This window comes from Sorex fumeus, unplaced genomic scaffold (assembly GCF_029834395.1).
Source record: "Sorex fumeus unplaced genomic scaffold, SorFum_2.1 ptg000002l, whole genome shotgun sequence".
NCBI lineage: Eukaryota > Metazoa > Chordata > Mammalia > Eulipotyphla > Soricidae > Sorex > Sorex fumeus.
Window position 1 is genome coordinate 32,092,537 of NW_026606059.1, and position 275,180 is coordinate 32,367,716.

The window sequence follows — 275,180 nt, forward strand, 5'->3', positions numbered from 1 at the left end:
GTAACTTCATTTGACAGAGTGCTCATACCAAGGACTATCAGCTAAACACTCTTGAAAGTTTTCCTTTCCTCAAAATGTGAAGTGACTTTTAAAAGTAGAGTCTTGGAAGAACATCTAAATCCACCTAAATGAAGTAGAACATGATATATTTCCCCCTTCCTCTATAACACACACACACACACACACACACACACACACACACACACACACAGAGTTTTCAAGAAGAAAAAGGTTGATCTCAGCATATTACTTTTAGAAAACGGGAATTGCAGGAGAGTACACCAGATTCCCTTAGTTGAGGAGATGAAACTGTGAGTTCAGTTGGGAAAACAAGATGGCTAGAGTTCATAATATAAAAACACCAGAAGGGCAAGAGAGATGATACAGCAGGTAGGGTGCTTGCCTTGCATGCAGCCAACTGGGTTTGATCCCTGGCAGCACATATGGTCCCTCAACCCTGCCAAAAGTGATCTCTGAACTCAGAGCCAGGAGTAAGCACTGCCAGGTATGGGTAAAAAAAATAATAAGAAGAAGAATAAAATTCATGTGATATGTATAATAAGTATCATAATAGTCCTCTAAGTTACAAAATCTGTGAATATATTACATTTTATCACAAAGGAAATTAAGGTATACAACCAGCTAACATTAATATATGCAGAGTACAGGACTGAGAAGATAGTACAAGAGGTAAGTCACTTTACCATATATACAACTGACCCTGGTTCGAATCCCCTACACTGTATAAGATCACCTGAGCACTGCTTGGGTCACTACTGAGCACAGAGCCAGGAATGGTCCCTGAGCACCCCTGGGTTAAGGTCTAAAGTTGTTTAGCAAAAGTCCTTTAAAAAAAAAAAAAGCCTAGCTTAAGTTCTCATTTCAAAGGCATGGTAGGCTGAGTTGATTCTTTCTAAGATAATTAGATGTTGTCAGTAGCTCTAGAGACCCACCATTGCTCCAATTATTACATATATTTCTTAGCTATTTATGTGATTCACTTCAATATTATATAATTTACTTCTTCCCTAAAATTGGGTACATGTCTCCTACTTGCCCCCTATGAGAACTAACTAATATAGATAAAGCAGAAATTTTCCCCTTAGGCAGTTCAGAAATATGCTATAAAAAGTGTCCCCTAATAATGCTAGATGGGTTTCTCTCTGGAGGCCTCCTCTGTGTAAATCTGACCAGGAGACTTTCTTTCAATAAGCTGACTTTTCTCTGCCTAAACTGTTTTGTTCTCCTAGTAAATTCTTTTTCTTTCATGTCTAGGATCCAGCAGAGCCTGGGGTCAAGCACCTCCTCCAAATCCTTCAGACCCCTCCCCTCAAACAGTGTCCTGTGAAGCCATGACATTTGCTTATAAGTGGATGGACATGGAGAATATCATGCTAAGAGAAATGAGTCCAAAAGGAGGGTCAGACATAGAATGACTGCATTCAGTTGTGGAATATAAAATGATATAAGAGACTAACACCCAAGGACAATAGAGATAAGGGCCAAGAAAGATTGTTCCACAGTTGGAAACCTGCCTTACATGCCAGGGGAGAAGGCAGCTGGGATAGAGAAGGGATCACTAAGTCAATGATGGTTGAAGGAATCGCTCACGATGGGAGATGTGTGCTGAAAGTAGACAAAGGACCAAACATGATGGCCTCTCAGTATCTGTATTGCAAATCATGATGCCCAAAATTGGAGAGTAAGAAGGAAATTGTCTGCCATAGAGGCAGGGGGTGGGGTAGTGTTAGGGTGGAGGGAGGGACGGGGGGACATTGGTGGTGGAAAATATACACTGGTGGTGGAGGGATGGTTGTCTGATCACCCATCATACAGTGTTGGAATTGTATCTCACAGTGATTCAATTAAAAAAAGTGTCCTGAATTATCAGGTCATCATATAAGCATCATCATAGTCCTCTAAGTTACAAAATCTGTGAATATATTACACTATATCACAAAGGGAATTAAGATATACAACCAGCTAACATTAATATATGCAGAGTACATGGTTGACAAGATGGTACAAGAGATAAGTCAAATTGCAATCATGAATTCTTAAAGTGGAAATAGTGTTAAGAAGATTTTATTTGAAGTTGATAGTTTTGTTTTCACTTTTGTTTTGGGCCACACCCAGCAATGCTCAGAGACTATTCCAAGCTCTGTGCTCTGGAGCTGTTCCCAACATTGCTCAGAGGATCACGTAGGACAGGGAACTGAGTTATCTGGAAAGAGATACCCCTTGAATTGTGTTTCTGACCCTGAAGTTGCTGGTTTTGAACCCTGATGAAGAGAGCCATGGACCAAAGAATAAAGTCATTTACTCACCAGAAGCTGAAAAAAGCAAGCGGATTCTCTCCTAAAATCCCCAGAAAGAATATAACCCTGCTATTCATTTCTGGACTTCTGGGTATTTATTTAAAAAACACACAAGGACTCATTCAAAAACACATAGGCACCACTATGATCATTGCAGCATCATCACAACAAAGATGTAGTTATACTAACTTAGATGGTATAACTACTACACACCTAGGCTGCATGATATCACCTATTGGGACCATTGTCTTCTATGTGGTGGTATGCAACATGTAATGAGACTAAAATATCACTAAGTGATACATGACTACATAAACACAATGGAAACTAATTTTTTAAAAAAATGCTATCTATAACAACATGGATGGTCCTTGAGGGGATTATACTGAAACAGACTGAGAAAAACAAATACCATATGCTTTTCTTCTGGCATGAGAGATAGGCTAGTGAGACAGCTCAACAAGCTGAGCATATCCCATGTTTTCATGCAGGAGCCCAAGTTTGATCCCTGGAACTGCATGGTTCCCTGTGCTGGGAGTCAGCAGCAGCCTCTGAGCACTCTGAGGTGCAGCTAAAAAACAAACGAACAAAAAACCCAAGAAGAAGAATGAAGCCAAAACAAAATACTTAGGAAATGAAGAAGCAAAGCAGGAGAGGAGGGAACCCACGTCAACACTCTCCCAGCAAATGTGGGTTGACTAATCTTGCCTGAGACTCAGGAGAAAAGGATAAAGAGGAGCTCTCCAATTATGAACAACTTTGTGAATCACGGGGCCTCCATAAACACTGCTGGAAATAATATAAAATAACCTATTATTTTAAAAAAAAAAAGAAATATGCCTATCAAGGAGCTAGGCTCGGGCATGCAAGGGAATCTGGACACTGGTGGGAGGAAGTGGACACTAGCTGGGGGCGGGGGGAGGTTGTTGGGACATTGTACACCTGAAACAACTATGCTTTGGAAATCATGATGCCTCAATAAACATTTATTTATTTATTTATTTATTTATTTATTTATTTTTTAAGAGGAGCTCTCTGAGAAATTCTACCACAGAGCAACAAGCTAGGTTCAGCAAGAATGCTCTGAGGGGCTGAACTCTGCCCTGGGAAACTGAGGTTAAACTGAACTCAGGGCACAATCCTATTCTTACAACATCAGAGGGAAGAGGCTAAGATACAAAAGGGTCAGAATGAGAGGCAGGCGGCAGTCCATAGCCTCGAGCAACCTGGGATAAGCTCTATTTGGGGCCTCTTCTTAGAAACGGATCCTGAGGGCAAATTCCTGAGGTGAGCTCTAGCCGCTGGGGCTAATAGCCAGCAACCTGGGGTTGCTGGGTGATACTTGCTTAAGCCTAGCCAAACAGACCAGCCCTCCCAGGATGCATCTGAATGCTAAAAAGTAGCTCACCTCCTACAGCCAGAAAATATCCAACAGCTTGATCATGGGCCTCCAACACATTTTGCAGAGGAAAGGCCCAGGTTTGATTCTAGGCCCAAAAGGAATTAGAGGGAACCTGACCTAGCCCCCAACCACTGCTGAGTGAGATTAAAAAATAATAGGGGAGGGGAGGAGATGAGTTGGGGGAGAAAGGGTGGGAGAGGAGAGGAGCAGGAGGAGGTGAACCTATAGGCCTCCTAAAGTGGAACTAGTTAGCAGGAGGCCGACTGGGCCACTATTCAGCCCTGGAAAGCATGGGCTACTGCCCCGGCCCTATCTTAAACTAACTCTCCCCCACCACACACACATATAAACCCCTGGTTTCCATTAGACCCCTTTTTTCTTGGTGCACAGGCATCTCTAGGTACTTTACAATCATAAAGCCCTAGTCACCGTAGTGACCCCCATAGCATCCTCAAACTCCAATTCCTGGTCTCTGCTGCCCAAGGCCTTTGGGCAGAGGTACCCACACAGTGCATGGGTACCCACAGCGACTTGCAATCTTATACCCTAGACTGCCCCACAGCCCTATTGGAACTTGTCACAGGCCTGCCACTAGGACCCCTCCTGCCTACTCATATATGGTACATCAAAAGCACCCAAGCACCCATGATTCTGAAGATTTAAGAGCCGTCCCATTCAAACTTGGTGTCACTGCCTTGCCAGGATAAACATTCACAACATCTTATCAGAAGATGCTACCAAGAGTTTTACCTTGACACTATGCAGTTGCTAGCAAACATAAATTCCCGTTTGACTGGTGCTAGAGTTGCTACTGGGCACTTGTGACTGCAAACTCCAAACTGCTGCTCAGACCTACTAGTGTGATGCCACAGCAACTGCCAACCACCAGCAACTGTGACCCCCAAGCAGCCCACTAGATGAGTGTTGTCACTGCTACAGGCACTTGTGACCAACGCCCAGCAGTCATCCACGTCCACAGAAACTCAGAGCCTCAGTCACTGTCTGGAATGGATGAGTGTGAATGCCAGAGCACCGCCCAGGTTTGCTCAAATGCAAGCAACCCTCACCCCTTGCCCTCACACCAGACATAATGAAGAAATGAAGGGGATCACCTGCACTAATGGATGAAGACAAAAAACTTGAAAAGGATCCCAAGCACATTATAGCTTTGAATCTCCCAGGTGAAGCCATCAAAGCAATAATTCTAATGATACATGCTGAAATGGAAAAAAAAATGGAAAAAAATAATATGAACACCAAAATATGGTAAGAAAGAAAGGAGTAGACAGAGAGTGATCTCTCTCATATGTGGAATATAAAGAAACCTCATAAAACACATAAGAAACAAAAGGCAATAGAAACAAAGAGCAGAAATGCTCTCAGTAGGAAGTTTGACACTGGAATGGGGGTTAGGGGGAAGAGTTAGGGAAGGGAACATTAGGAAAACGGGTGTCAGAGAAAGTGCCTGTCCTATATAGAGGCAGGCTGGGAGGCAGGAGGGAAACTGGGGACATTGGTAGAGGGAAGTGGACACTCACAAAGGGATTGGTTTGGTATTGAACATTGTAGCACTGTCCTCCCATTGTTCATTAATTTGCTTGAGCAGGCACCAGTAACGTCTCCATTGTGAGACTTGTTGTTAGTGTTTTGGGTATATTGAATACACCATGGGTAGCTTGCCAAGCTCTGCTGTGCAGGCGGGATACTCTCGGTAGCATGCTGGGCTCTCTGAGAGGAACAGAGAAATCGAACCTGGGTCGGCCGTGTGCAAGGCAAACGCCCTACCCGCTGTGCTATCGCTCCAGCTGTATTGAACACGGTATGCCTGAAAATTAATAATGAGTACCCTTTTTTAGCTCTGTAATTCCTGGTGATAAAAAAATAAGATTTTTTTAAAAGTATAATAAAAATCCAAATAGATCAACAGGCTACAGAATATAGTAGCTGAAATGCAGCACGAGAGGGATTGGCTCAAGGGGTAGCGTACAGGCTCGTATGGGCAAAGCTCTGAGTTCAGCACCAAATCCCTGGACCTCTTGACTAAGCACAACTAGGTACTGCCCCCACACAATAAAAACATATAAAATATTGGGTCGAGCAATAGTACAGCGGGCAGGGCATTTGCCTTGCATGAGGTCAACCCAGGTTCGATCTCCAGAATTCCATATGGTCCCCAGAGCACTCCTTTACACTTCCATTACTCAGAAATGGAAAAGCAATGGAAGAGAATAATAAGGATACTGAAATATGAAAAGAGGGAAAGGGACAGACAGAGAATGATCTCTCTCATATGTGGGATATAAAGAAAACTCGTAAGAAAGAAAGCCCAAAAGACAATAGAAATAATAGAGTAATATCTTAGTACAGAGCCAAAAGTAACCCCTAAGCATCGCTGAGTCTGGCCTAAAAACCAAAGAAATAAAAAAATAAAAATTATTAAGGATAGCATTGGAAGGGCTGGAGTGATAGCACAGCAGTAGGGCATTTGCCTTGCACACAGCCAGCCCGGCCGAGCAGGGTTCGATTCCTCCGCCCCTCTCAGAGAGCCTGGCAAGCTACCGAAAAGTATTCAATATGCCAAACACAGTAATACTCAAGAAGTCTCACAATGGAGAAATATTATTAAGAGTGACTATCGTACCAGAGCATTGCACAGACTTTGTGAAATCTCTGTCAAAGTTCCAATGACATAGCTTAAGGACAAAGAATAAATACCACTATACACATACAAATACACACAGGCACACACATATGGTGGAATACTACTCAGCTTTAAGAAACTATTTTGAAGACTGGAGCTCAACTAGCTGAGCTCAAGCAAAGCATGGTCCTGTGAGCACTGCCAGGAATGACCCCTGAGCAACAAATAACCAAAAGAAAAAGGAAACACAGTCTAATAATCAAAAGAAAAAGGAAATCATTCAGCTTGACCTTAGCTACAACATGGACTGAACTTAAGTATGAAGTCAGAAAGAGTACAGACAGCAGGTCATGGCACTCATATGTGGAAAATGAACAAAACAAGTAAAAAGACAATTTACAATAAAAACAATCCCCCCGGACTCTGGCAACAATGTTGAGGTTACCAAGTGAGAGGGGGAGTGGAGAAAATATATTACCACTTTGCTGGAGGTTGTAGATTGGTAGCACTGTACCCCTAAGACATGTACTCTCTTGTAAACCAATGTTACCTGGATAAAAAAAGAAAAAAAAAGAAAGAAAAGAAAAGAAAGCAAATTAACAAACAAAACAAAAACAGACTCTTAGATTCTGACAAGAGCAGGATGTTTACCGCAGGGGATCCACAGTGAGGTGGTGAATAGAAACTAATCTTCCAGTGGTGATTCACAGAGTAGTACATTCAGATGTCAAAATATCTATGTATACATATATGATATTTATACATACTATAGACCTGAAACTTATGCTAGTCATAAACCAATTTCAACAGTTTTCAAAAAGAACACTGTTTAAACACTGACAGTAAAACTTATTATAAAGTTATAGTAATCCAGACAACATAGTATTATCATAAAAATAGGCAAACATATCAGTAGAACAGAATAGACAATCTAATAGGACTTTAGAATTTAAGAGTAACCTTACTGGGGCTAGAGCAATAGCACAGCGTGTAGGGTGTTTGCCTTGCACGTGGCCAACCCGGGTTCAATTCCCAGCATCCTATATGGTCCCCTGAGCACTACCAGGGATAGCTACTGAGTGCAGAGCCAGGAGTAACATCCGTGCATTGCCGGGTGTGACCCAAAAAGAAAAAAAAAAAGAGTGACCTTACAAAGAGAAACTGTCCAAAATGTCACATCACTTAATAATAGAGAGAGACCCTACAAGCTGTACTATCACTTCACCCCCTGGACTTCATGCTCTTTTTTTCTTTTTCTTGCTTTTGGGTCATGTCTGGCGATGCAGAGGGGTTATTTCTGGCTCTGCACTCAGGAATTACTCCTGGTGGTGCTCAGGGGACCATATGGGATGCTGGGAATTGAACCAGGGTCAGCCGCGTGCAAGGCAAACACCCTACTCTCTGTTCTATCATTCCAGCTCCCTGGATTCCATGCTCATAATCACTATGCTGTGTCAACTCTGTAACAACATAAACTGTTGTTAACATAAACATTTAACATAATATTGCTTTGAAAGATGAATAACCTTACAAGAAAATTTTCCAAGTATTGTAAAGAATACCGTGCATACTGTGCATTATCAGTGTGACCCAAAAAGAAAAAAAAATCTTGATTTGGGGGCTGGAGAGATAGCATAGTGGGCAGGGCACACACTTGTCTTGAACACAGCCAACTGGGGTTCACCTTGGTGCCTCATATGGTTTCACGAGCATTGCCAGGAGTAATTACTGAGTGCAGAGCCAAGAGTTATCCTTGAACATCACCAGGTATGCCCCTCCACCCCGCCAAAAATATTCTGATTTTATTGTAGTGAAAATTATGTTGACTGAAAAACAAAGTTGAAGTGGAAATACAACATAATGGACAAACAAGGCAATAATAATGGGACTGGCTTCATACTTTGAAATTACAGGAATCTTAAAATTTCAAAAAGACTTGTAATAACCTAAGTGTGGTTTTCTATATATCAAATTCCAAAGTAGTTTTTTTTTTTTTGGTGGTGTGCAGGCATTTTGAGCCACACCCAACAGTGCTTGTGGTAACTCTTGACTTGTATTCAGGGTTGGTGCTGTGGTGCTGGGGATCAAATCAGCTCAGCTGTAAGCAAGGCAAGTGCTTTAAACCCTGTACTATCTCTCTGGCATCTATAATATAATTCTTATATAATAGAGTGTGTATGGATAGTTTGATACAATTTTTTTTGGGGTCAAATCCGGAAATGCACAGAGGTTACTCCTGGCTCTTCACTCAGGAATTACTCCTGGCGGTGCTCGGGGGATCATATGAGATGCTGGGAACAAACCCTGGTCAGCTGCGTGCAAGGCAATGCCCTACCCGCTGTACTATCACTCCAGTCCCAGTTTGATATAATTTTGAGTGCAATAAATGGTTAACTTTTGCTCTGATTTATTTCTTTTAAGGCACTAGAATGACATTTTAATTTTAATTTTTATTTATTTAGGCTTTTTGGGCCACACCCCGCAATGCTCAGGGGTTACTCCTGGCTCTGCACGCAGAAATCACTCCTGGCAGTGCTTGGGGGACCATATGGAACGCTGAGAATCAAACCCAGGTCGAACCCAGGTCAGCCGCATGCAAGGTAAATGCCCTATACACTGTACTATAACTCCAGACCCTAGAAAGACTTTTTAAAAAGTACATATGTATCTTTTGCTTAAGTGCATGTTGGTGTACACAAATACAAATGTTATGGTGACAGGATATAACTCCATAAAAGAATTAGTGACCTTTGATATAATTGCTTTCAGGCCTCACACAGCAGTGAGCCAGAAAAAATAAAACTTAATTAACAATTTGAGGCTGTTCATCTTAGCGAGGAAACAAAGTCTTTGAATTTGACATCCAGTTGAATCCTTTTTCTTAACTCTGAAGTCAGTTCCTATCTATTAATCTTGTATGCAGAAAATCATCTTATTAATGATGTGTTGAATAATTTCATTTGGCACAGGAATTCGGACTAAACTTTTAGGTTTAAATTTGTCTGAAACAATTTACATTATATGGTAACTGTCAATCCATTATTAATTACCCATGGTCTTTTAAAATGCTTGTTAGAGCCAGAGATGTTTAATGGTAGAACATGCTGTACATACATGAAACCTTGGGTTTGATCCCTAATACCCAGAAACAGTAAAAATGCTGCCTAGCTCAAATTTTATTAATGAAGGCAGAGATTACAAGGGCACTTTGTGCCTTGTTTTGTATGCTATGGGGAACTGTCACTATTACTGTCCTCCCGTTGTTCATAGATTTGCTCGAGCAGGCCCAGTAACGTTTTCATCGTGAGACTTGTTGTTACTGTGTTTGGCATATGGAATACGTCATGGGTAGCTTGCCAGGCTTTGCTGTGCAGGCAAAATACTCTTGGTAGCTTGCCGGGCTCTCTGAGAGGGTCAGAGGAATCGAACTGGCTCAGCTGGGTCGTGGCTTGCAAGGCAAACACCCTACCGCTGTGCTATGGCTCCTTTTTTTTTTTTTTAATTGGTTGGTTTTGGGGCCATATCTGGTGATGCTCAGGGGTTATTAGGGATAACTCCTGATAATACTCAGGGAACCATATGGGATGCCAGGGATTGAATGCGTTGGTCCATGCAAGTCAAGCACCTTACCTGTGCTGTGCTATCTCTCTGGCCCCTATCTTAACAGTGAAGTAAGAGAAACATTATAATAAGAGGACAGTACATCAAAGCCATTTATGAGAACTGGGGGAAAGGTGTGTGTGTGTGTGGGGGGAGATAAGGCAACTATTCCTGACTCTAAATCCTTGATTTCATATCATGATTTGTAAGTTACATGATGATTGATTTACCAATGCCCCTGCTATTTAAAGGTTGATATTTATTTGGCAAAGAGTATAAAAAAAATTCAATCCAGCAAGTGTCAATAACCTACTATATACACTTCTCCTTTCTTTGCATTATGCACATGACAATAAGTCCATACATAAAATGAAAAAATCTTTCAATTCAATTTTAGTTGGTAGAACAGAAAATTAAGGGTGTTAAGTACAGACTTTAGAAAGTAGCCACTTAAAATGGCAACGTGGTGGTGAGGGGAGGAGCTGCACCCTCAGAGAGCTTGTTTCATGCATTGTTACTGTGTATTCAAAGTGATGCACAATGTCAACAAGACTCAGGGCAGAAAGGTGTGTTTGTTATTTAGAGGTATGGATGGCAATATAGTTCCAATTTAAAATCAGAAAAGATTAAAATAGCTTTTATTAGGCTTACACAAATAGACCCAACAAAACCGATCAAAGAAATTATTATCAAGTGATTTCACAAGTTTCTTTTAAAAATATGAATGAGGACATGAGAGAAATCTCAACGCACTAGAGAGAATGTGGACAAGTGCAAGGCCTTCCCTGGCACTGCACGGGCCCCAAGCACTGCTGGGATGCCTTTGTTGGCTCCTGTACACTGGGCTCCAGGAGCCTCGTCTGGCTGAAACAGAACTATCAGGCCAGCATGGTTGGGCCAAACATTGCTGAGAGAGGCTCCTGATCCCTGAACACTGCAAGAGGGCCACTCCCCCAAAGTAGGACTAACCCCTAAAGACAAAAAGAATAGGGGGGGAGAATCATTTTTTTCACAATGACTTATCTTTATTTACTGTTAGTTTACAATAGTATAGAATTCTGGGGTTGGCTTCACACCTCTACAATGCACAGGATTCACCATACCCACTGCCAAAGTGCCAGTACTTCCCTTCCTCCAACCACGCTGCCTTTTCCGCTAGTAACCACCATAGTTTTCACTGGACAGTGCTCAGGGCTTGTGCCTGGCGTGGTGTTCAAGGATCACGAGAAAGCAGGTCAGTTGTGTGCAAAGCAAGCGCCACAAGAGAGGCACCAACCCGTGATCCCCACAGTTGCCTTTCTCAGGCGGGGGCCACATGGCTTCCTGAGGGACTCAGAACATTTCAAAGCAGCCACAGGTGGAAACCACATAAATGGGGATGGGATCATGGCATGAGATTAGGGGCCAACTGGTAGGACAAAAGGGACACAGGAAGGAAACAAGATAGAAAGGGCGGCAGAGTCAGAAAAAGGTCAAGAAATTTTGTTACAGAGCTTCACTTCTAAAACTGTGGGCTGCAAACCTTGATGGGACCGTGTAACTTTAAAAAAAAATTATGACTTACTACCAGTAGATACTTGATTTGTAAAATCATTATATATATCTATAGATTCAGCCTCGTGTAAAAAATTTTCAGAGACTCAGAAACAAAGCTCCCGGAAGAGAGCAACATAGAACGACATGCCACAGATCTGACCCCAGATACCCTGCCAGGCTGTCTCATCTGGGGCAACTCAGGGGACGGGCGAGGCAACCTCCCCACCCCAACAGAGCCCTGGCAGCCAAAACCTCCAGAACTCAATCACCGCCATGCTCGCGGCTGACTTCCATAGGCTCAGACAAGCCTCACCCATGAGTGAAGAATCCGCTGTTTAATCGTATTCTAAGTTTTAGAATTCCTGGAGCACGACCTCTCTACACACACACACACACACACACACACACACACACACACACACATACACACACACATAAGCACATACGGCTCAACCTTTAACAAACACATTAGTAATCTCTTATACAAGGGCGTAATGGCTCCAGGATGAACTACAACAATCTTCACACACTTTCCTGTAAGGAAACTTTATTAGACCATTTTTAGCGGATTATTCATAAGAATCAATACAAAATTAATTATTTCAGCTATAGTTTGAGATTTGGGGTGGAAACATTCGAAATATGGTGGTGGGAAGGTACAATGGAGGTGGGATTGGTGTTTGAATATTAAATGTAATGATAATTGTGAACAACTTTATAAAAATAAAATTAAAAAAATAATTCTCAGACAAAAAAGTTTCCAAGCAGAAAAAGTTTCAGAAGTTCTGCACTACGATTCCTTTTACTCACATCCTTGCTAACATTTAATGGTTCAAATCTTTTTGATCTGGAGCATTTTCATAGGAATGCTGTGAGGGCACATTGTGGTTTTGATACACATGTTCATAATAGGTGCTATTGAGCATTGTTTGCAGGTGTCTGTGGGCAATCTGTATTTATTCATTTTTTTTAACTCCACTTTTTGATGGTGTTTGCTTTGTTGTTAAGTTATATGAGTTATTTATATATTTTGGATCTGAACCCCTTATAGATACATGATGTGCAAATGCCTTCTTGCAAAGTTTAGACTACTTTTCTGTCTCTGCAGTAGTTTCTTTGCTGTGTAAAATCTTTTTATTTCATGATGTCCCATTTATCTATCTTATGTTTTGGTTTTCCTTACCTTTGAAGTTACATTTCCAAACACATCTCCACATCTCTTTTTTATTTCATCACTATTTTATAATGTAATAGCATGTATTTGATGTATTTATTTTCTTCATAATAGCTAATTCAAATTCATTATTATACCCCACACTTCTGTGACATTCAGGTTAATTCTGGAGAGATTTCTTTCTCATTTGCTTACTAGATTTTAGCATTTTGTATTTTAAATATAAAGGTTTATTGGAATGTATAAGGGAAAGGAAAAAGACCTAAGAAACTCCCCTGCCATGGAGGAACTTAGTATACAGGACTAAGTTCAGTTTGTGGGGAGGAGGGGTGTTTGCTTTTTCTATTGGTTTCATTTTTTCATCTGAGAGACACTATGACTCCTGGCTTAAAGATCTGTTATGTATTTTAGGACCTTGGTGGAGGAGAGGAAAAGGATCAATCTGTCAGTGTTTCCTTTGATCACTACCCTGGGCAAGGAGGATCAGCTCAATTATGAAGTCCCTCTCCTTCTGTGACCAGATTAATTCCCCATCTCAGCTAAACAAACAGATCTTTCCTCCAAGCCCAGCTGTGCACATCTGCGCTGTTGCTGTTGTACTCTGTAAACTCTGGTGTATTTTAGTGATCGATGTATTGAATTTCCAAAAAAACAAAGAAGGTTCTCAACCTTCCAAACTATACCATATTTCTCTGTAAGGCTCTGATGCCTACAGATACTTATCAGTGATGGCCTTGGAGGAAGGGGTTTCTCATACTGTTCTCTCTGCTATTTTCACAGGGGCTTTTATCCAGCCCCAGATCTGTATTATCAGCCTCTATGAGGGAGTACTACAGGTACCCTAGAGATCTGCAAGTTCCCAGTACCCAGGCACTGTCCCTGCTTACAGACAAAATCAACGTAAAAGTGATCGCCTCACTGGGCTGAGATATTTAACCCAAAAGTTTGACTTGAAAGTTTAGTAATGATAATATGCAAGTGCCAAAATCTCCAGCATTCAGACTCCAGTGACAGCATCCAGCTTAATGGATCTTTCCCTCCATAGGGCCTCAGTGGGCTCCTGGGGCACTGGGTGCCCTCACATCCTGCTCATTCTCCTGCATGGTGGTCAGCTCCGACTTGCAGGCACAAACATCTGTGGCTACATAAGCACTGTAGCACTGTAGCACTGTCCTCCCATTGTTCATTGATTTGCTCGAGCAGGCACCAGTAACGTCTCCATTGTGAGAGTTGTTGTTATTGTTTTTGGCATATCAAATATGCCATGGGGAGTTTGCCAGGCTCTGGTGTGCAGGCAGGATACTCTCAGTAGCTTGCTGGGCTCTCCAAGCGGGGCAGAGGAATTGAACCTGTGTGCAAGGCAAATGTCCTACCCGTTGTGCTATTACTCCAGTCCCAAAAATTCTAGTTTCCCTTTTCCTGTTGAGCAACATCATAGGCTATTGGATATTCTCTCAGAGCTGAAGTCTTCTGAGGAGTTGCCTATGATACACAATGGATTTTTTTTTTCAGAGCTGGGGACCAAACCAGGGCCTCATGCAGAGAGTCCTAGGCTATACAATTAAGTCCTACTCTTTTTAAAAGAGTCTTTTGAGTCTTTTTTAAAAGGGAAATCTCCAGACCCACATCTGTTCTTCTCATTGGGGTTGGAGGTGGAGTCACACATGGCGCTCAGGGATCACTCCTGGAAGTGCTTGGAGGACCAAACCTACAGTTGGCCATGCTCAAGTGCCTTAACTGCTGTACTATGTCTCTGGTCCATCCTTTATTTTTCCCTGTATGTGATGCTATGGATTGAACCCAGGGATTCAAACATGCAAATCAAATGCTTTACTGCTTAGTTTTATTCTGTCCCTATTACTAAATTTACATTATACTGGATATTTTTTTATTTGGGGGTCACATCTGATAGTTCTAGGAACTGTTCCTGAAGGTTCTCAGGGGTCCATTTGGACCTGGGATAGAAACTAGGGCGGCTACAAGCAAAGTATGCATTCTAACACTTTCGGTCATTTCCTTGCTCTATTACTCCATGTTCTGTGGGTGTGAACTCATAAAAAATCTTAAATTATATTCAAGTAATCATAGTGATAGTGATAATAGTATTAATTCCGACTGTATATAACGAAATAAAGACAATGGGCTTGTCTTAAGAAAGAATACTGATGTCTGAGACAGGAAGTATAGATGAGGTTAGGTTTTCAAAAACAAAATCCAGTAGTACTAAATTTCAGTCGAAAGTGGCATTGTGAATATTTTGTGTTTTAGGGATATGGCTCTGTGGTAGAGCAAATGACTCACATTTGTTAGGTCCTGTCGGTACTTGATTCTGGCACCACACACAACAATATATTTATGTATGTGTTTATGTATGTATTTCCTAAGTCTGACACAGGGTCTAAAATTAATGATCATCACAATGGAGTGTGAATTGTGCAGTGGTCTCTAAATTTTTTATACTAAAATGAACCAGGGCTTCTAGTATAGTTGGTTAATTACAGGTTCTGGGGCAAAGAAAGTATAAGATGACTCTGAAAAATGTTTCTTACCCCCACCTCTCTTCCCCCTGTTGCTGGTACAGGGGTTGAACACATGCTTGGTTGTGCTGCTCGCACACTTGGTTGTGTTTGCTGGAGGTCACAAACTCCTAGTTGTGGTGCTTGTTAGGGGTCCTATGCTTTCAAGTCAAGAAGTTTAGTCACTGAGTAATTTTAGGCACTCCAAGTACTTTTTTTTTTTTGGCCTTAAAACAGTGTTTGCTTAAGTTGGGAATGTAGGGTTTCGCATTAAAAACCTTTTAATATTTAGATACATGCACAGATTTCACTTCTATAGAAACAGTCCTATTAAACAGATAAAATATCCATATATTAAAAAACTTAATTCATCTAAAATAGTCTTAAACTGAACGGTACTCATCAGAAGTGTTCAAAATATAATCCATGGCCCCCTGGAAGGCCTGAAGGCCCTGCAAGATCAAACTGTTTTCAAGATAACTGTGTGATGTTATTTGCCTTTCTCACTGTTTACATCTGCACTGGTGATGCAACACTGGCTCGAACTGCTGGTGTCCTGGCAGGAATCCAGACAGTCACACATTGGATTAGTAGTCACCGCATTCTTTACACTGACTCACTTGCAGTTTAAGAAAAAAGAAATAAAGAAAATTCATTTATGTATATCCTTGATAAAGTAGTAAAAATGATTAATTTTGTTGAATTTTACACTTGCAATCCATTTCTTATTAGCAAATGTGCAGCAAAATGGGAAGTATGCACAAAACACGTCTGCTGTCTAGCAAAGTCTAATCATTGTCTGGAGGAAAAGCCCTCCCTTGCATGACTCTTTAAGGCAAAAGCCAAACTTGCTGCTTTTACACAGAACAACATTCTACCCAGAAGGATGACTGGCAAGTGATGGTTTCTGCCAAACTTGGGCACTTGGCAGACATTTTCTTAAAAAATGAACAGAGTAGTCCTGTCACATCAAGGAAAACAACTTTACTGTATGTCTTGGCAATGGCAAAACTCAGGTTCTCAAGTGAAATAGAGTTTTAGAAAATGTCTCTCTCACCATTGGCTTGAGTGTTTCCTTCCACCAAAAAAGTTTTCTGGCAGACTTGGTGAAAACCAAATGTGATTTTAAAAATATTGCTAAATTAAATGCGTCAACATTTGGAAAATCTGCATAAGTCAGTGAACCAATATTTTCCAAGTGACTAATACATAGTTACAAAATCATGCATTCACCAAAGATCCATTCAAAATGTAAGATGAGGGGCTTTTGAGCATCCTATCTGGTCCCTTGTGCACCTTCAGGAGTAATTTCTGAGTTCAGAGCTAGGAGTAGCTCCTGCACATCACTGGGTATAGCACTATAGCACTGTCCTCCCATTGTTCATCAATTTGCTCGAGCGGGCACCAGTAATGTCTCCATTGTGAGACTTGTTGTTACTGTTCTTGGCATATAGAATATGCCACAGGGAGCTTGCCTGGCTCTGCCGTGTGGGCGGGATACTCTCGGTAGCTTGCCAGGCTCTCCGAAAGGGACAGAGGAATCGAACCCGGGTCAGCCGTGTACAAGGCAAACACCCTACCCACTGTGCTATTGCTCTAGCCCATCACCGGGTGTAGTCCAAAAAATAAGATGACCCTAGAGGATTGAATGGTGTCCTACTAAAATGATAGAAAAATGAGACCATGTGGATCTTCCAGGTGATCTGCACATCTAGCAACACATGTCCTTATAAGAAAAAGTGAAGCTGAAGCTACAGAGATACGTACAACTATATGAAGATGAAGGCAGACACCCATCAGAAATCGAGCGGAAGTAGTAACTCTTGTCCCCTAGAGTCTTTGGAGAGAACACAGCTTGGTTTCAGACTTCCAGTCTCTAGAACTATGAGAGACTGTTTCTGGTATTTTAAGTTGGTAATAATTTGTTAAGGTAGATTTGTAAAACTAAAGCATTAGCCACTGGATTTTAATATAAATCCATTGCTAAGTTAAATGTGTTAACCTTTAATAAATGCTGTGTATAAAAGATTTTTAAATATATTTTCAATGTGGATTCACATTGAAATATATATTTATATTTACATATAGATATCTGTATACATGTATTATAGTTATAATAGCGTTTAAGTTTGTGGTACTGATGTACAAAGTTACTGCTCATCACAGCCATGAAAAGTGCTCTACCCCTGTCATTACGTCACCTCTAATCTAATCTTTCTTTCCACGCCCCGCCCCCCACTATTTGTTAACTTACAGTTTGGTTTTGTTACATACTGTTACTTCATTCTACTACACCACCATGTTCTAGATCTAGAAGTAACACCTATGCTCTTGTTTACTGCTAGTTTGCCTCATCACTCTCCCACCCCACCCTACTCCCAACCTGGCATTTTCAGATCTGTAATCCAGTGTCCAAGGTTTATTATCAATTGATATTGATAATATCCCTGTGGTCTCTCTACATACCACAGATGAGTAAGATTACCTGGTATTTGTGCTGCTTCTGGTTTATTTTGCTCAACATGATACCCCCTAGTGCCATCCAAGTTGCCACAAACATAAAGACTTTTTTTCCCTGTAGCTGCATAATAGTCTGGTATGCACATATATGACAATTTTTTTTAATCCATTTGTCTGTAATTGGACATTTAAGCTGTTTACATATAAAGATAGACTGTCAGATAAATGAATCAGAATTGAGAACCCAGAGATTTATTATGGACAGTTAACCTATGTCAAAGAAGCTGGGAGCATGAAGTGAAGAAAGGAAAGCCTCATCAACAGATGGTGCTGGGAAAACAGGATGATCACTTGCAAAAAAATTTAAAAATTGCCACATCTCATACCACATAAAAATTAATACAAAATGTATCAAAGACCTACAGTTTAGGTCAGAAATCATGAACTACAATGAGGAAAATAGACAAGACCCCCCACATCTGGACCTCAAAGGCATTTTCAATAACTTGATTTTTTTGGCAAACATAACAAAAACAAAAATAAGCAAGTGGAAATATAAGAAGCTGAAAAGGTTTTTTTCATGCCAAAAGAAACATTGGGCTAAAATAAAGATACTCTGCTGACTCAAAAAAATATCTGCACACAATACATCAGATGAAAGGACTAACATCCAAAGTTTATAAAGCTCAACACTTACAACAAAAAATGTAGTCATCAAAAATTGGGAAGAAAAGAATAGCCACTTCTGAAGCAGTCTTGTATAGGGGCGGGGGGGTGGGGTGGGTGGGGGGGGCTGGCAAAGAATTCTTGGGAAGCAATAAAACTGAAATGGGATTTGAAGAAGTTACTCTGTCACTAGCCCTGAGGCATTATGTCTGGACCCACTTTGTGGACACAGGAGCCAAGATCTGATAAGACTTTAACTGGTGCCAGCACAGGCTCAGAGAAGGCTGAACCCCCCCACCCCCAACCGCCCCTGCCCCAGCAAGAAAAAAAAGAGAGAGTTGTGATAAGGACTTGAAAGTGAAGCATTAGAAGTTTCAAGCTTTTATCCTTGATAAGTACTCTAATCTATGTAGAAAGTTCCACATGGGGGGCAATTTGTGAGCAAAACATATGAAGCCAACTTTCCAAAGGCAAGCAGCAGGCCTCCCCATTCTGGGAGGGTGGAAATGGGAGATCCATCTCTCCAATGGAGATGCTTACCCTCATCTCTAGCACTGCCCCCCCACCACCACCATGTTATCCTCTGCCCTCCCCTCCCTCCATCCTCTGTCCCTCTGCCCCTCTTCCCTCCCCCCCTCCCCACACTTGGCTGTGATCAGGAGTAATCTGCACTCGGGAATTACTTCTGGCAGTGCTTGGGGAACCACACAGAATGCCAGGGATGAAGCCTGGGTCTGGCTGGTATAGTACAAACACCCCACTCTCTTGCTATCACTCCAAACCCAAAGTTTTTTGTTTGTTTTTGGTGTGGGGCCACACCTGGCACTGCTCAGGGCTTAGTCTTGGCTCAATGCTCAGAGAACTCTACTGGTGGGCTCAGGGGATCATACTGCGTGCCAGAGACCAAATTCAGATCAGTCGTGTGCAAGGCAAATGCCTTACTCATACTATTGCTCCGCCCCGCCCCCCAAGTTCTCTCTTGAATGTGTTATTCTCTCTCCTTCCTTATAATCTTTATTTTTATTTCATTGGTTTTTGGTTTGGGCCCGTACCTGGTGATACACAGGGATTACTCCTGCCTCTGCACTCGGGAATTACTCCTGGTGCTATTCAGACAAGATGGGATCGAACCCAGGTCAGTGGTATGACAAGCATTTTACCTGCTGTACTATCACTCACGCCCCTTCCTCGTAATCTTTAAATGAAACTTTTACCTCACTATGTATCTACTCCTGAAATTCTTTTCTATGGGGCTCGAAAGGTGAAAGACCCCAAAATCCTGGGTAAGATGCAGGACTGACTTCCCTTTCCTGCAGGGAGCAATTCTTAACTCCAGTCTGAGTAATTGGCTTCCCAAGAGCTCAGGTGGCAGGGATCATCTCCCATCCTATGCAGAACAAATGGGCTTCAGGTGCCTCGATGGGTTAGTGAGATGTAAAGTCTGTACCATGCAGGGGTTCATGCCAAACTTTCATCAGTCCTAGCTTCCCCCAGCAACTCCCCTGGCTGACAGAGGTGGCTAGAAAAGGAAGTGGGAGACTTCCTCCTTGAGGCTGCAACCTCTCTTTTCCCCTACTTCACATAAATCACCTGCAATGCGTCCAGAGAGAGGCCACAAGGATGGCCAATAGGCATTTGAAAACAATGTTCCTTATCACTTAGCCGAAGACCTCCAGAACCAGCCACAACCATGCAGAGACCACTTTCCATACGCATGAAGGAATCGGCAGAGGAACAAAGGCATGTGGGTCCTGGGGCTGAGATCTCCAAGCCTGCTTGGAATGGGGCTGAGCATCCTCCACCCAGATCCTCCATCTTTCAGTGGGCAGGGTTCACACCCACCAACTGGCACCCTGGCGCCGTGTAATCCCATCAATGGCCAAGACCCAGAGACTATAAAACCCAGCTCCCAGAAGAGAACAGCGTAGAGTCTCCTGCCCCCGCGCCTGGCTGTCCTTGCCAGGGCCCCTTGGAGGGGGGCAGGCTGAGTTTCCCTCCCCACCCGGAGCAGAGCTCCAGCAGCTGAAGACCTCCAGAACCAGCCACCACCATGCTGAGACCACTCTCCACACACATGAAGGTACCGGCAGAGGAACAAAGACATGCGGGTCCCGGGGCTGAGATCTCTAAGCTTGCTCGGATCGGGTCTGAGCATCCTCCACCCAGATCCTCCATCTTCCAGTAGGCAGGGGTCACACCCACCAACTGCCCCTGGTGCCAGGTAATCCCATCAACGGACAAGACCCAGAGACTATAAAACCCAGCTCCAGGAAGCACACAGTCGCATTTGCAGCCTCATGACATCTTATTATCTCGTTCTTACTTTGGACAACCTGGCAGGCTACCGAATGTAACCTGCCCACACAGCAGTCTGGCAAGCTCCCCGTGGTGTACCCAATATGCCAAATACCAGTAACAATGATGGGTCTCAGTCTCCTAACCCTGAAAGAGCCTTGAATATGGCACTTTTTAAAATCTCAGTGCAAGGACGAAGGAGACCTTACTGGTGCCTGCTCAAGGCAATCGACGAACAACAGGATGATCGTGATCACTTAGTAACAAGGAAACATAAATCAAAATGAAAATGAGATATCCTCTTTTTTTTTTCTTTTTGGGTTGCACCTGGCAATGCATGGGGGTTACTCCTAGCTCTGCACTCAGGAATTACTCCTGGCCGTGCTCAGGAGACCATATAGGATTCTGGGAATTGAACCTGGGTCGGCTCCATGCAAGGCAAACACCCTACCCGCTGTGTTATCAATCCAGCTCCGAGATATCCTCTTATACCTGTGGAAACAACATATATCAAAACAAGAGCAAACAAACTTGGAAATAACCAGAGTTGGCAGAGGAGTAGTGAAAAACGAACCCTTATTCACTGCTGTTAGGAATGTCATCTGTTTTCCTCTGTGGAAAACAGTATGCAGATTTCTAAAAAATAAATCTCCTATATGACTCAGCAATTCCACATATTGACATCTATCTCCCAAACACAAAAACATTGATTTGAAAATATACATTCACACTTATGAATGCAAATATTTTTTTCACTGTCATGGGTTCACTCCTAACCATGATGGGGTGGAGTGGCACTTGAGTCACCTTCCTACCCCTACACTGCAGTAGATCTAAGAAACTACCATTTGCCAGAAGAAAGACAACAGGATGACCTCATTTATTCTATCACTATAGAGAATACTGGATGAGGAAATGTACCGCAGTAAAAGGGTCAAACACTTTGACCCAGCGTTTAGAGAGGAGGACAGAGAGGAAAAGAAATTGGGGGGGGGGGGGTGGAGGGGAGAAGGGGAAGTAATGAGTGAAAAGGCATCAGGGTTTCTGTTACACAAGTGATATGGGTGAGCGAAGGGAAGTTTACGCTGGTGATGGGATTGGTGTTAAAATGCCTAGCTATCAATGACTTTGTAAATCTCAGTTATTTAATTATTAAAAAAAGAAATAAATTATTACTTCCCAAGTCTTGCTAGATTTTCACAGAAGAACTTGTACACTTTTATGAAAAGGCAATTAAAATATCCCTGCCTTTCCCCACCACATCTTTTTGAGGCATGATATTTCTATGTATGTCAATCAAAACTATGTATTTGAACAGTTTGAGTGCAGAAGTAGGTATAAGATCCAGTTCTCTCATTGTTGATGGCCCTTTTCATGTGTCTTCACACTGTCCTCCCTCAGTTTGCCTATGTTCTACTCGCTTCTGGTAAAGACATTAGTCTTCACTGTATCATATGTGAGTCATAAGGCTCATCCTAATGATCGCTTTAAGGACTCTATCTTCAATTACAGTCACATTCAAAGATACTGGGGATTAGGATTTCAACACATTGGATTTGGAGAAACACTATTCAGTTCATAAGACTTGGCTGACTCTTACTTCAGTAAAAGTCCTGAACTGTATTTCCTTAGGGAAACTTGGCTTGACCTGGAACTTATGTTTTTGTTTGTTTTTTTTTAATTTTATTGAATCACCATGTGATAGTTACAAGCTTTCATGTTTGGGCTACAATCACACAATGATCAAACACCCATCCCTCCACCAGTGCACATTCCCCACCACCAATGTCCCCGGTATACCCCCCTTTCCCACCCTCTCCCTGCCTCCATGGCAGACATTATTCTCCATACTCTCTACTTTTGGACATTATGGTTTGCAAAATTTGGACAAACTGGCAGTCTACCAAAAGTAACCTGCCCACACGGCAGAGTCTGGCAAACTCCCTGTGGTGTACCCAATATGCCAAATACCAGTAACAATGATGGGTCTCATTCTCCTAACTCTGAAAGAGCCTTGAATATGGCACTTTTTAAAAAAATCTCAGGGCTAGGACGAAGGAGACGTCACTGGGGCCTGCTCGAGGCAATGACGAATAACAGGATGGTCGTGATCGTGATCGTGGTTTGCAATACAGACATTGAGAGGTTATCGATCATGTTTGGTCCTTTATCTACTTTCAGCACATATCTCCCATCCCAACCGATTCCTCAGGCCATCATTTTCTTAGTGGTCCCTTCTCTATTCCAGCTGCCTTCTCCCCTCCACTCGTGAGGCAGGCTTCCACCTTTGAAACAATCTTCCTGTTCCATGTATCTAATATCCTTAGGTGTCAGCTTCATGTTATGTTGTTTTATACTCCATAAATGAGTGCAGTCCTTCTATGTCTGTCCCTCTCTTTCTGACTCATTTCACTCAGCACGATACTCTCCATGTCTATACATTTATAAGCAAATGTCATGACTTCATCGCTCCTAACAGCTGCATAGTATTCCATTGTGTAGATGTACAAAAGTTTCTTTAACCAATCATCTGAACCTGGAACTTAAGTTAAGGCCCTCATTATATTCACAATGCATATAATAATTATCATACAGATTATTTATCACATAAAAGCAATACATTACTCAGTGTAATTATTTGATGGTCCTAAATCTTATGGGAGGCGAGGACTGTGTCTGTAATATTCACCACTGGCTCCACAGGGTTTAGAATAGTACCTGACAGACTAGGGGCTTTCAATGGGTGAGTGAGGTAATGACAGTGTTACAAATAAAGACACACTCAGAAGCCTAAAGAGTATTCTGAGTACTGAGGTAGCCACCATCCATAAGAGGTATACCAGGAAATCAGCAACCCTGGTAGTAAAATTTTGTTGACTTTTAATCCTATTGATTGCATGGGATTTATTTATGTACTAGGTTAAGGAGATAGAGATATTAGTCTAGTCCTAGCTTAGGTATAAACTAGCAATATAAAAACAGGCACTGTCTCTTTGAGCGTGCTCTCAGTCATCATCAGTAAATGAAGAAATTATCAGTAAATGAAGAAATTATCTCTAGGTTTATGAGGTTTTCTAGAGGGGTGTCAATCAAACATGTTTCAAAGAATCTCTACTGTTTTTCAAAAACTCGGGATTGGAGAGATAGCAATAATAGTTCAGAGTGCAGTAGGACATTTGAAGTTGTGGGGCACTATTAATAACCTTGCAATTGGATTGGATTAGGATTGAAGAAGTGAGAGTCACCACCGGCAAAGAAAACAAAAACAAAATTTAAAAATGATACTACACAAAAAGAAAATGTTTCTGTACTGTTAAATGACAACTAAATAAAAAGACACCCTACTGAATGGAAGAAAATATTCTCACACCAATTACCTGACCAAGGACTAATTTCTTAGATATACAATGCACTTACAGAACTCAACAACAACAGAAATCATACACCCCAGCAAAAAAAAAAAAAAAAAAAAAAAAAAGGACAGTTTCTGAACAGCAACTTCCTCAAAGATGACAGAAGGCCAACAGGGGGATGGAGAAATAGTTCAGTGTGCTGAGCGCATGCTTTGCATGTGGGAGGCCTGGGTTCGATCTTCAGCACCACATGGACTCACAGCACTACTGAAAGTCACCCTTGAACATTAAGCTGGGAGTAGGTCCTGAGCACAGCAAAACCAGGACAACAAAAACAAAAACAAACAACAAAAACAAAAACACACCAAAAAAACCCCCACCAAAAACAGAGGGCAAACAGGCATATATAAAAGCATTCAAAAATCACTGACTATCAGGAAAATACCAATCAAAATGACAATAAGATATCACCTCACACTAGAAAGAGTGGCACATATCACAAAGGCTGTAGACAACCAGTATTAGGGGATATGGTGAAAAGGGAATCCACATTCTTTATTGATAGGAATGTTACCTAATTTAGCCTCTTTGAAAAACAGCAAGAAGACTCCATAAAATTAAAATTAGGGGGCTGGAGTGATAGCACAGTGGGTAGGGCATTTGCCTTGCACGCGGCCAACCCGGGTTCGATTCCCAGCATCCCATATGGTCCCTGAGCACCATCAGGAGTAACTCCTGAGTGCAGAGCCAGGAGTAACCTCCGTGCATCGCTGGGTGTGACCCAGAAAGCAATAAATAAATAAATAAATAAAAATAAAAATCAGAACTGTTTAACATCTTTTGTAGAGGACCAGATTTGTAGAGGACCAGATAAACAGGGAAATTGGCCACAGACCTGCAACACATGTTCTCTATTGTAGAGCAAAAGTAATTCCAGATAATAAATGAATGTTGTGATCATATTTTAATAAAAATCTCATGTACAAAGGATTCAAATTAAATAAAATTTTATTTACTGTATTAAGAAAAAAATGTCATATAGCCCAGAAGTTCTACTCCTTGGTATCTACTCAAGAATTAAAAAAATTAATTAAAAGATAAATATGCATACCTAAGTTCACTTCAGTGCTATTTCCATTAACCAAGATCTGGAAACAATCCATATGAGTATATGACAGATGTGTGCATAAAGAAATTATGGCATATGAACACAATGAAATACGATTCAGGTATTAAAAAGATGAAATCCTACAATTTGAATAGAACTAGAGTGTATCATGCTAAGTGAAATAATTCAGGAGAAAGATATGCAGGTAATCGCGCTCATTTGCATACAGAAAGTAAAAAAAGAGGGAGGGTGGGTAATGGCCCTTGGAAACATGCTCCTGGAGTTTGACAACAGAACCAAGGTGCTAAGTGAGAAATGGGGTAATGAGGAAGGAAAAGGAAACCTAGAAGAATATAAGGAAAGTAGCAGAGCAGCTTAGACACTTTGTTACTGGTAGAGGAAAGTAGCAGAGGGTCTTAGACACTTTGGTACTGGTGTAACTTTGTACACCAAAAGCATAAACAACACTATTGTAAGTCAGGTTTCCTCAATAATAATGATTTTAAAGAAAGGAATGTCATGACTCTTTGGAGTGAGAACATTTCAAAACGCAAATGAATGATCAGACTGTATCAGAAGCACGGAAACAATGAGATCATATTGTTTTGGGTGAGATTCATATTTTCTAAATTTACCTTGAAGTTTGGAAAGTGAAGAAAAAAAAGTCTCAGCAAGTTATTATGTCAGTTGTTTTCTCTTACACTCTGCCTAACCAGAGTTTGGCTACCCATGTGACTTTGGACAAGATTCTAAACTGGTTACTTTCCATTCATCTGGGACTATTATTACAATCATATCACAGCAAAAGGAGATTGTGATAGTCATGTGAAACCATATAAGAAGCTGTCTTAAGTGCAGAGATGAAGAGGTTCCATATAACTGACAGATTCTACCTTCTAAGATTTCTGTTCTTAGAAATTGTGTACTTTAGATGAGCATTTATTTCCTAGGACTAAGTTTCTCCATTGGTAAAATAGGGATTGTGATAGTATCTCTTGTAGTTGTTGTGATCAGCAAATGTTGTAAGATAATTAGCACCTAAAATAAAGGAGAGTTACTAAATGCTAAGACATTCCATTCACTGCTTCATCATTCACAGAGCTTTTCCACTTAATATTATCACATTGAATCATTCCAAAAACCTGTGATTTCTCCACTCTCTTCAAACACACCACCCACTTCTCCTTGCTCCTCAGCAAAGCCTCACCGAAAGCATGGAAGGCACCAGACTCTACTTCCTTGCCCTCTCTCTGACACCCCCAGAAGTAAAAGTACCCAGACTCCCCTCCCCAAACTCTTGAGCCATTTCCTCATTTTTGGTTTCTACAGAGGTCACTCCTCCTTTTTCTCTGCACTTGAACTTCTCTTTACATTTCTTTCTGACCATCTTCTGCACACTTTTGGATTTTCACAGTACCTTAAGTTTACTTTGATCCTAAATTATCATATTATAAAATAATTTGCTGTTTGCTTTTCTGGCTCTTACAACCTCAAAACCTGTCACAAAAACCTAGCATTTGTCTGGAACTATCCTGATTTTATTTATTTTGTGCAGGGGGGTTGGGTGTTTTAGCCACACCTGGCCATGCTCAGGGTCTAGTCCTGGCTCTGTGCTCAGTAGTGACTCTGGAAGTGCTCAGTTGCAAATGCAATGTAGAGATTGGTTGCCTACAAGGCAAGAGCCGTATATCCTTACCTCCTGTATGTAATCTGACAAGTCCCTGGAACTGTCTTGATTTTATTATTTTTTATTTATTTATTTTTGCTTTTTGGGTCACACCCAGTGATGCTCAGGGGTTATTCCTGGCTCTGCACTCAGGAATTACTCCTGGCGGTGCTTGGGGGACCATATGGGATGACAGGGATCGAACCCTGGTCAGCCGCGTACAAGGCAAACACCCTACCCGCTGTGCTATCACTCTGGCCCCTTGATTTTAACATCAAAAATTCCTGCACTGTACCACTGTAGCACTGTCTTCCCGTTGTTCATCGATTTGCTCAAGCGGGCCCAGTAATGTCTTCATCATGAGACTTGTTGTTACTGTGTTTGGCATATTGAATACATCACGGGTAGCTTGCCAGGCTTCGCTGTGCAGGCAAGATACTCTCGGTAACTTGCCTGGCTCTCCGAGAGGGGCGGAGGAATCAAACCTGGCTTGGCTGGGCCAGCTGCGCGCAAGGCAAACGCCCTACCCCTGTGCTATTGCTCAAAAATTCCTGCATCCTGGAAAATTTTGCCGGCCCAGGTGCGGCTTTATTAAATGAACAGCTCCCAGACTTGCTGTCTTCTCTTTCTCTTCTACAGGTCACTCTTCAATACAAGTCATCAGTTTCCACCCTGGATGTCCCCAAGTACCTTGGCATCTAGCACAGAGCTCTTTCCATGATCAAATACAAAAGATACTTTACAATTTCCTTTAGAAAGACCTCTCAGTAAGTGACAGCTGATAACCAGAGATTTGGGGGGTGGGGGATTTTGGGACATACCTGGTGGTGCTCAGGGGTTACTCATGATGCTTGAGGGACCATATGAGATGTTGGGAATTGAACCTTAGATGGCCACATGCAAGGCAAGAGCCCTGCCTGAGGACTATCTCTCTATCCCTAATAACCAGAGATTTTTTGCCTGTTTATTTTATAGTGAAGCATGCCCATACTTAAATACCCACACCTGTTAAGTGTATTACTACAGATGGATTCAAGGCACCACTTGTGTGTGATTTACATACTTCTAAATGCATGCCATATTTATGACTTCATTAAGATAATAGCAAGACATGAGGAATGGCTCTGAAATGTTTCCTGAATAATACATTTCCAGAAATTATGACTTATGCTGTTTAAAAAAAAAGTGTGAGAAGACAAATGGTTTTTTTCAATGAAAAAGCAATGCAAAAAAGCAGTTCTCCCTTTTCATGAAATCCAAATAAGAAAGTAGACTGGAATTCTAGGAAACTTGCAACAAGTGACTTTTCTTTCATACTCTGAAGTAGCTATGTTAAAATAACTTGTGACAATGAATATATATGTAAGAAAATAATGAAATTTACTCAGTATTAGTTAATTTGGAGCGGCCTCCCAAGCAGTGCTGAGGGCTTGGGGAACACTTCTGGGGATTCTCAGCCAACCTGGCCAGGGAGTCAGTGCAAAGACCTCAGGATGCAGTGCTGCTCAGGCCCTGGAGTGTTGGGGGCCACTGAGGGCTCCCCAGCAATGCTTTGGAGCTGCCTGGGAATCAGACCAGGATCAGGTGTGTAACTATTTTTAAGGATTTCTGAGGATCATATTTTTGTAGAGCATTCATAACTGGAATGCAAGACCAGCATATACCAGGCCTAGAGTCAAAACTCCACTACCTTCTTGTGAGCCCTCACAACTGCAGTGGCCAGTCTGGCCCTGGTGAACCCTGGCACTACAGAGCCTGGGAAGCATGGTATTACCAGTTCTGAGCTCTGAAAACTGTCAGGTCTTCACTGCAGGGACAAGTATTATGGAGCATTTGGCACTCCAAGATTGACTGGGAAGGCCTGTTCCCCCAAATAAAAAATGGAAAACAAAACAACAACAACAAAACAGAACTTTAAAACAATCTTAAAAAAAGTCTTTCCCTCAATACTTGTTTTGTGTGTGTGTGTTTGTGTGTATGTGTGTGTGTGTGTTTTGGGTCACACCTGGAGATGTTCGGGGCTTACTTCTCCTAGCTCTGCACTCAGGAATCACCCCTGGCAGTGAGCCAGAGACCCTAAGGGTGGCCGGGGATAGAGTAGGGTAGGCCACGTGCAAGGCAAGTGCCTTACCTGCTGGACTATCTCTCCAGCCCCATCCCTCCATACTTACAAGATTAAATGAGGGAGCCCAGTAACGTCCCAGTGGTTTAAAGCCCCTGCCTTGCAAGTGAGAGGCTATGAGTTTCATTCCTGGTACTCCACACATACTCCAAGCACAGGCCCTGACGCTGCAGTTTGGGATTCAAGGTGCATACGAGTCTGCACACTTCCACACACTGCAGCCGGGTGGGTGCATGTGCCACAACTAAAGATGCAGCCTCTGGTAAGTACTGCAGCCAAGGATGTGTGAACTCCATGGCCAAGAGTGCAACCCCCAAGGATGGAGTATGCATTTGTGTGCACAAGCGACACAATAAGAGACTGACCTTGCAAAGCATGATTACAAGTACTGCAACCCTTGGCAAGCACTCTGCTGAGTATGTGAGCAGCACAAACATGCATGCGACCTCTAAGTCATCACAACAGCAAAGGGAAAGGAAGTGGGCAGGACAGACTAAATATGAACCAACCTTACTTTTGCGTGGGTTTTGGGGTAAAACCCTGTGGTACTCAGAGGCTATTCCTGATTCTATATTTAGAAGTCAAACTCTGGAGTTACGGGGGTGTGGGGATGTGGTATGGGAGGTATGGGGGTGGAGGGGAATCAAATCAGGGTCGTGGTTAAAGATGTCATATGCAAGGCAAGTGCCTTATCTCCAGTACTATTTTTTCCAGACCCTAAATATTAACAATGTTTGTCAAAGAAAAGTGCCTGAAATTTTCCAATTTATAGATCTCTCCTACTGAAATTCCTTGAAGGCAGAATTGGATATTATTTCTTTTCTTTCTCTCCCACCACTCTCGCCCCTTGTCCTGTTTTTGCTGCAGTGACCAGGGATTATACACACTTGGATGCAGTGCTCATATACACGAGGTTGCAATATTCACACACTTCAGGTGCTTGTGGACAATTCTGGTTGCCCTGATGAACTTGGGTTCCACACTTGGTTGAGGATCAGAGATTAAAAATGGCACAGCTTCTGGGATTGTCCTCAAGAGAATGAAGTGGTGCTGAAGATCAAAAACATATCTGCAGGGCAGGTGCTCTACTGGTGAATCAGTCCCAAGCCCTGGAGCTTGTCCCTTACTGCCACCTCTAGCACTTAGATAATAGATGCCAGGAAGTAAAAAAAAAATTCATGTCTAAAGTAGATAGGAATAGAATATAAAAAAAAATTGACAGATTTTTATGGGACCAGAGTGACAGTACAGCAGGCAGGACACTTGTCTTGCACTCAGCTGACCCTTGATATTCCATATGGTCCCCTGAACCCTCCAGGAGTGATCCCTAAGCAGAGCCAAATGTAAGCCCTGAGCACTGCTGGTCCAAAAGCCAAAAAAAAAAAAGTTAACAGATTTCAGATATTAAACCAGGAGTTTTTCAGAAGGGAGGGCATTATATTAGAGATAATATAAATCCCCTTTGTAAAACATTGCCATTTTTTTTTTCTGTTTTAGAGCCAAACCCAGTGGTGCTGAGGACTTATTCCTATATCTGTGCTAATGAATCACTACTGGCAGGCTCAGAGGACCATCTGGGGTGCTGGGGATCGAACCTGGATTGGCCGCATGCAAGGCAAATGTCCTATCTGCTATACTATCATTCTGTCTTCACACTTTAAAAAATTATCCAAATGAAAGCATTGGCAATAAACACTCTTTGTAAAAATAATACTTATGACTGCCAATATTGACTCATGTTTTCTTGAATTTGAAACTTTGCCAATATCACACATTATTAAATTTTGCCATATGTTAACAAAAGGCAAGTTGCAAAAAGTGCATTGGAGAAAAATTTCTGAATAATACAAAATGGATCCATATCTTACTAAATATTTTCTTTACTTCACAAGAGGATTTATGCAACTCAAATAATTAGTGCAAGTTTCACAGGTTTATTATTAATCATTTAATAGCAAAGTCAAAAGCCTCTAGTGGCTAACTTTGACACAGTAAGTTTCAAACTGATGAGTCAACCATTTTTATAAAAGAATCTAGACATATTAATAACAAAAGTATGTAAGGAGTTATTAAAATGGATGAGTCTACTTCTCCTACTTGCTGGAGTAGAGAGTGTTCTGATCTCAAAATCAGGAGAGGAATATATAAAAGTCAGAAGAGGGCTGAGCTGGTCCTGTGGGTCCTAGTGTGAGTGGGCATTCAATGAGATCCAAGAGGATTAAGATGCTGGAGATGACAAAACATGGCCCACAAACAGGATGAGTCCAGAATATTTAGAGTTCATTAGCATTAAAAGGAAGACTATCAAGGCTTGACATACATATCAATTCTCGTAAATAATACTCAAAGATTCATTAGCTTGCAATAGATTATTTTTCAAGTTTAGAGGGGGCTTTTGTTTGTTTTGTTATTTCTGGATTACAATCCAGTGATGCTTTTTCTAGTTTGGTGGTGGTGGTGGTGGGGTGTTATTTGGTGGAGGCATGCCTGGCAGTGGTCAGGGGTTACTCCTGGCTCTTCATTCAGAATTTACTTCTGGCAGTACCCAGGGGACCATCTGGGTGTGGGGAATTAAACCTCGGTCAGCCACAAGCAAGGCAAGCACTGTACCTGCTGGACTACAGCTCTGCCCAAACACACTCTAGTGATACTGGGAAGAGATCAAGTTCTAGTCCATCAAACCATCTCCTAGCACTTACCATTGTTTTTATAGACTACCGATTCAACTCTTTGCAAAGCTGAGTACACCTAGGAGACAGCTCAAACGGATGTAAGTTTCATGCAAGCGCTGAAGTTCGTCAGTTCAATTCCTGGGACTGAAAGACCTCTTGAGCACTGCATTGTGTAGCTCTGGTGGCCTGTGAGTAACAGCAGAGAGTGTCTTCCCCAATAAAATAAAAATAAATCTGAGCATAAGTAAATACTATTTGAGTGACAATTACTTTTTTCAGTGCTGGGGATTGAACCCAGGTCTCATGCATGCAAGTTCTGCAGTTACCCATTGAGTCATCTTCCGAAGGTCAGCTTTCTGTTTTGTTTTGTTTTTAAAATCTATCAATGTGATCCCCAAATTAAATCTGATAAGAATTCTAAGAAAGGACCTGCATTATATAACTTTCTACTGGTAGTTTGGATCCAGCATAACATCTCGAGTAAGTAGGAGGAAAGTAGGCGGAAAAGGCACTGTGTTAGATGCTTTACATACCTCACTAGAAAGAGCTAACGTTTGCGGAGCTGAGCCCTGTGCAAGATCTTGCAATCTCTGGGAATTCCTATCAGGTGCCCTTATTAATGCTATTGCACAAAAGAGGAAAATAACACATTAAATAACTTGTTCAAATTCACAGAGCAATTAGAAATGCTGGAACTCAAGGCTGGACTTTCCAATACAAACATTTTTGCTCTACCTGCTATGATATGCTGGAAAGCACACTGCCTTAATTTTTGAATAAAGACTTAGAAAATCCTTTTGTATTGGGGAGCCACATGTGGCTATGTTCACGTCTTATCCCTGGCTCTCAGCTCAGGAATCACTCCTGGTAGTGCTCAGGGGATCTTAAGTAATATCAGGGATTAAACCAGGTTGGCTATGTGCAAGACAAGAGCCCTGTTCACTGTACTATCCTTCTAGCTGAAAAAAAAAAAATCCAATTTTTGAAAACTAGATTTCTTTTTTTACTCAAATTTTTTTTCAAAAAATTCTAAATTTCATTAAAGAACCATGAATTATAAAGTCACTGATAGTTGAGTTTTAGGCATATAGTATTTTAACACCAATCCGTCCCTCCACCATTATTCCCATCCTCCATACTCCAACCCCCTCACTCCCACCGCCCTACCCCCGCATCCCTGGCCTGCCACCTTGACAGACACATTACAAAGTTTGGTGGCTGCAGTTTAGATCTCATGTTTTCAGTAAAATAAAATTTTCAAGAGGCAAAAAGTTTCATTGAATATTTTCCTTTTTACTAAAATGATACACATAAAATTACTTTAAATTATACATAATATATTCTTCTATAATATGATCATTCCTCCAGCTTTTACTGTTCAGGACTTGGACTTTCTGAAACAGGTATGCTGTGCCATTTACTCCAGCAAAACAAACAGAACAAAGACCCAACCTGCATGGGCTACTTTATTTTTTTATTTATTAATTTTTAAAAATTTTTATTAGTGAAACACCATCATGTACAGTTGTAGACTTACAAATTTTTGTGCTTGGGTTTCTAGTTATACAATGATCAAGTACCCATCTACATGGGCTACTTTAGCTACTTAAAGATAGTCTTTCACAGACAATTATACTAGGAATTTTACCAAGGCTATTGTAATTAGGCTGGAGCGATAGCACAGCAGGTGGGGCATTCACCTTACAAGCGGCCAACACGGCCGACCCGAGTTCGATTCCTCCGCCCCTCTCGGAGAGCCCGGCAAGCTACCAAGAGTATTCGATATGCCAGACACAGTAACAACAAAGTCTCCAATGGAGAAGTTACTGGGCCCGCTCGAGCAAATCGACGATCAACGGGAGGGCCTTTACCTTTCTTGAGTGGAGCGATAGCACAGCGGGTAGGGCGTTCGCCTTACAAGCGGCCAACATGGCCGACCCGAGTTCGATTCCTCCGCCCCTCTCGGAGAGCCCGGCAAGCTACCGAGAGTACTCGATATGCCAGACACAGTAACAACAAAGTCTCCAATGGAGACGTTACTGGGCCCACTCGAGCAAATCGACGATCAACGGGAGGGCCTTTACCTTTACCTTTTTATTGTAATTAAAAAGGCCATAGTTAATATGGTCAAAAAGTTAAAAAAATCACAATTAAATTCAGGAATCAAAAAAGTCTGTTTTAAAAGTAAACTTCAGGGGCTGGAACAATAGCATGGAAGGTAGGGCATTTGCCTTGCAAGGGGCCTACCCGGGTTCGATTCCCAGCATCCCATATGGTCCTCCAAGCACTGCCAGGAGTAATCCCTGTGCATTGCTGAGTGTGACCCAAAAGAAAAAAAAAAGTGAACTTCACACCTTACTATGAGAAGTAGGGCTGGGAGAGGGGTCAAAAGGCTGAACCAAATTTTTTTATATGTGAGAGTCTTGAATTTGATCCCCCACACAGCAAAGTCACCTGAGAATCACCAGGAGCAACCTCCAAACACCAAGCTGGAAGAAAACTCTGAGCATTACTCTAGCCTCCCAAAACACTGTTTTAAATCACAAAATAGCAACTTTCATAAATCTACATTTAGCGTGATTCATATTATTGTCTCCTCATGTTCTCAGTACTTGTAAACTGTTCATGAGAAACAAAAATTAAACAAAAAACTCACCTGTCAAAATCTAAAGGTAAAAGGTAAAAAAAAATCCTTTAAAAAGCAGAAAAAGAAAACCATATTAAGTCATCTTGAGCCAACATAACATTTGTTATATGTTCTCTGGAAAACAGTATGCCAACTAATACTTGCACAAAGATTTCATCTTCATAAATACATTAACATTTATTAGTTAGGTCTCCACATCCTTGTGTGGGAGCAACATTAGCATAGTTCCTACATTTTTAATGCTGTACATGCAGAGACTCAGGAACTGACAAGCTCAGGGAAGCATTTATCATTTTAAAATGTTGGAAACAAGCTATTTGACCCTTTTCAGAAATCATCTCAAAAATAATAGGGAAAAAGCCCAGGGAGATGGCTCAAAGGACTGGATCACATGCTTTGCATGTGGGAGACACAGGTTCTATCCTCTGCATCACATAGTCCTCCAACTACTGCCAGGAATGACCTCTGAGTACCACACCAAGAGTAGCACCTGATCATTGCCAGGTGTGGCTTCACAACCCACACCTCACCCTTCAAAAAGAAACCAATTAAACAGAGGCTGGGAAATAATACAGTGGTTAAGGTATCTGACACATGCCCAGCCCAGGTTTGATTCCACAACCACTTGGTTTCCCAAGTACCATCAGGTACAGACTTGGAGGCATCTGAGCACCAGGGGAATTCCTAGCAACTCAGGTCCCAAGCAGTGCAGCATCCTCAAGCCCTTATAAAGAACAATGAGCATAAGGTGGCCAAGAATTGCATGTGGGAACCCCGAGTTTCCTGAGCATCTCTTGGAAGTAACCCACCCTCCCACAACTCCATACTACATGTTGACAGAGAACCTATGGAGGAGCAGAAGGGTGGAGGGAAATAAAAAGAGGTAGAATATGAGATGCTGCAGAGGAAATACTAGATAGGAGTTGACATTACCAGCAAATCTGACATAAATGTTCAGGATTTGGTGGAATAAGCAAGAGAAGAGAGGTCTTTTGTATGGAGCAGGTAGTTGTTCTAGAAGGACCAGCTACTGCTATTAAAATCTGTGATTTTAATCTTGGCTCATTCATCTTGGCTCATTCATCATCAAAGAAAACCTCTAACATAAGGAGTAGATTAAGAACACACACACACACACACACACACACACACACACACACACACACACACTAAACAAGCAAACAAGGTATTTCTGCCTAAGAATAGAAGATACTATATCCATGAAAAAGGAATCCGATATTTTTCCTTCATTTAAAAACTTACTCATCTTTATTGACTGAGGTACTGTTACTTTCAATACTAATAATGACAGTTTCATGTGCATCTAATTCCAACACCCATCAGCAGTGTATCCAACTCCTACCCCAAGACCTCTCCCTTTCAAACTCTCCCTCCCTGAACCCAAACTCAGTTATGTGTATCAAGTTTCCCATTTTGTTGCCTTTGGCCCACTGTTGCAACCTTGCTGTGTATCTTTAAGTTCTATATGAAAGATCATTTGGGAAGTCAGACTGATAGTACAGCAGGCAGGGTACTACTTGCCTTGCACCACAGCCAGCCCAGTTCAATCCCTGGCATTCCATATGGTCCTCCAAGAACTGCCAGAAGTGATTCATGAAAGTAGAGCCAGGAGTGAACCCTGAGTATTGCCAGGTGTGCCCCCCCATAACAAAAACAAACAAAAAAGATCAGTCTGTATCTTTCCCTTTCTTTCTGATTAACTTCAGTCAGCATGATATCCTCTAACTCCACCCATGTTGTGGCAAATTGAATGATTTTCTCTTTCTTAGAGCTACATATTATTCCATTGTGTATACTCCACAATTTGATTCATTCATCTCTGTAGTTGGGCATTTGGGTTGTTTCCATGTCTTCGATAGATACTAAGTGCTGCAATGAATATAGGTGTGCATATATCCTTTCAAATTAATGTCTGTGTGTTTCAAGAGTAGATTCTGGCAAATAGTATCACTGGGTCACATGGGAGATCTATCCTTATTTTTTTTTGAGAAATTTCCACATTGTTTTTCACAGGGGTAGAGCCAGCCAGATGACTTTCCCAACTGTGAATGAGAAAGAAAGAACCAGTTTGTTTGTTTGCTTGTTTTTAAATCAGAGAATAAAAAAGAGCCCTTAGTAAGTAACAAACAGCTAAAACAAAAACAAAACAAAATCATTGACTAGACTTAAGAGAATGTCATAGAATTCAGAACAAAAATATCAAGAGGGACAGAGTGATAGTACAGTAGGTAGTATTCTTGCCTTGGATGCAGTCAACTTGGCCTCAATACCTCCAATAGTAACCCCTGATCTCAGAGATAGGACTATGACCTAAGTATTTCTTGGTGTTACCCAAAAACCAAGAAAAAAAATCAAGAGCAAAAAACCAGAGAGATGGAACAGCAGATACGGCACTTACCTTGCATGTGGCCAACCTGGGTTTAATCCCTTGTACCCCATATGGTTCCCTGAGCCTACCAGAATGATTCCTGAGCACCACCACATATAATCCAAAACCAGAACAAAAATAAAAATCAAGGCTTGAACAATAGAGGTGGGTTAAGAGAAGCAGAGGATTCATCCAAAAGATCAAACAAACAATCGAAGATCTACAAAGAGTGAGGATGTAATAATGGGTGATATAGAGAATATGAAGCTATCAAAGAATCTCCCAAGAAGTAAACAAAAATGCCAGATTGAAAAGTCTGTTGAGGACCTCCAACAGTGGCTGAAAAGATCGCCTCACAAGGCAGACACTGCAATATTTCAGATTAGATGGTACTTATATATATGTATATATCAATGTATATATTAGAAGAAAGAGGTCACTTACAAAAATTCAGCAGTAGGAATGACATGACTTTTTAACTCTTAATAGTAGGTACCTGGCAGACTACCAAATGTAACCTGCCCACATGGCAGAGTCTGGCAAACTCCCCGTGGTGTACCCAATATGTCAAATACCAGTAATAATAATAGGTCTCATTCTCCTAACCCTGAAAGAGCCTTGAATATGGCACTTTATAAAATCTCAGGGCTAGGGCGAAGGAGACATTACTGGTGCCTGCTCGAGGCAATCCATGAACAACAGGATGATCCTGATAGTGATCATGAATAGTAGGTACCAGAAGACAATGAAACATCACCTTTAAAAATCTGAGGAAAAACCATTTCAGCGAGAGTTCTATAGCTAGTGAAACCATCACTCAAATTTGAAGGTAGAATACAGGCATTTTGCATGATGTAACATTGTAAAAATGACCACACATGAAGTTCTCAGTCTATGTGCATTACTAAAATAACAGAATAAGCACACATTCAAAAAAGCAACAGCAAAAGATATGGCCCAGGTAAGAGGCATTGAGATTTCAGAATGACAACTATAGCAGTAGTAAAGCTAGGAACTGAGGAACATCCCTGGCTTTCCAGACTTGGAGGATTCCAAATCCCTAGACTGAAGTATTTGGAAAGTGTTATAGTAAGTGTGTTACAGAATATAGAGAGAAATAAAATCAAGTTCAAAGAAAATCATCACTTAACATGAAACTAAATACCCTAGATAATTTGTGAACTAGACAAGAAGGCTATATGGAGTTTCAGTTAAAAAAAAATCCCTTTCCTAAAGTAAGAATACATAACCTAATTGGAGAGTTCATCCATTGAAGAGATGTGAACCAGTGTTTTTCAAACTTCTTTGACAAGATCTATTTCTTTTCTTTTGTGGGGGAAGAGGGTCCCAACTTCCCAGGAGGTCCCACCACCATCTGTGGCCAACCTGGCCAGTGGGTCCCAAGAATTCGATGCTGTTAGGATCTGACAGTTGGGGGAGGAGGGGCACTCACATCACACCACGTGCTGAGGGCCTCCAGTGCTGCATCCAGTGATGCCCTGGGGACCATGTGGTTCAGGGAACTGAACCTGAGCACCAATGCACCTATCTAATGCTTAGGCAAGCATCCTAGGCATGATAATATAGCTCCCCAAGATCTATTTCTTATGTGATAAACCAGCAAATACCACCATGCTTTCTCTCTCTCTCTCTCTCTCTCTCTCTCTCTCTCTCTCTCTCTCTCCTGAAACTGCACAATACATGTAACAATATTACCTCCTTTTATGTACAACACATTTAATTAGCATGTCCCATTCACATTGGTTTTTTCTTGCATTCACCTACCATGAAACTTGTTTCCTGGACAGGTGCTCGGGATCTGGGGTGCACTAATCAGGCTGACATCTATGCCGAGAGGCTCAACGAATATGGGAAGCAGGGAGAGAGCAAATAAAGGGTCATGTGAGAGAAAGACTTGATGCCAAAGGGTTTCAAGGCCCCTCAGTATCAAGGGCAGAATGGTGACTTACAGGAAAATGCAGCATTGGCAGTGATGGAAAGGAAACTGTGGCCCTGCCTTGCAGAGACAGCAAACATCCAGTCCTAAGTGTGTACACAGCTCACCGACAGATAAACTATAGATCAGAGCCCTCACCAGTGCCCATAATCATAAGCCTCTAGAGCACTTTTAGCTTCTTAAGAAAAACTGAAGCTGGAGGTGTAAAATGGCAATCATAATTGAACCCAGAACTTTCTGTGCAGGTAGGATGACCATTTCTCTGTACAACATGTAAAATTCCTTTATGAGTGTATACTAAACTGTATCCTCACCCCTGTCACCACCGCCACCCCAGAATTTCTAGAGAATGAGAACTATCCCAATGCTTGCTTTACCTGCAACTGTTAAGTAAAGAGTATGAAGACAAGGAAGAAGAAAGGAGGAACTAGGAGACTCACAACTAACAACCACAGACTGCCTGACAACTCTGCTTAGGAGCCGGATGTGATACTAACAGCACTGGAGACTCAAGGTGCGGCTCCAAGTAATGCTCCAAAATAGCATCTGGGGGAAACAGGGTGTAGACAGGGATGCTATTAAACCGCACTGATGTCTAGCACATCTCTGTATAACTTAATAATTTTATAGGTATAAAAATTACATACATTCAGAACAATAAGCATGTGACTAGAAGCGGGAGCAGTCAGCAAAATAGCAGAAGTCTATTTAGCTCATTCTGATATTTTTTGTCCTAAAACTTCCAAGAAAGAACAACTTGATTTGAACAGTTAATAAAGCAAGACCCTGGGAAGACAGAGAACTTTTCTTTCATGACCTGCTAGAGTCATACAAATAGATCATTTTGCTTTGGTTTTTATTTGGAGAGGGGTGGGGTGCTGGATTATCCAGTGGTGCTCGGGGTTTCCTCCTGGTGGTTCTTGGGCAAGCAAGCATCTTACCCACTGTACTATTTCTCTGGCCCACAAATAGTTCCTTGTATCCGAGATTCAGTCTTAAGGAACTTCCTTCACTTTTGATCCATTCCCACTCTGCTTTTTCTTCTTTTCCTTCAACACTGCCTATCAACTGCTACGCAGCTGATGTCACTGAACCTGAGACACTGGCCTGATCCCACATTTGGGATTTGTGCCCTTGCTGAGGGCTCCTGGAGCACCTCACTGGCCCAACACTGTTAACCTTCCTAGCTTAGAATTAACAGCGGTCACTTTTAGCGCATAATCTCCACAGGGGCAGAGGTTATATTGATTTTGCCACCTGAGCCTCAAAACTAGAAAGGTATACAACTAGTTGTACACTTGGTATACAACTACAACTAGAAAGGTGTAGTTTACCAATATGTAAATTTTAAGTTTATACTCTCAAGTGAAAGCCTAGGTTTTAAAAGTTAAAATCAGCTTCAAGTAAGAACAACTTACCTGTACTACCTGCCAAGTTTGCCTATTAAACAAACTGATCTTAATATATAGACTGATTCTGTTAAGATGCTGCCCCAAATTAGACTGTATAAGTAAGATGGGGTGAGAAGTTTGGACTTGTACTAATAAAGAGCTATTGTCAGTTAAGAAAGGTTGGCATGCAATTAAAAATAAGTCTATAAGAAGATTAGCCTTTTCTGGAATGCAGGATAAGATGAAGGGGGAGTATTCCCCCGCCTCTATTTTTTGGCCTCTTTTTAAGGATATGAGCAGACAACCATACCAACATGAGCAATCAACCACAGGATCAGTCTACATAGATGGAAGCTAGTATTCATTGACTCAACGTTTTCCAATGCTCTAGACTGTATTATAATCAAGTAACTCTGTGTCCTATAACCTGACATTTAATGAAGTGGATAAGAGAGGGGCCCCAGGGACCAAGGATATGGCTCTGAGGCTGGAACACATGCTTTAATGCAGGAGCCTGAGGTTCAATCTTATACCTGCACAATCCCTCACTTGCTGCTAGGAGGAATTACAAACACCATGTCAGGAACGGCCCCAAGAACTGCCAGATGGAGCCTCAAAACCAAAAAAAAGTGGGGGTTTGGGGATGGTGGGTATGTAGTTCAGTGGTGGAGTGCATACGTCTTATGCATGAGGCCCTTGTTTGATACCCAGCAACACACACACACACACATACACACACACACACACACACACACATACTTGTTGAGAGCTAAATCATGGTAATTGTGGAATTTTAGTGCAGCGGAGAGTGTTTAATTAAGTTCATCAATTTGCTCGAGCGGGCCCAGTAACATCTCCATTTTGAGATTTGCGACTTGTTGTTACTGTGTTTGGCATATTGAATACATCACGGGTAGCTTGCCAGGCTTTGCTGTGCAGGTGAGATACTCTCGGTTGCTTGCCGGGCTCTCTGAGAGGGGTGGAGGAATCGAACTTGACTCAGCCGGGCTGGCTGTGCGCAAGGCAAACGCCCTACTTGCTGTGCTATTGCTCCAGCCCAAGTGTTTAAGTACAAATGTAAAATTACTAAATTTAATATAATAATAGAACTAAATCATATGTTTTTATTGTTCTCTTTTGGGTGCTCCTATATAACTATTTTTTTTTTTCTGTTTTTTGGGTCACAATGGCGATGTTCAGGTATTACTCCTGGCTTTACACTCAGGAATCACCCTGGTGGTGTTCAGGGAACCATACAGGATGCTGGGAATCAAACCCAAGTTGAATGCATGCAAGGCAAACACCCTGTCCTCTGTGCTATTGCTCCAGCCCCATAACTAAAAAAATTTTAACGACAACCATAACTCCCATCTCTGGAAAAAAGCAGAAGCATTGTTGAAGGTGTCATGGAGAACCCATGACTTCCAAAGGGGCTGCAGAAAGGAATAATGATACAATAGTGTGTTAGGAGAGGAGCATTTGATGGTTATTGTGGAAGCCCAAGGAAGAGGCAAATGGTAGTCAAGGAGGTCAGGAAAGGGAAGTAAATTCAGATTAGGTAAGAAGTCCAAAAGCAGGTGGCTTGTGAACTCAGTACTGACAGATGGATGAGTTAGTAAACAGAGTATCAGTATTCCAAGTAAAGAGGGGTAAATTATCTTACTTGTATAAGGGGACATGATCTCTATTATTGAAACTGAGAGCATCAGTCTAGGAGAGCCAGAAGATTAGTAGAGGTCAGATGATCACAAACCATGCTCAGGACTGTGGGTTTGAGCAAACAGAGGGTTCATATGGGAATGGGGGGGAGGGGAAAGCACTTGTTTGTAGAAATGCCAGTGATCAGATCTTTTCTTTAGATAACTCTGAATGCAGAGAATAAATGGATGTGGGAGAAAGATCAAAGAGGGGGTAGATGGAGTTAGAAAGATACTACAGTGGGTAGAGTGCTTATCTTTCATGTGGCCGACCTGGGTTCAATCCCTGGCACTCTGTAGGGTCCCCAAAGTCTATCAAGAGTGATCGTTGAGAACAGATCCAGGACTAAACCCTGAGCAACAATGGGTGTGGCCACAAAAACAGAAACAAAAAAGATGGAGGTAGAGAAATTTCTTAAAGGGGGTAACTTAAAGAAGTATAATATAAGGGTCTCAAGAGGTTAGAGTAGTCAAAGAACAGACGGTACAGATAAAAATATTTAGGAGATAATTCAGGAGCTGGTAGATATTGAGAGTAAGGGACACATTCAAGAATGTAAGATTTCTGGGTGGATAGTGAGATCATAAATTTAAGGGAAATAATCAAATGAAAATAAACTTGGTATTTTCCAGATTCTGGCTATTGTAAACAGTGCTGCAATGAACATATAAGTGCAGATACTATATGTTCTACTGTACTTTTTTTGCAGGGATGAAGTGATAGCACAGTGGTAGGGCATTTGCCTTGCGTGCAGGCAGCCTGGCCAAGTCGGGTTCAATTCCTCTGCCCCTCTCGGAGAGCCCGGCAAGCTATTGAGAGTATCTCACCCGCATGGCAAAGCCTGGCAAGCTACCCGTGACGTATTCAGTATGCCAAACACAGTAACAACAAGTCTCACGATGGAGACGTTATTGGGTCTGCTCGAGCAAATCGATGAACAAAGGGAGGACAGTGCAGGGCAGTGCAGTGCTACTTTTTTGCATCTCCAGGATATATTCCCACAGATGACTGGTTAAAGAAACTGGTACATCCTCACAATAGAATACTATGCAACTGTTTTAGAAAAGACTGTTTTAAAGTCATGCAATTTGCATACAGGTGGATCAACATGGAAAGTATCATGTTAAGTGAAACGAGTCAGAAAGAGGGACATAGAAAGACTGTACTCATTTGTAGAATATAAAGAAGTAGAATGGGAGACTAACACCCAAGAACAGAAGAAATAAATACCAGGAGGATTACTCCACAGCTTAGAAGCCGGCCTCAAATACTGGGGGAAAAGGCAGCTCAGAGAAGGGACCGCCAAGTAAAGGGTGCTAGGAGGACCCGCTCATGATGAGAGATGTGGTTTGAAAGTAGACTATAGACCAAACATGATGGCCACTTACTACCTCTACTGCAAAACACAACACCCAAAAGGAGAGAGCAAAAGGGAATGCCCTGCCACAGAGGCGGGGTGGGGTGGAGGGTACAGGGTGGGGGTGGTGGGAGGGATGCTGGGACCACTGGTGGTGGAAAATGGGCACGGGTGGAGGGATGGGTACTCAACCATTGTATGACTGAAATGCAAGCACAAAAGTTTGTAATTCTGTTACTGTACCTCATGGTGATTCACTAATAAAAATTTTTTTAAAAAAAGACAAGGATAAAAAAATAATAAAAGAAACTTGGCAGACAGTGGGAACTGAGGGGCATCAGGAGGAGGGTGAAAAATATAATTTGCTTTTATACATATTGAATTTGAATCATCTGTAGAATAAGACCATATGAATCTACTTATCTGAGAGTAGGTAGCTAACGGAACTATGAGACTAAAATTGTCTTTTTTGCTCTACTAAAAGTCCTGGTAGGAGTCATGCATTTGGAAACATCATCACAGGAAGCATGTAAACTGTGAAGAGTAGTTTTAATCACCCTAAAAGAGCTAGACTAGTTCCTAAATGGCAGTGGTCTAAAGTCAGATAACTGGGGACACAATCTTATAGGAAATGGGATGGAGTCAGGAGTCATTTATTAATAATTCTTTCTTTGTTATTATCCATATTTTCTCTTTCAGCTTCTTAAAATAGATCTGTACTTCATGAATTAAAGGTTGTGGTAAAAGTCTGGCTGTAAAATGATAAAAATTAAAATCACAAAAATTATCCATCAAGATTATTATTAATTACTAACATTTGTTGAGCACCACTATATCAGAAGCACTGTTGGTTTTTACAATGATGTTATTTTAAACTTAATAATATCCCTGAGAAGGTTTATTGTAAGAGGTATATCCATTATTAATGCATATTCTGCAGAACATAAAGATATTAATTTATTAGTAAAAAATAGATCACTTTTGAACTATGAGCTGGGAATATCCAGAACCCCATACTTAACCCCTGTTAAGTGTATTCTCTCGCAGGAGCTGAAAACAGAAAATGAGGCACAGAAGAAACCCACTGCTTCTATGTATACAATGCATGTTATGGCATTCAGTCCACTTGTGACCATCTTATGTCTTATGCATTAGGAAGCATTATATTTTTACATTGCCAGTAGCATAGCTAGATAAAGGTCTTCCTAAGTACCACAATCCCAGGACACATTCAAAACATGCACTTTAGGCCAGAGAGATTGTACAGTGAACAGGATATAATATCCTATTTTACCATTCTATCCACTTGGTGTGCCCCCCCCCCCATTAAAAAAACCTGCACGGCAAACTTTACAGACATAAAAATAAAATAAAATTTCTTTTTAGATGAGGAGGTATGCCCAGTGGTGCTCACGGACTTCTCCAAGATCGATCTGTGAGACTATGTCTCAGGCCCCAGAAAATTTATTTTCTAAGTTCAAAATCTTAAGTCTGCAGCTTATTATCTCTGGTAAAAGAGAAAAGTGCTCCTTGTTTTTCCTTTTTAAAAAATTAGAATGCAAGTTAATAATTATTATTATCCTTTATGAGAACTGGCCTTAGAAAGAAGTGAGAGCAAATGCTGTGATGGCACCACAGAAATGTCCAACAGTTCTACAACCTTCAGTGCAATCACCTACACAAAAACCTTCTCGAAGTGATCCAAGCCTTTATATTTCACTGATTAGAGAAGACTTCCATCACACATCTTTCTTATTAAGGATTTTGGAAATCTTTCATTTTGAGAGATTATGAACTCTATAAGTGCATAGCTTCTACTTCTGTACATTCCTACACAAGAAATAATAATGACTCATAACCACCATCTATTACCTAAGCTAGTGTTTCGCAACTTGTTTTCCACTTTTACTCCTTTTAAAACTGAACTTAAGACAATGTACATATAATTATGACAAAGTTTAATAGTAAAGCATTTAAAAACATTTTCTAACATGTTTTATTTTAGAATTAATTTTTTGGTGGGGGCTCTTAAGCAAGGCTCAGGGGTTCATGAATGACTCCTGATGATTCTCAGCGCATTGTGCCTGGCAGTTCAGTGCTGGGGCCCTGCAGCACCAAAGACCATGAGAGCCACCCGGATGGCCACAGAGGGGCATTCTTTATTGAATGAACATGGAAAGGGCATGGAAAAAGTTTACTGGGGTGAGTGAGTGAAGGTCATTTAGAAAAAAATGAACCTAAATTTCACATAATCATAACTTCTAAAAACTAGATAGTACACTGATTCAAAAAACAAATACAACAAAGAGCATCAGTCATTTTTCCAAGATCTTTGCATTATCTGAGTCATACTTCAACCTGCTTTTCACTATGATAGCTGTAGTGCGCTTTAGAACTTTTGCAATTTATTTAAAAGTACTTGTTCACCTCAATTCATCTCTAATGAATGGTTGTGTGGAACTCTAAAGTTAAGTACAACTGCATTACTGTTCTCTGATTAGTGTAGAATAATTCTTGGATTCATGGCAATGCCAGGCTAAATTATACTGTAAAGAAACTCTTTGTTTTCAAATAAATCAGTGGTTGGCTTTAGATAATGCCATAAAGACTCTTATTCATGGAGTGTATTCTAGTTGAAACTATAAAACTTGAGAACAAAACCAAAAATTGACACCTTTATTAAAATAATCTTTAATGATTTACTTTTCTATATAAATATAATGGAACCACAGAAAGCTCTTTTATTTAGTTGGTTTTGGACTATATCTGGCAGTGCTCAGGAGCTACTCTGGGCTGAGTGTACAGGGTTCACTCTTGGCTGTGCTTAGGGATCATGCAGTCTTGGGATCAAACGTGTCTCCTACCTGCAAAGCATGTGGTCAATATGTAAGTTATCTATCCAGCCCCAGAATCACAGAATTTTAAAGGAGGAAAGAATATTGAGTTATTTATAGTAACAAAAAAGTCAAGTCACTTGCTAAGGGACAACTAACTCTTACAAGGTCAACATATGTATGTACACACACATATATAGAGAGAGAGACATGAATATGGGTTTCGGATCACATCAAGCAGTGCTTGGGGACTACTGCTGGCTTTGTGCTTAGGGGTTGCTTTCAGTGATATTGGGAGACCAAACAGTGGTGGATCAAACCCAGACCTCCCACATGCAAACATGCACTCAGCCCTTTGAGCTATCTCTCTTGCATAATGAAATAAAATATTATAGAATATTGTGCACAAGTTAATATCCAACACTGAATACACAGACCTATATTCTGTGTCCTTCCTTATGACAAGTGTTTTCACATATATCATCTCTCCTAATTCAGTTTATAAAGTTTTAAAAGACTTATTAAAACAATCACAATCAGTCTCTTGGATACTCAATGTTGCCAAAAGACAGTACTGCCAGATGATCTAAATGGAAAGTATTGCAATCTAAATACAAGTATTACAGTAACAACTTTATTGGAGAGGATATAGTCCAGCAAAACAGCTCAGTCTGAAATTTCCCTTCCAGATATAGATAAAAGTTGAGAATACCTCAGACAGCATTTCTGCATTCCTCTAGCAAGGACCTATACAGACAGGTTTCTGCAGCTACTTCCTCCTCCTTGGTCCCTCCTCCTTTTGCTTTTTTTTTTTTTGGGTGGGTGGGAGGAAGGTGTCAAGGAGGGACACACCTGGCAGAGATCAGGGCCACTCCTGGCTCTGTGCTCAAGGATGTATTTGGCAGTGACGGGGTAAATGGTGCAGGGATTTGAACTACTGTAGCCACTGCACCACATGCAAGTGGGATCCTTAATCTCTCTACTATCTCTCCAGCCCTTGGGTTCATTTTTCCATTCTATATTTTCTCCACATTAATATACTTTCTCAATTTTTTGACTGCTACGATTAATTCTCCAATCCCTGCTTTTGCTCCGCTATTATCTCCTCCCACAATCTAGAACACTTTTTGTTATCACTGTTGTTATCCTTGCCTTATTTTGTTTTCAGATTACACTCAGCAGTGCTCAGGGGATACACCTGACTGTGTGCTTAAGACTGACTGCTGGTGGTGCTCAGGGAACCATATGTAGTTCTGGGGCTGTAAATCAGGATGAAAGACACATACTATAACCCCTATACTATCTCTCTTGCACTAGAACTCTTGACAATCTATGGAAATGATGTAGAATTTCTCCTCAATATTCTTATTCTTTAAACCTTTCATCTGCCTAGTCTTAAAGACCTTCCAAAAGGGTCACTGTTTGGATTCATAAATAAGCAATCACTCTAACTACAAATACATTTTAAAATATGTGTATATACATTTATTTTTGCATACACATTTAAAAACAGAGCAAAAACAACAAGTCTGCTGTGGATATGGGGGGAAAATGAATGCTCTGCTACTCTTGGTGGGAATATGGATTGGTTCAACCTATTTGGAAAACAACATGGACACTCTTTTAATACCTAAGAATTGAACTTCCATTTGATCCAATAATTCTACTTTGTGTAAATCTACCCCCCAATGAACCAGAAATGGTATTTTGAAAAGACATCTGCATTCCTATGGTCATTGCAGCACTATTCACAATTGCCAAGATCTGGAAACAACCTGAATGTCTAAGAACAAGTGACTGAATAAGGAAACTAATCATATATAGGTTATAAAAACAAAACAAAACAAAACAAAACAATAGAGGGGAATAACAAACACTAAAAACCAACAGAAATGATGAACATGATAATTGACTTTCAGTAGGACTTGCCACTGAGGGGCTAGGGGGAGGGACAGAATAGAAAGGGGAACACTACGACAATGGTGAAAGGAAGTGGTCATTCTGAAGGGGTGGAGTATGCTATAAGGTGGTTAGGTGCTAGGCATGAAATGTTATCAGTGACAGTACTATAAACCACAATGCCTAAAGGGGAAAAAGATGTCTGCTGTGGAGGCACACTACATACAGTGGACACTGGTGAAGGGACTGGTGTCGGAACATTGTGTGCCTGAGACTCAACCATGAATAACTTTGTAAGAAAGAGATAAATATAAAGTGAAATACTACAAGTCCATAAACAAAAATGAAATCATATAATTTGCCATTATATGGCTGGAACTGGAGAGTTTCATCTTATATGAAGTCAGCCAGAAGGAGAAGGACAGATACAGAATCATGGTACAGGAATAACGAAGAACAAAGACAAAAGAACCTGAGATTTGGTTCACAGAACTAAACTTATCAATGGGTCAGAGGGCTGAGACAATGGCGGCAAGGGTGGGGGGAAAATGGTGGAAGATGTGGCATCAGACTGTAATAACAGTCTCATAAGTAACGGTGTTTCAAGTAAAAATAAAATATGTGCACATTTGCATTTTTTTTACCAAGGTGGAGCAGGACTAGATTATAACTTTGATTCTTGGGGCTTACGCCTGAATCTGTGCTTAAAGATCTCTACTGGCAGTGCTCTGGAGACCAAATGTCCAACCCCTATACTATCTCTCTGGTAAAAAAAAAAAAACCCCACACTTGTTTTTTTCCCTATAAATTCAAAAGTTTTTTTAATATGAAATTTCTATATGGAAAAATTATATTGTCCTCATAAACATATTTCATGACACTAAAATGTCTGTTTCTTTAGGAAAATGATTTATTTGTATTTTCGTATTTAAACAAATAATCAGATGTTTCAAATACTCGAGGACTTAGTGCTGGGGATCACACATGAAGAGACTGAGTCTATATTATCTCTCTCTCTTTTTCTCTCTCTCTCCTTCCCCCTCTACCCCCCTCCCACCTAAGGCTTGAACCCAGGGCCTCATGCATGCAAGGCAAGCACTTTACCACTGAGCTACATTCCCAACTAAACCTTACTCATTTCTTAGGTATCCTTTCAGGGTCTCCTTATGCTTAGATAAGCAAAGTACAAAAACAATCACAATCACGATCACAATCATCCTGTTGTTCGTCAATTGCCTCGAGCAGGCACCAGTAACGTCTCCTTCATCCTGCACTGAGATTTTAAAAAGTACCATTTTCAAGGCCCTTTCGGGGTTAGGAGAATGAGACCCATCATTGTCACTGGTATTTGGCATATTGGGTACACCATGGGGAGTTTGCAAGACTCTGCCATGTGGGCAGGTTACATTTGGTAGCCTGCCAAGTTGTCCAGAGTAAGAATGAGACAATAAGATGTCGTGCAGCCGCAAATGCGGCCACGTGCTTCCAGGAGCTGGGTTTTATAGTCTCTGGGTCTTATCCGTTGATGGGAATACCTGGGACCAGGGGCAGTTGATGGGTGTGACCTGCCTACTGGAACATGGAGGATCTGGGTGGAGGATGCTCAGCCCCGATCTGAGCAGGCTTGGAACAATATATTTGTTAATGTATTAACAAATACATTACATTTGTTAATGTATTAACAAATACATTATTAAAAAATTTTTAATCTTTGACATTATGATTAATAATACTGTAATGATATGATTTCGTGCAAATAATGTTACAAAACCACACCCCCATAGTGTCCACCCCCACAGAGCTACTCACCCTGTATTCCCAAGACAATAAGCTTAGTTCTGTAGATAGTTCTCAGTCTCTTGCCTTTTGCAATTTGTTCCTTCTTTTCTCTGCATCCCACATATGAGATAGATCTTTCTGTATATGTCCCTCTCTTCCGACTACTCCACTCAGCACAATACAAAAATATATTCTTAATATTCTTTGCTTTCTACACAGTGCTAGCCACTTATATAAGTTGTTCTGCTTTCCAGAATCAATTTTTTAATCCCGAACTGTCCAAAGAAAGCACACATAAATTCAGTTGGGCAAAAACTTTTGTTTACAAAAGTGAACTTTTCATATCATCTTCAGTACTGCTTCAAGAAAATTTTTTATTTGCCCTTTCTCAATCCCACCATCTTCATTTTGTTCTTTATGAGTTTGGGGAAGCATCCCTGGGCCAGAGATGGCTCAAAAGGTAAGACCTCATGAGCACTGCTGGGTGTGGCATCCCCCAAAAAACAAAAATAAACAAACAAAAAAAGCATACTAATTATGGTGATAGAAGTTAAGAAAAGACCTATCAGAAGAAAAACTTTTGGTCTGGAGAGAGAGGTAGGCATTATAAAGAATTAGTGGTTTCCCCCCCCCCCCCAAGAATTAGTGGTTTTAACCTTCCAAGCACTTGAAAATACTCAGTAACTCCTTCCGAAAAATTTTGAGTGAACTTTTAAAAGGAGGCATAAAAATAAAGTATGTTAATGTTGGTAGGACTCAGAAATTTAAAAAATCTAAAGGATGGAACAAAAGCCAAAGGGTACAAGATGATGCAGTCGGTCATTCAAAACCTTTAAAAGACTTTTAAACATTTGAGTTATTTTTCATTAACTTAAAAAACAACAACAACAAAAAACACCCCACGACAGAGAGCTAGAACAGGAGTAGAGGCAGATGACTTCCGTGAAGACAACACTGGTTTGATTCCATAGCATCGCCAGGTTTGACCTGGAGGTAGCAAGCTCTTTAGGGTGGTCCAGGTAATCCCTGGCACCACAGCACCCATGTGGCACCACATCCTCCAGTCCTGGCTTTAAACTGCCGGCCCAGTCCCCCGGGATTGCTGGGAGACATTTTGGCCTTATGAGCCCTGATGGTAGGGCCATAAACAAATCATTTTTTTAAATTTAATATGAAAATTTTAATTAAAAATTTCAAATTCATAAAAAGGGAGAGTGGGGATGAATGATTGACTAAACAAAGAAAGAAGGTAACTGTACTGGAAAGGTCTAAACTGTCAACTCTGCACAAATACCTACATTTGAAATGATGAAAACAAGAGCCATTAACAAAATGAAAGCCCTAACTTCTAAATGCTTTTACAGTGATTCTAGTTACAAGCAAACAATATTAAATAATATAGTAAAACTTTCATGCTTATGTCATCAACATTCTTAGCATGATGTTTAAAAGCTAAGTAAAAGTGTCTTTTCAAACCTTTTTCTAAATCAATGTTTGTAGAGGGAAAAATAAGCCTTTACTCTAAGTGCAGGTTAGGTAGCTAATGCCTTCATGCAAAGCTCCTTTTAATTCTGGCCCAAGCATGTTACAAGTGAGCTTAAGTTCATATGAAGTCAGCAAGCTGGGTATGATACTGCATCTCTACCTGTTGCTCGGCAGGAATCTGCCATTCCAGGAACCAGTGTTACTTCTCTAATTCCCAGGAATCAAAGGTGATCCATGCATTTTACCTTCGCCTAGCGCCACTGACAAAAAATCTGGGGGAAAAGGGTTAGAATCTGGACATACCACTTCTCAATTACTGCTAACCTTTGGTCTAAGACAGCCCTTAAGTCTTCAACTTACAAATAAAGTGGTTGTTTTGAAATGGGTATCTAAAACTTTGTTTGGATGTGTTTTCTGAAGGAAAGAGTGATCTTATCTAGGAGTTAGGTTTCTGTGTAATCCATCTTATGGCTAACATAGGAAAAGAAAATCACACAAAACAATGCTGTTACAATAATATAAACCACTTCCCAATTATATATAAAAATTATATCACTCATGTCAATGTTTACAGAAAACAACTGACTTAAAGTAAAGGAGGAGGTGGAGATGTATGTGAAAATTCTAAAAGGAATTACTGGGTAGTCCAGGGGCTTTGAAGGTTGTAACCACTAGTTCTTTAAATGCCTACCATTTCTCCTGAACTAAAAGCTTTCCTAGGGTTGGAGCAATAGTATAGTGGGTATGACATTTGCTTTGCATGCAGCTGACCCAGGTTTGATCCCTGGAATCCCAGATGGTCCCCATAGCACCAACAGGGAGTTAATTCCTGATTGAAGAGCCAGGAGTAACCCCTGAACACTGCTGGCTGTGTCCCCAGACCAAAAATAAATAACAAAACCTTTTCTTTACTAAAGGTTCATTCTTAAATGTTTTACTAAAAAAAAATAATATACTAAAAAATTAGTATATTTTTTGCTCAAGACCTAGAGAGAAAGAGTGAGATGGAGAAAAAGACAGAGAAATTTTCTTGAATCAGAAGTTGGAGAAGCAAAAGGATAGGGGTGGCGCCGGAGCAATATTATAGTGGGTAGGGTGCTTGCCTTGTAATCGGCTGACCCAGGTTCAATCTCCAGCATCCTATATGGTCCCTGAAACACAATCAGGAGTAATTCCTGAGTGCAGAGGCAGGAGAAACCCCTGAGCCCTGCTGGGTGTGGCCCTAAAAACAAAAAACAAAAAAATAGAAAATATAAGATACAAAATTAAATTTAAAAATTGCTGGGGGGGGGAGTCACATATACAGTGATTTTTGGGGAAACTATATGTTTCCTATTTTTCTCAGTCACTTTGGTAATATAATTATATTAGTTTACACAGTCTATATGCTGATCTATGTTTGTCTACGTGCATACGATGAGTTGGAAACTTAAATCTGTTTTCTATGTTTAAAACAGAAAAGTAAACAACTACAGCAATAAAGTTTTTTCCTCAGCTTTTAAAACAAGCAAGCAAATGAGTCAACTCCTAATAATGAAGTCTCGCTGTACTGGAGGATGTTTCATTCATCAGTCTGAAGACTGGCTGGCCTGCCAGTGAGTGCCATTTTGTGAATACGTGAGTATATTATAAATGACAAGCAGGAATCTACAGAAAAAAATATGTCCATTACCAACCACCATAGCAAGTATATCAAGAAATTAAATGGAAGCAATAAAACAGAATCAGATTCATTACCATATGCTAAGTAAATACAATGCCATTTCTTTAAAGTCATAAAACAGTGATGACATTATTAAGTCATCATTATTAGCACTCTCAAAAAAAGGTCTTTTTAAAAACATTCTTAAAAATAACCTTTACTTAACCACCAGTCTGTGAAATCATCAAGTTAAAAGTCACTGAACCAACTCTCTACATTTTAATTAGGTACAAACAAACTCATTTTGTGGCCTGAAGAAAGAGCTATCTACAGTAACACTTGCACTTAGTACAGACTGACTCTGCCAGCCAATATTATATGTCAATATCATAAGGATTCAATGTTTCTAATACTTCCTAGACTTTCTTTGTTGTACTGTTGGGGGAGGAAGGGCACCTATTTTCATGAATCCTCCTTGAGATTTAACATCTCTCTACTTTTTCTCCCAGGGTTAGGAATAGATCCTGGAGATATACCCAATAGATCCTGGCGATATACCCATTACACCCTCCCCCCCAGTCCTCTCCTTAAACACACACATACACACACACACACACACACACACACACACACACACACACACAGAGTTTCTCGTTTATTTTATTTTCAATAGAGCCCATATCCAGCATGGGTTGGGGAATTTGGACCTGGCTATGCAGTGCTACTTAGTTCCTGCATTAATGGAGGGAAAAGGGAGTAGCCACTAGGGCTTTATCTGTAGGCAGGGAGGGGTACAGTGTTGGGGACCAAACTCAGGGCCTTGCAGCATGTGGTCTACCATTTGAGCCTCCTCCCCAGCACTGAGATCTAATATCTCACATTTCACCCACACTTCTCCCATATTCCATTTTACATATGATCAAATTATCACCCCAAAACAATTCCCTTTTCACCCTCTTTTAGCTCCCATCCCCCACCAACAGATGTCACTTTTGAATAATAGAGGAGATTTAAAGGGTACAAGTACACTGAACAAAGGCAAGAACATTATGGTCGACCTTATTTCCTCTGAAAACTCTAGTTCAGCTTTACACAGGCAATACAATTTACTGACTGATGCTCTAAGTTGGCTTTCAATATCTGATTCCATGTTAGCTTCCTTGGCAGTGATAATTAACACAAAGCAAATACTGAGTTAAAGTTATTTTGACATGAATTACAATGTGTGGAATTTAAGCAATTTACCACTTTTCTCCATGAAATAGGGGAAAAAGTGTGAAATGGGAACAAAGATGCCATCATACAGGATGGAACAGGAGAAGCTGGAGTTATAGGACAAGGAGTATAGCACTTATTTGCACGCAGCTGACCTGAGTTCAATCCCTGACATCCCTTATTGTCCCCTGAGACTGAGTGCAGAGCCAGGAATAACCCTGGAGGAGCAACACCAGGAGGGACCCAAAAACTTAAAGAAAAAAAAAAGAATGGATGAGGTAAAGGAAAACAGACATTATTGTCTCTTAATAATGTGGGAAGCATTTATCAGGAATAACATGTTACATAATTTGAGTTTCATGAATCAGCAGTTTGATCAGTCATTTACATGAATCAAAAAGAAAATAAGAGAAATAGAAAAGGTAGAGTTTTCTGAAACAAGGCAGGTTTTCAAAGTCTTTGATCCCACCTACACACAGCAGAGCAATGTCAGGCACTGATTCAGTGTGTCTTCATTAAGAACATTTACCATGTAATATTCCTCATGGAATATTTTTCATTTTCTCCTTGCAGTCTTCAGATTCTCTAAGTAATGACTACACTTTCCTCTGGATATGAAGATTATTCATCTGACATTCAGGAACTTTAAGACCCAGAGAGTTATGTTTGAAAAATAGAAAGAATTGAGTGTTACTTTATTTTGGTTTTGTGGTTGCAGGGATTGAACACAGGACCGCACACAAAGCCTTGCCCTTCCACTAAGCTGCAATCAGGGAATTTTTGCTTTGCTGTTTGTAAAAAAGGCTCCTGATAGGTCCAGACATGTTCCCATTGGTAGCACACATGCTGTTCACGCGTGAGGCCCTGGGTTCGATTCCAGGAACAACGTGGTCCCTAAATCTTACCTTGTAGCCCTAACCCAAGTGAACAGGCCTACAAAAAGACTATTTTAAAATAATTTACAACACCTGTCATAAATCTAAGTCGCTTAATTACATTCACTGACATTGAAAACATATAATGATTTTTTAATATGGGGAACAACCAGTGGAACTGGGGGGGTGTGGATGAGGGGTGGGGGTCATGAGATACCACAGTCAAATGCAGGGCCCTGCACATGTGCTCTACCATTAGTACCTCCTCCCCAGCCCTACTGTAAATTTTAGTCTTCAAAACTGATGAGCAGGGAGGGACAGAAAAAAATGTCAGCACAAGTACATAACCATATGTACAATCTGAACCAGAAGTTCTCAAACTTAATTAGCCTACTGCCACCTTTTCAGTAAAAGAAAAAGAAAAAAGAAAAAGAAATTACCCAGCATCCCTCTGGAAATCTCTACTTAAGCAAACAAAAAGAAAGCAACCCCCTCCCCACCATCACAGTTGTACCAGAGGTTTCCACCATATGCCTAGATCATTCTAGTGCCCACTCACTCTGATGGCATTGCTCACTTTGGGAAACACTAATCTAATCAGATCAAGGGATGGAGAAACAATTCAACAGAATGAGTAGATGCTTTATATGCATGAGGCTTGGTTCCAAGTACAGCACACAATGGGCCCCAAAGCACAGAGCCAGGAGTAGCTCGAAACATTGCCAATGTGTGCCCCAAAACTAAATAAATAAATAAACCTTCTAAATAAGAGGAGGGGAGAAGAATTATTGAGCATGGGAGATGATGCAGTGCCTAAATTATTTGATTTACAAAACAGAATGGTCACTGTCACTGTCCTCCCATTGTTCATTGATTTGCTTGAGCGGGCCCAGTAATGTCTCCATTGTGACAACTGTTATTGTGTTTAGCATATGGAATACATCACGGGGAGCTTGCCAGGCTTTGCCGTGTGGGCAAGATACTCTCGGTCGCTCGCCAGGCTCTCCAAGAGGGGCGGAGGAATCAAACTATGAATCCTGAAAAACTACTACAAAGGGCATTCTCAGCTCTTTTGTAGCTGTGGCATATCAGTTTGAAATCAGATAGATATCAGATTAGAAATATAAATATCAGGAGTGTCTTTGGCACAAATCAGTTCGGATATCTAAGAGGCATGTTTTGAAACAGTAAAACATCTGAGGTTATTCATCATAGGTGACCATAACTACACACCTGCAAGATCCACCTCGGACCAGCTATGCAATCCTGTCAAGAACATTTCTCTGCCTCAGTTTCCTAATCTGTAAGAACTGTAACAAATAGCTACCAATTTCAAAAGGCCTACCTGAAGAGTGAAGAGGTAGAAATACTTTGAAAATAAAAAGTGTTAGCTGTCATCCCTACTGAACTGAAGTCAAGAGTGCCTCTAATTATCTGTTGTATCACAAATGCTATCAGAGGAAAGTCTCTTTCTGCTTCTAGGAAACACTTCACAATCGAATCTGAAATGACTTAAGAATCTCATTTAGTTATTTCCCTGAAAATTTACATATGCGAAAGAGAAGGAAAGCTAGTAAGATATATATATTTGACATAGGATTCATAACCAACATAACCATCTCTGTTTTTCACCATTCTGTGTATTTCTCAATCTGGTAAATCAAGGTATGCATTTGAAGAGATACACATTTTTTTTCTGGAAAAATATTGGGTAAGTATATTGAGACAACTCCAAAGTTGATTCATCAATTTGATACTACCAAGAGTAACTAGCAGTAAGTCACAAAGTATTATTATCTCTTCTTTTTGTTTTGTAGTGCTGGGAACCAAACCCAGGAACCAAGACAAGCACTCATACAACCAAGGCAAGCACTCTGCGGCTGAGCAACATCCCCGGCCCACACATTATTTCTTATGTTGATGTGTAGAGACAAAGGAAATATTTTCTTTTACAGTATATTTCAAGTTCTACTTATGTCCCCAAATCTAATTACATATCAACTGTCCAACTTGGAACACAGCTTCTTCTTACTCAAGTAAGAAGGTTCCTTCAGTGGCAGTTGAAGAAAAGAAGTTCTCTCTAACGTTAGCTACTGGTGAAGGGAAGATCGTTTTACAGAAGAATCCACCGGCAGCTCCCTTTGCGGAGGCAGGTAGGTAGGGGTGTGTGTGTGTGTGTGTGTGTGTGTGTGTGTGTGTGTGTGTGTTGGGAAGGTCCCCTTACAACAGTGGTAACCAGCGAGCCAGAAATTATAACCTACTGTCAAATACACCCAAGACTTTCTCCAAAGTTTCTAGTCTGGCAAAGATACCAGGGGTGTATGCACAGCCTTCCCACTGCTAGAACCGCTATGCTGTAATACCTTTAAGTTAATATTTATAAAGCACTCAGAGTCGAGCACATAGTAAGGAGCTATCTAAGTATTAAATAAATAAGACGCTTCCCAAATCAGTTGGCTAGAGTCTCAATCTACTGACACAAATAACCCAAAACCACAACCATCTTAAAAAAAAAAATACAAGAACCTTGATAAAGATTTTTTTTTTAAGCTGCAGTACTCTGTATTCATTTCCCCGTTTCAAGTGTACCCTACAATATTGCCTCGTGAAGGGCTAAAATTCTATTCGTGACTCAGAAATCACTGTGCAAAATAAAAAAAATAACTAAACCAAAGAGTTTACGTTTTAGGCGACGTGGACTCGGCTTTCTAACTGCCACGGAAGCATCCTTAACAAAACCCAAACACCACAAAACCTAAACATCTCTAAGCACTTCCAGATGGGACTCGTCCACGCTCAAGGTGTGTGGTGTGGCCGGCACCAGGACCAAGTGCGCTGGGGAAGGGACGGCAAGGATTCGAATCGCGGAGAACTCCAGCCCCGGACTCCTGCTGGCTGGCAACGGGTTCAAGATTTCCCCTGCGCTTTCCCTCATCCGGGGGGGGGGGGGGGGCTCCCTCCAGCCCCATCCTCGCCGGCGACCCGCACCCCGGCTCCACTCAGGTGACGGGTCTCCCACCCCCGCAGGGGCTCCCGGCCCCTCCACGCCCGCCGGCGCCGCACCGGTTAATAACGTCCGCACGCCGGCGGCCGCTCGGGCCACCCGGAACCCCCCCGGCGAAATCGGTGAAATCACCTCGAGGAAACGCACGATCACGGAGGGGCCGGGGTCGAGGGGCCGCGCGGGGGAGTCGCTGTCCCCCTCGGGGGGCCCGGCTCGGAGGTGGCCCGGACCCGGGGGAGCGTGGTCGGCGCCGAGGAGCGGCCGCGGTGGAGGCCCCGGCGGCCCCGGCCGCGCCCCGCCCCGTCGGCCCCGCCCGCGGGCCTCGAGCTGCGACCCGGCCCGGCGCAGACCCCGCGGCCGCCCGTGTCCCCGCGGCGGGCCCCGGAGGAGTCCGCACCTACCGCGCCGCGCCGCGCCGCGCCGCCCGCTCTCGCGCTTCCTCGTTCCCGGCAGGGCCGCGGGCCGACCGCGTTTCCTCTCCGACGCGTCACGGCTCCGGCGGCTCCTCCCGCGGAGGGCGCGGGGCGCCCGGGGTGAGCCGCCGTGTGAGCCGAGCGCGAGCGCAGCGGCCGACTGCAACCCTCCGCGCCCTCCGCCCCGGGCCCGCCTCGCCGGACACGCACGGCTGGGGTTGGGCAGCGGGGGGTTATCTGGAAAGTCACACTCCTCGGGGGCTCCCCCTGCTCATCAGAGTCCGCAGCCGTGGAGCCCGCGTGGGGTCAGTGCGTCCCGGCACCCAGTGTGTGCGGCGCTCGCTGGACTCGCTCAGGTCTCGGTCCCGGGGAGCGTGTCTTGGTGCAACAGGCGTGGAATAAGTCTCCACTTCTTGTCGGAGCACATGATTTAGAGGAACAGTGGTGCTTCGTTTAGCGTTTTGCTTTGTTTTGACTTCGGGCTCTGTGCTCAGGGAGCAGTCCAGGTTGGGGCTCGGAGGACCAACTGGGTCCCTAGAATCGAACCCGGGTGGTCCTCTGTACTGTTGCCAACTGTTGCAACGGGCCGCCGGCCCCTTGGTTAGCATTGTTTGAAGTTCTCTATTCTTCACCAGTTTGGGCGTTTGTTTATAGGTAATCAAGAACGTCTACAAATGGACAGGTCCTGTGTATAGAGAAAACGTCTTTCCACTTGTCCTTTTAGGTTCTCCCTATCAGCAATCTGCAAATCAGGGGAGGGCAAACACATTATTATAAAGCCTGTTACTCTTTTTTTTTTCTTTTTGAGTCACACTCTGTGATGCATAGGGGTTACTCCTGGCTCTGAGCTCAGGAATTACTCCTGGTGGTGCTCAGGGAACCATATGGGATGCTGGAAATCGAACCGGGTCGGAGGCATGCAAGGCAAACACCCTGCCTTACCCGCTGTGCTATTGCTCCAACCCCAAGCCTGTTACTTTTATTCTTTAAATATGGAAATTGCATTTTAGATCTCTGTTTCTTCTAGATAAAACAGAAGGTGAATGTAAAACTAAGAATTGTGATTCAATGGTTGTGTAGTAAAATGATAAAGATTTTGAAATAGTGCCCTTTGTCCCCCAAACTACTGTAATTTAGGCTTGAATGTCAGCTCGAATATAGCTCAAGTATATAGGTAGAAAACAATATAGAATATATTCTAAGTATATGAGAAAGTGACAGTGATATAATAAATATGTTCTAAATATATGGAATATATTACAATTTATAGGCTGCTTGAATATAAACCAATTAAATATAGACACACAGCTAAATATTTTCACAAGCATATCATGTTTTAGATTTGAGGCAGTAATCTATACGTACAGCAGATCAAGATTCCAGAGAATGTGCCACAAACCTATAGAAAAATTAACAAAAATGATGGCAAGAACTGGCATTTATAACCAGTTTCCTAAATTTTATTTTTTGTTTCTTTAAATTTCTTGATACTTTAAAATATTAAAAAAATTAGTCCCAACAAAAATAGGTAAGAATTTTATGTTTAGTGACAAAATGTTACTAGAAATGTAGTGGTGCATACAGGGTAGTACATATATATGATGTAACAAGTAATACTTCTGAAATTTAAAATACTTCTGAAATTTAAAATAACACTGTAAATCAATGTTAAATTTATTTTTTTAAATTTTCATAATTCTAATGGGAAAGCTAGGATACACATAATATTTGCCCAAAGAATACCACACTGAAAGTGATTTCATATATCAATAAAAAATATTCCTCTGGGGTATCTCCCTAGCTAGACCTGGAACCTCAACCTAAATTCTTTGCCAAATGGGCCTATGGCCATAGAAGGACCAGGGATGCAGTGCTACTCAGACTGGGAATCACAGGCACACCCAGTGATGCTCCTGGATGTCTATGTGGGGCCAGGGACTGAATTAGGATTGGCCCAATGACATGAGCCATAAGCCCTGTATTATCACTCCGGTTTAAGAACATTCCTTGTAATTATCAGTACCACAGTACGGCCTTCTCCCAAAAGAAAATGGATTGTACAAGCAGTATTTTTATATTCTAAAGCATGAGAATGCACAGAACTTTTAAACTGTTTTCAGTGACATATGGAAATTGAAGTAAGATAGAGTAGATAAAAATCCATATTTTTCTTTGATCCTTTATATACGTTTTCTGTGATTCAGAGAAATTCACACAAAAAGCACATTGAAACTAAATGAGTTCCTCTCTTGTTATAACTTCAACAAGTGATCAGTGTATCACTTAATCAAATTCGTTAACAGTGCTGAAAATTTCCTCAGATGAGGCTTTGCATCAATAAACTTGATGTGGAATATTTTTCTTGCTTTAGAGAGAAACAGCTGGATATCACCACGTTTTAACTTATTTTCTTGAAAAACAAGCATATGGGAATCATTACATTTCTAGGATAAATGTCTTCCTGTTATAAAGAACACATGCAAACACACACACACATAACACATACAGATCACTATCCATAAAGATTTTAAAGGTATAGATGGCACATTCAACTATAAAAATTTTTGCTTTAATATATTTTTGTAGAGAATTTTTTTTTTTTTTGGTAATGCCATAGATCAAACCCAGGTCATTGACATGTAAGGGAAGTAACCAGCAAGGATACTTTGCCTTTAAAATCTTAACTTTGACCTAATAGTTTAATTCCCCAGAATGTAGAGAATATAATCACTTCACTTAATCACTGAATCCCCGTTATTCATCGATTTACTCGAGCGGGTGCCAGTAACGTCTCCATTCATCCCGGTTGCGTGCTAGCGTAGCCCAATGGTATCTGTTTGTTCCAGGAATATAAATACACACATAATGATTAAAGAGCTTTTACATTTAAAATTAATTTTAAGGGTTAGCACTTTGGTTAATCATATCTACTTCTAACATGAAGCCTGCTCGGTTTGAAACTGGGCCTCTTCCACCCAGCTCCCCCACCTTCCAGTAGCTAGACAGTTACACCCACCAACTGCCGTGTAACCCCAACAACGGCCATCCAGAGACTATAAAACCAAGCTCCCAGAAGCGATCTCTTATTCTCTAGTTCTCACTCTCAGAGAACCCGGCAGGCTAATGAGAGTATCATACCCACCTATATGCCTGAATAGGAACAACTGTAAAGGTGATTAGAGGCTGCCCCAAAAGCCTCCATCCATCTCAGAGAGCCCAGCAAGCTATTGAGGGTACCCCGCCTGTACAGCAGAGACTGACAAGCTACCCGTGGTGTACTCAATATGTCAAAAACAGTAACAATGAATGATCCTCATTCCCCTGACCCTGAAGGAGCCCCCAATATGTCATCAGGCTATACTTGCACGTGACAGGGATGAATGGAGACGTTACTGGGTCCCCTTGAGCCAATTGAAGAATGGGGTAATAGTGATAGTGACTTCTAACATACATCATATCCCAGTTTTCCATTATGTTTCCAATTTCCTTTCAGTTTATACTGTAAAAAAAAGTTGTTGAGGACCAGACAGATTGCTCAACTGGGTTAAGCACATGCTTTACATGTGGGAGGCCTGGGTTTGATCTCTGGAAACTTTTGGTCCTGCAGGCATCTCAGGGAGTGACTCCCAAGCACAGAACCAGGTATGTTCTTCAACTCAAAAAAAGGAAAGAAAAAGTTGAATATTCAATTAAGCATCTAGTTGATGTTTATGCCTTATAAAAGGCTTTATGAAAATAAAGTGCCCAGCTTCCAAGTGATAGTCCAACGGGTAGGGTACTTGCCTTGAGTGCAGCCAACTGGGGTTCGATTCTTTGGCACCCTATATGGTCCTGGAGTCCTTCAAGACTAAGCCCTGAGCACCACAGGATGTGGCACAACATACCCCCCCAAAAAAAAGAAAAGAAAACTTTCAAATAGAGGAACTGTTTTGGAAATGGTCCTTTGTTTAAATGTCTTATCTATTGTTTAAAGATTAAAAGCACAAGATTTAAAATCAAACAGATACATTTTAGTTCTGATTCTGGCATTTTCTACTTTCAGCAAATTATTTCTCTAATCAGTAGATGTTCAATAAAATGAGGATAAAATACAATTTTTTTCCTCAACAAAACAAAGCTAGTTCTTTTAGGTGCCAGCGACAAAACACAGAATATCATACATGCAAAGCAACCTACTACTGAACTATATCCCCAGTCTCATGACAGAATTTACCTTTTGAAATACCTGTGAGGAGAAAATGAACTTAGAAAAATACCTGGAAAAGGGCCTAACAGATAGTACAGTGGGTTGAGCACTTGCCTTGAATGCCAGATATAGCTCACACTCTCCCCCCAAAAAGAAAGAAATACTAAGATGATATGTTCAAAATTTTAGGACAACTTGTTTAAATATTTTTTAAATGATCTAGCCAGGTAACACTATATATATATATTTATAATATATAAATATATATTTATTTATATATATTATATATTTATATATATTTCAATGAGTTTAATGCTTGATTTTTTAAAAAATTGGATCACCATGAATTACAGACTTACAAAGTTATCCTTTATTATCTTTCAAGCCTACAATGTTCCAATACCAGTCACTTCACCAGTGTCCATTTCCCTCCAACAGTATCCTCAGTTTCTCTTCCACCCCCCAACCCCCATTCTCCCTCTTATGGCAGTCACTTTCTCCCTCCACTATTGTCCTAGTGTTTCCTTACCTAATTTATCCCAGTGGCAGTCATCCTACTGAAGATCAGTTCTGCTCTGTTTCTATTGCTTTTGGGCATTTGATATTCTCCTACAAAATTTCTTTATATCTCACATATGAGAGAATCTCTGCTTGTCTCCCTCCCTGACTAACTTCACTCAACATAATACTCTCATTCAGCCTGAGCTGAATGTTGATTTTTCTTACTCCATTTTAAAATATTGAAACTTTTTCTCTAAAGTGGTGTCTGACATGAAACCATCATAATTTTATGTATCATTATACAATCTTTTGTTATTTATAAGAGATGGGGTACACGATACAAGAAATATCACTTCCCTTAGGGAAAAAATTGATAAAACAAGATCTGAATGGCTTTTGTTCATAATTCAACCAGTAATAGAAATGAAGGACAGTATTCATAATAATAGCTGGTTTACTGCAGACAACTCATCAAGATTAGAGAGGTGAGAATAATGCTAGCAATTATATTACAAAAGCAAAGAAGTTTTTTATTCATATTATTTGCAATGGTTTATGGTATCCTTTTCTTGATTTTACTAGACAGTTCTAAATAAGCCAAGACATCATGAATTGTTGCCATAGTTTCTAGTTATGTTTTTTCCACTGATATACTAATGAGACATCTTACAATTTATAAAACCATTGCCACATGAAAGTAGTTTAAGGCATAGTCCTACAATTGGAGGTAGTCATGCTAAGGGAAATAATATGTCAGAAGGATTTAACTCATGTGTGGGATATTAAAAACATAGTATGAGACTAATATCCAAGGACAGAAGAAACGGGAGCCTAGGAGGACTGGTCAATAATTGGAAGCTTGCCACAAATGTGTCGGTGTGGAGGGCAGTTAGGATAGATTAAGGGACCACTATGACAAAGATAGTTGCAAATGATCATTCTGGATAAGAACTAAGTGTTGAAAAGAGGTAAAAGAATACACATAACCTTTCAGCCTTTCAGTACCTGGATTGCAAACCATAATGGGGAGGGGGAGAGAAAGAGAGACAGAGAAACAGAGAGAGAGAGCCTGCCATAGAGACAGGCAGGGGGTGGATGGTAGGGAAACTGGGGACATTGTTGGTGGGATACGTACACTGGTGGAGGGACAGATGTTTGAACATTATCTGACTGAAATCCAATCATGAACAACTTTGTAACTGTGAATCTCACAATGATTCAATTTTAAAAATTAATTAAAAATAGACATAGTCCTAGCTATGGGATCACCAAAATAATTAACAAGAAAAGTCTGTTATAAAACTAAGACTATGAGAATTAAGATAACCAATTTATCAAATGAGCAAAACAATTTAATAAAACACAAAGCATCTTAAGTTAGAAAACCTGAAAATACCTTGGGAACTGAAATTGAGACTGGTTTACATAGCCTTAATAGTAATACAACTGACTTATTTCTCTGATCTGGAAAATGGTTCACAGTGTGCTGATTTTTGGGGTGGGAGTGATGAACATCTTTCTTTGACCAAATTAGCAATATCCAATATCAAAACTGAAAGGTTTTAGGTTTACTTTTTTGTTTTCTTATAATAAAAGGAAAAATTCTATTTAAAAGTAATATAAGGCTAGGGTTATATGGTAGGGTCAAATTCAAGGCTACTTATAGGATATTAAAACTTTCTATATTAAAATCATGAGAAAAAAGGGTGAAGCATTAGGAGATCAAAACTTTAAATATATAGTATCAGTTTTTTTGTAAATTACATATTTCCTTAAGTATTTCTAAGACCATTAATTATGTGACATAAAATGATTACCCATGTCTTTTAAGTAGTATCATTGTCTTCCATTTAATTGATTATCAGTATCAAAAAGAAAATATAAATTAGGAAGTAATGCAGTGCTGGGGAATGAACATGAGCTATCTCTCCTTCCCATGAATTGTTTTCCCCAATTCTCATTCTCTTTGTTTCTTTGTCAATCATTTGGGCAGTCTACCACACATATATATATGCATATATATATGCACATATATATATAGGCTAGAGCGATAGCACAGTGGTAGGGTGTTTGCCTTGCACGCCGCCAATATGGCCGATCTGAGTTTGATTCCTCCGCCCCTCTCGGAGAGCCTGGCAAGCTACTGAGAGTATCTCGCCCGCACAGCAGAGCCTGGCAAGCTCCCCGTGAGGTATTCGATATGCCAGACACAGTAACAACAAAGTCTCCAATGGAGACGTTACTGGGCCCGCTCGAGCAAATTGATGAACAACGGGAGGACTGTGACCGTGATATATATATATATATATATATATATATATATATATATATATATACACACACATATCACTGTATCACTGTCATCCTGTTATTCACCGATTGTCTCGAGCAGACCACAGTAACGTCTCCTTCATCCTAGCCCTGAGATTTTAAAAAGTGCCACATTCGAGGCTCTTTCAGGGTCAGGAGAATGAGACCCATCATTGTTACTGGTTTTTGGCATAGTGAATACGCCACAGGGAGTTTGCTAGACTCTGCCCTGTGGGCAGAATACTTTTGGTAGCCTGCCAGGTTCTCCAGAGTAAGAACTAGATAATATGATGTCTTGCGGAGCAGGGTTTTATAGTCTCTGGGTCTTGGCCGTTGATGGGATTATATGGCGCCGGGGGCAGTTGGTGGGTGTAAGCCTACATACTGGAAGATGGGGATTCTGGGTGGAGGAAGCCCCAGTCCCAATCCGAGCAGGGTTAGAGATCTACACCCTGGGTCCCGCATACTTGTGTTCCTCTGCTGGTTCCTTCATATGTGAGGCTTGTCCGAATGTGTGGAGAGTGGTTTTATATATGTATATATACACATAGTTAGAGAAAAACTCTTATCTATTCTCTCTTTTGGGTGTTCATGAGTTCTGAAAGATATCTTTTGAAAAGAATACTTAGAAAATGATGTTTGAAAATATTTCAGTAATTTTATTGCTAAATACTGAACATCCTATTTAATCTCTAACATGTACACTTAATAATCTTGGAAATGTAATTTGCCACTTGTATAAATATTTTCCAATAATTACGTTTCATCACAAAGTTTTATAGGAAGGTTTTAGAAAAACCTTTAAGATTTCAATTGGTCTTAAAACTTTTATATTGAAAAGATAAAATGCAATGCCTTAAGTTAGTTTAAAAGAATTACTGATTGAGTAGGAGAGGTAGTACAGTGGGTAAGGCACTTGTCTAGCATGCAATCAACTTGGAATTTAATCCCTGACACCATTTATTGTTCCTCCAGTCCTACAAGAAATTATCCCTGAGCACAATTCCAGGAGTAAGCACTGAGCACAGCTGGGTGTGGCTCAGAAAAAAAAGTGCTGATTGAAGGCATAGAAAATTTAAATTTACTAGTCAAGCTTTAATAAAACCTTAGCAGAACCTTTGGATGGGTTGTAATGTAGAAGGCAACCAATCTTGATTAACAAAATATAAACACAAAAGGCTTAAGCACACTAACTTAAGGCATTGAACAACATGTTAGGAATCTCATACACAAGAGTTTAATGTATCCAGGGTGAAATACAACCATCTTCAGGCACTTTCCTTTAAGGAAATTTTTTTGCATCATTTTTAGTGGATTATTCATAACAAGCAATACAAAGTAAATTATTTAGGTACCTGCTTTGGGCAGGGTTTGGCGGTCGGGGTGGAAACATTGGAAATATGGTGGTGAGTGAGTATAATGGTGGTGGGATTGGTGTTGGAATATTAAAAGGTAAAGGTAAAGGCCCTCCCGTTGATCGTCGATTTGCTCGAGCGGGCCCAGTAACGTCTCCATTGGAGACTTTGTTGTTACTGTGTCTGGCATATCGAATACTCTCGGTAGCTTGCCGGGCTCTCCGAGAGGGGCGGAGGAATCGAACTCGGGTCGGCCATGTTGGCCGCTTGTAAGGCGAACGCCCTACCTGCTGTGCTATCGCTCTTTTTGTGAACAACTTTATAAAAATAAAATTAAATTAAAAAACACAAATATATAGCATCAGCTTTTTGAGCGATAGCACAGCGGGTAGGGCATCTGCCTTGCACGCAGCCAACATGGCCGACCCGAGTTCGATTCCTCTGCCCCTCTCGGAGAGCCCAGCAAGCTACCGAGAGTATCTCGCCCGCACGGCAGAGCCTGGCAAGCTCCCCGTGACGTATTCGATATGCCAGACACAGTAACAACAAAGTCTCCAATGGAGACGTTACTGGGCCCGCTCGAGCAAATCGACGATCAACGGGAGGGCCTTTACTTTACTTTACTTACTTATATAACAATGTAACAATATCTGAGTAATGTTTTATATAAGAACTTAATGACTTCAAGATGAGATACAACAATCTTCAGTAATTTTCTTCTAGGAAACAATTTTTGATCATTCTCTTAACAAATTATTGATAAACAATATTAAATAAATTATTGAGGACCTGCTATGGGGAGCATGCTTAAGGAGTGGTTAGGAAAACCGGAGACAATGGTGGAAGGAAGGAAGGAAGGGAGACAATGGTGGTGGAATTGGTGCTGGAATATTGAATGCCTATAACAAATCATCATGGACAACTTTGAAACCACGATGTGAATATAAAACATAAGGGAAAAACTGGAATAAAAAAAAAAAAACCTTAGCAGAACTAATGATGTTACTGTAAAAATAATCACTGTAAGATATAGCCAACACAATGCACTTCTTCCATTTTACAAAGAAAAATTCTCAGCTATGATGATTAAAATGTATTAGAATAAACTAAATTTAGAACCAGATCTTTGAATCACTACATCACAGTTTTATAAAAAGGTTTTATAAAAAGTATTGGGTTAGAGCGATAGCACAGCAGTAGGGCATTTGCCTTGCGCGCAGCCAGACTGGTTGAGCTGGGTTCGATTCCTCCGCCCCTCTCGGAGAGCCCGGCAAGCTACCGAGGGTATCTTGCCCGCATGGCCAAGCCTGGCAAGCTCCCCGTGACGTATTTGATATGCCTAACACAGTGACAACAAGTCTCAAAAATGGAGACGTTACTGGGCCCACTTGAGCAAATCGATGAACAATGGGAGGACAGTGACAGGGGAAAAAGTATTGTGAAATAGAGATTTTTTTTATACTAATAAAGTGCCATTAAATCATTTAAAATGTCACTGTCACTACTGTCACTGTCCTCCTGTTTTTCATCGATTTGCTCAAACGGGCCCAGTAACATTGTGAGACTTGTTACTGTGTTTGGCATATAGAATACGTTATGGGTAGCTTGCCAGGCTTTGCCATGTGGGAGAGATACTCTCGGTAACTTGCCAGGCTTGTATTCATTATAATTTTAAGTGTGGAATTTTTATTTATAATGTTTATGGTACATTAGTATTAGAAGTCACAAGTACATAATTTACATATGTGAGTGCATACTGAAATATTTTTAAGGATGACTATATTCAAAAAGCAAAATTTAGTTATTATCTACTATCTCTATCCTTTGGTTTGGGTATCATCTAAGAATTTAATGCCCTTTTGTTCTCTTTTACAGTTAATTTTCAACATTTACAGTTAGTAAATGTTAAGTAGTTAAGTATATGTAAGGATTGAGCTAGGTTCAAAAAGGTAAAAATTTCACCTCTGTAAAATGATCTAAACCACTGTTTATACAATTCAAATTGTTTTCTAAATAATTTATGAAGCATAATAAAAGGAATTGTTTTTTGGTTACTTTTTTTGGTTTTTGGGTCACACCTAGTGATACTCAGGGATTACTCCTGACTCTGCCCTCAAGAATTACCCCTCTCGGTACTTGGGTGGCCATATGGGGTGCTGCAGATCAAACCCAGGTCAGCCGTGTGCAGGGCTAACACCCTACCACTGTACTATCGCTGCAGCCCGTAAAATGAATTGTTATTCTGACTAAATTCCACAGAATTGCCTGCCTCTCGGCTCTGTACCTTAGCTCCATTTTCAGGTCTTCATACAGGTAATGAACTGTGTACTGGAATTAATTTTATCTATTTATCTTGGTTTGGGAGCCACACATGGTCCCCTCAGTCCACAGGATCACTCCTGGTGGGCTTAGGGGACCATATGGGATACCAGGGACAGAATCCAGGTAGGCCATTGTGCAAGGCAAATGCCCTACCCACTGTACTATCTCTCCAACCCATCTTTTTCTTTCCAATTCATTTCACATCTTCTCTTCCAGATATCTGCAAGGTAGCTTTAATGTAATTTTATGTAGATATACATATCATTAACTCAACAAAGCATACAAATCACAGAAGGAAGAGCCAAGGTACAAAGATGTACCGTGCTTTCAAGGGTATTTTATATCCTGGACAGACCATGAGAAAAACAAAATAACATCAACAACAAAAAAAGCCACCTTTATTTTTTGTCTTTGTTTTGGGGCCTTCGACGATGTACAAGTCTTACCTGTGGATCTGTGCACAGGGATCACTCCTGTGGTGCTTGTCATATGGAGTGCAGATGAAATGTGGGTGGGACATGTACAAGGAAAGTATCCTACCAACTGCACTACTACTCTGTCCCAGTGCTCCACATTTTAAACTGTCTTAGTACTTTTGCTGGGGTGGAGCGAAAGCACAGCAGTAGGGCGTTTGCGTTGCACGCGGCTGGCCCGGCCAACCCAGGTTCGATTCCTCCGCCCCTCTCAGAGAGCCCGGCAAGCTACCGAGAGTATCTCATCCGCATGGCAAAGCCTGGCAAGCTACCCGTGACATATTCGATATGCCAAATATAGTAACAAGTCTCACAATGGAGACGTTACTGGGCCTGCTCAAGCAAATCGATGAACAACAGGAGGACAGTGCTACAGTGCTACAGTACTTTTGCTGTGTATTTTGTTTCTTCTAGTGTTTGAAAGTTTTACAGACCTGTTATTTGGCTTCAACCACCTCTTTCCAATTTCACCTCATTACTTATAATTTCAACCCATGGCTGAGATAAATTACTTTTAATTGCTACTTATTTACTCTGGAGAACAATCACATGAAAAATAAATAGGAAAAAAAATACTGCCAGAAACAAGTAACAGGAACTAGAATTCCCTACATGTCCAAAATGGATCCTATTCCAGCTCCCTAAGAAAATGCGGTGATTGAGGTTTTCAAGGCATGAAACTGGATCACATGACATCCTGGGATCTCTGTTAGTTTCAAATAAACCCTGAAAATAAACAAAGTTAAAGTTCACAGTCTTTGGAAGAACCTTGACTTTTTAGACATTTCCATTTGACTTTTCACAAGTGGTATTAATAGTTCAGGAAACATGGGCATAGATAAATTTGAAAAGTCTGTTATAATATAAAATCTTAGAAAAATACAAACAACACAATAAAAGAACAATATCTTAATTTAAAGTTACATATACCTCTTGAATTATACCATAGTAATATGCACTGTAACAATTTTTTTAGAAAAAATATGAAGAAAAATACAATTTGAAGAAATGTTAGTATAGCATAGACATTCAAGGCATTAATTTACTTCTTTTTCTCTTTTTTGGTTTTTGGGTCACATGTGGCTGTGCTTTCTTTTTCTATTTTTTGTTTTTTGGGTCACATGTGGCTGTGCTGAGAGATCACTCCTAGTGTGTTCGAAGGACCAAATGGGGTGCCAGGAATGGGACCCAGGTCATCCCCCTGCAAGGAAAGCTCTCTACTCACTGTAGTATCACTCTGGCCCATTCGGGCATGACTTCAGAAGAAAAACAGTCTGAGGGTTGAATTTTACTTGGCTGGTCAAAAGCTCTGAATGCAGACACAATCTGTAAGTTCTAGCTTCTTCTGCAAGAAGAAAGAAAACTTCCAGTTTTCTTCTTCATGAAAAAAATTCCAATTTTGGGCTGGAGCTATAGCACAGTGGGTAGGGCATTTGCCTTGCATGAAGCCGACCCAGGTTCGATCCCCAGCATCCCATATGGTCCCCCGAGCACCGCCAGGAGTAGTTCCTGGGTGCATCAGTCCAGGAGTAACCCCTGTGCAACGCTGAGTGTGACCCAAAAAGCAAAAAAAAAAAAGTAATTCCAATTTCATAGTTTTTGTGACAAAAAGAAAATCACATAAAAAGAAAACACACAATAAAATTAAAAATTATATGATTGTCGGGGCTAGAGTCATAGTTCAGCGGGTAGGGTGTTTGCCTTGCATGTGACTGACCTACATTAGATTCCTAGCATCCCATATGGTCCCCCGAGGACCACCAGGAGTAATTCCTGATTGCAAAGCCAGGAGTAACCCCTAGGAATCACCAGGTATGACCCAAAAAGAAAAAAATTGTATAATTGTATGCATATTAACATATATACACATATGTCACATGTCACTGTCACTGTCCTCCCGTTGTTCATCGATTTGCTCAAGCGGGCCCAGTAACGTCTCTGTTGTGACACTCGTTACTGCGTTTGGCATATCTTGGTAGCTTGCTGGGCAATCCGAGAGGCGCGGAGGAATTGAACTCGGGTTGGCCATGTTGGCTGTGTGCAAGGCAAACGCCCTACCCACTGTGCTATCGCTCCAGCCCATGTCACATGTACATATATAAAATACATAGTATAATGAAAGGCAGTATGATGGTCTTCCAAAGACCTGTGAATATGTTCTATAACATGACAAAGAATTACATTGCTGATGGCATTAAAATTACTAGCCAGTTGACCATGACATAGAAATAATATTCTGAATGTTCTGTGTGGGTATTCTACATAATTGACAGTTTATCCCTTAATAACACAATGATATACAACATTATGTTAAAAATAAAAAAATATCTAAATTGATCTTGACAAAAGTGTTTGAGGGACAGGGGCGATGGCTAAATGATGCATGCAAGACAAATATAGCCAGGGCCTGAGTGCAGTACAGTGGGTAGGGGGTTTGCCTTGCACATGGCCAACCTGGGTTCTGCACCACATATGGTCCCCTTGAGAACCAGTAGGAGTGATCCTGAGCACAGAGCCAGGAGTAATACCTAAGTACCACTGGTATGGTCCCCAAACAAAAAGCAAAAGATATTCACAGTCCCCTCCTTCCTGAGTTGAATACCCAGCACAGTATGGCCCCTCAACCACTGCCATGTATAGTCCTAGAGATGCTAAGAACAGGTGGGCCCAAGCAGTGCTGCATCATCAGGGATTAGCATTAAACTGTCTAGTCCAGTTGGCTGAGTATTACAGGATATGGTCTCAGATCACTGCTGAGAGTAATTAATGCACCATTTTATCACATCTTTCTATCTTCAATCTGCTCCACTCTTTATCCTTAAACTGTTTGGATCAATAGGTACTGTAGGTTGTTGGTTTCTGTTTGAATAATGGGCCTTAGCACTGACGAACTGATGACTTAGAGCAAGTCAACATATTATCTTTTTTCTTTTTAGCCCACACCTGGTGATGCTTGGGGGTTACTCCTGACTGCTTAGTGGACCAAGAGTGTTAGGAATCAAACTCAGGGCTCTACCATGCAAAACATGCACTCTAGTCCTTGGAACTATCTCCTTGCTCCTAACCCTAACTTAACATCTTTATCATCTTCATGCCTCTTTATTCCTTATTGGTAATATCATTTTTTTATTATTGCCATACACTTGCATGCATGCATGTGTGTGTTTGGCTGAATATCACAGGGTGTGATCTTAGATCACTGCTGAGAGTAATTAATGCACCATTTTATCATATCTTTCCATCTTCAATCTGCTCCACTCTTTATAAATGTGTGTGTGTGTGTGTGTGTGTGTGTGTGTGGTGTCACATATTTTGTGCATTACACAAGATGGGGGAGGTCATTTTGATTGTAGCACTGGGGATAACACTTGTTCCAGTTTAGCAGTGTTGGGATTGTACTCAGTAATGTGGGACAATGTCAGGAATCAAACTCAGAGCTTCACATACGCAATACAGTACTTTATTAATAAGCTATATTCCCAGGTCACAAAAAATTATTATCAATAGAATCTACATCAAGCTTAATTAATTAAAATTGATTAACCTCAAGTGAGTTGATTTCCATTAACTCTTAGGTAACTGGTACATTAATGTTTGCCAAATTAAGTAAAATAACATGTGGATCACTTAAGTGAATACTGTTCTCACAGAGCCCACCTGTAAGGTTTTTAAAATTTTATCCAACTTAGTTGACCATAAATTACCCCATTGTTATTTCAAGACATCTGAGACATACTAGAAGACAATATAGAAGAATCAAGACATCTGAGTCAGAGACAAAAAAAAAAAAAAACCCAAAAACCTTACAGCACAGTCACACACACACATACATACACACATACATACAAATATCAGAACATTCACTTAATTCTTCATGCACCCAAGCTCCACTGTAGTGAGATAAAGGAGTCTATATAGAGGCTAAACATACAGTATTAGAGGTAAGCAACCAAAGAGCTTATGGAACCAGATGCTTTTCTAGTTAAGCAAAGTGCTAAGTCTACTACTAGTCCCAAAGACAGATGTTGCTTCACCCCTCAAGACTGTTTGTTGCAAACACAATCATAATTAGGGGCTTGGACAGAACTAGGTGGTGAAAGCCTCTTAAAATGATTCATAATAGTTCATGCCTCCTGGTATTCACTCCCTGGCATAGTACATTATAGACAAAATTTATTGACTCACTTCTTACTGAAAACAGTACAAATGGCAGAATGTTGCTTCTGAGATGACATTAAAACAAAACAAAACAAAAACCCTGTGGCTTCTGTCCTGGGCCCCCTCTCACATTCTCTCACTTACTCTCACATAAGACAACTTTCAAGCTGGCTCAAACACCTGTCTGGTATGGATGTCTTTGACTAATAGCCAGCAAAGACCTGAAATAGGTCCACAGCCATGTAAGTGAAATCTGGAAGCAGAACCTCCCCTTTCCAAGTTTGCAGACAAAGTATTGCTGGCCAATCTTAATCAAAGTTTATCAGATATCCTGAGTCAGAGGCATCCAGTTAAAGTTGTGCACACATTCCAATCTACAGGAACTGTTAGAAAGTGTTTTAAGCCTCTATGTCTTGAGGAAATCAGTTTGCAGCAATAGATAAGTAAACAAACAACAAGGGCCTTGCATTCTTTGCATACTGAAAAGGACATGCAAGGGCTTGAGAAGCCCATATAGAATTACCCGAATTACCTCTGAGTAGTAGTGCAGAGCAATAGTTCAGGGCTGGGCAATGTCATCTTTCCATAAGAGGACTAATGTGCTTGGTATATAGTAGCTTGGGAAGCAGCAGATACTGATACTGGAAACTAGAATAGGGAAGAAAGCCCTTAGCTGGAACTGGTCTTATCAACCTGAGAGTTAATTTTTGAAGAATCTTGCTAGCTTGATGACAAAATGCAAGGTAGAAAAAGTGGCTTCTATTATATGCCTGTAGCAGGAAATATAAGCTGAGAAAGAATACACTTACAGCATTAAATGCTGAAATGCAGGCACTGCATTTAGTGAAAGAAATTATCTAGTTTTATGTTAGCTATTCCTTATACTCGTTTGCCTTCTGTTCATTAGGAGCCCCTCATAAAGATTTGAGTACTTCACCAGCACCCATCTGTACTTCAAGAAATTCGAGTCAAATCCAGAAGTAAATATAAAAGGGAAAACAGTGCCCCCTAGAGGCTAGAGTGGAAATACTGAGACTCCTAGTGAACAGAGAAACCAGAAAGGAGACTGTAAGTTCTTTATAGCATTGCACTGTCCTCCTGTTCATCGATTTGCTCAAGCGGACCCAGTAACGTCTTCATCGTGAGACTTGTTGTTACTGTGTTTGGCATATCGAATACGTCACGGGGAGCTTGCCAGGCTTTGCCGTGAGGGCGAGATATTCTTGGTAGCTTGCCGGGCTCTCCAAGGGGGGGCGGAGGAATCGGAGGAATCGAACTCGGGTCGGCCAGGTCGGCTGCGTGCAAGGCAAATGTCCTACCTGCCGTGCTATCGCTCCAGCCCAAGTTCTTAATAAATACATTTTAAAGTTTGACAAAATAAAAATATCTCTGATTTAGTGGGTTTTTTTTTTTTCAGGGAGTTGATTCTGGGCCACATCCAGCAGTTCTCAGAGGCTACTCCTGACTCTGAGGCCACTTCCAGCAGTGCTTAGGGGACCATATGCTGCATCAGGGATAGAACTGGGACAGCTCCATGCAAATTGAGCACCTCACTCGGTATACTATCTCTCAGGTCCCCAAGCTCTATATACTTTTCAAACAATTTTTCCTACTTATATGTGAATCACAAATTTTATGAAAATCCCAGTTTAATTTTTAAAAAGTTGATTCTCAAGTTTATCTGGAAGAGTATTTGAAATGATCCAAGAAGGTTTTGAAAATCATCCATTATAAAACTACTTGTTCTATAATAAGTTAAATGGAATTCCTGTGAGGAACTATAAAGCTATATTATAAATCAGTCCATGTGGTACTGACAAGAAAAGGACAGTTAGATCCATGGTATGGAACAGAGTTCATAAAATAACCCAGGTTCATAATTTACAGTATTTCATATGAGTTCAAGGTAGTATTTCAAATCTATGGAGGAAGACTAGGTTATTAAACATAAAGAGTTAACGGATAACTGGGCTTCATAAATTACTAATGATATATATGAGGACTTTTTTTTAAAAAACTTTTTTATTGAATCACTGTGAGATAGATCCTTACAAAGCTGTTAATGATTAGATTTCAGTCATACAGTATTCTAACACCTATCCCTCCACCAGTGCACATTTCCCAGCACCAGTGTCCCCATATTGTCATCTCTGCCATATATCAGAACTTCTTAAACTTTCCATTAATAACCCATAGAATTTTACATAACAGTGAATATGTATAAATAAAATAGGAATAATGAAAAGCAAATTTGTAAGAATGTTCATGATTCCCACAGTCAATTACATGACCCATAGTTTAAGTAGCTACGACTTAAGGGCTTGGGGCAATAACTCAAAGTATGGAGCACATGCTTTGCATGCAATAGGCTGGGGTTCAACTTTCACACACATGAGCACTGCTGGGTACAACCCTCAAGCATTGAGCCCATGAGCACTGCTGAAGTGGCCCCAAAACGAAATCAAAAGCAGCTAAAGTTAATATTTTGGTGGGGGGCCCTTTCCAACACAGCTGAAAAAGATCATGGGTCAAACAAACAAAACAAACACTGTCCTCCCGTTGTTCATCGATTTGCTTGAGTGGGCCCAGTAATGTCTCCATTGTGAGACTTCTTGTTACTGTGTTTGGCATATTGAATACTCTCGGTAGCTTGCCGGGCTCTCCGAGAGGGGCGGAGGAATTGAAGCCGGCTCGGCCGGGCTGGCTGCGTGCAAGGCAAACGCCCTACCGCTGTGCTATCATTAGGAATTACCGCAGCTCAGTGATACAAGTCTGGTGTTGGTGCTAGGGCCAACAGTGGAGTGCTATTTAGGTCTGGCTTGCTGGGGACATCAAGACCACCTTTTTATGGGAGCACCAAAAGCAACATCTGATGGTGTTGGGAAGGCATAAGATGAACTCAGGGGTCTAATGCATGCTAGGAATGCACTCCACCCCTTTGAGTTATTTCCTTAGTCCCTTAACAGTATTTTAAAGATACAAACATAAAACAAAAGAAAATAGTAAATATGTTTATAAAAAATACATAGAAAAAGTATCTTTACAACTGTGTGCATAACAGGACATTCTTAGCCTGTCACAAAACCTAGACGCCAAGAAGGAAATGACAGGCCAAGTAGATTCCATGTGTAGTTCAACACCTTTGGCTGGGGAGACAGCTCAAAGGGAAGGAGCACCTGGTCTACATGCTGGAGCTCTGGGTCAATCCCTGGAATTGGACAGGTCACACCTCTAAGCTTGAAAACAACCCTGAGACATTGCACACCTCTGTGCAGAAGCACAACCTTTTCCTGTCTTCATCCCTCTCTAGCAGGAATCCCTACATTTAAAACTGAACAGCAGGGTTTGGAAGAGGGGAGATGGGAGGCAAGTAGGAATTCCTGAGGTACTCAGGTCTTATTGCTCAGGTGTCTTTTGCTGTGCATTTAATCCTGGGCATTACTCTCTGTTCAGATAAACACTGCTGATTTTCCAGTTGAACCTTTTTTTGGTTTTGCTTATTTTGTTTTTCTGATGCTGATAATTGAACCCAGTATCTCATACATAAACTCTACCATTGAACTGTATCCCTAATGCCCTGCAACCAACTTGGGAGTCAAACTCAATTAAATCTGTGAACCCATGAGTATGGAGGTAATGCCTCTTCACCTTCGCTTCAGCTTTACCTGGTTATCAAATAGTGCTTGATATACAGAAAGGTTTTAATGAAGAGTTAAATGAACAGATAAAATAACACTTGGTTCAGCACCTTGTTTCATTATAAATCCTAAAAACTTAAACTTCTTGCTAGCATTCTTTGGTTTAAGTTGCTTTCTTCTACTTTTGAACTAAAGATCTCCAACTTGAAGATCGTTTCTGGATGAGGAGAGGTGAACTTTTCTGGAATGTATATCTTTGTTTACAAATAAATTTATCACAGGCAAGATGTGAAAGATCCAAATAACTAAGAGAATACAAACAGTGGCTAATGATCACTGGAAGGTGAGTAAGGTCATTCTTCAAATATCCAATTCATCCTAGTCTTGTCATGACTCCATCCATGACTGTGTCTGTCTGGTCTCATCCACTATACACTTAATGTTTTAGGAATTTAAATAGAGCAGATGAAGCAACAATAACTAGCTAACCAAAGATTCAAGGATTCTAGCTCCCGACTCAATTTTTCTATATCAAAATAACTATTATGGGACCAGAGTGATAGTACAGTAGGTGGGGCACTTGTCTTACATGTGGCCCACCCAGGTTTGAGCCCTGCCACCACATATGGTCAAACTGAGTCTAGCCAGGAGTGATCCCAGAGTACAGAGCAAGGAGGAAGCTCTGAGCACCACCATGTGTATACATATATATATGTAATGTACACATATATGTACATACTCACATATGTACATCCTTAAACCATATATATGCACACACATATACATGCACACATTATGTTATATATGTACATGTACATGCATGTACACATATATGTACATATACATATATATATACATTCTGTCAAATATCTTTTCCTGATCCAATAAACACACATACCCAAGCTACATTTTAAATTCACTGACTCACTTATTCCTAATTTTCTATAAAGGAGGGGGTTCTCAATTTTGTGGAGAAAATTATAGCTAAGAAAACTTAACTGATTTCTGTAGTGTCACACAATTATAAGAAGAATTAGAATCTATTGTCATACAATTAGAACCAGAATTAAGACCATACTGTGCAAGCTTAAGTTCAATGGCAGACATTGCCTTTTGTTTTGCAGAAATGAAATAACATTAAAAAATAGTTTTCTGTAAAAATGTGTTTATTTTTTATTGAATCACCCTAAAATATAGTTACAAAGTGGTTTATGATTGGATTTCAGTCATCAATATTCCAACACCTGTCATTCACCAATGTACATTTCCTACAGTTTTTCTCCTACCCACCCTAGCCTGCCTCTATGGCACTCTATGGCAGGTACTTCTCTCTCTCTCTCTCTCTCAGCACTATGGTTTGCAACACAGGAACTGAAAGATTATGTATATCCCTTCATGTCCTTTCAGCTCTCAGTTTTTGTCCAGAGTGATCCAATTATCATTGCCATAGGGTCCCTTCTCTGTCCTAACTGCCCACCCCACCCCCTGACTTGTGCCAATTTTCCAACCATGAACCTGTCCTCCTGACCCATATTATGTTTTTATATATCCTGCAAGTGAATGCAATCATTCTATGTCTCCTACTGACTCATTTTACTCAGCATTATACCCTCCATGTCCGTCCATTTATAAAGAAATTTCATGACTTCATTTTTCCTAGCGGCTGAATAGTATTCCATTGTATAGAGGGACCATAATTTCTTTATCCAAACATCTGTCTTGAGTACTCGGTTGTTTCCAGATTATGGCTATTGTGAATAGTGCTGCAATGAGCACAGAACTGCAGATGGATTTTCTGCATCATGTTTTTAGGCTTCTGGGGTTTATTCCCAGAAGTGGTATTGCTGGGTCTTACGGAAGCTCAATTTCTAGGTTTTTTTTTTTGTTTGTTTGTTTTTTTGGGTCCCTCCTAGTGATGCTTAGGGGTTACTCCTGGCTCTGCACTCAGGAATTACTCCTGGCGGTGCTCAGGGGACCATATGGCATGCTGGGAATCGAACCTGGGTCAGCCACGTGCAAGGCAAACGCCCTACCCATTGTGCTATCATTCCAGTCCCTCTAGTTTTTTTTTTAAAAGAAATGTCCATATTGTTTTCCAAAAAGACTGGACTAGTAGGCATTCTCACGAGCAATGAATGGTAGTCCCTTTCTCCCTGCATTGGTACCAGCCCTGATTTTTCTTTTAGATGCGTGTCAGTCTTGTGTCAGTCTCTATGGTGAGGTGATATCTCATTGCTTTGATTTGCATCTAAACTGACGATTAGTGATGTACAGAATTTTTTCATGGGCCTTTTGTCCATCTGTATTTCTTCTTTGAGGAAATTTCTGTTCATTTCTTCTCCCCATTTTCTGATAAGGTTAGCTGTTTTTTCTTGTACAGTTCAACCAGAGCCTTATCTATCTTGCATATTAATTTCTTAAATGATGAGCATTATGTAAGTAATTTTTCCCATTCTGTGAGCAGTTTTTTAATATTATGATCATAGTTTTCTTTGAGATGCAGAAGCTTCTTAGTTTAATATAGTCCCATTTGCTTATTTTTACTTCCACTTGCTTGGTCAGTTATGTTCCTTCTTTGAAGCTGACTTTAGCTTCAATGTCATGAAGGGTTCTGCCGACATTTTCCTCTATGAATTCAGGTCTGATGTTGAGGTCTTTAACCCATTTTGATCTAACTTTAGTGCATGGCTTTACAAAGAGGTCTGAATTCATTTTTCATACATGTAGTTGCCCGGATTTCTCAGCACCACTTGTTGAAGAGGTTTTCCTTACTCCACTTCATATTTCTTGCTCCTTTATCAAAAATTAAATGATTATATATTTGAGAGTCTGTGTCAGGATATTTAACTTTATTCCATTAATCTGAGAGTCTATTCCAGTACCATGCTGTTTTAATTACTACTGCTTTGTGGTACAGTTTGAAGTTGAGGGAGATTATGCCTCCCATCTTTTTGTCAAGGATTGCTTTGGCTATTCATGGGGGTTTATTGTTTTATGTGAATTTCAGGTGTGTCTGATCACTTTTTTTTTTAACAAGTAAGTAAAGGCCGTCCCGTTGATCATCGATTTGCTCGAGTGGGCCCAGTAACATCTCCATTGGAGACTTTGTTGTTACTGTGTCTGGCATATCGAATACTCTCGGTAGCTTGCCGGGCTCTCCGAGAGGGGCGGAGGAATCGAACTCGGGTCGGCCATGTTGGCTGCGTGCAAGGCAGACGCCCTACCCGCTGTGCTATGTCCTGGTTACTCTTTCAGGGACTGCATTTAATCTGTATAATGCTTCGGAGAGTATTGCTATTTTGGTAAAATTAATCCTCAAAATGGTTGGATTTTTTAAAAAAATTATAATTTTACCCTACTTTTGTATCATCAATCTATTATATCAAAATACTTAACTTTAGATTAATGTATTACAATTCTTGGGGCAAGAAAGATCATATAGGGGCTAATGCTGCTTGCCTTGAATGTAGCCTATCCTAAAATGATCCCCAGAATTGCATAAGGTCTCCTGAGCACAATGAGTGGTGACTCTTGAGCTAGTTGAGTACTGGCAGGTGTGACTCAACCCCTCCCCCCAATATTTAAAAATTCTGCTTTGCTTTATTTATTTTTACAATTCTTTAACTTTGCAAGAATCTGCAAAATTTTTTAAAAATGTCAGTAATATTCATGCATTACAACCTGTGAAAACAATAAATCAAAAAAACCAGTGATCTAATTCACTGGCAATTTAGGACAATTAGAACAAATGGATGAAATTAGTCCTTTCTGTGAAAAGAGTTACTGAAATGAAGAAAACATGTATTGTTTGGTCCCTGCTTCTGTGTACTCTAAAAGTCGAATCAAATTTCTGTTTTTTACTTATGCTACCACCAATTCAATTGTTTTCAATTTTCTAATTTCTAAAGTGCAGAAGTCTGAGGCTAGCAAATTGAAGCATTACTTTAATTGTTTTGAAAAATATTTATGAAACTGCCTTCAGATTCTGTTAATTCGATGATGCTAGAAAATCTCAATGGCTAAGCATGTCAGGAACCTAAAAGGACTGAATGATAAAAATTAAAACATTACGTACAGTTTTATTTAATAGCTTGCCTATATGCAGTATGGTGAGTGTTTATGGTTTATTAGACTGTATTGTATGTCAAAATTTAAAGTCAAAGAACATTTCAGAAACACAGTCTGACTTACTAGAGATTTAAGATTAAAGTTCTAACTCCTTATTTTGTTATTTTTCAAAATTAAAGAGCTTTTGTTACAAATATTTTTTAGGATAAGTAATCCAATTTCTCCAATCAATAATGCAGTATTTTTTAAAAAGAAAAAGAACAGGGTCCCAGCTAAGAGACCTACAAGATCTAACAACCAAATGGTCTGTAAGAGTCTTACTTGGTTTGATTTGAACAAACCAACATGAAAAGACATTCATTTTCAGATACCATGGAAATATAGAACTAATATTAAATACAAGCAACAAATTATTAGTTATGGTACAATGGCTTTGTAGCATATACGGAAACATTTATATTTTAGAATTGGCTCTTTGATATATGAAGGAAAATTTACATGTTGGCATTTGCTTTCAAAAATTTAAGCAAAGAGTGCTCGCTTCGGCAGCACATATACTAAAATTGGAACGATACAGAGAAGATTAGCATGGCCCCTGTGCAAAGATGACACACAAATTTGTGAAGCGTTCCATAATTTTTTTGTTCATTGCAGCACTCTTTACAATAGCCAGAATCTGGAAAAAACCTGAGTGCCCAAGAACAGATGACTGGTTAAAGAAGCTTTGGTACATTTACACAATGGAGTACTATGTAGCTGTTAGAAAAGATGAAGTCATGAAATTTACATACAAGTGGTACTACCTGGAAAGTATCATGTTAAGTGAAATGAGTCAGAAAGAAAGGGATAGACATAAAAAGACTGCATTCATCTGGGGAACATAAAGTAACAAAATAGGAGAATAACACCCAAGAGTGGCCGAGATTAGTAACAGGAATTTTGCTCCATGGTTTGGAGGCCAGCCACACATGCCAGTGGTAAAGGGAGCTCAGATAGAGAGGGGAGCACCAAATAAAGGGTGTTGGGAGGATCCATGCAGGATGGGAGAAGCATGCTGAAAGTAGACTACAGACCAAACATGATTGCCACTCAATGCCTCTTTTGCAAACCATAACACCCAAAAGGAGAGAGAGAACAGAGAGGAATGCCCTGCCACAGAGGCAGGGTGGGATGGGGGGATGGGGGGTGGGAGGGATACTGGGATCTGTGCCCAGCGGGAAATGGGCACTGGTGGAGGGATGGGTATTTGATCATTGTATAACTGAAACCCAAGCACAAAATTTGTAAGTCTACAACTGTACCTCATGGTGTCTCACAAAAAAAAAAAAAAATTCAAGCAAAGAGGGCTGGAGCAATAGTACAGCGGGTAGGGCATTTGCCTTGCACACAGCTGACCTGGGTTCAATTCCCAGCATCTCATATGGTCCCCCGAGCACTGCCAGGAGTAATTCCTGAGTGCATGAGCCAGGAGTAACCCCTGTGTATTGCCGGGTGTGACCCAACAAGAAAAAAAAACTCAAGTAAAGGAAAAAATAATATGAGAATTGAGGTTGATGTTAGGTAACTTAATAATTACTAATTTAAGTGAGTAACCTCCCCCACCAAAGTAATATAAATTAATTATACTCTACATTATATAAGGAAATATAAATTTTTGGAATAAAGATATTTTGTCAAATACTGTCACTGTCACCCCATTGTTCATTGATTTGCTCAAGCAGGCCCAGTAACGTCTCCATTGTGACACTTGTTGCTGTGTGTGGCATATCGAATACGTCATGGGTAGCTTGCCAGGCTTTGCTGTGATACTCAGCGTTTGCTGGATACTCTTGGTAGCTTGCCAGACTCTCCGAGAGGGGTGGAGGAATGGAACCTTGGGCGGGCCAGGTCAGCCGCGTGCAAGGCAAACGCCCTAACTGCTGTGCTATTGCTCCAAATTGGGAATGGGTTATAAATATGGATCTTCCTGACCTGTGAATAAGTCTATGTTGGTCGTGACTAACTGTATAAAAATTTTTTTGTAAAAGAATCTGTGTAAGTCTGTTTTATTTGCCATATTTTCCATTTACAAATCCTCTGACAAAAGGGAAACGTATTCTAAGGTCACAAAAATCTCCATTTGCTAAAGTTGCCCTGAATGTACCCCTGTTCTGCCCTTGATCTCTGGTGACTCTCCCTCTCCTAGTTAGAATTACATTTAAAACCTCAGCTAGCATTTTATTTAAAACTACAAATCAGGGCATCCCATTTTTTAAAAACCCTTCAGTCAATTCCAATTCCTAGAGTAATAATGTTGCTCATACAAGTTTTGAACCCTATATGAACTAGCCTTTCTATTTCTCTCTTGCTGTCTTAGACAAAACAAAACAAAAACCCAACTCACTATGGTTCCACTTTGCTGTCTTTTGAACCTTTAGTAGATAAATTCTGTGTCAGTCCATGACCTTCCCAGACCAAGTTACTACTTATGGACCATCCTAATACTACTTCACAATTTATTCTTACAACCACTAACCACTGTTTTCTCCCTTTGAGAAAATTATTTTCTCTTTTAGCAATTTTCACAATTTGAATGCTTCATGTTGATTTTTCTCTATCCATGTGATATTCTATTTACAACTATACAGCAAACAATATCCAGTTTATATAAAATAAGTAATAACAGAGACAGGAGATAGTACAGTGGGTAGGATGCTTGTCTTGCATGTGGCCAACCCGGGGTTTAATTCCTGGCATCCCATAATTCCCTGAGCACCACCAGGAGTCACTCCTGAGTACAGAGTCAGTAGTGACCCCTGAGCATCACCAGGTGTTCCCACCTCTTCCCCCCCAAAATAAGTAGAAACATTTCTTACCAAACTTCTAGCTCCATACATATCATATGAATATTGAATGAATTTTAAGATATAGGAAATATGGGATATTGGTAAGCATTATATAAAAAGTTGAATTATAAGCCGAAGGAAAAGCAAAATATTGTCTTACAAATGTGATGTTGAGAGTTCGATCCTTGGTTCTGCCCACAAGTACAAAGTGTGGTGCCAATGATGCTGCATTAAAATAGAGGATGTGTGATTTCTGAAGCATCAAATCCATACATAGGCAAGCACCACAACTGAAAAAATATGTAGCCTAAGTGAACACTATAATTAGAAAAAATAGCACATGAGCACCATGGCCAAGAGTATGACCCTAGGCAAGCACATGTGCAAGCACAACTAAAGTGTATGACACCTCTTCCCCTATGAGCACTATGGGCAAGCACAGAAGTACTAGCAGATGTATAATCTCCAGGTGAGCAGTACATCTAAATGTGCAAGCCCCACAACCAACCGTGAGTATAACCTTGGAAACTGTGATGACAAATGGAAAGGAGGGAGGATTATGTTGGTTAAACTTCAGAGGTAATGCAGTGTTAATTTATTTATTTTTAAAAAGAGGAATTAGGAGAGAGGGACTAGGGACATCTGAGAGGAAAGCATCTATTCAGCAAGTAATGATCAGACTACAGTGTAAAACTTTATAAATGGGAGGTTGAAACCATTGTGAATCATGGTATTTAAATTCACGAGCTTCCATTTCCATGTGATGCCTTTTCTGTTCAGTACCCTGTTTTATGTCCGAGCTCTCTGCTGTGTCATCACAGCTCTCACTAATGGGAGGAGTTAGGGAATACAATCCATATAATTCTCTAGAATATTTCACTGCCATGCCCAGAAGTGCAAGTTGGCAGAAACAGGCACCAACGCAAATCTAACTTTGTTTGGGGCCCACATCCAGCAGTGCTCAGGGTTTACTCCTGGCTCTACACTCAGGAATCGCTCCTAGCAGTTTTGAGGAACCAAGTGGGGTTCTGGGGATCAAACTTAGGTTGGTCATGTGCAAAGCAAATGCCTACCCACTCTACTATCACTTGACCTCCAATGCAAATCTATTTTATACACAAGGAAGACAGTGAGGTTACAAACAAAATTATACAACTACTCAGTGACAAAGTCAGGAGTTTACTTCAGGTTTATCTAACTCCAAAGTCTCTTTCAAATCACCACGATCATAACACTCACAAAAATATCATGCTGTAAAATTCACTTACTCAATATTCTTGGAGATGAGTCATTCCTGACAGAGAGTAAGTGAAAGGCCATCGTCTAGGAAATATTTTTCAAAACCTTTCAAGTATAGAGCAGGGAAGACTCCAGATATCTCTGGGGAAGAGGTTTTTCTTTTCTGCCGTGGACTTCAAGCATTTGAAAACAGAAGTGGAGAACTGACATGTTCGTCCTGAAAGCTTCAGCAGATGGCTAATGATCCCCTTTTCTTTTTTGCTCCTAAGCAAAAATGAGAAAATTCAGAAATAGGTTTAGTCAATAATAAGGGAGAAAAAAGTGAAAAATGTTCATAGGAAATATTTCCCAGAAGGGAAACAGTTGTATTTGCAAAGCACAACTTCTATATACACACTCACACACATTTTCTCTATTGGTGTTATTGTTGTGATAATTGGAGGTCAAACACATGCTTGGTTGTGGGGCTTGCCAGGGATTGTACTGTTTAGTTGTGGCCAATTTCTGATTCCATATTGGTACTCACCCAATTCCATGACTCTCCAGGCCTATTTCTACATCATTACCCAGCATATTACTTTCTCCTGGCCAGCTGGATTTTTGTCTTTAGTCCCAGAAATGGGTATAATGATATTTCCTACTCATCCATATGTAACCTCCCTGAATTTGTTTACTGTTCTGTATAAAAGAGGGAAAGTAAAAATATCTAACTCAAAGATTAAACAGGGAAATCATGTAGGCATACAGTATTCAATATGCACTCATATTACTTTTCTTCTTTTCCTTCCCATCTCTGCACAAGTGATTAATAATGAGCAACAAATGAAGCTACAATAACTTTTTTTTTTCTTTTTTGCATCACACCCAGCGATGCGCAGGGGTTACTCCTGGCTCTGCACTCAAGAATTACCCCGGCAAGGCTTGGGGAACCATATGGGATGCCGGGGATTGAACCTGGGTCAGCTGTGTGCAAGACAAACTCCTTACCCGCTGTATCATCATTCTGGCCCCCACAATGACCAATTTTACCTAATGAAGATACTAAAGCATCAAGAGGACAAACAAATTGTCCAGGTTAAAATCTGACTTGGGATGGAGAGATAGCTCCATGGACGAAGCTTTGCATTCAGTAGGCCAAGTTTGATCCCTGGCACATGGCCCCCCCAAACACCACCTGGAGTGATGACCCCCAAGCTCGGAGCTGAGAGAGCCCCTGAGTATGACCCAGAAAAAAAGAAAGAAAAGGCTAGTACTCAAAATCTATTAGTCATTCAACTCCAAGCCTTCTAAGCACCATCCTATACAATCTACACAACTGTTGTGTTGCAAGTTTGTTCTCCAGACCTACATTGACCCTTCAGTTTGTCTTTCTGGACAGTTTCCATCTCCATCATGACCTATAACTTAATACTAAAGAGACAATTGAAGGAAAAAGTCTGTTCGTGTACCCTGTCATATAGAGATGACAGTTATGATCAAAGATGTGATTACTTTAAAATCCTCAGTACAGGGTCTGGAGAGATAGTACAGCGGGTAGGGCGTTTGCCTTGCACGCAGCCCACCCGGGTTTGATTCCCAGCATCCCATATGGTCCCCTGAGCACCGCCAGGAATAATTCCTGAGTGCAGAGCCAGGAGTAACCCCTGTGCATTGCCAGGTGTGACCCCAAAAAGCAAAAAAAAAAAAAAATCCTCAGTACAGGAGCTGGAAGGATAGCACAGCAGGCAGGGCATTTGCCTTGCACGCGGCCGACCCGGGTTCGATTCCCAGCAACTCATATATGGTCACCTGAGCACCGCCAGGAGTAATTCCTGAGTGCAGAGCCAGGAGTAACCCCTGTGCAATGCCGGGTATGACCTAAAAAAGAAAAAAAAATCCTCAGTAAAGTTTGAGGATTAGTTTTTATCCTCCAAATATTTAATCTTCCCCTGGGCCGGAGGGCTAGCACAGCGGGTAGGGCATTTGCCTTGCATGCGGCTGATCTGGGTTCGATTCCTTTGCCCCTCTCGGAGAGCCTGGAAAGCTACTGAGAGTATTCTGTGACGGCAAAGCCTGGCAAGTTACCCATGACGTATTTGATATGCCAAAAACACTAATAATAGATCTCACAATGGAGATGTTACTGGTGCCTGCTAGAGCAAATTGATGAACAATGGGAGGACAGTGCTACAAAGCATTTACTCTTCCCCAAAGTAATTTAAATGCACAAGTATAGGGGGCTGGAGTGATAGCATAGCGGTTAGGGTGCTTGCCTTGCACATGGCCGACCCAGGTTCGATTCCCAGCATTCCATATGGTCACCTGAGCACTGCCAGGAGTGATTCCTGAGTGCATGAGCCAGGAGTAACCCCTATGCATCACGAGGTATGACCCAAAAAAGAAAAAAAAAAGTATAAGTATAGATTCATTTTTGGAAAAAATATTACCAAGCATAACTTTGGAAAGACTGCATGTAGGAGGGGTTTTTGTTATTGTTCTTGCTATTTATCATACTGTTTAACTGCATTAAAATAAAATGTAAATAGTGATGATTTCCAAATTACCACAAGGACAGTGATTAAGAACACAGAGTCAAGAGCAGATATGGGTTGAATTTCAGTAGAGTCACTTTATTATATGTTTGAATTTTATTTATGTATCCCACTATATAATGATATCTATCACATAGGGATCTATATTATATATAATTCATATATAAATTATATGTATATAAAATTTTTGTTTTGCTTAGCTTTGTTTTGGACCACACCTAGAGGTACTCAGGGCTTGTTTCTGGCTCTGCCTGGGGAGCAATACAGGGAGCCCAGGATTGAACCTAGATTGGTCACATGCAAAGCAAGCACCTTACCCCCAATATCACATAGGGATATTTTTAAGCTAATGTAAGTAGTATGGTAAAGGTGTTGGGTATGGTACCAGATTCATTATAAGTACTTATTTTTTCTTTTTATACTATCAATATGAGATATCTCAATATCTTCATAATATCACTGAAGAGAATATCACTCATGGCTGTGCAATGTATGATTCAAGTAAGCTGTCCCACAATGTTCAACACTGTATTGTTTATATGTTATCTATAATAAATATTTCTATGTATTCCTGGCTATTTCTTTAAGGTGAAATCCTATATATAAAATTTTGTATATAAAAGGATAACAACACTGTAAACAGATGGCATTATCAAATTATTTATCGATTAACAGTTTTAATAAGCTAAATCAAAATCAAAGGTATTTATTCACTTATTGTCAATAACGAGCATTTTAAAAAAAATATGTTAATATTACAATTCCTAATCCCAACCTCATGTTGTAATTTTACCTATTTATTAGCTGTTTCAATGTCTTATTAAGTCTCATTACAAAGATAGGTTCCAAAACTTAAAGAATGAGATAGGCAGAAAAATAAAAAATAATTGGAATATATAAACAAGTAGCGTATTACAGACATGATATTTCAAAACATTTATGAGATCATTCATGAGAGGATGACTCTTTCCATTGGCTCTCAAAATATTCCCTCACGCCTTCCCTGGGAAGAGTGACCAGAGAGGTCAAGGAGCACTGGCAGGTTGGAGTAACTCTTATCCTTCCGTATTTCAACCATATTTATATGCCTTCCATATTGAACTTAATTGATAAGTTGATCTGAAGGATTCTATACCTAAAACAAAACAAAAACAAAACACAATTTATTGCAAGATTTTGAAGCAACTGGTATTTTTCAATATTATAAAATAGCACTGTAGCACTGTCCTCCCGTTGTCCATCGATGTGCTCGAGTGGGCACTAATAACGTCTTCATTGTGAGACTTGTTACTGTTTTTGGCATATTGAATACGTTATGTGTAGCTTGCCAGGCTTTGCTGTGCGGGCGGAATACTATAAAACCCAACAAATAAATGAAATTTGGCCCTTACATAAGATGTACAGAAATATGTATCAGATTAAATTTGTGGCCAAAGCAATGCTCAGCAGGTCTGGGGATCCACTGGATTCTTGACCAACCAGGTGGACAATTCCAATGCAAGGGCTGGAGGAAACTACTTATCCTTTGGTTCCAAGGACAGCCAGGCCAGCGGGCGCAGTGCTATGGGGCTTTTAGTGGCACACAGTAGTGTTGACGGGGCTCTTAAGACTGCACCCATCAGTACTTGGGGCACATGGGATTCTGGGAGTCAAACCACTGTACTACATCCTGATCTTGGACTAAATAGTAAATGGGAAAAAACCCTCCATAAATGATCAGAAAATACAGAGGAGAGTTAACTTCTTTTCAAGCATATTGGCAGCACTATTGAGCGAGGCACAATGAGAGGGACTATTTATCTGTATTGGTTTTTTCTCAAGTGTATGTCACAGATTGAAAATGATTTTACACCATTTACCGAGTGGAAATGCTATAATCAAAGTGCCAGCAGTGTTAGTGGTTTAGGGCATTAACACACCCAGTATCTCTATTAGCATCCCCTTGGCAAAACATTATGCAAAACAATGCAACTGAAGGAACATGTCTGAGTACCTTGTGTTGCTAGTGACTTGACACTAAACCCATCCTCTCTGGAACCATCACGACTGCTTTCTGGAAAGAGGTACAGTGTCGTCAGTATAGAAAGGTTCCGAGAAATCCTACAGGAGGGGGAAATGAAGTTTATTCTCATTACTTCCTAATCTCAACTATAGAATTGGCAGAAAAATTTAAAAAAAAAACTGGAAAATGTAAACAATTAAGTAACATACTATAAACATGGTATCTCGAATCATTTATGAGATCATGATAGGATGACTCTTTACATTGTTGGACTTCAAAATATTTCCTCAAGCCTTCCCTGAGGAGATGCAGAGAAAGCAATATAATCATATGTAAGATAAAGAATGCTATTTCTATCAGAGACTGGGGACATAGTTCAAAAGGTTGAAGTACATGCCTGGCACATACAGGGCCCCAGGTTCAGTCCTGTAAGACCTCCTTATTTTATTGGGAGTAGGGGTGGGGTTGGGCTATACACAGCAATGCTCTGGGGTCACTTCTAATTCTGCATTCAGGAATCACTTCTGGAGATGCTTTGGGAGACCACTTGGGATGCTGAAGATCGAATCTGGGTCTGCCACATGCAAGGAAAGTGCACGACCCACTGCATTATCCTTACAGCCCCAAACTTTTGTTTGTTTTTGTTTTTGTGCCACACCTGGTGGGCTCAGGGGTTATTCAAGGTGGTGCTTGGGGGATGGGATGGTAAGAATCGAACCTGGGTTGGCCCTTTATGGCAAAAGCCCTACCCATTGCTCTATAGCTCTGACCTAAGGCCTCCTTAGTATCATCAGATATAACCTTGGTGGCAGGAATGCTGGAGAGGCCCAAACAAAGAAATTAAGTTTCCATTTCCTGCAGTTACTTGACTCCAAAACACAGTTGGGCATTCACTTGAATTTGGTCTTTGTTTTGTTTCTTAGGGGCCACAACCTGTGGTGTTCATGATGTTAGCTTGACTCTGCTTTTAAGGATCACTCCTGGTAGGGCTCCAGGGATCTTATGTGCTATGGGAAAGGGGGGTGGGGGTTACAGTATTGCTGCAAGCATCCTACTGGCAGTACCATCGCTCTGGCCTCTGTACTTTGTGTGTACTTTATGTTACTTTGAGGATCTGTGCTGTCCATTGCCATTGGTAACATGAGACCACTTGAACAGTTCCTCTGCTGCACTAGCCATGTTTTAAGTGCCTACCAGTCAGCCATACGTGGCTAGTGACTCCAGTACTAAACTGGACAGGCATAAAACTCTATTATTGAGGATGTTTCAATTGCACAGCACTGACATGACACCCCAGTGTGGTGTGATCACTACATACAGGTAGGTCAACAGCCTGAAAACTGGGTAAGTGGTATGTCTTAACACCTAGCTTTATGTTTTTCTCTGTCTTGTTACCTTATCACCAATAAAGTCCATGACCTGGTCAGGGCATTAAAGCATGAAGAGCTCTCACAGTGATAGCAGTGTAATGGCCATAATGACTATAGATTTGTTTGATACATAGAAATTCTGGGTTGGTTAAGTGGTAGAATACATGCCTTGCATGAGAGAGGTCTAGCATTTGAGCTCTAGAACTGCAAAGAAAAAATTTCTTTTCCTCTGTTACTAAGTTTGAAGGATATTCTATTTTTATTAAAAAATAAATATTGTACTTATAACTCACAAGTCACAATTTTTTGGGGGGAGTCACACCCAGTAATGCTCAGGGGTTACTCCTGTCTCTGCACTCCAGAATTACTCCTGGAGGTGCTTGGGCAACCATATGGGATGCTGGGAATTGAACCGGGTTGGCTTCTTGCAATGCAAACTCCCTACCCACTGTGCTATCGCTCCAGCCCACGTCACGGTAAAGTTAAACTTCAAATTTTTCATCTTACTAATCTATCAAGATTTGATTTATTTAATGAAGGGGGAAGATTTTGACAACTCTAGTAAGCAAATGAATATTCTTTATATTGCAATGAGATACTAAGTTACTTAACCTCTCTAGTACCTATTCTATGAAATATTAACTATAATGGTAGCTGCTCATAAATAGGACATAAGAGTTAAATAAAACAATAGGTGCTCAATGATGCTGACCCAGAATGGCTTCTTCTTTTTTAAAAAAAATCTCTTTTTCAGTGCTGGGGATGAATCCTTGGGCCTTATGCCAGCAAAGCAAATACTCTTGTTTAGCTACATTTCTGACTTCCCAATTTGGGTTAGCTGGGGATGGGAGGGATCCTGAACAGCAGATCAAAATGCTAACAGAAACATATTCTGTCTGACATGAACTTTCATTTTTAAAAATTAATTCATTTTCAATTTTGGGGTCACACCAGGAGATGCTCAAGGTTGACTCCTGACTCTGCACTCAGGAATTATTCCTGGTGGTTCTTGAGGTATCATATGGGATGCCAGGCATTGAACTGGGTCAGATGTGTGCAAGGCATCACACATTACCCACTGTGCTATCACTTCAGCCTTTGTTTTCTTTTAAAGTTTTCTATATATTCTAGATCAAGTATTCTCTTTGTATTTAAAACAGAAAGAAAATCTTGGCTTTGAGTCCTTTCCAAAAGTGATCTAGAGTTTGGTAAGCAGTGATTCTTCAAAGAGTGATCCTTGGATCAGCAGGATCAGCAATACAAGAGAGCTTGCTAGAAAAGCAAAGATCACAGGCTCCACCCAATACACTAAATCTGGGATGAACTCCGGCAACGGTCATTAGCCTTCCGTTTTTTTTTTTTTTTTTTAAAAGCCTTCCGTTTGATTCTTCTTTCTTTTGGTAGCTGAGGGAAGGGAGGTGCTGGCTCCCTAGCAGTGACCAGGCTGGTATTTTCAATATTTGGACCAAAGATAGGAAATGTTCAGAGTGGCCAGGGCTATGCCCACCATTCACTGGGGTTCCCTTTGATTCTAATGCTCCTTAAAGTTGAAAAACAAGGTACCTCTATATCTTTTCCACAATTTATAGTCATGCTATTTAACAACAGAAACATTCTGAGAACTGCATTACCGGTAATTTCTTTGTTGTATAAAAGTGACAAATGCAGGTAGATAGATGGGGTGCAGTCTAACATAGATGGTATAGTTTACCTCTGTAGACCCCTGTCATGTATGTTGATGGTAACAGCTATTCAGTACATAAATATAGATAATTATAAACTGTCTATTCCCCTTCTAATAGGCTCTGCAATTCTTGTTCAAAGTCCTCTTTTCACATATCTTCTCCATGAGTCTTTGATAACAGCTCCACTCTGTGTCCAGTTAGTGCTCAGTGTAGAAAATGTGAATGTTTTCTAGAGCCAGGCAGGTAACTTGCTTCAAGGGGGCCTAATGCATGATCTTAAAAAGTGAAGTGCTGCTCCTATACACAAATATCCAATTTAAACAAAAGAAAAGAAAGCTAAACTGTTGCTAGTCAAACAAAATACATTTAAGCTAACTCTGAACACCACCTTTTTCACACTCACTTCTTAGCTATCTCTGAAATCACCAACCAGTTGTCCTGTGTTAAGGGTGAATGCTGAACACAGTTGAAAAAAAACTATTAGAATGATTACTTAAGTGGGTTACCAGTAGAGGAATGGAGAGAGCAGTATGCCCTTACATGAAATTCCGCCCTTGGGAGGATCTCCTAGAGAAATCAAGAGTGCTAAAGCCCCTAGATGGAATTCCGTCTTTGGGTGGATCTCCTAGAATTTTCCCTGAAGAGGGGCTTTACTAAAATCTGTTCATTACTTACATTAACGTTCAGCCATACTTAGGTGTAACTGCTGCCTACCCAGCCCTTCATGATTTCTCTACAATAATGTTGACAGATTTGAATAAGGCGTCACTGATTAAAAAAAAAAATTAGAAGCCCAGGTCTGCTACATACTAGTTTGGTAGTAAAACAAATGATGATATTAATGTCTGGAGTTAAATCTTTATATGAAAACAATATAACCCACCTATCTCAAAAAAATTTAGGGGACACAAGGCCTGGGGGTACGATCAAACCCAAAGTAAAAGGTAAAGGTAAAGGCCCTCCCGTTGATCGTCGATTTGCTCGAGCGGGCCCAGTAACGTCTCCATTGGAGACTTTGTTGTTACTGTGTTTGGCATATCGAATACTCTCGGTAGCTTGCCGGGCTCTCCGAGTATTTAAAAAAAAATATTTAGACACTGTGGTTTAGAGTCGTTCATAACACAATTGTTAAGGGCAATCAATGTTCCAACACCAATCGCACCACTAAAATTACCTTCCTCTACCACTGTTCTTATTTTCACAACCACTCACAAGCTGTCTCGTTAGCAGGCACACAGTAATTTCTTTATATTGCTTTCTATAACTAAATGGTTAATGCAATTACCAAAAATACCTCAGTAAAGAAGATCTGTGAAAATTGTTATATCTTTATGATGTCGTTAAGTCCTTGTCTGAGGATTTTCTAAGTTGTTTGCAGCTAGTTGAGTCTTGTGTTCTATTGTTTTTGTTTGTTTAGTCTGTGTTACTTTCCCCTCTGCTACGGTGTGCTCTACCTGAGATGTCAGTATGTGGAATTTGGAAGTGTTGCGCAGCCACGTACACACCCACACCCCACAGCAACACATAAATTCTAGTACTAAGCTACATCTCTGGCCACTCTCACAGGATTATTTTGGGGGGGGTGCGGGGGTTTGGGCCACACCTAATGATGCTCAGGGTTACTTCTGGCTCTGCGCTTAGGAATAAATCACTTCTGGCATACCACACGGAATGCAGGAGATATGGGATGCAGGGAATATGGGATGCAGTGGATTGAACCTGTGTCAACTATGTGCAAGGCAAACATCTTACCTACTGTACCATCTCTTCAGCCCCATAGGATTGTTTTAAAGATTAATATACTTAAAATAGCCATCCCAGTTAGAAATAAAGAACAAGGCTTAAGGAACATGCCTACTATGTGGCAGATCCCCATTCGATTCCTGGCACTGAATATAGTCCCTCAAGCACCACCAGAATAATCTTTGAAGGACTGGAACAATAGTGCGGTGGGCAGAGTGCTTACCTTGCACACGGCAACCCAGATTCAATCCCTGACACTCCATATGATCCCCTGAGCACTGCCAGAATGAGGAGTAAGCCCTGATCACTGCTGTGTGTGACACTGCCTCTTCTCCCCAAAAAGAACCCCTGAGCACAGAAGCTAGAGTAAAACCTGAGCACACCAGAATTACATTCCTCTTAAATTTACCTGGAAAACTTCAACAAAAGTTTATGACACCAAGTCTGACTGGCTGGGGTAGGGATCTTAGTAACAGTCAGCTCTTAGTACTGATGTAAGTTTCATATGAAAAAAGTATGTGGTTGACTGACTTGACAATTCTTATAGCAATGATCACCTTTCTCTTAAAGAAAAAAAAATGCTTGCTAAAAGCAATACAGGAAGTTAGAAATGACAAACTAGAAATTTTTTGTTTGTAAAAATGGGCCCCAGTGGCTGGGGTTGGTAGCTCAGTGAGAGAACACTTGCTTTGCATGTATGAGATGTTGCTAACTTGGATTCCTGGCATGAGGGGGAAAAAGGGAGGATGAGGCATTAGAGAGATAGAATAGGGCTAGGATGCCAGCAATCAGAGACAACACATACTACCTACCACTCCCTCATTGCTGGGGTTAGTCCTGGAAGTCCCCGTGAGCACAACCTGAGTGAGTTTCAGTTTTAACTGAGTTTCGGCAATTCAGATACAAGTGATGCTATCATGATAGTGACAGAAGAGCAGCTAAAGTTGGGTAACCAGTTCATTATTCCCACCTGAAATACTGACACAAGAATAAGCAATAAGATCTTGTGAAAGTTACTGGCAATTCAAATCATGAAACTGTGGAGTGGGGAGCAGAGGGGGAAAGAAGCCTGAAATTAAAAGTTTTCTGCACACCTATGGTCTTTTAAGAAATAGTATGTCATATCTGACCTAAGAGTTTTTTTTTGTGTGTGGTGCTGGGGATCAAACGCAGGCTCTCAAACAGTGCAAGTCATTTGTTTTACTACTGAGTTATGATAGCTATCAAAATTTTATTTTTCTTACTTTGTAAGTACCCATTTTTTTAAGTGTCTAAAAAAATTCACATTTTGAATTCACATCTGCATCAACAGGCTCATTAAATAAGTGTTGTTCACATTAAATGATCTAGTTTTAGAATTCAATTCAAATGTCTTCTCTTTTTTTCCTCAAAAGTATAATCCTTAGGGCTGAAGTGATAGCACAACAGGTAGGGCGTTTGCCTTGCACGCGGCTGACCTGGGTTCAACTCCCAGCATCCCATATGGTCCCCCAAGCACCGTCAGGAGTAATTCCTGAGCCAAGAGTAACCCCTGTGCAATGCCAGGTGTGACTCAAAAAGCCAAAAAAAGGGAAAAAGTATAATCCTTAAAACTAGAAGAGCGACAGTACCAAATTAATTTGTTCCCTTCCTCCCCCTCTCACCCCCTTCTTTAGTTTTATTTTGGGTCATACCCTGTGGTGCTCAGAGTTACTCCTGGCTCTGTCTTCAGGGATCACTCTTGATGGGGCTTGGGAGACATATGTAGTACTAGGGATGGAGTGCCTTACCTATTGTACTATCTCTCCAGCCCCAGAAACAAAATGAGTTTAAATATTTAGTTCTGAAAAAACATTTCTAATGTAATAAGGTTCCACACTGAAAAATGAACACTAAATCAGAGAAATAGATTATACTTTGAGAAACTCTATCCATTTCTTCAGCAGGATGAAACATGATTATTTTTTGAAGGATGATATAGAACTCCATATCCAAACACAAGTATAAAAAACTACCTGCTGTGGGACTGGAGTGATAGTGCAAAAGGGAGGGCTTTTGCCTTGCACGTGGCCGACCTGGGTTCAATCCCCAGCATCCTATATGGTTCAATCCTCAGCATCCCGTATGGTCAAGCAACGCCAGGAGTAATTCCTAAGTGCAGAGCCAGGAGTAACCCCTGAATATCACTGGGTGTGACCCAAAAACTAAAAAAAAAAAAACCCCAAAACCAACTAAACAAAACCCCCAAACCAAGAAACTACTTGCTGCCCATAAATATATCACTGTATAATCAATAAAGAAAATTGTATGGGGCTGGAGCAAGAGTACAGCAGGTAGGGCATTTGCCCTGCATGCCACTGACCTGGATTCGATTCCCAGCATCCCATATGGTCCCCTGAGCACCACCCCAGGAGTGATTCCTGAGTGCAGAGCCAGGAGTAACCCCTGTGCATCGCTGGGTATGACCCCAAAAGAAAAAAAATTGTAGGTCAGGGATACAGTTTAGCAATAAACCACCCTCTATGCATGTGTGAGACCATGAGTGCCATCCCAGGCACCATACACAAACAAACACACACAAGCACAGGCACGCACACAACAAAAAAAAAAAATTGGAAAATTTGGCTTCATGATGTTAAAACATAAAAGTATATGATAGTATTAGAATTCTATAATACTTTTTGGGTCACACCCAGTGATGCTCAGGGGTTACTCCTGGCTCTGCGCTCAGGAACTACTCCTGGCATTGCTTGGTGGACCATATGGAATGCTGGAGATCAAACTTGGGTCAGCTATGTTCAAGGCAAGCGCCCTGCCCACTGTACTACCACTCTGGCCCCTATTTTGCCATTTTTTTATATGCTGACAATTTCACAATTTAATTTTTTGAACAAGGTATGAGAAAATTTCACTGCAAGTGTAATTTCTCAGTCACAGTAGAAGTAAGTTCCACTTCTATTGAATTTCCTGTTGATAGATATTTAAAAACTCATTTCAAGGCTATCTGTATAGTTACTAATAAACTAAGCTAAGGAAAAACTTTTCCTGCCTGAATTAAGTTTTTGAGAAAAACTCAAAGAAAGTTACCTCCTTCGAGACAAGTCATCTACCAAACTGTGTGAAAGTAACACTTCTGCCATGAAGTATATGTAGAATTCGTAAGAAAATACCAGCACTTAAAGGATTTGTCTTTCAAATATGCCATTTACTTATTTGTAGAAAATTGTTATTATTTAATTAACTAATTTTTTATTGAATCACCTGAGATACAGTTACAAAGTTGTTCATGAATGGGTTTCAGTACAATGTTCCAACATCCATTCCTTTGAAGAAAATTATTGACTATGAGGCAGAAAACAATACTAATACACTTCAGAACATCTAATAAATTATTACAAAATAAGATAAGATAAGATAAAGATAAAGGCCCTCCCGTTGATCGTCGATTTGCTCGAACGGGCCCAGTAACGTCTCCATTGGAGACTTGGTTGTTACTGTGTCTGGCATATCGAATACTCTCGGTAGCTTGCCGGGCTCTCCGAATTACAAAATATTACATTGTTTAATTCAGAATACTAAAAAGGTAAACTGTCTCATTAGTTACAGAAGATTCAAATGACCTTGTGTAGTGTACCCCACTGATATCTTGTGGCAAATGGTTCATAAGTTTTGAGGTAGATTACTTTTGAAAGATTTCAGAACACAAAAACTTACAAAATAAGGGGACTGACTGCACAATAATAATTAAAATAACAACCACTTTTCAATGAACCTGTGATTACTTTTGGCATTCAAAAGTGGATTTCTAACATGCAATAATAAAAGCACTGTTGTCTCAAGGATAAATAGTATCTTTACAACCTCTGCTAAATAGAGCAATGACCACACCATGCCCACACTAACCAAAGCAGAGGAAAAATGAAGATGGGAGGCTTGTCTTTTCCCAACTTTAAATTATACTATAAAGCTACAGTAATCAAGAGCATATATAGTACTTGAATAAGGCTAAATTCTTCAACAAATGGAATAGAATTGAGAATCCAGAGATAGATCCTCAAGTAGATCCTCAGCCAGACTTTGAAAAAGGAGCTAAGAGTACGAAGTGAAGCAAGGAAAGCCTTCAGCAAATGGTGCTGGGAAAACTGATTAGTCACACTTAAGAAAAAAAAAAGAACTATGACCCCTATGTCACATCATACAGAAAATCAATTAAAAATAGATAAAAGGCCTCAATATCAGACCCGAACCCATAAATCATATCAAGGAAACATAGGCAGAGCCTTTTCCATGACTGAATCTTGGAGGCACCTTCAGTAATTTCATGGCCAAGCAAATGTAAGGGAAGATAAACAAATGGGACAATATCAAATTAAGCTTCTGCACTTCAAAATAAACTATGACTAGAATAAGAAGACACCCCACAAACTGGAAGAGAATATTTGCCCACCACTCATCTGACAAAGTTTATAGCCAAGATATATTAAGCACTTGTAAAACAAAGAAAAAAACCCAACTGCATCAAAAAATGGGGAGGTGAGATGAACATAAACATTCACAAAGGATATAATAATACTATGTACGTATAATGGATATGTAATATATAATAATATATATATGGACAATGGGTATGTGGAAAAATGCTCTGCATCACTGATCATCAGGGAACTGCAAATCAAAACAACAATGAGATACCACCTCACACCCGTGAGACTGGCACATATCACAAAGAACAGAAATAATTAGTATTGACATGGATGTGGGGTTAAGAAAAAGCTTCATTCACAGCTAGGGGGAATGCTGCTTGATTCAACCTTTTTGGAAAACAACATGGAGACTCCTCACAAAACTTAAGAATTGAGCTTCCATATTGCTGGTTGCAGGATAACACTGTTTTGTCCTTGTTCGGGTAGCTAAGGTTTCATAGGGTCACACCCATTCCAGTGCTTCCCGAGTCACTTCCATTCTTTTGTTTATTTGTAACTACTTCTCTGTGCTCTTTTAGAGTTAATCAGCTTATTCCCCTAATCAGTTCCTGTTAATTTGTAAGGTCAGATCTTTCTAGGACACTGAACTTATATTGTAAGTTAATATTGCCTTTCTCCTCTCCTTAAGTCTTTTGAATAGTTTACTTTAAAGCAGAATCCTTTTTTTTTTTTTTTTAGTGAAACACCATGTGGTACAGCTATTGACCTTACATACAGACCTTACAGGTTTTTGTACTTGGGTTTCAGTCATACAACAATCAAGTACCCATCCCTCCACCAGTGCCCATTCTCCACCACCAATGATCCCAGTAACCCTCCCACCCCACCCATACCCCCATCCCATCCCGTCTCTATGGCAGGGCATTCCCTTTTGTTCTTTCTCTCCTTTTGGTTGCTAAGGTCTGCAAAAGAGGAAATGAGTGGCAAACATGTTCGATCTATAGCCTACTTTCAGCATGCATCTCCCATCCTGGGAGAATACTCCCAACACCCTTTACTTGGTGTTCCCTTCTCTGTCTGAGTTGCCCTTTCCTGTAGCATGTGCGGCTGGCCTTCAAGCCATGGAGTAAACCTCCTGTAACTTATCTTGACTATTCTAGGATGTTGGTCTCCTATTTTGTTACTTTATATTCACCAGATGAAGCAAGCAATGTCCTTTTGTATAAATACAAGAAGACAATTAATATTATGCTTTTGTAACATGGGATTTAATTGGCTTCCAATATTATTCATTCCCAGGCATCTGCTTTCTCAACTTAAGCCTCTGTTGCCCTCACTTCCTAGCACCTCCAAAAGCAGGGTCCTGATGAGAGACTGGAAGGAACCAGGGCAAGTGGTAAGCTATGTGCTACCCTGGCATCGAGATGGGCCTAGCCAAAGCGCCACAATTCTTAACTATAAGTTAAGAGCTTGATTATGACAAATGCTGTCATGACCCAAAAGTAACGACGAGACCAGGACCCTGCTAGGAATAGGAAACACTAATCTGGCCTGAGCACTATACTCTGAGACCGAGATGACCCCAGGACAGTAATTCTATAAGCTTAATGCATCTCTTACTGTGTCCATACAAAATGATTAATGATTATGAATGCTTATATGTTTGTTGGACAAGGAGAGGAGAAAAACATTCATGGGATTCCACCCTTGGGTGGGTCATCCTGCTGAAAGAAAATCTGTCCTATAGAGGCGGCATCCCCTGAGGGAAAGAACTTTACCCTTATAGATTGTGACCACACCTATGTTAAGCTCAGCCTCTCATGGTTTGAGCATTTAACTAGACTGTAAGAGTGGGCTGGGGGGAGAAGATCAGGAGAAGATCCAGAGCAAGAGCCAGGAAAGAGGGGTTCCAGATTGGGGACCAGGAGAGAAGAGATAGGAGCAAACAGGAATGAGAATGGAATAAATGGCATCTGATCAACCAACCAGCCTGGCCCTTGTCTCCTCCGCCGTCAGCCCCATGGGCCCGGGGCCACCCTGGCTGGGGGAGTGGCCTGGGCCCCCCAGAACCTAGGCGGCCATGGGAAAAGCCATCAGGGCCACCTCCTGGCCACCCTCTGAGTTTTTTACAGCTGGCGATACCAACAATTCAATTTCTTGGCCTCTACCCCAAAGGCTCAAAAACTATTCAGAAGGGGCTGGAGCAATAGCACAGCGGGTAGGGCACTTGCCTTGCACATGGCCGACCAGGGTTCAATTCCCAGCATCCCATATGGTCCCCCAAGCACCACCAGGAGTGGTTCCTGAGTGCAGAGCCAGGAGTAACCCCTGAGCATCGGCTGGGTGTGACCCAAAAAAGCAAAAAAAAAAAAAAAAAAGCAAAAACAAAACAAACAAACAACAAAAAACTATTCAGAAAAGACATTTGCAGTCCTAGGTTCATTGCGGCACTATTCACAGTAGAATCTGGAAACAACCCAAATGTTTAATAATATATATCTGGATAAGGAAACCAAGACACATATATACCTGAAAAGAAGAAGTTATTCAATTTGCTGATACATGGATGAATCTGGAGAGTATCATGTTGAGTGAAGTTCTAAGAGAGACAGGCACAGATGATCTGTCTCCTAGACGGGAAATAAGCTCAGCAAGGGAACAATAACTGGCCTAAAGCAACAGAATCTGAGAACCAGTTCTCAGAAGTGAGCTGGGTGTGTGTGTGGGGTGTGTGGGGTGTGTGCGTGTGTGGTGAGACAATGGTGAAGGGCAATAGGATGTGGGGCTTGGAAGGCTGTATTCATGCAATGTAAATACCCGGGACTAAAAAAATTTTTTTAAAGAAATTTTTACAAAAGGAGAACCTGAGGTCTACGAAAAGTCTTGAGTTGAAAGGTTATTTTTTTTTTCCTTCTCAAAGAAACTCTGGGGTGGTTCTCACAAATGGGTGACTTCACCTTGTCATGTCATTTAACTCCTAGTCTGTTTCCATTATGATACATGGAGTCACTAATATGTGGTGAAGGTGTTACAGAGAAGTTGTGAAGATGAAATAATATACAAATGATGTCAACTGTAAGATAAATGGAACCAGTAGTCACAGGTCTAAGCCTTCCTGCTATATCTCCCTCTGCAAACCGGTAGAGATGTGGATCAGAATGTCTGTTCAGTAACGAATTGCTGCGTGAAACTGTGAGTTTTGTCCGGGTTTCCAAGAGGTTTATAATGAAGATGAAACGATCACGTTTATGGAAATGCCCTGACGGACAGATATTAGGAACCTGATAACGGCTATTCTTATCATTCTTGGGAAGGGCGCGGAACGGTTGTAAGGAGCAAACAGTACTACGTCCAGTTAAAGGACTTTGTATATAAAATTATACACACATCCCAAGTAGTATTAAGTGTAGTGTGCAAAAACGGCAATCAAGAAAATCAACGGGGAATCGGCGGTCCCCAGCAAAAGGAGCAAAACGCAGGAAAGTTCTGAGGCCCCTCCAAGGCTTGGATTAGATGTAGGAGTGAGACTAGAGAAGGCAGTGGGGGTTCGAGGGCGGGGGTGGGGTGGGGTGGGAAAAAATTTTAAGAAACGCTGGGAGAATCCCACCTTTCTCCTCGCATGATCTTCAGCCCACACTACTAATTTCGTTCCATTTCCCACGCCGCCATACCGCTGAATGTACGGTACCTTCTTCTTTGAAAGCCTTTCATTTCCCCTCCCCTCCAAGAGTCGTGAACTTCAGGGTCTCCGCTTCCGACATCAATTGCCTTTAAGTCGGTTTTTTACAGAGCTTTCCAGCATCCATCCCTCCGCGTTAGCGGGAAGTGAGGACGGCGGCGCCGCACGGCATCCTGGGAAATGTAGTTTCTCAGGCGCCTTTGCTTGGGCCCCTGACTCGGGAAGACGGCCGAAGAGATCCAGTTCGAACTACAACTCCCGAGAGGCCACCTGCGTGACCTCTTCCCTTCTGCCCCTCCTCCCTATCGCCTTCCTCTTACGCCTCTTCGCGGGCGCTGCGGGGCTTGGCCTCCCGGTATTTGTAGTTCGTCAAGGACCCAAACTCCTCGTACCTGAGGGGCAGGCGTGAGGCCGAGAGACTCCAATTCCCAGCGGGCAGAGCGGGAGCTGCGCCTGCGCACACCGAGCGAGGGCGTGTATGTCTGTGTGTCTGAGGGAGAGAGAGAGCGAGAGGGAGTGAGTGTGAGTGCGGGGTAGGGTGGTGGCCGTTACGTTCGGGGCAACGGCTACGGCAGTGGAGAAGTAAGAAGAGAAACAACGTCCGGCGCTTCCACCTTTCCTTAGGACGTGGCGGAGCTGGTAGGGAAGGGGAAGTGTTCGCCCGGGGCCTGGACTAGACCGAGTGGACCGGCGGGGGTCTGGGCTATGAGCCTTTGAGGGTCGCTTGGGACGCGGAGAGAGACCCGAGAGCCGAGCGCGATGTCTCAGCCGCCGCCTCCGCCTCCGCTGCCGCCGCCGCCGCCGCCTCCTGAGGCTCCTCAGACTCCGCCACCGCTGGCGGCGGCGGCGGCGGCCGCTCCGGGTGGGCTCTCGAAGCGACGAGACCGGAGAATCCTCTCCGGGAGCTGCCCGGACCCCAAGTGCCAGGCGCGGCTGTTCTTCCCGGCCTCCGGTTCTGTTAGCATCGAGTGTACCGAGTGCGGACAGCGGCACGAGCAGCAACAGCTGCTGGGGGTGGAGGAGGTGACCGACCCGGACGTCGTACTACACAACCTGCTCCGGAACGCGCTGCTCGGGGTGACGGGCGCACCCAAGAAGAACACGGAACTGGTCAAGGTGATGGGCCTTTCCAACTACCACTGCAAATTGTTGTCGCCCATATTGGCTCGCTACGGCATGGACAAACAGACAGGGCGGGCCAAGCTCCTCCGGGACATGAACCAGGGCGAGCTGTTCGATTGCGCTCTGCTGGGTGACCGCGCATTCCTCATCGAACCCGAGCACGTTAACACGGTGGGCTATGGCAAGGACCGCTCGGGCAGCCTCCTCTATTTGCACGACACCCTGGAGGATATCAAACGGGCCAACAAAAGCCAAGAATGCCTGATCCCAGTGCATGTGGACGGGGATGGACATTGCCTAGTGCATGCAGTGTCCCGGGCGCTAGTGGGCCGAGAGCTCTTCTGGCATGCCTTACGAGAGAACCTGAAACAGCACTTCCAGCAGCACCTGGCCCAGTACCAAGCCCTGTTCCACGACTTCATTGATGCTGCTGAGTGGGAGGACATTATCAATGAGTGTGACCCTCTTTTTGTACCTCCCGAGGGTGTTCCCTTGGGCCTGAGGAACATCCACATATTTGGCCTTGCCAACGTGTTACATCGTCCCATTATTCTGCTAGATTCTCTCAGTGGGATGAGAAGCTCTGGTGATTATTCAGCCACTTTTCTGCCTGGACTCGTCCCTGCGGAGAAATGTACTGGGAAGGATGGTCATTTGAACAAACCGATCTGTATTGCATGGAGCAGCTCCGGTAGGAACCACTATATCCCCCTGGTAGGCATCAAAGGGGCTGCTTTGCCCAAACTGCCAATGAATTTGCTTCCAAAAGCATGGGGTGTGCCTCAGGACTTAATTAAAAAGTATATCAAACTTGAGGAGGATGGCGGTTGTGTTATTGGAGGAGACAGAAGTTTGCAGGATAAATACTTACTTAGGCTTGTTGCTGCTATGGAAGAAGTCTTTATGGACAAACATGGTATTCATCCTAGTTTGGTTGCTGATGTCCATCAGTATTTCTACAGGAGGACTGGAGTGATCGGAGTTCAGCCTGAAGAAGTCACAGCAGCTGCTAAAAAAGCAGTCATGGATAATCGTCTTCATAAATGTTTGCTCTGTGGTGCCCTTTCTGAACTTCATGTTCCTCCAGAGTGGCTGGTTCCAGGAGGGAAACTGTATAACCTCGCAAAAAGTACCCATGGACAGCTGAGACCTGACAAAAATTATAGCTTTCCCTTGAACAATTTGGTTTGCTCTTATGATTCAGTGAAAGATGTCCTGATACCGGACTATGGATTGAGTAACCTCACAGCTTGTAATTGGTGTCATGGCACATCAGTGCGAAGGGTGAGAGGAGATGGGTCTATTGTGTATATGGATGGGGACAGAACTAATACTAGGTCCACTGGTGGCAAGTGTGGTTGTGGGTTCAAACATTTTTGGGAGGGTAAAGAGTATGACAATCTACCAGAAGCTTTCCCTATTACTTTGGAATGGGGTGGAAGAGTGGTCAGAGAAACAGTTTATTGGTTCCAGTATGAAAGTGATTCTTCTTTGAATAGTAATGTTTATGATGTTGCAATGAAACTTGTTACAAAGCACTTTCCAGGTGAATTTGGGAGTGAAATCCTTGTTCAGAAAGTTGTTCACACTATACTGCATCAGACTGCCAAAAAAAATCCCGATGATTATACTCCTGTAAATATAGATGGTGCTCATGCCCAAAGAGTTGGAGATGGACAAGAGTTAGAGCCTCAGCTCCCAACTAAAATTATTCTTACTGGACAGAAAACAAAAACTTTGCACAAGGAGGAGTTAAACATGAGTAAAACTGAAAGAACTATTCAACAGAATATTACAGAACAGGCTTCTATAATGCAGAAACGGAAAACAGAGAAGTTAAAACAAGAACAAAAAGGCCATCCCAGGACTGTATCTCCAGGTGCCATACGTGATGGTCCATCTTCTGCACCTGCTACCCCCACCAAATCTCCCTATTCACCAACCACTTCGAAGGAGAAGAAGATCCGAATTACAACTAATGATGGGCGACAGTCCATGGTTACACTCAAGTCTTCCACAACCTTTTTTGAACTTCAGGAAAGTATTGCCAGGGAATTCAACATTCCTCCATATTTACAGTGCATTCGATATGGCTTCCCTCCTAAAGAGTTAATGCCACCCCAGGCAGGAATGGAAAAGGAGCCAGTTCCTTTACAGCATGGTGACAGAATTACAATAGAGATTCTAAAAAGTAAAGCAGAAGGTGGTCAGTCTGCCACTGCACACTCGGCCCACACTGTGAAACAAGAAGATATTGCTGTTACTAGTAAACTGGCATCCAAGGAACTTCAGGAACAAGCTGACAAAGAAATGTACTCCTTATGTCTTCTAGCAACATTAATGGGTAAGCTCAATTTAATTCAGATGGTATTTACTAACTTGTGTATATAATGTTTTCTGTTGAAAAAATTTAGCCAACAAAAACTATTTGCATATATATTTTGAGAATGGCTTCTTCTTAGTTTCTTGATAGTTAATATGGTTCTTTATTAAGTAAATATTAGGAAAACAACTAAGAAAGTGAAACTAGACCTTAAAATTTTACCAGATTATTTGAATTTAACATTAATTATTTTATTATTATTTTAAACAGCTTGTGGTGTATTCATTAAAAAGCCCTTTCATTTTTCCTCTCCCTTGACTTTATTCAGTCTGTCGACCTTGCCCCTTTTCATTTATTTTTAAATTTTATTTTCCTGAGTGTCATGTGATTTTTAGAACTTCCTGTTTGGTGAGTTGCAGTTTCTGCTGTTTATATTCTCACTGCTCTCCAACTATTAGTCCTGTTATCCATTTCCTGTTCTTACTTTCCCAGCTCATCACATTTTTCTTATTTGTACTTAGGATTTGTGTCTTAATTTTGTTCTCAGTGACTCTTTGTTATAGGTTGTAATAAACTTGTTATAACACAAGAAATATAAACAGGTAGATGTTAATGTGGTTGCTTATGTAGTATTCCTTTTCTAATAATTCAGCATAAACTAAAGGAAAATACATGAGCAACAAAGTTTTGGATGATCTGGGCTAAGACTTAGTGTTCCAGTTTTTGTATTATTTTTAATTTACTTAATCCTAGTTGGGTTTTTTTGCATTTTGGGTCACACCTGATGATGGATGCTCAGGGGTTACTCCTGGCTCATTCACTAAGGAATTACTCCTGGCGGTGCTTGGGGAACCATATGGGATGCTGGGAATCGAACCCGGGTCAGCCTCGTGCAAAGCAAATGCCCTACCCACTGTGCTATCACTCCAGCCCCTAGTTTTTAAGTTACTGTTAATCTGATTTTCTAAGGCTTACAGTAATAGTAAAATTTCAGTGTTACTTGACAGAAGGACCTTAGTTTTATGAAGTTAGAGCTTTTATCAAGTAAGGTGATCTGAGTTTTTATTTTGTTTTCTGAGTACTTAATATTAGTGAATTGTGCCTTGGATTACTAAAATGAAGGTTACTTATTTTTGAATACTAAATTTAAGGGTCTGGTAGTTACTTGGAGGTCTAGAAACTTATTAAACATTTATAACTTGATATTGCTGATAATATTTTGGCAGCATACTTATTGAATTGGGAGATAGGTCAAGAAATGCACTTAGTGCTTTGTTTTTCTTAGTGATTTCAGTTTCTTATAGATTGCATGGAAGAGAAGAAGGGTGGTCTGATCGTTAGAGTCAGAAAGACCTCTACAATTTGAATGTTGGCTCCACTACTTATTCAATTAGTGACTTTATTTTATTTATTTATTTTTTTTGCTTTTTGGGTCACATCCGGCGATACACAGGGGTTACTCAGGAATTATTCCTGGTGGTGCTTGGGGACCGTATGGGATGCTGGGAATCAAACCCAGGTCAGCTGCGTGCAAGGCAAACACCCTACCCGCTGTACTATCACTCCAGTCCGTCAGTTGTTGACTTTAAGCAAACTACTTGACTCTTCAGTATATCAGTTGCCTCCTCCATACAAAATATCCCTTGTAAAGTTGGTACATAGGGCAACAGTAAAGTAAATCTAAAACTCTGAAAATTAACATCACCATATTATGGGTGAAATTAGATATATGCAGAAGACACTCTGAAAAACTGACAATCATGTCCCAGGTCAAAAATCAGGAAAGAAATCTTCCTTGTAGATCAATTCTTGAGAATGTGTTTCATATTATCTAACCTGGATGCTTGACATCTAACAGGGCGTCCAGGTAGTAGGCACTTTGAAATAGTTTTTTGTTTACTGACTTAAATAGATGACATGAACTTATCTAAAGATGGTTTGTGTCAGCAGATATGGAATGGTTAGTCAGCACTGATTATTGAAAAGGCATTGAATAGCAGAATTTGGTAGTATTTATACACTCTTACGCAAGGGAACAGATTCATTATTCAGAGTTCATGAAAATTGTGGTAATTGAAAAGCTAATTGTTTGAGGAGCAGTAGTATTTAATCAATCCTCATGATTGCCTGGCTAAAAGAGCTGTATCCCTTCACTGATTACATATTCATCAACCATCTATTCTAATCACCCATTTTGATTCCAGATATGTTAATCTAAATGTAAAAGTGCTGATGAATATTATTTAGAAGGCAGTGTTCTTTTTAGACTAATAAATTGGCGTGGATGAGATTATGATCAGTTGTGTACCAGTCTGGTCAAAATGAAAATATACTTCCTAACAAAATTTAATAAAATATGATTAAGGCTTATAATTTTTCAATTTGGTTGAAGTTTCTGGATCCAAATACCTAAAGTACTATACTGTGGACTATAACTGAGTTACCAAGATAAATGTCTTCCTTGTTATGACCCCTCTTCACCTCCATTTATATTGCTGTCCATATAAATTCACACATTTCTTTATTATTTTTATTTCTTAAATTTTAGTTTATTTTTATAAAGTTGTTCACATTTATTACATTCAATATTTTAACACCAATCCCACCACCATTACACTTTCCCACCATCCTTATTTTGAATTTTGCCACCACCATCTAAGCCTGCTCCAAAACCAGGTCCTAAATTTTTTATTTTGTATTTTTTGTTATATCACTGGAGCCATAGCACAGCTTGAGCGCAGCCAGCCCAGCCAAGCCGGGTTCGATTCCTCCGCCCCTCTCGGAGAGCCTGGCAAGCTACCAAGAGTACCTCGCCCGCACGGCAAAGCCTGGCAAGCTACCCGTGACATATTCGATATGCCAAACACAGTAACAACAAGTCTCATAATGGAGATGTTACTGGGCCCGCTCGAGCAAATCGATGAACAACGGGAGGACAGTGCTACAGACAGTACTTTTTGTTATGAATAATCTGCTAAAAATGATCCAAAAAAGTTTCCTTTTGAGGAAAGTGTGTGAAGATTGTTGTATCTCACTACACATTTCTTTTAATCTTCTACTTCCACTCAAAACTTGAGCACTGAAAGAATGCTTTAGTGATTTATGGTGTTAGCATATGAAAAACTTAACTTCAAAATACTAAGTGCCTGGACTGTTTTAGTCTTTCTAGAACACTGTCATTGTCCTCCCGTTGTTCATCGATTTGCTCGAGTGGGCCCAGTAACATTGTGAGACTTGTTGCTGTGTTTGGCATATCAAATACATCACGGGTAGTTTGCTAGGCTTTGCCATCCAGGTGAAATACTCTCGGTAGCTTGCCAGGCTCTCGGAGAGGGACAGAGTAATTGAACTCGGGTCGGCCGTGTTGGCTTTTCTTTCTTTTTTTTCTTTTTTTCATTTTTGGGTCACACCCAGCGATGCACAGGGGTTACTCCTGGCTTTGCATTCAAGCATTACTCATGGCGGTTCTTGGGATACCATATGGAATGCTGGGGATCAGTTGTGTGCAACACAAATGCCCTTCCCTCTGCACTATATATCTCCAGTCCCTAGATAGTAGTTTTCTATCTCTAATTCTCTTATCTATGTTTGAGAAAGATACTTATAGAAAATTATGTGCTTGTAAATATGTCAGTTTGGGGATAATTAACCTTATGTCAAGAATATTAGAGAATTATTAGGGCTGGAGTGATAGTACAGCGTGTAGGGCGTTTGCCTTGCACGCGGCTGACCCGGGTTCATTACCCAGCATCCCATATGGTGCCCTGAGCACCGCCAGGGGTGATTCCTGAGTGCAGAGCCAGGAGTAACTCCTGAGGATCGCCAGGTGTGACCCCGAGCACTGCCAAGAGTGATTCTTGAGTGCAGACCCAGGAGTACTCCTGAGGATTGCCAGGTGTGACCCAAAAAGAAAAAAAAAACTGTGCCTATAAAAAAAATATATTAGAGAATTATTGATTAGGTCGGCAGAGCCTGGCAAGCTACCCATGATGTATTCGATATGCCAAACACAAAGTCTCCAATGGAGACATTACTGGGCCCACTCAAGCAAATTAATGAACAACGGGAGGACAGTGACAGTGACAGTATTAATTAGGTAAGAGAAGATTGGAAAATGCTATTGATTAGGTAAGAAGCTTGGAAAAATGGAAAATGAGATGGTTTATTCAGAAAATCACAAATTTTATTTATTTGTGGGTGGTGAACACCTAGTGCTGCTTGGGGTCTACTCCCAGCTCTGTGTTGAAGAGTCTCACTTGTCTGTGGCCAAGGGCCAAAGGTACATTTTTGCGGGAAGCTGGGGTTTCTCCAATGCAAATCATGGTCCTAGCCTTTTGAGCGATCTCTCTGGCCCAGAAAATGACAATTTTTGTGGGTGGGGAACCACACCTGGTAGTTCCTAGGGCAAACTCCTGGCTTTGTGATTAGGGATCACACCTGGTAGTGCTCAGGGGGCCATATGGGGTACTAGGGATTGAACCCGGGCCAACCCTATGCTAGGTAAGCACCCTACCCCGTCTGCTCTGGCCCCTCTTGGCTGCAATGCCTGCCACCCCCTTGCCCATAATACACCACAGTTCTTGGGGAACCTGATGCTAAACCATTCATAGACTACCTTTTCTCAGGCAGTGTTTTATATGTAGCAGGGCAATGCTCTCACTCTTGATCTATTGAAACCCAGCCCTTGGCTCAAGGTCTTTTGTTAAAACAATGGAAAAATTTTTTCTTTAAAGTATTATAATTGCTTTATGAACTACCATGTGTGAACTAAGCTCCCGATAGTTTACAAAATAGCTCTTTAAGCATTATACTGTTTGAGTAACTGGTTTATTTCCATCTAACCTCAGACTTAAATACCACCTTCTTGGGCAAACTTTCTTCTTATCTAAGGATTTGGGAGTCTCTTTTGCTAATCTCTCAAAGTAGGTTCCCTATATAATTTCTTTTGGTTCATGTTTCTCAGAGCACCAATTGCACTTATTGCTGACTTACTACTCATCTTTTTTGAGTTTATGGAAAAAAAAACTTTTACAGGGGTTGAAGAAAGGGTATGATAGGTAGAGTGTTTGCCTTGCATGTGCCAGACTTGGATTCAAGCCCCAGGGCCCTTTATGATCCCCTCAGCACCCCAGGGAGTGATCCCTGAGCCATAGCCAGGAATAAGACCTGAATGCTGAAATGAAAAACAGCAACAACAACAGAAAAACTTTTCAACTTTTTATTATGAGCTCCACAAATATGGAGGCGGTAGCTTGTTTTAATCACTGAAAAATACCTTGTCACATACTGGTGGAGATCAGGGAATCATAGAAGGCCTGGGATGAGTTGAATAAGTTGAATGCAGATTATTGCAGGAAAATTAATATTATTAACTAGTAGTTTTACTGAAGGCTAAAAGAAAAAGAGGGAGAGAGAGAGAAAGAAAAAATGAATTTCCTTAAACTTAATTGCAGGATCTCAACTAAAAGCATCTCATTCCTTTTGGTTAATTTTTTTGATCACCTACTTCTATAGCTTTCATCAGTAAATCCCCAACTCAACTTTCTTTTTATATTTATATAAAGAGTATTAAAACAGTGTTCAGGGAGATGGTTCAGATGTATGCTAGAGACCTGGTCAGATACCTGGTACTGCATGACCCTGCCCCCGCAACCCCTATGCATTGCCAAGAGTGCACACTGAGCTACAAGTAGTTCTTGAGCACCTCCAGATATGACCTTCCAAAAGAACATGAGAACTTGGGCCTGGGGAGATAGTACAGCAGATAAGGTGTTTGCGGAAGATCTGGTTCAATCCCTGACAACCTATGTGGTCTGTGTAATTCCTGAGTGGAAAGCTAGGAAAAAGCCCTGAGCACTGCCAGGTATGGCCTAGCCTCCCTCCCCCTCAAAAAAAGCCAAAACTGAAAAACATGAAAACTACATACAGTTGCACATATTATAAATAAATGTGTATATACAGGGCTGGAGCGACAGCACAGCGGTAGGGCGTTTGAGTTGCGCACAGCCAGCACGGCCAAGCCGGGTTCGATTCCTCTGCCCCTCTCGGAGAGCCTGGCAAGCTACCGAGAGTATATTGCCCGCATGGCAAAGCCTGGCAAGCTACCCGTGACATATTTGATATGTCAACCACAGTAACAAGTCTCAAGATGGAGACTGGGCCCGCTTGAGTAAATAGATGAACAATGGGAGGACAGTGTATATACAGTCATATCTGTAAGCTATAGATTTAATAATCATATATAGGTGTATTATGTGTATCTTATTTATATAGACTAACAGATCTGGCTGACTCAAGTTTTATCCCTGGCACCTCATATGGTTCCCTGATCCCCACCAAGAGTGATGCTCGGGTATCACTGAATATGGCCACTGTCCAGCACTGTCCTCCTGTTGTTCATCGATTTGCTCGAGTGGGCTCCAGTAACGTCTCCATTGTGAGACTTCTTGTTTCTGTTTTTGGCGTATTGAATACATCATGGGTAGCTTGCCAGGCTTTGCCGTGTGGGCAGAATACTCTTGGTAGCTTGCTGGGCTCTCCAACAGGGGTGGAGGAATCAAACCGAACCCAAGTCGGCTGCGTGAAAGGCAAACGTCCTACTTGCTATGCTGTCGCTCTGGCCCTAGTATGGCCACAAAAAAAAAAAATAGACACCTACTCTTTGGGGCTGGAACCATAGTTTAGTAGTTAAGGTACCTACCTTGCATGGGGCTGACCTGGGTTTGATGTCTGGCACACCAGTGGTCCTTGGGGCCCCACCAGGAGAGATTCCTGAGGATAGAGCCAGAAATAAGTCCTGATTACCACCAGTGTTACCCCAAAACCAAAAATATAATAAAAATAAATAGAATGACAGATAGCTAGAATTATGCTAGTCTTTTCCTTTTTCTTCATTTCCCCCCCCTTTTTTTGGGGGGGGGGCTGTACTTGGCAGTGCTTGAGATTTACTCCTGACTTTTTGCTCAGGAATTACTCCTGGTGGTGCTCAGGTGATCATATAGGTTGGATCAAAATGGGTTGTCTGTGTGCAAGGCAAGCATACTATCTGCTGTACTATCTTTCCACCCCCTTCCCCGTTCCTTTTAAAGTAGAATAGTTACAGAATATATTATCTATTACGTGGTGCCTGCTCGAGCAAATCGATGAACAATGGGAGGATAAGTGCTACTTTTTTCATTAAAACAATAATTATCATTGCTTAATATGATCCATTTATGGTAAATATGTTACTTGAATTATATTATTTTTTATTTATTTTTTTGCTTTTTGAGTCACACCCGGCGATGCACAGGGGTTACTCCTGGCTCTGCACTCAGGAGTTACTCCTGGTGGTGCTCAGGGGACCATATGGGATGCTGGGAATCGAACCCGGGTTGGCCACGTGCAAGGCAAACGCCCTACCCGCTGTGCTATCTCTCCAGCCCCTTTGAATTATATTATTAAGGATAGATTAAAATGAACTTTCGGTGTTTTGCTTTTACCTTTTTTGTTTTGTTTTGTTTTGGTTTTAGATTTTGGTGGACACACTCAGCTATCCTCTGGGGTACTTCTGACCTGTGTCCAGTCATCACTCCTGATGGTGGTCAGGGAACCATATGTGAGCTAGGGATCACATCTCGGTCAGCTGGTGCAAGTCAGTCACCTTAATTCTTGTACTACCTGCCTATCTATAATGTATTTCCTTTATCCAGGCTTCCTGAATGTTGCTGGATTAATTTTTTCTCTTATTTTTTGTTTTTTGGGTCCACACAGCAGTGTTCAGAGACTGCTCCGAGGTTTTTACTCAAGAGTTGCTCCCAGTGGTGCTCTGGGGATAATGTAGTTTCAGAGATCAGGATTATTCACATACAAAGCATGCTTTACATGCACTCAACCCATGGAGGTATCTCTCTGGCCCCTACTTAACAATTTCATCTGTAATTATATAATATGTGAGTGACTTAACCTTGGTATTGTAAAATATAGTATTGAATTTTCTCATAAATATTTTTCTTTATCTTTGTTTTGAGTCTACATCCAGTGATGCTCAAGGCTTACACCTGACTTGATATTCAGGGCCATTCCCTGCAGTGCTGGGATACCTCAGGGATTGAAACTGGCTCCAGTGTGCAAAGCAAAGCAAGTGTTTCAGCCCGTTGAGCTATCTCCTTTACCTTATAGACCTTTCTCTCTCTCTCTCTCTCTCTCTCTCTCTCTCTCTCTCTCTCTCTCTCTCTCTCTTTCTTTCTTTCTTTCTTTCTTTGCTGTCGTGTGTGTGTGTGTGTTAAGTATGACAAATGGTATATATGTTCTAGACTTAATTTCCTCTCTATTCCTATGGTGTTCTTGAGTTTTCTATTGATTTTCCTTGTCAAGAGATAAACACAGATTTGTGCAAAACAGAATTTGTCTGTTTGGAAATTCTTTAATTTTCTTGGGGGAGTGGGGTGGGATGTGGCTTGGCTTTGACCACACCTGGCAGTGCTCAGTGATTACTCTTGGCTCTGTGCTCAGGAATCATTCTTGGAGGTGCTTGGGGGATCAAATATTTTTTACATCTCCAGCCCCTGAGTGACACCAGTACCTTTGTTATCTCTCCACCCCCACCCCCGACATCACTCACAAAAATCTTAAGACGCTGGACCAATAGTACAGTGATAAGGTACTTGCCTTGCTATATATAGCACACACCGGAACACCATATGGTAACCTGAGTCTGCCTGGAGTAATACCTGAGCACAGAGTCACAAGTTGTGAGTGCTTGGTATCCCCTCCCCCCTCAAAAAAAAAAAACACCTTAAAAAATCAATGTATATATCTGGGGATATTGGTGCAGGGAATAGGACAAAAATCCTTAAAAAAATTAGTGCACATAGATATATCTTGGTGTAAATGGATAACCTTTAAGTGGCGATTTTTGTACTCTTCTGAAATTAAACATTGACTTTTTGTGCTTATCTTTTGTTTTCCTTCACATTTTTTCAAGATTATACTTTTTAAAAATTAAAAGACATAGGGACCAGAGAAATGCAGGAGGTAGGGTACTTGTCCTATAATGTGGCTAACCCCAGATTTATACTCAGCATCATCTATGGTTCCCAAGAATAGCCAGGGATCAGTCCTGAGCACAGAGTCAGTGAGACTAGCCCCTGAGTACCACAGGGATTAGCCCACAAGCCCCACCCCCTCCAACTCAAAAGAATCTAATATGTGTAAAAAAAAAAATCAGTTTAACTTTGTACTTTCCAGAAGGAATTATTTTTAATAGATTGGGATGTATTCTTTAAGACTGTATATGTTATACATCTTTCTACAGTTGGGCTTGTATGCATGAATGTGTAGCTAAATATATTTTTTAATGCTAATAATGACAAAGTTAAGGCACTGAATATAAGGAAACAAGCATACCTTTTCTTTTTTTGTGGGGAGTGGGAATGCTGAGTCTCAAACCCAAGTTCTCATACATGCAAGGCATGTGTTTTACTGCTGAGCAATAATAAGAATGACTTGTATTGCTTATATGACAACCCTGCCTCAGAAATGGTTTTGATTTAATGAAGAAATTCTTTTTTAGATGGGAGGATCTTCAGGAATGGTGGAGAAATAGCAACAATTCTTCAAATAATGAATATCATTAGGATTCTCTCTAATAGAAACAGGTCTATGTTCCTAGTTTAATTTAACATTTTGGTCAGTTTACTCTTTGGTCATAGGTACTTGTAAGTTCACAGTTAATTTAGGATTTGGGAGGATAAGTTTATGTTTCAAATGTATATATTTCATATATTCATATCATATTCTATATTCTAAGGTAAGGTAAAGGTAAGGTAAAGGCCCTCCCATTGATCGTCGATTTGCTTGAGTGGGCCCAGTAACGTCTCCATTGGAGACTTTGTTGTTACTGTGTCTGGCATATCGAATACTCTCGGTAGCTTGCCGGGCTCTCCGAGAGGGGCGGAGGAATCGAACTCGGGTCGACCATGTTGGCCGCTTGTAAGGCGAACGCCCTACCCGCTGTGCTATCGCTCCAGCAGTCTATATTCTATATTTAATTTATATCTATATTAAATTTTACTTGCTTAATAAGTTGCAAAGTTGAAACCTCACTTGACTTTAATTAAATATTGAAGTTAGAAAGTTGGAATAATGGCTTTTTGCACTACAGCTGGCAGTGCTCAAAGTCTTCTCTAGGCTCTATGTGTGGGTCAATCCTAGCAGCGCTTGGAGCACCATACAGTCCTTAGGGTACTATGCAGTGCTGGGAATTGAATCATAACTTCTAGCAGGCAAAGCATGTGGTCATTCCATTTAACTATCTTTCTGACTACTAAACTCATTTTTAAGAATCCCAGAATTTTATTATAATTAGAAAGTAGAAAATAATATATTTTAAATGGTTCACTTTAACATCCCTTAAAAATTTTTAAAGCGGAAAAATATTAGGTAAACCAAGGAAAAGTGGCCCACAATGCCACTGCTATATATAATATACTGTTAAAGTAGAACTGAACAGAGGCTGGAGCAATAGCACAGCGGGTAGGGCGTTTGCCTTGCACGCCACTGACCCAGGTTTGATTCCCAGCATCCCATATGGTCCCCTGAGCACCGCCAGGAGTAATTGCTGAGGCATGAGCCAGGAGTAGCCCCTGTGCATCACCGGGTATGACCCAAAAAGCAAAAAAAAAAAAAAAAAGTAGAACTGAATAGTGAAAAAAGAATTTAGGGATGTCAAGGTGTGAAAAGGGTTATCATATAGTTCTTTTTTATTTGTACATACAATATTTGAATTTAAGTATTTGACATGTATTGTGAAAAGAAAGCTATAAAAGTAAAATGAATTAGAAAAATATGAATTAATATCTTTTCTAGATCTTTACCCACGTTATTCCTATTCTTTGAGTTTGCTTTCTAATAAAATGGTAGAAAAACAGTTTTTTTCTTTTGTTCTTTATGTGATATTGTGTTATATTCATAAAGAGAACAAGGGTGCTACCATTATGTATTCATAGTCATAAAGCATTGAGGCAGGATTTTGTTGCTTCAATTAAACTTTTTCTAGATGACTCAAACATTTTTAAAAGGAAGAAATCTCACTTATTTATTCTTCTACACTCAGTAAATGCCAAGTATTGCTATTATATTCAACAGCCCCCCATCCCAATAAAAAGATTGGCCTTTGATGTTTTTCTGAATTTGAAGAGAGGGAGAAGCTGAAAAGTAAACTAAGTTTAATTCTTACGAATACCATGGCCCTGTAGGTAAGGGCTATGGTATTTAAATGCATAGGAGCCCAAGGAAGCTACCAACTTATCCACTATGTTTATTTTTGTTTGTTTTTCATGCCACATCCAGCTTGGTCAGGACTTATTCCTGGCTCTACTCAGAAATTATGTCTGAAAGTGCTCAGGGGACCTTATGGGATGTTGGGGATCAAACCTGGGTCAGCCACATGCAAGGCAAGCACCCTATTGCTGTGCTGTCACTCAAGTCCCCTTAACCACTACTCTGACGAGTCCTAAAACTGATTTTTCAACTGCCTGTGTAGAAAGCATGAAAATACACTTGTCTGTGGCCTTTTTTATAGCTGCCAGTCTGTGGCCTGGTATGCCAACAGGTTCTGGTTCACAGGTGTAAAAAGGTTGGAAATACTGGCCTAAAGGAAGTGACACCTGAATTAAAATTTTATGTTGTATGGCAGTTGTTGGCTGCTCCTGTTTATGATTGTGGGAAGGGATAAGATTTCAGAGATGACGCACACTGTGATTGGTTTATTTCATCAATAGTTTTCATTTAAATTCTACATCTAAGTATATAATCTTCTAATGGAAAGGTAAAGTTAACCTTTCTTTATTAAAAATTAACTTTAAAAAGTCCCCCTGATTATAAAAGTTATAATACACATTATCAGAAGAGAAATGTTTTTTTGTTGCACATTCCACAAATGAAAATAGAATTATGTTTCATTTTCTGTTAACTTTTTGAACAGTGAGTCCTCTTTTATTTGAAACATTATTGAAATATGCACAATGTTAAAAAATGTTCTTGCAGGGCTAGAGCAATAGCACAGTGGGTATGGCGTTTACCTTGCATGCGGCCGACCCGGGTTTGGTTCCCAGCATCCCATATGGTCCCCTGAGCACCGCCAGGGGTGGTTCCTGAGTGTAGAGCCAGGAGTAACCCCTGTGCATCACCAGGTGTGACCCCAAAAAGAAAAAAAAATTAAATATTTGTGGTTATTTGAAATTTCTAGAAGAAGTCATTTAATATCCCCAACTCCCAATTTCTATTTTAAAGTTAACTTTGGAACAGCGGAATATGTTACTTAGCTTCAGTCTACCTAGTTTTTATACTAGCCTGTTTAGAACATACAATTTTAGAATGTATAAATTTAGAACATACAGTTTTCTAGTTTATTTTTTTATTATTTTATTTTTATTAGTGAGACACCACGAGGTACAGTTGTAGACTTACAGATTTTTGTGCTTGGATTTCAATTATACAATGATCGAATAAGTTTTCAAGTTTTTAAAAATATCTTTCCGTAATCTTTGTTTGTTCTAGTTTAAGGTTGCAAACTAGTTTTTTCCTTTGAACTGGATTGTATCTTTAGATATGTTTGGTTTAATATGCCTAGTATTGACTTATGCAGATTTAAGACATAGTAAAATGAATTCCTACATTTAAAAATTAGAATTAAGAACGAGACTTTTCTCCTCAAAATTCATGTGGTTTTTGAGTCTACAGTTTTTTTGCACAATAGTATTTGACTGTGGCCGTCACCTTTGTGATGGTGTATTTCCTAGTATGCCCCACACAGTTCCATTACTCCATTTTATTTTCCCATATATTATATGAAGCTGCTTTACTAACTTGGGAGATCTGCTTTATAATCTCTCATTTAGGCTAATCTGTAACAAAGTGAAAAAAGGTCTGCCTTGAAATCATTCGATTTTGTTCTTTTAGATTTTTTTGTTTGTTTTGGTGCCACATCTGGTAGTGTTCAGGGGCTTACTTCTCACACTGTGGTCAAGGATCACTCCTGACAGGACTCAGGGGACCTTATGTGGTGCCAGGGATCGAACCCAGTTTGGCCATGTGCAAGGCAAGCACCCTGCCCACTGTATTGTCACTGTGGTCTTTGGTCATTTTAAAAGGAATAAACTTTTTTCTTGCTAATACATATCTAATTTTATCTAACAGGAGAAGATGTATGGTCTTACGCAAAAGGGCTTCCGCACATGTTCCAGCAAGGCGGTGTGTTCTACAACATTATGAAGAAAACCATGGGTATAGTTATTTCTGATTTTATTCTGAGATATTTCTTCTTAAGCTATTGAAATATTTAGAAAACTCAGATTGCATTATTTCTAACATAATTTTAGGTTTATATTCTTTAGCAGCCTGTATAGTTAAAATGGATAACTATCCTAATTGTCTCAGCTCTGTTTTCTGCTTTAACATTATTAAAGGTCTTTTGCTCTTGTTTTTTTTAAAGTTATGTATATAATTTTTAAAAAGTAAAGGCAGTTTCTAAAATTAGAAGCAGATTTGTTTATATTCCTAGTGGCTATGCCAGGACTAGATAATAAGAGTATTTTTATTGTGTTTTAGCTATGATAGTTATATGTATATATATTTTGGTAATTTCTGAACTTTTAAGAAACAGCCATTTTCACTTAATTCCTACATTTAACACTGTACTTACAACTATTTTGAGTTTTAAGGTCCTAAAGCAGTTGCTAATATATGTTTGGATCTCATGTTTCTTGAGATATCTGACATGAATGCTTTTGGCTCCAGAATTTATTTATCTCATTATCTCACTTACCTAATTTCTACACTTATCTGACTTATGTAGACATTAAATACACAATATGTTTCAATTTTTATGTCATGAACTTTTATTTTTTATTAAATTCCCTCCCCCAAACTTGACTGTTGTAGAAATTTTCAAATGTATGTCAATTTGCAAGAATAATAAAATGAAATCCTATTTACATACCACCCTGCTTCAGCAGTTATCATTACATTTCTCTCTCTGTCTCACTGGAGTGTTTTATTTATATTTTGGATTTTGTGCCATATCGGTGGTGGTGCTCAGGATTTACTCCTGACTCTGCTCAAGGATCACTCCTGGCAGTGCTTAGGGCCTCTTCAGCCATGTGCAAGATAATCGCCTTACCTGCTCTTTCTCTTTCTCTTTCTTTGGTCCCTCACTATACTAATTTAAAAAATATATTGTAATTGTAAGCATACCATATAATTTTATCTGAACTTGTCATTGAGTTTTAATCTCCAAAAATAAGAACTTTTGTTTTTTTTTAAATGACTGTAATAGACTTTATAAAAATTATGAACAATAGCATTTTCGCATTCCCCCCCTACACACACACTTTATTTAAACATCATGGTTTACAGAGTTGTTCATGATGATTTGTTAAAGGCATTCGATATTTCAGCACCCAGTCCCACCACTACTGTCACCTTCCCTCCACCATTTTCTCTATTTTCCCAAATAACTCTCAAGCCTGGCCCCATAGCAGGCCCACAGTACTTTACTTTTTAGTGCTTATTATCACTAAATGGCTAATGGAATAATAAATACTTAAGTAAAAGAAAATTTGTGAAAATTGTTGTATTTCATCATGGGAACATTAACTCCTCATCTGAGGATTCATTAAGCTGTTGTTTCAAATTAAGCCTTCTATGTTAATGTTTGTGTTAGTTGGAGGATAATTAGCTTGTATGTTACATTCCCTTCCAATCTGGTATGCTCCTACTGGGTATTAGTTTTGTAGAGTTTAGAGATGGCCAGAAAATTCAGAATACTTAACTGGGCAGTCTAGCCAGAGTCATGTCAACATCTATCAGGGTGTCAAGTGTGGCCACTGGGCCGTTTGTAGTGTGGGAACTTGGCCCACCCTCCTCCTGCAGGGTTCTACCACTGATCTCTTCCTGCTCCTCAATATAATTGGTGAACGACAGAGCAATATAATGAAGTTGGGAGATACTCTTTTCTCTCTATTTGGTTTTATAATTTTTTTTTAAGTTTGGTGGAGTTAATCAGTGATTTTTGCTTATAGTTTTTGGTGTTGTTCAGTTTGAAATTACAAATTTAATTTCTTTAAAGTACTATTTCAGGCTATCTTTTCCTTTTGTACTTTTTTGAATTAATCCACACAGTCACAGTCACAGTCCTCCCATTGTTCATTGATTTGCTCAAGCGGGCCCAGTAATGTCTCCATCATGAGACTTGTTGTTACTGTGTTTGGCGTATCGAATACGTCACGGGGAGCTTGCCAGGCTCTGCCGTGCGGGCGAGATACTCTCGTAGCTTGCCGGGCTCTCCGAGAGGGGTGGAGGAATCGAACTTGGGTCGACCAATGTTTGCTGCTTGTAAGGCAAACGCCCTACCGCTGTGCTATCGCTCCAGCCCTTGAATTAATCCAAGTTGTCAAATATATTATCAAGTTGCTTACAACATTCCCTTCCTGTATATATTTGTAAATCTTACAACTTTTTATTGCTGATAGTTCATCTTAAGGAAATAGCTTTAGATTTCAGAGCTTTTTTTGGGTTACTTTTCTGATTTCAGTTTTATGGATTTCTGTTCCTAATTTATGTTTAAATTGCATTTCCTAGTTTCTTTTAGTAGAACCTTAAAAATTATTGTTTATATTTTTTCTAGTATAAACATTCAAAGCTGTGAATTTCTTTGAAGATCTATTCATTTGTTTATGGTATCTATTTACTTGATTTTAGAAATTAGTATTTAACTGAATTGATTAGGGAGGGTCCATTAATTTGAAGGGGAGAATACTGTCTTTCATAAAACTTGAGAATAATTTCCCTTGAGCGATAGCACAGCGGTAGGGCCTTTGCCTTATAAGCGGCCAAGATGGCCGACCCGAGTTCGATTCCTCGGCTCCTCTCGGAGAGCCCGGCAAGCTACTGAGAGTATCTTGCCCCCGCGGCAGAGCCTGACAAGCTCCCCATGACATAGTCGATGACATAGTCCCCTACTGCTCCCCCCCCCCCCAAAAAAAAATAAAGAGGGAAAAAGAAAACCACAATGAGGTAGGTAGTACGTTATACTCACTGGCATGACCTAAAAAGTGAAAAATACTAAGAATTGTTGGCAAGGCTATTGAGAGATTGGAATCTCACACTATTTGTGGGAATAAAAATGATTTAGCCACTTGAAAAAATAGTCCAGCAGTTTCTCAAAAGATTAAACAGGGACTAAGGAGATAATTCCACTGATAGAGCACATGCTTGATTGTAGGACTGCATGCCTCCCATCCCTCCTCCTCCACCCCTGCACCACTGCTTGTAGCTGCTATTTAAAAAAAAAAAAAAATTAAGGTCTCTTAGTTCAGAGGACTGGAACGCATGCTTTGTTGCAGGAAACCCATTGACTTCCAGCACCGAATGGTCCCCCTGAGCAGTACTGGAAATGATTCTCAAGTCCCACTGGGTATCACCCAGAAGCAAAAATTGGTGGTGGAAAATGGGCACTGGTGGAGGGATGGGTACTCGAACATTGATGACTGAAATGCAAGCACAAAAGTTTGTAAGTCTGTAACTGTACCCCACGGTGATTTAGTAATAAAAATTTTTTAAAAAAATCCATCTAGATACTTTCTTTGGAGAAACACAGCAAACACGGTATTTACTCTAACACCCAGAAGTTCTACTCTTGGTAAATAAAGAAAAGTGAAAACTCGTACACAAAATATTACTAATACCATTTCTCAAATAGTCTTAAATTTGAAACAGCTCTAAATTGAAAGAAATAAAGTACTAGCCCATGCTATGTCTTAAATGAAACAGGAAAATATGTGCTATATGAAATCCAGTCACAAAAACTGTATTAATTCATTTATATAAAATGACACAGACTGGGCACACCTAGAAAAAGAGAATAAATCAGAAGTTGTATAGGACTGAGAGGAGGAAAAAGAAATAGCTGTGACTGCTAATGTACCAAGATTTCTTTCAGGGGTGATTGTGGTAATGATTACACAATTGAAAATACATAAAAATTCAGTTGTACACTTAAAATGGGTGAGGTGCATAGCAATCACATTTCAGCAGAACCATTTAGAACATTTTAGATGAGAGAGAGAGAGAGAGAGAGAGAAAGAGGAGAGAGGGAGAGCAAGAGAAAGGGAAAGGGAAAGAGAGAAAGAGAACTTGTGATAAGGCACCTGCCTTGCGTACGGCTCACCCAGCATCAATCTCTACCACCACTTGTGGTTTCACAAGCACCTTTAGGAGTTTCCCCCAGCCAAAAAGAGAATATCTGAGGTCAAAATTTAGTTCTATGACATGTGACTTGTTTGTTTAAGTGGATTTGATAGCCTCAGCCTTTTTGTGAAGATCAAATAAGATGGTGTACATAAAAGAGTAAATTTTTCTATTTGTATAATAACTACTAAGGTAGTATTTACTGCTTTTACTTTTCCAGCTATAATTTGAAGAATTAAAAATAATTTTTTCTTGTTAGTAAGGGAGTCACAACCAGCAGTCCTTGAAGGCTATTACTCCAATATCTTTGCTGAAAGTATCTCCTGGTAGTGCCTGGGGAAACTTATAGTGCTGAGGATCAACCCTAAAACTTTTTTTACTATAACATAGCTATTTGAAGTTAATTCATTTAAATAAAAAAGGTTTTATCCTTCAAAATCCAATTTCTTAGAATAAATACTGTGGTAAAGATTATTTTAAGACATGTTAACTTTACTGTCCTGTGGTCAAAGAATCAAAGCATATCAAACTTTTCTTAACCCTAACCGTAGACTTGTATCTTATCCAAATTGCAAAAGAACTTTCATCTTTTAATTTGCTGAAATTTATCAGCACTGTAGCACTGTCCTCCTGTTCATCTATTTGCTTGAGCGGGCACCAGTAACATCTCCATTGTGAGACTTGTTGTTACTGTTTTTGGCATATCGAATATGCCATGGGGAACTTGCCAGGCTCTGCCTTGCGGGTGGGATACTCTCGGTAGCTTGCCAGGCTCTCCGAGAGGGATGGAGGAATCGAACCCGGGACGGAGGAATCGAACCCGGGTCGGCCGCGTGCAAGGCAAATGCCCTACCTGCTGTGCGATCGCTCCAACAGATAGATTTATATGTACATTTTTATGGAATAGTACTCAGTATCACTAAACCTAGATTATTGTATTCCTGTATTTGCAGATTTTAAAAAATTCATTGGTTTAAAATGTAATGTTTCCCTGCAGTTACTTCTGGAGATAAGTGGAGAGATGAATAATCAATCTAGTTTAACTCTTGTCGAAGTATGTAGTACTATTCAGTTTTGTTTAGACATATTATAAAATGGCATTATATGCTATACTTTCTCTGTGACTTATGTAGCACTTTCAGATTCATTCATATTTGATGAATTCAACTATAGTTGCTTAATTTTTATTGCTGCATAGTATTAACACAATTCATCCTTTGTTCTCCTTACTCACTTTGGCTAGTTTCCCATTTTTTGATGTAAGAAAAATGTCACTATAAATATTTACATGCATGTCTTTTGATATGTGTATGTAATGAAATTGTTTATACGTGACATAGAAGTTTTAATATATCTGATTATTTTTATTTAAGAGACAATATATTTGTTATATATAACCTGATATAACTTAAACGAACCAATTCAATTGTTTGCATTCTTTTAAATACTATTTTTTAAAAAAAAATATTTTTAAAAGTGTTGGTTAGGGGGTGAAGGATTGAACCCAGACCCTTACTACACACAAGGCATGTGCACTACTATTAAGTCACATTCCCAGCCCATACATTGTTTAATACTGTAAAAAGTTTAGAAAATATCAAAATTGGAAACATCAGGCCAGAGTGATAGTACAGTGGGTAGGGTGTTTGCTTTGCATGCAGCCCACCCAGTTCGATCCCTGCCATCCCACATGGTCGGTCCAGAACAGGCAGAAGTGATTTTTGAGTGCAGAGCCAGGAGTAACCCTGAGCATTGCCAGGTGTGGCCCCACAACTGGGGGGTGGGGGAGGAAAAATAGTTAAAATTAAAAAATAACAATAAATGTTTTTGGTGTGATAATAATTATATGCTTAGATTTGCTTCCAACTATTTTATTATGATGCACATTTTACAGTATATCTGAGGCATAAGTTTCTTATTTATATCATTATTAATAGCTGTATATCTTTCATCATGTATATAAAACCATTATTTTTTTAACCATAGTTGTTGAAAGTTTAGATTGTTTCAGTGTTTCATTAAAATCATACTGTGATATGATTCTTTCCAGATATAGTGAAGGGAAAGCATTACAATAGCAACATAGGAACTTTGATAAACTCTTTTGCTCTAATAGAGGAATTAAAACTATTGACTTTTTTATTTATATTAGTCCTGTGGTACATTCTTTGCATGTTTTCTCATTTTTTTCCCTCAAATAATGAAATGAGTAGTATACTCATAGATATATTTATTTCATCATAATGGTCTGCTTGTATATTTTTCCTGGTAGCCCACATATTATTCATTCTCTCCCTCTCTTAATTTCTATGACACTTACTGAATTTGTAATTAATTTGCTTTAGCCTTTATATTTTGTTATAAAGACACCCATATATACCATATATTATTTATTTTTCTTTTACTAGAGACAGTCTCGTTTCATAAAAGTTGAGGACCACTGTTGTTACATGTACCTTAAGTATGCTTACAGTGACAACTTTAAAATATAAGGATATTGGATGGTTTACATATATTTTTTTATACTCAGATTTTTAAAAGAGGGAAATTTTTAGGGTATTACCATCGTTTAGCACAGTGGGTAGGGCATTTGCCTTGTACGCAGCCGGCCCGGCTGAATGGGTTCGATTCTTCAGCCCCTCTCAGAGAGCCCAGCAAGCTACTGAGAGTATCTTGCCCGCATGGTAAAGCCTGGCAAGCTACTTGTGACATATTCAATATGCCAAACACAGTAACAAGTCTCACTATGGAGACGTTACTGGACCCGCTCGAGTAAATTGATGAACAACGAACGGGAGGACAGTGACAGTGACCATCGTTTAAATACTGTTAATGGTAGAATTTCATACTTAACATTGCAACACCTCACCCTCTATCAGAGTGTCTCCTTCCCTTCACTGTTGTCCCAATGTCATCCAATAAAATTCTGTCCCACTCTCACCTCCGACCCCCACCATGATAAACTTTTTACTGAAGATAGGTTTTAAGTTTCTGTTGCTTTGGGGCATGTTATGCCCCGCCTATATTTCTTTATTTCCCACAAATGAAAGAGATCATTCTGTGAGATCATTAAAAATCTTGTATGTATATAATTCATTCTCTTTAACTGGAAAACAAAGAAACAAAGAGAAGCCTATTTTAACGTTTTTCTTGACTACTGCTTTATTAGTTGATGGTAAGAAGTAAATTACAATGGGACTTTTGAAGAGCATATAAAGCCTGGCTTCTTTTGGTACTACTGACTTAGCAGAGAGGAATAACCAAGTATGAGTTCTCACTTATACTGATAGCACATGCATTAATCTTAGCTTTCCTAAATGTGTCCCCATAATCACTACTTTAACTGTAAAGTACTTTATTTTGAAAAATTATCTATAAAACAGAAAACTTTTATTTTGTTACTGTTTAATTTATTTTATTTTGTTACTGTTTAATTTTATTTTGTTACTGTTTAATTTGCTCCGCTCGAGCAAATCGACGATCAATGGGAGGGCCTTTACCTTTACCTTACCTTTTACTGTTTAATTTATGGGAATCACTTAATTTTTAATTCAGCAGTCTGCAACAAGTTTGTGCCCTCATGAGTATTTTTGCAAGTTTATACTTAAAATTTAGTAAGTGATAGTATATTTTCTTTCTGTTATACATTGTTTTCCTCATAGCTAGTAGTTTGCTTCAAGCCATTCTCCTAACTTTGTAATAGGTTAATGGTCTAGTTTTAGAAACATTCCTTGAAGAACACTTTCAAGCCTATGGTGGTGTTTCTTTTTTACAATAATATTAAATTTTGTTAATAAATATAATGAATTCTTTTGTAAATTTGCTTTTAAAAGTTTAAAAATCACTTTCAACAATAATTGATTTTACTTTTAAAGTATGATTTTTATGTTAAATATCTGTTTCCCTTCTTTAGGTATGGTTGATGGCAAGCACTGTACTTTTCCACATCTACCTGGCAAAACATTTGTCTATAATGCATCTGAAGATAGACTGGAGTTGTGTGTGGATGCTGCAGGACATTTTCCCATCGGTCCTGATGTTGAAGATTTAGTGAAGGAGGCTTTAAGTCAGGTTCGAGCAGAGGCTACTACAAGAAGTAGGGAGTCAAGTCCCTCACATGGGCTGTTGAAACTAGGGAGTGGTGGAGTAGTGAAAAAGAAATCTGAGCAATTTCATAATGTAACTGCCTTTCAGGGAAAGGGGCATTCTCTAGGAACTGCATCCAGTAGCCCCCACCTTGATCCAAGAGCTAGGGAAACTACAGTTGTGAGAAAGCATAACACAGGGACTGACTTTAGTAGTTCTATTAAAACAGAGCCTCCTGCATACACCTCTGCTCCTAGTAACAGTGAGCTTATTCGAATAGCTCCTGGAGTAGTTACAATGAGAGACAGTAGGCAGCTTGATCCTGATCTAATTGAGGCCCAGCGAAAAAAGTTGCAGGAAATGGTTTCTTCTATTCAGGCTTCAATGGACAAGCACATGCGGGATCAAAGTACAGAACAGGCACCATCTGATCTTCCTCAAAGGAAAGTAGATGTCAGCTCTTCTGTGAAGTCTGGAAGTCTTCAGCCTGGTTTGCCTGAATCTTTCTCTTTAACTGGTGGCACTGAAAATTTGAATACAGAAACAACTGATAGCTGTGTGGCAGCAGCACTAGGATCAGCATTCGCCACAAGATCAAAAGCACAAAAGGGAAATTCTGTGGAGGAACCCGAAGAGATGGATAGTCAAGACGCTGAGATGACAAACACAACTGAGCCAATGGATCACTCTTGATTAAATTTGAGGCTAATAAAGGCAGAGTGTTTATTGTGAATATGTAATATTTGTTGGCTGGGCCACATACTTGATTAGTCATTAAAAATCTTGTACCGTATATAATTCAAAGATTATATCTTGTTATTCAGTGCATGATAGCAAGTGTGTGATTGGCAATAGCTTTTTTAATATACTGCTGCCCGGGCTGGCTCTGAAGTCTTACCAATTAGTTACTAGGTTTGCTAAAGTGAAATTTCTTCCATATATATATAGTTCATTGGAAGTTCTTTGTAATTTTAGTTCTCTGAAAGTCTTAATGTTTCAAATATGAAAATTTTCTTGCTAAATATGTTTGATTTATTGAAAAGGCTAGAGCTGGGGGAGAAACGAGATTTTTGCTAATGTTGATGTCATCAATGTAACCATCCCACATATTTACTAAAATGTTAAATGATTTTTCAACTTGAAGGTTATCGGAACTAAATTGGACCTAAATTTTTTTTAAAATGAGTTATCAGACACTAGGATCCTTACTTTTTCATGATAGTAGACACATGTATAGAAATATGTTTTCTTGGTGAAAAAGCTTGAGAACAGAGTGCAATGATAAAATACTTTGTTGATTTGAGCAAGATTAGAGGAAATATATCTACTACAGTGATAACGTCAATGTGATTTAGTTATGTTGCTCTCTACGCCAACAAAGCCAGTTGTGTGCTCTGTTGTTGATATATGTTACCATTATTTTTTTTAATCCTGGTCTGGTCTTGAACCAAGGAATTATTTTCTTTAATCTTGCAGAAAAATTGCAAAATGTGATAGAAAATTAAAAGATAATGGTAGCAATAGTTAATCTCTAATTTCCAAAGCTTGTCAGATTCAGAAAGAATTTATATATAAAAATTTATCTTTTTTGAATAAGTTACATTGTTCTATAACTTGATCAGTGGTATTTAAGCTTGTATATGCTAAGTGTCTTTGGGCCCCTTTGAACCAAAACTGTTTCCTTTTTCTCCTTATTCCATAAGATTTTCCTTAATTGTTGGGATCACTTGAATTTTGATGCAAATTTTACTGCACATACCCTGATCAGCTGGGCATTTGCTTAAATAGTGTATTCATCCCATTTTTAATGCCAGTTTACTCAAGAAGCAGCTTTTGTTCTTTTTCCTTAAAGATGAAGAATATTTATCCTGAGATTGGTATTGCACTATTTTATCGTATTCTGAAAATTTGTAATTTCAAATGTACAGTTCAGTCCACCTTTTCCCTCTGTTCACTAAAATTAAGTTGAATTTGAATGGATGAAAGATAAAATGTATGTTAATACAATCTCTTATGTATAGCACTCAAAGCCTGGCTGTCTCTGATTGCACATGTAATAGTTGCAGAACCTGTAGCAGATGCAGAACTGTATTTGCATTCTACGAAAATGTACATCAGAAAGTATGTTTTTATTAGGTGTTTATAAATTGCAACCTGTTGATTCAGAAGGAGTATGAAAAGTACTGTTACACTTGTATTTCTAAGGAAGGGCGATTTCTATTTTCTTTCTATGAAAATATCTGTAACTGTAACATTTATTAAAATAACTAGTACATTTTGAATAAGGAAAGACTAGAGAATCTAGACACTTTGCAAGTGATATTGAGCAAGATATGTAGTTGGGTTAGTTTTATCACATCACATTTTAAGCCATATTTTATCTCCATTCTTCTAAATTTACTTTCAGGTATCTTTATATTAAAAAAATAGGAAATTTTAGAACTTCTATATTGTACCTTAGAACTGCAGCTGCCAAATAATACTTCCCATTTAAATTAGCATAGGTAGTTTCTGTGTGTTAACTAAAAATTAAAAATATCACTAACCACTAAATTATTCTTGGCTTTTTCAGCCACTTTTATTTTTTTAAGCTTAAATGAAGGAGAACTTTCATAAATGAATGCAATGCTTTGCTTCCAGATAAATGATATGATCACCTTTTTTAAACAAATATTTTCTTCACCTGTGGCTTGGTATGTTTGGTTAATAATTGATAAATATACGCACCGCATAAAACAAAAATATCAGAAACAAGTTATTTTCCTATGATGTTAAGTATTTGCATTTAGTCAAATTATAATGCACCTAGAACATTTAAACGATGGACTTAAACTTTGACAGTATAACTTCTCTTGCCACAGCAATGCCTCTAAGAAGCCAGTTAGATATAAATTTTACAATAGCAGTTTGGGTTCTCCTTTGATGAGGAATTAAAGGATTGACTCTGGGAAATAGTTTTAAATTAAAATTATTTAAGATCAGCTGAAATTTGGCTAGGGTAACTAGTGGTTTATGAGAAGTGGACCAGGTAATATCTTCAGAAAGAAGCTTTAGAATAAAATTTAAGTTGTTAAATACTGTTCTCTGTCCTTCCACTTATCAGAATCAAATACCTGACTATAGGATAATTATTTTTGGTACTATCACTTGTGGTTATAACAACTTTGAATCCAAACTAGTTATCAGTTAAAATTTTTTTTTAGTCTTAGCAATAACATAATTCAGTTTTATTATTCAGTTATATTTACAGTACTTGAAAATTGAATAAAAATTATAAACTTTTTTTACTAATCTATTTTAAAATTAATCTTACCAAGTTTGAGTTGATGACCCAACACTGGGTAGACTTAAGATGGTGTATATCTGTAATACAAGCAAAGTAAAACTGGTTGGAATTGTTGAAAATAAGACACTGCCAAATACTATGAACCAAAATATAACTAATTTGAAGGGACTGGTTATTCAGGACCTAGTTAAAGAGTACACCTAGGGGTCAGAGAGATAGTACAGAGGGTAAGGTGCTTGCCTTGCATGTAGCCAACCTAGGTTTAATTCCCCAGCACTGTATATTGTCTCCTAGCCCCATCAACAGTGATGCCTGAGCACTGCCAGGTGTGACCCAAAAACCAAAAAAAAGTAAAACAAAAAAAAAAAATAAGAGCAAGCCTAAAATCATTCCTTCTGCCCCTTTTGTACGTTTTCATTTTGTTTCAGGTCTTTTATTTGGAAATGAGATACTCAGCAAATGCTTTTGACTGTGAAACTGCATTATTTTTTTCTAGTGATAATAGTGGTATTTCATTTGGTTTTTACAATCAAGCCTATTGCTTGCATTTAAGATATCAATCTAAAATGCATTTTGTTATTGCTAGCCACAAGTCCATATTGCCATATTTAAATAACTTCATTGAAAATAAGTCAGTTTTTACATATGGTCTCTTACCTCAGGGAAGATCATTTGCTAGTAACTCATATATTTAATGACAGGTTTTTGAAATTGTACTAACATCACATGTTAGTAAATACAAAATTTATAACAGTATTATTTTATTTTATGTAGTTACCTTCTAATACCGGCTGCTAGTGAATATTTCACTTAAATTTAGACCTCACTAACAACTAACCTCTAGGTATAAAACTTGACTTTTGTCATAGATAGAATTGACCAATATAAGAGACAATGTTACAAAATGTTTCAGAATATCAATATAATTTTTGTCTTCATTTTTCAACAGTCATTTTAATTGACAAAATACTGAGAGCAGATTTTGAGAGTTTCATGGTTCTCGCAGTAAGTTTTCATGTTAGGATGTTCATAAAAACCTTTGCAAAGTTGGATTAAACTTCACTCATTTATTATAAATTTTAGATGATCTTTTATAACAGTGCAATATATACTCTAAGTTGGGTAGACATAACACATTTCAAGTTACATAATTTGACAGAACTACAGCCAAAAGTTTCTTCACAATCTATACAATAAATTTTAAAACCAGAACTGTTCACTTGAAAACATACCATAGTAGAATGTTTACCTAAGAAATAACAGGGAAGCTATAGCACCAATGTTAAGACTTAGAGTTAATTGTAAGTTCTGCCATTCTTAATTCTTTGAGATGCTAAGTGTTTCAATATTAAATGATACTAAAATCGTGAAAATTTTAATGTGTTCCAAAATAGAAATTGTAAAAATTGTGAATTATTGGAGAAAATGCCATTGTATATCTGACATTTTTAAAAATTATGGAGTCTACATGCTTTTGTAGTATAATATTATTACAATGATTATTCTCTTGTACAAGAAAAGGAAAATAGTAAAAAAAAAGTTCTAGTTGATGCTATCTGCTTGTGAGTATCAATTTCTTAGTATTTTAAACTTTAAGATACTGCATTTTTATTTAGAATGCACAAGTCCCTGAGCCTTTAAGCCTGTGGTGGAGCAATAAGAGACTGAAAAGTTTACTGATATTTTCAGGTTTATTTGATTTTAAGAATTAGACCAAGAACTGGCAGTCTACTTTTTTGGAGGGAAATGCTACTTAGAATATATTAAAGAAAAAAGTAATAGTGTAAATATTTAGAAAAAATTTAAGTAGCAAGTGCTTGAACTGCTCAATAAAATATAGTATGGATGTTACGTCATTCCTAAGGCACTGGCTGGTACCCTTTATTTTCTGATTTTGTGATTACTGTATATATTTTTGAGTAATAATTGGTAATAGTGTATTATAACAGTATATAGTGTTTCACAGCACACCTTACTGTACAGTATTTGAAATTTTTTTATATCAAAAATAAAACTAAGTTAATGCATATTGATTTTCCCCTCAACTTCTCCATGTTAGCTTTTTAAACATTTTTTTATTCTTTGATTTCTGAATTATATCTAAATATTATAATGCATGAAAATATAGTTTGGTTTTATAAAGGAATTTCTAGTGAAATTTTTTATTTCAAATTTCTTTAAATGCTGTATTTTTTTTTTTTTACAATACAATAGAGCCAGTTATATCCAATGTTAGGTGAAATTAAGCTAATCAGAAAAGAGTAAGTAAGTTTTCTTTAGATACGCTACATAATTGCATCATGTAATACCTACTGTTTAAAAGATAAACACATTCTAGTAAAGAATTTGGTTCTTTATTATATGCTGGTGTTTCAAAAAATACTGATTATGAGGAAATGAGAAATACAGGAAACAACTAATTACATTTGTATAATTTAGCAATCAATATGTTTTAAACTGTATATACAATATATGGTTAATGAATATGGCTAATATATCCATTTTGTTGACTGACTTAACTGAGCAATTAGTATATAGCATTAGACACTAGACTCTGTAACTGAGTTGGCACACCACTGATCTTTAATGTTTCAGTTTCCAGAGAGGAAGATACTGACTTACAGTTCTTGGTGGTGGTGGGGATTAAATGAGTTAACATATAAAGCAGTGCCTGACAAATAGCACTCCACTGTCTGCTATTACTGTCATTTATATTTTAAAATAATTAGTAGAGTTTTGTTACCATTTAAATGGGATAGATTAGATCACACTTTGTATCTATGTTAAAACATGCTTTATTGGGACCGATTTGGGCCACAGGGATAGGACAGCGGGAGCACTTATCATGCATATGGTGGACCCAGGTTTGATCCCTGGCATCATATATAATCCCTTGAGCATTGCCAGGTATGATACCTGAGCACAAAGCCAGGAGAAAGTTCTAGCACTGCTGGGTGTGGCCCCAAACCAAAATAATATAACATGCTTTGTTTGTAAGGTATAGTTAAACACTGGTTGTATGCACTACTAGGTGTGACCGCAAAACTGAAAGAATAAATAAAGCATACTTTATAAGATGTGATAAGTAAGTTAAAAAACTGTTCAAATTTGCAAAAGCTTGATGATTACACTCAACACTGAAAGTCTAAACACTAATAATTGTCTTGTAACTAACTTGCTTTGTGATCTGTGAGAAGGCCTTCGTTTTATTATAACCTTTGTTCAACATCTGATCTATTCACTATGTCATTTAGCTCTCACTGAGGCAGAAAGAAGATGGGATAAATGACATGGGTATAGGCCATTTCAAAGAGTCTTTTTTTTCTTTGTTTGCTTTTTTTTTTTTCAGCTCATAACTTTGAAAGATGAGGTACCATCTCCTTTGCCCCAAAGAGCAGATCGGCCTACTAAAAGCAGAGGGATTCCCTTTGTTCAGTGAGTCTTTGTTGCAGTACAGATCCACTAAGTGCACCTGACATCCACATGAGCCCATCACATTACTGGACTATTGGAATTATGGGGCAAGAGAAAATGATAAAAATATTCCAATATTCGTGATGCTTACTGTGCCACTGTAGTAATAATCCTTCATTTCTGAGTTTAGCTTTTGGTATCTGTGCCAGCCTTTATGAAACAGTTACAAATTAACTTAGTGTAAATAGTGTAAACATAAGGTAAAATCAAATCTCGTATCTGGCCGTTACCTGATCACATGTCATATATGAAGGGATATCCATTTATGCCCTGTAACCTTTGTCAACTGTCTTGTTTTGCCAATGAAAACTTTTATCTGCTCATATGTATTTCATCCTTAGGGGGAAAAATCCTAGTATTTTTCTCCTGTTTGTTGTCTTGCTTCTTCGTGATCCATAATGCATGTCAGCTGAGATTGTCGCTGTCCTTACTGGATTTAAATTTCCATGAAGGACGTTTTATTTATTGATTTATTGATTGATTGATTGCTTTTTGGGTCACACTCAGCGATGCACAGGGGCCATTCCTGGCTCTGTACTCAGGAATTACTCCTGGCGGTGCGCAGGGGACCATATGGGATGTTGGGATTCGAACCTGGGTTGGCTGCGTACAAGGCAAACGCCTTACCTGCTGTGCTATCACTCCAGCCCCAGGACTTTTTTTAAACTTCTGAATTTCAAAACCTAACTTCATTGCAAAAATAATGTCTTACAGTTGAAGGTCAATATTGATACACTACCATAGTGGTTGTAGATTTACTCAATATGGAGCTCAAGCACCAAAAGTATCCATCTACTGATGACCCTTTCCTACTTTAATAGATTCTTTTTATATGGTAAAAGGTATGAGCTATGAAAATTAAAATTTTAAGTCTGATTTTAGTATTTTTAAAATCTCTGCCTTTGTTGGTATTGCTGTTTGCAATGACAGTGATGGACACATACACAACTGGCTGTGATATTCATGGGAGAGATAATCACGTTTTGGTGCTCACACAACGGGCCAAAGTGCTCACCAAGTTCTCCTTCAGTTGTAGTGCTTGCACTCATCCTCGCCAGAGTTGCACTTACTAGAGACATGCAGGTTACAGTTGTGGTGCTTACTAGAAGTAACTGTGATGCTTATATACTTGCTTGCCAGGGATTGACCTTCCTGATCTCAGCACTTTTACATCTGTTGTAGTGATCACTGGGGATCACATCCCAGAATAACTTTTTTGTTTTGTTTTGGGGTTACACATAAAGGTTTTCAGGGGCTACCCCTAGCTCCTGGAAGTGGCTGGGGGATTATCTGGAATGCCAAAATTTGAACCAGACTTGACTACATGCGCACATAGTAAGCATCTTATCCCCTGTACTCCGTTGTACTTCCCATCAAAAGCAGTCAGGCAGGAATCTCTGTTCTTTTTCAACCGGTTGATTGAATGAGGCCCATCTATTTCAGAGAAGACAATCTGTTTTACCCAGTATACCCATCCAAATGTTAACTCATCCTGACACGCCCTCATATACACCACCCAAATGTTCGACCAAATGTTTGTTTGCTCTCTGGTCAAATCAAGATTATAGTCTGTTGTTCCTGAGTGAGATGAGAGCTTGAATTGATCCACTGGGAGTGGGGCTGGAGGACATCGGATAACGGAAAAAAGTAAAATGGTCAACCAACATTCAGGTTCTTATTTGTGAGACTGGATGGCATTACAGTTTGGAATTGCATATAAATGTTGATGGATGTGACCATCGTTTTCATATGTTGAAATGGGATGTTTAAAGTTCCCAGATAGAAAGTGATTCAGTTCAGAAAAGGTGTTAAAACTTAGGGCCAGAAAATATAGAGTTCAATGGGCTGGTGTATATACTTTGTGCACCAGAAGCCCAGGCTCAATCCCTAGCACCACATAGTCCCCCAAGCACCCCTGGGCTCAATGTCCAAGATCTGGGAATAGTCCCAAAAACACTGGGTATGTGCCCCCTCAAAAGAAAATTGAAGTAAACACTGCAAGATACAGGATATGACTGAATAGGAGTGAATGAGAAAAAAAAAAAGAGATTGTCTTTGACAAAGTGGAAGATGATAAAATTGGTGAAAAGTTTATAGTTTAAGGGAAAAAAGCACATATATCTTGGAAGATGTTATGTTTCCCACAGATGAGTAATAATTCTGCTTTTTTTTGCTATTTGTTTTTCTCTTTTTTAACACCCTTATTACTCTTATGACCTTGTATTCCTAGTTTTCAGTTTAAACCCTCAATAGGCTCATTTGCAATATTTTTTTAAGTGTGGAATTCTGAGCTGTATAAGGGATCACTTTTTTGAAGAAAAAAAACACTACCAAAAGTGTTAACATTTTTTGAGAAGGTGCATTATACATTCCCATTGCTCTAACAGATTTAGTGGCTTAAAACCAAAAAACCGACAAAAAAAAAAACCAGTATTCCTCAGAATTCAGTTCCCTTATAGTGTAAAAATCTGAGGAGCTTTAACAGTTTATTAAAACTAAATTGTAAAGGTTATGAGGGAAATATGTGACAATATTAAATATTAAAAAATATTTACTTTTTTCCGTTATCCGATGTCCTCCAGCTCCACTCCCAGTGGATCAATTAAGGGTCTGGAGTTGTTTCTGAGTGCAGAACCAGGAGTAATGTGCCCTAAGAACCTCCAGGTGTGGCCCCCAAACCAAAAAACCAACTGAACAAAAAAGAATATTTTTTAGTTTTCAGTTTTTAAGAGTTTTTAGTTTTTAGTTGTTACAAATAAAGCAATTATAAGCACTTATTTTCTGAAATGGCTTTTCCATTTACATTCCTCCCAGGGATGTATGAAAGTTTAAGTTGTTCGTTCAGCGTCTTCATCTCTACCAACATATATGCAATCATTTTTTTCTTCTCATTATAATATATGTGAAGTATTATTTTAGTGTTTTTTAATTTGCATTTCTCAATGGTTAATGATGTGGAACCCCTTTTCATATGGCTTATTTACCTTTTTTTGGTTGTCTATTCTTTTGACCGTTTTTATTATTTTTTCTCATTATTAACTTTTGAGAGTTCTTTATATGGCTGAATAAAAATTCTCATTAAATATTTTGCTTAAAACTCCATCCAACTCTTTATGTGTAGTCAAATTACCAAAGTACTTTGTGTATTTTGTTCTTAATAACTTAAACAAATGAATTGGAATGTTATCTTTCTGAGGGATTATGCTTATATATCTACCAGTAACATGAGGATTTAGTTTACTGTCAAAATCGAAAAAACTTTCCTTCAAGTTCTAAAAAGGCAGTCTATATAATATAAAACTGTTTATAGCTTAAAATATAGCAGAGGCTCTGATTCCTGTTAGAATATAAATAAGCATAGTAATTATAACACAGGAGTAATTTTAAGTGTCAAAAACCATTACTTTATAATTTAGTAATAATAATAATAATGTTTTTAAAAGTAACTAGCCAGATACTAAGAAATGGCTTAAAAGTTGTTTCATCTTCCCAGAACCCATGCCTTGAGAAAAAGGAAGTATAAAAAAGCCTGCTTTGAAGGTATTATCTGCAAGCTCTTAATTTATATATGCACCTGCAACTTCTGATTTGCAAAAATTGATGCGTAAAACTTAAAAATAGCAAAATGTAGATTTGTTACGATTTAATGAGTGCTTCAATGCTCTATGCAGTAGAGCATATTACCTTGCAAATTTGGATCTTGTACCATTCATCTACTTTAATGCAAGCTGAACTGAGCAGTTTGGAGCTATCATATTTGAAACCTCTAGAATGGTTACTGTGCATCCCGCTGTCCCCTCTTCCCCCCAACCCCCCAGCCCCCGCCACACCTCTTCCCCAATCTCCCGAGGAAACTACTTTGTGCTCATTTTTCTGGGCGATATACTAGTCTGTCCCAGTTTTTCTGCGCTGCTCTCTCGGATCAAGCTTCCACGCACGTTTCTAGTAGAGCAGAATAAACTCTGAAAACCGACCGCAGTACTGAATTATTTCCCTTTTATGTTCCAAATACGTCGCTAGCTAAAGACTTTCGTTATTATTTTAATACCTGTCACAAGAATATCCCCTGGTCATTCTTGTCAGTTTCCTGTCAGTCTCTGCCGTACAGTAGCTACAAAGTATGGGCAAACAGAACAAAACAACTTTTTTCCCCCTGAAATAATAACGGCCGCGCAAATGTTATGGTTAGATTTGTGTCAATTCGAAGACGGCGCCTCCTACCCGGCGAGGCGGGAAGACGTCCGCGGCGTGGAGAGCCGTGGCGGAGAGCAGGAGGCAGGGACAGGCGTAGGGACCTCTCAACCCCTCGGGACCCTCTCCACGCGCCACTTCCGGGCCCTTCACGCCGCGAGCGCTAGAACTCGTTTTCCCGGCACGCCCCGCGCGGTCCTCGGCGTCGTCCCCCCCCCCTCCCCCACCCCCGGCCCCGCGTGGTGCGGCGCTCAGCGCCGTCCCGGGTCACGGCCAGCCCGGGGAACCTCGCCCGCGGGCCCCACCCACCAGCTTCCCGGCTCCTTCCCCGACTCCCGCGAGTTCCAGTCGAGTCTTCCAGCTCCCCAGCCCCGCCCCTCGTCGCGCGCGCTCTCCCCGCCCCGCCCCCGTCCCCCCCGCGAGCGGCCGCGACAGCCAATGAGGTTGGGGGCCGCGTGCGCAGATTCAAACGGCGGCTCTCGAGGGAGGCTGGGCGCGAGATTCGGCGGTGCGGACAAAACCCTGCAGGAGGCTGCGAGCGCTGCACAGCTGCTCGCTGCGGGGAGAGGGCGGGGGCGGGCGGCCGCGGGGAGAGCCGTGCTGGGACCGCTGCGCGGAGGCTGAACGGAGGCGGGAGGGACTCGCGGAGGGCGGGAGCGCGCTCCCTGACATGTTGGGGCATTTTTGACCTGGCCTGGGCCGGGACGAGGAGCCGTGCCGCGCATCGGGGCGCGGGGGGCGGGTCGCCGTCCGCCGGTCCATCCCTCCGTGCTGCCCGGGGCCGGGACGTGCGTTCCGCGCTCGGGTCTCGCCTGAGCGAGGGAGCGGGTCGAGTGACGGGGAGGGTCGCGGGGGGGAGAAGCAGCATTCGCCTGAGGCGGGAGGAGGCTGCGCTGCATCCCCGCCCAGCCTGCCTATGCGGTTCTTGAAGGATGGCGAAGAGGTCGCGCAGGTGGGTGTGACATTCCTTTCGCCCTGCGCCCCTGGGTCCGCCTGGGCTCCGATTCTCCGTCTGTCGCGGCTGCTTCTCCCAACCAGGCCCCTCTCCCGGGTCCGGCCGGGGCTTTCCCCTGCCCTCAGCTCCGCAGCCGCGTCGGTCACACAGGCCGGAGCGGCGGTCGCGACGGTGCGGAGAGTCGGGGAGGGGACCCGTGTGTTTCCGACGCAGAAAGTGAGTAACTGCGACCCAGGTTGCTCATTTTGACTGGACTCCCCCGCCGGTCTAGACGCTTTGACTTCTCACAGCCGCTTCTGGACTGAAGGTTTCTTGCCAGGGCCACTCGCGGGGTGGACGGGAGCTTGGGGGTGGGGGTGGGGTGGGGACAGGCCACGCAGATGAAAACGATCGTGTCCTGCCTGGACCGATTGGAAAGAGTTGAGAGGGACTTTTCCGTTTTGCTCTTTCTCCCCCCCTCAGTGACCGTCCCGGTGACAGGAGGAACTCGGATGTGCCTGGGCGGGGATCCCCCCTCTGCCATCATCGCGGCCCCGAAAGGTTTGGGAAACCCTGTGAGGAATGGCAGAGACGGGAGAGGACCTTTGGCAATTTTTCTCTGTTGGCTGTTCTTGACGCAACAGCTTTGTGGCAGGTCCAGATACTCATTTTTCTCCCTTTAGTCTCTTCAGGGGAAGCTGTTACACTGTCACAACCTGCCAGGAGTTTGATCCTAAAATAAAAACAATGTATTTGATTCACTTTTGAGCGTTTGTGTTTGGCGCTGTATCTAAGTTGGGCACTGAGGGCGGGCGTTCCCGTGGGATTGGTTCCTGAAGATGTAAGCGGATTCATGCCTACGTCTGATTCTTATTTGGAGGTCACTAAAGTAGCTGCCCCTGACTCGCATATGGCGTTCATTTGTCAATATTAACTGTTACCTAAAATATCTGTTTGGTAGGGTTTCCAGATTATTGTATTGATCTCGACCCACAGCCTCAGAGCCTTTTGTTTGCTTTGGTTTGGTTTTTTTGGTCACACAGGGCTGTGCTCAGGGCCACATTGGGCAGTGCCCGGATTGAACTGGGGTTGTCCACATCCAAGGCAAGATCTTAATCCCTCTATTAATCTCTGCCTATCAAAGTCTTAACTGGAAGTTGAAATTCATTCATTGCAGACATGTCAGGCTTGTCAAAACTACACATAATGTTTAGTTTCAGCATCACCAGTGTGTAAGGTTTTGTTTGTTTGCTTTAGACACTGGCATAAAATAATTCCATATTAATAGTCAAGTTCCTCTGGGCTTATTTTTAGTCAATAATATAGGTCAAACTTTTGAGGTGGCACAGTTGTGTACACACACACACACACACACACACACACACACTGCCTAGAATTGAGACTGCTTTGTTGCTTTGTTTTGTTTTAGGAGAGTGGGCATTCCTGCCAGTGGTTAGGGCTTACTCCTGGCTCTGCTCTCTGGGATCACTCCTGGCAGGGCTCAGGGCACCATATGCAGTGCACGGAAACCCACTCAACCCCATCCAGGCAGCACTTTAAGGGCTGTGCTTACTCTGCCCCTTGAATGATGTTTTTAATCTTGACACTATTGGTATTTTGGGTCAAATAATCAAGTTGTCCTGTGCTTGGTAGGGTGTTTAGCACCCTCCCTAGCTTCTTTGTGGTAACTGCTAGCAACACTCCACTGCCCCCAGGTGTGACAATCAGAAATGACTTCTGATATTAGCAAATGACTCTTAGGGTCAAAATCTCCCAGCCAGGATCACTGCTTTTGATGGTCAGAATGGGTTTAGAAAAAACATAATAAAACCTTCTATAATTATAATTGCTAAATTATTGACTTAGGCCTATTCTTTGGAATTAACTACAATTTTTTTTAAATATGCCAGGTGACAAGTCAGTGTTACTTCAGTAACAAATTTGTTTTGCTTATTGTATGGCATTATTTGCTTATCAATATTGGTGTTAATCATATCTGCAGAAGCTTTTTTTTCTGAATTAAATAATGTTTTTGTTATCAGGCCATCATATGCTGTGTTCAGGGATACTCCTGGCTCTATGCTCAGGAATCACTCCTAGCATTGCTCAGGGGACCATATGGGTGTTGTGGGTTGAATTCTGGTTATCCACATGCAAGGCAAGGCAAAAACATTACCGCCATTCCATTTCTCCAGCCCGCATTTCAATAGTTTCTTGATTAATGCTGTCATCAGCATTTAGTTAGGGTCCTACGTGAATGCTTAAATGTCAGATCCCTGCCTTCTCTAACTGGTTTTCTTTCTGTTCATTAAAAAATATGTGGGCCAGTGATGTGGGTAAAGTGCTTGTCTTGATCATGGCTGACCTGGGTTTGATTTCCAGCATTCCATGTGGTCCCCCAAGCTCACCAGGAGTGATCCCTGAGCAAAGAGCCAGGAATAAGCCCTGGCCACCACCATTGGGGGTGCCCCCCCAAAACCTCCCCCCAAAAAAGTGTTAAAAATTTTTGTGCATGCATAATAATAACAGGCTAAGAGAAGTAATTATGAAATCGTGTAGCTTGATGAAACTGAACTTTGAATTTAAGCATAGTTAAAACTATAGGCCCAGTCTTTGCTGACTAATTCAAACAAATGATTTAAGAGTTCTAAGTCTGGAGTAAATAAATGTGGTGTGGAGCTACTCATGTATCAAAATATTGCACAATTTGATGATGTACTGAGAATCATGTCTGGATGGTGGGTGTGTTTCTTAGGGTCTTCATGCTGGAGTTTATTTCCTGCTCTAAATTTTATGTCCATATGATTTAACTTAGATAAAATATGAAATATTTTTAAATGGAAATAATCTGTTTTGTTGGACAAAGTCTAATTTCATCCTTTTGGTTAAATATCTTAAGAAATAAGAACTTAATTTATAGTTGGAAGAAAAATGCCGTAGTCACTTTAAGGTCTCTACTTTAGGACACAGAGAGATAATACAGGTTAAGTACTGCTTGCTTTGTATGCAGTCCACCCTGGTTCTGTTCACCACCAGAAGTGACCCCTGCACATTGCCAGGTGTGACCCAAAACCTACCCTCCCCCTCCAAAAGATATATTGACTATACAGCATTTAATTTTTTTAGTTTGTGTATTTAAATATTTGAAGCTTAAACTTTGCTACTTAAAAGTTTTTCATAAGACTATAGGGATTAATTCTCTAACTGGATTCTTTTTCTGTATTATATGGGGAAAAAAAGGTTAAAAACTTAACTCTGTATGAAACAAATGAAGATGTTATCTCATTTGTTAATGTCACATCTAGATTTACATAAAGGAAAAGGTTCATTTAATGTTGTGATTTTAAATAGTTTTAGATCCCACTGGGGCTTTCACTGACATAATTTACGGCAGTAAATTAAGGCGGTGCTAAAATTGGTGTGTCCGTTCCGTTATTAATTTGTGTTTAGGGTTTCTTCCCCTTCAGTGCTGAGTCTCAAACTCAGGGCCTCACCCAGCAAGGCATGTGCTCTGTCATTAATGTATTTAGATTTTTTTTTTTTTTTTTTTTTTTTGCTTTTTGGGTCACACCCAGCAATGTACAGAGGTTACTCCTGGCTTTGCACTCAGGAATTACTCCTGGCGGTGCTGGGGAACCATATGGGATGCTGGGAATCAAACCTGGGTTAGTCGTGTGCAAGGCAAACACCCTATCCACTGTACTATCGCTCCAGCCCCTGTATTTATATTTCAAAAGTAATTTCTTCTTAAAGATAAGTCAGTGGTAGAGTTCATGTGTGAGTCCCAGAATCAAAAAATTCAAATCCAAGCCTAAATAAAAGTCAATTCTGCACAGTTCTACTCTTAAAAATAAGTACTACAAAATGTTACTTTGGGCTTGCTGTTCAAGCTGCTGTTCCTTGAATTATGCATCTCGCTTCCTTGTCTCTGTGTTTCTTTGCTTGCCTGTTTCTACTCTGGAGAAGCCCATGTTCTCTTTTGAACACACATTTCTTCCTTTATAAATACAAAAACCTTATTGAAAATAAGTTTCAATAAAAATTTCTTATTTCACCAAAAAAAAAGAGAATAAAATAAAGATATTACTTAGGAACTAGAAGTCTAGTTAAGTAACAACAGAGTCAGTCAGGTGTTTACAGGTGAGATGATCTGTGACTAAACTGAAAAGATAAAAACTAGCTAACTCTTGAATTGGTAGATATTTTTCAATGGGATATGTGAAGGAAACAGTTTTACTATGTTACTCCAATATGGAAATTATTATAGATTACTGACATATGAAAAAAGATTTTTTAATCATCCATGAATTAACAAGCATTATTATTTTAATAAAGCAGGTAATATAAGTATTCCAGTTTTTCACCTATTGATATAAGGGGTTAGGATTTTATTGTCTATAAGATGATTACAATTTTTAATATAAATCTGATTTTCAACCCTTTCATAATCTTTTTCTTATTTTAAAATAAACATACACTAATGAAATAAAAATCATTTTTGTTATAGATAGGTAGAACTTCCTTCAGCATTTATTTCAGTTGCTATTAATAATGGTTAAAAAAAGTCAAATTAATTTTACTAGTGATGCTAATTCAGTGTAGATGAAGAAAGCTATTAGTGGGTGCAGTACATCATATTAACCACTGGGTGGCCTAATTTCACTTTCATTAAATCAGTTTGATTAATTTTCATATTTTGAACTTGATTGGATTTTAAAAATCAGGTACCTCATTAAGAAAATATAATAAAATGTATTTATTGTAGGCTTGATACCTTTTGTAGTTAAAAATAACTAAAAGAGATTTTATTAAAGCAAATTTTATAGTTCTGATCTATTTCAAACTACTTTTTTTTTAAATTTTTGTTTTGTTTTTGGGTCACACCCGGTGATGCACAGGGGCTACTCCTGGCTCATGCACTCAGGAATTACTCCAGGCGGTGCTCAGGGGACCATATGGAATGCTGGAAATCGAACCCGGGTCGACTGTGTGCAAGACAAACACCCTCCCTTTGTGCTCCAGCCCCAAAGTACTTTCTTTTTAAGTAAGAAAGATTTAAATTCTCAAGATCTTTTTCTAAATACCTCCTTTTATTCATTTTGTTCATTTTAGATTACATAATTAGTGTTCTTTAAAATAGGTCTTGGGTGTGAACTGTAGCCATTTGCTAGAAAACATGTTTACTTAACCCTACAACCCCCCAAATAAAATTGAATTTTTCCCAATATTTTATCTTAATATTGTGAAATGTGACTATTTTATTATTTCACAGTGAAAGTTACAGTGATCACCTTCTGCTAGTACATACTCGAGTAAAATTGCTCCTATTTTTCTAGCTTATTTTGAGTCAAAGTATTTTTGTCTGTGTATGTGCTTACATTGGTTAATAATTACCCCAGTCACCTTGTTCATAATCTATAAATTTTTTTCTATTTGGATTTAGTACTTAGCTTAAGTATTTGTTATAGTAGAAATAGTTTTCTTTGGCTTAGAAAGTAAAACTGGCAGATATTTCTGGAAATCAAGTCTGGGTAGAAAGTTCAGAGACCAAATTCATCTTCTGTTAATGCTTTGTGACTGGAGAAGAAATAAGACCTGTTTTCTTGTCTTCTGATCACCCTAAACTAGAAATTATTTATTTACTGAGTAGGATAAGCAGGAAATTGATTTTATTTATTACGTGTGTCATTATTGATTGCAGAAAAAAATGTAGCAAGTTCATTTTGATGGTGTCTAACCATTATTAAACAATGTTTGTTTTTCAAAAAAATAAAATAGTGGGGCTGGAGCGATAGCACAGTGGGTAGGGCGTTTGCCATGCATGCGGCCAACCCAGGTTCGATTCCCAGCATCCAATATGGTCCCCTGATCTAGGAGTAATTTCTGAGTTCAAACCAGGAGTAACCTTTTGCATCGCAGGGTGTGACCCAAAAAGCAAAAAAAAAAAAAAAAGTTCTATTTAGAGACATTTTATTAGAGGAAGATAGGACAGGGTGAGAGGAAGGAGAGGGCTAGGACTTCTCAGAGGGGAAAGAGTAAAGAGTAAAAATATCTCAGGCTGAAATGCAGGGCACTCTCCAAAGTAAAGAGCTAGCAATGGGACTGTTTCACTGCTAAGTGTCTTTTTCATTGTTGTTTTTTGTAGGGTTTTTATCCTTTACCCTCTTCCTCTGCACATTGTAAACATTCTCCTGCATCCTCTGCTTCTAGATATTTTTTCTCACATATTTAAAAGTTACATCATCCTTTCAACAACCTTTTAAATAATATTGAAATAGCTTAGTGCCAAAACTAGCTAAGTTGATAGACTCTGGGAAAGTCCCAGTGGTAGAGAGAAGATTCTAAGAATTCTACTTTAATCTGCCTTCACATTCACCTATTCAAGAAAACCCAGTTTCTTGAACATTGACAGAGCTATCTAACTGAAACTAATGCCCTTGCTGATGCAAAACAGTGAAATCGCATGTAGAAATAGACATTTCTCACAAATGCGGTTAAAAGGTGAGGCAGAAGTTGATTTCATTGTAACCGTGTTAACTAAAACTACAGTAAAAAATAATAAAGTAGAATTTTAGTCAGTGGACAGATTCTCAGGAGAAGAACTCGTTGCTTTTTCTACTAAATTTTTTTGATTCATTAAAATACTTTAATAGCAATCTTAAGGTAAATTTTATACAAATTAGAGGTGATGATATTTTTGTGAGTTTTCAAGATATATGAAGGTCACTAGAATTTTTATTTAGAGCAACCTAATTTTTGTTTTGGGGACAAATTTGGCAGTGCTTGGATTACTTCCAACTGGGTAGAGGAAAGGGGGTATGCAGGGGTTTGCTTCTGTTATGGTAGCGGACCTTGTGCTTCTGGAGCTTCATTCCCAAACCTCAAGCATCTGCAAAGTATGCTTTTCACAGGCTCAGCTTTTTGAGTTATCTCTTCTGCCCTAGAAGTAATCTAAAATCTTAAGACAGTATATTGTAAGCTATTAGAATGTGAAGGAAAATAAAAGGGAATTTGTGAAAAGCACCACTTAAGAGCTATGTGGAATGGCAGGAAGTTGTTCTTGCTGGAAGCAGTTGAAGGAAAAGTTAGGAGACAGCCCACTGAACTCTTCTAGCAGTTATTAAAAAAAAAGTTTCTGCAGGTTCTGCTTCATTATCAATTAGGATGCACTCTTGTCTTGAAAGTCCTTTTAAATAAATAGAATGCCTTTTTACCTCTCGTTAGAGGCCATTTTCTATTTGTTAAAATAGGTGTTTTGTTTTGATTTTTCTCTCATAGTCACTTGACACCAACTTATGAGGAGGTGGAAGTTTTGATTGCGTTGGAAGGAAGTGGGGAAATTTTGGAATGTTGGAATACTAAGTACTTGGAAAGAGTATGGGGAATGTTATTAGTCTTACCAGTAATTGAGTGACCTGTACTGGTTGGTGCTGTGAGGCAAAATTTTACATATGATATTTCAATCCTGAGCTTATTATTTGAATGAGAAGGTTAGTAAGTCATATAGATTATGAGGAAGGGTAGGGGCTAGAGTGGTAGCACAGCGGGTAGGGCGTTTGCCTTGCACGCAGCCGACTTGGGTTCGATTCCCAGCATCCCATATGATCCCCTGAGCACCACCAGGAGTAATTCCTGAGTTCAGAGCCAGGAGTAACCCCTGTGTATGGAAAGGCGTGACCCAAAAAGAAAAAAAAAGATTATGAGGAAGGGTAGATGCCATAAGTATGAGTATGTACAAATTGAACAGTAGGCTTCAGAATGGTATTTTATTTTGACTTATCAGTCTTAAAATTCTCATTGGATCTCCAATTTAACAATTCATTCTGGGATAATTAGGTGATATTTATGAGAGCAAAAAATATATTTTTATTAAACTTTAATATTTGGCATAATTCGAAATTCGAGTATAAGGCAGATGGAACTGAGTATAACAAATAGATGCTTATTTTAAGATGAGCACTTTGGAATGCTGAAGTACTTTGACTAAAGAAGCAGCTAAATAGCATAGGTAGAGAATTATGGAACCTTAGTGGCTTAGATTAGTTTGTTACAAAGAATTTTAACCCTGTGAAAGTGAGAAGGGAACTTTCAAACCTCTGCAAAGTATCTATAAACAGTATATGTTAAATCTATGCCTTTATTAGTTTTTAGTTTTATACTATTGGAATATATGTTATTTATATATTAAGAACTAGCTACAGAATCTTAAATATATCATAGTAAGATTAAGTCGTCAAAACTTTTGCTATTTGAAATCAGAATGAATTTTTGAAAGAGTAAAATGTAGGAAAGCAAAAATAACCTTGAATACTATTAGGCAGTTAGCTTATGCACATATTAATATTGAACCACCTCTCCATGTCATGTGCTGTGAATTGTTTTTTACTTTTTTCCCCCACTTAATTCTGTCCTAAAGCAGAGCTTTAAGGTAGGAGGTATTCTGATTTTGAAATAAGAGGAATCTGCAGCAATTTTATAAATAGATCCTTTGGAAGGTTAATATATGCTTTGGATGCAAAGTGAACAGTTAAGTTAGAACTAGAACTTTGTTCTAATTTCAGAATTTGAGACTTGTCTTTGTAATCTTCCAGCTTCTTGTTTTCTCTTTCTTTGGTTTTTCTAGTATATAGTAGTAATAGTGGTTGAGCAGTAGGTTTTGGAGTTTAGTAATGAGATGTTTGGTATAACCTGTACAAGAAACTACAATAATATACTGGTGTTCTCTTAGAGTTCTCTTAGTTGTGGGGTTTTAAGAGAGAAATTTCATAAACTGACATAATGCCTGATACTTAGAACATTTAAATAAATTTTGACTTATCTTATTTTTAGGTTCTCATGATTTGATTTACTCTTTTGTCTACTCCAAATCATTTCATTCATTTTATCAGAAAGGCCTGACCTCTTTTCTGGAACGTTGTGCTCTCATGAGTAACATTCCCAGAATACTAGTAATTACCAAAAATGTGTGTCTTCCCTTGACCTTTTACCTGAGCCCAATATCCATGTACCCTGTTGTCTTCTTGATGTGCTGTGCCCAGTAAGACAGAAATGAAAGCTAGAAGTGACTGTTGAGCTCTTCAAATATGTGACTATAAAATACTTAACCATAAAATAAAATACTATTTTGAAGACTTTAGTAAGAAAATGGAAAGTAAATTCTTTTATTATTATATTGATTACATGTTGAAATGGCAAATTTTATATATTGAATTGAGTACTATTGAATTAGTTTTGTGTTTTTCCATTTATTTAAATGACTACTAGGAAATTCATATGTGCCTTGCATTATAATTCTGTTTGATAATGGCGTTCTAGATATATTCATCTTTAGTTATTTTTTAAATTATACTTTAGGTAACATAGTTACAATAATGTTAAGATTTCTCCTATTGGTGTGCAAAGGGACAAGCCCTCAAGACACTCCACTGCTGTCCCTGTAGGAATTGAGCTTTATTTTGTTCTTTGATTTTTTGGGGGGGATTCACACCTGATGGTGTTCAGGAATTACTCTTGGCAGTGCTTGGGAGGATCATATGGGATGCTGGTGATCGAACCTGGGTTGGCTGTGTACAAGGCAAATGCCCTACCTGCTGTACTACCACTTTGGCCCCTTGAGCTTTAGTGGTAAAGTATAAAACATAGCTGCTGAAAAGGCATAATAGAAGAAATTTTCCATTAAAAAATAGCTATTTGTCTTGGGTCTGGAATGATAGTGTGCTTGCTGTGCACGTCTCAGACCAGGGTTCAATCCCTGGCATTTCATTGGTTTCCCTGAGTACAGAGCCAGGAGCAATTTCTGAACACACCAAAAAACTCAAAACAACCTATCAATACCATTTATTTATTGATTTGTTTTGTTATTATATAAAATTCTCAGTTGGATTTTTTTCTCCCCTAAATGTTTGATTCTATTGGTTTGTGTATGTATTTATGTATCAATACTATTATTTTTACTTATATTTTTTATATTGGGTACCACTTATTCTTCCAATATTATTTTTTAGAAATTTTCTGACCATAATTGTTAATTTTCTCAAATGGATTATGGAATACACTTATTTAATACCCCAGAAAAATCTATCCATGTTTTTATTTATTTGATTTAAATTAGTGAATAAACTTAGGGAGAATGGACATCTTTAATAATTTTTTTCCTATGAAATAATGTGGTCTATATGTTTTTTTCATTTTTTCAAGTCTTCTGTTTCACAACAGTTTATTTATATCTTCATCTATATATATACATTCTAATTATTTATGTATGTTTTACCTTTTCTTGATGGTGATATTAATAGATCAGTTATTTTTTGACCTGGATATAATTGCTTCAATTATTTTTAATGCTAAAGCATAAAGCATAGCCCTTAAAAGGCACAATAGAAGAAGAAATGGCCTGTTAAAAATACCACTAGAAGCTTAAGATACAGTTCAACAGGAAGAGCAGACAGTTTGCATGTAGGCAGCTCAGACCCAAGCACTGAGTGTGAGAACAGTCTGAGAACAGTCTGAGAACAGCTTGAGAACAGAGCTAGAAGAGTAGCCACCAAACACTGCTGGTTTGGTGTGGTCCCCAAACTAGAACAAATAAAATTTAAACTATCATAAACATTTTACATAAATTATAATAAAAATAAATATTTTAAAAACATCTCCCCCCAAATGTTAAAATATGTGGAAGCATTTAATTACTTGTTATTGTGAAAGATTAAGGACCTTTTTTTATCATTAATATTCTTTTTTTGGAGCGATAGCACAGCGGGTAGGGCGTTCGCCTTACAAGCGGCCAACATGGCCGACCCGAGTTCGATTCCTCCGCCCCTCTCGGAGAGCCCGGCAAGCTACCGAGAGTATTCGATATGCCAGACACAGTAACAACAAAGTCTCCAATGGAGACGTTACTGGGCCCGCTCGAGCAAATCGACGATCAACGGGAGGGCCTTTACCTTTTACCTTTAAAAAATTTTTTTAATAGTGAGACATCATGAGGTACAGTTGCAGACTTACACATTTTTGTGCTTGGGTTTCAATCATACAATGATCAAATACCATCCCTCCACCAGTGCCCACTTCCCACCACCATGCATCCCAGTATCCCTCCCACCCCCCCATCTCCCCCACCCCACCCTGACTCTGTGGCAGGGCATTCCCCTCTGTTCTCTCTCTCCTTTTGGGTGTTGTGGTTTGCAAAAGAAACATTGAGTGGCAATCATGTTTGGTCTATAGTCTACTTTCAGCATGCTTCTCCCATCCTGGGAGGGTCCTCCCAACACCTTTATTTGGTGTTCCCCTCTTTATCTGAGCTTCCTTTTCCTTAGTATGTGTGGTTGACCTAAGGACCTTTTTTTAATCTTTTTTTTCTCAAATGATTTTTCTGAACCTTTTCCTTGTATTCTTTCTGTGGCCCTGCTTTCCTCACCAGTTGGCCCCAAGACTCATACTATGATCCCTCATCACAAAAAGCAGTGATTTTTGTGATTTTTTTTCTGTGATTTTAGAAGCCCAGGAATTTTCTGAGACACAAGTACATGGCATTCATTTATTTATTTAAAGTCCTTTAACTTTCTAGGCTAAAGGTGGGAACAAAGGCAAACTCCTTAATGTGACATAAAAGACCCTGCTGGCATTTTCAACCCCTTCTCTTCATGTCAAGAATTATACTCTTCTTTATTGTATGGCTTTAATTCTCTCTTTTATTTTAAAGAATTGTTTTGGGGACCACCACCAACCATGTTCAGGGGCTGTGCAGTACTGAGGATTAAATCTAAGGTTTTGCATATGCAAGTATGCACTTGAGCCACATCCCTGATCCTTAATTTTGTTTTTAAATTTTTGTGCCAGCAGTCAAACCTAGGGCCTAATATGTCCTATGTAAGAACTCTGTATTGAACTATATCCTCTGTCCCTCCTTGGGGACAAACAATCAAATGATGTTTTGAATAATCTCATTTGAGTTAATATTTTAGTTTGAGTGGCTTCTTCACTCATATCTTAGTCACAAGTTTAATTTGAAAAGTTAAATAATATTCTGGGTTTCACAATTGTGTGTATGTGTTTTTAATTAGTGAGGATGAGGATGATGACCTTCAATATGCTGATCATGATTATGAAGTACCACAGCAAAAAGGATTGAAAAAACTCTGGAACAGAGTAAAATGGACAAGAGATGAGGTAATTATATAGTAAAGTTTACTAGTAGCATAATTGTATTTATTGATTTGTTATGGTATAGGTATGAAAGATTTTTTAAAAACAGAAAATGAGAAAAGTTGTTAATCAAATAATTTTTAGCACATTATTTTTTTTAAGCCAGACACATGGATTGAATTGATAACAGGACTAATAGAAGCAGTATAGTGATTTGGTCCTTTCAAAAATGGTTGCCAGATATAAAAGCATTGGGAGAGTTATCTGTGTTAAGGGATAATGAACTAGGGTGAGGGAAAGGCTTTAATTTTTGTATTTGTTTCAATAGGATGATAAGTTAAAGAAGTTGGTTGAACAACATGGAACTGATGATTGGACTCTCATTGCTAGTCATCTTCAAGTAAGTGGAGCTTGATCATTCTAACATAGATCAATGTTTCTCAACCTTTTCCTTACCTTGTATTCTTTCTGTGGCCCTGCTTTCCTCACCAGTTGGCCTCAAGACTCATACCATGATCCCTAGTTTTTGTGATTTTTTAAAAAATGTCTCTTTTTGGACCACACCTGGTGATGCTCAGGGATTACTCCTGTTTCTGAACTCAGGAATTACTCCTGATGGTGCTTGGTGGACCATATGAGATGCCGAGTATCAAACCCAGTATTTTCCCAGACAAGGCAAGTGCCCTACCTGCTGTACTATTTCTCTGGTCCCATCATTTATGTGATTTTTCACCTATGGCCCCCTTGAAATATCCTGTGGGTGCATAGGGAGCCATAGCCTTTGATTGAGAAGTGCTCATTTAGACATTTGGTATAAATTTTCAATTTTTCAAATAGCACAGCGGTAGGGCGTTTGCCTTGCAAGCAGCCAACATGGCCGACCCGAGTTCTATTCCTCTGCCCCTCTCGGAGAGCCCGGCAAGCTACCAAGAGTATATCACCTGCACGGCAAAACCTGGCAAGCTCCCCATGACGTATTCGATATGCCAAACACAGTAACAAGAAGTCTCATGATGGAGATGTTACTGGGCCTGCTCGAGCAAATTGATGAACAACGGGTGGACCATGACCGTGACTGTGATATTTATATTATTTTAGATTTTGATTTTCTAATAAACATTTTGTTCAGTTAGTTGCCAATTGAGTTAAAAAGCCCAATTTTTTTAAGGAGTTTATTTATTCAGTGGCCTTTAAAACAAAATCATAAGTTTGGGTAGGACTTTACAAGTTTTTGTGATAAATGTCAAAACATTTTGAGAGGGATTTGAAGAAATATCTCAAACAGAGGAGCTCGTGCTTAACATATGTGACCCTCTGAGTTAGATCCTTAGTACCACATGTTCCCTTGGGTGCTGCTGAGGTGGTCTTGTTAGATCTCAAGTGATCTAGAACAGAGATCTCAAGTGATGTAAGACAGCACCAGACCCCCAGAACTGGGTCAGTGTGACCACATCCTCCCATGAATCCAAAAACCTGGGTGGGCCTCAATTAAACAGCCAAAGGACCATATAGTACTAAGGTTAAGGGACTTGCCTTGCACATGATTGAAGTTTGATCCGCAGCACCACACACAGTCCCCAAGCACCACTAGGAGTGATCACTGAGCACAGAACGAGGAGTATGTGGTGAGTACTTTTGAGTATTGCCCAAAAACCTTAAAAAAATTTTTTTGAGACACTGTCACTGTCACTGTCCTCCCGTTGTTCATCGATTTGCTCGAGCAGGCCCAGTAACGTCTCCACTGTGAAACTTATTGTTACTGTGTTTGGCATATCGAATACGGCACGGGTAGCTTGCCAGGCTTTGCCGTATGGGCAAGATACTCTCTGTAGCTAGCCGGGCTCTTTGAGAGGGGCGGAAGAATTGAACTCGGGTCAGCCACGTGCAAGGCAAATGCCCTACCCCCTGGGCTATCTCTCCAGGCTTTTTGAGACAAGTATATTTAAATATTCTGAAAGCTAATTAATAAAATCAAAATCTCAGTTAAAATTTTTGTCATCTAATGCTAACATTTTAAATTGGTAATTAAAAAATTATGATTATTATCATATTCATTGCTGTGTAATTTTACAGTTTACTGAGAGTGCCAAATCCTAACCACTAGACCTCCAGGGAAAGATAATTTACAGAATATTTTCAGTTATACTGCTACATATTCTTATTCCCATTTAAAATTTAATTTAATTTTTTTTATCTTAATGAATGACCGTGAGTTACAGGCTTACAAATTTTCATGCTTGCGTTTCATACAATGTTCAAGTACCCATCCCTCCACCAGTGCCCATTCTCTACCACCAATGTTCCCAGCATCCCTCCCACCACCCCCACCCCTGCCCCTGTGATAGACACATTCCCTCCTACTCTCTCTCCTTTTGGGAGTTATGGTTTGCAATATTGGCACTAAGCAGTCATCATGTTTGGTCCATTGTCTACTTTCAGCATGCATTTACCATCCCAAGTGATCCCGCCAATCATCATTTACTTAGTGATCTCTTCTCCATCCCACCTGCCTTTTCCCCCAGCACGTGAGATTGACTTTCAAGCCATGGGGTAATTCTCCTGGCCTTTATCTCTACTATCCTTAGGTGTTATTCTCCTATTATGTTACTTTATATTTCACAAATCTCATTTGAAATTCTGTATTGACTGTTTAGGACATTAGAAACCATTTGAATTTCTCTTTTCATGTGATTATAATTACTTTCAACATAACCAATAAATTGAGATCAAATTTTGGAATTATTTAATTTTTTAATTCAATAATTTAAATTACTTAAATGTTGGAAGTCAGTCTGAGTTATATCAGCTCTATAAGACTTGTGATTTTAGAAATATTATTCAGCTTCCTTATCCAAAGTATGTAAATAACAATATTTATTTTTATAGCATTATTACATATGTTTGGTTCCATTCCTGATATTTAGCAGGTATCCAACCAAAGGAAGCTTAATTTATATTCATTTTATTAGTTTAACTTATGTGGTAGAACTACAAATAACAACAGAGAAATACTATAAGGATAATCAGGAACAACCTGATAACTTTAAAGAAATCAGTTAAAAAATAACTGAGTTGCTTGGTTTTTTGTTTTTGTTTTATTTTTTTTAATGTACTGGGGATTCAACAAGAGCCGCTTTACTCATGCAGGGCACATGTTTGACCACTAAGCTACATCATGGTCCTGAAAATGAGATACTACATAGTAGTCACTAAGTCTATATGCCATTAGAACTTTTTTTTCCCTTTCTCTCTCTTGAGAGCATTAGAACTTTTTTAATTGGATAGGATAATGTGTTGCTGAACTGTACGTACACACACATATAGTGTATACACACACACACATATAGTATTTTTAAACTTTGATTTAATGATTATGGGGAACTATATGGGGTGCCCAGGATGGAACCCTGGTCAGTTATGTGCATAGCAAGTGCCGTACCTAATGTATTATCGCTCTGACCCCTGTTTTTATCTATTGGTCTAACCTCTGTTTTTAATCTATGGTTTAAGCCATGCCATTGATTTCAATTAAAAAAAATTGGGCCTCAGATATATATAAAAGAAATAGTACATATTTAAGGGTATTGAAGGTCTTATTCTTCTTAAGATTGAATGACATAAGTTTGGGTTCATTTGCTTTCTTGAAGACAGTTATTCAATAACAAAATTGTCTAACTTTTTTCAGAACCGTTCTGATTTTCAGTGCCAGCATCGGTGGCAGAAAGTTTTAAACCCAGAATTGATAAAGGGTCCATGGACTAAGGAAGAAGATCAGAGGGTAACATATTCATATTCTTTATTTTTACTGTGGAGGAGGAATAGCTTATTTTCTTTATAATACATTTTAAAAAATTTAGATAGTTAACATATAACATTAATTTCATGTATAGCACTGTAGCACCCCCCTCCCGTTGTTCATCAATTTTCTCGAGCAGGTACCAGTAATATCTCCATTGTGAGACTTGTTGTTACTGTTTTTGGCATATTGAATAAGCCACGGGGAGCTTGCCAGTCTCTGCCATGCGGGTGGGATACTCTCGGTAGCTTGCCAGGCATAATTATTTGGTATTTTTATTTTTTGAAAAATAGTTACATAAGTCTAAATCAATATCCATCATTATACCTAGTTAAATTTTTTTCTGGTGATGAAAACTTTGAAAATTTATCCTATTATTAAAAACTTTTAAATATGCAATATTTGTGCTGGTAACGATAGTGCTTTTGCTATATAATGTATCCCCAAAATTTATTTATAAATGGAATTTTGTACTATTTAATCCCTTCACCCATTTCTCCTACCCTCTCTTACCACTTTCCTTTGACAATAACCAGTATACACTCTATGAGATTTTTTTGTTTCAGTTTTTAAATATGACATATAAGTGAGATATAAGTGAGATCATAGAGTGTTTTCTTTTTATATTTGACATTTCACTTAGCACAATGCCCTTCTCCATCTATGTTGTCACAAATAGTGAAATTTTTTCTTTTTTAATTGCTGAATTGTTGGGTTGCATGTACAATTTTATATACATGTTGAGTACATACCACAATTTCTTTACTCATTAAAGATAAAAACTTATTTTGTTTCCATGACTTAGCTATTATAAATAATGCTCCAGTGACCTTGGGTGTTCAGATATTTCTTTTAGGGCTATAGATATATTTTGAATTAGTGTTCAATAAATATCCAGAAGTGAAATTACTGGGTCATATGATAGTTCTATTTTTAATTTATTTTTGGATTTGGGCCACATCCTGTGGTGCTCAGCTCTTACTCCTGGCTCTGTGTTCAGGGATCCCTCCTGGTGAGATTCACAGGACCATATGTGGTGCTGGGGAATGAACCTGGGTTGACCATGTGCAAAGCAGTGCCTTACTCACGTATTATCTCTCTGGGCCCTATTTTTAATTTTTTAAAAAAGAACCTTCATTCTGGCTTCTATAATGATTGCACCAATTTACATTCTCATCACCATTGCACAAATGTTAACTTTACTTCACATCCTTGCCAACACTTGTTATTTCTTATTTTTTAAATAATAGCCATTCTAACAGATGTGAGATACTATCTCATTGTGGTTTGGATTTGCATTTTCATTTTTCTGACAGTTAATAATGTTGAGAATCATACCTGTGGACCAGCTGCATTCTTTTTTGGAAATATGTTTATTCAGATTCTCTTTGCCCATTATAAAATCAAATTGTTTATTTGAAGTTGAATCTTGTGGATGTTTTATATATTTTGTTATTAGCCCCTTATATTGTTTTCGTGTTTTTTTTTAATTTGTTTGATTTGGGTCACACCTGATGGTGCTCAGGGACTAGTCCTGGCTTTGCACTCAGGAATTACTCCTGGTGGACTCAGGGGACCATATAGGATACTTGGGATCAAACCTAGGTTGGCTGTCTGCAAGGCAAGTTCCTTGCCCTCTGTACTATCTCCCTGGCCCCCATTTATGGAATTTTTAAGAAATTATAGTTGTAGTTTGTATAGAACACATTAAAAAACATAACTCAGTAGTTGTATTTTAAGATTCTCTTAATGTAAAACTTTTTTTTTTTTTTTGCTTTTTGGGTCACACCCAGCAATGCTCAGGGGTTACTCCTGGCTTTGCACTCAGGAATTACTCCCTAAGCGGTGCTTAGGGGACCATATGGGATGCCGGGGATTGAACCCAGGTTGGCCGCATGCATGGCAAACGCCCTACCCACTGTGCTATCTCTCCGGCCCAATGTAAAGCTTTTTAATTGAGATAATTTACATAAAACAGTTTCGAAAAAACGCCCCATTAGTTTCAATTGTGCAACATAGAAATTCAATACTTGTACACAAAAGAAATTCTTGTACACACATACACACAAAATTTAATCTTTTTTTTTATTTTTTAGGTTATTGAATTAGTTCAGAAATATGGGCCAAAAAGATGGTCTTTAATTGCAAAACATTTAAAAGGAAGAATAGGCAAGCAGTGTAGAGAACGATGGCATAATCATCTGAATCCCGAGGTAAAGAAGTCATCCTGGACAGAAGAAGAGGACAGGATCATCTATGAAGCACATAAGCGCTTGGGAAATCGTTGGGCAGAAATTGCCAAACTCCTTCCTGGAAGGTGCTTACATAAATGTATATGCATTTTTCTATACTTAAACTTGATCATTATTTTTGTTACTATTAAGTATACTTTTACTTATAATTAAAATTTAGACTCCATAACATAGCATCTTTGGGACTACTCATGATAAATGTTGTTTTTAGTAAAATATGATATAGCAATTGTTTGCTCAATAAATAAATTTTATGAACTTTATTTACTCCCCAAATCATGCTTACACATCATTGCAGATCAGGCAGATGCAAACTTTTCAATTTATAGCTTGTCAGAATATCATTTTTCTTGTACAAACTAAGTTGGAATGGAATCTGAATTGAACAGATTTCTATTTGTTTGTTTGTTTGTTTGTTATTTTCTCCTGGCTTTTTGCTCAGGAATCATTCTTTGCAGGGTTTGGGGAACCATGTGGGATTCCAGGGATCGAACCAGGGTTGACCACATTGAAAGGCAACCGCCCTTCCTGTTGTACTATCACTCCAGCCCCTTGAACAGATTTTTTTTAAAAAAAAATTGGATTATATCTTTAAAACCAGAGGATAATAGATGATAATACTGAAATAAACTACTCTAAAGATTATCTCCAAAAGTTCATTTTTTTCACTTTTGTTTAGAAAATTTAGTCTTAATTATGGTATAATTCAAATCATGGGAGCGACGGTTATATTCATGTGTTTAAAAAGTATTTTCCTCACAAGCAATGATATGCTAAGTACATTTGCACTTTTCAAGTGTTTCTTAATAGTCTCTATATTGTTCAGTACACTAACAATCTTAGGGAAATCTACACTTATACAAAAGAAATGTATTTGATTTTTATTGTTGTAATCTATTATCTCTGTTGTATTTTATAATTTGTATATTGTTTTTGCATCTATTCTATTTTCTTTTAACAAATAGACTAAAATAGCTCTCAGATGAGGAACTATTCTTGGCAAGGAACTATGGCAGCTTTTTCTGTTGTTACTGGGAAACCATGCTATGCCAGGGAGCAACCAGGTCTTCCCCTTGTATTCTAGCTTTTTGAGCCATCTCCCTCACCCTTATGTATATTCTTAATTATTCTTTAAATAGATGTAAAACATACAAAGCACACACTGCTATCATTTATATATCTATATATATGTATATCACGGTCCTCCCGTTGATCATCGATTTTCTTGAGCGGGCCCAGTAATGTCTCCATCATGAGACTTGTTGTTACTGTGTTTGGCATATTTAATACGTCACCGGTAGCTTGCCAGGCTTTGCTGTGCGGGCGAGATACTCTCGGTAGCTTGCCGGGCTCTCCAAGAGGGGCGGAGGAATCGAACTCGGGTCGGCCATGTTGGCCGCTTGTAAGGCAAACGCCCTACTGCTGTTCTATTGCTCCAGCCCTTGTATGTATATATACATATATGTATATATAAGAAAGTTAAAGTACTATATTATTTTTGTCTAAATGAATGGTCCTGGTTTTGAAATTTCTCTGTTATTTTTCCTCTTTGATGATAATTTTTGCCAGACTCCTTTCTGGAAGGTGCTTATATAAATGTATATGCATTTTTCTATACTTAAACTTGATCTTTATTTTTGTTACTATTAAGTATACTTTTACTTATAATTAAAGTTTAGACTGCTGTGTGGGCTTCAAGGTTCAGTGCTGCATGTGCCTACTTGGGTACCCACCCACAGCAGTGCTCATGTGGTGTCAGAGATCGAACTCAGGGTCTCTGCATATACTGCAGGACTTTGAACTATCTCTGGGACTCTGTTTTTAAGCTCTTTTACATATTTTTAACTATCCATAGACTCCACGCAGTGCCCTAATACGCAGTAGTAGGTCCTCAATTTGTATATTTTATGAAGGATACAAATTACATTGCAGATTTATGTTTTTTGAAAGATTTACATTTTTTTATAGAGAGAAGTAAGGTTCAAATGAAAGCCAGTGAACTTTTTTTTCTATGGTACTTTGTTCTAGCAAGTGAGGAATATTACAGGGATTCTACAATTTGTACTTTTCTTTTCATGAACATTTTTGTTTCTGATTTTAAGACTTTTCTCACTATGTTCTTTACTAAAAATGCTCTTTTTTTTTTTAAAAAAAATGGATGGCTAATTCTTCTTAGGTTTTAGCTTTAATGGCCTATCATGAGCCACCTGGTCAAAATTATTCTGGTTACTCACTTTTCTTATTCTACTTAAATGATTTGATTTCATTGACATTCTTTTTATTCTACTTCTTCCTTCCATGCTATTATACTTCCGTCAAGAATGTTAACCTTGGGACCATAATAGTACAGCAGGGAGGACATTTGCCTTGCTTACAGCTGACCCTGATTCCATCCCCGGCATCCCATCTGGTCCACTGAGCACTGCCAGGAGTAATTTCTGAGCGCAGGCAGAGCCATAAGAAACCCCTGAAGATTGCCAGATATGGCCCCAAAAGCAAAACAAACAAACAAACAAAAAATTTTAACCCTTTATGAGGTCAGGAACACTTTTTGCCTTATTACTCCTGTAACTTCAGTGCTTGAGTTGTGCCTGACATTGATTTTTTTTTATTTCACCAGTTGTAGCACTGTGGCACTGTCCTACTGCTGTGCTATCACTCCACCCTCACCAGTTGTAAAGAACTTTAAACACTTTGTACACTGTAAATAGTGTTAAAATTTTTAGAATTTAAAAAAAATTATATACTCTGATTTCTTAGGACTGATAATTCAATCAAGAATCATTGGAATTCTACTATGCGAAGAAAAGTGGAACAGGAGGGTTACTTACAAGATGGAATAAAATCAGAACGATCTTCAGCCAAACTTCAACACAAACCTTGTGCGACTATGGACCATTTGCAAACCCAGAATCAGTTTTACATACCTGTTCAGGCACATACTTTTAATACTTTTATTATTTAATATTTTAAAAATTGCTGTATGGGGCGCGGTTTGGTTTCTTAGAGGATAAATATAATGTATCTGAAAGGAAATAAATATTTAAATTTTCAAACAAAAAAATGTGCCATAACTAGCATCAAACAGCTAGAGGTTTATCTCTACTTGTTATAATTGATATAATTTTGATCAATACTCAGTATGATTCCTAAAGCTAATGGTTAGTTTTATTATCATAGTTTTCTTTTAAACAAAAATTTGTTATTGTAGTATTGCTTATTTATAAGAAATAAGTGCATATAAATGGCTTAAAAGAGACAATAGTTAAAAAGTCACTCAAGCCATAATATTGGAAGATATAATAAATTTTTGGTTCTTTGCTCTTTCCCCTAATAACTAGTCACTTGAGAGACTAGTTTTTGTTTAGACTGGCTCATTTGAGCAGAGATTACCTGAGCTCATACTTGGATAAGCTAGATAAACATAGCATGTTTACATACAGGCTTTTTCTTAACCTGCACGAAATTAATTTAGGGGTTTCATAAGACTCTCATTTTTCATAATGAACAGTTCTTGATTCTTGTTACCTAAATTATAGGTTAGGATTTACCAGTACCTACTAGTGGCCAGAGCGATAATACAGCAGTTTGGGTGCTTGCCTTGCACACAGCCAAAGTGGGTTCCCTAGCAAACCACACAGTCCCCTCAGCTAGCTCAGAGCCAAGACTTAAGCCCTGAACACTGCTAGGTATGACCCCTACCCCTTCCGAACATATTATCTACCAAATGCTAACATTTGGTAGGTAGTAAAATCCTATGCTTAGTTTATCTCAGGTTTGGTTTTAACCTGTTAACTGGATATTATTTTTAGATAGAACTTTAAAGAACTACTGAAAGTAATAACATCTTAGTTTACAAATAGGAAAACATGAAGACAGTGTAGTTACCACTGATACTCAATACCTTAAAATTTTTTGTCTTTTTCTCTACATTTATTTTAGCCCTGTATTTCAGCAGTATAAAGTGAAACAATCTGATTGTATCTTAGAAAAGTTATCATTTAAATTTTTAACTCCCAGAAGAATAATCTTAAAATTATTATTTGGGGCCAAAGAGGGGTGTTTAACAGTGCCAATTAAAATATGTTGGAAAGTATGGGTATTTTCATGTGCTTTAAGAATTTCTTGCCTTTTAATTTTTAAAAGATTTATATATTCATAGTTGAGTTTATTTAAAATTTAAAAGGTAATTCTTTTTTTGTTGTTATTTTTTGCTTTGGGCCATAGCCAGGTTGGTTGCATATATAACAAATGCTTTATCCGAACTGTCTCTCTGGCCTGTCTAATTTTGATTTAAAGATGAGTTGACTTGAAATACAGATCTTAATGAGGGATTTGAAAAAGATAAGATTTTGATTTATTGGAGTTACCAAGCTGAGCATGATTGATAATAATCAAGTATTCTAAAAGATTTTTTTTTTCTTTTTGGGTCACACCTGACGATGCACAGGAGTTAGTTACTCCTGGTTCTGTACTCAGGAATTACTCCTGGTAGTGCTCAGAGGACTGTATGGGAGGCTGGGACTCGAAGCCGGGTCGGCCGTGTGCAAGGCAAATGCCCTACCTACTGTGCTATCGTTCCAGCTCCTACTTTCTAAATTTTTAAGGTTGATATTTTGTCAAGAGTTGTTGTGCTTTCCCTCAGAATGAAAGCTTTTATAATGTTATATGTTATTTATTTTTTTAGATCCCTGGGTATCAGTATGTGTCACCTGAAGGCAATTGTGTAGAACATGTTCAAACTTCTGCCTTTATTCAGGTAACTTTTTATTTATAAGTAAAAAACTAGAGGAAAAAAGGAACATGCTTTTAAATTTTTTAAAAAGTTTAAAAATTATTTCCTCATTATGAACTGGGACAAAACAATACCACTTATTGTGCTATTTACTTTGTTTTATGTCATTAAAGAGGAGTTTAGACCTTTGTAAGTGAACTATAAGTGCTGCAAATGTAAGTTGATTACGATTATCAGTAAGGCAGTAATTTAATTTTATTTAATCATATTTTTCTTTGTTTAAGCATTCTTAAGCACCAACTAAGTGTTCACATTATAGATCGACATGTTCTTTTGCTAAATTGTATAGAATATATAAAATTAAAGTAAAAATTATCAATAAAATATTTTAAAGTGTTTATTTTTAACTTTTTAAAAAATTTTAAAGTGATCTAATTTAATTTCCCAGATATTTTAAGTGGATAATATTTACTAGTGCTATTTAACAGAGGAATTTTAATGCTTCATATTTAAGACTTCGAGGTAATTAAGAGTTATTAAGAAAAATATTTTCTGTTGCATAGAATAAAATGAGAGCTGGAGAGTTAGTACAGCAGGTAGGGTGCTTGTCATGTATGCAGCTGACCGGGGTTCCATTCCCAGAATCTGATATGGTCCCCAAGCCACTGCCAGGAAATTTCCTGAGTGCAGAGTCAGGATTTACCCCTGAGCACTATCAGGTGTGTCTCCACACCCCCCCCCCCCCCGCCTTTCCAAAAGATTCATAGAGTAAATTATAATTAAAATATAATAAAGCAATTATGTAAGTAACTTGGTTTGGTATTTTAATCTCACTTATTTTAGCAACCCTTTGTTGATGAAGATCCTGATAAAGAAAAAAAAATAAAGGAGCTTGAGTTGCTTCTAATGTCAGCTGAAAATGAAGTTAGAAGAAAGAGAGTTCCATCGGTAAGAAATAAATTTAAATTTGATTTTATTGTTAGGCCTTTTTTATTCTTTTATAGTTTTCATCAGCACTGATTTTCAATGTCAAGTGGAAAGCATATATCAGTGCGACTGCAAATTTTAATATGAACTAAAAATAAATTTCTAATTGCATATTTTATGATATTCTGTGTTAAGATCATTCTTGAGTCACACATGTCAAGCAGATTTAACATATGATCTTAGATATATGCATTTGTGAAAATTGTGGTTGAGAGTAAGCTTTGTTTTTATTTTAGACATTCCGTATAATATAATGATAATTTTATAAAATATACATAAAGCTTAAAAAATAAAAACTTTTTAAAACATTTGCCTTTATTTTTATTTATTTATTTATTTTTGCTTTTTTGGGTAACACCCGGCAATGCACAGGGGTTACTCCTGGCTCTGCACTCAGGAGTTTCTCCTGGCGGTGCTCAGGGGACCATATGGGATGCTGGGAATCGAACCCGGGTCTGCCGTGTGCAAGGCAAATGCCCTACCCGCTGTGCTATCTCTTCAGCCCCCCCCCAAAATAACTTTAGAATAGAGACTTATGTACTCAAAATTACTGTTAATCTATCTTTGAAAAAATGTCCTGTATATACACTTAGAATATGAATTGAATAAATTTAAAAAGTTAATAACATTAAAAGTATAGCAACTAAAATGTGAATAGGAAATTAAAAGTATGCACACTAAGTGATAATTTTTAAAACTATCATGAGACTTTTTATTTAAAGAAATGGTTTTTCTTTTTTGGTGCTGAATGGGACAACAAAATATTTAGAGTGAGAGCTAATACAAAAGTATTGACTTGATATCTTGAAATATATTATGAGGAAACTGATGATGTCTTTATGCCATTAAGGGAGTATGTTTTGGACTGGAGATAGAGCTTGATGGTAGAACACATGCCTTGCCAGTGTGAGGACCTGGGCTCAGTCTCCAGGAGCATGCACACACATAATACAGGACGTTTGTTCTTTGTAATATATGAGATAAATATCATAGGAAAAATAGTTTTAAAGCTAAAAAACATGGATGAACAGGAAGAATGAAAAGTAATTAATTTTACTTATATTAATAACTAAAAAACGAGGGATCATGGTTAGTGAGTCCTTATTTGTAGATCATATCATGTTTAAATCATTTTGGGACTTTTTTTATAATGGTGTTTTTTAAATTTAGTAGAAAATAAAACTAGCTAAAAGAATTGGGATTTTACATTAAAAAATGAAGTTAGAGATTGGAGACTTTTACTTCTACTTTCTAGGGGTAAGTTGCTGCACGGAGTAGATTTAGAGACTTTGTGCCACATAATTATTCTTTTTCTTACTGGAGCGATAACACAGCAGATAGGGCGTTTGCCTGGTACAAGGTTGACCCGGGTTCGATTCCTCAGCCCCTTTTGGAGAGTCCGGCAAGCTACCAAGAGTATCCTGCGTCATGGCAGAGTCTGGCAAGCTCCCTGAGGCGCATTTGATATGTCAAAAACAGTAACAGCAAGTCTCACAATGGGGACGTTACTGGTGTCCACTCGAGCAAATCGATGAACAACGGGAGGACAGTGCTACAATGCTACAGTGCTACTCACCTGTAAATTTATTTGAAATACATATAGGTCTGGAGAGCTAGCTCAAATGTGCTGAACACATGTTTTGCATCCAGGGGACCTGGGTTCAGTCATCAGCAGTTGTAGGAATGGAGCTATAGTACATACAGTGTGTAGGGCAGTTGTCTTGTATCAGGCTGACCCAGAGTTCATCTTTTGCACTCAGTATCGTCCCCTGAGCCCACCAAGAGTGATCTCTGAGAGCAGAGCCAGGAGTATGAGTACCTCTGGGTGTGGCCTAAAAATTAACTGCCCATGCCAGAATTGAAAATGTATCTATGTAAATAAGAATAGGCATTTAAAATAGTATATTAAATATTTTAATTTTATTAACATAGGTCAAAATAATATAGTCGTCAAAATTTGACCCTTAATGATCATTTTCTAATCATTCTGTTTGCCAGTTCTTCAAGTTTTGTTTTTTATTTAAGTCATTAGAAAACCTGACTAAAAAGGATAAGTAAATCATTCTGTGTATATCACTAGAGAGAAAAAGGAGACTGTCACAATTAATGACCTTAAGGGATTTATCTGCAATTAGGACTGAAACAAGAAACAGTATATAATGTAATAAATTTTCATGCGAGCGCATGGGATAGATGTCTAATTGAATTTTAGCTAGTTTGTAAAGAGTTCTAGGAAGAAACCTGTTTGTGGTCAGTCTTGAAAAGCAGGTGATGATAGTAAGATCCGTGAGCTAGCCTTTTGCCCTAAATGGAATAGGTGAATATTTATAATTAGATTAACTACAATCTAGTATTTGAATCATATTTAAAGTGGGAAATAGGTGTTATCCTGGTTAGTAAATCAGGAATCATCTTAGACAAAAGGAATAGCAGCATGTACAAAGTTACTTCGGAGCCAAAAACTGATTCATCAAGGAATTGGGTACTAAAATAGACACTTTGGGATATGAACTTAAAAAGAGAAAGAAGCCAGAATTTAGTCATTTAGATTTTATGTTGTATATTCTTTTTTTTTTTGTATATTCTTGTTTGTTTTGTCTCACCGTGATTTTATGATTCAATAAGATTTTTCTTAAAAGATATTGTCAGAATTTAAGGTTTAATGAAAGAATTTTATGTAAAATTTGTAGAAATTATGTTTTTAGCTGAAATTTGTACAGTGTGTTGTTGTAGGAAAGTAACTCCTACTTAATCCAAACTTATGTTTTGGCTGAGAATGACAAGTAATATTCACCTTTTTTTTTTTTTTAACTTTTAGCAGCCTGGAAGCTTTTCTAGCTGGTCTGGTAGTTTCCTCATGGATGATAGCATGTCTAATACTCTAAATAGCCTCGAGGAGCATACTAGTGAGTTTTACAGTATGGATGAAAATCAGACTGTATCTGCTCAGCAGAATTCACCCACAAAGTTCCTGGCCGTAGAGGCAAATGCTGTGTTGTCCTCTCTACAGACCATCCCAGAATTTGCAGAGACTCTAGAACTTATTGAATCTGTAAGTTTGAAATTTTAGATATGGAAAGCTCAATTCAGTGACATGGACATTAAACTGAGTTCAGCAACTCAGTTTAATGGACACTGACCAATTTTTATTGTTAAGCATTACTTTTGGTTTGTTTTGTTTGTTTTTCTGGTACAAGGATTGAACTAAAGACCTCATACACATGAGGCAAGTATTCTGCCACTGAGCCACTCGCTGGCCCCTAAGCATCACATTATATGTCAGTCTTATTTTTGTTCTAATACTTTGCATTGGATTCTAGCAAATTAAAAAAAAATCTGAAGTATGTACTTTGTATGGATGTTTTAAAAAATTTTTTTGACAATTTACTTTTTTTATATCAATTTTATGTAAGTATGTCAGAGAATTAGAGATGAAAATTAGAGAAAATTATAAAGAAAAGAAAGTCCTGTATACTGAGTTAATAGTTTGCTGAAGTTCCTTTCAGGTCATGTTCTATACATAATGATGTACATATGCATATATATGTTTACCTATATATTTTTTAATTAATTACTTTTTTTGAGGAAGCCATACCCAGTGATGCTTTGGGGGTGTTTTGGGAACTGTTTTCCTGCCCTGTTTGAGGGACCATGTGGTATTGGGAATCAAAGCCAGGGCTGCTGCTTGAAAGGCATGAACTCTAGCCCTTTAAGTTCTCTTCCTGGCTTCAAAGAGTTAGTCTTTTGTTATCATTTGTTTTTTTTGTAGTGCCAAGGATCGAACCCAGGAACTCACACATGCAAGGCAAGTGCTTTACCCACTTGGTTATATCCCTGGCACATATACACCATATTTTAAAACCCAGACATAGACTTTTTGGTGTGTATGTGGGGGGGAGGTGGGGCTCCTAAGCACTCCCAGCAATACTCAGCCTGGACAGCAAAATGGTTCCGTGCTCAAGCTGGTAATTTGGTATTGTTTGGCCCTAGCAGTTCTAGGAGCCCCAGATTTACTCTGGTAGTGCTTGGAGACCCCCCAGGGCCACACTCAACATTACTCAAGGACCATAGGGTACAAGGATTCAACTTGGAGCTGTTAAATGCCAGGCATGCTCTCCAGTCCTTTGAACTATCTCTCCAGCAAACACAGATACATTTGTATAATATTCATTAATTTGTTTTTCCCAGAATAAATCATAATTATGCCTGCTGATTATGAAATTTGAGTTTAGCATCTCCATAATATTTTATCATATGAATGTACCAAAATTTATTCACCCGATGTATAATTATTGGACATTAAGTAGTGACCAATTTTTCAGTATTGTAAAATTATATAAGACAAGTTTTTATGCACAATAATGATTATGTTCTTAGTTTAAACTGATCTGTTAGGTTACACAGTTTTGTGTAAACATTTTAGACTTATTCCATACATGTTACAAATGATTGTATAGAATTTGGTAGAACTTTTCTGATATAGAAGTGTGAGAATTTTTCTGATAAATTGTTCTCTATTAATTACTTTAAAATAATTGATTCCTCTTGTTTGAAATACATTGATAATCAACTTCAGCTAGTGAATTATAATAAATATTATTTGGGGATATTTCAAATTGGAATCGTTGGAAAAAGTATCTCTCAATGGTATTGATTTTTTTTTAAATGATGAACAAGAAAAGCATAATTGTGATGATAAAAATGAGTAATTCTGTTAACCTCATCTTGTGTTTAAGATCAGATTTATCTAGGTTATAGCATTAAATATAGTAAATAACTTATTTTTTTTCAGGATCCTGTAGCATGGAGTGATGTTACCAGTTTTGATCTTTCTGATGCTGTAGCTTCTCCTGTCAAGTCCACCCCAGTTAAACTAATGAGAATTCAACACAATGAAGGAGCCATGGAATGTCAATTTAATGTCAGTCTTGTACTTGAAGGGAAAAAAAACAATTGCAGTGGTTCAGATAACGGTTCAGAGGCTGTTCCTTTAACATCTCCAAGTGTGGTCAAATTTAGCACTCCACCAACTATTCTCAGAAAAAAGAGAAGAATACGAGTGGGCCAGTCCCCAGGCAGTGAACTTAGTGATGGCTCATTTAATGACAGCAATAATACAGCATTAAAACACACACCAGTGAAAACACTACCGTTTTCTCCTTCACAGGTACCAATGATGTTCTTTTTGTTGTTGAAGAGGGGTGGGGTGCAGGGGGGAATATTCTCCTGGTAGTGCTAGTCATAGTCGTGATGATGCTTGGGCCCTAGGAATGCTTTGGGGAATTGCCAGTTATAGAAGTATTTCTGTTTATATTTATAAATGTTGATGAAATATATTAAATTTGTTCTTCAGTGTTCTTAATGTTCCTTTGAAACATAAAAAATTAGTATGCATTGAAGTCTTTCACAAAGTATATTAAATTCATTATAATATTAATATAATTTTGAGAGCTAATAGGGTTTTTTTCTTCTTTCTTTTTTTAATTGAATCAACATTAGATATAGTCACAAAATTGTTTGTGATTGGGTTTCAGTTATACAGTGTTCCAACACCTTTCTCTTCACCAGTGTAGATTTCCACCACCAGTGTCCTCAGTTTTCCTCTCTGCCCTCCTAGCCTGCCACTATGGCAAACTTTCGTCCTCTTCCTCCTCCTCCTCCTCCTCCTCCTCCTCCTCCTTTTTCTCCTCCTCTTCCTTTTCTTCTTCCTCTTCCTCTTCTTCCTCTTCCTCTTCCTCCTCCTCCACCTCCTCTTCCTCCTCCTCCTCCTGCTGCTGCTGCTTCTGCTGCTTCTCCTCCTTCTCCTCCTCCTCCTCCTCCTCCTCCTCCTCCTCCTCCTCCTCCTCTTCCTCCTCCTTCTCTCTCTCTTTCTCTCACTCGCTCTCTTTCTCTCTCCTTTTAGGCACTGAGTTCTGCAGTACCATTACTGAAAGGATATCATGCATATCACTTTTCCTCCTTTAAGCACCCAGTTCTTGTTAATAGGAATGTTTTAGATGCATAGTTTCATATCTTTATAGGACTCATCAGGAAATAGACACAGAAAGGTAAAATGGTTTTCCCAAGTCTGTCATCTTAGTATGGTAGACCTGAGACTGAGATCCAGTTTCCTAACTAATTATTCAACATGTATAAGGTATAGACGACATATATACATATATATATATATACAAGAATTACACATATGCTTACACTGTTTAATCACATTCTGATTGTAAACACACTTTAGTTGTGGGTCTCTCACATAGATGGTTTTCATATAATAAGAAATTAGCTGCAGTGCCAGAGATCAGAGACAACTGAAATACCAGGTACAAGCAGCAGAATTGCCAGGATCATGCATGTGGACAGTACTGAGATCAAACTCATGGCCTCACAGTTGCAGAACAGGCCTTTTCCCCGTTTGAACCATCTTTGACCCCCCTCAGTAATTTTTCCTTAAGATAAATTAGGAAATAACATGAAAATTTTTATAGGTTTATGTGTAAGGATTTTTGATGTTCTGAAAATGGTCTTTAACCTCTTTTCCTTTTGTAGTTTTTTAACACATGTCCTGGAAATGAACAGATTAATATAGAAAATCCTTCATTTACATCAACCCCTATTTGTGGGCAGAAAGTTCTTATTACAACTCCTCTTCAGAAGGAAACAACCCCGAAAGATCAAAAGGAAAATGTGGGGTAAGTAGCGCTGTAGCACAGTAGCACTGTCCTCTCGTTGTTCTTCAGTTTGCTTGAGTGGGCACCAGTAATGTCTCCATTGTGAGACTTGTTACTGTTTTTGGCATATCAAGTATGCCATGGGGAGCTTGCCAGGCTCTGCCAGGTGGGTGGGATACTCTCGGTAGCTTGTTGAGCTCTCTGAGAGGGAGTGTGGTAAGTAGGCATTTAAAAAAAAAAATTTTAGAGAAGATGGGAAGCAGTTTTAGGAGTAGCTTAGTTTTTTATCTTTACATGTAATCACATGTAAAGAAAAATCACATGTAAGAAAAATCTTAGAATTTCTGTTTTTATTTTTGTTTTTCTTTTGGGGTCTCACTCAGAGATGCTCAGGGATCACTCCTGGTTTTACACTCAGGAATTACTCCTGTCTGTGCTCGGGAGATCATATGGGATAACAGGGATTGAATCCAAGTCAGTCACATGCAAGGTGACTTGATACCCACTGTGCTATCGCTCCAGCCCCTATCTTAGAATTTTTATATAAATCATAACCTGTGTTTTATTCCTAAAATGCTGAAAACCAGCCATATGTAGTGTGAATTTTTAATCTCAATTCAAACAATGTTTTCATTACTTTTTTCTACATTTGTCCATTTTAAGATGATTGATTGGAATAAGAATTAGTTTGGATAGACATACTTTAAAATAATCCTAGAATGTTTAAATAATTTGTAGGTACAAAAGGAATTTTTAGTGTGCACTGTTAAACAGGCTTTGCCTTTATTTCATGAAATCAAATTTTCTTTAACTCATTAGATTATTGAATCATTTTGACTGTAATACAAATATCTAAATATTTTAATAGGTTTAGAACACCTACTATTAGAAGATCTTTATTGGGTACTACACCAAGAACTCCTACTCCTTTTAAGAATGCACTTGCTGCTCAGGAGAAAAAATACGGACCTCTTAAAATAGTGGTATGTACAGTCTTAATTTTTGATAATTTTCTAATTTCTAATATAAAAATGGATTTTTAACATTTTTAAATGCTCACTTTCTTCTCATGATTTTTAAAATAATTTGAATTGTTAATACTTTTCATTAAATTTTTTGCCTGACTTCTATTGAATTTTTATTTTAAATTATTTCATCTAAAGAAAGCAAATCAAGTGTCATGGAACCCCTTAATACTAAATGTAATTCTTATTTTCAGTAGTGGCTGCCTACAGTAGACCAAAACAGTTCATATGTATGTTCTTTCCTAATAATATTGACCAAAGTAATTGATCAGGATACCTCTTTTAAGGCTCATTTTTTTCTATGTAGTGAAGATCATAAATATATCCAGGGGTAATTTGTAAACATAAATGAGGCAATAGAAATATAGGAACAAGTACTGATTTTTAAGTAATAAAAGCTTTATTACTGCTATTATTATTAATAATATTATTATTATACATAACAGTAATAAAATAATATAATACTGCAGTTATTGTTGCAGAGATCACATCTAATAGTGCTCAGGGGCTGTTTGGCTGTTAGGGATTGAATCCAGATCAAGACATATACTTTCACTGAAACCACATAGCCAATCCTTCTGCTACAATTAACCTTTAATAATAGTGGTATTAATAGTAGGTTGTGAATAAGTAGAGGTAGGAAGTGTTACCTGGGCTTTCATGTGTGTATTTAGATGTCTATGTATGTATACAGAAATATATGGTTATATACACAGGCAACTTTGAAGTATCTAAGATTATCATGGGCATTCTAATTCTTGGTAAATAAAGATTTCTGACAGGTTTATTAGAAATTTAAAAATGATGAAAGTTGTTGATTGCTTCTAGGGTACTTTTTTGTTTGATTTTGGGCCAAACCCAGCAGTGTTTAGAGCTTACTCCTGACTCTGTGCTCAGGGATCACTCTTGGGCAACCACATGTGGTTCCAAGGATTAAAACCTAGGTTGGCTGTATGCAAGGCAAATGCCTTCCCATCTGTACTTTTTCTCTGACCCCACTTAGTGTACTATAACTATTTTATATTTAGTCACATTTCAGGTAGTTTCACCAAGTACTAGTTTCATTGACTTAAAGTGACTGAAAAATGTCACATTCAAATCTTCTTACTCATTGATCAACTCTTTTTGTCACTTAGGTGTGAACAGCCATATTCTTTCTAGAGCTCTATTGACTTTTTAGGCATATACACATAACAAAAGTGAGATAATATTTGATGTAAAACTTTGTTAGCTTTAAAATTTAACTGTTAATAAATGTTTATCATAGCTATTATGATTTATTCAACAGCTATATATTTAATGCCTAGTGGGCTCCAGGCATTGGGTAGGCTTTGGGGATATAACACTGAACATATCAAGTATGGCTTCTGTTTTCACAGGGAAGTTAAGGAAGTAAGATAGCTTAATTGGGAGTTAAACAAATAAACACAATTTGTAGGCATTTAAAAATTTTGTGGTACCTCAGGTTATTTGATCATGTTGGATAAAAATGATCTTCTATAAAAATAGTACATGAAAAATGAGATTTCAAATGATTTTTGAACATTATTATGAGATTGTGTATATTGGAAATATTTTATTTTCAAAACAATCATCTTCATCAGTAATTTAAGGTACAAGGAGAGTGATGATTCAGTTATTTAAGGTACTAAAATATCTGTAGGCTCATACATTATTTGTTGTAGGGTATCTTGTCTTTTCATTCTTCTCATTTCTTTTTCAGTTGTCTACTGTCAATTGTCTGTTGTCAATGTATCATTGACGTTTGAATTCTAATTATCTCATCCTAAATATAAACATTATCCTTATGTTTAATAAAAATTACTTAAAGGGCCAAAAATTTGATATATTTTACATAAAATTCATAAATTATCTTATATCAAACCTGAGAAGTATTTAATGCATTTTTTTTGTGCCATTAGGATAATTAAGAGAATAATTCTTGGTAGGGAATGAGGTCATCTATGTATTGATCAGTTCTCTAGAACAATGGTATATATTTTTGATGGTTCCTGAAATAGTGCTCAGGGGGCATTCCTAGGCATACTTGTCCTGGTGCTGCTTGGGTCCAGCAGTGCTGGGAACCACTGGGACTCTGATGGTGCTCAGGGGACCATGCATTTCCGGAATTTAAACAGGGTCCTCAGCATGCTAGTCATGTGCTCCTGTCCTGTAAGTTCTCTCATGCCCAAATTTTATATTCTTTTTCATAAAATTTTTATGTTTTTATTAAGACACTATGATTTGCAAAATTATTCATAGTTGTGTTTTAGGCATACAATGTTCCAGCACCTGTCCCTCTGCCAGTATCACCAGGTTCCCTTCCACCCCACCCAGCCGCCTAGTCAGCCTCCTGAACAGGCACATATTTTAAGTTTGGTTGTTGTGGTTTGAATTTCCTGTCTGTGGTTTGAATATATAGCTATACCACTTCTCTACACCATCAATTTGTAGTCTTAAGGAAGAAAAAAGAGATTTCAGATTTTATTTTAAGAACACTTAATTTATTTTCTTTGTGAAACGTAATCCTCAAAACAAAGCTCTTGGAGCAAGACATAGAAATACTGACACATTTCCTGCATGTCTCAGCCTGTAGATGAGTTATTTTTAAATTTCTAGTTCATTTAAAAAGTCTTTGTAAGTGCTATGGAATCTTATTTATTGTGAATGATATTTTTCTTTTCTTTATTTTTCCTCCAGAAGACTGACCTATCAATGCTATTTTTCTAACTTTGCTGGTTGAGATATAAGCCACTGGTCTTTTAGTGTTAGTTTTTTTAATTTAGTGTAGCATTGATGTATTTTTGTTCATTTATTTTGCTTCTCTTTTAAAAAATTCTTTTAATGAAGAAACTGTGATTTAGAATTTTTTTTCATAAAAGACTTGTTTCAGGCATACAGAATTCCAACACCAGTACCACCATTACCATCCCCTTTCGTCCACCTGTGTCCCCAGGTTCCCTCCCACCCTTCAGCCTGCTTCCTTGGTAGGCATATAGCAAATTTATATCATTTGCTGTATCACTGTATCACTGTCATCCTGTTGTTCATCGATTTCCCCGAGCAGGCACCAGTAATGTCTCCTTCGTCCTAGCCCTGAGATTTTAGAAAGTGCCACATTCGAGGCTCTTTCGAGGTCAGGAGAATGAGACCCATCATTGTTACTGCTTTTTGGCATATTGAATAGGCCACGGGGAGTTTGCCAGACTCTGTCGTGTGGGCAGGATACTTTTGGTAGCCTGCCAGGTTCTAGTTCAGAACTAGATAATAAGATGTGTATTATGCTTCCAGGAGCTGGGTCTTATAGTCTCTGGGTCTTGGCCATTGATAGTATTACACGGTGCTGGGGCCGTTGGTGGGTGTAATGCCTACATACTGGAAGATGGAGGATCTGGGTGGAGGAGGCCCAGTCCCAATCCAAGCAGGCTTGGAGATGTACACCCCAGGTCCCGCACACCTGGGTTCCTCTGCCGGTTCCTTCATGCATGAGGCTCGTCCAAACTTGTGGAGAGTGGTCTTAAGCATGGCTTTGGCTGGAACCAGAGGTCTTCAGCTACCAGGGCTCTTCTTGGGGTGGGGAGGGAAACTCAACCCACCCTCCTCCAAGGAGCCCTGGTGAGGAAAGCCAGGTGTGGAGGCAGGAGACTGTGGTGTTCTCTTCTGGGAGCTGGGTTTTATAGTCCCTGGGTCTTGGCCGTTGATGGGATTACACGGATTGGGACTAGGCCTCCTCCACCCAGATCCCCCATCTTCCAGTATGTAGGCATTACACCCACCAATGGCCCCGGTGCTGTGTAATCCCATCAACTGCCAAGACCCAGAGACTATAAAACCCAGCTCTGGGAAGAGAGCAGCGCAGTCTCCTTCCTCCGTGCCTAGCTGTCCTCACCAGGGCCCCTTGGAGGAGGGTGGGTTGAGTTTCCCTCTACACCCTGAGCAGAGCCCTGGCAGCTGAAGACCTCCTGTTCCAGCCACAGCCATGCTTAAGACCACTCTCCACACGTTCGGACGAGCCTCACGCATGAAGAAACTGGCAGAGGAACCCAGGTGTGCGGGACCCGGGGCGTAGATCTCCAAGGCTCCTCTGATTGGGACTGGGCCTCCTCCATCCAGATCCCCCATCTTCCAGTATGTAGGCGTTACACTCACCATTTGCTCTAACGAAATTTAAAGAAATGGCAAGTAAAATTATCAGAAAATAAATCAACAAAAATCAAGTTGTAGTGATTGATTGTTTTATGACTTAAGCTGAAGTAAAGAAATTCAAGTAATTTAATACAATATATTATATTGCCAATTCTCATTTACATATCTAAATTTTCAACTCTGGCATCTAAAATATATTGTATTAAATTTAATTTGTACTTGGATCTTATTGCAGTAATCATCAGATATTCTCTGTCATAAATGAAGCTGTTTTTTGCCCCTTGGCAAGCATATAATAAATTTATTTCATATCACTTGGTCAAAAAAAAACCCTTTTAAAAATGGTAAATAGAATTATAAGAATATGAATCAATAAAAATCTATTTGTGATGATTAATTTGTTTGTTTTTAACCATACTTAATCTAGTAGAAGGCAACCATATGAACTATTAGTGCGTGCCATACTCAGTGCCACGTGATGGGAAGTTTCTCCTGTTCTTTATTTTTTTTTATTTATTTTTTTCCTTTTGGGGTCACACCCAGCGATACACAGGGGTTACTCCTGGCTCTGCACTCAGGAATTACCCCTGGCAGTGCTCGGAGGACCATATGTGATGCTGGGAATCGAACCTTGGTTGGTCGCGTGCAAGGCAAATGCCCTACCTGCTGGGCTATTGCTCCAGCCCAGTTTCTCCTGTCCTTTAAAGGTGCATGCAAGCATACATGCAAAACTAGTTCCAAGGCTGTGAAGTCTATGAATTCTCCAAGCTGTTGACTATCCATGAAGCTTTGTATCACTTCTTCAAATCTGAATAATAATCTAGTTAGAATATTCTTGGTGAGGTGTTCATTTCACTGGATTTTTGTACTGTATCTTCCCATATTCTTCTGCCTCTATTAAAGTCCCATTTGATAGATCTACTGTACATTTTGGGCTAGAGTGATAGCACAGCGGTAAGGCGTTTGCCTTGCACGCAGCCAACATGGCCTACCCGAATTCGATTCCTCCACCCCTCTCGGAGAGCCCGGCAAGTTACCGAGAGTATCTCGCCCGCACGGCAGAGCCTGGCAAGCTACCCGTGACGTACTCGATATGCCAAACACAGTAACAACAAGTCTAATGATGGAGACGTTACTGGGCCCGCTCGAGCAAATCGATGAACAACGGGAGGACCGTGACTGTACATCTTATGGGCTTTCCTTTGTAGGTAACTTTTTTGATCTTGTTGCTTTCAATATTCTGTCTCTGTCTGTATTTTGTTGTTTCGAGTATAATGTATCTTGGAGTTTTCCTAATTGGGTTTATTGGGTTTATCTTTCGAAACTTCTGGATCTTGGTGCTTAGAACCCACAGGTCTGGGAACTTATTGTGTAAGATTTCCATCTTTTTTTTTAACCTTACAGCAGATATTAATTGTGATAGGTATCAAGTTTGATATAATTAAAATTGGTTTTGGTGGTCTTTTTGGTTTTTTGTTGGGGGGCCACTTGTACTGTTGGGCAGGTCTTACTCCTGGCTTTGTGCTCAAGGACATACTTTGTTGTTCAGGGGACCTACTAGGTTGGACAAATGCAAAACAGGTGCCCTTCCACTGTACTATTTCTCTGGCCCCTTAAATTTTTTTCTTAGTTGGAACCAGAGAGATAGTACAGTAGGTAGGGCATTTGCCTTGTAGGTATCCAGTTCAGGCTCAATCACTGGCACCCCATATTGCCCCATGAGCATTACCAGGAGTGATACTTGAGAATAGAGCCAGGAGTAAGCCCTGAGTACCACCCTGCCAAAAAAAAAGAAAAGAATTTTTTTCCTAAGTTTGGGTTATACATAGATGTTTGGTAGAGAATTAGATCATTTTGATATTTTATTATACATCCCACAGTCATTTTATTCTGTAACAGGAATAAAATTCTAGTATCACATTATACACAGATACATGTCAGTCAGCTAGCACTCACTCATCCACATGTATGTGTTCAAATATTTTCAACACTTTGTCCCAGTCTAAGCTTAAAAAATAAGTCTACAAAAAAAAAAAGTAAGTCTACAGGGGCTGGAGTCATAGCAAAGCAGGTAGGGCATTTGCCTTGCACGCGGCTGGCCTAGGTTCGATTCCCAGCATCCCATATGGTCCCTAGAGAACCACCAGGAGTAATTCCTGAGTGCAGAGCCAGGAGTAACCCCTGTGCATCTCCGGGTGTGACCCAAAAAAACAAAAAAAGAAAAAAAAAGTAAGTGTACAAAGTTGAAAAATACATGATTGCTGCTTTGTAGTAACTCACACTCTTAGTGGTAAAAGAAACTGTTAACTAGTTATGCTCTGTAATGAGTGCAATAAAAGAACAGTGAGAATAGTTCCAACTTGTTCTGTATTTTTTTCTATTTTTATGTAAAAACATTAGGGAAATAATAGCTTTTATGTTTTATTCTGAGGATTCTGATTAAACAAGATAAAGAAAAATGTGAAAGATGAGTTTCTTATATAAGGAGAAAGAATTGCTATAAAAGTCTTAAAATATCTTTAAACAATTATTTAGTCACAGCCACTTGCTTTCCTGGAAGAAGATATTCGTGAAGTTTTAAAAGAAGAAACTGGAACAGACATATTCCTCAAAGAGGAAGATGAACCTGCTTACAAAAGCTGCAAACAAGAGGTATTATTACTTGTAGTCATAGTATTGTGATTAAAAGTCCTTAAGTGACATTGCTATAACATATTTATGTAATTTATTCATTCTAGCATACTACTTCTGTGAAGAAAGTGAGAAAATCGCTAGTCTTAGATAATTGGGATAAAGAAGAAACAGGTACTCAACTATTGACAGAAGACATTTCAGACATGCAGGTTTGTAAATAATTTTTTTATAATTAAAATGGTTGAAGTCCTAATAGTTCTTGTGTCATTACTCAGGATGTGACCAGTTCATTGAAGACTGAAGGGGTAATTTAGAGTTAATCTGCCTAATTCAGAGATAAACTTTTACCATAGAGGTTATTTTCATTTACTTCCTTGCTTTTTATATTTTGTTTTGCTTTGAGAACAGTAAGCCCTGTTATGATATATGATATTAAGAAATGGTTCTCAAGAGATTATATTTCAATATTTATCTTTGATTTATTTATTAAATATTTGATTTTACTACTTTCCTGGAAATTTCATCAGAGCCAAAAGCTTTCTTGGAGGGAAATGAACAGGACTTCCATTACCACTTACTCAGCAGTCCCTCTGTTTGACTTCATTTTTGAATTATTTTCTTTTCCTCTTTCTTTTTTCTCTTAGTCAGAAAATATATTTACAACATCTTTATTAATGATACCATTATTGGAAATACATGACAATAGGTGCATCTTGACTCCAGAAAAACAAGATATAAATTCAACCAACAAAACATATACACTTAATAAAAAGAAACCAAACCCTAACACTTCCAAAGTTGTCACATTGGAAAAGACTCTTCAGGTATGGATTTATAATTTTCTTTTAGTGATTTTTGTTGTCATTTATTCAGTCTCTTTGGACTTATCACAAATCATATTTTTTTTCTTTTTAAATATAAAATTGACTGTAACAGTAACTAAACATTCACCATTTTGTCATTCAAATTAGATTTGGGTTTTGAAGAGACTCATTCATCAGAGTACATATAAACTAAACAATTGGAATTTTAGCCAGATTATTCTGGTGATTTCATTTTTGGTTTGGTTTTGTGGCCACATTCAGTTATGCTTGGACTTTGCACTCAGGGATCACTCCTGGCAGTGCTCAGGGATACTGGGAATTGAAACTGGGACCGGCATGTGCCAGGCAAATGCCCTACCCACTGTACTATCTCTTCAGCCCCTTCTGTTGAATTCTTAAGCCTGGTTTCTTTTTTAAACTAAAGATGTCCAAATCCATTTATTTTTGGCACCTCTTGTATAATAAATATGCACAGCCCTGAAAGTTATTTTGAAAAAGGGTAAGTGGTTGGAAGCAGTTTCAGCTTGAATTTATTGGTACAATGGTTTCCAGTGAACATTTTGGCTCAGAAGTTGTAAAATAAAATCCCCTTACCCCTTCCTATATAGTTAGTATCTACCTACAAAAAGAAGGCTGAAATTTTTTTACTAAGTATTTTACTATTTACTAAGAATTACTAAATTTTTACTAACTTTTTTTCTAAGAGTTCAATCCAGAGAACTTGAGAGTTCAATGAGGAAAGCTAATTTTCTTCTTTATGCAACTATAACTGCAGCAATAGCATTCATGACATTTAATCATTAATTTAAAATGTCTTTGGCAATCAGATGGGCCACGTCTGATATGAGCCACCTATACTACCTATAAACCACCTCATCTCTCTTTTGATCTGCTGTTCTTTAAAAGTCAAATTGTATATTAATCTATTTAAAATTACTTTATTTTCCAGCACTTAACACAGAACTTTCTAATAAATTTTATTACATAGGTCATACATATACATATAAAGGTAAAGGTAAAGGCCCTCCCGTTGATCGTCGATTTGCTCGAGCGGGCCCAGTAACGTCTCCATTGGAGACTTTGTTGTTACTGTGTCTGGCATATCGAATACTCTCGGTAGCTTGCCGGGCTCTCCGAGAGGGGCGGAGGAATCGAACTCGGGTCGGCCATGTTGGCCGCGTGTAAGGCGAACGCCCTACCGCTGTGCTATCGCTCCAGCCCACATATACATATACTGTAGTAAACTTTATAATACAGGAATAAAACCAAAACAATGTAAAATTGACTTTGTATGAAGAATACATAACAATATAGAGTAACTAAACAATATAGATAGCTGAAATATTTGCTCAATTTGCTCGATTTGCTCGAGGCCCACTTGAGCTGAAATATTGTCTTTAAAAATAATTCATCATTGTGATCCAGGAGTTAGCTCAAAGTGGTAAGAGGTCATGCCTAGCATAATGCAAGTCTTTGAGTTTGCTTGCTTGGAGTGGCTCCTATAAAACAACAAAAAGTGATTTTTCATAAATATTTTAATAAATATTTAACAAGAACCCATCTATTACCAAAGCATTTTTGTAATAATTAATTCATATCTAATCAATTGATAACTTCTAAAACTGATTGTGAAGTCATATAGATTCTCTTGCTATTTTTCACATGATTATTAATACTTTCTTCCTAGTCAAATTGTGAATGGGAAACAGTGGTTTATGGGAAGACAGAAGACCAACTTATCATGACTGAACAAGCAAGAAGATACTTGAGTACTTACACAGCTACCAGCAGCACTTCCAGAGCTCTAATATTGTAATTGTTATTAAAACTGATGAAATGCCTCACTCTCTTAGTATATTCAATGCCAAATTAGGTTGCAATGAAATTTTTGTGAATTAATTGTTTTTAAAGTTTTAATACAACCCTGAAAAGTTTCATCTTTTTTCCCACTTTGGTCAGGAGAAAACTAAGGCACTTAAGTAATGAGTGAGCAATTCCTTAACTTATTTTTTAGAGATAAAAAATTTTTGAAAGTAGTTTTCAAAGAACAAGATGAGAAAGTCAATTAGAATTTTTATGATATTCTAAAAGTAAATCCTCACATTTTCTTTAGAAGATATATATATTTGCTACTCTCTTGATGCTACCATTTTGTTACTGATATGTTCATCAGTATGTATGATTTCTAAAATTAGTCTGTGTGTAAGGGAGCTACATCACACGTTTTTTTGAAGTACTTTTACTTACATGCTGATTTACTTAGGCTACCTTTTACCAAGAAACACAGTGGTGATATTTTAAAGGAAGGGTGGAAGTTGCACTACTACTTTTTTGTATTTTTCAAAAACATTAAAATTAACTACAGTGTTAAATGTATTTATTTGAGCATAGTACTGAAAACAAAAAACATTGAAGAGGGTTTTTTCTTTATTAGTAAAAGAGTCAGTATTTTCATAAATCTCAGAAGAGCTGAGAGTTTTGTTGAATGTATTGTACAGTATTTAGGAGCAGGAAAACTTTGTAAATTGGAAAGAAGTCTGTTTTTATAATTTATTTTCATTTTTAAAGCTTAATTGTAGATATGTATACCTATACAGGGTTTCTAGAAGCCAATGTTGTTTCTCATTATTACAGCTAACATAGTAAAGAGCAATTTTGACTTTCAAGTATGAAGCAATAGTAAAGCTAAAGCTGCAAAGAATATAAAATCTATACTGTATGCCACATACATCTACCTAAATATTGCACTATGCCCTTTAAATCATGTTGGTTAAAGTAGTTCTAAAATTTTAATAATAATAATAATATAATATTTTCTTTTTAATTTATATGGGGGTCATAAAAATTAATCTGGTGATTTGTATATGTGTTAGAAAATTTTGCATTTTCTTTAAAAAGTAATATGGTACTTTGGTCCCTACAAACAGTCTGCACTTAGAAGTTTGTTATATTTACTCAATGTTTCAGAAGTAGAGAACATTATCTTTTATTTATAAACATATTTTGTCCTTTTATAAATGTTTTGTGTTTCTCTACAGGTTACAACAGTTGCTTCAGTTGCCTGTTTTAGGTGTTTGCACTTATTTTATTTCTTCTTGAAAGAATGTCTTTATTTGCTTTTGTGTAGAGATTTTATGTAATTTTTCTTGAAACATAATGGTATGCTGTCAACTTAAACACTGACAGGCAAATAGAATTGTACACTGTAGTTTTAATTATTTATAATTGACACACTCTCTCCCTCTCCACTCCTGAAGTATGCTGCTATAGAAAATAGCAGGGTCGGCTTGCTGCTATGAGAGATGGAAAGAGCGACCACCACTTGCACTGTGTGAAAGATAAAAAGCAAATGATGGCAAGTTCTCAAGTTAACTTAATGAAATCAACCATTACCAGGCAAATCTTGCAGATACCAAAATACTGTGTCTTAAAAACAAAACAAAAAAAAAGCATAAGGTTTTCTGATGTTTTTGTTAATATAAATGGAAATATTAAGTATTTTAATACCTAGCTCTTGAACAGTAGACCTAAAAGGTTTTAAACTATTTAAATCTACTTGCTAGTTTTTGCATATTATACCTAGTGAGAAGTGAGGAAAATTTATGGTACAAGATTATGACTTGTTGATAACAAATACGTAAACCAATTAGATTCTTAGCATGTTTGTTAAGTAAATGTTGATCGCTTCCTAATTAGTGAACTTCTCACAGAAATTTCACTTTGTAAAACCAATGGTTATCGCAAAATCATACTGAATCATTTCAATTTCAGTTACCTTGACCTAATAGCATATAATGTTTTTGTGTTTTGTTTTTGTTTTTTAATGTAGCCCTTAGTTGGTTTGGATGTACATAGTCTCCAATCACCAAAGTATATTATCTTAAAAGAACTATATTTTTTTAAAGTATAATTTTTCTTGAGCATTAAATTTCTCAAACATAATATATTTCAGATAACCAGGGCTTATTGGAAATGGTTCATATTTTTATTGGTATTGGTTGAATCTTCCAGTTAACTGCTTTGTTGCTTTTTGAAAGATTTTAAATGTCGGCAACTTAAGTCACCTTACTACTGTTGTATTCATTTGAATTTCATTCAGTATGTTGTAAAAATGCCAGACATACATGTAGCAGCCATACTTACATGGAAACTGACTACACATATATAATATGCATTTTGTTGTAAGGTTTTCACATTAATACAGAAATTACCTGATTAAATTGAGTTTTTTTAGTATTGGGAAAATATTCCATTGTAAGAGAATCTTGCATACAATGTTGACATATATTAACATCAAAAATAAAGCATCTGTGTACAACCTGACACCTGATTTGGCTTTACTTATTTCGCTTGATTTTGTTTTATGGTACAGATTAAATTCAATCCGACATTCTGTTCTTTAGAATTTCCTTTAAAGTAATTTTATATGTTAAATAAACAACGGATTTCTATTTAAGAAGTGAAAATGCTTATATTTGTGTTCTATAATAGCCATTCAGAGGTAATTTTCAAAACTCCTTTTAGATTTTTTTAATTGAGGCACTGTTTTGCAATATTGTTAATAATATTTTGGTGCATACTGTGTCCTAACACCACACCTACTACTATCATGTCCTCTTTTTTCCACAAGTGTCCCATGATGCCCTCCCAACTGCTCCTCCAACTCTATCACTTATAACTTTATTAATTAATTAATTTATTGGTTTTTGGGTCACACCCAGTGATGTTCAGGGATTACTCCTGGCAGTGCTGTGGGGACCATATGGGAGGCCGGGGATTGAACCCAGGTCGGCCGCATGCAAGGTAAATGCCCTACCTGCTATACTATTGTTCAGCCCACCAATTATAATTTAGTTATGTAGAGCATTGCCTTTGGCATTTTTATTATTCCTTTATTATGTTTATAGTCCACTTATGAGAAAGGTCACTCCGTATTGGTCACTTTTCTTCTGACTGGCTTCACTCAACATGATACTTTCTAGTTCCTCCATGTAGTGGCAAATCCCATAATTTCATCTCTTCCTGCAGTTGAGTACTATCTATTGTGCATATCTACTACAATTTCTTTATTAACTCATTTGGTCCATGGGGTCAATCCTGGGTTGGCCGCCTGCCAGACAAGCACCTTACCTGCTGTACTCTCTCTCCAGCCTGAATTTTAAAAATATTTTAAAAATTTATTATTTAGTGTCAATAAATGTTTGATTCATATACCTATTTCTATACCTATATCACAGGTCATGTAAAACATTGAGGAGCATGAGTGGAAAATCCACAAAAAAAAGTGGAAGAAGCTCTGGTAGTGTAAACGATAGTGTAATTTTCTCCTTCAGACTTGGATTTATCAAGAACTTATATGAGTATGTTTCTTCCTCCATGCCTGTGTTTGTAGTGGTTTCTCTGCATGAGTGCTTTCTGTCATCTCTCTAGCCTGTAAAAATATTAGGCTTAGCACTGGGGTGATAGCACAGCGGGTAGGGTGTTTGCCTTGCATGCGGCCAACCTGAGTTCGATTCCCAGCATCCCATATGGTCCCCTGAGCACCACCAGGGGTAATTCCTGAGTGCAGAGCCAGGAGTAACCCCTGTGCATTGCCGGGTGTGACCCAAAAAGAAAATAAATATATATATATATATATATACATATATATATATATATATATATATTAGGCTTAGGTCTGAATTTTTCCAGATTATCTGAGTGCTTTGTAAAAATTTCCCACTTTTATATTTTGAAGAGTAGGAATTACTGTTTATAGGCTTTGTATCAGATTGGTACTTGGAAAATCTATGATACTAAAGAATTTTCTTAAAAAAAAATACCATGAGATACCCGGAAAAACTAATAATGCATGCAACGTGCTATAAATTGCATTAGTTTTTCAGTTAACTGCATGAAAACAGTTTTGTAGTCAAAATATTTTATTAAAATCTTATAACTCATTTTATTTTTTATTTTAGGCCACATCCAGCAGTGCTTGGGGGTCATTTGCAGTGGGAGTTGGGGGACCATGTGGTGTCAGGGATCAAACTTGGGCTTCTGCATACAAAGTATGTGCTCCACGATTTTTGAGCCCTCTTTCCTGACTCATTTTACATCTATGATTTCCTGCTTGATTTATACCAATTATAGAGCGATAAATAAGACTTGTCAGCTAGTGAGACCTTTAATTGTAATGTAAAACAGATGGTAGAGGTTCATCCCTCTCTTTGAGAGGTGAAAATTTGCTTTTAATTAAATAGGGAAGGGTAAAACACAATGTGAAATTCCACTGAAATGTTACTTTCCCCATCTCTTTTAAAAATAAAATATGTGAAATACATTGGTAGAAAACAAAGACAAAGTGCACCAGTATCATCGCTTGTGTTGGGAAGAATATTTTTTAAAAACTGAAAAAATGTTTATCATTAAACTCAGCCAACTTTGCAGTAAAAGCAGTGTTAGATACTGCTCTTAATTCCCAAGTTCTTAGACCTGGTGTTCTTACATTTGGATTTTTCTGGCTTTCTCAGGCAGAGAGAGGATTGCTCTGATTTTATCATTATAGTTTTGCTAACCACAGCTCAAAATGTGAGGAGCTTCTGTTATTTCCTAAGCACCATACAATAGGTATTTATTTAACAAGCAACGAATAACTGAATATTTACAGTACCCGGTTCTTGGTACTTGTGATGGTAAATAGCACACAAACCTTTCCTTTAAGGAAGATGATGTTTTAGAAAGGGGAGAGAAATATACTAGAAATTACATATTTTCAGCCCCAACATTTGAAGGATCAAGTAACCAATTTTCTGCTATATTTATAGATATATTCATTTGTGAATAAGGTATGGTGGTCATTGCCAAGATTGTGTGAATTTCCCCTCTCATACTGTGAAGAATTGATTGGTCTAGATGGCTCCTTGGGGTCTTGCAACATCCACGAATTTCACAGAATGAGTTTAAAAAAATACAAATGGCAGCTGCAGTCATGTGTCTTTCACATTATCTCATGTAAGCTTATTTGATAAATATCTTTGTAATCTACATGCATGTATTTGGGAACACATTTAGAGGTTTGTCCAGACAAAGAGCTGAGAGTCGTTTCGTCACGTGAGGTTTGGAATACTTCTCTAAGTCCAGAACAGAAAAGAGTACCTGGCATTTCATTTGTACAAAAGACAAAACTAATGTATGCTGTTAGAGGTTGGGAATGTGGTTACCTGGGTGGAGAGTGTTGAAAAGAGTTCTGAGGGCTCTGGAGTGCTACAAAACCCCATTTCTTGCTCCAGATGCTGAATTTTTGGATATGGGAAGTTGGTACAAATTCAAACTCTATTTTCACATGCACTTTTCCCTGTTATACTCAATAAACTTTTTAAAAATAAGGCCTATGTTTTATTGTAAAGGAAAATAAAAATTTTCTGCCGGAAAAATGTAATAGCTTGTTCCCTACATGGTTATTTCATGTAGAAATTTAACATTTACTCTTCCAGAAGAAATGGGCCAAAAACATAGTAAGTTCATAACAGTCAATTTATAATAGTCAAAGCTAGCACTACTGACTGTTATGGACTTATTATGTTTTTGGCCCATTTCTCCTGGTAAAGTAAATGTTAAAGTTCTACATGAAATAAGTAGAGATTTTCTTGGGCTGTGTATATGAAGTGTACCACAGTTTTATGTTTAAGAGCTTGTTCTACTCTGTGAACCCCTTATCTTTAAGCCAAACAAAATAGTCCTAGTTGCCCATAATACTTCACTATTATATCTCTGAATCTTTATTATTATTATTTTTTATCTTTTTGGGTCACACCTGGTGATTCACAGGGGTTACTCCTGTGGTAATTACTCCTGGTGGTGCTCTGGGGACCATATGGGATGCCGGGAATCAAACCCGGGGCAGGTGCATGCAAGGCAAGCACCCTACCTGCTGTGCTATCACTCCAGCCCCTGAATCTTTATTCTTGCTCTCACCTTGAAGTCCATGATTTCACCCCAAGAAAACAAGATTCACCAATTTACTTGTTAGCAAATATTCATCTGTCTAAGGTAGACCACCAGCAAGCTACTTTTTACCTTATCAACTGCACTTATAGCTTGAAGTTATACTAGTACTTACTTAGTGTTGATACTCTCTTAACAGTTTAATTTACTTAACTAAGTGATCCTTAGTTTTATTTCCAAATTAGTTCACTTCTAGGGCTAATATAAGTGTGTTAGAAGGCTCCCATTTGTTCAGGAGGCATTCCTCCTTTTCCTTATCTCTTCCTGCTCCTTAGGGTCAACTGTGTTCCTCTAACAACCCTTCCCTCATCTACAAGCAGTAATGATTAGTGGAGTAATCCTTATCCTAGATCCCTCTGATATTCTTATTTCTAGACAAATCTCCCTATGCCTCATTTGTGATCATATTAAGTATCTTGAATTATCCAGGCTGTTCTATGATATCAAGATTGTCATAATTGCCATGTTCTTTTTTCCATATAAAATAACATGTATATAGTTGGGGGGGGTTGGTGTGTATGTGTGTGGGGGCACACTTAGACACCTAGTGGTGCTCAGGGGTACTCCTAGTGTGTGCTCAGGAATTCCTCCTGCTGGTGCTCAGGGGACCATGTGGGATGCCAGGGATTGAACTCCGTTCAGTCGCCAAGGAAACCCTTCCCGTTGTACTGTTGCTCCAGTTCCTGTATAGTTTCTAAGGATTCACACATCAACATCATTAGGGTTTTTCACGTTATTATTTGTGTACCAGTCCATGTAATATATTAATTACATAATGCTCTGAAATTGTAGTCTATGAAAAGCAATGTAAAGTAGTTCCTCATCTTATAAGATTGAGTACCTTCAATGTTCTTTTTTACTACATTATTTTGCCTTAAATTTTTTTTTTAATTTTTATTAGTGAGACACCATGAGGTACAGTCATAGACTTACAAATTTTGTGCTTGGGTTTCAATTATACAATGATTAAATACCCATCCCTCCACCAGTGCCCTTTTCCCACCACCACAGATCCCAGTATCCATCCCACCCCCCATCCCCCCATCCCACCCTTCCTCTGTGTCAGGGCATTCCCTTTTGTTCTCTCTCTCCTTTTGGGTGTTGTGGTTTGCAAAAGAGGCATTGAGTGGCAATCATGTTTGGTCTACAGTCTACTTTCAGCATGCTTCTCCCATCCTGTGAGGATCCTCCCAACACCCTTTATTTGGTGCTCCCTTCTCTATCTGAGCTCCCTTTTCCCCTAGCATGTGTGGCTGGCCTCCAAGCCATGGAGCAAAATTCCTGGTACTAATCTTGGCCACTTTCGGGTGTTAGTCTCCTTTTTTGTTACTTTATGTTCCCCAGATGAATGCAATCTTTCTATGTCTATCCCTCTCTTTCTGACTCATTTCGCTTAACATGATACTTTCCATGTAGTACCACTTGTATGTAAATTTCATGACTTCATATTTTCTTTTTCTTTTTTATTTATTTATTTATTGAATCACCATGGGAAAGGTAACAAAGCTTTCAGGTTTAGGTCTCAGTCATGCAAATATCAAACACATTTCCCTTTACCAATACTTATTTTTTACCATGAAGAACCCCAATAAAACCCCACCCCCCAACCCTCCCAGTCCCTGTGGGGCAGATGAATTCTAGTTAACACTCTATCTGCTTTGATTAGATTCATTGTTTCAACAAAAGATTCACCACTATTATTTAGAGTTTACCCCCTCCCCCAAATCAGACATGCTGAAAAAGCATTGTGAAGTGATTTGCTTTCTACAGCTGGGTTCAAGAATTAAATGTTGGTTTTGGATTTCTGCTATTTTACTTATTGACCCTGGAAGTATTTCTACGGAAAGTCAGATAGTTAAGAAATTGGTTTCTGTGCTCTGGAGTCGTGGCCGTGCTGGAGAGCCGCTCGTGGGGGGCAACTGGTGACCTCGGTAGGGCGTGAAGGACGGAATGGAACGCCCCCCTTCCCATGAGGTTTTAGTCGCCCCCACTCCCCCGGCTCATGCCTGCTGTCCACAAGGCTCCCATGTGGCCGCCATCTTTCTTTCCAGAGAGGAGAGGGCGAATGGGCCAACACCCTTTCCCCTCCAGCAGACTTGATGGCCTGGATTAACGCATAGTCCGTTCACTTTTCTGCTCCAAACTGCTGGGTTCTGCATTAAATCCTTGTGTTTCTGGGGCTGTGGCTGTGCTGGAGAGCCGCTCGTGGGGGGCAACTGGTGGCCTCGGTAGGGCGTGAAGGACGGACCGGAACGCCCCACCTTCCCATGAGGTTTTAGTCGCCCCCACACCCCCGGCTAATACCTGCTGTCCACAAGGCCCCCATGCGGTCGCCATCCTTCTTTCCAGAGAAGAGAGGGCAAATGGGGCAACACCCTTTCTCCTCTGGCAGACATGATGGCCTGGATTAACACATAGCCCATTCACTTTTCTGCTCCAAGCTGCTGGGTTATGCATTAAGTCCTTGTGTTTCTGGGGCTGTGGCCGTGCTCCAAATTTAACTATGATTTTCAGAGAGAAACGTTGGGTGGTTTACTTCCCATGGATCACTTTGTATATAGAGAGATGCAGCCGTGCGGTTTTGAGGAAAAGTCCTATTTCCCGCATACTCAAGCTGTGCTTGTAGAGGCTTCTGGTCACCGGGGTTCCATCTGGGGGAGGCGGGATGCGGTACCTACCCCATCTGGGACTTCCCGACGATCTCGGCTCTTTTTGGAACCTGTTTTTTTTTTTTTTTCCTTCGGGATCTGTGGATCCCGCCCTCCATGTAGTCCTTCTCTTCGGCTGAATGCTGTAAAGATGGCGCTGGGGGGCGGGCTGTGGGTGTGACTTCCAGAATCTGAGGTTACCTGGGAGTTGTAGTCCCGGCAGATTTGAGGAAAAGTCCTAGTTCCCGCATACTCGAGCTGTGCTTGTAGAGGCTTCTGGTCACTGGGGTTCCATCTGGGGGAGGCGGAATGCGGTACCTACCCCATCTGGGACTTCCCGATGATCTCGGCTCTTTTTGGAACCTGGTTTTTTTTTTCCCCTTCGGGATCTGTGGATCCGGCCCTCCATGTGGTCCTTCTCTTCGGCTGAATCGACTTCTTATTTTCTAACCACTACATAGTACTCCATTGTGTAAATGTACCAAAGTTTCTTTAACCAGTCATCTGTTCTTAGGCACTCAGGTTTTTTCCAGATTCTGGCTATTGTAAAGAGTGCTGCAATGAACAGACAAGAGCAGATATCACTTCGACTATACTTTTTTGCCTCTCTGGGAAATATTCCCAGGAGTGGTATTACTGGGTCAAATGGGAGCTCAATTTCTAATTTTTTTGAGAATCATCCATACTGTTTTCCAGAAGGGCTAAACCAGTCGGCATTCCCACCAGCAGTGAATGAGGGTCCCTTTCTCACCACATCCGCGCCAGCATCAGTTGCTTTTGTTATTGTGGATGTGGGCCAGTCTCTGTGGTATGAAATGATATCTCATTGTGGTTTTGATCTGCATCTCCCTGATGATTAATGATGTGGAGCATTTTTTCATGTGCCTTTTAGCCATTCGGATTTCTTCTTTGAGAAAGTTTCTGTTCATTTCATCGCCCCATTTTTTTATGGGGTTGGATGTTTTCTTCTTGTGGAGTTCAACGAGTACTTTGTATATCCTTGATATCAATCCCTTGTTGGATGTGTATTCAGCGAATATCCTTTCCCATTGTGTAGGCTGTATTTGTATTTTGGTCACTGTTTCTTTTGAGGTGCAGAAGCTTTTAGTTTAAGATAGTCCCATTTATCTATCTCTGTTTTCACTTGCTTGGCCAGTGGCATGACATCTTTGAAGATACCATTAGCTTCAATGTCATGGAGGGTTTTGCCAACTTTGTCTTCAGTGTACCTTATGGATTCCGGTCTGATGTTGAGGTCTTTAATCCATTTTGATCTTTCTTTTGTACATGGCGTTAGGCAGAGATCTGAGCCCACTTTTTTGAATGTAACTGTCCAGTTTTGCCAGCACAATTTGTTAAAGAAGGTTTTCTTGTTCCACTTCACTTTTCTTGCCCCCTTATTAAAGATTAGATGGTCGTATGCTTGGGAGGAGATGTCAGTATATTCAACCCTTTTCTACTGGTCTACAGATCTGCCTTTGTTCCAGTACCATGCTGTTTTAATTATTACTGCTTTGTAGTAGAGTTTGAAGTTAGGGAGGTTGATTCCTCCCATTTTCTTTTTCCCAAGAACTGAGTTAGCTATTTGTGGGGGCTTATTGTTCCATATAAGTTTCAGAAGTGTTTGCTCCGTTTCTTTGAAGAATGTCATGAGTATCGTAATAGGGATCGTGTTGAATTTGTACAGTGCTTTTGGAAGTATTGCCATTTTGACAATGTTAATTCTCCCGATCCATGAATAGGGGATATTTTTCCATTTCCTTGTGTCCTCTTTTATTTCCTGAAGTAGAGTTTTGTAGTTTTCTTTGTACAGGTCCTTTACTTCCTTAGTTAAGTTGATTCCTAGGTACTTGATTTTCTGGGGCACAATTGAGAATGGGATTGTTTTCTTCATGTCAATTTCTTCTCTTTCACTATTTGCGTATAGGAAAGCCATGGACTTTTGGGTATTGATTTTATAGCCTGCAACTTTACTATACAGGTCTATTGTTTCTAGTAGTTTCTTGGTAGAGGTTTTAGGGTTCTCTAAGTATAGTATCATATCATCTGCGAATAGTGAGAGCTTGATTTCTTCCTTTCCTACCTGGATGCCTTTACTATCTTTTTCTTGCCTAATCGCTATTGCAAGTACTTCCAGTACTATATTGAACAGCAGTGGAGAGAGTGGACATCCTTGTCTCATCCCCGATCTTAGGGGGAAGGCTCTCATTTTATTCCCCATTGAGGATAATGCTTGCTGTAGGCTTGTGGTAGATGGCTTTAACTATATTGAGGAAAGTCCCCTCTATCCCCATTTTGGCGAGGGTTTTCATCATAAACGGGTGCTGGATCTTGTCAAATTCTTTCTCTGCATCTATTGATATGATCATATGATTTTTATCTTTTCTTTTGTTGATATGATGGATTATGTTGATTGATTTCTGAGTGTTAAACCATCCTTGCATCCCCGGGATGAATCCCACTTGGTCACAATGTATGATCTTTTTGATGAGTTGTTGAATTCTATTTGCTAGTATTTTGTTGAGAATCTTTGCATCCGTGTTCATCAGGGATATCAGCCTGTAGTTTTCTTTTCTCGTGGTGTCTTTGTTTCCTTTTGGTATTAGAGAGATATGGACTTCATAGAAACTGTTTGGGAGAGTTTCTGTTTTTTCAATTTCTTGGAAAATCTTGAGAGGAACTGGCAGTAGGTCCTCTTTAAATGTTTGGAAAAATTCGCTAGTGAATCCATCTGCACCTGGGCTTTTGTTTTTGGGAAGACTTTTGATTACAGTCTCAATTTCCTTAATGTTAATAGGTCTATTCGGGTACTCTATATCTTCTTGATTCAGCTTTGGGAGATGATAGGAATCCAGGAATTTATTCATTTCTTCTAGGTTCTTTTGTTTCGTGGCATACAGACTTTTGAAGTAGTCTCTGATGATCTTTTGAATTTCTTTGGTTTCTGTTGTGATATCCCCCTTCTCATTTCTGATTCAGTTTATTAGGGTTCTCTCTGTTTCTTTGTGAGTGTTGCTAGTGGTTTATCTATCTTGTTTATTTTCTTGAAGAACCAGCTATTGGTTTCATTGATTTTTCGGATTGTTTCTTTGGTTTCCATGTCATTGATTTCTGCTCTAAGTATTATGATCTCTTTCCTTCTGCCTGATTTGGGCTCTTTCTGTTGATCCTTTTCTAAGGCCTTGAGCTGTGAAGTCAAGTTGCTTATGTGCATCCTTTCTTCCGTCCTGAGATATGCTTGCAGACTATAAATTTTCCCCTTAATACGGTTTTCGCTGCATCCCATAAGTTCTGGTAGCTCGTGCCTTCATTCTCATTTGTTTCCAGGTATCTTTTGATTTCGTCCTTGACTTCCTTCCTGATCCACTCGTTGTTCAGCATTGAGTTGTTTAATTTCCAGGTGTTTTATTTGGTTCTCCGTGTCTGTGTGTGATTCATGTCTATCCTCAGTGCATCGTGATCTGAAAAGATGGTTGATACTATTTCTATTTTCCTGATTCTATTGAGGTATGTTTTGTGGCCTAGCACATGGTATATTTTGGAAAATGTTCCGTGCACACTTGATAAGAAGGTGTAGTCTTTCTTTTTGGTGTGTAAGCCCCTATATAGGTCTAAAAGCCCTTTCTCTTCTATTTCTTCTTTCAAAGCCAATGATTCCTTGCTGAGTTTTGTTCTTGTTGGTCTATCCAGGGGTGATAAGGTGATTTTGAAGTCTCCAACTACTGTTGTGTTGCAGTAATGTCCTCCCTAAAATCTGTTAGCAGTTGTTTAAAATATTTAGCTGTTCCCTCATTAGGTGCGTATACATTTAAGAGTGTGATTTCTTCCTGTTGTACGTATCCCTTGAAGAAAAAATATCCTTCGCTGTCCCTTCTAATATTTTTTAACCTGAAATTAATGTTGTCAGATACTTGTATGACCCCAGCTTTTTTTAGGGAGCTCTTTGCTTGCAGGATTGTTTTTCATCCTTTCACTTTGAGTCTGTGTTTGCTCTGACTGTTGAGATGAGTTTCTTGTAGGCAGCAGAATGTTGGGTTCTGTCTCTGAATCCATTTTGCCACTCTGTATCTCTTAAATGGTGAATTTAGACCGTTGACATTGAGAGAGATTACTGTTATGGGATTTTGTGTCATATTTTTGTAAGGGTCCGTTGTGGTTGTAGAGTTTGTCTTGTCTTATAGTAACCCCTTTAGCCCTTGTTTTAGGTTTGGCTTTGAGTCTATGAAGTTCCTGAGCTGCTGTTTATCTCGAAAATAGTGTACCGTTCCTTCGAGATTGAGTGAGAGTTTAGCCGGATAGAGTATTCTTGGTGAAGCATTCATTTCAGTGAGTTTTTTCACTATATCTCGCCACTGCCTTCGGGCTTGGAGGGTTTCCTCTGGTAGGTCTGCTGTGAATCTAAGGGTTGCTCCTTTGTATGTGATTTCCTTCTTTGACCTTGCTGCTTGCAGTATTGTGTTTCTATTGGCAGCATCGATCATTCTAACTATGATATGTCTTGGAGTGTTTTTGGTAGGGTCTCTTTTAGCTGGCACACTTCGGGCTCTTTGAATCTGAATGGCTGCATTGTCGAGCTCTGGGAATTTTTCAGCGATGATTTGTTTAACCGTGGCTTTTTCATTGGGATTGTTTCCCTGAGCTTCTGGTAGTCTAATAATTCTAATGTTGTTCCTCTTGGAATCGTCTCCTAGGACTCTGATTCTCTCTAGAGCTATTTTGAGGTCCCTTGCCATTGTTTGTTGTTGCCTGTTGGCTTGGTGCAGCTGATTGTGCAGCTCACTGATTCCTTCCTCAGCTGTGGTCTTTCTACTTTTGAGGGCACATACTGAGTTTTTTAGTTCATCTACAGAATCTTTAATTCATGACATTTCTGTGTGTAGCTTTCCAATTTCTGCTCTCATTTCTTCCCGTAATTTGTCGATTTTTTTCTGTCATGTTACTGGATATCTGTCTGACTGTTTTATTGAGTTGATTGAATATCTTCATGATTTTGTATCTGAATTCTTTGTCAGACAGGTCCCTTAGGTGAGCGGTATCGACAGAGGCTTCTGGATTCTTTTCGTTGTCCTCCTCATGTGGTAGGGATTTGCGTTGTTTCTGTAGGTGTGGGGACTAGATTTCTTGGTATGACTAAAGTACCTGCAGCCACGTGAGCGTTGGCCCCCTGGAAGTTAGGCCACGCCCACTTCTACTGAAGCCACGCCCACTTCTAAAGTGGGCTGGCTTCGGTGCCAGCCTTGGACTCATTAACACCCGCTAATGAAGATCAGTAAATTGGCATAGGCATTATTAAAAGAACACTCAAGATTCCTGCAATGACCATTGCTAAGAATGCAGGTGTTGAAGGATCACTGATTGTTGAGAAGATTTGTGTGTGGGGGGAATAAAGACTGGGTGGGGGAGAAGACCAGCTCAGCTTGGGGGATGAAGAGGAAGAGGCAGAGGCTCAGGGCCGCTTTGTCTCCCAAGGTCAGAGAGGACACCTGGGGGGCTTGCAGGGAGAAATCCAAGTCCCGGGGTTGAGAAGTGGTGGATAAACTGACCTGGGTGGGGGAGAAGATCAACTCAGCTTGGGGGATGAAGAGGAAGAGCGCCTTAACTTTTTTTTAGTACAGAAAATTTCTCTATTATTGTCTCCAAATTCACATGGCTATTGTGGCACATGACATCATATGTCTTCATAATCAGCAATAGAGTATAAATTATCTAATGATGTCCTTGTGGCAGGTCTGAATGTTGGGGAAAATTCCAAATAACAATGTTGGGTCTTTTGTCATAATATTGAATGTGATCAGCGTAGACAGAGAGTAAAGTGGAAATCTGCCACACAGGCGGGGGGTGGGTGGGAGGAGAGACATACTGGGGTTCTTGGTGTTGGAAAATGTGCACTGGCGAAGGGACGGGTGTTTGATCATTGTATGACTGACCGAGACTTGAACTAAAAGGCTTTGTGACTGTTCTCATGGTGATTCAAGAAAGAAAGAAAGAAAGAAAGAAAGAAAGAAAGAAAGAAAGAAAGAAAGAAAGAAAAAGAAAATTTCTCTACCATTCTCGCCTCACTCACCGCCGATGGCCTGCCTCGCTGCTGCCCCGCAGAAATGCTTCGATTACCAGCAGTCCTTCACCAGATCAGACCAGTGTCCAGGGCGCTGGCACCTCATCTCACTTGGGCTTATGCCAAAGATGTCAAATTTGGTGTGGATGCCCGGACCTTAATGCTTCAAGGTGTAGACCTTTTAGCCGATGCCATAGCCATTACCATGGGCCCAAAGGGAAGAACAGTGATTATTGAACAGAGTTGGGGAAGTCCCAAAGTAACCAAAGATGGTATGACTGTTGCTAAGTACATTGACTTAAAAGATAAATATAAAAATATTGTCACCAAACTTGTTCAAGATGTTACCAATAACACAAATGAAGAGGCTGGGGATGGTACCACTACTGCTACTGTATTGGCACAATCAATTGCCAAGGAAGACTTCAAAAAGATTAGCAAAGGTGCTAATCCAGTGGAAATCAGAAGAGGTATGATGCTAGCTATAGATTCAGTAATTGCTGAACTTAAAAACCAGTCTAAACCAATGATATCTCCTGAAGAAATTGCTCAGGTTGCTACTATTTCTGCTAACGGAGACAAAGAAATTGGCACCATCATTTCTGATGCAATAAAGAAGGTTGGAAGGAAGGGTGACATCACATTAAAGGATGGGAAAATGCTGAATGATGAGTTAGAAACTATTGAAGAGATGAAGTTTGATCAAGGTTATATTTATCCGTAATTTATTAATACTTCAAAAGGTCAAAAATGTGAATTCCAAGATGCCTACGTTCTGCTGAGTGAAAAGAAAATTTCTAGTGTCCAGTCCATTGTACCTGCTCTTGAAATTGCCAGAGCTCACCGGAAGCCCCTGGTCATAATTGCTGAAGATGTTGATGGAGAAGCTTTGAGTACACTTGTTTTAAATAGGCTAAAGTTGGGTCCTCGGGTTGTAGCAGTCAAAGCTTCAGGTTTTGGTGACAATAGGAAGAACCAGCTGAAAGACATGGCTATTGCTACTGGTGGTGCTGTATTTGGAGAAGGATTAACTCTGAATCTTGAGGATGTTCAGCCACATGATTTAGGAAAAGTTGGAGAGATCATTGTAACCAAAGATGATGCCATGCTATTGAAAGGAAAAGGTGACAAGGCTCAAATTGAAAAACCTATTCAAGAAATCATTGAGCAGTTGGATATCACAACCAGTGAGTATGAAAAGGAAAAACTGAATGAACGCTTGGCAAAACTTTCAGATGCTGTGGCTGTGCTAAAAGTTGTTGGCACAAATGATGTTGAAGTGAACGAAAAGAAAGACAGAGTTACAGATGCCCTCAATGCTACACGAGGTGCTGTTGAAGAAGGCATTTTTCTGGGAGGGGGTTGTGCTCTGCTTCGGTGCCAGCCTTGGACTCATTAACACCCGCTAATGAAGATCAGAAAATTGGCATAGACATTATTAAAAGAACACTCAAGATTCCTGCAATGACAATTGCTAAGAATGCAGGTGTTGAAGGATCACTGATTGTTGAGAAGATTTTACAGAGTTCCTCAGAAGTTGGTTATGATGCTATGGTTGAAGATTTTGTGAATATGGTTGGAAAACGAATCATTGGTCCAACAAAGGTTGTAAGAACTGCTTTACTGGATGCTGCTGGAGTAGACTTTCTGTTAACTACAGCAGAAATTGTAGTCACTGAAAGGCCGGCCTGCCGGTCGGCTGGAAGAAAAGGACCTTGGAATAGCTGGAATGGGTGGAATGGGAGTAGGTATGGGAGGTGGCATGTTCTAATTCATAGAATAGTGTTTTACCATTATTAATGAACTGTTAGAGAAAGCTCAAGGCAGGTGCTCCTCATTTATAACTTCAGGAAGTCAGTTGAAGGAAAAAAACTGAAGAAAAGGCTGGCTGATGTTTTTAAGAAAATCGCTATAATCATCAGTTACTGGCTTCAATTGACAACATATAATGGTTTACTGCTGTCATTGTCCATGCCTACAGATAATTTATTTTGTATTTTTGAATAAAAAGACAATTGTACATTCCTGAAAAAAAAAAGAAAATTTCTCTACCATTCTCTCATTTAGTCTCTAGATATACACTTTTGTATGTATAAAGGGAGAGATTTCTCTCAAAGTAAGACACACCATTTCTTATTTAGAAATCAGCATTCTTCAAACAGCACTGAATTACTGAAAAATAAAAATCAGCTGAGTCTTTGAAGTATCTGAAAACCAAAATTCAAGATGTAGAAGGAAATCTTGGTTAAAGATTTGGGAAGATCAATAGTAGGGATTAGCACAAGTTTCTCTTCTCCGGATTGAAGTATAGTTGAGCTAAATATCTTTAAATATATGGAATAAAATCTTAATAAAATAAAAATAAAAAATTAAAAGTTCAGAAGTTGGTAAATCAAAATTGATATAATTTTACCTTTGCCATTTTTATTAATTTGAAATTTGAGGTTAGGGGACATAAATATCAAGATGCTTGCTTTGCATGCAGTAACCCTGGCTCAATTCCAGTACCACTTGTGATCCCTGAGTACCACCGATGTGGCCTCCAATAAAAAAAAAACACAAAATTGAGATTACTTTTATGTGGTAAAAAATATTAGACACTCCTAATATTTAGAAATTTGCTTACACCTTTTCAGTTGTCTCCACTTTTGAAAAATATGTACATCTTTTTGTTTTGTGGAGATATGACTGGTAGTGTTGGCCGGATGGTATGGTCTTTGGGTGGACCTTACAGGGCTACTCTGACTGGGCAGTGCTACTTAGGGACCTGTAAGCATTACATCTGGTAGTGCTTGGGGCCATGTGATGCCAGAGATAGAACTCAGGAAGGGCATTATATTCCAATTCATTGAGATAAACTCCCCAGTCCTTAAATATATGTGCCTTTTCAAACAGGAAGAAGAAATCTTAGACTTAATAAATCTTGGGAAGTAATACACCTAACCAATTATTCTTTTTTAAAAATTATTTTTAATTTAATCACCATGAGATAAAGTTACAAAACTTTCATGTTTGAGTTTCAGTCATACAATGATTGAACACCCATCCCTCCACCAGTGTGCATTTTCTACCACCAGTGTCTCCTGTATCGCACCCCCCTCACCCAGCCCATCCTACCTCTTCCCCTGTCTCTATGACAGACAATTTCCCTCATACGCTCTCTCTACTTTTGGGTATTATTAACCAACTTCTCTTTAATACTAATTTATTGGTTTCCTCTCTGAAGTATTCAGAAGTTGTATGTGACACATTTTTTTCTGCCCCTGTATCTCAGACCTGCTGTGAGTGGCAAGCCTCCTTTTCAGATTATTCTTTTCTTTACCAACCTTGAAGTTCTAAGATCCATTCCTTCTTGCGTTATTGACCAAGGTAAGGTAAATGAACTGAAGTCATTAGACACAGAAATAACCCTTCCCCCTACAAAGGCAGGACTAAAACTCAGGTTAACTGCTTATAATGGAATTAATGAGATGTCATGTGTTGGGTTATTAGCAGCTTTTATCAGGTTGTGTAGGTACAAGCTTTTATAGGTATCTAAAACTCTGTTGGTAAAATGAAAATAATCAGGAAAGAAAATCTGTGTTATAAAGTGGAATGAATGACTTTGAGATCACTTTCAGAGGTCACTTTTAGACTTACTGTAACTTTTGGAAATTTTGGCTGAAATAGGTACTTTTCTTGGTGAGGAAACAGACCATGTAATAAATGGTCATTTATAGAAGTAAGAAATAGATCACTGAAACCTTTGTGTATGACTTACAAGAAAACAGACTGTGGAGGAGTTTCTGCAGTATAAAGGAAAGCTGTTACCTGTTGCCTATACTGAATTTCCTAGTAGGGATTTGTAAACCAAATCACTGAGGTCAGCATGACCCTCTGATAAATTCAGGCCACCAAAGAGGCTAGCTCTGAGCAGTATGCACCTCCAGTGGAGCGTGAAACAGCCACATCTCCAGGCTTTTGTTCTGTAAGTACACCAGCTTGGGCAGGAAATTCAGCTGAGATTGTTCTGAATTAGAAACTATGAAGGCATGAATGGTCCGTCTGCTCACAGATCAGAGCCGTTGAATCTCTTGCGTTCTCTAACCCTTTTCTAACTGCTTCGATGCATCAGGAAAGAAACCAGATTTTACTCGGCCCCGTTCCCAGAAGAAATAATTTTTAGGGGAAGGCCCAGATCAAGTGCTGTTTTATGTAATTCCTTATGTTTCTATAAATTCCTTGGAAGGCTGTGTGAAAACTAACAAAATATGCTAATCTAAAATTTTACTTAGTATGAAATTAATGTCTCCCAGTCACATAAGAATTAATTAATCATTATCTGTTATTCATTTTACTATTATTTAATTATTTAATTAACACTTGTTAATTATTATTTGTTAATTATTGGTTGTAAGTGACAAGAACCGAACCAGAAGGTAACTGTCAGTGTGACAAGTGGGGTACAGTGCACCATATTTCAAAGGCAACCTTCATATCCAGATTACCCATGTCAGGACAGTGCTAACCAGCCTGTATGGTTGCTTGTGGATTCCAGGGCCGTTTCTGCATTATTTCTCACAGCAATCACCTCATGTAGCAATTATGATTCTATTTTAGAGCTGAGCACATTGAGGACCATAGAAGTTATGATGTAGAATATCATCAGTAAAACAAATAATACTTAAACTTCTGGATCTCCCTTGGTCCCTGTGAATGTGACTGTCACAGAATATGGTGGTGGTGGGGGGGAGGATTGGAAATTAGAATGTAACCAAAACATTTCTGCATGATCGCTATCACTATCATTATCATCCCGTTCATCAATTTGCTCGAGCAGGCACCAGTAACGTCTCCATTCGTCCCTGTCACGTGCCAGTGTAGCCTGATGGCATATTGGGGGCTCTTTCAGGGTCAGGGGAATGAGGACCATCATTGTTACTGTTTTTGGCATATCAAGTATGCCATGGTATGATACTTCTGGATGGTACTTCAATTAAATTAACTTGGTTGAAAAGTTTGAGATCTTTAAATTTCCAGACTAGGTTGTGATTTCACTTTTTAATTTCAAATAAATCTCTTATTATGCTTCCAATTTTTTATTCTTAAAAGCCCTAAAATTGTCTGCGTTTGAGGCCGGGGGAGGGGTGAGATGACGGGGGAGGGATACTGGGAACGTTGGTGGTGGAGAATGTACACTGGTAGAGGGATGGGTGTTCCATCATTGTATGACTGGAAGTCAAAAATGAAAGCTTTGTAACTGTATCTCATGGCGATCCAATAAAAATAAAATAGAAAAGAAGGAACCCCTAAATTGTAAAGCCTAGGACTCCATGCCCAGAAGTGAATTCTTATAGTCTAGTTATCCCTCTTGGAGAACCTGGCAAGCTACCGAGATTTCCTCCCCACATGGCAGAGCCTGGCAAGATATGCCAAAAACAGTAACAATAACGGGTCTCATTCCCTTGACTCTGAAAGAGACTCCAGTGAGACACCATTGGGAAAGACGAGTAAAGAGAGGCAGCTAAAATCTCAGGATTAGGATGAATGGAAACGTTTCTGGAGTCCGCTCAAGTAAATTGATGAACAACAGGATGACAGTGACTGTGACAGTCCAGGACTCCATAAGACTTATGTCTTTGTTTGTAGACAGATGGTAAGTGGCAGAGCTGCATTTGAACTTGTGTCTTCTGATGAAAGGCCTGCTCTATTTTCAGATGGTATAGAAACATAGGAAAGTAAAAATAGAGTATTCGGTGAAAAAATAAATTTTAAAAAAGCAAAGTAAAGTAACTCTAATGGTTATAAAATAAAACTTTTGTGCCTGATAAAAGACTAAAATTTTTAATAAGTTTTCAGTAGTTATACTAGAATTTGTGGGCTTATGAAAGATTTAAAATTTTTCTAGATTTTCTGAAATGGAAAGTTATTCTATTAGTGTAACACAAAACTGGAAATAACAATTAGCTGCCTTTGAACTTTGACTGGTTTTGCAAATTATTAGTTCAAGTTATAAGCTTATTAAGATAGAATACATTATCAACAATTAAATTTGTGAATTAATATAAAAATCCAACAGATAGTTTATTTTCTCTCAAAGAATTGGCATCTAATTTATATTCTTTTGGCAGAAGTCAGGCTGAATTTTATTTTAAAACCAATAGGCTTCATGTGTTTGGCAGCATATCCTGGCATCTGTTGTGCTTACATGACTTTTCTCTACGAAGTAGAACTAATATTGTGTATCCTTTCTCTACCACTGGTTTGATGGTAAAATTGAACAAAAGATCAAAAGGCCAGGACCTCACTCTGGATCTGCCCTTCATCTAGGTGTGTTAAATTAACCTTTCTGAACCACAGTCTTTTCTTTCATAAAATGAGAATAGACATATCTTTATTACTAATCTCTAAATTAGGATGAAATCAGACAATAAATGTGAATGTACTTTTTAGCTATAGAATTGCTTTTTTTTTTAAAAAAAAAAGGCTTTTAAAATTTCTAAATAGCCAACTATATATCAGGAACAAGTACACCTAACCAGAAATCCTGCTGAAATTCTTAGAATAAACAAGTCAACCAGCAGAGATTAAGTAAGGTTATAAATCAGATGATCCGGGTAGGAAACTATACTCATTTCCTTCATTGATGTAACAAGTAGTTAGTACTATGGTCAATAGTAGGTACTCAACAAGTATTTGAGAAATAAATGTACACTTGCATAAGTGTAAGAGCAAATGAACTTTACTATAATGTTGGACATGAATGCTAGAGGGTAATTTTGATTAATGATGATAAAGAAATCACATTTTGGAAAAATAAATCAAGACTAGAGAAAGGAAAACTAAGGCCATTCACAGGGAATGGCAAATGACTCAATTTGTCTCAAATGTAGAGTGCAGAGTGAAAAATAATACAATGAAAATGCACAGCATAGCTAGAAATGTGAAGGTTCTTTGAAATCTTGATTAGAAGTTGAAGGTTATTCTGAAGGAATACTTTGAGTATCATAAAAATTATTTTTTAAAAATTAGAGATTATGTATAAATAACATGAATATGTATTATTTGCCCCCCCAACAATGGAAATTTTTCTTTGTCAATAGAGGAAGACAGACCACCAACATATGGTTCACTGAGTGACTGTTGATCCCAAACCTTAATGCAATTGGTAATTAAAACTTATTCAATCAACCAAAAATATTCATCAAATACCTCATGTGTGTGAAACACTAATGAACTATGCGTTGCACTCAACTCACAGTAATTCAATAAAAAAGCCAAGGTTCCTATTGCTTAACATGTCCCCAGGAAGATGAATAGAAATGATTTTGGATGTTTGCTAAAAACATGTGAGCTTTTCTCCTGTAAACAAAAGACATATTATATATAGACAAAGACAAGCGTAAGGCATATAGATATATGGTATATAGGTAAAGTGTTTTAAGAGTTCCAGAAATATTAGATGCTAGACCTAAAATTTAAAACATTCTGTAAGAGATATTATTAAGACATTAGTGTAATGATTTACTTGAGCTGCTATAACAAAATATCATGGAGTACACTGCTTGAACAGTACAAATTAATTCTCTTATAATTTGAGTGGGGCTGGAGCGATAACACAGTGGGTAGGGCGTTTGCCTTGCACTCGGCTGACCAGGCCTGCCCGAGTTCAATTCCTCCACCCCTCTTGCCCCAGCAAGTTACTGAGAGTATCTCGCCTGCATAGCGAAGCCTGGCAAGCTACCCGTGACATATTCGATAGGCCAAACACAGTAACAACAAGTCTCACAATGTTACTGGGCCTGCTCAAGCAAATCGATGAACAACAGGAGGACAGTGACAGTGACAGTGATAATTTGAGAAGCCAGAAAAACCCAAGATCAAGGTACTGGCAAATTCAGCTCTTACTAAGACCTTTCCTGGCTAGAGGAAGACTGACTTCAGATTCCTTCTGTTTGCAGGAAAGAGGAGAGAGAGAGAGACAGGAAGGGGGAGGAGGAGAGACAGAGACACATAGAGAGAGCACACACTCTGGAATCTTTATTTATTTACTTTTGAGTCACACCTAACAATGCTCAAGGCTAACTTCTATTGATGTTCGGGGGTCCATATTCAGTACTGGTAACTGGACTGGAGTTAGTAGTGTGTAAACAAGTGCCTTAACCCTTGTACTATCTCTCTGGGTCCTGGTGTCTCTCCTTCTAAGGCTACAAGTCCTGTAGGATTGGGGGCCCAGCCTCATTTCTCTAAACATTATTACTTTTTTTTTTAACTCATTTAGGCAATTTTTATTGGAGTAATTCTGACAGTTGTCATCTTTGAATTGCTTTGAGCATATGGCATATTTCTTTTTTTATATTTATTTATTGAATCACTGTGGGAAAAGTTACAAAGCTTTCAGGTTTAAGTCTCAGTTATGCAATGATCAAATACATTTCCCTTCAACATTACTTATTTTTCACCACCAAGAAACCCAATATATAGCCCCTGCCACCCCTCCCAATACCTGTGAGGCAGATGAATTCTACCTAACACTCTATCTACTTTGATTACATTCATTATTTCGACAAAAGATGCACCATTGTTTACAGTTTACACCCAACAATCAGAACTGCTGAAAAGTCATTGTGAAATAATTTGTTTTCGACAGTTAGTTATGAGAACCATATGAAGTTGCAAGGCCACTATTGCGGCCTCACAAATTTGTATTTCTGATATTTTACTTATTAAGCTTGGAGGTATTTCTCCCACGAGCCAGATAATTATGAGATTGGTATCTATGGCTCTGGAGCCATGGCCGTGTGGGAGAGCTGCTTGTGGGGGACAACTCGTGACTTTGGTAGGGCGTGAAGGAGAGCCGGGAACAACTCCCTTCCCATGAGGTGTCTGTTGCCCCGTCACTGCCGGCTCATACCTGGCTTTCCAAAAAGCTTCAAGGAAGCCCTTATTACTTTCTTTAAGGACCCCTCTTCTTCAAATACAACCAGTGAAGTTACAACTTCAACATATGATTTTTGGGGGGCATATTTAGTCCCTAGCTATTAGGAACACATGACTAAAACATTAGAGAATAGTATTGCAACAATGCTAAACTTTGCGATTTCGATTATTGTACTATGTTGTAGATGTGAATATTTTTGTTCTAGCAAATATCAAAGTGATAAAGATAGTTTAGGGATAAAGGGGTATTCAAAAAAAGAAGTGTGTGTGTGAGTGTGTGTGTAAAATATCAGCAATTGGAGAATCTAGTTAGAAGGGCTTTATGAAAATTCCTCACATTATTCTTGCAATTTTTTTAAAGTATGAAGTCATTTTAGAGTGAAAAGTTGAACAGTCTGGGAAACAAAAGAAATCTGGGATTATGGAAGAGATAAAGTTACTTTCTTTTTCCCTTGTGCTCCCAAACAAGGAGCCTTCAGCCAACCCTGGCTCTCTATGGCTTTGAAGACCTGAGCTTTTTATGTCTGAGTTTTATTTCCCCTCTTAGAGATTGCATCAGATTTATCTCTGCTTTTTACAATACTTAGGGGCAAGCAAACCTCACTTAACCAATTTAATGGACTGTGTAATTTATATTTGATTACTTCTTTTTCCAAAGGAGAAAATACTTGAGAAACATGTGTAATAATCTTTACATTTATTGCCATTTCAGAGTATTTTAGATCTAGTAGTTTTATTGTGATTTAAGTTCTTTAATTTGGTTTCTCCTCACAAATTTGCTGGTGGATAGATAGTCATATAAAAAAATTTTCAGGGGGTATGGTGCCGCCAGCAGGTCAATCTGTACCTGTGAGGCGAGTGCATCAGCAGCCTGATGTGCCTTCAGACTTCCAGATACCCCAAAATTGCTGCTGTGCCTTTGGCCAGACCCCAAAAACTTGGGGCAAAGTTTACCAAGAAAGTAAATGGCCCAAAGTTAGGTATGTGGGAAACACACTCAAAAACCACCTCCGGCTCAGCTGTATAATTGGAGGCATGGCCACTCTGGTTCCTGATTGAACTGCTGGATGGCCATGATCCCAGAGACTCAGAAACAAATCTCAAAACCCAGTGGCTTTTGGCAGAAATGCATCCAGTCCCTGAAGTAGGATACCGGTGCTGGGCCAACCCAGGTGGGAATAGGTTTCGTGCCTTGGCCTGTTTCCCCTGGCGGCCTAGTGGCCGCCATCCTCCAGAGGCCACTGGACAGTCAGGTTTGGGTCCCCAGTGATGAGACACGCAGGGCCTCACGGGATGGGGGTGGAGCCGGGCCTGTCCTCCCCACCCCAACGAGACCCCAAGTCATCGCCCACGAACGGCCTCTCTGGCCCCTGATCAAGCTGCTCAACGGCCATGATCCCAGAGACTCAGGAGCAAATCTTGAAACCCAGTGGCTTTTGGCAGAAATCCCTCCGGATTTAAGTGTTAAAATTTTGGAATTTCAAAATCACATGGCCCTACTGCAGCCACGCGACATCATATGTTATTCATCACCAGCAATAGAATACAAATTGTCTACTGTTGTCTTTTCAGCAGATCTGAGTGTTGGGGTAAAATCTCAGATAATAATGGTGGGTCTGGTGTCGAAATATTGAATGTGATCAAAGTAAAGAGTAATGTGGAAATCATCTGCCCCACAGGTAGGGGGAGGGTATGGGATGGGGGTATACTGGGGTTTTTGGTGGTGGAGAATGGGCACTGGTAAAGGTACGGGTGTTTCACTCTATGACCGAGACTTAGACCCGAAAGCTTTGTAACTGCTCTCACAGTGATTCAATAAATAAAATTATAAAAAATGAAAAAAAGTAAGGTGGAGTTTATGCACAATTTAATCAGCTAATCAGTGGCTGAATAAATAGCAGTACTCCTACATAAAAGAAAAATCACTAAACACAATACAGATTAAGGGATAAAGGGACAAGTCTGATAAAACATACCAAACTTCAAACTTAGTACTTATTTATACTTCATTATTTAAAAAATATAATAGGTCTATAGAATCTAAAAGATTGGGAATCTTTCTTGGAACTCTTGGAGAAGAAACAGTATTATAACTTTTTGCTAGAGGATTCTAGAACAATTTCCAACTTTTATTCTCTGTAAGGCAAGCTACCGAAAGTATTGGATATGCCAGACACAGTAACAACAAAGTCTCCAATGGAGACATTACTGGGCCCGCTCGAGCATTTTCTGATATTACTGAGATATTTCAATATATTCTGTGGTCTATAAAGTAGGACCCCTCAAACTTGGTAAGAGATTAGCATTTAATCTTTGCTGATATAAAGCTTTTGGGGGGCACACTGATACCAGAAACTTAGCTTCTATTAGCCTGCAGGATATTTGACTACAGTATTAAATGTGTAAGAACATGGCAGTGGCAGCTATCAGGGTAGCCATAATGGTGCATTTTTAAATTTTTAAATGCATTTTTAAATTTTTAAATGAAAGAGAAATTGATCAGCAATTTCAACTGGAAATCCTCCTTCACAATGTTAAGCTGTGGTAAAGAATGAAGGGCCAATGGGAAAACAAGGCCCACTGCATTCCCAGTAGCTGCATGGATTTTCTTCTCATAATCCACAGAAAATGACTCTAAATGACAGTGCCGGGTGTCTTCTTAGTAATAACCACAAAGATGGGAAGTTGACTGATAAGGCGACACAAAGTCCAGAGGTAGAATGAGGAGAGAAACTCTAGAAGCAACTCTCTGGCCATGTAATTAAACCATCAGATGTCACCTATGATCTTTCTCCTACATTGAAAGAAGCAATATTCTCATTTGTGATTATAATTTTCCCCTTCTCAAGGAAATATAAAATAGCATGTGTCCTAGAAAAAAATAAACAAAGTTCTATATGCCCAAAAGTCTGATTTGTGGGGGTGCTGGAAAAATAGAATAGTGGGTAAGGAGCATGCCTTACATACTGCTGACCTGGGTTTGATCCCCAGCACCCCAAATGGTCCCCTGAACTTTGCCAGGAGAGATCTTTGAGTAAAAATGCCAGGACTAAACCCTGAGTAACCCTAGATATGGCTCCCCAAAAGACAAAAAAATGTGATATTACTTTATCATTACCATTTTTAAAGGGCTGAGATAAAGTCATTTTCTAAGATATATAAATTGTAACAAAATTGGAAGATAGGAAGAGAAAAGATGAGTTTTGGGGATGGAATTATGTACATTAATAACTAATGTTAGAGCTCAAGATATGCTAGATTTCTATGATATAAATACAATTAATCTAGTTTTTGTAATATTGCACTTTTTCATATGCTCGACCTCTGAATTTACTTTAGAAAATGAGTCAGGGCTGGAGAGATACAAAGAATAAGGTTCATGTCCTACATGAGGCCACCTGGGTTTGATCCCTGGCAGCACATATAGTCCCCTGAACACTGCCAGGAGTAATCCTTCAGCACAGAGAAAATATAAGGCCTTATCATTATGGAGTATTGTCGCCAAATCAAAGGAAATAAAATTAAAAAGGAAAAAGAATAACTGATTCATACACTTTAAATGAGCAGATTTTTATGGCATCTAAAAAATAGTTAAAACAAATTAAGTTTTTATTTATTTTTTATTTTGTTTTATTATTATGATGATTATTATTAATATTTTGCTTTTTTGGTCAGACCCAGCGATGCACAGGGGTTACTCCTGGCTCATACACTCAGGAATTACTCCTGCCGGTGGACCTGGGAGACCATATGGGATGCTGGGGGACCATATGGGATGCTGGGAATCAAACCTGGGTTGACTGCTTGCAAGGCAAACACCTTACCCGCTGTGCTATCACTCCAGTCCCAAGTTTTGTTTTTAATGTATCATCAATAAAATAGAAAATAAGAAGATGGGAGTTAAAAAAAAAAGAGATGGGTTTAAAAAAAAAAACCAAATAGCTCAGTTCACACTCACATGTCATATACTGTAAGGTTGTAGGAAGATGGTTAAAAGTGAGAATCTGATACTGAATAAAACAGAAAGTATAACAAAAATTTGAATTTTCAGTTTTCAGATTGTTCTGAAACAAGTTTTTTGTATGTGTGTCAGGCAGAGTTGTACACTTTGGGGACTCTCAGCTGCCCAGGGCACAGGTTCAGTGCAAGGATGATACAGCTCTTGGGCCCTCTGAATCTAGGGAAGGGTACTCAGGCTCACCCTGGCAGTGCAGGGGGCTTCAGGGTTACAACTTGGGTTGTTTGGGGGCCTCCAGGACCTCACCCTGTGATGCTCCTGGGTGCCATGTAGTGCCAGGAATCAAATCAGGGTCGGTGAATGCCTAGCATGCTCTACTATCTCCCGGACTCTGTTCAAATATTTGACTCAAGTAACCACTTGCAGTCTGTTCTTGGTATTCGCTCATGACTCTGTTTCTGTTTGAAGATGTGACAAGAGAGTTTTCAGAGCCTTTGTTGACTTGATTGATAGTAACCATAACTGGGGTGGCCACATAATTTATCATCTAAACAGGGACAGTTTGGATCTGGAAATATAGTACTATTAATAATTGCACTGGGACAATAAGCACAAGCAAATCATATGCAAATTCCTTCTATATTATTATGTGTCTGATAATGTAAGTTATTTATATGTAGCTCTTGGTTTTTATAAGCACAGTTGGGACTCAGAAGACCTATATTAAGCTCCTGAAACTTTTGATTTCCTCTATTCTAAAGTAATTCTGAAATGGAAAATCTTCTTTCTTCTTTCTTTTTTTTTTCTTTGAGGGGGGAAGGTCGTTGGGCCATACCCAGCAGTGCTCAGGGCTTACTCCTGACTCTGAACTCAGGAATCACTCCTAGAGGCTTAGGGGACCATATGAGGTACCAAGAATTGAACCCAGGTTGCAAGGCAAATGCTCTACAAGCTGTACTATCACTCTGGCCCCCAACTACTTTCTTTCTTATTGTCTCTCTCTCCCCCTTTCTTCCTTCCACCTTCCTTCCTTCCACACCTATTTATCAAGTTCTTATTAATTTTAAGTCTGTACCAAGAATTCAGGCATTAAACAGTTAATCCACTCTTAGTTCTATTGAAACTCCTGGCTTAATTTTAGAAGCAGACACCCAGACCTAACTATAATTAATGGCATAGTGACAGTCCCTTCCTCAGTTTTCAGAAGGGTGTGACCCCAACATTGTCTTAATTTACAAATGTTAATTTAAAAATCATCTATTAAAAGAAATAAAATTTAATTTGTTTATTCCTTTTTGCTAGTTGTAGGGGCCACACCTCTAGTGCTGACAGGCCACCAGTAGCCCTGGTGGCTACTGGTGGCTCTGCATCCAGTGCTGGGGATGGAGCTCAGGGCCTGCCTTGCACATCCAAGGCACTTACTGTATGATTTCAATCACATCCTCAGTCCCCGCAGTCAAGTTTTAAAGTTTAAATAGATGTGGGGCAGGAGTGAGAGAAGCTATATTTGCAGCAAGGATCTGCAGCGTACTAGGAAGAAATGTTATGTGGCCGAGCAGCTGTGCAGGGCGGTTTTCCCCAAAGCCTGACTGATGTTCTCCTGCTGGCCCCTGGACCCGGTTCCTCACTCACGGAGCACCCCCATGATGGCACCGCTGACCATTTTGACAAGGTGCAAAATGGACAATGATGCTTGCTGCGGTTAGATTCTGTCCGGTGATGGAGAGACAGACTCACACCTAAGACAGGCTTCTCTGAGCTGTCCTGGTGTCCTCAGGCACACCGTTCCCCGTCTCTTCGATGTCCACCCCCACCCGCACCCGCCCCAATCCCCACCCCTACCCCCACCTCCCCACCCCGAGGCTGCCAAGCATCGCCCATCTCTCGTCCGTGCACGGGATGGGTATCCCCCGGTTTTCTGTAATGCGCCCCATTCTGGAATTGTTACGGATTGGGTTTGGGTTTTTCTATTTTGCCATTCCTCACAAGGTCACCGAACCTTTCTGAACAGCTGCCCATGGGTTGCCAGGCGGAGGGGGGCACAGGAATCCCCCTAGCCCGGGTTCCACGGGCGCTCCGGGCGGGGTGCGTCGCCTTCCTCGGCTCTCCCCTCTCGCCACCTGTCAGCGTCGGGAGCGGGAAGCCCGCGGGCCGGTACCCAGCGCCGCCGCGTCCCGAGGGACCCGCGCTGCAGCGACGCCCCGGCGGCGAGCGGCCCCTCGGCCTTTGTGCACGCCAGACGGCAGATGGGCCTGGGGGGCGTGCCCGCAGGTCAGATGGCGGCGGCCCTCGCCCACCTGCCGCCGCCGCCGCCTAGGGGACAGGTATTTTGGCGGGAAAAGAAAATGCCACAAATCAAGCAGCAACAATTAAAAAAAAAATAGAGACCTAACTCTTCCCTCCCTCTCTTTGGATAAATGATTTTGGATTCTCTGTACGTGTGTGCCCGCGTGGACACGGGGTTGCTTTTCGGAACTAGGCTCTGTCCCTCCGACAGGAAAACCCCTTTGCTCTGTTACTCTCCCAGGGCTCTGAATGCAGAGGAGGGTCAGTGAGGGATGGATTTGTGGGGATCTCTGGGTATGTATGAGCATAGAGACGCAGGAGGAAGTGGAGAGGGAGAGATGCCAGGGTCCCTCTCTTCACCCAGAGGATCCCTGATTGACAAACCAGAGCTCAGTGTTCCTGGTAGGAAAAACCTAGCAGCCAAGATGTGTGGGCAGGGCCCTAGCCAGGTGCGAGTTTGTTGTGAGTGTGTGTGTGTGTGTGTGTGTGTGTGTATGTGTGTGTGTGTGTGTGTGTTATTGGGCAGGGGCTGGAGGGCAGCAGGCTGGGCAGCAGGCAGGCAGAGCTGTACCCTCTGTTGTTACCATGCCCTGTGGTCTTTGTCACCTGGGTGCCCCTTTCCCAGGTCTGAAGCAGAACTGATGCTTTAAATTTGATGTCTCCAGGTTCATCATTAGATGAAGTGGTAAACTGCTCTGTGTGCTTAGATTTGAGCCGAGTGCTCAGTTCCAGAGCACCACTGTCCTGGCCTAGGAGATGAGCTTCACTGACTTCTCTTGAAGTCTAAGTATTTTCAGAGAAATGCCCTGTTCCATGAGCAGTGACGATTCCTTGTCTGACATATTAGCACTGCTCAGCCCTTCAGCAGGGAGCAGTGCATGGAGGTAACTAAGCCTGACACTAAGCCTGAATGTACTATGGAAGAGCACATTCTTCCTCTGTGGTGAGTGCAGGAGAGAGCGAGGCAAGACCAGAGGTCCCTACTATGGGGATGGGACAAAGAGAGGAGTCCCATTGAAGGGGCTCTGAAAAACCACAGTGGATATGGTTCCCCATGGCCAGTCTGCTTGGATTTCACCTGGCCAACTAGGCCCACATTTCTAAGAAACTATCCTGGGTGATCGGTGTAGATTCTGCTCCGTGTTTGGGTAATATGCCATTGATTTCTAGGAAAAGAGTGAAGCTGGGTGTGTGGTTAAGTAGCATAATGTTACCTAGTGTTCTTTGTTTCCTAATTGTCTGCTAGAGTGAGGACTCCTCTGTATACTGTATTGTAACATGAAGAGTCAAGTTCCAGGTATGGGCCAGAGAGATAGTACAGGGATTTAAACACTTTTTTTGCATGCGGCTGACCCTGCATAATGGTCTTCTGGCAAGTTCAGGTTTAATCCCATATATACTTCTTGGTGTGAATCTGGGATAATCCTTAATCTAATTTTGTGACCTTATTGCTAATTATAAAAGAATATCTAGTTCATGGTGTTAGGATAAAGATGGAATGGGATCTGTTCACAACATAATGGGGGATGACAGTGATATTTTTTTCACTCTTTTTGGCCGCATTTTCCTAGAGAATAAGTCCTTTTCTTCAATGATGGCAAATGGCATTCTATCTCTTTTTGAAACTGCTGGGGTCCTTAGGTTATCTTTTCCATTTATACTTCAAGATTTAACAGATTTAGTAACCATTAATCACATTAGTTCTCATCACTTAAAATATGGTTGAAGAAAACTAAATGCATATCAGATTTTAAGATTTAGTACAAATCACAATGTAAGATGTCTCACTAATACTTTTTCTATAGCTACATGTAGAGATAATATTTTATATACATTGCGCTACATAAAATATCAAAATTAACCTCTCTACTTCTTTGTGTTTATTAAAATGTTGATTTCTAGGAAATTCAAACTTACGTATACATAATGCTGTATACTTACTTCACTTAACACTGCTAACCACCTATTAGAAAGAATGGTGTTTTCTTACAGGTTACCCTTTATTCTCTCTCCTAAAACTGGCTAGTGACAGACTCTCATTTATCTTTATCTTACTTTCTTCTGGGGTGGGTTGGGTGCACATCCAGCAGTGGTTAGAGATGATTCCTAACTCAGTGCTCAGATATCACCCTTGGTGATACCTGGAAACTTTAGGTCATATCAGGGATCAAACCAGAATCAGCTGCAGATTAGGCAATCTCATCTCCCTCCTGCTCTTCTATCTCTTCTGCTCTAACTTACTCTTTGGAAGCCCAGTGTTCCTGGCTTCAGTGTTTCCTGGCCTGAGGTAGTCTTGAGACTGTAAGTCTTGTCTTGCTTCCTGTAAATAAGGAACCAAAGGAAGATTTCCTTTGCCCGTGAATTAGCTTACACTGTTCTGGAGTTGGAGCTCTGGACTCCAGCCTTGCATTTCAGCACAGGAGATTAGAGAAAGCCTAGATCCAAAGGCAATTTTGTTAAGGACTTAACTGGCCCTCTTATTTCTCCTTTATAAATTCAGTAAAACCTCAGAACAGTTAAGGCTAAGATGTAAGTAGTCATGATTTGGAGAAGATGTCTTTCCTTCTTTGAGCTGCAGCAAGCCTTGAGCACATTCTCAGAGGGATTTACCCCCACTCACAGTGACACCCCAAATGCCTCCTTCTCGCCTACACTGGGAAGCCACTGAGCGTGTCTCACTTAGTTTCCATGGAGGAAGTAATTTCACACCAATCTTTGTATTTTAGTGGTGGCCAAGGACAAGACTTTACATTTTTTTTAACTTAAATATTCTCTTCTGAGTGGTTTAAAGTCCCATCCCATTTCTCTCTTTTAGAATGACTCAAGTTCTCAGAACACTGGCTGCACATGAGACTATATGTGGGGTCCTCCAGCCTGGCTCCTGTCCCATCTCCCCACCCCGAGGCTCTTCTTCAAGCTCTCGTGTTTTTAAAAGCTTTGGACAGCAGGCAGGCAGTGCAGTTTCATGTAGGCTTCTAGCACACTGCAGCCCTAGGACAGAGCACTCACCAGGTGGTCATCAGATTTACCAAGAGGAAGGTCAATTCTTCCTGAGGATCAGCAGGGTTGTGAGCTATACCTGCAAAGGTAGCATGCAACCCCCAAAAGGAGCAGAAAACAATAAAATTTCTGACAAAAAGTGGAAGCCAAAGAGAAAAAGGGAACAAAGGGAAAGTAAGCAAAAGCAGTGAACCAAGAAACAAAAGATGTAGCAAGAGGAAATGGGAGTCTGCCTGGTCTCTGCTGTGGTAGGAGAGAGGAGCCATGTCTGATTAATAAGCATTTACATTTAAGCATTCGATGTCATAGTTAAGCATTTACTTTGATTTCTATGTCTTATGTCTCAGTAGTAATCCCTAACCTCCCTCTTACATCCAGAGGAATATTCATTTGACAAATTTGATTTATTTCTTTCCCCCTCCTTTTTCTCATTTCTGTTGTGATAATTAGATGTCACACACAGCTGGCTGTGTTACTTGCATGGTTTTGTTATGGTACTGGTAGGAGTGGCAGCAACAACTAGGTTGCCACCCTTGCACTCAGCAGTAGTGCTCAGTGAGGGTTTCTTTAAAAAATTTTAGGGGTGATTGGAGAGAGAGCATGTGACTGACCCAAGTTCGATACCTAGAACAGCATACGGTTCCCTGAGTATTATCAACTGCTTTTGAAAGATGAAGTTTTAGAGTCATTCTAAAAACATCCCTCCTCATGCTGTTTTTAAATATAGGTGCTTTAAAACAACTTGAGAGGCCATATCCAGAGGTTCTCAGGCTATTCCATGCTTGGGGCTTGGAAGTTATTCCCAGTGGTGCTTAGGGGAACGTGCAGTGCTGAAAAGTATCTGCCATAGGGCATAGAGGCAGGCTGGGGGGTGGTTGTTGGGAGGAAAACTGGGGGCATTGGTGGGCAATGTACACTGGTGAAGGGATAGGTGTTGAAATATGGTATGACTGAAACCCAATCATGAACAATTTTGTGACTGTGTATCTCATGGTGATTCAATAAAAGGGGAGGGATAGAATATGAGATGAAATAATTTGCTGGTTAATTTTTTTTTGAACAACAGAAAATTGAAAGATATTTAAATGGAAGGTTTTGATTTTCTTGAGCATCAGCTTAACATCTCAAAGGTAGTGGGTAGTTTTGATAGCCTACTACCTATACTAGCATACTACATGGCAATTTGGAGTCCTAGTTAAGCATTTACTTTGATTTCTTTGTTGTAGTTCCTTGGGTAGAAATATTTTCCATAGAAAGCCACAGCTTGGGTGCTGGGGGAATAGCTCAGAGCTGGAGTTTGGCCTTGCAAGCTTGAGGCAGAGAGCTCTAGAGTTGGACCCCAGGCACCACCCCTCATGACTGAATGTGATCCCAGCAGCTGTGCTGTTTTGGAGCCATGGTACCACAACAAAGCTTGCGGAATATATGGTGTATTGAAACCATGTGTGTGCAATCACCACAATTAAAGCGGGTGACCTGCTTTCAGCACCCAGCTGTGTTCAAGCACCACAAATAAATGTGTGGCTCCTGGCGGTTACTGCAATCAAGAATATGTGATCTCCAGTTAGGACAGAAACAACAATAAAAGGAAAGGGAAATGAAGAAAGAAAGAAACCCCTATTCCCCGATCTCTTGGCTTTCTTGTCAAAGTTTTTCCTCTGCTTTGTTTTTGTTCAAGGAGCAGCCGTGCTCTGGAACCACTCCCAGCTCTCTGCCAGGGGAACGTGTGGTTCTGAGAATTGAACTGGGATCTGCTATATGCAAGGCAAGCACTTTAATCCTTGTACTGTCTCTCCATCCCATCTTCTCAGAATTTCAAGCACTCTAAAACATCCAGTCATACTAGTATAGTTTCACTGGTAAGTTTGTCAATGAGCTTTGAAAGAGTAAAAAATTTGAGAGTGTATATAATGTATATGATACTAAATTGTGAGTTAGTGCAACTTATATGCAGCTTCTCAACATTTGAAGATATTGGTATTTAACATCTAGTTAAGTAAAATTTGTCTCCAAATTATAGACAAAAAAAGTTACTAAAATACTGTTTGTAAAAGAATCCCAACTATATGTTTATATATATAAATATATATTTAAATTATATAAGTGTATATATATATTTAGAATTTTGATAAGCTAAGAATTAAATATTGGGAGCCAGAAAGATAGTACAGTGAGTAAGGCAAGTGCCCTGCACACAGCTGACTCGGCTTGATCCCCAGAATCCCATATGGTTCCCTTAGTATCACCAGGAGTGATTCCTGAGTGCAGAGGCAGGAGTAACCCCAGAGCATCACCACATGTGGAGCATATCTCTCTCCCAAATAATGAAGTAAAATAAAATGTAAAACAGTATATTTTAAATTGTGCATGTACCAGAGAAAGTCTAGTGGGTAGGGCTCTTGCCTTACATGCAGCTTACCCAGGTTCTATCTCGGGCACCACACATGGTTTTCATAGTCCCACTGGGAATGATCCCTAAGCACAGAGCCAGGAGTAATAAACAAAACAAGCAAAATGAATTGTGTACAAATTGAAATGTCTATTACTAATTCTCAAAGCAGTCAATTAAATCTCATGATAGGAAAAAAATAATAAAAGGTCTTACTCAAGTTTGATCAACTGATTTGGACAAATTATTCAGTTTCTCTATTGAGAGAAAAAAATTGGCCAAATGGGCTTTACTGTTCCTGTTTCCGAAGTTTTGTGAATCTATTTTTTTCTTTTTTCAGTTTTTATTTGGGGGCCATACCTAGCAGTGCTCAGAATTTCAAGCACTCTAAAACATCCTGTCATACTCGTATAGTTTCACTAGCAAGTTTGTCAATGAGCTTTGAAAGAGTAAAAAATTTGAGTGTGTATATAATGTATATGATACATTATACCCTGGGTAGGTGCTTAGGGATCACTCCTGGTGGGCTCGGGTGATCATATGCATGCCAGAGATTGAACCCAGGTTGGCCATGTGTAAGGCAAGCGCCTTCTCTCTAGCCACTAAGATTTTGTGAATCTAATTTCAGAAAGAAAATAACTGGAAATTTCTTCATGGGGGGATTCAGGTTTACAGAAAAAGGGACTGAAAATTTCTTCTTAGAGCAACAACTATGCAGAAACAAGTACAGGTGACAGGATATTATTGTCAAATGAGGTTTGCTTTTCTCTTTTTTCTTTCTGGGCCACACCCAGATAGTACTTAGGGACTACTCCTGGCTTGGTGCTCAGGGGTTGCTCCTGGTGGTGTTAGATTGGAGGCTGGGGAATTGCATGGTGCCCAGCCATTGAACTGGGCCTTCTACCTACAAAGCCTATGTTCCAGCCCTCTCCTATATCAATTCGGTGCAAACAAAGTTTCTTTTCTCATCGTTCTTTCCTTTATGATGAAAAATATGCCCCGTGAGAATCATCACAAATCCAGGATTTGCTGTATCTATGGACTTGTTGTATAATATTTCTGTGCTCTGTGGCTATTCCCGAGAATAGGACCTGACCACTTTCCTACTCTCATACAGGGCCTCCATGGGGCCTGGCCGTGGTGTGACCTGGTAACTGTGAGCTGCTGAGCACATGCTGACTGAACAGTTCTGAGACGGTGGAAGATCAAAGGACCTGGAAGAAGAGGCTTTGACTGGGAGTTGTGGAAAGCAACAGGAAATTCTCACACACACACTCCCCTTATCTACTCCCTCATCTACAAAGAGGTCCTGATATATCATTACAAGCACAGAGGTGTTCACATCAGAGCTGTAGCAAAAAATCTTCAGTGACTTCTCATATCTGGGACCATCTGGGACCCAACTCTGAGCTTCTCTTTCCAGCCTACTCACACTCCTCACTCGAACTCTCTCATCTCAGAGAAACACTTCATTTTCCTTGACTCATACTTTTTCTGGGATAGTAATTACTTCCCAAAGGCCTTAATTCTCATCTCTGCCTCTTGAAATCCTAATCATCCTTCAAGCTCAGCTTGTTCTACTGCCTCCTATAGGAAGCTTTCCTGGATTTCCCAAACCAGGATGTTTTTCTCTCCTTTATATACTCAATGTTCATAGCCATTGGTTTGTGTCTTCTTTTGGAATTATTTGCTTTCCTATCTCATGATCACGATCACGATCATCCTGTTGTTCTTCGATTGCCTTGAGTAGGCACCAGTAATGTCTTCTTCGTCCTAGCCCTGAGATTTTAAAGTGCCTTATTCAAGGCTCTTTCAGGGTTAGGAGAATGAGACCCTTCATTGTTACTGGTATTTGGCATATTGGGTACAACACGGGGAGTTTGCCAGACTCTGCCGTGTGGGCAGGTTACATTCAGTAGCCTGCCAGGTTGCCCAAAGTAAGAATACTTTTCTATCTAGTTCAAAATTATTTCTACACATCTTGGGTCATATCTTTATGGTCATTGAAGCATTTAAGTCATGGCAAAAACTTAGGAGTCACATGAAACTGGTGCAGAAGTGAATGTATCAGGACAGCTGTGAAGCAAGGTGAAATTGAGACCCAGGAACAAATGGCCTCAGACCACCTCAAAGCACAAAGGCTTTATTTTCTGGAATTGAAGCTCTGGGTATCTTGCCAGCCCGTCAGCCTCCTGGGCAGGAACCTCGTTTTTGCCTTTCTCTTTTTTTCTTTATTGAGCTCCAAACACCTGCATCCCTCTCAGGTTGAATAAAAGAAGAATTGGAAATACAAGCTGCACTTAAGCATAGAAGTGCTAATTTGGAAAGATTATGTTGAGGTTTTGCTAATCTCACAATTACAGGCCAATCAGTTTTGATCACTTATTTTTCTTATCATTTGCTTTAAAGAAGCAGCATCTATATTCAAAGAAAACTTTAGGACCTCGTGTGAGGCAAGTCAGCGCTTCTCAAACTTAAATGTGTGTCCGCATCCCCAAAGGATCTTCCAAAGTCAAGTGCAGCTGTTGTTTCGGGAGGCATGGTTGTGGTCTGTAGTTTTTGTTTTCTGACTGGCTCGGCAGTGAGGCCTGTGTTTCCTGCAGCACACATTGAGAACAAGGCTCTAGAGTTGATTTTCAAATAGAATGCATTAATAAAGTTTCTCAAATCACTTTTCTCACCTTGAATTTTCTCTCTCTCTCTCTCTCTCTCTCTCTCTCTCTCTCTCTCTCTCTCTCTTTCTCTTTATGGACTGTTCTTAAATCTCTTTGTGCAGGTTTGTTTGTTTTCATTAGAGCAATGCTAATCTCAAAAACAGATAAGCCCCCATATAACCAGCACACAGTCACTGTCACTGTCACTGTCACTGTCACTGTCCTCTCGTTGTTCATTGATTTGCTTGAGCGGGCGCAGTATGTCTCCATTTTGAGACTTGTTACTGTGTTTGGCATATTGAATATGCCGTGGGTAGCTTGCTATGCTTTGCCATGCTGGTGAGATACTCTCGGTAGCTTGCCAGACTCTCTGAGAGGGGCGGAGGAATTGAACACGGCTCAGCCAGGCTGGCTGCGCGCAAGGCAAACGCCCTATCGCTGTGTTATTGCTCCAGTCTGGCCAGCACATAGTAAATATTTATAAATATCTTTACAAAACTAATATGTGGGATAATAGGAAAAATAGAATAAAACAAACGAAACCCAAAACATACCTCAAAGATACTGTTGCACTCCTCAAACATTAAGGTCCTGTCCTCCCATTGTTCATCGATTTGCTCGAGTGGGCTCTGCCGTGCGGGCGAGATACTCTCGGCAGCTTGCCGGGCTCTCCGAGAGGGGCGGAGGAATCGAACTCGGGTTGGTCATGTTGGCTGCGTGCAAGGCAAATGTCCTACCGCTGTGCTATTGCTCCAGCCCCCAAACATTAAGATACCTCATCGAAATACTTCTCTTAGGTACTGACTTGGGGAGAGGACTCCTTCTTTCATATCTTATTTACATTTCACAACTTCTTTATGTGAAAATGTTATAATCTTCATTTTTAGACTTTTTTGAGTCAGAGAAGTGAATTCACTTGCCCCAGAGCTTTCTAAAGATTTTATCTGTTGGGGTTGTGAGGCAGTATAGCAATTATGGTGCATGTCGAGCCCATGTCAGACCCAAATTAAATCCATGCACAACATGGCCTCCTAAGTATACCATCAAGGTGACCCAGGTAATCCCCAGCACTGCAAAGAATGAGTAGCTTTGCACCATTGGGTATTTGCAGGCCCACTGAGGAGTCCTCCAGAAACAAACCAACACATCGAGATTCTGTCTATTGAACAAAGAGCTCAGAATGAAGCTGTGTGCTGTGGTCCTGGAAGCTTAAGTCCCATTAAGTAGTCAGGGAAAGTATGTGCCTCCTTAGTAAGATGAATTGGTGTGCCAGGGTGTCCGTGAGGACATCTGAGACACTCGTTCCTGAAATAAGGCATCATTGTTGGGTGAAATTTCCCCCATCTTGCCCCTGGTGCATTTCTATAACTCAAGGGGAGGCCAGAGTAAGTAGGAAATTTGGTAGGTATGACATTCAGGGTGTGGCTATCTTTCTTGATCACGAGTAGTCAGATTCTTTTAAAATTTTTTTTTGCCTTTTTGGTCACATTCAGTAATTCTCAGGGGTTACTCCTGGCTCTGCACTCAGGAATTACTCCTGGCAGGACTTGGGAGATCATATAAGATACTGGGGAACAAACCTGGGTTGGCAGCATGCAAGGCAAACGCCTTACTCACTGTACTATTACTCCAGCCCCCTTGATTCTTTTTCTTTTCAGTGGGGGGTTAATGTTGTTCATGATCATATAGCCATCACTTGGGCACATATTCAAGAGGGTTTTTTTTTTTACCTTTTTCTCTTCCTGTTAAGTTTAGAAACAAGGAGTTTCATGTCAACTTGTCTAGTTCATCAGGTAGACTGGGACTAGGGGAGGTCCAGAATCAACCAAAGCTGAGGCACAAGGACAGAAACATGCTAAGGGTCTGTGTGGCCTTGGATAAATTACTGAATCTCTTTGAACTTTTTCTCCTCTGTGTTCTCGATGAGGTTGCTATGAGGGATGCCAGAGAGCATGACCTTATGATAACAGTGCTGACCCTGGCGGAGATGCTCAAGGTTTACTTTCATTTTCTCAACAAGGTTTGTCTCACCTTACCCAGAATTTCTCTTTTCTTGCAATCTTGTTTGGGCAGCAAAGTGCTTGAGAAATTCTAGAAACAGCCAGAGCAATAGTACAGCGGATAAGGTGTTTTCCTTGCCGGTAGTCCACTGGAATTTAATCCCTGGCATTCCATGCAGTCACTTGAGCCTTCTAGGAGTGATCCCTGAGTATAGAGCCAGAAGTAAACCCTGAGCACCCCTGGGTGGGGCCTCCAAACAAACAACCCCCCCCCCAAAAAAAAGGTAAATTCTAGAAACAGATTAGATATAAATTGTAGCACTGTAGCACTGTCCTCCTGTTGTTCATTGATTTGCTCGTGCAGGCACAGTAATGTCTTCATTTTGAGACTTGTTGTTACTGTTTTTGGCATATCAAATACATCACGGGTAGCTTTCCAGGCTCTGCTGTGTGAGCGGGATACTCTCGGTAGCTTGCCAGGCTCTCTGAGGGGTCGGAGGAATTGAACCCGGGTCGGCTGGCGTGCAAGGTGAATGCCCCACTTGCTGTGCTATCACTCCAGCCCTGGATATAAATTATGAGCAAATATTCAGTGGTGTTTCTTTTTAAATTATTTAAACATTTATTTAAATTAGCTGTTCTTTCCTCTAAGACAATGATGGTTGGAGGGATCACTCGGGATGGTAGATGTGTGCTGAAAGTAGACAAAAGACCAAATGTGATTGCTTCTCATATTTGTATTGCAAACCAAAATGCCCTAAAGGAGAGAGAGAGTAAGAAGGAAAGTGCCTGCAATAGAGGTGGGGAGTGGGGTGGGGTGAGGGTGGTAGGAGGGATACTGGGGATATTAGTGGTGGAAATACACCCTGTTGGATGGGTGGGTATTGGAACACTGTATGAGTGAAACTTAATCACAAAAGCTTTGTAATTGCATCTCATGTTGATTCAATTAAATAATAAATTAAAAAATTAGGTGTCCTTAGGGTGTCCTTATTCTTTTCCAGAAGAATGTGGACTGCATTTAATTCTTGAGGATTTCATGATGATTGAATCACTTGTGTCTGAATCCTTTAAGTATGCATTTAAATCCTTATGGTATGTATTTAAATTTAGGGGGGATTTGCAGCAGTGGTAGAATTGGTATGTCAGATAATCAGAGCAGATCATAACTGAGATGAAAGCACAAATCAGTATACTGAAGTAGTAGGCTTATTGCACCTGAGGAAGTGCATCTTTATTCTTGGTACGAGACAATTCTTTTCTGAGAAGCTGTTTGGATTCTGTCTGAAAGCTCTATTATTTCAAGTCCTCTTATTTTGCTAGCTGAGTTGCAACATTTGTGTTTATGACTTTTAACTAATAATAGATTGGCAGCTACTTCAGTGTTGTATAAGTTTCTTTATTATGTCAGCTGAATTATTTTGTAGACACCAGTAGGGGGGTAGGTAGGTGGAGGAGGTTGAGTAGGAAAGAAAGAAGGAAAGGATATTTAAAACAATATGATTCCCTTTCTTCACAACAGGACTATTTCAGAACATTCTAGAAAATATTCACTTGTATCCTTACTATCTTTCACTTATATACTTTATATAAGATAGTTCATATGCTTTTTGATGATAGGTTGTAATTCTCTGATAGGCTAAGCTTGTTTGAATAGACTTTCCAAAAATATTTTTTCATAGTTTTAAATGTGGTTTTTAGGTTTTGATAGCACAAAGGTCTGGAGCCCTGGATTTAATCCCTGGCTACCACATGGTCTCCTAGCACCACTGGGAGCAGCACACGAGCACTGATGGATGTTGCTCCCAAATATAAAACAAACAAACAAGCCCATAAAAATGGGCTTTCAAAAAATAAGTCAAAGATGCCCATGGTTTTAAAGAAAGGCAAAAGAGTAAGTAAATGACAAAAAATACCTAAGGGCTCAGTGGAAAGGAGAGATGAAGGACAAAGCACAAAAATGGTTAAGGACAATGAGATTCTGCTCTCTTGTATGGTCTTCTAAGAACAGATATGTGTCATTATGTATTTGTGGAATACTGTAGAATGTATAACATTCAATGAACAATAAGGTAATCTGGGGGGCTGGAGCGATAGCACAGTGGGTAGGGTGTTTGCCTTGCATGCGGCCGACCCGGGTTCAATTCTCAGCATTCCATATGGTCCCCCAGCACTGCCAGGAGTAATTTCTGAGTGCAGAGCAGGAGTAACCCCTGTGAATTGCCAGGTGTGACCCAAAAAGAAAAAAAAAGGTAATCTGTAGTTTATGGTAACTAATGGATGAATATTGACCCATAAACTTGTCAAAAAGGTGCCACAGCAGGGAAGTGCAAGTCCAGGTTTGTTTGAGACAGTCCCTATTATGTCTCTTAGTATAATAATCTGGAGTAACATATGATGGATGTGGTCGCTCCTGTCTGCTCTTTGAGCAAACTACAAGACCAAGATGACTGCCCTCCAACGTCCTGATGGATCTATCACATCTTCCAGAAGGGCAATGGAGAAGATTATCCATGACTTCTACTCAGATCTCTTTGATAGCCACGTCCATCTGCCCACATACCAAATTCCGCAGGATGGATATGTCGTTCCTAATGTTCTCCCTTCCGAAATCCAACATGCCATTTCGTTGGCAAAGAAACGAACAGCACCTGGCCCAGACAATGTGACATCAGTGTCACTGTCACTGTCCTCTCATTATTCATCGATTTGCTCGAGTGGGCCCAGTAACACTGTAAGACTTGTTACTGTGTTTGGCATATCGAATACATCATGGGGAGCTTGCCATGTGGGTGAGATATTCTCGGAAGCTTGGTGGGCTCTCCGAGAGGGGTGGAAGAATCGAACTCGGATTGGCCATGTTGGCCACCTGCAAGGCAAATGCCCTACCCGCTGTGCTATCGCTCCAGGCCAATGTGACATATGAAGAAATATAGTTTAAGCACTTTAGACATGTTCAAGAAATAGAGACTGAAAAGTTCTACATCTGGTCACATAAAAGTACCTGAGAGGTCCTGCTACAGGGCTTGTGTCATTTATGGTTCTGTACAAATTCATATTTAGTTTTCATATTGCATATTGTGACAGGATAAATAATGTCCTTGTTGCCTTCATAATGTATATGCCCTTAATCTGCGAATCACTACTTTACATGTCAAATGTAATCACAGATTGTTTTGAGAATAAGGATTTTGAGATGAGGAGAGATTATTCTGGGTTAATCAAGTGAGGCTGAGGGCTCATGTTAGGGAGAAAGATAACAGAGAGGGACTCGAAAGTGGAGGGAGGGGTCAGACCACCCATGGAACACATTAAGCTATGGATCATATTATTTGCTCTAATTTGCATGTGAAAGCTGATTGACTATTTAACAGACCTCATTTGCATAAGGGCAAATGTGATAATCTTGCAAGCGCATATAATGGCATGTGCAGTCTATCTGGTCATTCCCTCCCCCGTACCTTCAGAGTGTATTTGCATAATGAAAGATAACATTTACCTTACATGCCCATATGAGGGCACGGAAAAAAAATCTGATTGGTTACCTCACAATCACACCCTTATTTGCATATTCAATCAGAGTAGATGCTCCAATCGAATGACTTCATTGGGTATACACAGTTACGTAGCCAAAGCAACTAAGGGTGGGAATATATAATACATATAAACCCAGGTCACTATATAGAAGAGTCCCCTTTTCTTTACCTTCTTCTCTCCTTGCTGCCTGTCCTCATGCATGCTTGATTGGCCTATACCAATTTAAACTGTTAAAGAGTTGTAAAACAGTAGACTTGTGGTTGGTGTGCTAATCCTACACAGTTCACAAGAACCCAGTGCAGACAGGTATCTGAACATCAGATCAAGATGCTGAGTGATATAAGGAAGTGGTCATGAGCCAAGAAATTCAAATAGATCCCAGAAATTTTAAAAAGCAAGGAAATTAATTCTCGCTTCAACACTTCCAAAGGGACCAGATTTACGAACATTTTTATGTTGTTTATTTTATTTTACTTGGACATTTGAACCACACTCAGTGTAGCTCAGGGATTATTCCTGACTGCGCTCAGAAGTGACCTCTGATGGTTCCTGGAGAACCCTATGTGGTGCCTGGGATTCATTCAAATGCAAGGCATGTGCCTCAACCCCGGTACTCTTTCTCTTGTTCCAAAGTCTTTGCTTTAGCTCAGTAAGAATGATTCTATGCACTCTGTGCCACTGTTTGTGGTAATTTGTTAGAGCTTCAATGGAAAGCCAATACATTGGATAAGCTTTTATTTTTTAAATGTTTCAATAATTATTTCTGCCAAAAGCTAAAAAAAATTAGAAGTCCACATTTAATGAAAAGTTAGATACTCATATTTCTGTCTTAAGAGAGTTGATAATGGATGATCACGATCACGATCATCCTGTTGTTCGTCGATTGCCTCGAGCAGGCACCAGTAACGTCTCCTTGATAAAAGGTAAAGGTAAAGGCCCTCCTGTTGGTCATTGATTTGCTCGAGCGGGCCCAGTAACGTCTCCATTGGAGATTTTGGTGTTACTGTGTTTGGCATATCGAGTACGTCACGAGTAGCTTGCCAGGCTCTGCCGTGCAGGCGAGATACTCTCGGTAGCTTGCCAGGCTCTCCGAGAGGGGCAGAGGAATCGAACTCGGGTCGGCCATGTTGGCTGCGTGCAAGGCAAACGCCCTACTGCTGTGCTATCGCTCCAGCCCATCTCCTTGATAATGGACAACAAATTTTAACAAAGTTGTTCCCATTTATTGTCTATAATGGGGGACCAAAGTGATATCACTGACCACAGGAAAGCAGAATACCGCATCTACTGAGGATAGCTCAATTTAGACATCCAAAATGTGTAATAAATTTAATAAGACTTGACAGAAAGATGGTGTCAAGCACGTGTGAAGCAAGAATTTTCATTTAAATAAATGCCTTTTTTTAGGTTAATTTTATTCAATTTCAACTTTTCTTGTATACATAAGAAAGGAAAACAATTGAGATTAACATGCTGTGTTTATTAATAGCAAAACCCACCATTTTTTTGATAAATAAATCCTCTCATTTAAATCAGTTTAAAATAGTTAATCAAAGTAATCAGTGCATTTAAGATAAAAAAAAAATTAGTGGTTTCCTGAAGTTTATCTCTATAAAGGCAAAGGAGAAGTTGAGTTATTAGCAATTAAATAACAATTATCAGAAATCAATACTGGTTAAATTTAATAGTGATTTAAAAGCAATTAAGTATCTGAGTTCAAATATTGTACAGGACTGAGTTTGGTTTTTTTTTTGGGGGGTCACACCTGGCGATGCACAGGGGTTACTCCTGGCTCTGCACTCAGGAGCCACCCCTGGCAGTGCTCAGGGGGCCACATGGGATGCTGGGAATCGAACCTGGGTCGGCCTTGTGCAAGGCAAATGCCCTACCCGCTGTGCTATCGCTCCAGCCCCAGGACTGAGTTTTTAAAATCTCTAATTGTGCCTGTGCTTTGGAGATTTGTTTGTTTTGGGATTAGAATTGTTAATCCTTAATCCTTCTATTTAGGAGAATATGCTTTCAGAATATGTTAATAGATACTTTTAAAGGGGCTCTGGAGCGATAGCACAGCGGGTAGGGCGTTCGCCTTACAAGCGGCCAACATGGCCGACCCGAGTTCGATTCCTCCGCCCCTCTCGGAGAGCCCGGCAAGCTACCGAGAGTATTCGATATGCCAGACACAGTAACAACAAAGTCTCCAATGGAGACGTTACTGGGCCCGCTCGAGCAAATAGATACTTTAGCAACTGTAAAAACTATTTTCCAACTAAAAAGATTATGGCCTACAGAGGAATCAACTGATGATGCCAACAGTAAAAAGAGGTATTAATTTAGGGACCAGGGAGAAACTGCAGGAGTAGGACCCAGTTTATCCCCAGCACTGAGTTGCTGCGTGGCATCACTGAATGTGGCCTTGATGGGTCTATAGGGTCCAACTCTATAGGGTCTAAGCGTTCAGTGTTCAATATGGTTCACCAGAAGGGTCCTGAGGCCTCCTAAGGGTCTCTTGGGAGTACCCCCTCAATATATGATTATAAAATGCAAATTTGCAAAAATATTATAGATGATGGTTTTTGTTTTGTGGGTGGCCACACTTGGTGATATTCAGGGGTTACTCCTGGTTCTACAATCAGGAATAACTCCTGGTGGTGCTCATGAGACCAAATTGGATGCCAGGGATTAAACCTGGGTTGGTCACATATCTCCCTTGTCTGCTCTACTATCTCTCTGGCCCTCTGGTGATTTTATAAAATAATGAAACTTATAGCTCAGTGGTAGGGCGTTCGCCTTACAAGCGGCCAACATGGCCGACCCGAGTTCGATTCCTCCGTCCCTCTCGGAGAGCCCGGCAAGCTACCGAGAGTATTCGATATGCCAGACACAGTAACAACAAAGTCTCCAATGGAGACGTTACTGGGCCCGCTCGAGCAAATCGACGATTAAATGCAATACAAATATACTCTTCAAAATATTCCAGTATGAAACCTATGCTTGGGGACAAAGAGATAGTGCAAAGGATAAGGCACTTGCCTTGCACATGGCCCACCATATGTGATCCCCAGCATCACATATGGTCCCCAAGCACTGCCAGGAATGATTCCTAGTATGGATCTAGGAGAAAGCCCTAATCACCATGAAGTGTGGTGTCAAAATCAAAGAAAGTGTATGTGTGTGTGTATATATACTTTTGCAAATATATATGATTGACTAGAGAATATAAATATATTCTAAGAATCATTTTATTTGTGAGATTTTAGTTATTTTTAATGTTATAGTTTAGATAACATGATTTTATTAGTTATTTTAAAATATGAATTATATCATTGAGTTCTCAAATTCTTTGAGGAAGAAGCTACTACTATTTCTGAGAAAGAAGATGAGACTTAGAAGCTCAAAAGACGTCTTGACTGGATAAAGAAACTATAGTACATCTACACAATGAAATATTACACAGCCACCAGGGAGGAGGAAAATGAAGTCATGAAATTTGTTTATAAACGAATGAACATGGAGAGTATCATACTGAGTGAAATGAGTCAGAAGGATAGGAACAGACATAGAATGATTGCACTTATTTGTGGAATATAAGAAAACATAGTATGAGACTAACACAGGACAATAGAAACAAGGGCCAGGAGGGCTAGTCCACAGTTGGAAGCCTGCCTCAAGTGCTGGGGGAGGGGAGGGCAATTAGGCTAGAGAAGGGACCACTATGAGGATGATAGTTGGAAATGATCACTCTGAATAAGAAATAACTGAATGCTGAAAATAGGTAAAGGGACCAACATGATAATGTTTCAATACCTATATTGCAAATCATAATGTCTAAAGGAGAGAGAGAGAGAGAGAGAGAGAGAGAGAGAGAGAGAGAGAGAGAGAGAGAGAGAGAGAATGCCTGCCATAGAGTCAGGCTGGGGTAGGAGGAGGGAAACTGGGGACATTTGTTGTGGAAAATGTATAATAGTGAAGGGACAGGTGTTGGAACATAGTATAACTGAAACCCAGTTATGAACAACTTTGTGACTGTGTATCTCACTGTGATTCAATTTTTAAAAAGATAGAGATAGATAGATAGATAGATAGAGAGATCTTGACATTTCAAGGGAATTGTGGGACTTAAATTTTTCCCAGAATTGTCAGAGTAGTTGTAATTCTTAATTTACGAAAGATTGTTTGAACTGAGCCATAGATATACTACAAGTGTTGAGGTGCTTGCCTTGCATGCAGCTGATCCTGGTTCAATTCCCAGTGCATGATGAGCTGCTGAGGACCACCTGGAGAACTCCAGAGCACAGATCAGGGAGTAGCCCCCTAGTACTGCCAAGTGTGATCCAATTGCCCCCCCCCAAAGGGAAAAGTAGACTGTTAAAATACAGAGTCATCCCTAGCCAAAATAAAACCCAGCCTCATCTTCAGTAATAAAACCAGGTAACTTTTAATTATTATTTTTTCTCTCCATTTATACTCTCCAGCTTACTTTGAAACATTTCTTTAAATTTCTTTTCTGACCACTCCTATAACAGCCCTTAGATATTTTCTTCCTTTAGATTCTCGAAATTTATTTTCCATCTTGGATTTTTATTTTTTTAAACAGTTTTTCACCTATAAATATTGTTTAAGGGTTGAGGATGTAACTCAGTGCTAAAGTGCTGGTCTTGTATACCTGAGACCTCAATTCGATCCCTGGCACTGCAAAAGAAACAAATAAATATTGCTCAAACTGGAAAGTCACAAAGTTTTCAGTGATAGTTTTTAATTGGATGCTTTCATTTGTGATGATCTAAAATTGTTTTGGTGATCTGGGCAATTGCATTGTCATAAAATCAGGAAGAGGATGTTGTCATTGACACTAACAATCAGCATAACAGGAAAGAATAGTTAACTAGGAAAGAATAACTTCGGTTACTGAAGAGGATAAAGGAGGAAGATGTATATAAGTGACGTGAGGGAGGAAAGAGAAGCCCATATTGGATAGTGGCATGAACCATTATGATTTATTGGAAGTTCAAATAGAGAAAAGCAAGTGGAAGAGCTGAATGCTCGCCTTTATCCAGCACGACAGCTTTGCTTCTGTGGTCAGTACGTCATGCCTGATCTCTAAGGGCAAACGATTTCAGCAAAGCAGTTATATTTGTCATATGAAACTCATTGAGAAACTATTTGTCATATGAAAGAAAGTAAATCTTTGTTCTTAATTTTTGTGCTCTTGTCTTATCACTAATATATTTAAGTTGCTTTAATATAACAATACATTTGGGTCAATACCTGGGGTACAAGTGATTTGTTTTTCTTTATAAGGACTCTATCCCAAGCCAGGGTGGAAAGTCTGTGGTAGAGTATTTACCTTGCATGTGTGAGCTACGAGGCTCTGGATTGGATCTCTGACTATGAGACTCTGGGTTGAATTCTGGCTACCACAGAACAAACTAGCAAAGCCCAACCAACCAAATACTTTCCAATTTATGAAAAAGAATCTTTCACAGAAGAGCTCTTGTAGATAAAACTCAACCTCGTCCTTATAACAAATTGGGCAGGGCCTGCATCTCAGTTCCTAGTGGATTGACCTGCTAACTGCTAAGATGTAAAAGGTAAGCAAACAGATACTGTGGTAGATACTCGAGTAAGTAATGTCCACACACCCAAAAAACTCCCTCTTTCACTCAGGAGCATCCTTGGCAGTTTGGGGCAATGGATGATCTGTGCCAGCTTCACAGGTCTGGACTGGGGTGATGTCACCTTGATGTGTCTCCCACTGTCTCCTTCATGCAACTGGTCATGTGGTGTGTTGAAGGGTTATTCTTTTCTCTCTCTCTCTCTCTCTCTCTCTCTCTCTCTCTCTCTCTCTCTCTCTCTCTCTCTTTGCTCTTCGGGTCACACCCAGCGATGCTCAGGGGTTGCTCCTCACTCTGCACTCAGGAATTACTCCTGGCGGTGCTTGGGGGACCGTATGGGATGCTGGGAATCAAACCCAGGTTGGCCCCCGTGCAAGGCAAATGCCCTGCTGTGCTATTGCTCTAACCCCTTATTTTTTTCTCTTTATCAGGTCCAAATACCATCCCTACTCTCTTAAACATTCTAATTCCCAGGAAAAAGAATGTCTTGATTTTCTCTGTGTGGCTTCATTTAGAGTCAGCCTCAGTATTAATAATTCAACAAGTATTTTTTCTAAAATTCAACACATGTTTACTGGGTTCTGACTTTAAAAAAAAAAAGAACACTTAGTGAATGTCTTCCCCCATCACTTTAGAAGATTTGCTATCTTTGTTATTAGTGTGCATATTCTCCCATAGTTTTGCAGAGTAGTGACTATTATCTATATTTGTTTGGTAGGTAATCTGAGATGAATGTCTATATTGAAAGTATAAGGAAAACCATTCTCTCTCCTCCCTTGCTCACCATCTTTTTAAGTTCAGGCTGACCTGAATTCCATTCCTTAAGCTCTTTGCCAAAAGGTTCAGACTTCTTGCTCAGGAATGTGCTCTGATTTCACAGTAAGAGAGATCTTCCAGAACTGGTTTCTTGGCATATTTTCCTCAAGTTCTTCCTAAGAACTTGAATGCCCTTAGTTTACTCCCTTTTCTGGTCAAAAGTATATGCTCACTTTTGATACCCAGCTCAAATGTCTCTGACTACCAGTCAGAAGCACACTCCTTCAATTCTCTTAGCAGTGAATAAATATCTGCACTGTTATCCTCCATATGGATCAGACCATTTTCTGATTGTCACCTACAGTCTACTAAGGACCCTCTTTTAATTTTTTCAGCCACATTGTCCTACACAGACAACTCAACTCATCTGAAATCATCCTGCTTTCTAATTTAAAGATTTTCCCTCTCTCCCGTCCTTCCTTCCTTCCTTCCTTCCTTCCTTCCTTCCTTCCTTCCTTCCTTCCTTCCTTCCTCCCTCCCTCCCTCCCTCCCTCCCTGCCTCTCTTCTTTCCTTCCCTCTCTTCCATTTTATAGGGCCCTAATTGGTGGTCCTCAGCCTTCCAGGGCCACACTGGCAGTGTTGGGGTGTGGACCATGTAGCATTAGGATGGAACTCAATTCCTTCTGTATTCTGGGCGTGTGCTCCTCTAGTTGAACTCATCTCCCTGGCCCATCACGATCACAATCACGATCATCCTGTTGTTCGTTGATTGCCTTGAGCAGACACCAATAACGTCTCCTTCATCCTAGCCCTGAGATTTTAAAGTACCATATTCAAGGCTCTTTCAGGGTTAGGAGAATAAGACCCATCATTGTTACTGGTATTTGGCATATTGGGTGCGCCATTGTGAGTTTGTCAGACTCTGCCATGTGGAAAGGTTGCATTTGGTAGCCTGCCAGGTTGTCCAAAGTAAGAATGAGATAATAAGATGTCGCTTCCGGGAGCTGGGTTTTATAGTCTCTGGGTCTTGGCCATTGATGGGCTTACACAGCACCAGGGGTCAGTTGGTGGGTGTGACCCCGCCTACTGGAAGATGGAGGATCTGGGTGGAGGATGCCCAGCCCCAATCCAGGCAGGTTTGGAGATTTCAGCCCCGGGACCTGCATGTCTTTGTTCCTCTGCCAGTACCTTCATGCGTGTGGAGAGTGGTCTCAGCATGGTGGTGGCTGGTTCTGGAGGTCTTTGGCTGCTGGAGCTCTGCTCCGGGCGGGGAGGAAAACTCAACCCGCCTCCCCCCCCCCCCCCCTCCATGGGGCCTCAGCGAGGACAGCCAGGTGTGGGGGCAGGAGACTCTGCACTGTTCTTCCCTGGCCCATCAAAACTTTGAACTCCTACTCTCTCTCTTTTTTTTTTTTTTTTGCTTTCTGATTGTCATCTTAAATTCTCACTTCAGTTTCTTATCTCTCTTCCACTGCTACAGATTTTATTTTGTTTGGGGACACACCTGGTGGTTCTCAGAATTTACTCCTGGCCCTGAACTCAAGGATCACTTCTGGAGGACTTGGGGGGCCATACAAAGATTGAATGTGGGTTCGAGACATACAAGGCAAGCACCCTACCCACTGTACTTTATCTCTGACCCTGCTTCAGATTCTTTAACCTCTTCATCTTTATGTTTGTCTTACAATTCTCACTTAAGCACTATTACATTCTTTATTTCTTTAGGTTAGCACTGTTGTTGTTTTAAAGGAATGGTAGAGATTCATTTCAAAATAGTATTACATTGTGAAAGAGGGGGATGCCTCTATCACAAATCTCTGTCAAAATTGTGGGGTTTGTGCTGAGGGTGCAAGAGGGAATGGAGTTGTCAGCCCAGAAATCCCCAGCACTTATACAAATTACTTTGGCAGGAATTATGTCACTTTTTAATTTTTTATTAACTGCATTTCTAGGCAAGGGCAAGCAGCTAAACAATGAAAATATTTGAGACTGGAGAAACATTTTATATCAAGCAGCCTACCTGTTTGCATTTCTTTGCCCTGCTCTCTCCCAGCACATATGTTACAGGGCACTGACCTGTACACCCCAACACTATTTGTGCCGTTTCCCTGGACACAGAATCACAACCACATCTTTTGCAATCTGCGTACCTGCTGAGTAATGGTTTGGCTGAGGGCCTGGCTAGCTTCTGCTAGCTCCCTGGGAAATCAGACAACTTCTCCTCCCTCTGAAAATTTGATTCAGGCCTGGTGAAGGACACTGTAGAAGTTTCTGCCCTTTCTTAGGTCCTTAGAATAAGATTCTCCAATACAATCAGTAGAGGGGAAATACCAGCAGCCTCTGCCCTGAAACCAGGGCAGCAGGAAGGTGTCATCTTCCTGATGCAGGAATCATGTGGGGACTTTACCCCAGAAGCCTGAACATTCTCAGGCTGGGATGTCCCCATCACCCTGGCACTTTCTCACACCGCCCTCCCACAATATTCCCGAATAGCATCACCAGCACCCAAAGAGCTGCTGCCGTCAGAGTGGGAACCTGGAAGACAAAGTTCATTTCTTCTTTAAACTTAATTTCTATTTTAATAAAGAGTGACTTCAAAGACATTTTGTCCTAAGAGTGTTGGATGGATTGGGCTGTGCCTGCAGTGGAGAACCCATCGTATCGATAGCCACTCTATAGAGAACCTAGAAACACTCCTATGTGACCTGTGCTCAGGAAACCTCCAGCTGGAGGAGGGAGGCTATGAGGAGGTCACAGGTGGAGCCCTCCATTCCCAGTGGGGTTCAGATCACCTGGGATTTCCAGGAAGCTTGATTTGGGTGTGGCGCAACTTCCTAAATATCTATACTTTGACACCTTTCACTTAAAAAGACGGTAAAAATACCCTTTGGGAGTCTCCACCTAAAAGCAATTTTTTCCCTGATGGATTGTGTATGTGTATTTTCTTGCTATTTAAATTTTTTTTATTTTGGGGGGAGGTTTTAAGGACATACCTGGAGGTGCTCAGGTACTATTACCAGCTCTGTGCTTAGGATCCTGTTGGCACTTAGGGGACCATATTTGCTGCTGAAATTGAACTGGGTTAGCCGTTTGCAAGACAAACACCTTATCCTCTGTACTATCTCTCTGGGCTCCCCTTCCTGTTTTTAAAGACCATTTAGAAACAATTCCAAACTTAGATATTGAAAGCAAAGGACTTTTACCCCTTGCTCAAACCATTTAAAAACTATTTTTCTGTACATTTGGTTCCCCCCATCAGTGTATACTTTATTTTCTTTTGGAATTTAATGACCAATATATGAAAGCTTACTGAACTGTATTTTTATAGTGAGAATAAAAATTGTATGCATATTTTTGATAATTTAATTTTATTGCTTTCCCCAGTTTTATTGAGACATAACTAACATATGACATTGTGTTAGTTCAAGATCCACCGTAAAATATTTCATATGTATTGTGAAATGATTGCCACAGTATATTTAGCTAACATATATCACCTCATATAGTTTCAATTTTTTTCCTGTGATAAAACCTACACTCTTACCTATATAATTTCAATTTTGTGAAAATGTCATTACAATAATGGTGGCTTTTGGAAAAAGAATTGATATCAAAGGGAAAGGGTGTAACTTTCACTTTTAAGTGATCAAATTCTGTACTGCTTAATTTTTTTTTAACAAAAGTATATACATGCATTGACATTTTGCTTTGAAAGTACATAAAAATATAAACATAACAAAGAAAAATTGTGTGTGGGAGGAAGCGGGAATGTTTGGACTATGCCCCATTGTACTCAGGGCTTACTCCTGGCTCTGGGGGCAGGGATTATTTCTGGAAGTGCTTGGGGGACCATATAGGATTCTAGGGATCAAACTGGGGTCAGAAGCATGCAAGGCAAGCACCTTGGGTCATGCCTGGCGATGTACAGGGGTTACTCCTGGCTCTGTACTCAGGAATTACTCCTGGTGGTGCTCGGAATAGAACCCGGGTGCTGGGAATAGAACACGGGCCGGCCACATGCAAGGCAAACACCCTACCCACTGTGCTATCACTCCAGCCCGCTAAAGCAAATTATTTTAAAAATAAGGTGCATGAGATCTACTACTTATACATTCCTCACACATGCTTTCCAATGCCGTTATCCCAAGAGTTGTAGCCAACTGGGAAATTCATGTGGGAGCCTGTCTACCATCACACTGCATCCCCTACTCTAATTTCTCCAGTTGTCCTTGTAGTGTCCCTTATAGCAAAAGGACCCATATTTCCTGGATGGGTCACTGTGGCTATGCCCCCATGCTCTTTTTGTTAGTCATGAGACTTTAGGACTGAGTTTTTTACTAAGAAAAGAGAGAGGGAGAGAGAGAGAGATGGAGAGAGAGAGAGAAAGAAGAGTATATACATATACACAAAGATAAACAGAAAGTTCAGTAGAGAAGATTGGAGATCTAATTTATTAGATAATTCACAAAATAGGCAGTGTCCCAACTAGCACATGGAAAGAAGTTTCAAGGAGCTGTACACAGTGGAAGGCTTTATAGACAAGAGATGAGAAAATGAAAGAGGGAGTTGTTTCCGGTTAGATTGCTTTTGGTTATATTTCTACATGAAATGGAAGAATTCTTTTAGGCAGATTATCTTCCTAGTACTGAGCAGCACATTTCAGGTTTCCTGGTTAAAGATTATATATAACTCTGAAAAATGTTAAAACTGCAATTAGGTTAGGTATTAAGTGCTGGTTTGGTGACAAGTTATTCCATTTGGGGCATGTTCTTGTTTCTCATACACATATGTTAAATGAAAGGGAAGGAAAGAATGAATATACATATATGCACACACATAAATAAGTCTATATATATAACCAATTACATAATACAAAGCTCTTCTAGGAAGAGCTTAGACTATATCTGAGTAATTTTCACTGTAAACAGGAGCTGCCCCCTCAAGGTGAGATGACAGTCTCTTCATGTGGACAAAGACAGGGTACCTGGTACCTGCTGCAACTAAGGGGCCTCAGACAATATACAAACTGCACTTGTACGTGCAGTAGTGCTGAGTCTGAGTGGCTGGACATATCTCCAGGCCTGCCACCAAAAGCTGTGTGACTTCAGGTGGTGTGAGCTAATGAATTCTGATCTTTGAAAGGACTATCTCACAACAGTGCTCACAGGCTGGCATGTGCGAAGGCACTTTTCGCACCTACCATAGTGCCTGGCTCTGAGTAAACCCTGATGTAGCTCAGTGGCAGAGTATTTGTCTTACATGTGTGAGGCCCTGGGTTTGATGCATACCTAGCACCCTCCAACACACACACACACAAACACACACACGTTTGTTCCTAGACCACCAGTATTCTACTGAGCCCTGGCTGGAGGATCCAGGAAGAAAGGTGTTCAAGTAACTTCTGGGTCACTGCCCTGGGCACCTGGGGATGTTTCCATGTTTTCAGAGGCTGAAACACCTGAGTAGGAATGAAGTAGTCAGAACAGCCAGGCATCCTTTCCCCTCTCTGCTTCTGACTTCCTTCCCTGGTCTCGCCTCTTCATCAGCACTTTCTAAAGGAGAACAAAGGCGCCCATGGAGGAAATGCAACAGGACCAGCATCCTGGCAGTAGCCAGCTCTCAGGCATCATACTAATAGGAACTTGAAAACTCGCAGGCCGAGAGGACAAATGACATTGGCTTTATTCTGATTTCTTGATGAGGTAGGAGGGTAGGACTCCAGGCTGAAAATGCCCTCCTTCCCTCCCCCTCTCCCTGAGGTTAGTGACTTCTCCAGCCAGCTGGGAAAGACCTCGACCTGCTCCCAGCCTGCTACTAGCCCAGCCACCTGCTCTCTCTGGGATTCCTCATGACCAACCGTGTGTCCTGGGTTGGTCAAGGATGTGGGTTTTGTGTGAGGGACTGGGGAGCCTGCTTTCCAGATGAGGTCACCATTCTTTGAATTATTACCTTGCTTTCCTTGGCTTGAGCCAAGGAAATGCCTGGAGCAATGTTTGTAAAACATCAAATCTCTGCCTAGTTACCAGAGCCTCCGGATCTGATCTCTAAGTAGTTCTTTCAGTCTTTAGTGCCGTGGGTACCAGGGCAGAGAACCGCGCCTATGGGGAAGGGAGAGGTGGGGATATCCCATTAAGGCGGGACAGGCAGAGGCCAGCTTCCCTCCTGAGCCAGAACCAGTGAGGAGGGCCTGTGGTCTCTTGGCCAACTTGCTTTGTAGGTCTTATTGGAGGCTAATTTTGCTGGTAGGGAATATAGGCATGAAGCCAGGGGCGGCATTTGGCAGTGAGCAGGCAGCTCCTGGCGAGGGAGAGTCCTTTGAATTCAGAGTGAAGTCACAGGGGCGCTGACTGGTCCCTCCTTCCGGCCTGTGAGCCAAGGACAGCCACCAGTAAGGCAGGTGGCCATCTCGGCTGTCCAGCCCCATCGGCCCCTGGGGCAGAGCTGGTTGGGGGGGGGAGCAGTTAGCCTGGGGCCCTGCCAAATCAGACCCCTTGCTTGCCAGCTGGCCTGAGACTGAAAAATGATTCTATTTTGGTTCCCTGATTAGCTCTGAGCCTTCACTGCTGCCTAGAGCTTCCTGAGTCGCTTCTCTCCCCTCTCTGCTTCTTGCAGAGTGGAGTAAGGGATCACAACACCATATGGTTGAAGAGCAATTCACCATGTATAAAGCCCTTTTCTGCACCAACTCACTTCTGATATTTCATCAGGCTGTGAAGTGGACCTGACAGGTAATTCAATTTTTGCTTCATGAATAAGGGCCAGTGGAGGCACAGAGAAACCTAAGTAGCAGGCACCAGGAGGCAAACACACCACATGCAACGAAGCACAGGTGTGTGGTAGAGTCTTAGAACCTGGCTTCCTGCTATGAGTCTGGGGGTCATTTCAGCCCCAACCCTGACCCCAGCAGCTATCCACAGTGTGTGACCCTGGCATACAGGACTCTTCAGACCCTGTCATGGTCATTTCCTTTTTCTTCAGTTTATTGCTGTGGTTTTGTTCTCTGGTTATACCCTGCTCAGCTCAGTGCTGGGTGCTGTACCTGGGGGTGTTTTGGGGATGATGCAGTGCTGGGCTTCTTGCATATAAAGAATTCACCCAGTCCTCTGAGCTACTCCCTGCCCTTGAGTTGCATTTTGACACCAATTATTTTATTTAATTTTGTTTGCTTGTTGGCCACACCTGGTGGTGCTCAGGTCTGTTCATGACTCTGCCCAGGAGTGACCCCTGGAGGTGCTGGGGACTGTCCAGGGGTCAGTGCATGTAAGGCAAACACCTTAGCTCCTGGACCATCTCTCCACTCTCTTCTTTAGTCTTTGTTATAGTACTAAAGAAAATGATGGCTTTTTTTTTCCATTTACTGAATAAATTGAGTCTTACTGAGGTTCATCAGTTTCTGAAGTACTCAGCCAGTGTTTCCTAGTTGATAGGAAAGTTGAAGCTTAGGGGACACTGGAGGAACCCCAAAGGGGACTCCCTTCTTGGTATAGAAGGGGGGAGTCCTGTGAGCACAGAGGGACCCCTATGATAGCTGAGGCTCCAATAGAGATTGGAGTAGGGTATGGGGAAATGGGGGAAAAAAAAAGGGGTGTGTATGCATACTGATGAGGAGGGTGAGGGACATAGAAACTGTGAACAAGCCAATTGCCCGCCCCACAGTTCCGCTGTGTCCGGAAGTAGCCCTGAGTGAGACAAAGTATTTCTATTGTTTGCTTTGCCTCTTGTCCCAAAGCTGAACCTTGTCAGAAAATGTGAGCACACTTGGAGCGCTGGCTGAATAACCGACTTTTCCAAAGAGTTCATCAGAAGTTATTAATTAACTCTGATGCCTCTCCAAGAACCCCCTTCTCAATCCCTCCCCCCACCCCCAAACACACAAACACACTCAAATGCTGGGTTCAGTAGAATCCTGAACTCCAGGAAGTTGCAAAGGCACATGGTTAAGAGGACTGGGTTGGGCTCTGCCTGAAAATGCTTGGACTCAGGCGGTCAAAGAGGAGGAAACTCAGTTTGTTCTTCTGTGAAGAAAATCAAAATTGTGGGCTTGCTCAGAGTCCCCACAGCTACCTCGCCCTATTTGAATGGAGAATAGGGGATCTTCCTAGAAAGGCACAGGCTTTGGGGGACTGCGGATCTGCATTTATGGGGCAGTGGTGAGCCCTGAAGGAACTGGCTGTGCCAGGCCATGACTCTTAGTTACTGAAATGGCCCTAAAAAGAAAAACTAACGGCTGAGGCCTGGCAGCTTGCCCTGCGGGGACGGAAGGGCAACCTGTGGTTCAGAAGGCTCAAGGCTTACAGGACCTCCAGAGTTCAGGGGTGCGGGAAGGGTCAGTAACAAGCAGTGCTCAGAGCCTCCCCACCTTGCTCCTCCCTCACTCCCAGAGAGGCTGGGAATGAGCCTGGCTCAGGACCTATGCCCGCCACTGTAAGCGCCACACCCAGGTGCATTCTCTGGCCGGCACTGGCCTTCCCCCAAGCATGGCAATGAATATGTGGATGCCTTGTCCCAGGTCCAAATGACCCCTCATTAATTTTTTTCCCAGGCATGTGACCTGGTCTGCATAATGAGGCCTCCCTCCCCGGACTGCATTCGCACCAACCTCTCAGCAGAGGCTGCTGTTCTCATAACAGATGAAAGACTAATTCTAATTTCAGAGAGTCATCTTGATGTTTTTCTTTGCTCGTCTCTCATTCTCTGCCAAGTTCGAATCAGAGACAACGTGCCACATAATTCTTTTTAAAATTGGGCTCTGGCTGGTGCTGCTTTCCCTGCCCACTGCCCATCTGCCCGCTCTCAAGGCAACTTGAGAGCTGGGTGGGGGCCCACTGTGAGCACACTAGGAAGAACCGAAATATTTGACAGCGCTCGGTCCTAACAGAGGTGATTTTTATTACCCTAAATGTTCTGGAAAGCCTGTTGCCTCTGGCATGAGAAGACTCCTGGCTTCGTCATTCCCGGAAGGCCCCTGTAGTTGGCCTTGGCATCATCCTGCGAGTGGCTGTGATGTGAGTCATGGTGCAACTGCAGCGGTCTGAACCTGAGGAGGACACAGAGGAGAAAGGCCGCATCTTTCCAAGCCGTAGGGGCGAGAAGCTAGCAAGAGGGGGATGGCCACTGGGCCTCCTGGGTTTTATGGTGGGAACAGGGGGTCTGCATTCATAGGGTGGTGGTGAGCCCTGAAAAAAAATGGTTGTGCCAGGCCATGCTCCTTACTTACTGAAAGGCCCTGAAGTTGGTCACTGGGCAGGGCCGGTAACATCAAAGCCAGATGTTGGCCTGGGATAGAAAGGACGGTACTTAGGTCTTTCTCACCATCCTTTTCATTTGCGTCAAGTCCAGAAGTTGAATTTGTTTCCTTTGAACAAACGCATTCTCTCTCATTCAGTGAGGGAGCCTGAGGCATACTCTCTTGATAGTTTATTAACAGCACAAACAAAGTACACTTTATTTTCATTTAGGTTAGCCAATTCAAATATTCTATACAAGAAAAACAATTCATTATGAAATATGTAAATTAAAAATAAATTTGCTCCATCCCACACACACCTCCGGCTGCCACATACAAATAGAGAACATCAGTTGTAAATTAAATAAATTAAGTAGAAAGTCTTAGAATACACTGAGAGATCCAGCAAAGAAAAGCTGACTTCTTTATTTTGTTCCAGGTGCTGTTACCTACACAAGGTAAGATGGACTTGATGCCCAAATCTCTAAATAATCTTCTAGTGGGCGAACCAAATGCTGAGTCAAAAACTATGACTGAGAGGCAGAGATTAACAAGGTGAAAGTCAAGAAGCCTAGGTTTCCTGTTCCTCCATGCCTTTCTTATGGTTCACCAACATGAGAATAACAAGTCACTCTGAGAATGAAAAGCGACACATGGTCACAGAGCAGTAGAGGATGAGGAACAGCTGATGTCCTGTGACCAAGTTCTTCTTTGTACCAAGAAACAACAATTTCCAATCTCATCTTAGGTCACATTTTACCACATCTCTGGTTAAAGGGTTTAGAGTATTTTATTTTTTAATTTTTAAAAAAATTACTTATTTTTGCTCTTTGGGTCTGAAGGTGAAGGTACCCAACTCACATGTGTGCCCAGGTGATGCTCAGGGCTTACTTCTGGCTCTGTACTTAGGAATTATTCCTGGCAGTGCTCAGGGTATCATGTGGGGTGCTGGGGATCGAACCTGAGTCTGCTGCGTGCAAGGCAAACGCTCCACCAGCTGTACTATTGCTCCAGCCCTGGAGTACTTTATTTTTAATTTTAATTAAAATATGTGTTCTGGTTTTGGGTCCACCCCAAGTAGTGTTCAGGGATCACTTGGGAGACCATACGTTGTCAGGGATTGAACCCAGTCGGTCACATGCAAAGCAAGTGCTTTACCTACTATCTCTCAGGGCCAAGGATCGGAGTAATTTAAGCTTCTCATTTAAAAAGTAAGTCTTCTGTGGTTAGAGTTGAGGTCAAAGATGACAAATGTAGAAGGCATGTGCTCATGCTAACTTCCATGGTCAGGCATTGCTAACCACACACCTCTGCCATTGCTCATCAATTGTGTTAACATTCAGGAAAACAATTATTCACTATCACTGATCCTTCTCAACAGTTCTGAACTGTTCTTGTGAAATAGATACAACAACAGGCATTGAAACTGGGCACACATGTAGTTGGGTACCTTCACCTTCAGTCTAATCATTTAGCTGCTTCTTTTTTTTTGGGGGACGGACAGGTCTGGGCTACCTGGCTGTTCTGAGGCTTACTCAGGGATTATTCCTGGCAGGTTCGGGACCATATATGGTACCTGGGATAGAACGTATGTTGGGCTGCATTCAAGGCAAGCACTTTATCTGCTATTCATTTCTCTGGTCCTCATTTAATTGCTTTAAACTGGTATCTAACAATGGGTAAAAAAAAATCACTTCATTCAGAATTGCTATAAATATCATGATGATAAATGCTAAATGCTCAATGTTATGCCTGGCACACAGTAAATATTTAATGTTAGTTTTATTATATGATAATTCAAAAGCTACTGATATTGACAATAAATTGATATTCCCATTGAAAGATTAAAATCATAATACAAGATAGATAATAGGCTAAACCATATAAAGTTAATAATCAATTGTTTTTGACTGATAAAGCCCACAATTTCTGTTGGTTCAAACTATATATAATGCTAACTTTCATATAAATTACTTATTCCAGATTTATCAAGAATTCATCAAATTCTTCTCATTAAAGGCTGCCCCCAGAAATATATTCCTACTATTCAAAACCTTCCTCAAATTGATAAGCAAGGCAAAGAGTTTAGTGGAAAAGTTGAGGAGTTATCTTTTTCCACTATCTGGGATCTAATCACATATTATCTTAAGGCCTCGACTTCCCCATCTATAAATTGGGGATAGTTGTGCTTTCTCTATAGGAATTTTTTGAAAACAAGAGAAAACGATGGAAAAAGTATCACTTCCAATCTTCAAAGTCATAGTGCAAAGCAAAGTATTCTTAATTCTTAGACTATGCCACTTCAGAAAACACTAGCATTCAATATTTAATTTTAATCTTGTTTTATATAGAAAAACTTCACATAAAAGAATAGAGAATTCATGCAATCATGCCAAATAATCATCAAAAAGATACTGATAGTATGCTCAAGTATTAGAACTGAGAAGCAAATATATAGTTTTTGTCCTTAAAAATAGTACCTCATTAAGTTAAAACATGTATGATAATTGGGATAATAAGAACTTTTATGTTAACAAGAGCCTCAAACATTGAGGTCTTGGACTAATATCAGAAATCACATACATTAGAATAACTCACAAGACAGAATAGGACTGGCTGATTCCTTCCTTAGGGCTTTTAATTATGAGTTGAGAAAGCTTGATTTTGGTGTGTTTTGCTTAAAGATAGGGCTATAAGCTTTCTTGTTTCCAAGGTCATTTTCAGATCATTGGCTTTAGTTATTCTAAAAAGGAACCATTTTCTTTTGCCTTTCCTACACCTGTGCTAGGATGATGGGTTAGTAAAGGGAGAAAGATGGTGTCTCGAACAGGTACTAGCAGAGGTGAATTTGACTCAGTTCCAACTCGAGAGTTTTTCTGCATTTGTGCAGGGAACTTCAGCCAACTTGGCGAGAGTCACCTTTAGTCAGCTTCAAAGGCGCTGTTGGTAGCTCCCACATATTCTGACTTCTTTTTGTGTCTTGTCCACATTTTCCGGAGGATGCTGGGCACACCACAGGAAACACTTCCTGTCAGAGGAAGGGAGGCTTCTGCTCCTTGGGGAAGTGTTGGATAGTCTTCAGCAATCTTCTTGAGCTGCCTGGATCTAAAAAAAAGTCAGGGTGGGTGGGCAGAGCAGTCACTTTACTAAATCAAAAATTTAGATTTTACCCCAAGAAAAGTGAACAAGTTCTTCTTTAGTTCACGCATCACTTGTCTAGGATAGGTCTCTCTTGAGAGAACGTCCTCCAGGGTGAGGGAAAGAATGAGGTAGCCCTAGGTACACACTGGTTTATGGGTTCTCAATTTCTGCACTTCCTCCAAGTGCAACCTCTATGTGACCATCCTTGCTAGAAAAAGCAAATCACCAGCTCTGGAAAGAGCTTGAGTCCAGAGTTGAATTCTGCTTCCCATTTACTGCATGACCTCCAGCAAATGACTTAACCACTTTAGTTTCCTGGTGTATAAATATAAGTATAAATGTAAATATATCCCTTAGAATGAGCACCCCTTAGAAATGGCTGAGAAAGAATGACCTTACTTTTTCTTTTCAAATTGCCAGGGCTTAAGAACAAATTGAAGTGAGAATGTCTGAACTTGGAGGGAAAGGAATCACTTAGAACTTCTGCAGTAGGGATCAGAAAGCCTGGCCTCTATGGAGACCAGTAAAGAGTTTACCAGTTTACTCCAACACTCAGCAACAGTTTCTGCTACTCAGAAAAATTTGTTACTAGTTTAATACAATCCAAATTTTTTTCTTATTTTCTTCCTATTAGATTCCCTTGCAATGAGTGCCTTGGTTTGTAGAATTCCTTCTAGATTACTTTCTTACACCTGGAAAGATTTCCTCTGTGAACTCCCACGGTACCCCTCAAGGTAAGTACCCCTCAGGTTGATATTTTAGCCCTTGAACCCTCATATATGTACATAAGACATACTCTCTAAAATTTTTTAATCATTGGCATGCAAATTTCTTGAAAAAAAATGATAGCAACAATTTGGGCTAAGTGTTTCATGGATTATCTCATTCAACTCTCAAATAACCCCTCAATAATAGGAGTATTATTGTCTTCTTTATTTTTTAAATAAGACATGGAACACCAAATAACTTTCCTGAAGTCATAGCAAGTGACTATCAGGGCCAGGCACAAGCAGGTCAGTGTCAAAATCCCACAGCTTTCATTATCTTAAACTTTGTTTCTACTTCCTAGTGGTGGAGGCATAAAAGTGCTGTTGAACTGCCTGGAAAACTGTTGCTTGTCATATTCTTACTGCAACATCTAGGCAGGGAAAGGAATGGCTGGGGGATTATACATTTCTGATATTCTAACATCTGGTCCTGGGTCAGAGCAGATTATAAAGTGGGCATTCTGAGTTTGGTTTGAAATCTTTGTATTGTAAGCATTGCTTTACCTTTGACTAGAAGCTCTTAACCTAATTCATGAGACAATTCTGACACTTGTTTGCTTGTGGGAAGTTCTCAATACGGCCTGTGATTATACTTTTCTAATTAACCAAGACCCCCTCCTGAATGACACTTCTCCAAATCCTAAGAGTGACTTTAATGAAGCGGAAACCATCCAAAAACATTTCAGGAAAACGGTTGATGAGGCGCTACAGAGAACAGGATTATCATCCTCATTAAAAGATAATTTGCAGTTGGTATGAATTTTGTTTTAGCATCCTAAGGGGTTTGTAAACCAGGCCACCTGTGGGTACTCTGTGACCCAAGAGCAGTGGGAAGCCCAGCAGGCCACAGGACTAGGGGAGCACAGCTCTTACCCTCTTGTCAGGACAGCTCCATTCTCTGAGCCCGAGGTTGCTGCCTCCAAGATGGCAGGTGCTTTCACTGAGATCCGGGCCACAGGTGGGATCTGTGTTAAGAGGAAAGGAAAGGGACTGTGAGGACGCAGCCATGTTCCTGCTCTGCCATTGGCTGGGGCTGCTTAACATGGGCTAAAGTGAACCACCATCCACCCAGGGTCAGAGTCCTCTCTTTTTCGTGGGCAGGAGTCTCCCTGGAAGGCTTACTGATGCTCTGTACTCCACACCCTGTTTGATATTGGCCTGGGAATTTTTATTTTCTTTTTATAAATTTCTTTTAAAATTATTATTATTATTATTATTGCTTTTTGAGTCACACCCGGCAATGCACAGGTGTTACTCCTGGCTCTGCACTCAGGAATTACTCTTGGCCGTGCTCAGGGGACCATATGGGATGCTGGGAATTGAACCTGGGTCGACCGCATGCAAGGCAAACGCCCTACACACTGTGCTATCGCTCCAGCCACGGGAGTCTTTATTTCTTACAAGCTCCAGATGCTCTTTGTGTTGCTCACTTTGAGAATCACTATAGTAGAGAAGCTTGGGAGAATGACCCTATCTTAACCAGAGAACTTTGTTCTCCTCACACCTACCTTGCTGTCAAACCTGTAGATTGTAGCTTTGAAATCCTTTTTACATCCTTTTCATCTTCTCTGTTGCTCCTGCTACAGCCTTCAGAGATGGTACACTGTACACTGGGACCACCTTGTCTTCCCTCCCCCGGCTCCCCACTGCACCCCCCAGCTCCATCTGGACCCTTGATTGCTGGACTTCCCCTCTGCAGACAGTGAGACCAATCCTGCAGCCTTCACTTCAAGGCTCGTCAAAGTCCATCTCAGACTTGCTCTCCTCCCACCTGTCCTGACAGTTCCAGCCCCAGCAGGGCTGGTCCCAACTTCCCTAATGCTCAGGCATGGCTCTGTCTCTTACCTGGCCTTTCTTTCTCTCCTGGATTCAGCCTCACTCGATCTGCTTTCCAATTACTTTCTCCAGAAAGCCTTCCCTCAGGTTAGTGGCCCAAGTTGCTCTCTCTGGCCTCACGTCCCTTCCACCCTGAAAACCTAGGGTGACACAATTTGGCATGACACTAGTTCTATTTTTATGGTTCTGTACTTGGCCCAGGTGCTTGTCCAATCTCTTTATAACCACAAAGTTCACATGGCATGTGACAGAGTCCGGAATCACTGGTGGGCCTCCTCAGTTCTAGGGTGGAAATGCTCAAGAAGCATATTGAATTGAAAGTAACTGATGGCTTCATCAGGACTAAGTCCACAGGCAAAACACTGTGCCTCCACCTCAGTCATACTGGAGTCATAAGGTCACACATTCCTAAAATTGTTGGGAAATTTCAGTGCTAGCCTTGTGAACCACACCCATTCTCCCCAGCGAGGAGAGACTGTGGGTAGAGTTACTGTGCCACCTTGTGGCCTCTTGGGAGTGCTTCCTGTTGGCCAGGCCAAGCCTTTTGGGAGAGGGGTCCGTACACCCAGTCCTTTTTTGTTGCTTCTGGTACTGCTTGAGGGACCACATGGTGCTGACAATGGAACCTAGATCTCCTCCATCCTTGCATACAAAACATGTGCTCCAGCCCATCAAAATTATTGCTGCTGCCTCTTTTTAACATTTTCCCTTCTGTTTTGGGTTATTACTGGACTCCCACCAGTATTCTGGGGACCATGAGGTGTCAGAGATTAAATCTGTGTCCTGAAGGCACAGCATGTGCTCCAGTCCATTGAACCATCATCCAGGCATCACCCCTCCTACTTCTGGAGGAAAGCCATTCTCTCCCATTGTCCTTGGTCCAGTTGTGTGGCTCGGAATTACTGTTCTGTCCACCAAGTCCCCAATCCTACCATCTTAGGCCTAGAGGAATGGGTCAGCCATGCAACTCCTCGTTCTATGTATTATTATCACGTCCTCCCTCCCACCTCTGTGAGCACATTCCCCTCACCACACAATTCCTTCCCAACTCACTCGGGCCTGCAGCTCTCCAGTTCTCCACCTGTGGCTCCATTCTGCCACAGACTCCATGAGCCCAGTGCAGGAGCTAAAGCGGGCAGTCCCAGGTGATTAGCTACCCTCATCCCTTCAGCCTCAGTCTTCCTCTGGGCTTAGGTGAGGGTGGATATTTGCGCCATCACACCTGAAACTTCTCTACATGGTAACAATTCAGCCATCTTCAGTTTCTCCCGAACACTTGGTTGAAAGATGCTCCTGATAAAACATCCTGTTCTCTACCTTCCCTTCCCTTTTGTGTGGTTTCATTTTATTTGGGGGATTTTTATTTTGGTTATATCTGGTGGTGCTCAGGGATCACTCCTGGGATCACATGAGATGCTGGTGATGAAACCCAGATCAGATGCATGCCAGACAATCACCCTCTGCTATTTCTCCAGCCGTTTCCCCCCCCCCCCCACCACCACCACGTGGGGTTTTAAACATCATCCCTGGATTAGATTTCCTTAGAGACCAGGAGGAACTCATTTCTGTTCACTGTGTTCCATGAGAACTTCTAGGCTAGATAACCTCTTAGGCACCTTGTCTGTGCGTCCTGAAAGGGGAAGCCCAGATGCCCAAGGTGACCTCATGTTCAGTAACAACACTACCCCCATCCCAGGCTAACCTCGATGGTACCCCCCATTCATGCTCTGAAGAAGACACAGATGTTTGCTCCTAAGGGGATGGCTGAGTTAAATTAGACTTGTACTATCCAGCTCCCCAGCCAGCATGAACAAGCTTCCCAGTTCAGGTTGGCGGGCAGCAGATCTGCTTTGTCCTACAGTGTGTCACCCCCTCAGCCAAAGTCATGCTCTCACAGCCCAAACCTCAGGGTCTGATCTGGAGAACATAACTGGAGCAGATGTCCTCCTAAGGCAGTCCATCACAGGATGATAGGTGTCTGGTGTTTCCACGGTGCCTGAGACCATCTCATTCTTTGTCCTTGAACTGCATTTATTTCCACCTGGCAGGGGTTGACTATATTCCTCTCCTCCTCTGTCTGAGAAGGGTACTAGGCAATAATATCTAGGCCTGCTCTCCAAAGAACTGAATTTCTAGCGAGAAAGAGCCAGCAGCCAGGAGTGTATGATGAGCTGATCAGGGTTTAGAGCTGAAGAACTCTCAGGAATGTTTCTCTAATAATGCTCAGGCCATAGACCAAGGACACATAGTCTCTTTCCATGACACAGACAGGACAAGAAGTTTAAAGCACAGAATTACAGTTAACCGAACTTTATTTTTTACTTACCAAAGATTTTCCATATGCTCGATTCCCACACAGATTCGATGATTTGGGTTCAGAAATCCCAACTGCAGAGTTGAGAGGAGGAGACATTAGTCAGTGTAACTCAGTGTTCTGCCTCCCCTGCTCCCGCATCAATTATCTCATTAGATAATCAATCACAGGCAAGAGATTTCTAGAGGCCTTCTGTAGCAAGCAGCAAAATCGGGCAGCGGCATCAACCTCTGGAGCAGCTTCCAATTGGGGCACCTGCACCCCACTGTTCTTTCAGGGGAACTAGAACTAAGGTTGATAAAGTTATCAGAGTGAAATCATTCATCAGGTTGTTTACATAAGGCAGCTGCTTTGAGAACATACCTTCAGCACCTCCTTCCCTCTTAAATAACAATTTCATCAGAGTGCCTCAGATGGGAGCAGGCATCCCTCCACCTGCCTCTAAGATCACAAAAATTTAGTGAAGATAGGGTCTTTACTGACAGGATCCAATCATCTAATCTATTGCTCCCAGATATTCCTCGAGTATCTATAGAATCCTGCCTGCAAAGGGTTGGAGTTGATCAGTGCCAAGAGACAGGCTACAGGACATCTGTGTTCAAAGAATTATTTTACTTATGTTTTTCTGGGGTTTCCCAGTTATCTAAAAGGATATTCTTATTGGGTATGACTAGGTAGATTGTATTTGGGGTCTTTAAATACTCTGACTTTTTCCATATAATTGATGATAATGGCATTTCCAGAACCCAAAATAGCCAAATAACCTGACAATAACCTCAAGAATCTCATACCAAATAACAATGTTTTACATTTAGATGGTAGGGAAAACCTGCATTACTGATGTCTGACCTACTTCTGAGTAATTTATATCCTAGAGCCTACAGCTCTTGAGTATTTTGGTATTGATCTGAGGCATAAAATGTTGAGAAGGACACACAAGAATCTTGGAACTGAGCAGCTCGCTGCAGAGATGCCTCTGAACTTTAAGTCAGGCCGATTTCATCAGGGTGCCTCAGATGGGAGCAGGCATCCCTCCACCTGCCTCCTAAAAATCCTGGTGGCCACCAACTTCCAGAACCCAATGAGAAGTGCAGGTATGCGTGTTCAGTGACAGCAAACTCCAGGCCTCAAGGGATAGGGGATGGGTCGGTCCTTCTCATCCCCCTGTCCCCAAGGACACGCCCACAAACTGCACCTTAATGGCCATGAACCAGAGACACACAAAAGAATCTCAGAAACGAGCCACTCACTGCAGAGATTTCTCCAAACCCTAATAATCTAAAATTTTAGAATTCCAGGAGCATGCATCCACACTCACAGGGACACAACATCATATGCTATTCATAACAAGCAATACAGAAGAGAGTATGGGGGAGATTGTCTGCCATAGAGTCAGGAGGAGAGGTGTGGGGTATACTGGGAACATTGGTGGTGGAAGATGTACACTGGTAAAGGGATGGGTGTTCGATCATTGTATGACTGAAACTCAAATATGAAAGCTTTATAACTGTAACTCATGGTGATTCAATACAAAAATAAAAAATTTAAAAATGTTAGGGAAATTGAATTTCAATAAATTTCTCTTCTTGGGTTCGTGTACCTATACATCCTATTATATTAAGGCATAGAGAAATAACAAATAATAGCTTTTTCTCAAATGTTCTTCCCGCAAAGAAAGCAGCGTCTTAATGCCAATAAAATAAAAAGTTACAAGATTCCCAAGATCAAGTCATAATGCTCAGTGCTCTGGACTAAATAATAATGTTATTTTTAGGTATCCACTCTGTGTCAGGAACTACATCGAGTATAAAACACACTGCTGGAGCAATAGTACAGCAGGTAGGGAATTTGCCTTGCACATGACTAACCCGAGTTTGATCTCTGACATCCCATATGGTTCTCAGAGCTTGCCAAGAGTGATCCCTGAGAGAAGAGCTGAGAGTAAGTCCTGAGCACCATGCAGTGTGGCTCCAACATTAAAAAAAAAAAAGCAAATAAAATCAGAACCAAAACCACATTAATTTGATTTCATTTAACTCCTCCACAACTCCAACAGGCAGATGACACAATAGTGACCAGTTTCTAGAGGAGGAAACTCAGGCCTTGGAGATTCATAATAATTTTGATGAAGCTAAGTCGGGTCTTGGACAGGGATTCTTAAAATTTCTCTACTCAAGGCCCCTTGGCTAAAAACCAAGAAATGCAACATGGGTAGGGAGGGAAAAATGCTAAGACAGAAGGATGACCAAGGCTGATTTCTATTTTAGGAAAATTCGTCTCTTTTGAGGTGCCTTGTGGATGAAGGGGGACTGGGTGGCCGAGGGCCAGGTTTGACTGCTACACATTAGAGAAGAAGCAAGGGCCAGAGAGATAACACAAGAGTGAAGGCACTTGCCTTGTTTGTGATTGACCCTAGTCTGCTCCCCAGAACCTCTGAAAGAACTCCAGTGCACGGAGCTGGGAGTAGCCCAGGCAGGAAACCTTCCCCTCAAAAAATAAAAGTGGAAAATAGATGGAGTGAGTCTGAACCAGGTCATTTCTTCTATATGCCAAGGAGAGTTGAGACACCTCTAGGAGTGAATTTCTTTTCAATTTTCAGTCGGGGGAAGAGGAGAAGGCCTAGGGCTGTTGATAAGATAACCCAGTAAATTTTTGGAAAGAGGGATAGTGACCCTAGCTAAGAAAGAAAGAGAGGTTTGAGGGAGGAAGAGGAGTTTTGTTTGAACAAGTCGATCCTGAGGTTCCCAGGGACATGTTGGTGGGAGTTCCAGCAGGCAGGAAATCCTCCCTGGTTCAGGAAGTAGAGAACTCCCTTTCAAGTCACTCAACATTCACTGGATCAAGGCCTCAAAGTGAAAGAATTTCATAGCCAGGCCTCTTCTTTCAGAGTTCAGGCAAGATCCCTCAAAGTAGCCCTTTTTTCCTACTTGAAAAGGCCACCAAAGCCTTCATATATAAGAACCTTATAGCCCAGAGAAAAAACAGACCCTGAGGTTGGAGATCCTTGAAGCCACATTTCCGTCTGACTAGAGGACAGAAGACCCAGGGCTCGTGCCAACGCTTTCCTGTAGGGATCACCCAGCCTGGCTCTGACTGAGAAGCCTCCCTTCCTCCCACCCACTTCAGAATCAGACCGGGGAGCTGAAGGAATTGAATCTATGCCCAACTCAATCTTCTTCTTTTTTTTTCAAAAAAAAAAAACCCGACTTGCACATTCTCACATGAGCTGTCACGTGTCGAGCAGATTCTTTCCATTTCAAGATGTACTATTTTCCTCCTTCAGAATAAAAAAACTGACTTCTTCTACACTTAAGTGTCTATACGCTCCTTAGAAAGGGAGGAAAAGTGTCCCCTTAAACTAGAATGCTATTCTCAGCATGAACTGAGAAATCAGGAGACTTGAGATTTACTGGTCTGTAAATTTACTGGTCTATAGATTTACTAGCCAATTCTAGTGCTGGCGAGCAGTGCGACCTTGGGTAGTTCGAACTATTTCTGTGTTGCAGTTTCCTTTTCTGTGTGTGATTTGGCAGGGGAGGAGTGCACTGCACCAGTGGTTCTCCCTGTAGTATGCAATCTTGCCACCACAAGTGGCTTGTTGCAATGCAGATTGCAAACCAAGAGTTTTTAAGTCAAAAGATCCAAAATCCATATTCCAGCAAGTTCTTTGGTGATTTAGCTGTTCCAGGGACCTCAAAGCACACGTTTGAGAATTAAGCATTAAATCATCAACATGTGATCTGGAACCAGCACCAACAGCAGTATTTGAAAACTTATTACAGGCAAAGTTGGGTATCCTCCTCAGTCCTACTGAATTTGAATCTGCATATAAAGCAAGGGGCGTAGGTAATTTTGGGGGTGTTTTTTGCACATTAAATTTTGAGAAACATGGCTCTAAATTCACTTTGGTTTTGTAGAAGAGATAGATTTTCGTTTTCTACACTCACATGTGCCCACCCTTTCATCTATATATAGAAAGAAAGAAACATCTCTGAATTTGCAAGGCAGATTGTGGTTTTCCTAATGATTTCACTTTACATGCATATGTATATGAAACTGCTTAACCAGAGAAAGTGGCTTGATTTTATGTGTTCTTATACACTGGATCTCAAAAACAGGGTTAGAATGTTTATGAGCAAAGAAAGCTTAGCCATTCTATCTAGATACTCAAGAGGGAGAAAAAATCAGAGAAGATGGAAGGATGAGGGACACTCTCAGTGGAGTATTTTATCAGTTCTTGTAACATATAGAGTTGTCAAAATCCAAAATCTTGGACAACACCCCAGACATTTCATTGTGTTCTTTTTTTTTTTTTTTTAATTGTATTGTGAACATAACAAATAACCCAAGCCAGCACTGAAAGCAAAATACCATCTCAGACTTCCTTCAGTGAGCTAGTCTCAGCTACGGAGCACAGAAGACATTTTTTTTTAAAGTTCAAAGGGAGGTAGTTTTCAGAACAAAATTTTATTTATTACCTTGGTAAGGCCTTTGCCTTGCGCGCAGCCAGCCCCAAGCAAGCAGGGTTAGATTCCTCTGCCCCTCTCGGAGAGCCCGGCAAACTACTGAGTATCTCGCCTGCAAGGCAGAGCCTGGCAAGCTACCGGTGAGGTATTCAATATGCCAAGCACAGTAACAAGTCTCAAAAAAATGGAGACGTTACTGGGCCTGCTCAAGCAAATCGAGGAATAACGGGAGGACAGTGTTTTGTTTTTATTTATTTGCTTTGGGGACCACACCCAGCAATGCTCAGGGGTTACTCCTGATTCTGCACTCAGGAATTACTCCTTGCAGTGTTTGGGGGACCATATAGGTTGCCGGGGTTGGGGATCAAGCCCGGGTCAGCCGTGTACAAGGCAAACGCCGTATTCACTGTACCAGCTCTCTGGTCCCTCAAAACAAATTTGTCCCCCAGTCATATAGAGTGTTGTTGAAGTAGCCTGTCGTTCACATTTAGAATGATGTGAAGGTTTAAGATGATCGTGTCTGAGGAGCACACTGGTGCAGCCTGTGAAATAAACTGTGCGGTGCTTTGGTTTCACCCATCGCATCCTCCTGTTTTTCTCTCCCAGAGCTTCATCTTTTTCATCACCTCTCAAGCCCACAAGGGCGTCCTGACGGGGCAAGAGGGTAGATGAAGACCCCGTTGCTGGTTCCCGTACCCCGAAGGGCCTATTTGGGGCATTCATAGCGGGAGCAGCACGTGTTGGGGACCTTGTGGGCCTCACCCGTAGGGGCTCCGCTCACCCGGGTAATGCAGGGCCACAGCCCCCTCCCAGACAGCCGCTCCCGGCCGCCCCGCACCCTTGGGCTGTCTCAGGGACTCGGGCCCAAGCACCTACCGGGTCTGGCCGGGATTTTCCCCTGGTGTGGTCCCTGCCGTGGGGCACTCTTCAGCCGGCCAGACCCGCGGCCCTCGCCGTCGCTGCGGTCTCTGCGGTGCGGCAGCAACTCCAGGGTCCGTGGGGCGCAGAGCTCGGATTCTATCACCACCTGCGGGAGAAGGATGGTGGCTGGGCTAGTTCCTCCGCCTATGTGCACCCAGGGCCCAGGGCCCAGCCACAACCCCGCAGCTCAGCAGCTGGGTCGAGTGCTGGCAGGCAGGCAAGTCTTGGCACCTGCCTTCCTCCCGTGAATGCCAGGCACAGTGAGAAAACTTGGTAGAACATCAGCCAGAAAATCAAACGGTGTTATTGAGCTTCAGAATGTCCCATGTGCCAGGAGCCAAGAAAATGTGGGTTCTGGGTGTCCCCAGCTGTGGTTCCTGCCCAGTTAACAGCCAGGGTCATTAGGCCACAACCCCGGGACGATCAGCTGCCCCGTGGGTTGACATGCTTTGACAAACAGATGCGGCTATTTGAAATGCTGCATTGTGGCGATTGGTGCCCTTGTTCAGGCGGGGATGCCCTCTGACTACTCCAGCAGAAGGAGGAGAGGACGTGCTGGAGGAGAGGACGTGCTGTCCTCCTTCTGCCCGGTCGTTTAAAAGAGAGAATCTGTGCTCTGCATGAGGGAGACCCGAGCCCCAGTCAGAGCGCTGTATGATCCACCCAGCACTGTTGGAAGTGACCTCTGAGCCCCATACCAGTACAGGAACCAGCTGTGAGCCCCAAACAAACCAACAATAACTGCAGTGGGTGGAGAAAGGAAGGGAAGGCGGGCAGAGAGGGAAAGGACAGAGGATGGAAGGAAGAAAGAGAGGGAGGAAGGGAGGGAGGGAGGGAGGAAAGAAGTAAGGAATTTTCATGTGTTTTCAAAATTCATACTCAATTTTTCCTCTTTGAGCAAATGTATTTAAGAGATTACATAAAACATAAAGATAGCAGTCTTTCTTAATCATGACCATTCCCAGGGAATTCTAGAGCACACAGAAGGTTGGTCTGTGCTCCAAGATTGTCAGCTTTGTATATCCAATCCCCAGAAGTCTCACCTCCACCACTGAGAATTGTTTCCTTTGTTTAGGTTCTAAATCCCCTAAGAAATTTCTTCCCTAGAACTCTGATACTATAAAGACTAATGACTTCCTTTCCATTGTCTAAAATAATGATATTATTATATAAGAATTATGTAATTACGATGTGATCTTTAATATTATATAATAATGATGATGTTGCTATCATCATCAGGAGTTTGATGCCTGGAAGTCCCCAAGCAACACTGGAGTGGCCTGATGATCCCCTACTGTTGCTGGACCTGAGCAGTGACACTCACTCAGCACTAGCACGATCCACCTGGCCTGGATGACCCCCAGGCCTTGGAGCACTTTAGGAGACCATTAATATTATACCTGATATGCCCCCCAAATTAAAATACAAAGATGTATTGACAGTCTTCATATTGTGAATCTGTATATAAGTATATATCTGCACATAAATATATAATCTGCATGTAAAATAAGTAATTCACAGCATCATTAAATATAATTTTAAAAGTAATACTATTAAAGTAGTGAAAGAATGTTTTGCATGCAGGAAGGTCTAGGTTTTATTCCCAGCACTCAAGGTCCTCTGGACACTGCAGGGAGCATCCCCAAAGTTCCTGAACACTGCAGACTATGGCAGTTCTCCACCCAATTAATTATAGTAGCAAAAATAGTTGAAAAATAAATTTGATATGAAAACCAATGACAAAGAGGTTGGAGGTAAATGAAAAGCACTGCTGGGAGACTGACAATTATTCAGAATTGTTGGCAATCTGTGACAAGACTGTAAGCAGAAACCTGCTTTTAGAAATTGTATATTGCTACATCTAGGACAGTGTCTCTTTATTTGATGAACATATGAATGAATAGATAGATAGATGGATGGATGAATGGAACCACTCCTTTCTTTTTACTCGTTGATGCTACTTTGAGATCTGTATACCATGAATTCATCCAAAAAGAAGCAATAGTATTTTGTACAAATAAATTCATTACACTTTTATTTGTTATACTGAAAAAACAGTCTATTGCAAATGAACTCAAAATAGGAAAACACCTAGGTCAGAGGTGTTATTACCATATCATGATCTCTATTTGAATAAAGTTTATATTTGATAATAAAACTTTCTGTGCTTGGGATAAATGGAGATGGGGAGGCAATTTGGGACTGTTTTGTATTTGGTTAATATTGATCAATTATTTTGATTAAGTGGAGAACACAAAAGGCAGCAATAATAAGATGGAATGCAATAACTCTTCTTGTTAGTAAGAGCAGAGGAGAGAGTATATTGTAACTGGATATTGTTTTGTTTTATTTTTTATTTATTTTTATATTATTATTATTATTATTATTATTATTATTTTGCTTTTTGGGTCACACCCGGCAATGCACAGGGGTTACTCCTGGCTCTGCGCTCAGGAATTACCCCTGACTGTGCTCAGGGGACCATATGGGATGCTAGGAATCTGAACCCAGGTTGGCCAAGTGCAAGGCAAACGCCCTACCCGCTGTATTATTGCTCCAGCCCCAGTTTTGTTTTATTTTTTTAAAAAGTCAATTAAAAGGATCAAAACAAGTTTCTTACATTCTTGGTCAAAAGGTGCTGAGAGCTTTTGACTCTCCTTCTGGCTGGACTGGACACTGCAAAAAGAGATAAAGAAATGGTTTTAGAGATTGCCTGTAAGATTGATGGAGTTATAGAAATAATAGTGCAAGAATTCCTGCTTGGAGTGATAGGAGAATAGAAGATGGGAGTATGGGAGGAGGAGGCAGGGTATAGCTGCAAATTTATCTTATCTAACCACAGTTATTTTTAAAAACCATTTAAATAACAAAGTTACAATAGAAGTGCACTATATTCTTAGCATTATTCTTTGTTTCAAAAATAGGAATCACCTTAGTCCATCAAATAAATATGATAAACAAAATACATTACATGCATACAATGGTATATTCTTCAGTCATAGAAAGAAATGGAATTCTGACATACAGTACGACATGAATGGATCTTGAGGTACCTAGGGCAGAAGTACATAAAAATAGGAAGTAGAATACAGGTTATTAGGGATTGGAGGAAGAGGGAACTGGGAGTTGTTAATGGGTACAGAGTTTCTGTTTGGAATGATAAGAAAAGTTCTGGAAATGGTGTGGTTGCACAAAATATGGATATATTTAATGCTATAGAACTGTACATTTAAAATGGTTAAATAATAACTTTTAGATTAATTTTACTGCACAATACACAGTGACCTTAAAGAAACCAATTACCCAGGGACTGGAGGAATATTACGTTGGTAAGATGGTTGCCTTGTATGCAGCTGACCTGGGTTCAATCTCTGGCATACCACCCATATGGTTCCTCGAGCACTGCTAGGAGTGGTTCCTGAGTGCAGAGCCAGGAGTAATGCCTCAGCATCGCTGGGTGTAGCCCCCAAACAAAAAGCAAACAAAAAAATAAATTACCCATAAAGAAGTGTTACTTGCTTGGGAATAGGTGGGTCTTTTGTTGATAGCCGGCATCTCAGTAGATGCCCAGGCATCTCTTTAGTTCTCCTCACATTGCTGCTAGAATGATGTACTTGGAACTGAAATCACATGTTCACTGCTCTGCTGAGAACTGAAATGATTTCCTGTCACATATCAAACAAATGTTCTGGTGTTATATTGTTGTTATATTTTTCTTTTGTTCCCAAAGAATCCAGGACAGTGAATAGCCAGGACACTCAGCTCCTTCCACTAGGGTATGAATTTGAACTTGAGCACTTACTTTTACATGACTTAGGCAAGTTACACATTCTCTCTAAGCCTTGCTTTCCTGTCTGTAAGATGAGGTGAACAATGACACCTAAAACTGGATTAGTCCTGTGGTAGGATTCCGTGATCCACTCCAAATAAAGGCCTGGCCCCTACCTGGAAGACTATGTTCCCAGAGGTTAGTGAAAGTTATTCAACTTCCTTCTGGCTACAAGGTGAGAGCAGGTGGAAGGAATAAGCGATTATTTGTAGATACAGGGTGGACTGAATGAGACCAATTCCATTAGGGTCTCGAGTTTTCTCTGCTTTCTTAACCAACCCCCAGCCTGCACCCCCCTTCCATTATTGCTTATCCCCAGGTAATTATTTTGCATGCTGTGGTGCTCTTCACCCTAGGTTTAAACCCTCTCTGCACCCTCGTGTGCTTCAGGAAATAACTTCTGGGACAACTTCTTGGTAAAACCACAGCTGTTATCTTTGTAGTTACTATGAATTGGGTCTGTGAAATATTTACCTTAAAGGGATTTTTTACACTTTAGGGAGTAAAATTATGCACTTGCCCTTAGTTACAGTCTTGTGCCTTTAAGCAATAAAAAACACCATTACATTTTCTGTTGCCATATTTTTTGTGAGACATTAAGTGGTTCATCTGAAAAAACTAATTTTTGAGGCTGAACGCAATATATGTCTATTTATGTGTATTTGAAAGAGAGATATAATAAAACAGTAATATAATACTATGGAGCTTTACCAAACGATGGTTTATTTGTGTTGTTTTTCACTCCAAATAGCAACTCTACGAAGTAGGTACTCTTCACTAATTCCACTTCAGAGATGGAAGTTAACAGAGATCAAAATAATTCCACTTTAGATATGGGAGTTAATAAAGACCCACAGGTCATGGAGAAAGCCTATGCACCCTTAATCACATGTACCTGCTGAACTGTGCTTAGACAATGCTTGGGTCATTGCAGGGTGAATAAACATGGCTCAGCTGATGCATCTGGGGCAGGGCTGATCAAGAATTATCAATCCTATAAAATGTAACTCATAGGAGCAAGTACTGAGCCTGCTGCTTGTTGAACTTTGGAGAAGGCCCAATAAGGGAAAACACAAAGTAAGAAGAGGTGGACTTCATGTATGTATGGGGTGATGTGAAACTGCAAATATGACAGAGAATAACTCTCTGAGCAGTGAGATGTCTATGGTCACAGAAGAAAACTTTAATACCAAGAAGAAGCCAGGAGTGAAAATGGCAAGAAAGGAATATATAGGATCATTGGATATCCTCAATATTTTAAAGGTGGAATAAAAAATATGAATGATTTTGTGATGTATTTAGTGATGCTTAATAGTCAGGTTCTAGATATTGTGTGCACAGGCTCTTCAAAAAGCTGAGAGGTAAGTTCTAGTTTTCTCTTTTACAGATGTGGAAACAGAAGTAGAAACAGGCTAGGTAACAGCAGAAGTAGAGGTAGTATCTTACTCATTATGCTAAACATATGAGTCAAAGGTCTTATTTTGAATGATTTTATTCAGGTGCAGCATAGCCTTCCCCCTGCCTTGCATACTGCTTTTAATTTAAAGGGTCATTTGACTTTGGTAATTTTCTTCCTGTCTAACATTGAAATATTTAACATTTTCAATGGAAAAAAATAGGTACATTTTAACAACTTCCACATTTGCTTATTTGGTTTCTTCTTTTAGAAAACAAATTTAGAGAAATAAATTAAAAAGAAATATAAAATATATTGGGGGGCTTTTCATTGGTGCTCAGGAACTACTCCCTGCTCTGTGCTCAGGGTCCAAACCCAGGCCTCCTGCATACAAATTGTATTTTCAGTCCTTTGAACTCTCTCTAGCACTGTCTACCCTCTTTGAGACAGTTCCCTCCCTCCCAGGATTACTCAGATGACTAATTTTATCTGTAAAAATTTTGGTTGAAGTGCGCATACTTTTCTTTTGCTATTTATCCATAAACAATATAGTATTAGCTTATATTTCCAAATGCAATAAATGCTAGCATAAATGCATTATTTTTCAGTCTACTTATTTTTATTCTTCTTTCTGTTTTTGCCTCCTCTGATAGAATAGATATAATAACTGCATTAGATCAATTCCATTCCTGTTTGACTGGTGTGGAGTATTCCACAACATGTTGACGGTACCACAGTTTATACCCTCCCCTCTTCATGAATGCTTTGATTATTTTCAATTTTGCCCTTGTAAAATCAATATCCTGTAAGCATTCATGTGTCAGGGAAATGACTTCGAAGTAAAACTGCTGGGTCAGAGAGTCATCCCAGGTATGGTTCTGAGTCCCTACAGAAAATCCCAACTCTGTGTAAGCAGATTCCTAGCTCTTTTTCCCTTCTCTATGAGGCAATAGCTGTCTTAAGCTTAATTTATTTTCTTTGTGTCTGGCTGAGTATCTCTTTGCTGTCCCCACCCCCTCCCATCACCTTTGCCCCTCGGCAGGCAGTGGCCCTGACACCATAAGGAGAAGAAAGACGTTGTTTGAACAGGGAGTCACTACACCAGAAAACATTCAGCCCATTGCATTCAAGCCTGACAATGAGTCAGGAGCAAAGCCTGAGTTCCTGGCTCTCCCGGGAGAGGAGAGAGGGCTAAGCTGCAGGAGAGGCAAGGGGGACTGTCCAGTGACCAGACACCAGGAATCAGCTGAGCTCTCACACAAAGCCCTTCCCGGGATTTGCGCCATGTCCCTCCAAAGCTCATAAAGTCTCCCCTGGAAGGGGGATGGGTGTGCTCGTTCGAGGTTATGCTTAGGAGCATGATCCTGGGGTCTGCAGAGGGAACAACCCAGGTCAGGACATTCTTTGACCATTTCACTGGACTTTAGACCCCTTCCAGTATTTCTCCTTACATTTTGTGGTACAGTTAGAAATCACACTTTTGGGCCAGCTGGTTCTCTTTTCAGAACCTACTTGCTTGCTGGAGAAGATGCAAGAATTTGTCAAGCCACTTAGGAATTTTTGTCTGTCTCTTAAGACAGTGGCTCGTTGTCACTTGTTTGCTTATTACAAGATCGCCCACTGAATGAGGTGAACTGGAGTGATTTAACTACCCCCCCCACTCCCCTCAATGTGTTTCTCAATGATTGCCAATTATCCACGTGCCTCCTTTTCAGAAACAACAACAACAAAATACCATCAAGACAGAACCTGTCCACACATAGGGACCTGGGGGCAAAACAGAGCAAAACAGCATGTGATGTTCTTAACCTACCTTCCTGCCCAAAAGACGGGGAAAGGAAGCACCAGGGCAATTTTACTCACCTTTGGAAGGAATCACTGTGGTGAAAACTTCTATATTTTCATCACTGCAGCTGTAAATCTGATGCATTCTTTCGACCTTCTCTCCTCCCAAGTGCCTGGGAACCGGAGGCCTCTCTCTGAATCCCTAGTCGCAAGGTTTCCTAATCCAGTCTGGCTCGAGAATCATTGTGCAGGTCCACAAAAGACAGGCTGGTGCTGTGATCTCATCTCATTCCAGAGTCTTCACTGCAACATTTTCTAATCCCATCTGTCTTTTTTTTTTTTTTTATGAATCCTATTATTGCAAACCTTTGATTGAGTGTGGAGGCTTCAGTCCCCTCCCAGTCAGGATGTATTTAACATTTTTATTTTGCCGTGTCTGCCGCAATGAATTTGGAAATCTTTTGTGAAGTGATGATGAAGTGAAATCGCCTACTCGGTTTAGCGCCAAGCTTGGCTGAAGAATGTCACTGAAAAGAAAATGTGGATTGGGTATCCGGAATTCCTCTTTTCATTTTAGAAATGAAGGGGCTGTTCCCCCCACCCCATACCCCATAAACAGTTTATGCAGAAATTTGTCATGTGTTAATTTGGCTTCCTTCAAAGTTTCTATTTTAAACAAAAAAATTGTTTCTTTTGCCTCATGCCTGTAGACTGACAGGGATGACATTTCTAAGAGGAAGCTGGGAGGTTGGCATCTTTCTGTACCATCCTTCAGGCTGTGGGTCAAGTAGTGATGTCCAGTGCTCAAGGAACCCAATTGTGGAAAGGACGCATTTTTATTATCTTAAATACCCTGATAAATTTCTCACATATAACATATAGTCTGTATTTTATCTTTTATATTTATATATAACACATATCACACACACATACAAATACAATATAGTTGAAACATACATTAGATATTATGCCAAATCTACTACCTTTCATCTATTATTAGATTATTTTTTAAATTGAAAATAATTATTACAGATTCATGATGATATAATAATATTAATAATGCTATTACCATTTATTAAATGCTTGTAAAGAGCTAGGTAACCTGGCATATAATCTGATTTAATGACACAACTATCCAACTACAACTTAGTGCTGAGGAAACTGCAGCACAAATTGAGCGAGTTACTTACCCAAGAGTGAAATGTTTAGTTCTGGGCAAAATTAATTTTGGATATTAATTTTCTAATTTGACTTCACAGTCAATGTACTTAACAACTAAATATCTACCTTCAAAAACCTTCCTACTTTGAAACTGGTGACCCAAACTATAATATCTTAATTTTGGACTTGGCTTTCATTGATATTTCTATAGTAGACAAGTTTAGAGCATTTAACTCAATAGGCAGTTGTTGATATAAACTATGTCCTTGGAAATTGTACCCAGCTATGGAAGATGGTCCTAGGAAGCCATATGTTTAAATTTATCCATTTGATCACATTTGATTGACCCTCTGAATCTGTCCATTTGATCACACTTGATTGGACCAGAGCGGACACCTAATTTAAACTTCTGCCTCCTGGAAATAGAAATTGTGACTTGCTAGGTCTCTGATCAGAGGGAAAGCATCACTTTTAGGGGACTAATGGGGATGAAGCTGGAGAAACTAGTGGAAATGCCATATCTCACCACACAATTGTTGCATTGGTTTAAAGTAATGCAAGCATGATTTAAAAAACGCTAAATAATGTTGAAAACATTTTACATATTGGTTACATGCCACTTTTTTCCAAAAGGAAATTTGGCATGAGATCTACAATAATCATGCAATAAAATGTGGCAAAAGGAACTGGTCTTCAATTAGACTTAGGTTGAAGGCAAATCTAGTCTAGGGGTTCAACTGGGGGGAAGGAACAAGTTTCCTACACTTGGTGGAGTTTTAGCCAGGTGTACATACAGGCAAGGGACAGTGGGAGGAATGATGGAGTGGGGATGAGGTTCGGAGAGTGAGGGGTGGGTGTAGAGAGTTGAGAAGGATACCATTAAAGATGCAGATTGGGACTGGAGAGATAGTTGGAAGGGCTGGAATGCCTGTCCTGAAAATGTGAATTCCCCAACTCAATCTCTGGCACTGGATGGCACTGGATGGCCCCTGAGAACTTCAAATATAGCCCAGGTGGCCTCCAAGCACCATGGAGGTTATTGGGATTCTTCTGACACCGCTAGGCCCAAGCAGCACCATTCCCCAAGCCCAAGCCCAAGCACTGAACCAACAATCAGGGATGCTCCGTGGCCCAAGGATTGGAGGAAGTGTCTGCCAGAAGTGATCCCCAGTGCCCCAGAGTACAACTGGAGACTGTGTCCCCAAAATACAGACATAAAGGAGAGTGAAAGCATTGCCCCGATAGCTTACTTTCCATTTTCCACCTGTTTCTCTTAAGCCTAATAACAGACTCAATAAGATTGCTTAGTCTTCATTTGTTCAATTTCCTTTTTGCATAAGTTTGAGAGGTTTTGGATATTTTCAGCAAATAAGTCTGTTGATGAAATGTTTTTATAACCTCCACCAGCGATAGCACAGCGGGTAGGGCGTTTGCCTTTCACGCAGCCAACATGGCCGACCCGAGTTCGATTCCTCTGCCCCTCTCGGAGAGCCCGGCAAGCTACGGAGAGTATTCGATATGCCAGACACAGTAACAACAAAGTCTCCAATGGAGACGTTACTGGGCCCGCTCGAGCAAATCGATGATCAACGGGAGGGCCTTTACTTTTCCTTTTACTTTTACCATGATTAAATTTTTAGATAATTATAAAATTTAGAAAAATATCTAATACAATAGAAAAGAAATCCAAAGTTGTAGTAATGGACTGTAATTATGTTAAAAGATGGTAGGTTATAAAATCTTCAAGATGAAATTTAACAAAAAAATGTATACCTCACTCTTTACATTTCAGAAATTCTGATTAAGCACTATACTAGGGTGACTTTGGTATATCAGCAATTTTTATTACTGAAATCTGTGCTTTACCTTCATCACATTACATAATAAAAGTCTGTAGTAAAAGGCAAGGACTAAAAGACTATCAGAGCGGCTCCAATGATCTGATTCTCAGTTGAAACTAAGCATCTTCTGGGCACCCAGGGGCTATCTAGACTTAATCTCAACTAGTCCAACTGGATTAAATGTTCTCTAAAAAAGTCCAAACCTAATCAATTATAGTAAACAGTTGTTTAATGAATAGTATTATGTCAAATGAATACATCAAAAATAATAATTAGGTGCTGGAGTGCTAGCATGGTGGGTAGGGTGTTTGCCTTACACACGACTGACCTGGGTTCGATTCCCAGCATCCCATATGATCCCCGGAGCACCGCCAAGAATAATTCCTGTATGCAGAGCTAGGAGTAATCCCTGTGCATCGTTGGGTGTAACGCAAAAAAAAAAAAAACCCAAAAGACCCAATAACTAATTAAGCCTGTTCAGGAAATGCGCCAGAGAAAATAATTCTTTAAATATCATTTTCTGGGATCTGAGGGTATTGGCTTAAAGGCCTGGGTGAGATTTTGCTGTACCAGGGTCTGGACTCATTCCTGGTACTTCAGGGCCTCTAGAGCTCAGCAGGAATGGCCGGGCCCCCAGCAACCCTCTCCAAAAAACCTACCAAGCTAAAAAAAAATTATCATTCTAAAATATTTTTGGAATAATCATCTTGTTATAACTAAATTTTTAAAAATATGTGAGTATACAAAAAGCTGAAATACACTTCCACTAATTTAGTTTTACTTCCTAAAAGCAATCATGATTGATAAATCAGTAAATGTATTTCTAGATCTTGTGCGAGTATATTTATACATATGCTTTTAAAAACAGAAGTATAGTCATACCTGAAACCCAATCATGAACAACTTTCTTTTTTTATTGAATCACCGTGAGATACAGTTACAAAGTTTTCATGTTTGAGTTTCAGTCATACAATGATTGAACACTCATCCCTCCTCCAGTGCACATTTTCCACCACCAATATGTCCACTATGCCCGCCCCCCCCCCCCCATGCCATCCCTCCCCCTGCCTCTGTGGCAGCCAATTTCCCCCATACTCTCTTTCTATTTGGGGGCATTATGTAAATAACTTTGTAATGGACTATCTCACTGTGAGTCAATTAAAAATTAATTTTTAAGAAAAGAATTATGTTCACACTCATGTGAACTCATTCTTAATTTTTTAAAAATGTTTTTAAAAAATTTATTCCTGGGTTAAAAAAATTTAATGCTGGTCCCAGGGCACACATTCTTTCCCATGCTAATGAGGCCACACTTGCAATGCTCAGGGCTCACTCTGTGCTCAGGGACAATATAAGGTGCTGGGGATCAAACCCAAGTCGGCATGTGCAAAGCAAGCACCCTACCCTTTATATTATTTCTCTCCATTTAAACTTACGTTTTTAAATAACTGTTATCCAAAGGGATATATGTATGTATGTACATTAACTCCATATAAATATAAACATGTATGTACACATATGTACTCATTATAAGTATATATCCATTCTTGGGCCATGACTATAGTTCATGGTAGAACATGGATGTCTCATGTGAGGCCCTGGGTTTGATAAGGTTTCCCCAGCCCCCACATGTAAATATCAAATTAAAATACACAAAATGTTTAGAGCTCACCCTTTTTCTAAATGGACCTATTTTATTTACATTTAAAATGGAAACAATATAGCATACTTTACAAAGATACACATTCTTTATTATGTATCCTGATACATGTCTCCTCTCATTCTTGTAGGCTTTAGCTCTCGTTGTGGGAGTGTGGTCATAATATATAGATTTATAAATTTGATGGACCATTTCAAATTGTCTTCCAAAACATTGGCATCAATAGACAGTTTTTCTTTTATTCTTTTTGTTTTTGGGTTGCACTGATGATGTTCAGGGGTAACTCCTGGCTCTGCAGCCAGGAATCACTCTTGGCAGTGCTCAAGGGACCATACGAATGCCAGGATCCAACCTGGTCTCAGCTGCTTGTCAGGCAACTGCTCCAATGCTCTACCCTCAGCTCTATCCCTCTGACTCCTCACCAGAGAGATTCACCAATAGGATATGAGAGGGCTTATTTCCCAAAGCCTTGGAAATGTAGATATTATTGATCTTTTAATTTTCTTGCCAAATGATCCGGTTTGGCTTTTGTGCTCTGAATTCATTATTGTGATATTAGTCAGCACTTTGATATTATCCAGATACTTTCCAATCCATGGAGGCCAGAGTCCTTGTTCGAAATACAAACTCTGTGATCCGTACATAGTAATATGCACTGTGGTGAGACGGCAGGGAGCAATCCCTGTCTGGCCCAAAACCAAACCTGAGTAAGTCTTACTAGTCAAGGTTTCTCTTCTCCCAGTTTCAGGGAGTTCACTCTTACGAATTCTGTACTGTTGACATTCTAAATGGCTGTGTGTTTTCATTTAAAAGTGGTTTCTATGCTTACTCAAAGGGAAGTCAGTGCTAATGGAAGACTATTTCTATGTTGCCTCTTCTGCAAAATGCTTGACTCCCTGTTTGACTAACGGGCAGAATTGAGTGACACCACCTCTTGCTTTATTCTTTCCCATGGGGTATTTTCACCTAGTTGGTTTGGTTCATGCATTTGAGCAAAACACAATTGCCAGAGTAAAAGGCATTTGGAAATCCTTGGCTTTTGAAAATTTTGCTGTAAAAAGATGTCACTCGATAAACCTGAGTTGGGAATTGATGAGTATGAAACAAGAAACATGATTTTAAAGATATGGACTATATCAAGTCATTGATTCTTCACACCAAGTTAAGCTACATAACTTTGTCAAGGTTACAAGCTCTTTTCAAAGCTGAGAAACTCCTTCTGTTCATTGTTTCAGGAAAGGAACACCAAGCTTGCACCACACCCTCAGTCACAAGAGACCTTTCTGCTCTGTTTGAAGCATCAATGAAACTTTATTGATTATCATTTTCACTGAAAGAATTACTGGAGAGTTGCCAAATCCAAAAATGTTTTCTCAGACATGAGTGTACATGGGCATCCTGGGCCTCTGGCTGCTGTAGTTTTGATTTCAACAGTCTGGGAAGGGCCTGAGAGACTGAGTTTGTGGGCAAATCCTGAGGGAGCCCTCCTTGCTGGTCTCAGAGCACACATTCGAGTTGGAGGTGAACATTCACTCATGGAAAATAGACATTTCCAACCTAGATGAATTAGAGTTAAGGGTCCCCACCCGACTGTTTAGATTGCCCAGGACCCAGGAATAAATGTTTAATAACACCCCTGGTGACTATCACATGCAGCTGGTGTTTGGACGGAGTTGGGTGGCTCTTGAATTGTCCCCAGACAGCAGTATGGGTGCAACCCCAGAACTTGTTAGACATGCAAATTCTCACCTTGTCACTGAGTCAGAAACTGGGACAGAGTCCAGCTGTCACTTTGAACACTCTCCCATTTGCAAACTACCGGTAAACGGAAGAAAGAAGAGGGCTTTGACAGCCCTCCTGCAAGGATCTATGGTTTTTGACCTTGATGGTAGAACAGATCTGCTAAGCTTGATTTGCATGAATACAAATCCCCACTCTGCACTCTTATTCTTCCTGTTCCCAGGAGTATGTGACTTTAAGAGAACAAGGTGCACTCAAATACACAGGGCTGTGCAGAGGGGTAGCTATTCCCCAGTATGAGTGGTGGTCTGTGGTCTCTCAGCTGGTGCTATAAAACACCCAGTCACTCCACATTTACGGGTTCCCATCATGTGCTGGATAACAGACTGAAGGTGTACCGGTGTTACTATTTTACCTATTGTGTACCAGACTCGTTATACATTAGCCCCAAAACAACCATGCAAGATGGATCTAACTCTGTCAAGCTGACCTGTACCAATATGTTTCTCTAACCTGGACTCCCACCACATCATGGCGCCAATCTCTGCAGACTGGGAAAGAGGTGGGCACCACACTGTGAGATCCTCATATTTAACTTACAGTGGTTTATTTTGAGAACTGTGTTACATTTGTAATTTTAGTAGATACGAAGACACCCTCCTTTCAGTTCCTGTGAGAGAGAGTTTCGATCTTTAACTTATGCAAAACAACGTTCTTTGTGTGTGAAAAATACTCTCCTTTGCAGCCCACAGGTGGCTGTTAGTGAATGGTGGTCAGAAGAAAATACAGATTATTTAGTTCAATTTAAGATAAATAACACATAGTTTTGCCTGAGGTGAGCATTTCTCAACTATTTCATGGAATATGCTAAGTTAAAATATGCTTAATTATTTGTCATTTCCTGAATTCAGATTAAATTGGGTATTCTGTATTTGTATTTGCTAAATAAGGTACACCTATGTAAGTGGGTCCTCCGGTCCTGGTGTTGAATGTGTTTCACCTCCTTGTGTCAATGATGCTCTGGGTTTGATGCTCTCAATTAGGGCTTGAATAGCAGCAGAAAAGAAATTCTCTAAATCTTGGGGCCCGAGAGGTAGTCTTTTTCACATCATTTTGTTTCATTCTCACAAGTTTGTAGATGTTACCATCTTACACGTGAGAAAACTGAGGCTACAACAGCCTAGTCATTGATCTGAGGCAAGGTTTCTCCAATGTGACATTATCAACATTTGGGATCAGGTGCTTGCCTTGCATGCGGCAGACTTAAGTTTGATCTCCAGCATCATATATGGTCCCCCAAGCCCCACCAGGAGTAATTCCTGAGTGCAGAGTCAGGAGTAACCTCTGAGCATTGGTAGAAGTGACCCAAAAACAAACAAAAAATTCTACAAATCTTTACTAGATTCTGTAGCCATTGAGATAATCATATATAGGCTTAGTCTAATAATACCTTATAAAAATAGCACTTATCATGGCTGGAGAGAGAGTAGACACTTTCCTTGCACACAGTTAATCTAGGTTCAATCCCTGGCACCTCATATAGTCCCCTGAACACCACCAGTAAGTGATCCCTGACTACAGAGTCAGAAGTAAGCACTGAGCACAGTCAAGTGTGGTCCTCAAACCAAAAATAAGGTAAAATAAGCACTTTTTGTTTTCCAAACAGTATCCCATAAGTCTTTTTCACATCATTTTGTTTCATTCTCACAACTTTGTAGATGTTACTATCTTACACGTGAGAAAACTGAGGCTACAACAGCCTAGTCATTGATCTCAGGCAAGGTTTCTCCAATGTGACATTATCAACATTTGGGACCAGGTCACTATGTTTTGCACTGTAAGATGTTTAGCAGCATCCCAACATTTTACCTGTAAATATGCCAGTAATACTCCCTCAGTACCAACAACCAAGCTTATCTCTAGTTGAATTGTCTCTCAGTGGAAAATTTACCCTGGTTGAAAACCAGTGGACTCAGATTATATTGTTAAAATACAGGGGGTTGGAAAGATAGTACAGCAGGTAGGGTGTTTGCCTTGCATTCTGCTGACCCATGATAGACCCCTGACTATGTATGGTCCCCTAATGCAATACCCTCCTCTTCTGATTTAGGAGAAATCTGCTTTTTTCCAGTAAGGATCATTTCAGTGTGGAAGAACTCAGCCAGGGGTTGATCTTACTGTGAACCTTGTGAAACCGGCACAGCCTGAGGATTTTGTTCACTGGGATATGCTCAATAACCAGAGAATCTACATCTAAACGTTCAGTTCAGCATTACTCTCTGCATTTATGAACATTTGCAGTAAAAATATAGGGCCTTTTTGAGCCACCTACCCAAAGTCTTAGCCCACTCTGGCCTGGACATGCCTGACAGTACCATGCTTTACCAAATAGTGCTCTTTTTTTTTTTTTAATTCAGAAAATCCTTTATTTATTTATTGTATAATTTCCAACAAAATTCTTTGAAATTTAAAAATTTTGAGTTGTTCCCCAGTTTTTGGAAATTGATTTTCATTTTTAAAAAGCATCATGTCCTGAGAAGAGATTTGATATGATTGTTAAATATCAAAAAAATAATTTTTGGCTTCCCTTACCTTCATTGGTTTCTTGGTGAGATCAGAATTACAAGGCAGGTTTCTAGGTTCAATTTTCTGGTAACTCTTAGGTACTTAAATGGCTGGTGAGTTAATGGCATGAGCCACCAGAGATGCTGGTGATTGGTTTTGATTGATGAAGCCACATGTTCAGCTTGTATGACGGGTCGTTAACATCAGGCCTAGCAGGCCTTTTCATCTGTCTTTGCCCCTCGCTTTTCAGTCAGGAACTCGCTCAACAGATGGAGAATTTCATGGCCACAAATGGAATTGTTTATCCTCTCATTGTTCCCGTGTCAGCAATCAAACTAAATCCATTACCCACCAATAAAGGATCAGTCTGCTGCCAATTCAGCCTTGCAGGGAGCCAAGCTATGTTGAGGGGATTTAGAGTTTTAGCGAGGATTTAAAAAAAAAAAGCAATAAGAAGTCACATGAAAATTAAGACCTAGAAAAGAGTTGAGTCTCTCATTCTAAAACTACAGGTTTTAAGAGATTTCAAAGAAAAGACCTTATAATCCGATCTTTTCCTTAACATAAGATATGCTCTGGACACCCCGGCTTATGAATGTTTCAGAGCTTTTAGTGTGTGTTGATGGCTTTATTATCTTATCTTTTTAAACATCAAAAGCACTCCAAACGGGCTTTAAAGAGGAATAAAATGTCAGATTTGCAATGGAAAAGCTGATACGATGTTAATGGTGCTACTATTGGTAGATAGACTTTTTGTGGAGATATATAGTTGTTTGTTCAAAGGTGTCCTTCACTGGCACGACTGGGGTGATCTCCTTACAACGATCCATAAGGGGAGACTCCTAAATTGTGGGGACTACCCCACGCTGCTTTCCTAACATTCTTAAGAGAATAGTGGAATCTATAATTCCTCCCCTTCCCTCTTATCTTTTCCCTCCCTTCCCCTCCTCTTCTTTACACTCCTTTCTTCTCCTTCCTTCCTCTTTTCTTCTCCTCTCCCCTCCCCTCATCTCTCCTTCCTTCCTTCCTTCCTTCCTTCCTTCCTTCCTTCCTTCCTTCCTTCCTTCCTTCCTTCCTTCCCTCCTTCCTTCCTCCTATGCAGGTTCCAGTCTATAGCCTTGAAATCAATATTCTGTTTGTTTCTATAATTCTAATATCCATCCACCATTTAGATGATTCATTTTACTCAGTTTTCTCCTTCCTTTTACCGCTTCCCTTCTGGAAACCACTATTTTGCTCCTAAAGAGTAAATGCTTGTTTTGTGTTTGTTTAATTCAGTAGTTTCCTACTTTACATAGCATTTGAGCATGAAATCTTAGAATGTTTGTTTTTCTCCTTCTGTCTTATTTCACAGAAGGATAAAGGTAAGGTGAACCAAGCTCAGATAATATGTGTCTTATCACAAGGCTTCTGGGAGCAGGGGAGAGAATGAATTGCAGGGACTAAAATGGACTTCAGTTCTGGGGGGTGATGGAGGAGAATGGGAGATCATTTAAAAAGATAAGTGATAGCTGTAATTCAGGTTATGAGTGGTGGTAGGCTTGAGCAAAGGAGGGTACACATAGGTGAATCACTGTCACTGTCCTCCCCTTGTACTGAGCAGGCCTAGTAACGTCTCCATTGTGACAATTTTTACTGTGTTTGGCATATCAATTATGTCACGGGTAGCTTGCAGCTGCCCTACAGGGCGAGATACTCTCAGTAGCTTGCCGGGCTTTCCGAGAGGGGAGGAGGAATCGAACTCAGGTCGGCCATGTTGGCCGCTTGCAAGGCAAATGCCCTACCCACTGTGCTATCGCTCCAGCCCACATAGGTGAATAGGTGCACTCTATTGGTGAATAGGAAGTCATGACGACTCACATAGTTGTTGAAGTGACAAAACAAAGGAAATAACATGTAAAGTGCCTGACACAGAGCTTGTTGCCTAATATACACATTCAGTGTGAGCAGTTCTTTTTCCATGTTAGGAATGAGTGATTCTTAGTGGTCCTAGTATATAGTACCGAGGAAAATCAAGAACAGCAGTAAAAGAAGATGCGATATATCTTATAATAAAAAGGAAATTCTGGCTGGAGAGATAGTACATGGCTTCAGGCTTCAGGTCTTGCATGCAGCTGACCCTTGTTCTTTACCCAGCACAACATATGGTTTCCTGAGTCCTGCCAGGAGTGATCCTTGAACACAGAGCCAGGATCTCTGAACACTGCTATGAGTTTCCACCAAAAGAACTGCCGATAGATGCAACAACCTGGATGAATCTTCAGAGAATTATGCTGAGTGAAAAAAAGTCAACTTCAAAATATTTTTTTAAATTTTTTTATTAGTGAAACACCATGAGGTACAGTTATAGACTTATAAATTTTTGTGCTTGGGTTTCAGTTATACAATGATCAAGTACCCATCCCTCCACCAGTGCCCATCCTCAAAATATTTTTAATATAAAATGCAAAAATTACCAAAATGAAAAATAAATTAGTAGTTGCTAGGAATTGGGAAGAAAGAGAGGTGGGTAATACTCTAAAAGGGAAGCTAAGGCTCTAAGAAGCTCTAAAAACTCCCTAGTGATGCAACTGCTCTGTATCTAGATTGTGGTTGAGGGTGGTTGTTTGAATCTGCATCTGTATAATTTCTTTACAAAATTTATTTTTATTGAATAGTAGCCATGATTTACAAAGTTACTGATAGTTGCATTTTAGTCATACAATAATTCAACACCAATCCCTCCATCATTGTCAACTTCCCTCCTCCAGTGTTCCTAGATACCCTCCCCAGCCCAACCCCCACACCACCCCCACCTGTCAACTTGACAGGTACATTGCAAAGTTTCCGTGGTTGCTGCTTAGATCTCATGTTTTCAATTCTGCTGAATCTGTATTTTGTATATGTGGCTATAGCCCTCACTCATATCATTGGTATAACTGAAGTCCTGGTGCCTGTTAACCACTACTTCTTGTTCTCTTCTTCCAGCCTTGATTTCTTTCCTTCTCTGTCTCCTCTCTAAACACTGGGGTCAAGCATGATTTAAACATTCCCTTTTACTACAATTTTTTGTAGTATCCCCTTTTACATTTCCTCATTCAGGTTTCTAGAGTCCACAGATAAATGAGATCATCCTGTCTTTCTTCTTCTGGCTTATTTCACTCAACATGGTATCTTCCAGTTCCAACCACATTGCAGCAAATTGCACGATTTTATCATTTCTTGGAGCTGCCTGATGTTCCATTGTGTATATATACCACATCTTCATAATCCATTCATCTGTCATAGGACACCTAGGTTGAGTTCATATCTTAGCTGTTATACTGAATACAGCTATATTATGGTATATATATGTATATATATACATATATATATATATCCTTTTGAGAGAGTGTTTTTATGTCCTGGGGATAGATGCTCAAAGGTGGAATTGCTGGGTCACATGGCAGTTCAATCCTAAATTTATTGAGAATTCTCCATACTGTTTTCCACAGGGGTTGTACTAAACAACATTCCCACTAGCAGATGATGATAGTTTCTTTTTCACCACATCCCTGCCAACACAGATTGTTCCTACATTTTTGATATGTGCCATTCTTACTGGTATAAGATGATAAGCTTATTGTCGACTTAATTTGGATTCCTCTGATGTGCACCTGTAAAATTTCATAGATTATGGATTCCTCTGATGTGCACCTGTAAAATTTCATAGATTATGTGATGTTGGAATGTTGTATGGCTGAAACCCTATTATTAACAGAGTTGTAAATCGCAGTGTCTAAAAAGATAATTTAAATATTTATAGAACAGGCTAGAAAAATAACTCAATGACTGAACCAAATGCTAAGCATGCAGGAGGCCGGGCTTGATTGTGGTACCACATGTGGTACCCTAAGCATAGCAAGGAGTCACTCCATATCCCTGATCCAAGAGTAGCTCCTAAGCACTGCCAGATGTAGACCAAAACAATTAAACAATTTTTTTCCATAGTACAAAGTGTGTATGCATATGAGCATAGTCATGTAAATTATGATATAATCCATTATAATTTACATGAGTGCAATTTATTTGGGGAGGGGGTCTGGGATAGAACCCAGAGTCTTATATATATTTACTGTAGCGCTAAGCTATATCCGACCCCTCTGGGTTGTGATATCATAGTATTGTTGGGCAAGATGTTACCGATGGAGAAAACAGGGTTTAGGTACATGCTAGTGATTTTAATTGCATGTGAATTCACAATATTTCCAAAAGCAAATAAGGAGTTACAGAGAGAGTTGAAATATTTACATATTTATAACTATCCTTTTCATTATTTTATTCTCATCAGTTACTACTTCATCTAACTTCTTGTGTAAGTGACCCATCTACAATATATATGTGTTTATTTCCCCAATCTATCCCTAATGGTTTCTAGCATCTTTCTGGATACTTTCCACAAGGTATCAGGCTTAGTACGTGTTTACTTTCCCAGGCTAATTTGTTGCCTCTTGATTTGTGTCTGATTCTCAACCACAACTGAACTGTTGAATACTCTCTGTACACACCGTGTTTCCTCTTGCTGCTATTGTCTGGCTGTTCATTCAACCTGGAGGTACACTTCTTACTTCTCTGACTTAATTTTTCTTCACATTTACTGTGTTTATAATTTTACTTTAGTATTTTATATTTGTTTTGATTTGTTTGGGGGCCACACAGTGTGGTGATCAGGGCTTACTACTGGTTCTGTATTCAGGGATCACTTTTGATGGTACTGAGGGAACCATATATGGTGGTGGCTCAGCCATTTGCAAGGTCACTGTTACTGTCACTGTCCTCCCATTGTTCATCGAGTTGCCCGAGCGGTCCCAGTAACATTGTCAGACTTGTTGTTACTGTATTTGGCATATCAAATACATCACAGGTAGCATGCCAGGATTTTTCGTGTGGGCGAGATACCCTCCGTAGCTTGCCAGGCTCTCCGAGAGGGGAGAAGGAATCGAACTCAGGTTGGCCAGGTCGGCTGCATGCAAAGCAAATGCCCCACTCGCTATGCTATTGCTCCAGCCAAGGTATGTGCCTTATTCTCTGTACTATCTTTGCTCTGTGTGCCGTGCTTTATTTTGTTTCTGTGAATAATAATCTGGAGCCTAAGAGAGCACAGTAGGGAAAACACTCACCTGCACATGACCAAACAGTGTTCAATCCCTAGCACAATATATAGTCCTCCAGGCCCACCAGGAGTGATACTGAGCACAGAAATAGAAGTCAACCCTGAGCATAGCTGTCTTCAGGTAACAGCATGATGGTATTTTTTTCTCTTTAAGTAAAGTAAGTAAAGGCCCTCCCGTTGTTCATCGATTTGCTCGAGTGAGCCCAGTAACGTCTCCATCATGAGACTTGTTGTTACTCTGTTTGGCATATCGAATACGTCATTGGGAGCTTTCCAGGCTCTGCCGTGCGGGCGAGATACTCTCGGTAGCTTGCTGGCTCTCCGAGAGGGGAGGAGGAATCGAACTCGGGTCGGCCATGTTGGCTGTGTGCAAGGCAAACGCCCTACTGCTGTGCTATCGCTTCAGCCCTTTCTCTTTAAATTTTTGTTAATTACTATTCATTTATTTTGGTCTTGGGGCCACAACATGTTCGAGTTTCCTCTTGGCTCTGTGCTCAGGGATCATTCCTGGCATGTTCAGGAGACCATCTGTGGTGCTGGGGATTAAAACTGGGTTGGTAGCATGTGAGGCAAGTGTCTTATCTGCTGTACTCTCTCCAGTTCTGCTTATGATTATTTCAATCATTTTTCCAATTTCATAATCAAAAGACCTATTGAAAGCATCCAAATTTTAGAACTTGAAACAGGGTTATTTTAAAGTTACCTGTCCTGTTCAGAGTTTGATGATGAATTTCACCTGGGATAGCCCATGGCAGGGGGCAGCATTTATTTTGCATAAATGGACAGACAATGAAATCGCAGTCTAAGAAGCAAGGCACTCCCACCCGCAGCTGCAGTAATTCAACCTAGGGCTTCAAAAACCAATTTCAGTTCTTTCAGAGTGGCCTGTCTCAGGAGATGCCTCTTGAAGGCTATTGTGATGGTGATGGCTGAATGTGGCCGGGCTTCCTCAACAGCTCCCAAGGGACAGGGGCAGCTGTCTGGTTGCGTGGGGTAGCTGGTCATCGGAGACACAGCAGCCTGTGCAATGTTGACCCGGGGGTGAACAGTCCCCTTTCTCATGCCCAGTCCCCGGAGGCGACAGTCCTTCATTAGGGTACAGTTTCTAATCCAAACAACATTAATCTTTCTCAGGGTTAAAAGGCCAGTAG

At 40.0% G+C, this 275,180-nt stretch overlaps 3 protein-coding genes, 1 long non-coding RNA gene, 1 other non-coding gene and 1 pseudogene across 6 annotated transcripts; 4 read left to right on the top strand and 2 right to left on the bottom strand.

Annotated features, from left to right (window-relative positions):
- Positions 1–81,658: 81,658 nt before the first annotated feature.
- On the top strand, positions 81,659–81,765 carry LOC130022837 (U6 spliceosomal RNA). Its single transcript, XR_008792323.1, has one exon. It is a non-coding gene; the product is annotated as a U6 spliceosomal RNA (small nuclear RNA).
- A 3,363-nt stretch (positions 81,766–85,128) lies between these two features.
- LOC130020916 (uncharacterized) lies at positions 85,129–102,746 on the bottom strand. Of its 2 annotated transcripts, none has more exons than XR_008792083.1 (3): positions 102,531–102,746; positions 89,714–89,820; positions 85,129–85,453 (listed from the first exon to the last, which is right to left on the bottom strand). It is a non-coding gene; the product is annotated as an uncharacterized LOC130020916 (long non-coding RNA). The 2 variants fall into 2 exon arrangements; XR_008792082.1 differs by lacking the exon at positions 85,129–85,453 and adding an exon at positions 87,913–88,855.
- A 368-nt stretch (positions 102,747–103,114) lies between these two features.
- Positions 103,115–132,693, top strand: VCPIP1 (valosin containing protein interacting protein 1). The gene is made up of 3 exons (XM_056130793.1): positions 103,115–106,068; positions 119,227–119,313; positions 127,190–132,693. Exons 1-3 carry the CDS (start codon positions 103,362–103,364, stop codon positions 128,053–128,055), a joined length of 3,660 nt encoding a protein of 1,219 aa, XP_055986768.1. The 5' UTR covers positions 103,115–103,361; the 3' UTR covers positions 128,056–132,693.
- Positions 132,694–139,140: 6,447 nt separating this feature from the next.
- Positions 139,141–182,755, top strand: MYBL1 (MYB proto-oncogene like 1). Its single transcript, XM_056109934.1, has 16 exons — positions 139,141–139,265; positions 151,310–151,415; positions 151,720–151,791; positions 155,077–155,169; positions 157,284–157,504; positions 160,200–160,374; positions 162,127–162,198; positions 163,018–163,122; positions 165,980–166,213; positions 167,954–168,328; positions 169,699–169,841; positions 170,689–170,803; positions 177,527–177,643; positions 177,730–177,834; positions 178,270–178,449; positions 180,137–182,755. Exons 1-16 carry the CDS (start codon positions 139,246–139,248, stop codon positions 180,263–180,265), a joined length of 2,262 nt encoding a protein of 753 aa, XP_055965909.1. The 5' UTR covers positions 139,141–139,245; the 3' UTR covers positions 180,266–182,755.
- A 12,388-nt stretch (positions 182,756–195,143) lies between these two features.
- On the top strand, positions 195,144–197,030 carry LOC130019583 (60 kDa heat shock protein, mitochondrial-like; annotated as a pseudogene).
- A 42,626-nt stretch (positions 197,031–239,656) lies between these two features.
- On the bottom strand, positions 239,657–260,403 carry VXN (vexin). Its single transcript, XM_056112113.1, has 6 exons — positions 260,010–260,403; positions 255,542–255,597; positions 252,877–253,027; positions 247,547–247,608; positions 244,258–244,349; positions 239,657–242,581 (listed from the first exon to the last, which is right to left on the bottom strand). Exons 1-6 carry the CDS (start codon positions 260,074–260,076, stop codon positions 242,398–242,400), a joined length of 612 nt encoding a protein of 203 aa, XP_055968088.1. The 5' UTR covers positions 260,077–260,403; the 3' UTR covers positions 239,657–242,397.
- Between the last annotated feature and the right edge of the window lie 14,777 nt (positions 260,404–275,180).

Coding starts and splice junctions, on each gene's coding strand:
- VCPIP1 (XM_056130793.1), top strand. CDS start 103,362: ATGTCTCAGCCGCCGCCTCCGCCTCCGCTGCCGCCGCCGCCGCCGCCT. Junction 106,069..119,226: donor TCTTCTAGCAACATTAATGG/GTAAGCTCAATT, acceptor TTTATCTAACAG/GAGAAGATGTATGGTCTTAC. Junction 119,314..127,189: donor CATTATGAAGAAAACCATGG/GTATAGTTATTT, acceptor TCCCTTCTTTAG/GTATGGTTGATGGCAAGCAC.
- VXN (XM_056112113.1), bottom strand. CDS start 260,076: ATGCATCAGATTTACAGCTGCAGTGATGAAAATATAGAAGTTTTCACC. Junction 244,350..247,546: donor GAGCATATGGAAAATCTTTG/GTAAGTAAAAAA, acceptor CTCTTAACACAG/ATCCCACCTGTGGCCCGGAT. Junction 242,582..244,257: donor GGAGCTGTCCTGACAAGAGG/GTAAGAGCTGTG, acceptor ACTTTTTTTTAG/ATCCAGGCAGCTCAAGAAGA.
- MYBL1 (XM_056109934.1), top strand. CDS start 139,246: ATGGCGAAGAGGTCGCGCAG. Junction 151,792..155,076: donor TCATTGCTAGTCATCTTCAA/GTAAGTGGAGCT, acceptor AACTTTTTTCAG/AACCGTTCTGATTTTCAGTG. Junction 168,329..169,698: donor TACCGTTTTCTCCTTCACAG/GTACCAATGATG, acceptor TTCCTTTTGTAG/TTTTTTAACACATGTCCTGG.